Source organism: Megascapheus bottae, chromosome 15 (genome assembly GCF_031878675.1).
Source record: "Megascapheus bottae isolate mThoBot1 chromosome 15, mThoBot2.hap1, whole genome shotgun sequence".
In the NCBI taxonomy this organism is placed as follows: domain Eukaryota; kingdom Metazoa; phylum Chordata; class Mammalia; order Rodentia; family Geomyidae; genus Megascapheus; species Megascapheus bottae.
In genome coordinates, this window is record NC_143523.1 from 50,555,739 (window position 1) to 50,844,096 (window position 288,358).

At 44.2% G+C, this 288,358-nt stretch overlaps 3 protein-coding genes and 1 pseudogene across 10 annotated transcripts; 3 read left to right on the forward strand and 1 right to left on the reverse strand.

Annotated features, from left to right (window-relative positions):
* The first annotated feature begins 16,358 nt into the window (after window positions 1-16,358).
* On the forward strand, window positions 16,359-38,119 carry Prxl2a (peroxiredoxin like 2A). Of its 2 annotated transcripts, none has more exons than XM_090346684.1 (6): window positions 16,359-16,502; window positions 26,589-26,751; window positions 29,652-29,743; window positions 33,152-33,292; window positions 34,538-34,702; window positions 37,321-38,119. In XM_090346684.1, exons 2-6 carry the CDS (start codon window positions 26,607-26,609, stop codon window positions 37,432-37,434), a joined length of 657 nt encoding a protein of 218 aa, XP_090202810.1. In that variant the 5' UTR covers window positions 16,359-16,502; window positions 26,589-26,606; the 3' UTR covers window positions 37,435-38,119. The 2 variants fall into 2 exon arrangements, with proteins under 2 accessions (XP_090202810.1, XP_090202808.1); XM_090346682.1 differs by having other exon boundaries at window positions 16,411-16,502; window positions 26,572-26,751.
* Window positions 38,120-46,355: 8,236 nt separating this feature from the next.
* On the reverse strand, window positions 46,356-46,710 carry LOC150054343 (small ubiquitin-related modifier 1 pseudogene; annotated as a pseudogene).
* A 15,010-nt stretch (window positions 46,711-61,720) lies between these two features.
* Window positions 61,721-106,561, forward strand: Tspan14 (tetraspanin 14). 4 transcript variants are annotated; one of them, XM_090346686.1, is made up of 9 exons: window positions 61,721-61,792; window positions 87,025-87,122; window positions 97,026-97,076; window positions 98,489-98,635; window positions 100,173-100,343; window positions 102,149-102,274; window positions 103,387-103,431; window positions 104,410-104,529; window positions 104,930-106,561. In XM_090346686.1, the coding sequence occupies exons 2-9, from the start codon at window positions 87,042-87,044 to the stop codon at window positions 104,999-105,001; spliced, it is 813 nt and encodes a 270-aa protein (XP_090202812.1). In that variant the 5' UTR covers window positions 61,721-61,792; window positions 87,025-87,041; the 3' UTR covers window positions 105,002-106,561. The 4 variants fall into 4 exon arrangements, with proteins under 4 accessions (XP_090202812.1, XP_090202811.1, XP_090202814.1 ...); XM_090346685.1 differs by lacking the exon at window positions 61,721-61,792 and adding an exon at window positions 68,713-68,732; XM_090346688.1 differs by lacking the exon at window positions 61,721-61,792 and adding an exon at window positions 82,572-82,591.
* A 7,989-nt stretch (window positions 106,562-114,550) lies between these two features.
* Window positions 114,551-162,669, forward strand: Sh2d4b (SH2 domain containing 4B). 4 transcript variants are annotated; one of them, XM_090346991.1, is made up of 9 exons: window positions 114,551-114,734; window positions 120,800-120,959; window positions 122,053-122,200; window positions 129,709-129,856; window positions 137,998-138,198; window positions 140,500-140,512; window positions 142,492-142,619; window positions 156,880-157,100; window positions 162,364-162,669. In XM_090346991.1, the coding sequence occupies exons 1-9, from the start codon at window positions 114,551-114,553 to the stop codon at window positions 162,454-162,456; spliced, it is 1,296 nt and encodes a 431-aa protein (XP_090203117.1). In that variant the 3' UTR covers window positions 162,457-162,669. The 4 variants fall into 4 exon arrangements, with proteins under 4 accessions (XP_090203117.1, XP_090203115.1, XP_090203116.1 ...); XM_090346989.1 differs by lacking the exon at window positions 140,500-140,512 and having other exon boundaries at window positions 137,998-138,214; XM_090346990.1 differs by lacking the exon at window positions 140,500-140,512 and having other exon boundaries at window positions 137,998-138,214; window positions 142,495-142,619.
* The last annotated feature ends 125,689 nt before the right edge of the window (window positions 162,670-288,358 follow it).

Consider the following 288,358-nt stretch of genomic DNA (forward strand, 5'->3'; position numbering starts at 1 on the left):
ACCAACGATCACAGTAGAACTTGACTTATTTCCAATGATACGTGTATTTATGCTCAGCAAAAAAAAAAAAATAAGCCAGAGGGAAAGAAGAAAGTGGGACTGGTGAGAATTGAAAGGTTCACAGATCCCACTCCCATGCCCTTGCTTTGTTCGGGAATACCACAGGGTCTTGAGCTCCTCCTTCCACACAGAGATATCAGACATCCCATCAGACAGGAGGAAGGGGTATCTGTGGGGTATAATAAGCATTCCACTGAGTCAGGCCACTATAGATTAAATGGCGACATAGACGTCTCTATACTATCAGGAAAGAAACAAAATGGTCTGGGTGACCCTGAACACTCTTCGGTGATTTATTGTGGGTTAAAAAAATCAGAGTATAAGATTTATACTTACTTTATACCTTTATTGGTTTTGTTTTTGACGGTACTGGCTAACTACTCTGTTACTGAGTCATGTCTCCAGCCCTTTTCTTTCTTTTTATTTTTTCACTTCTTATTTTTAAGATGGGGTCTCACTTCTTGCTTGGATATGTGCCTGGAATGTGATCTGCCTAGTTTGATTTCTTGTTTTCCTGTCCTGGCTGGGATGACAGGCATACAGCATGTTACTCATGATTTTTCCATCAAGATGGATTCTTGTGGACTTTTCTGCTCATGCTAGTCTAGAACTGCAATCCTCCCAAGTTAGGATTGTCACATAGCTTGGAGTGACAAACGAGCACTGCCATGCTCAACTATCAGAAGACGACCCACAAGCTTTTCAGGCCCCAAATTATGATCCTCCGAAATAGATAGGATTACAGGCATGAGCCATCAGCATCTGGCAAAATTTACCATCTTAACCCTATTTAAGTGTACATTCTAGTGGCATTAAATATGTTTGCACTGTTATGCTACAGATTTCCAGAAGCTGTTCATCTGGCAAAATTGAAACTGGACCCAACAATTCTCCATTTTTTCCCTCCCCCCCAAACCCTTTAAATACGGTTCTACTTTGTCTTTATGAATTTGACTTTTTATTTTTGCCAGTCCTGGGGTTCGAACTCAGGGCCTGGGCACTGTCCTTGGACACTTTTTGCTCAAGGCTAGCACTCTGTCACTTGAGCCACATGTCATTTCTGGCTTTCTCTGTGTATGTGGTTCCTGGGAATCAAATGCAGGGATTCATGCATGATAGGCGAGCACACTACCACTGGGCCATGCTCCTGGCCCAGAATTTGACTTCTTTAAGTATTTCATTTACATAGAATCACATTTTTCTTGTGATTGGCTTGTTTCACTTCACATGAAGTTCTCAAATTGGCATCCATTTTGTAGCATACATCCAAATTCCTTTCCTTTATTAGGACTAGTACTGAGATAGACAAAGAGACTGACAGAATTTGTATATAGATAGATACCTATGTGTATACTTAGTCATGAGGCTGGATTAACAGACTTATATCCATATATCTGCCTGTCTATACATATACACACATATAATACATAGTTATAGATAGATAGATAGATAGATAGATAGATAGATAGATAGATAGATCTTACACTGGAGTATATTATAATCTATATTGAAGTTTGCTCATTCAGCACTCTGCCTCCGTGAGGCTGTGGGACTGTTAGAGGATTAACTGTTTTTTGTGTGGGTTACTATTAGGGCTTGAACTCAGGAGCCTACATACTGTCCTTTACCTTTCTGTTGTTTTTGTTTTGCTCAAGCCTGGCATTCTACCATTTGAATCACAGCTCCACTTTCAGTCTTTTGGTGGTTAATTAGAGATAAGAATATCACAGATATGGAGCTGTGGCTCAAGGTGCTAACCTTGAGCAAAAGAGCTCAGGGATAGCACCGAGGCTCTGAGTTCAAGCACCACAACCACCCTCCCCGCCAAAAAAACCTCACAGAGCTCACACCTGTAATCCTAGCTACTCGGGAGGCTGTGGTTAAGGATCTCAGTACAAAGCCAGCCCAGACAAGACTCTTACCTCCAATCAATCACTGGAAAAATAGAAGTAGAGCTGTGGAAGAGTCCTTTTTGTGTTTGCTTTAAAATCTAATTCTCAGATCTCAGCCTCCTGAGTACCTAAAATTATAGATGTGAGCGTTGGCATCTGCCTAAAATGTTGAACATTTGAACATTTGGGCTGGAGTGCAAGAGCCAGTCAGTCATCACTAATCACTGAAGCCACTTTAGAAAAACCCATCGCAAAAGCTGAACTAACCTGTTGAAACGTTCTGGGTTCCTTTGAACAGTCTGAGGGGTATGATATAAATAGATCTGTGTTACACTTTGTGTTCATTTGTTGATGGACATTTGAATGGCTTCTGCCTCTGGGCTGTCATTACTGATACCACTCTGAGCACGTGTCTAAAAGTACTGTGTGTGTGTGTGTGTGTGTGTGTGTGTGTGTGTACATGGCTTGGCTCAGCTTAAACCTTCAGGTTTAAGTTCTGTTGCAAGTTTGATTAGTAATTTGTTTAAAATAATTGTAAGCCTTTCAGAGTGACTCAATTGAAACTGCCATCTTGGGCACCATTTATTTTAGAAAATTTGGGGAGTCAATAATAAGATTTCAGCATTTTACGAAGTCCTTAAGATGTACCACTAGAAGGAGCTGAGAGGGCCTTGCAGAGAGAGTTGTGGCATGGAGCAGTTTAATTATAAGTTTAGACACAAACAGTACCTAGGAAACTCTTTGAGCAGACATAATGAGTGTCTATCAATATGTACCATTCTCTAATATGTGCCATTGACTTGTTAGAAATATGGGTGATTACTTACTTGCCAGGTATGCAGAAAAATATGTTCTAAACTCAGTCATAGATACCACCCTCCAGGGACTAGCATTTAAAACCCATCCACCCATTCTCCTTTGATAGAAAGGTTTAGTTTTCTCTCCTGGGAGGCATTGTTGAAAAGTCTGGCTGAGAATGAGATTTGAAAGCGTGTTCCTAAACACAAGAACCTGCCCCTCCAGCAGAGTGACTCAATGGGCTTGTAGGGACGGTCAGATGATTAAGATGATTAATATGTGATTATAGGTGTGCCTGCTGGAAGGAGTCCAGAAGGAACTAATCATTAATCACAGAACCCTCATTAACAGAAAATACAGCAAAAACTTGAGTGGATCCACTATCATCTTCCAGGTACATGTCCACAGTCCAAATTTTGGTTCACTGGTGGGATAGGAAGGAGCCAAAGGCCATTTTTCTTCTTCAATAAAGCCATCAAGTCAATAGATGAGTGGATCAAGAATAAAAACATGGTATTTATATACCACAGATGTGCAGGAAAATGGATGAACCTAGAACAAACCTTGTTAACTAAAGTAAGCCAAGCTCAGAGAAACAAACGATGCATATTTTCTCTCATTTGTGGAAGCTAGATCTAAAACATATATTATACAGGACTCTAGGCATTCACACAGAGCGAGACTCTTCTTGAAGAAGGAACACAAAGGTGCAATGTCTGTATTTACTGAAATGAACTCCAGGAAATAGAAACAAGATGGTTTATTTTTCCTTTCCTTTTTGTCTTGTTTGATCATTTGATCTGTCTTTTGGGAAGTAAGGGAGAAACACAAATGGAACAAATGCAGCAGTGGCCCTCAACAAACACTGTGTTGATGGTAAACTATACAACTTGTGGTCAGGGGTAGGAGAGAAAAACTGGGAGAGAACAAAGGAAGGGGTGACACCATCCCAAAAGACATGTACTCATTACCTGACTTATGACATGGGAAGCCCTCTGTATATCACCTTCATAAAAACAATTAAGAAAAGAACCATGAAGCTCTTATCTGGCAATGTGGATGCAATGATCAAAGTCTCTGCTGTGGAGACAGTTTTAAGTGGAGGTGGCAGGGAAAGGAAGGGACTTGGTAATAAGGGAGTCTTAATCATACTCAGACCCTGAAATGCAGGGATGGGAACAGAAGTGGATTAGAGACAGAACTCATGCCAGTGGCTCTCGCTTGTTGGGCAGGAAAAGAATCTGCAGAGCTGAAGAGTGATGCTTTGGGGAGTAGAAAGCAATGAGTAGTCGTTTCCTGTTTCAGATGGCACAGGGGAGCAATGCTGGTGTGGCTTCAAAGACCTAGTGGCAAGGATGTGGAGGAACTGGAACTCCCATGCATTGTTGGTGAGAATGCAAATGAAAAAAAAAATGATACTCTCAGGCACTGTTTTTTGGTTTGGGTTTTTGTTTATTTTTTTTTTTTGGTGCCTGACCTGGGACTTGAACTCAGGGCCTTAAGCTCTCACTTGGCTTCTTCACTCAAGGTTCCTGTTGTACTATTTGAACCATATCTCCACTTTTTCCAGGTTAATTGGAGATAAGAGACTCATAAATTTTTCTGCAAGCTGGCTTTGAACCTCAGTCCTCAGATCTCAGCCTCCTGAGTAGCTGGGATTATCGGAGTGAGCCACCAGCACCCAGCTGCATTGTCTTCTCATGAAAATTTAAATTTTGTTCAGTTCCATTCAGCTACAAGTAATAGAAAGTTGCCTAGCATGGGTTTGGGTAATACAAGCTTTTACTATTCATTTTAGAAAATGCCTAAAGGTAGAAGGTCCAGGTTGAGAACAAAATTTCCACCATGTCATCTGTGAACTATCCTGGGTCGGTTACTGCTACTCCATCCTCAGCTTATTAGATTAACATGTGGAGTTTGTTGCCTCATTTCAATCACCTGACTGTCCAGATCTGTGTAGAGCAACTATATCTGAAGTCATGACACAGGAATCGTTTCTTTGTGAAGCCATCGTTTTTCATAAGAATAAGAAATATTTCTCGTGATTCCTTCATAGCCAGGACTGAGTCTTATACCCATTCTTGGATAAATCACTGTTCAAAGAGGATAGAAATTGCAGCTACTGGTTGAGAAGAATTATACCTGGTCAGTCTGAAGCAGGAATCAACTTTCACTGAGAATAAGGCCTCATTCTTGATCCCAACTTCAGTTCTGCATGAAAGAATCTAGTTGTTCGGATAGTGTCTAGTTAGTTAAGCAATGATATGTGCTATACTTCACTTTAAGAAAATCACAGAGCTGGGTGCCAGTGGCTCACGCCTGTAATCCTAGCAACTCAAGAGGCTGAGATCTGAGGAATACGATTCAAAACCAACCCAGGCATGAAAGTCGGTGGGACTCTTATCTCCAAATAACTACCAGAAAACCAGAAATGATACTGTGGCTCAAGTGGTAGATCACTAGCCTTGAGCTGAAATGCTCAAGGACCGTGCCCAGGCCCAGAGTTCAAGCCCCACAACCGACCAAAAAAGAGTACAGTGTTTTTCTTTATTTTGAAAGTACTGGGGCTTAAACTCAGTGTCTTACAGTTACTAGGCAAGCACTCTACCAAGTGAGCCAGGTCTTCTGTTCAAGAATGCTTTTAATAAATGAACTGTTTAAGGCTTCTACTTCATATGCTACTTTAGAGAGACATTATTTTTATTTTTAAAAAATTATCTAAGTAATTGTACAAAGGGATTTCAATCTGACTTTTTTTTTTGCCAGTCCTGGGCCTTGAACTAAGGGCCTGGGTACTGTCTATGAGCTTCCTCAAGGCTAGGACTCTACCACTTGAGCCACAGCATTATTTCCAGCTTTTTCTTGTGTATCCACATACAAGGACTTGAACCCAGGGCTTCGAGCATGCTAGGCAAGCACTCCACCCTTAGGCCACACTCCTGGTCCCTACATGTCAGTTTATGAATGCAATGCATCAATGATCAATGTCACCTCCTCCATTATTCTCCCCACATCTGTCCCAAATCCACCCATCCCCATAAGTTACCACCTTTTACATATATACATTCGATATTATGACTGTACATCTTTATATATTCATCAAGAATTGGCATATTTTCCATTGTTTAACATATTTTAAGAACTTTAATAATATTTCCTGTTTCCTTGATGTAAATCCTACATCTCTCTGGTACAATACAGGCCCATACGAATATTTTGCAGCATTTTTCACATTTTATGAAAATGGGAAAATTGTTTTCCAATGTCTTTTGTGTGTGTATGTGTATTTGTGTGTGTATTTGTACTGAGGCTTAGATTCAGAGACAGCACATTCTCCCTCAGCTATTTTGCTTAAGGCTACCACTCTACCATTTGAGTCACAACTCTACTTCCAGCTTTTTGCTGATTCACTGAAGACAAGTGGACTTTCCTCCAGGGCTGGCTTTGAATCACAATCCTCAGATCTCAGCCTTCTGAGTAGCTAGGATTGCAGGCAGGAGCTAGCTTTTCCAATGTTTAGCTACTGGTACATACCACTTGTATCCCACCATCTTTGAAAATTATCCTGCAAGAGGTAATACAAGGAGGAAATGGGGACAAAAACATGGGAAGGGGTAGCAATGTTTGTGAAGTAATGCACCTTCTATTTGGCGAATATAATGTAACACTTCTATTAATTACAATAAAAATACATTAAAAAACAAATAGGAAAGGGAAGGAAGGAAAACAAGATGATTGGGAGGGAGTGGGGGCAAAAACATGAGAAGGGAGTATCAATGTGTGAGTGGTAATATATGTCCTATCTGGCGAATGTAACTGTAACGCCTCTATACATTACAATAAAAATAAATTTAAAAAAGAAGTAATACAGCACAATATTTAATATTACGGAGTTAAACCACCAGATGGTTAATTGTAACCCCACTACTTTTTCACTATGTGACCTGGATGTATTACTCTGTACGTATACTCTCTCTATATGTTACTCAATATACAGTTGTAAAAGTTGTTACAAAGATTCAATAAACACTACTCAGGAGGCTGACATCTGAGGATCATGGTTCAAAGCCAGCCTGGCCACTAAAGAATGTGAGACTCTTACCTTCAACTAATCTCTAGAAAATGGGAAGTGGGGCTATGGCTCAGGGGTAGGGTGGTAGCCTTGAGCTGAAGAGCTCAGGGACAATGCCCAGGCCCAGAGTTCAAGCCCCATGACTCACAAAAAAATTAATAAACTAACATATAGTGCAGACTTATAACAGTCCTTAGCATGTAGGAAATTGTACATTAGGCTTTTCTATTATTAGAAAACAGTATGATTCATTTTGTTCAATTTTCATTTTTGCAGTCTGGGAATCAAACCTAGAGCCTTGCCCAGGCTAGGCAAGTGCTCTACCTCTGAGCTCCATCTCTAGCCCTTTAATTCCAATCTTTTAAAATAGAACATTTTAGCTTACCCAGAAAATAGTCATATCATTAGTAAAAATTGGTAGTGTTTTTCTATAGTGTTTATACTAATTATTTATTGAATTCATGGAGGTGGAAAACATTTTAAAATTAGCATTATATCACTGAAGGTAAAATTCTTTCAGGTCTTGCTAAAGGATCTTTATAATATTTAGGAGATTTGTGTTTAACCCTGTTTCACGTAGGCTATTATTAGGAAAGGCTATAACATTTCCGTCTATCCCTTTTTAATGTCTATGGGTATGATAGACAGCTTGGCCACATTCACTTTGTTCATAGAGATGATAGATCTACAGATATTGATAGTCATGTATTTCTAGACCGAAATACCTGGTTATAGATTGTCACAGCTCACAATTTCCAAGTTTCACCTTTCCCCCGTCTCGAAGCCTCTGAATTGGGGTCCGACATTGCAGTCAACGATATGCTACACTTAGTATTGGCTGGACAGTGAGTGTGACATTTTTGTCATGGCCTGTCATGTGTCAGTGTGGTGATAGCTACTGAGATTCTTAACCTTTTGAGCTTTTAATTCATCTATACTAAAGTCCATGTGTTAAATTCAATTGCTGTATAAAATCTAAAGGATTATGATTTGGCACCGACTGAAATGAAAGTTACCATACAAACAGAAATTCGTGGAATCTGAGAAATGGACATAAATTTGATGATAATAATAATAATAACAATAAATCAAATTTGGCTTAGTTTTTCTATTTTCTTGCAAAGCAATAACTGAGAGATTTTCAGAAGTAAGAAAGAAAAGAACACACACAAAAATGTAGTCTATTAGGTTTTGGTGTTGAGACACAAATTTGCTCAAAATTTACAAAAAGTTTCTGTTAAAGGGATGCTTACCATCTTCATGAGAGTCCTTCAAAACACATGAGTTGATTAAAGTTAGCATTCATTCTTTGGAAATTCTTTTATATAGCTCAAGAGATGAGGCAAGTTTGCTAAAAAAGAGTTGTACTTTGACTGTGAAGGTATCTAGGAATGACTTAAAATGTTTGTTTGACTTTCCTTTTTAGGAGTACACACAGGGACACAGACTTAGATCAACCAGAGTACAGCAGTACGTAGGCCACAGGATTAGCTAATTAGATCCAAACTCTGGGCTTGCTGATTTCTTTTTTTTTTTTTTTATTGTAATTAGTAAAAGGGTTACATGATATTTGCCACATAGAAGGTGCATTAATTCACATACATTGATACCCTTTCACATGTCTTGGTACCTATTTCCCTCCCCCCCTACACCCCCCACCCGTCTTGGTTTTCCCCCCTTCCCTATCAAATTTCAAATATCCAAATACAAATAAATTCAATATATCAGATAACGAAGTGAGATACTATACCAATATGAGATAACCAAGGGACAGCAAAGGAGATGAGAGACAACATAGTACATTAAGGACAACAATCATTCATTATATGGCTTTTGTTTCACTATCCTGGAGGTCCTTTCAATTAGCTTCACATTATATGGCCTTATGTATCAAGATTTTGCTCTATTGCAGATCTCTGCTAGTAGAGCCCAAGGTTTCTACTGATTATGACAAATGAGGGAAACCATTGAGCCTAAGTTCCTTTGAGTCTGGCTTACTTCACTTAATATGATTTTTTCTAAGTCTTTCCATTTCCTAACAAATGGGGCGATGTCATTCTTTCTGACAGCAGCATAGAATTCCATTGTGTACAAATACCACTACTTGTTGATCCACTCATCAACTGAGGGACATCTAGGTTGGTTCCATATCTTTGCTATGGTGAATAGTGCTGCAATGAACATTGTTGTGCTAGTGGATTTAGTATGTCCTTGTTTCTGGATGGTTGGGTAAATGCCAAGTAGTGGAATTGCTGGGTCATAGGGGAGTTCTATGTTTAGCCTTTTGAGGCACTGCCACACTGCTTTCCATAGTGGTTGAACGAGTTTGTACTCCCACCAACAGTGTAGTAGTGATCCCTCCTGGCCACATCCCCTCCAGCATCTGTTGTTATTCGTTTTCCTGATCCTGGCCATTCTAACTGGAGTGAAGTGGAATCTTAGAGTTGTTTTGATTTGCATTTCTTTTATGACCAGAGATGTTGAGCATTTCTTCATGTGTCTATAGGCCATTTTTGTTTCTTCTTCAGAGAAGACTCTCTTTAAGTATTTGGCCCATTTTTTAATGGGATGGTTGTTACTTTGGAGGTTAGTTTTGGAGTGATTCAATTTTTTGAGTTGTTGATATATTTTAGATATGAGGCCTTTGTCCGTTGTTTGGTTGGTGAAGATCTTCTCCCACTCTGTAGGCTTCCTGATTAGTTTACTAGCTATGTCCTTTGCCATACAAAAGCTCTGCAGTTTAATGCAGTCCCACTTATCCAGCCTTTCTCTGATTTGTTGTGATTCTTGGTCCTTATTAAGAAAGTTTCGACCTGTGCCAAGGAGGCCTAGTGTATCCCCTATTCCTTACTGTAAAGTTTTCAGTGTGTCAGCTTTTACCTTCAGGTCTTTGATCCATTTGGAGTTAATTCTAGTGCAAGGTGACAAAGAAGGATCCAACTTTAGTTTTCTGCAGGTGCTTAACCAGTTCTGCCAGCACAACTTGTTGAAGAGGCTGTCTTTCTTCCATTCTATTTTTTTGGCTCCCTTGTCAAAGATTAGGTGGCCATAGGTCTGTGGTTTAATATCTGGGTCCTCAGTTCTATTTGGGCTTGCTGATTTCTAAGCCTTGTTCTACCTTCACTGATGCTGGCTCTGTCCTGTGACCATGAGAACCCATCTTAGTGTGGAGCCAACACATGGATACCAGCAGGAAAGCAAAGAACCTGAGCTGCTGATGTTATGGAACGTTAGGATTGCTTCAAGTTGACTTAGTTATTCTGTTATTCAACATAGTTTTTTTTTGTTGTTGTTATTTGCAAACCTAGATTTCCTGAGTAATGATTTAATGAATGTTAGCTGATAGTACATATGGGCTGCATGCGTCTGTGGCCCACATCTGTCATTTTAGTTACTCAGGAGACTGAGATCTGAGGATCACTGTTTGAAGCCAACCCAGGAGGAAAAGTCTGTGAGACTCTTACCTCTAATTATCCAACAAAAATCCAGAAGTGGCACTGTGGCTCAAAGTGGTAGGGCACTAGCCTTGAGTGAAAACGCTTAGGGACAGGGCTTGGGCACTGCAACCAACAAAAATATTTTTTAACTAAAAAAAAATAGTGCGAATAGCGTGAGTACATTCAAGCAGCCCTTCCTTAACCTGGGCAGAAAAATGCCCCCATTCAGCCTTTAGCTCACCATTAGTGAGCTTGGCAAAGCATGAAGCCCAGCTCTAGAAAGAGACTTTGCTGTAGGGAATAGTAAGGAAGTAGAGCATTTTTTTTTTGCTGTTGGTTTTATTTTATTTTATTTTTTTGTTTTTAAGATAAGGCAGGAAGTGGAGATGGGGCTTAAGTAATAGAGTACCAGTCTAAGGAACAGAACTCAGTCCCTGTGTTCAGAACTCAGTCACTGTGCTCCCAGTGCCAGCACACACACTTGAAAAAAGATAAGATGAAGATGAGTGGAAGGATATTGACAAGTGAGGAAAACTTGTAGAGCTGATCTATGATCATTTGTGTTTGTGGTTCATAATCAATTATTTGTGTGTGTGTGTGTGTGTGTGTATGTGTGTGTGTGTGTGTACTGGCACTATGTCTTGAAATTGGGGCCTTATGGTCTTGCTTGGCTTTTTGCTGAAAAAAAACTTTGGGCCATTCCTCTACTTCTAGGTTTTTGGTGCTTAATTTGAGGTAAGAGTATTTTAGAGTTTCCTTCTCAAACTGGCTTTGAACCATGCTCCTCCGAGCCATTCGCCATTCAGAGCAGCTAGGATTGTAGACAGGAGCCAGCAGTGCCTGGTTTACTTATGGTTTTTTGGTTGGTTACCTGGAGATAGGAGTATGTTAGATTTGTTTGCTTTGCTGATTTTGAACTGTGGTCCTCAGATCTCAGCCTTCCTCTTAGCTAGGATTCCAGGGTTAGCCACCTGTGCCTGGCAAGTAAACAGTTGTTGATGTAGAGTTGACTTTTATGCTTCCACAGAATATGGATCTGTACCCAAGACAATGGAGTCAAGCAAAACTTTAAAAACAAATATATTTCCACTTCGATGCCACATGATTTCTGAACCATTCTTTCTGGGCACAGACAGAGGAGGGCCATCAGCTTAACTAGATCATGTCATGTGCAAGCATAGAACATCGGTGAGTAAAATCTTTACCCAGGCCTGGCTTTTGCTAGCAGTGCCTTCTGCCTAGCCTACGAGATTTGCAAGGGACAAAAAAATGTCTTAGCTCTTGTCAAGATGGTTGCATATATAAGTTGTCCAGAGCTTCTACGTCTACCTTAATTTCTACTCCTGTTTAAAAAACAAAAACAAAAACAAAAACAATTCAGGTCTGGGAGTTTGGCCTACTGGTAGAGTGCTTGCTTAGCATGCATGAAGACCTGGGTTCAATTCCTGGGTACCACATAGAAAGAAAAAAGCTGGAAGTGGTGCTGAGGCTCACATGGTAGAGTTCTAGCCTTGAGAAAGTCCAAGGACAATGCTCAGGCTCTGAGCTCAAACCCAGGACTGGCAAAAAAATAAAAAATAAAAACAATTCAAAATCTAAATCTAGTCAGGTATAACAAGGCATGCTTACAATTCCAACATTTAGACACAAATTCAAAACCAGCATGGGCCACAGAGAAAGACCCTATCCTAAAACAAAAGATGGAGGAAGTAATTCTGTGGTAGTATGCTTTTCTAGCCTGCCCAAACACTGAAAAAAAAATAATCTAAGGCTATTATGCTATGATATTTACAACTCCAAATTCTGTTTTCTCTTTAAACCTCAGCAGGCTGCCTAGGGTCTTTGGTTTATTTTTTTAGGGTTCCTTTATATATATATATATATATATATATATATATATATATATATATATATACATCTTGGAGATTTACAAATAAATTTTCCTATGCCTGCTTGCCCATAATGTATTTTTGTGTTCTGATGGCAGTTTAATGGGTTCAGCCTGTGCTTTTTGCACAGAGAGAAACTTGAGAGTGTGTAGAGCATATTAATTAGCTCTCTGTGCTTGCCTGGTTTCTGAAGCCCTGAGGTTTGGAATGTTACAGAAGTGAAGATATAATCGTGATAGTTTTGCACTTAATTAGTAAGTGTGTTCCAGCAGAGGCCTCAACACATCCCCCAACCAAGAATTTTGTTATTATTAACCCCTAAATAGTGTGATCATTAGGGTCAGTTTCTGGGTGCCATACCACAAAGAAATGACTTCCTGTTTTAAGTGGCCTTCCTTGAAAATTTCTTCACCTTTGACCTAATCTCCTATGTCAGAATGTAGACAGTGAGCCTTCTTTGCACCTTTTTACAGGGTAGGCACAAATTGGGCAGACAGGAAAAGGGAATCTAGGAGTAAATGGCCTCTTTTGACTATGTTCAGGTTGTACTGAATTGTATCACTCATATTCTTCACATTCTAGGCTTTCAATCAAAGGCCTACTCCTGCAAGGAAACTGCATGATCATTCCATCTGGTTGATTTCTTTTGCTTTCTAATGTAGACCCACCCTTTCCTTTCACAAAGCTTTCCAGTTACAACTGGATACTGTCCCTAGACCAGGCTTTCAAGAAAGTAAGATATTTACCATCTTGTTAGGGAAAGAGCCCTGGAACTGATTCTATGTTTAAAATGCTGCCAGACATTCACATGGAAGATGGTCAGCCGGAGGTGGAAGTCAGAGGCAAATTAGGAAAGCCTCTGGATGGACTTTGTACACCACTGGCCTTCCCAGATAAAGGGGAGTGGGCACTGTAGACACATCACTCCCTTTGATCAATGTGTGTGCATCTCAGCCTGCATGGCTACTTCCTTAGAAGTTGCCCCGTGATTTTTTCTGATTTATCCTCACTGATATTTCCAAATCTTTTATCATGACTTAGCTAACCCAGTCTTTAAAGCTATGTTCTCTTCACTATCCCTAACTTTTCATAAAATTGTATGGATCTATATGAGGAGTATAAGAGTTGGTTGTGATAGTACATCCCCTCAATACCCAGGACACTGAGGAAGGAGGGCCTTGAGTTCGAGGTCTGTCTGGATGCATACCAACACATTGCCACCAAACACACACACACACACACACACACACACACACACACACACACACACCCAAAAAGACCACCACAATGTGTGCATGTGCATTTTCTTCATAAGACTGGCGGCAATAAATATGGATGTGCAGAAATCTCTATAGTATGTTGATTTATATGTCTTCAGACATATACCCACATATGATGTAACAGGACTATGATCCTTTTATTTATACCTTTTGCACCCTGGGACCACAGGTATAAGCCATACTCAGCCTATTGGTTAACATGGGGTATCTTGCTACTTGCTTTTTCTGGGCTGGCCTGGAACCTCAGTCTCTTCCTATCAAATATCTGTGAGCCATTGTGCCTGCTGTAGGTTGGTTTAACTGACTTCTATAGTGGCTGCATTAATTTACATTCCCACCAGACTGAGAAAAGCATCTTATGTTTTTTGCTCATATGTAGAATGTAGACCTAAAGAACAACAACAGCATTATGGCATGATTGTAAATACTGAGTTGTTGGACAGGGAAACCAATGAATGAGAGGGGGCGAAGGGGAAAGAAAAGGATTATGGAGGTGATATGATGAAAGTATTATACATTATACATACACAGCATTTTGAAACCCACTAAAGACTTTTTTTTTGTCTTTCCCACTAAAGACTTTTAAAAGAGGGGCATGAGTGGAGGTAGTTAAGAAAGAATAAAAGGCCCAAGACCAGCTGTCTTGCTAAGGTCTACTGGCCATTAGGCCATGGTCAAGTTGCTCTCTCCCAGTCAGCTTGGCACCTAGGCTTTTTTCCAGCAAGCCCAACTGGAACTGTAGGTCTAAACTCCATTTCCTTTCCAAGAATGAAAGCTCCTGAAGGCAAGAGTTTGGTTCCATTTTCTAGATGGGGACCCTGCCTGGCATAAACCCAGCTGCTTTCTTCAGACCAGAGGCTACACTGGCTGAAATGTACCCCAATGGAACATTACCCTTTAAATACTACTTTTCCACTAAACCTATCTTGTTTGCCAAGCACTGTGGTTTGGGGCGGGGACTGTCGTAGGTAAAAGGTTAGATGCTAAGCTACTACCTGAAGAACGTAGCTGACTCTCAAGTTCAAATAAGCCATTTATCTCTCTGCTTTTTCTTCCCTCCCTCCCTCCCTCTCTCCCTTTCTCTCCCTTTCTCTCCCCTCCCCTTCCCCTTCCCCCTCTCCTCCTCTCTTTCTTTCTTGTGCCAGTACTGAAGGTTTGAACTCAGGATCTGGGTGTTATCCCTAAGCTTTTCTGCTCCAGGTTGGTACTCTACCACTTAAGTTACAGGTCTACTTCTGGCTCTCTTCTGTGGTTGATTCCTGATAGGAGTCTCATGGCCTTTTCTGCTGGGCTGGCTTTAAGCCATTGTCCTCAGATTGAGCCCCCTGAGTGGCTAAGATTACAGGTGTGTACCACTCCCTCTGACTGAAGGTAAAGTTATTTGTGGAACATGACCTATGGCCTGTGGAAATGATCCTAGCCTTAAGAGAAAGGATCTGCAGCCTTCTAGAAGTCTTCAGTGCTTTTGTACCACAACTTTCTGCCCCTGCCTTGTTACTAGTTTCTTGGATCGTTCTTATAAACTTTTCCTCAGGGATGCATTGGCTTTCAGGTCCCGATTGACATGTAATTCTCCATTCCCCAATGGAAAATCAGCTCACTGTTCTCTAGAGATGATGGTGCATTGGTGAACAAATGATGCATTAGCAGATCTGACCTGGTCACCTCAGATCTGATCATTTGCTGCTGCCAGACCTCTCCCTGGGGACTTGAATATAGAACAGGAAGACGAACAACCACTTTATGGACCTACAAAATAAACTTCAGCTTTGCTGACTGGGCCCAGGGCTCCTTACTCTTGGGATTTAAAGAGGCCAGATGTAAAGCTCCTCTGCTCCTGCAAGCTGCTTCTCCACAACCCCTTTTCCTCCCCAAAAAACCCTCAAAATTTAAACTGGTGTGGGCGTGAGTAGGATTGGGGTTGGAGGGGGAAAAGTCAGTGTTTTGTTCAGCCTGGTGTGGAAGATGTTTTGGTGTTTTCTCGTGTTATATATTTTCTTACTGTTTTTTAAACAAGTGGACTAAAAACTAGTCATGGAGGGGGTCTGATAAAAAATTATAAACATGCACAAAAATATCACAAAGTACAATTCATTTACAGTAAAAGAAGGGGAGAAAAAGATAGATGAATGGGGGGGGCAAACTCCTGTTAGAATCTGAGGAGCAGGCAGCTTTCCCAAAGCCATTTCTCTTGGCTGAGGTTCAGCACTCTTTTGGGCCACTGACATCTTGGAGTGAAAAGGAATGTGGAATGATGGATGGAGGAAGACAGTTCTAAGTCATTGCAGGAAGGGACCCTCAACAAATGCATCAGCCCACAATATCCTCTGCAGCCTTACTCAATCTAACAAGCAAACGCACAAAAACATCAAAACGATTCAGTTGCTGCCCCTACGAGGGCGCTGGTGGCTCAGGCCCATGATCCTAGTTACTCAGGAGGCTGAGATCTGAGGATCCTGGTTGGAAGCCAGCCCAAAGAGACAAATCCACAGACTCTCTACCTCTAGTTGACCAGCAAAAAGCCAGAAGTGGACGTGTGGCTCCAGTGATAGAGCGCTACCCTTGAACCAAAAAAATCAAAGCTCAAAGACAGCGCCTAGGCCCTGAGTTCAGGGAACAAACACACAAACAAATAAAGAAAACTTTTCAGGTGCACACACCTGAACGCCAGGGCTTGGGAGGAATTATAAAAAGGCGCTCTGGTGAGGATTCAGGGACCTGCGTTCACCACCTGCAGAGTTGAGAGCTGCACTGGCGCTGAGCAGAAGCAGGATCAAAATCCCCTCCCAGTCCTCCTCCCGCAAAGCCTCTGCGGTTCCAGCGCGGGCGGGTTCCCGCGGCGGGGCGGGGCCAGGCGGCGGGGCGGGGCCAGGAGGCGGGGCGGGGCAGGTCACGTGCGGCGCGCGGTGCGCAGGCGCGGGCCGGGCCTCGGGCACCGTGGGAAGGCTGAGTTGCGCACCCCTTGGGCCCCATTCGGGAGGAAGGCGGGCGGGAGAGGCGCACCTGCGGCGAGCGTGGCCCGCAAGTCCGTGCAAGCCCGTAAGGTCCTCGGAGGCGGGGACGGCCGGGTGCAGGTGAGGATCCCGGCGGCTGGGGGGCAGCTCGGGATGGTAGATGCGTGCACGCCACCTTCCCGGCCCGGAGACCCGGGACCAACCGGGGCGCCCATCCGAGGACGAAGCCAGGGCTTGGTTCGGGAGAGTGGGTGCTGAGGGGGAGGAGGGGTGCGGACCAGCCCGGACTGGGGTGGGAAGGCCGCGGACGCTGGCCGGGACGCCTGTGCGCGCAGTCCTGGGCAGCGGATTGGAGCTTTCTCCGCCGGCGACGCACTTGTCCTCCTCCCCGAGTACAGTCACACCCCACCCGCCCCCCGAAAGCCCCCGAACTCCACGCCGAGGCGCGTGGGAATGCAGAATGGCCACCGCGCGGCCTGGGCCGGGGCAGGTGCCGGGCTGGGTCGGGCTTCACGCCAGACCTCGTTGACCTCTTTGTTCTTACCCCCGCCCAGGCGATGGTCCACTTAACAAGGTAAGAGTGGCCAGGCCCCTTAGGGCTCACGCCTGGCATCCTCGCCACTCAGGAGGCTGAGATCTGAGGACCGGGGTTCAAAGCCAGCCCGGGGCACTAAGGACCCAGAGACTTCTCTCCAATTAACCGCCAGAAAATGGAAAGTGGTGCTGTGACTCAGGGGGAGGGCGGGAGCCTTGAGCTAAAGAGCTCAGGGACAGCGTCAAGGCTCAGCGTTCAAGTCCAAAGACCTTACCAAAAAACAAACACTGGAGATGGAGCTGCACGTGGTAGAGCATTAACTTTGAGCAACTAATATATATACATACACACACACACACATACACACACACACACACTATATATATATATATATATATATATTTACATATCAGAGACAGTGCCTGGCACAGAGGGAAGGGGGTCAAGGGGGGGGCGCATCGCAGTAGCTCAAAAGCTATGTGCATATGGCCATATAGGATGAGGCTAAACACCATGAACTCCATATATGAAAAGAAGAGGGTTATCTTTGTGATTGTTGTTTGTTCTTAATGTACTATGTGAGGTTTTTTTCAAAATTTTCCCCTTATGGTTTATCTCATGTGGTTACCGTATCTGACTTTGGTACCTGGTATATTGGATATACATTTGTATATATCTTTATTTGAAATAGGGAAAGGAAGAGGAAAAACAAGATGATTGAAAGGGGGCCGGGGGAGGGAAAGTGGAAGAAAAATTTGGGAAGGGGGTATCAATGTTCAAGAAGCAATGTACTCACTACCTCACGAATGTAGCTGTAACCTCTCCATACATCACCCCGCCAATAAAATACAATTTTAAAAAGGGCAAAACAAACAAAATTAAAGGGAAAGTTTCATTTTGAGAAGCAGTGCCATAGAGGCACCTTATACAACGTAGATGTTCCTGAGATCTTGCTAAGTTATCAGGAAACCCTCCAGCAAATTGTATTTTGGGACAGTCATTGATGAATCTAGAAGTGAGTGAGAATTAATTATACATCAAATCTATGACATTCTATTCCTTTAATGCTTCATTTTTTTAAAAAAAAACTCTTTTGGAGGTGATTCAAGAATCTATCCCCATTTTACTAACACAAAACAGTTCGAGTTCATACAGCTTGTAGGAATTAGAGTTCAGTTATTCGTACAGCTTGTAGGAATCAGTGCCTCTCCTTTTCCATATTCCTTTATGAGGATGTATCAGTTAGTTGAAACCTCCTGGATTACTCTTGATCATCTGTTCAGCTTATGTGGCACTCAGAAGGCTTGGTTCTGACAGAACTTTAAGGCTCAAGTCCAGGTTTTATCAGTTGCTCAAGAGAAAAAAACAAAAGGCAACTCTCTTCCCAGTTGGGTACTTGTTTCGTTGTGTGAAATGTTGAGCAAAGGCTCCCAGTGTCCCTCGGCTCTGTCTTGTGTGGCAAGAACTGTCTAGAGATGCTGAGAAGGGAACCTCTCAAGTTCAGTGGCCTTTGCCATGAGACTTTGCAACTGTGCCCTTTGCCTGTTGTGGTTTTGCCAGAGCAGAAGGCACTGTGGAACAGCCTCAAGGGTGATATGAAGTGTGTACAAATGGCAATAGAGGGGAGTCAGGCCAGGGATCTCCCTCCCTCCACCTACAGCATCTGCCTCAGAGGAAGATGTGCAGTAACGCCTCTGTAGAGTGTGCAGCATTTGGTATCCATCACAGTGAGTGAATCTGAGCCCTGCAAAGAAGAGAAAAAGTGTAGTGTTGTGGGCTTATAATTCCAGCATTGGGGAGGCGAATGACTGTCCTAGTTATCCAATGTTAGGTAGTTTGTTATAGGAACACAAAGAGATTATGTTAGAAAGAGAGCCATGTCTGAGAAGAACGAATGGTAGGAGAGGATGATTAAAATGATGAGTGTAACAATTTTAAAAGCTACGGAGAAAAAAGTTCTGGAGCTGCATAGTGAAATCCTGTCTTGGGGGGAAAAAAAAAACCAAAAACAAAATACAGTATCCACAAAAACAAACAAAAAAGACAAAACCAAAAATAACAAGAGAAGGAACCAGACAATGCTGCCTTTTAATTCTCATGTTTGCCTCCCTTGAGCATTCTTTTTGAAAGCCTTTAAAGTGTCCTTGTTTCTAAGAAGATCTGAGGTACAGGGGAATGGTATGATTTTGGGGTATGGGAGAGTGAGAGTTTAGGAAAGGACACAGTCTGTAGTCCAGTGTTCTTTTGATTTATCATTTATTTACTTACTTTTGACAGCCAGCACTCTACCACTTGAGCCACAGTGCTACTTCTGTCCTTTTCTGTTTATGTGGTACTGAAGAATCGAACCCAGGGTCATGCATGCTAGGCAAGCATTCTCACCACTAAGCCATATTCACAGAGCTCCCTCTGCCCCCATTCCTTCTCCTCACAGTCAGGTTTTAAGTCCAGACTCTGAATCTGCAGTGTGAATGGGGAGAAGACTGAGCCACAGCAAGCTAGAGGCTGTGACACATGAATGAGAGATCACTGCAGGTGACCAGTTCTACCATAATTGACCAGTTCTATCATCCTTGAAGACAAGGGTGGGTTTGAGGACGTATCCTATTTGCTTACTGTGTCATCACATTGATGAGCTGGCCTTTGCTTCATTTATCTGCGCATTGATGTATTTATTATTTAGTTAGATTTTGCTGGTATTAAGGGTTTGAACTTAGGGCCTTATACCTGCGTGGTCTTGATTGCTCAACTGGGGATAAGAGTCTCCAATTAACCACTAGAAAATCAGAAGTGGAGCTGTGGCTTAAAGTGGTAGAGCGCTATCCTGGAGCACAATAGCATAGGCACAGTGCCCAGGCCCTGAGTTCAAGCCCTACGACTGAGGAAAGAAAATACAGAAAGCAAAACCAATGAGCAGAGCCAGGGGCCAGGTGCTGTTGGCTCATGCCTGTAATTCTAGCTACTCAGGAAGCTGAGATCTGAGGGTCAAGGTTCAAAGCCAGCATGGGCAGGAAAGTCACTGAGATTCTTATTTCCAGTTAACCATCAAAAAGCCCGAAGTAGAGTTGTTGCTCAGATGGGTAGAACACCAGCCTTAAGAGAAAAAGCTAAGAGGAGACAGTGTCCAAACCCTGAGTTCGAGCCTCAATATTGGCTTCACCAATACAAAGAATCATGGACAGAAAGTTGGAAGGCCCAGACCCAGTGATGGGTTGGCCTATGCATTTGTCGGTGGTTTATCCAGTCCTTGCTATGGGGCCTACTTAGTTTTCTCATTTAAGAGAAACTGAATTAGAGCCTTGAGAGAAGGAGAGGGGAGTGGAGGGAAGCTGAGGCAGATGGAGCATTCTTGCAACCTTGTTCACTGAGGCCTGAGGCAAGGAGGCTCAAGACTCTCTTGCCCTCCTTTGTCTTCCTCACCCCTCCTTCCTCTTCTCCTGTCTGCCTCAGGCCCCTTCATTCTGCCCAGGGAGGATTCCCTGGGTGAGGCGCAGCTTGGCAGGTGTACCCTTGATATTTAGGGTGTGATGCTGTTTTGACTTGTTTCAGACATGAATTAACCCACACAGTGCTGATGTTTTATCTGTCTAGAGGCAGCTTCTCCCACAGGCTGCAGTAATGGCAAAGAAGGAAGTGAGAATATGCACCCCCAGCTGGCAAGTAATAATGGCAGGCATTCCCATGGCTTTCTAGAAATAAGATCCCTGTGGCTTCCATGTGCTGGTATTTTAGTGTAGGATGTCAGAGGTAGGATATGCTCTGCTATCTCTTCAGATGAGAAGACCCAAGCCCAGAATATTTTCATGGTTTATGTCAGATCACCTAGCAGTGGAGCTAGGACTCAACGTATGGTCACCCATGGCCCAAGCTTAGGCCTCCCATACTGAACTAAAATTGGATGATTATAAGTTCCAATTCTGCTTCACTGTAAAATTAAAGAATACAATTCACATCCCTTCGTTAGACATTAGACATATTTTACAAGAACCCATGTTTATGGCTGGGATGCAGCAGTAAGACAACAGTCCTTGTCTTTGGGCTGTGCAAGGACCTACAGTTCATACAGTCTCTTTGTACAATGTGCATTGGTATGTGTACACACATACTATGTGTATACTATCAGAGATGAGAGCAGTCAGTCATTTGGCATGACTGTGGGGAAAAGGATTTGGGGAGAGTGTTATTTGTGCTGGACCTCGAAAATCCATTGGTATTTAGCTGGCTGGGGTGGCCAAAGTATTCCAGGTAAAGGAAGCTTCGTGAACAGTTGTGCTACCTTAACCTGGAGTGGTGTAGTGAAGGCACTTTAATGGCAAGGAATGAGGCTAAAGTCATTGGAGGCCCTGTTACCTGTGTTGAGAAGCTCTTTGTGAGAGAGCATCTGAAACCAGAGAGGGATGTGTGAAGGTCTCTCTGGCTGGGGCATGGAAAACATATGATAAGTAGCACCAATAGACTATGGCTGAATCCGTTTACTTCTGTGGCTATTGAAATAGGCAAGACACCACAGAGTAATGTGGGCCGTGGCCAGTGAGAGCAGTGAGGTGAGAAGTTGGCTAGTAAACACATTTACACAATGGACAGAGCTTCTTGGCTGACTAGGTATGAGCACTGGGTAAAATGTGACTCTTGTTTGTAAGGAGAGCCAAGGGCCAGATACTATGTCATTCACTGAGGTGGGGGAACTCTGAAAGAGAAACTGACTCTAGTGCTCAATTTAGATGATCCCTCTTGGCTAGCATGCACACAGAGATCCATACAAAACTCCCAAATGGAAACTTTGAATCAGAAGAGGAATGAAGACTTTGAAGTCAATAACCCAGATAAGTGGGTGGAAGAATGGGAGGTGAGGGGGGGGGAGGGAGAAGCCACTAGAATAGCAGAGAAAGAAGGGAAAGCAAAGCGAAGGGGAAGCAGACCATGGGAGGGTCTTCCTTGGTGCCCCTGGATGTGGGATTAGGGATGGGCAGAGAGTGGGCTACACAAGGAGCGGTAGAGAAAGGGACTTCAAGGCTCTTTGTGTGATTTGTGGCCTCACTTCATTAGTCTGCACTGGAAAGCAAAGGGGGAGTCTGCTGGCACTTGGGAAATGTTACAGTCTGCGTGACTGCTAATGACTCAAAGCTTTGCTCAACATTTTGAAGGACTAGAGGGGTGCGTGGGGGGTAGGGGTGGGGACTGGCTCTTCACGTCTATATTTCTAGAAGATTAACTATTGGCAGCTGACAGCCCCAAGGGTTTCTGTGTAGCCTGGTCCTGCCTATGGGGTGACTATACTTAGGGGTGTAGGCAAAACTCCAGAGCCCCACCTCTATCTAGCTTTCCCTGCCTCCTCTTGCCCTGCCTGCTTACCAGTGGGTCTGCCACTTTTATTCAGCAGAAACAGAGGTGAGGACGCTACACGGTGAGTACCTGTGCTCAGGCTTGGCCTGTGGGGAGACTTGATGGTAAGGTCCATGTGGGAAGGATGGTCAGGTTCCTTGTGGAAGAGACAGGGCACTCAAAGCTTGAACGTGATTGGCAGGCTGGGTGGAGATGCGGGTGATAAGGAACCAAGTATGTTTGGACTCCAAAGTTAACTGCTTGTATTGGAATCACAGGGAGCTTTGGGAGAGTTGCAGATGCCCACCCCCAATCTGCTCTTACTTGGAAGGAAAAAAAAAAAAGTGGAGCCTAGGGGCAGATCCAAGTAACTTAGACTAGGGAACTCAGCAGGGTGCTTTCCTCCTACCCTGCTAACTCCCCCCCACACCCCAAAGCTGCCACTCTGAGCTGCTCCAGCTGTTGTTTGTTTGTGTTCTTATCCTGCCTCACCTTCTGTGGGAGAAGGAAGATCAGATAAAGTCTACCAGAAGGAAGGAGATACTGTAGCTGGCAGGTGGGGGCTGGCTCTTCTGTAAGCAATCTTCAGGGCCTCGGAGGGGAGAAAAGAGAAGGGACAGCTGGTATATGGTAAATTTCCTTTAGAGCAGACTGTGGTTTCACTGGATTGTATGACTGAAAGAAAAAAATATTGCAGCTGGGTACTGGTGGCTCACACCTCTAATCCTGAAATCTGAGGACAATGGCTCAAAGATAGCCTGGGCAGGAAAGTCAATGAGTTAAATCATCAAAAAGCCAGAAGTGGAGCTGTGTCTCAAGTAGAAGAGTAGCCATTAGTGAAAAGCTAAGGGACAGCACCCACACTCTGGAGTTCAAGCTCTGGTATTGGTGTATACACACACACACACAAACACAGAGATCTTTCTTAATTCTTTTGAAGGCAGAGGGGATCATACCTTCACAAAGTCATTTTTGACTCTGGTAAAGCCAGGTGTGACAGTAAAAAGACACATTTTCAGGTCCATTGGCCACAACCAAGTGGCACTACTGCAGTGGTGTGGCCAAACCTCTCCGAACTTCGGTGTTGGTGGCCACAAACAATCAACATCACAAGACTTGTGGAGGAATTAACTCAAGCCATGTCAGTCAAGCTGACAGGAAATTCAAGGTTACTAGCCTTCAGTGATATGGGAGACTCACGTAGAAATGTAGGGTTCTGTCTACTATTAAAACTCCCTCAATTTGGCCCTGTTTTCCTGTGGTGGCAATAGTCTGTTTTTACTGCTCAGTTCTGGCAGAAGAGCCACCTGCTGGAGACCTGGGGAGCAGAGTGTTTCTGGAAGAAATCCCTTTCTCACCATTAGGGCAGACAGCTTGTTTCTTTAAGGGCCTGCTACCCTTAAAGAACCACCTCCCCAGAGAGGTGACTGTCTGTTCATGCTTATGTGTGTGTGTGCCAATCCTGGGGCTTGCACTCAGATCCTTGGTGCTGCCCCTTAGCATTTTTGTTCAAGGCTAGCATTACATCATTTGAACTACAGCTCCACTTCTGGCTTTTCGATGGTTAATTGGAGATGAGTCTCATGGACTTTCTTACTTGGGCTGGCTTCAAACCACAGTGCTCAGCTCTCAGCCTCCTGAGTAGCCAGGATTACAAGTGTGAGCCACCAGTGCCTGGCTCTGCACGTATGTTTTGAATTACCACTGGCAGGTATGAATGGGGGATTGAGTAGAAAACTGCACTCCTGGGGGCTTTGAAGCAGGATCTTGTGCCCTAACCCTTGGATTTGCAGGAAAGAGATGGGCGTCTTTAGGACATGGAGAGTCAAGTTCTTGAAGTCACTTCAGGTCTGAATCTGCCCTCTTACCCTCACCCCCAGCCAGCCTGTTCTTTCCCAGGCTATCAGCTCTGGCCTGGCTAGGCTTTCACTCCATGTCCTGTGTGCTGTACCATCTCCAAGTCCAGGCATATACAGCTGCTCAGATTGGCAGTCTCTCCTTACCTCCATCTCTTTTCATTTGCACCTTACTAAACAGCTACCTGGCCCTCCCATTTTTCTGTTACTTGGGAACCAGGCCTTTATCTCCTGGAGTATTCTGTATTGTTTCATTTTTATATATTCTCAAATTGCAAGTTATTAAACACACCAGTGCTAAATTAATGTTTGGAAATAAACATTGAGTCTAGTTGAGTTGAATTCTTCTGTGGTCTTGAGCAAACAAGCTCATGCCTGCTGATGGGAGGTGGGGAGATGGAGGCTGTTGACATCTAAAGATATGAAGGTGACTTCGGGGTCTCTGGTCTCCTGGATGAACTACTGTGTCCCAGGAATCCAAGGGGTTCTTATGGGATAGATGTAAAATTGGCCTGTGCATAGTGACACCAAAATGTTTAATATATATATAAACAGCCACAAGTCATGTGTTCCTGAATCATACACAGATTTCTGCCAGAAATCCAGAGATGTTTTTAGAAGTATGTAAAGGTGAAGCCATTGTTCCAGACTATGTGGAATCTATTTACAACAGGTGGCTGAGAGCTGACATTTTTTTCCCCTTCCAGTTGTTCTGTCAGTTATAACCATTTGGTTATAATGTATAACTTGGTCTCATGAAAGAACTGGAACCAGGACTGTAGAAAATTCGTTCCAGCTTGACCCAAGAACTAACCCCGTTGTGCATAAATCAATTTTAGCATTCAGTTGTGCTGAATGTATTTCATCACATGTTTATGGTGAGTCCAGGGTTTATGGGCCACATTTTTAGTAGTGTGATTCTAGAGAAGTCGCCTGGAGTTGGGAATCCCCCACATCAAAGAGAGCATAGCAGCAGCCTCGCCCCTGACCCCCAAATACAAATACCCTTCTTTTTTTCCCTATGTATGTGGTACCGAGGAATTGAACCTGGAGCTTCGTGCATGGTAGGCAAGCACTCTATCATTAGGTCAAACTCCCGGCCCCCTCTGTTTTTCTTCTTCTTCCCAAGTAGATAGGGGCCACATTTCTTAACTACCATGTTCACCTTTGACCTGGAAATTCACATTTGTTTCCTAAAATTGATGGAGAAGTTCAGACTGGTCTCTCCCAGACTCAGCTAACTTGTTACTTGCTCATATCTTACTGTGGTGTCTCCTCCTCAACAGTGATTTTCCTGTCTTTTATTTTATTTTCATGCTGGTCTTGGGACTTGAACTCAGGACCCAGGTGCTGTCCTTGAGGTTTTGTGCTCAAGGCTAATGCTCTATCACTTGACCTTGGATAGCTCCACTTCCAGCTTTTTGTCAGTTAATTGGAGATAAAGAGTCTCATGGACGTTCCTGTCCAGATTGGCAGAAAATTGTGATCCTCAGACCCTGAGTAGCTAGGATTACAGGTGTGAACTGCTGGGCAGAATTTCCAGTCTTTGTCTGATCTTCAGACACATCCTTTCCTGATTGAATCACACCCCCAAAGACCTGTCCCCAGTGACTGAGGCATGCAGAATTAGCTTGGGTCTTAGGGAGGAAGACACTTGGACGAGTCCATCCTAGCATAGCTGGAGAGCCACATGGAATGATGAAGTTCAGAAGTGTGCTGGGATTTCCCACCCAAAGGGGTCCTTACTACTTGGGTCTCCAAGCATCAGCTGGGAACAAGGCTAGATTCAGACAGGAAAGTTCCTTTGAGAAGCTCTCCTCTTTTCCCAGCTCTGATGAAACAGAGAGCCTGCTCCTTTACTCTCCCACTCATTCATTATAAATTTCAGATCCAACACTAAGGTTGAGCATCAACAACTGTTTTTTGTTTTTTTTTTTTAAGGATATTTGCTTTTTTGTCAACTGTGGTTTTATGTATTGCCATCTTTTTATTGTTGGTTTCGTTTTCAAAAAAATCATGAGCCTATTTTGTTTCTATAATGAGCCTGAAATTAAGTTATTTTCATTTAGGAGAAGTGTACTGAAGTTGCCTCCTATGGTAAGTGGGAGGTACTGGTTGGGTGATGGCTCGGGTCCTAATGAAGATACCATGGTGCTAGCTTGTGGAGAGTTCTTAAAGAGAAAGCCAGTATCCTCTGACCACAGAAGAGAAAGCTGTTCCTAGTGAAGGGGTGTGTGTGTGTGAGGGGGGGAGTCATTAACAAAGTAAAGGGGAGGGCCAGGACCAAGAACCTGTGTGTGCTTATCTGTAGGCTCTGGGAGATTTGCTAGGAAGGGTTCTGATTGGTTGGTTCTCTGATGCTCTGGCCCCTCCTCCATGGCCTTCCTGGTGGATCACCCTCCTGTGCTTTGTGCAGAGGAGATCAGATTCCAGCCCTCCTGTGAGCAGTAACATCTTCCTTCCTCTCAATCTCCAGAAATGTCTTTTCTCCAGGATCCAAGTTTCTTCACCATGGGAATGTGGTCCGTTGGCGCAGGTGCCCTGGGGGCTGCAGCCCTGGCACTGCTCCTAGCCAACACAGACCTGTTTCTGTCCAAGCCAAAGAAAGCAGCCCTGGAGTATCTGGAAGAGATTGATTTAAAGACTCTGGAGAAGGGTAAGGAGCCACTTTGCTAGCCTCAGTACTTTTCCAAGGATCTGGTATGTACAGGCTTGCTCCTGTTTTCTTCGTAAATTCCTCTTTTTTTTTTTAATGATCTTTTTTAAAATTGTAATTAGTAAAAGGGTTACATGATATTTGCCAGAATGAAGGTGCATTAATTCACATACATTGATACCCTTTCACATGTCTTGGTACCTATTACCCTTCCCCCCATTTTTTAATGATCTTTAAGTAGTTGTACAAAGGGGTTTCAATTCAGCCAATCAATTTCTGAGTACAATACGTTTTAGTCAGAGTCACCTGTTCCAACATTCTCCACCTTTCTTGACTTGAGAAATCAGGGCAACAAGATTAAGTGAAATTTGGTAGAACATTGCCAGTACCATTTCTTTTACATTTTGATTTGGGTCTATTCCTTTCCATGAAGCCACAGAATTGTATAGATGTGATCTTGAAACAGTTTACTATTTTCTTTATTTAAATAATCAGAATCTTTTTTTGGGGGGGGGGCTGATCATGAGGCTTGAACTCTGGGCCTGGGTGTTGTCCCAGAGTTCTTCAGCTCAAGGCTACCACCCTACTCCTTGAGCCACAGCCTCACTTCCCGTTTTCTAGTGGTTAATTGGAGATTAAGTCTCTCGGTCTTTAGTGCCCTGGCTGGCTTTGAACCTCTATCCTCAGATCTCAGCCTCCTGAGTAGCTAGGATTACAGCTGTGAGCCACCACGCCCGGCAAAAATCAGAAACATTTTTACTCTATTGTCATCTCTTTAACTGTAATGAATGATAAATTATCCCATAATAATTAGTAATATTCTATCATCACTTAGTAAACCTTCCAAAGGGTGTGCTAAGGAATCCATAGCTTGAGGGATTTAAAAAAAAAAAAACAGGAGCTGTGAGTCATGTTGGCCCGAGGAATACTCTTTACCCAAGAAAGCTTGTTCAGCACAAGATTTTCCAATCTTATTTGATTTCCAGCTCTTCCTCCTCCCTTCTTGTTCATGTAAGATCTCACAGGCTCATGAATGCCCCTGGAAATACTCAAAGAATCTCTCCTCCCCCCACCCCCCTCTCTTGGCATGGTATTTGAGTTTGACTCAGGAGCTTTGTATTCATCGAACTTGTTTATGGCTGGCTCTTTACCACATGAACCATGCTTCCAGCACTGCTTTTAGCTAGCTATTTTGGAGTTGGGACCGAATGAGCTTTTCTACCCAAGCTGTCTTCAAACTGCAATTCTGTACATCTCACCTTCTGCCTAAGAACCCATTTTTTTTTTCTTTTGCTAGTAAACTGAAGATAAGAATCTCAGATTTTTTCTTCATGGGCTGGTTTAAGCCAGGATTCTGAGCTCTCTGCCTCTTAACTAGCAAGGATTATAAAAATGAGCCATAGATACCTGGCTCAATTTTTTTTCTTTTTTTTTTTTTGTGCTGGTAGTAATCAGAGTTTGAACTCAGAGTCTAAGTGCTGTCCCTTGCTGTTTTCACTTAGTGCTGTACCACATCAGCCACAGTTCCACTTTCAGCTTTCTTCATAGCTAATTGGAGATAAGAGTCTCACAGACTTATCTGATTGAGCTGGCTTTGAATTGCAGCTTTCAGATCTCAGCCTCCTGAGTAGCTAGGATGATAGTGTGAACCACCAGCACCCAGCTCAAAGTCATTTTCCAAGTAATTAAAAAATTCTTTTTAAAATTTACATTGACTTATTCCCTTGAATATAGGTAGGAGTGTGTGTGTGTGTGTGTTGGAGTAATGTTTGGGAGAGTTGGGGGATTCTTTTCAGTACTGAGGGTTGAATTTAGGGCCTCACACCTGCTAGGCAGGTGTTCTAACACTTGAGTCACACCCCCAGCTCTTTTTTGATTTCTGTATTATTACTTTTTTAATTGGGTCCCCCTAATCTTTACTTGGTCTGACTTTGAACCTGTGGCTTTTCTACCTGTCCTTACTGAGTAGCTGTGATTATACTACCATGCCTCATTCCTTTGAATATGCTTTAAGATTATTTTTTTCAAAGTATAAGCCTTTTTAGTTTTGGCAATATTTCTGCTCTACAGGTATCACATGTGTACCAACCTTAGCTATTAAGGGAATTGATATTTTATGAGAAATGTCATGGTTTGGAATGCTCAGTGTGTGGGTTTGACTCAGGGCCTTCCCTGTGACTTGGCTATACCCGTATCCATTCTTGCCTAAGTTATGTTTTAGATAGAATCTCATACATTTTTGTGGGCTGATCTTGGCCTGATCCCTTTGTCTGTGCCTCTTTAATAACTGGGATTATAGGTGAGTGCTATCATCACTCAGCTATCTCTTTTTCCTTTGTGCCAGTAATGGGGCTTGAATTCAGTGCCTCAAGCTCTTTCTTGGCTTTTTCACTCAAGGCTGGTGCTCTACCCCTTGAACCCCACCTCTGCTTCCAGCTTTTTGCTGGTTGATTGGAAATAAACTCTCACAAACTTTCTGCTTGGGCTGAGTTCCCACCTTGAATGGTCCTCAGATCTTCACTTCCTAAGTAGCTAAAATGACTGATCACAGGTATGATCACCAGCACCTAGCTTTTTTTTTTTTAATTGAGATGGAGGTCTCTCCAGCTTTATCCCTGGCCCCACTGCTAACTTCCATCTTTTGACCTGCACCTCTCAGCTAGGTGGTATTATAGGAGTGAGCCACTATGCCGAGTCCTTGAAAATGAATTTCTCTGGGGGAATGATCTTGGGAACACACATGCTTTACTAACTTTCCCGAGGAAGATGGGCATTCCTCTTCTGTGCTTGTATTTTTCCTCACCTATGCCAGGCTCCGCACTGTGGTTTTCAGGAAGGGTTTGGGGAAGAGCTGCGCCCAGCTAGGAGGAGATCATGAGTTTCCATTTCTTCTCCCTCAGAGCCAAGAACTTTCAAAGCAAAGGAACTATGGCAGAAGACTGGAGCTGTGATTATGGCTGTACGTCGGCCAGGTTGTTTTCTCTGTCGAGAGGTGAGTACCTTTGAGGATCTGTTCAGAGAGAAAGATCCCCACAGATGTCCCCAACAGCAGCCAGCCAGGACCAAGGGTAGTACATTCCCCTTCCTTCAGCCTTGGGCTGCTCTCTGTTACTTACTCTCCATACTTATTTTAACAGGTTCTGTTCTTGCCTTTTAACATCTCACCATCTCCTTAGCCATGTAGTCCCTATGATACTTGCAAGCCTGTGTCTTGAACTGGATTCCCATTGGACCACAGTGGCCATGGGGCCCTTTTCTGTGTTCCTATTGGTGGGCAGAGGCACATGCATGTTGCCAGCAGGGTCTGCAGTACAGCTTGGTTCCACTGCTTAGTCTATGGTGAAGTCACAGTGTGTGGGGAGGCCCAGCCCCTCAAACTCCAAGGGCACACCTACGCTGTCTGCCCTCCCCTAAAGGGGATGCCTGGTGTCTGTCACCAAGTTGGAGCTCGTTAGCTAGGTGGGCTTCAGGTTGGCCCCTCAATGGGAAGCGATCATTGTCTCTATGGTAAAGTAGCTTATCAAGGGAAACAGGAGTTGTGCTCAGCCTAGTTTCCCTACAGATGGGTAAAATAAGGGTTAGAGCCCAGTGCCAATGGCCCAGGCCTATAGTCTGAGCTACTCAGGAAGTTGAGATTTAAGAACTATGACTCAAAATCAACCCTGGCAGGAAAGTTACTCCACACTTATCTCTAATTAATCACACACATACACACACACACACACACACACACACACACACACACACACACACACACACACACACACATATATACACATCCTGGAAGTAGAGTTATGGTTCAAATGGTAGAGGGCCAACCTTGAGTGAAAAAGCTAAGGGATAGCACCAAGACCCCAAGTCCAAGCCCCTGTAGTGGTATAAAAACAGAAAAGAATGGAGACCAGAGTGTCTTGGGGACTTATTCAAGAGTTTGCAAAAGCTTCAAGTTCAGAGACTTCTGTCTTACTGAGAGGAAGCTGGCATAGACAGTATTCTTGCCCTTGAGATAGGTAGCAGTGTTGAGCTGGGGCCACCCTTCTCCCCCTGGTGGGAGTCCCTTGTCAGTGTGCTGGTCTTTCACCTTGCTGAAGAACCACGGTACCCTGCTGTGCCTTTCCTTCTGTTATCTCCCAGGCCCTTCCCCTCCTTATCTCTTGGCAGTACAACCTACAATTACTATTGCCATTTTATGAAAAAGAAGAAAATGGGTGGTGCAGAAGCGATAAGGGAGCCACATTGCCTGAGGAGGTATATTGATTGCCTCTTGCCTCCTAACATATTGCTTTATGGAACAAAATTATTTTACAGGGCTAGAGGTCTGAATTCCAATATGAAGTCCGGCTGCATTCCTCGTGGAGGCAGAAGCTCGAATCTGTTGTTTTATCTCTTCCAACTTCTAGAGGCTGCCAGGATTCCTTTGCTTGTGGCTCCTTCCTTTAGTTTGAAAGTTAGCCATAGCTGGTCATGTTCTTCTTACTCTGTATCTCTTGGCACCAACTTTTTTATATCTCTTTTGCACATTTAAGGAACGTGATGATTGCCTTAGGCCCAGTCAGATAACCTAGAATCATCTGTTTTTGAGGTCTACTGATTAGAAGTCTAATTTTCATCTCGGTCTTCATCTCTTTTTGCTGTGTAACCACATGTTCACATGCACCAAGCATTAGGATATGGTCATCTTTTCAGTCTTGTTTAAATTCAGGATTGATTACATATCTGCTGTGCCTCTACATACCAACCTAACAGCTTGTTTGGGCTTCATTTGTCAAGACTAGTAAAGCCCAGAAGGTTCCCAGAACAACAGAACACTTGTTAATTGTAGCCTAGCTTTCTCTACAGATCTGGGCCCTTCCAGAACATTCTGTGGAAACTTACAGTTGCCAAATAGTAGGCAGATGGTAATCTTAATTATTTGGACAGATCCAGGGAAAAGCAGTGGGACTCAGTTTCCGTTTTCTGACTTTGTACATTGTATTTTCCAGAGGAAGCTATGAAAGTTCATCTTCAACAGGTGTTGTTTAACCACATTAGACACTTAAAATCTTTCTCTTTTTCTCTTGAGGACTGAAGGCCTTGATACACATATTATGATCAGTTCTACTGTGCTAGCTATGTTTTTTTCTCATTCTAGAAAATGAAAAAAAAAATTTCTGGGAGTTGGGAGTTTGGCCTAGTGGTAAAGTGCTTACTTAGCATGCATGAAGACCCGGGTTCGATTCCTCGGTACCACATACATAGAAAAAGCCAGAAGTGGTGCTGTGGCTCAAAAGGTAGAGTGCTAGCCTGGAAAAAGCCCAAGGATAGTGCTCAGGCCCTAAGCTCAAGCCTGGGACTGGCAAAAAAATTCTGGGTGCCAGTGGCTCACATCTGTAATCTTTGCTACTCAGGAGGCCAGTATCTGAGGAGGTGGTTCAAAACCAGCCTGGGCAGAAAAGTTCATGAGACTCTTTTCTCTCCAAAAGCCAAAAGTGGAGCTGTGACTCAAGTGGTAAATCACCAGCCTTGAGGGGAAAAGCTAAGGGACAGCACCTAGGCCCTGAGTTCAAGCCCCAGTACTAGCATAAATAAGTAAATAATAAATAAATGAATAGATTTTTATTATAAATATACTTGCTACCAATATATTTGTACCAGAGACGAGCAGGCTACATTTGCTTTAATTCTGGCACCTAGTATGAGAAAGGAGTTTGTTCTTACGATAGTTCTGCCATAACTCATGCAGCATTGTTTATCCACCCAGTGCTGGGTTTCTGAGTGTCAAGCGTATCTCTGCTCCTTGGCTCCATTGCCTTCTCCCCATTATCCACCTTCAGATCTGTGTACCTGCTCTCCAGTGCCACCTCTGTATCCAGCCATGTTCTAGGCACTGAGGACTCTAAGAAATGGAAACCGTTGTTTTGAAACATGAGACACATTTGAGAATCTAAGTGAAAACACTCAACATAGTTGCAGCATTCAGGCTCTGCACACACAAAAAAGGAAGACAGACTATGTATGAGAAGCAAGGCTTCACTCTATGATGGACAAGCCAGGGAGATCTTTCTAGAACCTGAGGGTCAGGTTTGATCTGGGGGAAGAAGGAAGGTTATATATAGTAGGAGATAGAAGTTCTTGGAGCAGAAGTGTCGAGGCTGCAGTCACATGATCTACATGATATGTGACCAACATGGCACATGTCTGATAGGTCCTTGCACTGCTTTGGTCCAGCACAGGAGAGGGGCTGGGAGACAAGGTGAGAGGGAGATACCCAGGCCTGCCTTGTCTCCGGTATGTGGTTGCTGCTGTTAATCCAGTGCTCACTGTCAGCCATGCCCAGCGTCTGGGGGAAGGAGGAAGAAGTCATTTTGTGGCTGCAGAGTCCCCTGATGTTTGTTCCCCTGAACTTCCCTGTGTTCCACAGGAGGCTTCAGACCTGTCCTCCCTGAAACCGAAGCTGGAGGAGCTGGGCGTCCCTCTGTATGCGGTAGTAAAGGAGCACATCAGCACGGAAGTGAAGGACTTCCAGCCTTACTTCAAAGGGGAAATCTTCCTGGATGAAAAGGTGGGGGGGGGGGGCTGCAGGTGTGGGGTGCTGGCTGGTTGGATGCAGGCAGATGGGAACAGTGCTCAGCAATGGAGAGTTTGGTGGACCAGCTTGAGGTATGCAGCTTGAGGTCATTCTCCCCTCTAGCTATCCTGAGCTTTTAGGGGGGTCCCCAGCCCTCTGAGCAGAACACAGGCTCTTGAAAGTCATTAGACTCTTTTTGTTTTTTTTTTTTGTACTAGGTCTGGGACGCCAATTCAGGGCCTAGGTATTGTCCCTGAGCTTTTTGGCTCATGGCTTCTGCTCTACTGTTTGAGCCACAGATCTACTTCCAACATTTTGGTGATTAATTGGATTTTGGAGTCTCACAGACTTCCCTTTCTATACTGGCTTTAAACTGTGATCCTTAAACCTCAGCCTCCTGAGGAGCTAGGATTACAAGTGTGAGCTAACGGCACCCCAGCAGCTGTCAAACTCTTACAAGATGTTATTGTAGACATTGCCTACAGTGTGATCGAAGAGAGGGAAAAGTAACTAAACCCTGTCGGGTGCCTCCGCCATTGCAGGTTGGGGCTACAGCACAAACCTCGGTCCCCTTGCTTCACTGTGGGTGTTGTTTTCCCTTTCATTCTCCACTCTATGGAAAAGAGCACTGTTGCAGTGTGGGAATGTGAGGTTGGGCTGGCTGGTGATCTCCAGGCTGGGGGCAGAATGCCTATAATTCTAGTTTCTTAGGACATCTGAGGATCACTGTGTGAAGCCACCTTAGGCAAAAAGTTTGTGAGGCTCTTATCTCAATTTACAAGCAAGACTCTGGAAGCAGAGGTGTGGCTCAAGAAACGGATCACCAGCTACCAGCAAGGGTGGGTGGGGCACAGTGTGCTAGCCCTAGTACCTGCTAAACCCAGCAGTTCTTACCCTCCCTCCCCTCTCCCTTTCCCTCCCTCCCCCCTCTCCCCCTCTCTCTCTCTTTCCCCATCTTTCTCCCCCTCTTCCCCTCTCTCTTCCCCCCATCTTTCTTCTCTCCCCCTCTCTCTTCCCTTTTCTCTCTTCCCTTCTCCCTCCTCCCCCCTCTCCCTCTGTCTCTGCTTCAGCAGTTGAATGTGGTCCTGAGTGGGAGATTTGAGGGCGCAGAGGGAGGTACCTGAAGCTGCAGACCTGTGTCTATAGCTGAGAACCAGAGCTTTGCAGGAAATCTCCCTTCCCCGGGGAAGACAGGCAGGACTACAGGCTTACTCCCCTGAGGTCTCTCTTATTCCATAGAAAAAGTTCTATGGTCCCCAAAGGCGCAAGATGATGTTTATGGGATTCATCCGTCTGGGTGTATGGAGCAACTTCTTCCGGGCCTGGAATGGAGGCTTCTCCGGCAACCTGGAAGGCGAAGGCTTCATCCTCGGGGGAGTTTTCGTGATGGGATCAGGGAAGCAGGTAAATTCTGAGTGCACATTGCAGGTCTATGGAAGGGTCATGTATGGAGTAGGAGGCCCTGCTCGGGGGTCAGGACTTTTGCATATTTGCAGTCTCGAGTCCTGTGCTCCAGATGTCCAGGGAACTAGAAGAAGGGCAGGGAGAGCTAGTAAGAAGGAGAGTGGAAATAAAACACAGGAATTCACATGCTTCAGGAATTCACATGCCTCTTGCTCCACACACCCTGCCTGCCTTTGTTCACAAATTGTCTTCCAGAGTGGTTTCCATAGTCAGGCATGGGTGGCTCACACCCGTAATCCTGGTTACTCTGGAGGCTGAGATCTGAGGATCACAGTTCAAAGTCAACTTGGAGACTCTTACCTCATATTCACCACCAAAAAGCCAGAAAGTAGAGCTGTGGTGCAAATGGTTAAAGTAGAAATCTTGAGCCCTGAGTTCAAGCTCCAGGACTTGCGCACACATACACACACACACACACACACACACACACACACTTCCCATGACCCCTTCCAGATCCCTTATACATGGGCAGGCCACTTCTGCAGAATCTTACCTCTCCCCTTTCTGGCACCATGCATCCTGTCGCACTTCTACCTCTACCTCCTGTGGCCTCCAGGGCAAGGTTGGAACACCTGGCAGACTGTTCTTGCCTGTCGTGACTCACCTGGTGCTCACAGGCCCAGCTATTGCCTTCATGGTGTTGCTAGGTGTGGTGTTTGTATTGGTTCCTCTTGGAGTCTGGCCTTCCCTTCCCTAGTGGATGGTAAAGCATCAGGATTTAGTGGAGGGAGTCTTTGTTGGAGGGAGGGGGTTGGTACTGGGATGGAACCCAGGGCCTTGTACCTGTCAGGCAAACACTACCACTTGAGCTCTGCCCCGAGCCCAGCATCTATGCTCTTTTTATTGTAAGTACTAGGATGTGAACCCAGAGTCTTGTGCATGTTTGGCAAATGCTGTAGCACTGAGCCAGCCAACTGCCCCAATCTTTATGCAGTCCCACTGTGCCAGGGGCTACTTGGTTGGAATTCCTTTTATTCTAAGACTGTGGGAAGCATAATTGCTTTAAAGTGTTTGAGTACTATAGAAAATTTAAACCAGAAGAACAATGGAAGGTACTGGAGCATGCGGTGAGCTCCGTTACTGCACAGGGCGTTGGAACAGAGCTCAGTGGCCCTTGTCTTTATTCTTCTATTTCCCCAGAACGGTACCTTGCTAAACTAAGTCCTGTTTTTCACTTAGCAGTGTGCCACGAGCATTTCCCCCTGACATTATACATTCTTCCTCTGGGTTTTTGTGTTTATGGTTTGTGCTTTACTGCCTCAATACCTTTCTGAGCAAGGAAATCTACTTTCTCCGTATGCTGTGAGTTTTCGTTTTACTTAGGTCTTCATAAATAATGACAGAAAAAGCCAAGTGCTGGTGGCTCACCTGAAATCCTAGCTACTCAGGAGGCTGCGACCTAAGGATGAGGTTCTAAGGCAATCTAAGAAAACTTATCTCCAATTAACCACCAAAAAGTACACTGTAACATAGCAGCCTTGAAACAGAAAGCTAAAGGAAAGCATCCAGGTCCTGAGTTCAAGCCCCAGTACTGGCACTGAATGAATGAATGAATGAATAAAATAAAATAAAAACAAATAAATAATAGACATATTACAGAACATATTGTAGCTTTTTAAAATTTAAAATGTGTTTCCAGATTAAAGAACTCTTTAAGAAGAATTCTTTGATGCTCTTTCCAAGCCTATTATTTTATTTTTCACCATGGTAAGGTAAAGGTGGTGTGTTCTATTCTTTGTATGTTTTGCTTTTTGGTATCCAAGTGTGGCATCCAGTTTCTTAGGCAGTCTAAAGGAAGGAATCTGTCTTCTTCCTCTGCTTATCATTGGGGGTCTGCCAAATCTAGCCTCTGAGCTGTACTCAGCAGGGTCTTCTCACAGTCGGAATGGCCTTCTTTTGTGTGTGTGTGTGTGTGTGTGTGTGTGTGTGTGTGTGTGTGTGTACCTGTACTAGGGCTTGAACTCATGGTCTCACATTCTCGACTTGGCTTTTTTGCTCAGGGTTGGTATGTTCTATCATTTGAGCCATAGTTCCACTTCTGGCTTTTTGCTGGTTAATTAGAGATAATAGTCTCATAAAGACTCTTCTGCCCAGGCTGACTTTGAGCTACCATCCTCAGATCTCAGTCTCCTGAGTAGCTAGGTTCATAGGTTTGAGTCACCAGGACCAGTGCCTGGCTCAGGCCAAATGTTCTTTTACCTGACATCTCTATCTGCAAACATCCTGCTAATCTGCTATGCAGTCATCTACTGCTATGTTTTTTATCACCTATGAATTCTTCCCCAGTCCCCTTGTCGTCATTATTCCTTCCTGGTTGCAAGTTACTAAAGCACAATTCTTAGAGTATAGACAATATGATGTGTCTCCCCCCGCCCCAGTCTTCCTTCCCCAGAAGACTGGCCTCGTCCAGGGCAGGTGTGGAACCTGATTCAGATCTGTGCTCTCTGCTGCTTGCACACAGGGCTTGATGCACAGACAGCACGTGCTCACTGTCCCTGTCATGAGTGAACGGCTCAGAAATGACTTTCCTTTTCTTTTGTTTTTTTTTTTTTTCCTAGGGCATTCTTCTCGAGCACCGAGAAAAGGAATTTGGAGACAAAGTAGACTTGCCTTCTGTTCTGGAAGCTGTTGCAAAGATCAAACCAGAGACTCTCGCCTCAGAGAAAAAATGATCATCGGAAAGTTCCTGGCTCAGGGATCGCTGTGGGCACACACCTGGGCTCACCGAGTTATTGTTTCCTCTTGGAGGAGTGAGAGACATTCTCACACCATGTTCTTGCTGTGGAGTGGAATGTATTTAACCCTGTTTCCTGTTTAGTCTCAGCAAAGCAAATTGCCCCAAACCAAAACTGATAAAAATCAAATGTACTAATGAGAGTTAATTGCAAGTAAGATGGAGGTTTAAAGCCCACTATAGCAACTCATTACAACTTATATGGTGTTTCAGTGCTATTATCTAAGATTACTATTATTTTCATCTTTATAAATCTAGAGAAAGTTGAGGCCAAGGGATTGCTCAGTGGTAAAATACTTGCCTAGTACTTGCACAAGGCCCTGGGTTCTAGCTCCAGCACTGAAAAACTCACAAAAAGCAAAACAAAAACAACCTATGGAAAAATAACGATTGACTTGATGCTTGGGAAATACAAGGATTTTGGCTTGTCTATTTTCTGTTAATGATTTGTTGTATAATGTCCAAGTAATACTCATAAAGGAATTGATGTGTTATGAGCTAGTTCAAGAAAGGAAAATTATAAATTGAGATCTCTGGTTTTATTGTTTTGCCATTGCTAACCTCAGCAATTTGATTTTCTAGAAATAATTATCTCTGGCTCTAATAAAATGTATCAGAAATCATCTTGTATATACAAGTTTTTTTTCTTTAAAAATGAATAATAGCCAGGTGTTGGTGACTCATCTCTGTAATCCTAGCTGCTCAGGTGGCTGATATCTGAGGGTCATGGTTCAAGGCCAATCTGGGCAGAAAAGTCCGTGAGAGTCTTATCTCTAATAAAGTACCCCCAGGAAAGCCAGAAACGGAGCTGAAACTCAAGTGGTAGAGCACTAGCTTTGAGCAAAATAAGCTTAGGGGCAGCATCCAGGCCCTGAATTCAAGCCCCCGAACTGACACCAATAATAATAATAATTAATAATAATATGCCAAGTAAAAGTATTTGCCATAGGTATACAGTAAAGGGAAAGGACTCTAGTCCTGACTATCCAAGAGATTTAGAAATGATTAGAAAAAGTCATCCCATCAAATCTGATAAGTCAGGAGAAGAGACACAAAAGATGAAATATAATTCATTCATGAATTTGTTATATTTGAATTGTGTCAAACAAGTACAAGGTGAGCAGACCCCCAGGGGACTTCTGCCCCAAGGAGTTTCCCCCAAGACACTGAATTGAATGAAGAGTAGAAGAGGAATCCAGAGAATCAAGAGAAGAAGATTTATCCAAAGGGCTAACTCAGCCTAGAGAAAAGGAGGCTACCATTTAGGAAAGCAAAAGTGGAGCCTGAGACGGGTGGTGGTACATACCTGTAAACCCAACATTTGGAAGACACAGACTGTAGATCCACTTAGAGCCACAGGTTGAGGCCAGCCTGGGCTACCTAGCAAGATTCCTCTCAAGTTGAGAAAGTAAGAAAGGTGTAGGGAATTGAGTATACAGAATGAATAGGGGTTTGGGCTAGGCAGGCCTAGGTCAGGCTTCAGGTGGTGGTGGCTCTAGAAAGGCTGGGTTTCCTCAGTCTGAGGCAACACCCTACAATATCTGCGCTGTGTTGATAAGACGGCTCTCCAAGAAGCTCTGGTCCCTGGGTCCAGCTATTAATGGTAGTGAGCCAGGAAGAGAGTTGGTGATTGATCTAAAACACTTCTCTTGCAAATACAGAAGGAAAGGATACACCTGACAGCATGTGGTACTGATGTCTGAATAAATGTTGTCATGGTCAGCTATTCCCCCCCACCCCCCACTCCTTGCATCTGCACAGGCCATGTGGCCTCTGTCCCATGGTGTTGTGGAAAGGACACTGGTGTGAGTCATGAGATAGTTCAGTTTGCAGTTTGCTGTGACCTTAAATAAAAGCCCTTATACGCATTGCTGCAATGGGGATAAAAATTCCCACCTAAGTTAGGCACTGGTGGCACAAACCAAAAAAGGGGGGTTGAGGAGGAGTTTGGCCTAGTGGTAAAGGGCTTGCCTAGCATACACAAAGACCCAGGTTCAATTCCTTGGTACCACATACAAAGAAAAAGCCGGCATGGTACTGTGGCTTAAGAGGTAGAGCTCTAGCCTTGAGTAAGCCCAACGACAGTTGCTCAGACCCTGAGTTCAAGCCATTAAAAAAAAAAAGAAGCCAGAAGTGCAGCTGTGCCTCAAGTGATGGAATGCCAGCCATGAACATGTCAAATGACCTGGAGGATCTGAGTTCAAACCCCCCAGAACCACCACAACCACCACGAGCCGCACTCTGAAAGAAAAATCGAAACTCACAAAATTCCTGCATACCATGCCTGAAGAATCAGTAAACAAAGTGGTGCTTCCCCAGATTCAGAGTACGAACAAATCATGTACATATCTCATTAAAATAGAAATGAGGGTAAAAGGCAGTAGAGATTCGGTTCTTCTCGGGGAGCCATCTCATAGAGTCCTCAGCATGGAACTGAGTACAGAGCTCTGATCTGTGCAGCACTGACAGGGAATTTTAGAGGAAAGATGAGGGAATAAGGAAGGGGGAGGGGACCTCAAGGTCAGAGCAGCGGGGGACGAGGGCTGGGCAAAGTGATCAGGCTCTCTGTGTGACTGGCACGTTTATGAAGTTAAACTCCCACAAGCCTGGGAGTTAGTCCTGCCTTTCCTGTTATTTTTATTTCAAAGGCGCAACACCCAAGCCCTTGCAAAACCCAGGGCTTAAGAGGTATGTGTGCATCTCAAAGGGATAAAGAAAGGATTCACAATTGTATGTGAATCTTCTTCCCTACTTTTCTCTTCCCTTCTCTCTTCTTCCTTTCGCTTTGCTCTTTCCCTTCCCTTCATTTCTCTTCCCTTTCTTTTTCCCCTTCCTCTTCCCTTCCTTTCCTCCCCCATCCCTTTTTGGTGCTAGTTCTGGGGTTTGAACTCAGGGCCTGGGTGCTATCACTTAGTTTTGTTGCTCTACCAGTGGAGCCAGACTTCTACTTCTGCCTTTCTGCTAGTTAATTGTAGCTAAGGAGTCTCACAGACTTTTCAAGCCCAGCTGGCCTAGAACTGTGATCATCCGAACTCAGCTTCCTCAGTAACTAGGATTATAAATATGAACCATCAGTGCTCAACCTTTTTTCCTGTTTTATTTAATTCTGGTTCTGGGATTTGAACTCAGAACCTGGACACTAACCCTAAGCTGTTTTGCTGTTTTGTGTGTGTGTGTGTGTGTGTGTGTGTGTGTGTGTGTGTGTGTGTGTGTGTGTGTGTGTGGTCTTTTACCACTTGAGCCACAGTTCTGCTTCTCCTTTGGTGCCTAACTAGAGAGAAGAAGTCACAGGCTTTCTGCTCAAGCTGGCTTCAAACCAGGCTTCTCAGATTTCAGCCTTCTGAACAACTAGAATTACATGCATGAGCCACAGGAGCCCAGCTCTGCCAATGCGAATTTTTATGTGCTATTTACTGACAGTTACAAAGAAAGGACTAGAGGCACATGAACCAACTTGTATATACTGAACAGTGCTAAGGGAAGCAATCTCTGGTGACTGAGATCTAAGGGTCCTGGTTTAAAACCAGGGGCAGAAAAATTATGAATCTCTTATCTCCACTTAACCATCAGAAGGTCAGAAGTGGAGTGGTAAATCCCTAGCCTTGAGCGAAAAAAAGCTAAGGCTCTAGGCCCTAATTTCAAGCCCAGAACTGGCACACATGAAAAAGGAATCATGCATTTAACAGGATACAGTTGGTGGAAATGTGTAAGACATTGGCCTGGGAGCATTGCCAAGTGTTAAGAGTGCTTGCCTAGCATGCATGAAGCCTTGGGCTCAATTCCTCAGTACCACATACTCAGAAGTGGTGCTGTGGCTCAAGTGGCAGAGCACAAAAAAAAGTGTCTAAGGACAGTGCCCAGGCCCTGAGTTCAAGTCCCAGAACTGGCAAAAAAAAAAAAAAGAAAGAAAGAAATCTTTAAGACATGTTCAAAGTATTGAACAAAGATCCACTTGTAGGTAAAATGCAAAGACCAAAATATATAATGATATATTATATCAGGGTTGAGAGTGAAGCTTTATATTGAGAGTGCAGATTCATAAGAATCCATCGCTCCTACCACATTCTAACCCCATGAAATCAGAATATCTGCAAATGGATCTAAGCATTATTCTATCTTTGGGTAGCTGGATAGGCTTGTGCTGTAACCCTATCTACTCAGGAGTCTGAGATCTGAGAATCAGGAAGTTTGAAGCCAGCCTGGGCAGGAAAATCTGTGAGATTATCTTCAACTAACCAGCAAAAAAGCCAGAAATGGAGCTGTGGCTCAATGTGGTACAGTGCCAGCCTTGAGCAAAAATACCTCTGGGACAGCATCCAAGCCTTGAGTTCAAGCCACAGGATCAGCACCAAGAAAAAATACAAATAAACAAAAAACTCCCTAAGGGATTCTAGAATGCATGCAAGGTGGAAAACCACTGCCTTCAATTGAGAAACAATTGTGGAATATTTGAAAAACAAAAGGAATTTTCCCTTCATAGGCCAAAAGCTTGGTCAATGTCTGTTTTGAATTCCATCATCATCAACCAGAAAATATAAGTAACTGAAAAGGTGGCTGGGCCCACGCTGTGGCCTTCTAGTATTAGCCTGCAGTAAAAGGAACTTTCTGAGGAAGTGGCTGACTGTAGGCTGGGGAAGAACTTGGACAAAAAGAGTGTGTAACTGCTCATGATACCAGACATTATAAACAAAAACAAAAACACTCAAACTCCACTGAGGCAATAGACAGACTCAGAAGATCAAAGATGAGATGATTTGAGTACCAATGAGACTGACAAATAGTGGATGAAAACACACCAGATGAGTTTAAATCTATGAGATCATTGTGATGAAGGAAGGAAGGAGGGAAGAAAAAAAGAAGGAAGGGAGGGAGGGAGGGAAGGAAGGAGGGAGGGAAGAAAATGGAAGGGGCAAGGAGGGAGGGAAGGAAGGGTAAAGGAGGCAGGAATGGAGGGAGGGAAGAAGGAGGGAGGGAGGGAGAGAGGAAGGAAGGAAGGAAGGAAGGAAGGAAGGAAGGAAGGAAGGAAGGAAGGAAGGAAAGGAGGGAGGGAAGGGAAGGGAAGGGAAGGGAAGGGAAGGGAAGGGAAGGGAGTCAGAAGTCTGCAGGCATGATGGTGCATGCCTATAAACACAACACTTTAAGAAGCTCAGACAGAAAGATTGCAAGTTCAAGTCCAGCCTGGTTATATATTGAATTCCTGATTGAAACAAACAAATCTTAGTGCTATGGAGAAAAAAAAAGAAAGACTCATTTTTTGAAGCCTGAATAATAATGGAAAAACAATAAACCTGTATCCTGACTTTGCTACTTGAGCAAAGTAACTGAAAATCTGACAACAACACACAGTGAATGGGAGAGGCCTGACTCCCTAAAAACATCTTTCTAGACCTGTCCAAAGGTAGCCCTCCTAGCAGGTGATGCTTCTAATTATATAGTCTCTTTTTCCACAAGCTGTGGTGCTCTTGCTTCCTACTTTAAAATACTCATACGGCACAGATAGAGTCAGCCAAACTCTTCCCTTCCTGTCCCCCCCCACTCTGCCGCCCCCCCCCACCCCAACCCACCCCACAGTTCTGGAGCTTAAACTCAGGACCTAGGCGTTTCCCCGAGCTTTTGTGCTAAAGGTTAGCCCTCTACCATTTGAGCTACAGCTGTACTTCCAGCATTTTGGTGGTTGATTGGAGATCAGAGTCTCATGGACTTTCCTCTTTCCTGTCTGGACTGGCTTCAAACCATGATCTTCAGATCTCATTTTCTGGACTGGCAAGCTAGGATTACACATGTGAGCCACTGGGTCCTGGCTACCATTTCACTTTATGGAGGAGGGGAGGAAATACATTCTTAGGGATGACATTGAAGGAGGAAAAGGGCTCTGAAGTCAACTCTCTAGAGCTAGACCATCTGTTCACCATGAAACTGGAGCTGGTCCCTTCCATTCTTAGGTCTGTCATGCTGGAGGGGATCTGGATTTGGTCATTGTGGGTAATACAGATTCTTCAGGAATGCTAAATCTAGAGTCTCAACTCTGTTTGCATCCTGTGCGGTCATTATCCATCTCATTCTCTTTGGATCAGTGGCTTGGATATGCCAGAAAAAGCAGCTCATGCTTTTTTCCTTAGTACCCTTCACAGTACCTATCCCTCAATAAAAAATAAAACTTGAAGGGCAAAAGTAGCCTCTGTCCAAGTCAAGAGTTAAATAGATACCTGGGGGAAAACTTAAAACTCATACCATAAAGGGCTGATATGCCTAATATGTAATGAGCTTCTACAAATCAATAATAATATATGCTTTTTAAGGCACACAATGTGACTTCCTGTTTCTCAAGCCACATGTGAGTTGTTTTAAGACCACAAAGTTGCTCTGTGATGCCCCGGTTGGATTAGCATCCACACAAGGAAAATCCTGGGTCAAGGAGATGTACAACAGAGTTGGCTTTTCCCCACTCTGTAACTTGTAGTTCTCAAGAATTAACTGGAGAATGTCCTGAGAGTCCAACACTTTAAGATAAGGAGGAATTGCCCAGAACAGACAGGGCTCTGTTCTGAGCAAAACAATGTCTTTCAGTGTGTTCACATAATGAATCAAGAGTAGTCTAGTGTGGGCAGCTCTCTGGGGTCTCTCAACGAATGGAGCACTCAGGACCACAACTTCATCTACACTGGGCAGGTTTCCTGGCCCTCGGGGGAACTGCTTACAATAACTTTAGATTTCTGTTGCCTCTTGATAACTTCTCTGTAAATAATAAACCTGCTTCCTATAGTATAGGATTATCATCTTGCCTATATTCTCTCTTTGGCAAGCTGATAATCAGGTCACAATACATATTTGTTTTACATGGAAATACATGATCATTTAAGCCCTGAAATTTCTGCGGGAGGTATGACTCAAATGGTACAATGTCACCTTTGAGCAGAAAATGGTAAGGGAGATTGCAGGCATAGGATTCCAGGGTTCAAGCCCCATGACCATCATAAAACAAAACAAAAAGCATGCTGGGCTTTTTTAGAGCCTGACTGATCAGGAGAATGAAAAATGCCTGAATCAAGCTCATTTTAGCCATCTTCTCTCACTAAAGGAGAAGGGGAGAGAAGACAGAGAAGCTTTTGTGAAAGTCACTTCACCTACTAGAGATACAGACTTACTAAATGATTAAGACTAAGTAAGGGTGCCTTCCCTCCCTTCCAGGAATAAACTTTAGCCTCATATTACAAAAAGAGCTACTTACAGAAGTTCTTGTTATCTGGTACATCCCATCAAAGTATCAAGAGAAAATATAGAAGGAATAGGAAAATTTAAAACCAAAGTCAGAGGATACAGAGCAAGCTTCAGAACTAGACTCAGACATGGAAATGATCAGAATGAGAACTTAAAACGCTGGCTGATAGACGAAGGGTTGCAATGGCTCAAATTCATAGCATGCACGAACAACCAGGAAATGTAAGCATAGATGAAAATCCTAAGAATCAAAAGAAAAGCTAGCCATCAAAACACTATGAAACAAAAGTCAGATACTGGCAGCTCCTGCTCATAATCCTAGCCACCTAGGAATCTGAGAAAGCCAACCCAGGCTGCAAAGTCCTTGAGACTCTTATCTCTGATTAACCCACCAGAAAACTGGAAGTGAGCTGTGGCTCAAAATCGTAGAGTACTAGCCTTGAATGAAAAGAGAAAGAAAAGAGCTCAGGGAAAGCACCTAGACCCTGAGTTTAAGCCCCATGAACAACAATAACAACAAAAAGGAAATTTTAAAACAAAAACATGAAAGAATGATTGTTTTGATGAGTTTCTTAACAGATAAGACACAGCTGGAGAAAACATCTCTGAGCCTGAAGGCATTTTGAGAGGAAGAACCAAGTCTGGAAAAAAAAAAAAAAGATTAAATCCAAACCAAAACAAAGTGACTGTGAGACAACTACAAAAGGGATAACATATATATATATATATATATATATATATATATACACACACACACACACACACACACACACACACACACATATATATACATATTGTTCTCTTGAATTTTAATCTTTTATTGTTACTGTAAAGGTGATGAACAGAGGGTTTAGAGTTATATAAGTCAGGTAAAGAGTACATTTTTTTTCGGTTTTTACAAATATTGTTTATTTTAAGGAGGCTGGTACAGACAGTGTCCATTTAAAACCCATGTCTCAGGCCAAAAAGTACAAATAAAATCAAAAGGAGTGGTGTTCTGTTGTATACACTTCTTCATGAACAACTTTATTAACTTCTAATGAAAATTAGAACTTTGCTGGGTTCTTCTGACAAGATTATTTTTTTTAATCTTAAAACACTTTCTCTTCAGTGAAGCCATCTTTGGAGTTAAGCATCACTCTTACCATGTCTGCCAGCTTGATTTCAATCCTGATATATTCCTCTTCTTTTGGTCCAAACCCTCAGACTTTAACAAGTAGCTTTAAGTTAAGGAAAGGTCATTTTCCCACAGTTCAGTTCTATGAAAAACTACCGTCTACCACTGAAAGTCATAGTCCAGGAGTGAAGCAATCACATGCTAGAACTTCAGTGCCTATTGGAAAGTCTGTGAACACTCACATTGGTTGATCTTACCTAAGATTGCAGTCCAGACAAGTGGCCTCTCTGTGCACATACATCATTTTTTAAAATGAGAGGGCAATGTGAAGGGGGCTGAGGTTTGATCACCAAAAATCAGCACAAGGAAAACAAATGATAATGAATAATGAACACTAGAATTCAAATTAACATATGTTTTAGACATGGAGTGCCAGTATTCGGTTCCATTTTGAACACCACATTACAAAAGAACTGTTTTTAAAAATAAAAAAGGATTGAGGCAAAAGAAGATAAAAAGAATATCTAAAACGTCGGATGACCCCCCATTTGTTCCTGATAAACTTCAACCACATCTTCTTCCTCCATTCCCAGTTTTGTTGGAGTATGGTTATCAGCAATTCTCTGACCTTCAAAGAGAAACCTGAGTGAATTCATTGGAACTCCCTGTCTTTGACAGTATGATTCTTTGAGTTTTTTGAGATGTGTTGTCATTTTCACTTTAAAGTGAATCTCACTACTATCCTGTCCAATGACTTTGAGTTTAATGTACTCTCCTTCCTTCTTATCTCCCAAGTCTTCGGTTGAAGGTTTTGCCTCCTGGTCAGACATTGTGACAGTGGCTTCACCTGGAGGACTCTGCACACCAGCGGCCACAGGCAGACAGTTCCTTGCTCCAGGGTTTCCAAATCCTTCTCCTTTGCCTTCAGCACAACACCGAGGCTGCAGGGACTTCCGCTTACGCTTTGCGTCACTTCCCAGAGTACATTTCTTTTTAGATGTCACCCCTTCCCTTCCTGTCTCCCAGTTTTTCCCTCCCATCCCTTCCCACAAGTTATATAGTTCATTTTCAGCAGTGTCTAGTAAGCACCACTGCTGCATTTGTTCCCCTTTGTCCCTCCATTTCTGTGCCCCCTTACCCTCTCATAGACAGATAAATGAATAAACAAAACAAAAAATAAAACAAAAACAATATCCAAGGGGAAAACATCATATCTATTTCCTAGCATTTTGGTAAATATTATTTTATATGACTAGAGGCAGTAGGCATTGTACCTTTGTGTTCCTCATCTAAGAGTATTCTATTTTGGTTTTATTGTATGTGAATGCCTGGAGTCCTGAATAATCTATCATGTCCTCATATATTTTAGATCTAGCTTCCTTATAGAAGAGAAAACATGCACAGTTTGTCTCTCTGACCTTGGCTTACCTCACTTAACATAATTTGTTCTAGATTCATTTCCCTGCAAATGAACATGAGTATTCTCTCTATTGTTTGTTTGTTTGTTTGTTTGTTTTGCCAGTCCTGGGCTTGAGCTCAGGGCCTGAGCACTGTCCTTGGGCTTTCCTCAAGGCTAGTGCTCTACCTGGAGCCACAGCACTACTTCTGGCTTCTTCTATGTATGTGGTACTGAGGAATCAAACCCAGGTCTTCATGCATACTAGGCAAGCACTCTACCACTAGGCCAAACTTCTGGGCACTTTCTAATCACTGTATAGAATTCCATTGTGTGGCAAGGTGTCAGTGACTCAAGCCTCTAATCCTAGTTACTCGGGAGGATGAGATCTGAGGCTCATGGTTCAATGCCAGCCCGGGCCCTAAAGTCTGTGAGACTTTTATCTCCAATTAACCATCAGCAAATCAGAAGTAGTGCTGTGGCTCAATGGGTAGGGCAGTAGCCTTGAGCTGAAGAGCTCAGGGACAGCACCCAGGCCCAGAGTTCAAGTCCCATGACTGATTTAAAAAACAAGAATTTCATTGTGTGTAAGTTCCACATTTTTTTGATCCATTCACCTATTCTAAGGTATCTGGGCTGTTTCCATAGTTTGGCTAATACACCAGTGAACATGGCTCTACAAGTGTCTTTATGGTACCTGGCTTGTGATGTTCTGGGTAGATGCCCAGGAATGGTATGGCTGAGTCATACAAGGAGCTCAAGACACCAATCCCTCCCAAACTTAATAAATCAATCACTAAATGGGTAAGGGAGTTAAGAGGAGACGTCTCAAAAGAAGGGTTTTAACAAAGAAACACATGAGGAAATGTTTATCATCCCTAGCCATAAAGGAAACGAAAATCAAAACAACTCTGAGATTCTATCTCACAGTTAGATTGCCCAACATTTTGAATCTGAGCAACAAATACTGGCAGGGATGTGTGTGTGGGGGGGGGGGAAGGACACCTACCGCACTGCTGGTGGGGATGTAAACTAGTATAACCACTCAGGAAAGCAGTTTTGGAAGTTCTTCATAAAACTAAACATAGACCTTCCCTACCATCCAATCATACCACTCCTAGACATCTATATTGAACTAATTTATGAGCCAGGATATGATGAAGACACCTGCACATCCACATCCATCGCTGAACTATTCACAATAGCCAAGACATGGAAACAGCCCAGATGCCCCACAGTAGATAAGTGGATCCAAAATAAATGCGGTTCCTATATACAATGGACTCTTAGTCATTAGCAAGAATAAAATAATGTCATTTGTCGGGAGAGGAATGAAACTAGAACAAATCATGTTAAGTGAGGTAACCCGAGATCAGAGAGACAAACAGTTCATGTTGTCTCTGATATATAAGGAAATTAGATCTAAAATGCACTGGGCTATGACAAATTACACAGGCCCATAGATACATACAGTGAGACCAAAAGAGAATACCCTTAGGTGAGAATCACAAAGGCATAGTGCCTAAGCACCTCTTCAGAGTTATATAAAATAATATACATACTGAAGCAAACTCTAAGATATGGAAACAGCAGATTTTTTTTTAGCTTTTAGTTTCTGATGATTGTCTTCTCCTTACATACCTTATATGGTATATTTAAGTGTATATCTTTGGGAGGGTGAGGGCGAGGGCAGAGAACTAGAGGGGAAGAGGGTGAAAAACGTGCAGCAGTGGAGCTCACTAGACAGGGATGAAAGTGATCTACACATCTCACGGGTGGAGATGGGAGGGAGGGACTGGGAGAGACCGAGGGAATAGAAGATACTGTAGAAAAGGAAATGCACTCACTACCTAACTCATGTAACTGCAACCCCTCTGCACATCACCTCTGTAATAAAAATAAAGCATATATATATATATATAAAGTATAGGGAAGCATGTAGTTTATCCAGATCTACCTGTGTATGTGTTAGTGAGTCTGAAAAGATGCTCATTTCTTCTTTACATGATGATATGTATATAAATAATCTAGGACTGGGAACTTGGCTGTGTTGGCTCAGGAACTTGTTTCTTCCTACATTTTTATTCCATTATCCTGGGCTGACAACTCTCTGTCTTACAGCTCATGAGAGTTAGTGTGGCAGAGGAACAGAAGCCATGGTGCATTTCCTTAGGTATAACCTAGAAAGAGCACACCTGACTTTTGCTTACATCCAATTGGCCAAGACTTAGAGCTACACTTCTCTGCAAGGGTTGTTGGAAAATATCCTTACCTCCCTTCCTTCCTTTCTCCTTTTCTTCCTTCCTCCCTCCCTCCCTCTCTCCCCATCCTTCCTACCCTTCCTTCTTTGCTCCCTATCCCTCTCTTATGCTCTTCTTCCCTTCTTCCTTTAACCCTCCCCACTTTTTATTTTGGTGGTGCTTCAGATTGAACACTGTGTCTCTGAGCTACCTGTCTCCAGCATCAACAATTGTAGTTTTAAGCTGGGAGTCAGTGGCTCACCTGCCTGTAAAACTAGTCATTCGAGGGTCATGGTAGAAGTCATCCCTGGCAGAGAAATCTGAGGGACTCTTCAGTTAATGAGCAAAAAGCTGGAAGAGGGAGTGGTTTAAGTGATAGAGTATCAGTTTCAAGTGAAAAACAAACAAACATGCAAGAGGGTAAGACCCTGAGTTCAAGCCCCAGGACTATAAAAACAATAACAACAACTGCAAAAAAGAACATAGATGGCTTTTCATCCAGTTAAAATTGGGTAATTTTATCTCAAACAGAACTTTGCTTTAAAAACAAACAAAAAAGTATTTGGGGAAAAATTCAGCAATCTCTGCCTTAATATATGCATGGAAAATGAATGTGAGAAGTTGATAACCATATCTGGCAGTTCTTAGGGATGGGGGAGGGGGATATATTCCAGTTACTTCCCTTTTGAACCTTTATAATTGGTTCCATGTTGGATGTATTAACTAATCAAACATTTTCAACCAAGGGATAAAAATAGCACCACACTATTCTTAGCAACCTTTCCTGGTGGGTGAAATGACTAGGCATTTGCGTGTCGTGCCCCTCCCTCCTCCCTCTCCCCTTCCCCCAGAGAGGGTTATGGACAGGACAGATGTGGCATGAAACAGAAGCCCCATGAAAATCCATATGGCTTGAGTAACCTAGGCTGGCCCGCCCACATGCCTGAATAGACAGGATCCTAGAAGGAAATTCACATCTAGATAAGGTCTCCGGAGGTACCAGAGGATTCAGCCAGTCCAGAACATCTCCTCAAGTTTCTTTTGTCTTTTAATTTAAATGAATGTATGGTTTTGGTGCCAAGTGTACCAGGGCTTGAACTCAGGGCCTAGCGGCTGTATGTTAGTGTATGTATGGTGCTTTTCTAGTGGAGTCACACCTGGACGTCTGGCTTTTTTGATGATTAATTGGAGAAAAGTGTTTCATGAATTTTCCTGCCTAGTCTGGCTTTGAAATATGATCCTCAGATCTCAGCTTCCTGAGTAGCTAGAGTTACAGGTGTGAGTTACCCTTGCCTGCAGGACCTCCTATCCTGATCATGCCTGGTTTGCTTAGAAGACTAGAAGGGTAGTTCTACCCTCTTCTCAGGCTCCTGCCCCAGCCTGGCTCACATAGAGAGGGACGAGGGGAGAAGGAGGAAGTGAGAAGAAGGCCAATACCTTGTGAACAGGAAGGGGGCTTGGTGATCAGTGACTTACTAGGACAGAAAGTACTATTTACCCTTTGAAGCAGAAAGCTTTTGAAGTCTCTGCCAGGGAGAAACCACACTCCCCTTATGCCATTCTCATCTCGTCTGCTGCTCTCATGAATCAAGAGAACCTTTGAGCAAACGAGGCCAAAGTGGGATGGAGCCTTAGAGGCCCCCTCCCACACCTTCCTTCCCAGAGCCCAACCCTTTCCCCTGGCTCCAGCTGGACACAGAATCACAGAATAGACACCTTCTCGTCTTCTAGTGCAAAGTTAATTTGGGCCTTGCTCTCTCCACAGACATGCAATCCCTTCCAGGGTTTCCTGCTGGTGTTATTTAGGGCTGGAATAGTTCTGTACATACAGAGGGACATATTCAGCTCCACGTCTTATTTAATATCCAATGGAAGACAAGTGAAAGAATTGTATCCCTTTAACTGTTCTGTAGTCTAACAAGTCAAATTGTGTGTGTGTGTGTGTGTGTGTGTGTGTGTGTGTGTGTGTGTATATGTGTGCTGATACTGAGGCTTGAACTCAGGGTCTGGGTTCTGTCCCTATGGTTTTTTACTCAAGTTTGGCACTCTATATTTGAGTCACTACTCCACTTCTGGGTTTTTGCTGATCAATTGGATAGATAAGAGTCACATAGACTTTCCTGCCTGGGCTGGAAATCCTCAGATGTCAGCCTCCCAAATAGCTAGGATTTCAGGTGAGTCACCGGAGCATAGCAACAAATTAGATTCTTCTCATTTTAATAGGATGGATTATTCTGGTCATTTAAACATTAAATGTAATCATCCTCCTAATTCTTTTGACTTAGAGTTTCATATGTGCTTCACACACACTTAAAAATCGACAACTAATCACAAAATCATTATAAAACTGGATCTGCAAACAAACATGAAATCTGCTTACCAATGATAACGTCCTGTTCTAAATTTTCTTATCTATTGTCAGCAAAAGCGGGCAGAATGAACACTACACCCCCAGAAGTCATTTGCTCATTACTGCCCCCTCCTGGAGACCTGAGAGAATTGCTCATGCCCCACCTCATCCTGATACTCCAGGTTCTGTGTCACAAATTCCTTAGTCCAGACCTAGTGATGAGACCAGGCTTAGGCCTCCTGCCTATATCAAGCCTTCATGGGCTGGCCAGAAATCTGCCTGAACTGCATAATTGCTCTTTCCAAAATGAGAGACATATTCTGTTGGCTGACCAGAGCAATCAGATGTGCGTGTGTGTGTGTGTGTGTGTGTGTGTGTGTGTGTGTGTGTGTGTATGCACACATGGGCATGCAGGCACCATAACTGGTCCTAGCACTGTGCATTAACTTTTTCACTCAAAGCTGGTGCCCTGCTACCTGAACCACATGTTCACTTTCAGCATTTTGGTGGTTGATTGGAGATAAGAGTCTAGGACTTTCTTACCTAGGCTGCCTTTGAACTGCCATTCTCAGATCTCAGCTCTCTGAGTAGTGGGCATGAGCCATGGCCATCTCTGTTAGCTAGATACTCATTCTTTATTTTACTTTCTTTCTTTTCTTTTTTTTTTGCCAGTCATGGGTCTTGAACTCAGGACCTAGACTCTGCCCTTCAGCCTTTCTGTGCTGAAAACTAACATTCTACCACTTGAGCCACAGTGGCTAGCACCACTTCTTGCTTCTTCTGAGTAGTTCATTGAAAATAAGAGTCTCATAGACTTTACTACCTATGCTGGCTTTGACTGTGATCCTTAGATCTCAGCCTCCTGAGTAGTGAGAATTATAGGCATGAGTCACTGGTGCCTGGCTACCTACTCATTCTTGAAGTATTGGATTGTTCCTTTCTGAGGGAGGAAGACAGCAAGACCCAAAGACACACAGAGGAGGTGACAGGATTAAGTCTGGCAGGAGCCCTGCAGGCAAGCAGGCCAAAAGTTGCCAGAGCAGTGGACACAGACTTCAGTGTCAGAGCAGAATGGAGAGTGGGTGACATTTGTGAGGCTGTTACTAGATCCTATCCCCCCAGGGCTCTCTCTAGAGGGCATTTCTGTGAAGCTGCTATGCCTGGATGCATTTCTACCAGCCTATCTTCGGCCAGCAGAGAGCAATAGTATTCTGAGTCAAGGTGTCAGCGTGTGCAGAGACCAAGTGCACAGGACCCAGAAGTTCATGCGGGAAGGGATGGACACAATAGTGACTGGAAAAAGAAATCTGTGGGGCCTCAAGGAAGTTCCATTGATCCCATCGGAGCCCTGAGCTGGGCCAGCCCAGGAGCTGCCAAGAAATGTTGTAAGAAAGCAGTCTCATGTTATAGTATATACCTTCATGTCCTCTTTTCTAGGCTGAGTTGGAGAATAGAGAAACATCCTTGGGCCCAGCAGCTTCCTTCTCCTGGAGGCAATTCTAAGGAAGTGGTCAATTTCAAGCTTGGGTCCTGCTTTCACAGCCTGGGAAGTGACAGGCTGACCACTGAGTGCATGTGAGGGAGGCCTGTGGTAAGAATATGGTTATATTCTGCTCCAATGCATTCTGAGGTCTAGCCTGGACATACTCTGAAAAACACAAGAAGGGCTGGCATGGATCTTGGGTGGCTTGTGAGAGGAAGATGGACCCATCAGGGTTTTGCTTCAAAGCGGGAGAGAGAGCCAGTGGAAAGTGGACTGCAGGAGAGAGATCAAGTCTTCAGTAAAACAGCATGGTCAAGAGTGGAGATGAGAGGGGAGGCCCTGAGTGCAGACAGCTTGTGAAGATGAGGTAGAGGCTTAGCCCAGAGTGCGGGATGAGCAGCATGCACATACAGGGCGTGGGGAGCAGAGTGCTCAAAGGAAGCTGAGCAGAGCTGGACGCACATTACATAGCCTTGAGGGTCTAAGGTGAACAAGAACCCAGAGAAGCAAGGAAGGAGACATCAACAGTGATAGACAGGAAGTGCAAAGGGTTATAAAATCCTCCTCCCTGTCTCCCCCCCCCCCATCTTAATGAACGTGGAAATTCAGAAGATGGCCCCTAGATGGCAGTGTGTGCACATGGCAGCAGCTACCAGACCACGTTCCCCAAGGAAAACCAGAATCATCTCCCGTGGGACCAGCAAACCAATACCCTTCTCCCCACCTCCTCCCTCGCCCTCCCCCCCCCCACCCCGCAGCTCCCACAGTGACAGAGAAGGGAACCTAAAATGCCTGCAGCATCTACGTACTCTTTCCTGTCAGGTGTTCCTGTCTCCTCCACTTTCAAGTCAGGGTCAGGAGGAACCTTTTGAATCTCTTCTGACAAGGGTCTGAACCTCAAAGTCTGAGGACTTTAGCAGAACCCCAAATCCCTGGATGTGAGATTAAGACAAACAGTGTATCCGATCTGGACATAAAGTTGACAGTCATGGGTGTATATGTGTGTCCATGCGTATGTGCCAGAGCTGCCGCTGAAAGCCAAAGCCTGTGCCCTGTCCCTTAGCATTTTTGCTCCAGCCTGGTGATCAACCACTTGAGCCACACCTCTACTTCCTCATTTTGGTTTTACCATGGATGGGTTGGGTAACTCTGGGTGACACCCCACCCCCTCATTTAGTTTATTAATGTTGAGCTCTGTGAAGGTCAGATCATTAGAGGTTATTTCAGCTGTGCTGTCATGTGACTGTTGCTTCTGTGTCTATGTATCCAGAGATGCTGGAGTAGACACAGCTGTGCTCAGCCTCAAGTTGGACACAACTCTTGGGGAGAGAGCTGGCATTTGGCTCAGGGAGTCAGGGATTCTTTGGCCTCTCTCTCTCTCTCTCTCTCTCTCTCTCTCTCTCTCTCTCTCTCTCTCTCTCTCTCCCCCCCCTTTTCCCTCCCCCTCCCTCTTCCTTTCCCTCACCCCCATCTTTAGTCTCTGTCTATCTCTGTCTCTGTTTGTCTCTTGTTATTTTTGTCAGTTGTGGGGCTGGGGCCTGGACACTGTCCCTGAGCTCTTTTGCTCAAAGCTAGTGCTCTATCACTGAGCCACAGCACCTCTTCTGGTGGTTGATTGGAGATGAGTCTCATGGACTTTGCTGCTCAGGCTGGCTTTGAACTGTAATCCTCAAATCTCAGCCTGCTGAGTAGCTAGAATTATATAAGCCCCCAGTACCCAGCTTTTCTGCCTCTCTCCTCTCTCTCTGATGTCTTGTCTAGCTACATCTAGAATTTCTTTCTTTGGCAGAACTATCTTCTCTCATTTGGAGTAATTATGTTGTGGTCGAGTCAAAGTCAGGGCTGGGAAGACACTGGAGGCCACCTAAGAAATAAGCTTAATTCTCCTCAGCCTCCATTTTGTAGATGAAATAGCTCAGGCCAGAGAAATAATAGGACAATCATCATCCCCATCTGCCAGCACCATTTAGCCTCTGTCACTAAAGTGTGCTCCTCTGTGTCCTGTGCTCACACGAGGGTCCCCTGTCCTGGGAGTGGGTCTTGTCTTGTGGAGAACCATCCAAAGGAAGAGATCTTATGGTTTAGAAGGCAAATAGAAATCTGAATAAGATGTACTTGAAATTTGCAGATTCTTTAAAATAGATTATTCAGGGACAAATAAAATAGCCACTGGATGACAGGCCAACAAATGAATTTATTTTTGTCTTTTTCCTCAATTCTCCACTACTTTGCTTTCTCTAGGGTTCCACGACTTCTTTCTCAAGAAAGTCGACATTATCGGGTGCTGGTGGCTCCAGCCAGTAATCCTAGCTACTCAGAGGGCTGAGATCTGAGGATCTGAGAATCGCCACTTGAAGCCAGTCAGGTAGAAAGGTCTGTGAGACTCTGATCTTAATTACCAGCAAAAACTCAGAAGTGGTGCTGTAGCCCAAGTGATAGAGTGTGAGTCCTGAGAAAAAGCCAAGTGAGAAAGGGAGGCCCTTGAATTCAGGCCCCAGTACGTGTACACACACACACACACACACACACACACACACACACACACACACACAATTATTCTGGGACAAATAGTGCAGCCATTGGATGACAGGCCAATGACATGATTTCTTTATTCTTCAGGGTGCCTTGACCTCTTTTTCAGAAAGACAGCATCAACTCAAAACTGAACATGGGGTGAAAGGTCTACCAAGGAGATTGGCACTGGGCTCATTGACATTGCTTATCCCCAAAAGTCCTGCTAAACCTAGTCCCTTCGACTATGACCTTCTCCACTAAGATGGTTGGCTGTCTCCATTCCACGCTATTCGCCCTCTCCATGGGCACCACTGTCCATTGTCTGTGTCACCATGGCCAATCGCTCTCCAGCTCTGCCCAGCTCCTTTTTCAATCTATCATCTGTCACTTCTCTCCAGCCAAGACTTTCGAAATGACAACCCAGACGCCTTCTTTCCCAATATTCTTGAATCCTTCTCACTATTACCAAGTCCTCTTAGCAAAACTCCCAAATCTCAATCAATCCTACTGGCCCTGTTGGCTGTACTTGTGCTGGTGGCAGCCGCTGAGGACTTTTGGAGTGGCCATAGGGACTGTGATTCTGGCTGAGCCTCCAAACTCTCATTTGCTCTTCTTGCTTCTTCTCAGAGGTTTTTCTCATCTTCCCCTCAGTTTCTCTGGATTCCACTGAGCACCGTTTATCTTCAGCAAGGATTGTTCCTCTGATCTCCAGAGAATGTGGAACGCTTCACCTAGGAGCCTGCATTAACCTCCCCTGCCATCTTCCTCACCCGGATTTGAAACCCCACTTGCCCTCCGATCTGAATCCCAGTCCTCATTTTCTCCAGTAAGCATCTTCTGCGTCTTCCCTTCTGTGCTCTTTGAGCCTTTCTCTTCCCTTCACAATGTACACATGCCCGTGCTTTTCCTGATGCCTGTGGCTCACTTGCCTGAAATCTTAGCCATTTGAGAGGCTAAGGAGGAGCATGGTTTGAAGTGAACCTAGGTTTACTGAGAAGAGTCCTGTGTTCCTAAGCAGAAGCTCTTGTATCCTTTTCTAATCAATCTTCTTCCTGTGTGGAATGCAGGTAGGAAGCTGAAGCTGGACCAGCCATTGTATGACCACAGGTCAACTTTGGGGACGAAGGCTGTCCATAGAGGAGATCCAGGGCAGACAGCTGAGTGGACAAGAACATAGGGGACATGGTGGAGATGCTGAGCACCCCTGCTCAGCTGACCTGTAGATTGCTCACTATGTCATGGCAGAGTTGTTTTGTTTCCAAATGCAATGGTTAAGGAAAAAAGTTGGGCCTTCCTTAAAATGGGAAAACACAATTCCTAAGTTGGGTAAGACTTCCAAATGTATAGCTTCTGCCAGTGTGGATGTGGGATCCAGGCTCTGCCTAACTACAGCATCTTATCTTTCCTACCATGGTGATTGGCTCAGGAGAGAGCATGTGACTAGAGCTGGCTCAAGTAGCATCCTTTCTTGGGATTTGTTCAGACTAACTTGGTGCTCCTCGCATTGCAAAACCTGAGGCCTGGATGAGAAAGAATCAAGGGCTCCAATTCTGGGAAGCCCCCAGGATCAGGTTTCCAGACTCTGGTTTCAAGTTCTTTTGGTTGTATCAGAGATCTGAATTAGTCTTCCAGTAATCTCTCCTCTCCCCACTTGCATATGCCAGTTTGGGTTGAGTTTTCTCATTTTCTTCCAAAATGTCTTCAGTATTATAAAGAGCCTTGATAATCTGGCACTAATAAAACATTATTCTTAGGTAAGTGTTGTTCATATTATTACTGTTGTTATTAAAACGAGTTATGTAATGGTTTTCTGAAAGTATTTATGGATTCATTCAGCGATCCTAGGCAACCTAGGCAAGAATTCTAGGAATAAATTATACCCCATGGCCTGGTGATCTTTTACTGTGAGCTTGTGAGGGAGACATTACTATGTCTCTGACACTGCTAGTGAGAACATTAGGGCACAGAGATATAGTATGGTTTGCTCAAGACAAATAAGTTATGAATTAGGAGAGCTAGTTACCAAATGCCCCCTCTCTTCAGGGTCCTTTGAGATCTGCCCACTGCCTGTATACACACAGGTGCTATATAGTGAGGCCTAAAATGGGTTTGAGCAGTGTTTGAACAAAGGACTAGTGGGGGAAGTCAAAGAGGGATAAAGACCAAGTTCTTCTACTCAAAATATTATTATTATTATTATTGTTAGTCCTGGGCCTGAACTCAGGGCCTGAACACTGTCCTTGGGTTTTCTCAAGGCTAGAGCTCTACCACTTGGGCCACAGAATCACTTTCAGCTTTTTTCTGTGTATGTGGTACCGAGGAATCGAACCCGGGTCTTCCTGCATGCTGGGCAAGCACTCTACCACTAGGCCAAACTCTCGGCCCTCAAAATATTATTTAGAGCAGCTTCGGGTCCAGGGAAAAGAGGAGTCACTCTCACACGCTTTGTCTTCTTCTGGAACTATTTCTTGTTCTTATAATCAGGTGTGGAGCCAGCTCTGTAATTCAACAATATGGGGGCAATTACAGTTTGAAGGGATAGTCTAGAAAATAAATCACTGGTTATAGTACAATGTGTTTAGGAATTGGGATTATCTATATCCTAATTATTTTCTTATTTATTTTCTTATTTGTTTATGTGACAGCACTGAGGCCTGAACTCAGGGTTGGGGCACTGTCCTTTGACTCAAGACTGGTGCTTTATCATTTGAGTCACACCTCTACTTCTGGCTTGGAGTTAAATCTTACAGACTTTCTGCTCATGATTCGCAGATCTCAGTCTCCTGAGTAGCTAAGATTACAGGCGTGAGGCACTAGTACCTGGCGACTATTTTTTTAATTAAAAGATTTTATTAACACTGATTTTTTACATAATATTTGAAAAGCCATGCTTAACAAGTAAGTATTCAGGAAGGGAATCACTATGCAACTATTATTTTTATTACCTTAAAAATGTATTTTCAAGTAGTTATACAAAGGGGTTTCAATTCAACCAGTCAGTTTGTGAGTACAATGCATCTTGATCAATACCACCTCTCTATTCACTCTCCCTCATCTCTCTCAACCCCATCTAGCCCTTCAAGTTACTTGGTTCCATTTTTACATATGGGCATTAACTATTATGACTGTATTTTCCCCCTCTTCTTTTCCACTTATCTATTCCTTTGGCTTCCTTTGACCCCCTCACCCTGGCAATACATGTTCCAGCATCCTGGCATTCATTTTATCAAACTTTGAGTTGCTCAAAGGAGTTACATCACTGGAATCCTCTCCCATGCACACACTTCAGTTAATTTGTATCTATCTGCATATGACCCTGTATATGTTTACAGTTTAGCTCTAACTTCCACATACAGACACGCTCTGTGCTGAGCAGCCTTGATGCTCTTTGGAGGTCACTTTATGTTGGTGGAAGAGTGGTAAAGTCTGAGTCTCAGAGAAGCTGTCTGCTGAGGCTTGTTGGGGTATGGAGTAAGGGGAGCCATGATGGCTCAGTAGGCATTATACCCTCTTCATATTCTATAGCAGTGTGGCCACTTGGTTTAGAAAAAGAATGTCCCCACGCCGGGTGAGGTGGCTCACACCTGTAATCCTAGCTACTCAGGAGGCTGAGATTTGAGGATCATAGTTCAAAACCAGCCCAGACACAAAAAGAACTGAGATTCTTAGCTCCAATTAACCTCTAGAGAACAGGAAGTAGGGGTTGGCTCAAGGGTAGGGTGGTAGCCTTGAGCTGAAGAGCTTGGAGACAGTGCTCAAGCTGAGTTCAAGCCCCATGACCAACAACACCAAAAGAAAGAAAAAGAAAAAAAGAGAAAAAGGAAAAAGAATGTCCCCAGAGGCTGCTCAGGCTGGCAGAACCTTCAGCATCAACTTGACAAGGGTTCACAGCAGCTCTTTCCACCTCTTTCAGCACTCCCGAGTTATTTCACACCCACCCAGGATTCAGCAGAAATCAGGATCATCTTCCTTTTACTGGAGACGTCTCAGCATCTACACTCTTTCCTTCCTATCAGTGGAGGTATTTCTCATCAGAGATGACCCTCCATTGGTGGAAGTAACCCTTCCCCTTTCACCTGCTCATCAGGATAACCAGTCCTTTCTTCTCCCTGGATTGTTTCTATCTCTGGGCAAACCTGCTATAGCTTCTCCCATATTCTATTTAAACCCCACCTCTACATGCAACAGAAAACAGGAAGTTCAACAAGGTACATTTCTTCCTCCCATATATACAAGGTCAAGAGATAGGTATCTTACAGTAGATATGGCAACTTTCTCTACTGGGAAAGCACAATGATTCTAACTTGTTCCTTCTCAAAACGTGGGGTGTACCACAAGAGTTTATATGGCTACTGGAACTCTAGCCATGTACCCATGAATGCAGTTAAAAAGCAAGGGCTGAAGATCGCCCTTTGATTGCTTCCCTTTACTGCCACTTTAAAATTTGCCTATGACTGTTACTGGCTATTTCTATTGGTTGGAACTTAAGTCACATGGCATAGGTAGCTACAGGGGAAGCTAAGAAATTTGCCTTCATTCTGGGAAGCCATGTGGTCAGACAGAATTGAAAATTATGTCATGAAGAGGGAAGGGAAATAAGGTTATTAGGATAAATTAGCATTCTCCATCAATGCCTCTGGTGTCTGCTCCTGAGCTTTGGTGCTCAAAGCTAGTGCTTTACCACTTGAGTCAAAGCTCCACACGGGGCATTTTTGGTGGTTAACTGGAGATAAGAGTCTCATGGACTTTCCTGACTGGGCTGGCTTTGCCCAGTGACCCTCTCACATCTAGGACTCTGGAGTAGCTAGGATTACAGCTATCAGCTTCTGGGGCATGCGCTCTTCCCCCCCACCCCTTTCATTTCTTTGCCCTTTAGGGCTTAAGCTTGATTGGAAAGAACTCTTAACACCTTTGCATAGGTCCCTGGGCCTGCTCAGAGACAGGCTGTATTCCCTTCAGTAAAACAAGAACTAGAGCGAGCAGAAAGATCTCCTGCAAGAGTTTCTTTTCTTTTTCTTTCAGGAAAGAAAGGAAGCAAAGCATTGGACTGAACTTGTTGGTTGCCAGGTAGGAGAAGAGATGACATCAGGTCTTAACAGATCCACGGTTTGCGTTGCGCCCCCAGCACTGCTCCGGGCGTGCCTGCGGCTCGCCCCACAGGTGGGCAGGCCGAGGCTGGGAGGTCGGCCAGCCGGCGGGGTGGACGGTGCAGCACGCGGGCCTCGCGCCGCCGCCCGGGCAGCAAGGTGAGGCACAAACCTCGGCAGGCGATCCCAAGGAAGCTCGAGCACCAACGCCGAAGGAGCCGAGTCCGGACAGCTCGCTCGGTGGCAAGGAAATGAAACCCACCATTTACTACGGCCCCTTCTCCTCCGGTTCGTTTGCAAGGCCCGCCTTCCATCTTCCACACACAGCCATTTTCCTAGTCCTTCGCCCACCTCCCGCCAGTCCCGCCGTGCACCCCCGGGGTCCGGGCCTCTCACCGCTCGCACACCCCCTCTCCGCACTCTCCGCGACCAGGCCGCAGCAGCGTGGGCGCAGCGCGTCTCGGTCGAGCGAGCAGCCGGGCCACAAGTGCCTGGCCGGGTTCCAGGCTCCGCCCGCACCGAGCACCGACGCGCAGGACGCGGCTCCCGGCGGCTCCCGGCCGCAGGCACCGCCCAGAGCGGGACAAAGGGGCGGGCCGGTGACCTGCGGGAGCGCCCACGGGGCCTGGCGGTGGGGAGGCGGGACGAGCGGCGGAGGGCGGGGCCGACGGCGGAGGGGCGTGGCCAGCGGCCGGGGGGCGGGGCCTGGCGCGTGGGGCCTCACTGACGGCGCAGGGAAGCGGCGCCCCTTCCTCCGCAGCCGCCCGGCGCCGCGCCCCCGGCCCCGCCCCTCCGCGCCCCGCCCCCGCCGCTCGGACGGCCTGAGTCGCGCCCTCCCGCCCGGCGCCGCCGAACTTGCTCTAACTTCCTCGGCCGACGGGGCCGCGCCGGGTAAGTGGAGCCCCGAGCCCTACTCGGGCGTCGGGCCTGCCCCTCTTCATTGTCTGCGCCCGAGTCCCCCGAGCGGCTTCCGGGGACCGGATTGCTCCTGGGGCTCCTCGCGCCCCGGCCCTCGCCACCCCCCGCCGCCTTCCCCGGCCACCACACCCCGCTTGCCTGGGGGCGGCTCGGCGGGCGGCGCTGGCTTTGTTCGCCCGGATCGCCCGCCCTGGGTTGGAGGCCGCGGCCCGGACCCCGCTGAACCGAAGTCGGGCGCGGGGCGGAGCAGCGAGGGGCGCGGCGGGCGCTCCGGCGCGGATCGCCCGGGTTCCGCGCGCACTGCGTCGCAGCCGGGGTGGGCGCTGGGACCCGGGGGCGGGCGCGGCGGCGGGGCTGCAGCTCCGGGGCTCGGCTCCCGATCACCGGCCGCGCGATCCGGGGGGAATGGGTGCTGTCCTTGGAGGGGTCACCGACCTCGGGTCCTTGGACTCGGGTCAGGGGGTGGAGGAGGTGGGCATAGGCCGGAGGAGGGCTTCCCCCGGCCCCCACCCGGCCCTCAGTGCGCTCTGAGGTTGGTGCGCTCCACTCGTGACGGCTCAAGCTGGGATGGGGACGGGCGATCCAGCTCCTCCGTGTTCCTCGTGACGGGTCTTGTCTGATGGGGGAAGTCAAGGCCTACGACCCCTGACCCAGCCCAGGCGATGGTCGAGTTGGGGTTGGGGCTGTGGAGTTGGCTCAGCCTGGGCTGCTGTCTGCGCTTTTTCCCCAGTTCCCACCCACCACCCCGGGAAGGGGGGTGGTGGCAGCGAGGGGCATGGGGAGCGTGTGTGTGTGTGTGTCACTGGAAGTGACCGCCCTGACACATTTCTTGGGGACTTAAAAGTTGGTCTCCAGGCGTGGCGCGGGCCATACTTTCGGAGTCCTTGGTCCGTGCTTTGCTCGGCGCTGGCCGCTGAGCCGTCCATGGTGATCCCTCCAAGGCTGTCCCCAAGTGCTGGTTGACTGGGCACGTGGAGCCGTCCCTGGCAAGGGAGTGCCTGACACCGGATTGGAGCCTCTGCAGGCGTGGTGTCCGCAGAAATCCTTGGGAGTTGCTCAGCTGCCTGCCAAATTCTCAGAAATAGCCTTCACCCTGTCTGTCCCTTGAACTCCCAAGTAGAAGTTGGTGCCCGCTGATCACTTGAGCCAGCTTTCTCCGTTTGTAGATGGAAGCCTGAGGTTCAAGTTCTGCCAGCTCAGTGGTTGGTGGGGGTCCCAGGTCCTCCTGGAATCTCCAGATCCCTCATCACAGCCCCCCACGGCTTAAGGTCTCTCTTGGACTGTGAGGATTTCTTCATTCCCTTTTCTCTTTCCTTCCATCCTCACCTCTTTCTCCCTCCCTTTCCCTCTCCCTGCTCTTTCTCCCCTCTAGGGTCTCACTCTGTAGTCAAGTTGGCCTGGAATTCAAGATCCTCTGCATTCAGAGCATATCCTGAGGATTTCTGTTGTTTGGGGGGGGACAGGCTGTCAGATAGGTGCCCTCTTCTCTTTGTGACACCATTGATTGCACTTCCCTTCAGTTGAAGTCTTTGATAAATCCCTCTCCACATTTCTGAGCACTCCTGCTTGGACCACCTAATGCCATTTTCTCTTTACTTAGAGAAGAATTGATGACAGCTTGTGGGGGGCCTGGTACTTTTCCAAGGATCTCACCGAAGAGCTGTGAACTCAGAGAGAGGTCTCAGAACCCAGATAGGGGACCTGTGTTAGGTGCCCAGTGGTGTTTTAGCTTAGTTTAGCAATACCATTCAGGCCAAAGGGAATGGAAGCCACCACTGTCCCTGGAGGGGGCTGTAGATGGATTGCCTGCCCTGGGAAGGATGCTGGTTTCTTCTTCCTCCCCAACCCCCCTTCCCAGCCAGGAAGTTGTGTTAGTCTCTGTGGGCTCCTCCCTTGCTTGCTGTATTTGGGAATGGAGGGTAGGCCACTTTGTAGGTTGTGGTGTTAATGAAGTTTCCAGGGAGCCAGGCTGCAAGGAAGCTTCTGGAACCATTTCTTTAGGATCCCGCCGCCCCCCACACCATGTGCTCAGGTATTTCACCTTGTTTTGCCTCTGCTGAAGTAGAATTCATTTTGGCAGTGTCCATGAAATGTTGTTGTGCCAGCCCTGGGAAAACCTTTGCTGATTGAAAACCTAGTGAAGGTTGCGATCAAGCTTGTAGCAATTACAAGGTAACAGCAAGTTAATTGAAAATACTAAGAATATTTTCGGAGACTTACCCCAAGCATGATCCTAGTACTACTGATATTAGCTTGTTTAATCCTTGCACCTACCTGGTATGATTGATGTTAACTGCCCCCCATTTTACAGTAACCTCTCTGTGGCCCAGAGAGGTTACAGATAATTACTCTTGGTCTTAGTATGAGTTGGATTTCCTCATTTCTAATTTAGAGAGTGCCTTTCTCCTGGAGGTGCTTAAAACTGATGAATTTACTGAACAAGCCTACAGCAGAACTACTGAACCCTTTCAGTGAAGGTGCCTCAGAAAACGACCTGCCCATCTGGCACAGCCTGGGCACACAGCGGATACCTCTGAACCTGCTTGTTGATTCATGATGTAGCTTCTGTCCCCCTACAAGCAGGGAATCAGTGACTACCTGTAGCTGTCTGGAAAGAGCAGGATTTGATGAGGTAACAACAATCCCAAGACTCAGAGGCATCATTCTGCCTTTGTTAACCTCAGGTAGGATCCATGCTTAGGCTTTGGACACAGAAAGTACGATGAGTCCTATCTAGCTTAAAGCTTCTGTCCACAAAGTGGTATTTCTTTGGCTGCAGTAAGTCACATGGCCATATCTATCTAAAAGGTGGGGAAGGGAAGAGGATGGAAAACATTTTATGACTAGCATTAACGCCTACCACTTTTCTGCCACACAGCCCTCCTTGGTGGCTTTCATTCCCCCACAATGACACTTGTGTGTGTCATTGCAGGTTTCTGAGTCACCAGTGACAAAAGCACTTCTTAAAGATGGACAAATCTGCCATTTGAAAGCCAGAATTAGGGCAAATAAGAATATATTTGGAGCTGGACAACTTGGCTCGCGCCTGTAATTGTAGCAACTCAAGAGGCTGAGATCCTCAGATCTCAGTGCAAAGCCAGCCCAGGCACTGAAGTCTGTGAGACTTATCTCCAGTTAGCCACTGGAAAGCTGGAAGTGGAAAACCGGAAGTGGTACTGTGGCTCAAGTGGTAGAGTGCTGGCTTTGAACTGAAGAGCTCGGGGACAGTGCCCAGGTCCAGAGTGCAGGCCCTACTGTGAGGTTTGCTTTTGTGCTTTGTCCCCTGCTTGGTATCTAGAAGGGCCAGTAGACACTGGTAGAGATGAGAAGACCTGGTTAATTCATGGTTAATTCACTATCCTTCCCTCCATTTCTAGGGCCTCTGTTTTCCCACCTGTGGGATTGTGGTTTCCAGCCCCTTCTTGACTCGTTGTCAGTCCTGGGGAGCTATGTAGATCCATATTTTGAGATACTTTGGTCTAGGTGTTTTTGGTTTGCTTTAGGTTGCATTCATCAGAGTTCTGTCTTGGAGTATGAGTCTGTGATTTGTTGAGTTTCATAGTCTCTTATCCATTTTCTCCTAAAAGTTTGTTGGTTTAGACCAAGCAAGTGGTTGTTTTGGTTCAGTAGAGTACAGGGGCAGCGTTTGGTGCCTCTGCTCATTTAGCATGAAGATGGACAACCTGGCTGGTAGGTGGAAGGAGAGGGAGAGAGCAGGCCAATTGTGAAGTTGTACCAGCTGTAAAGAAAGCAGAATGCAGTCTTCCTTCCTGCCTTGAACTTCAGAGAAGCAGGAGCAGACAGTGCAGGCACGGAAAGTGGCATCTGAAGCCCCTGAATTGTGCCCAACACTCTGGTTTGGAATAGCTGTCATCTCTAGGAGAGCCTTTCAGCAGTCTGCATGTGATTCTAGGAACCTCACTTTTCCTCCACCCCTTGGCCTGGTGGATTGGGATTGAGTAGGGCTGTGTGGGGCTGTGGTTTTTTTCTTTTAAGTCAGTAGCTGGCCTGGTAGTCAGGTTAAGTGGGTCTGGGCTGCCAGGAGTTGAAATCTTCATTTCTTGAGATGTGTTCTGACCCTTCCTTTGATCAGCCAGGTGAAAGGCCTAAAGTGTGTGTGTGTCTGTCAGCTAGCTAGCTGGAGGGGGAGTGGCTCTGCCTTCCTGGGTGTCCCTCAGCCTGTTTTGGATGGCGGAGAGCCATGGCAGTGCCTTGAAGCAGCTGCTGTGATCCTGGTGGATGAGTGCCCAGTGCTCCCCAGACTCCTTTCCCTGGTGTTCGACAGAACTGGAGTTGTGCTGTCTCATGGGTGGACTTGGGGAGGGAACAGGACTGGACAGGAGGCTAATGAATCTCCTCCCTGGGGTTTTCCTGGAAGTGTGTGCTGACTGTTGGGCTGAGGGGGCTGTCCCCCATCTTGGGTGGAGGTCTGGGGTGCTCAGGTCCTATTCCTTTGCCTTCCATACTTGCCCCATTCTAAGGCCAGGCTACAGTTGCCCCTAACCCTTGGCTTTCCCACATGCTTAGAGGAGGCCAGGCCCCCAACCAAGTGCGTGTGACGCCCACCCTGTGTGGGGCAGTGACGGGTCCCTGAATAGGGAACTCTCTATGGTTAAAGAAACACAAACAAAACCCAAACCATTCTGGCATTTGTTAAAAATGTTAAGGCAAAACTATTGCAATGGGATCGTTAAGTAAGAGTTTTTAAAGTTGGGCTCAACTTCCAAAAGAATTGGAAAATGAGAACAAGGAGCAGTATGCAGAGATCCTTGAAAATTTCTTAGAAGATGAGGGAATTTTTTGCTAAATGGACCTAGCAGGATTCTTGCTGAGGGTAGGCAAGGGGTCAGGTATTTTCTGGGGGATGGATGGCAGTGGAGAGAGAATTTGAGTAGATAGAAGGCACTGTCCCTGAGCTTCTTTTGCTCAAGTAGCGTTCCACCACTTGAGCCACAGCACCATTTCTGGCCTTTTCTGTTCGTATGGTAATGAGGAATCCACCCCAGGACTTCATGCATTTCAGTCAAGCACTCTACCTCTAAAAGCTACATTCCTAGCCTGAAATGAGGTTTTATAACAATGAAGATAGAAGCCCAAGGTCAGAAATAATCGAGTAGAAAGCTCAGAGCATTTGATACATTTAGTGAGGACAAGAATTATCTACTCCCCTTTTTTTTGTACCAGTACTAGGCTTGAACTTGGGGCTTGAGGAGTGTTCCCTTAGTTCCCTTAGCATTTCTGCTCAAGACTAGCACTCTACATCTTGAGCTATACCTCCAGCTTTTTACTGGTAAATTGGAAATAAGAGACTCCTGAACTCTTATGCCTGGGCTGGTTTCAAATCAAGATTTTTACATCTCCCGAGTAGCTAGGAAGATTTCAGGTGTGAGCCACTGGTGTCTGATCTGTGTTCTGTCTTACCCTTGGTTCTCAGACTTGGCCAAGCCCAAGACCACTCACATCTGTTTCTCGGGAGTGTTTCTCCTGTTGGTTCCCCTCTACCTGTGTCACTGTCTTTGGCACAGTTATTGTGGCTCCTGAATTAAGGGGGTCCTTGCTTTCAGAAACCTTAGTCCTTTGGTTTCCAGCACCTACTGGCTCCTTGTCTCTTGGCTCTCTTCCTGTTTACTTTGTTAGCCTTCCCCCATGTACCTGGGACATGCTGTGGACCTGTGCCTCATGTCCCTGCAGCCCCCTGCCTCTGTGCCTCCATTGCTGATTTCTTAGCTGCCAGTCCTACCCGCCTGACTGACCTCTGAAGACCTCCTGTGTATTGCTTTCCTGGTTCCTGGCAAACTGGTCTGACAACTTTGCAATCTTAGCTGGGTCTAGGGAGGTGTTGTGGGGTGATATCCTCCCTCCTTCCCTCCTTCCCTCCCTCCCTCATCTGGACTGCATGTTCCTGGACTACTCATTCCCAGGTCTTTCGAGTGGGAGCTGCTGGGGATTCTGCTCATGGGATCCTGTAGCTTCACTAGCTTTGTGTGTTGCCTGAACCCTTTGAATGACTGCCTCCAGCCAACCCCTTTCTTCCTTCTCTAGAGTGACGCTAGTCTTGGCTTTCTCTTTGCCCCTCCTCTCATACTTGGTCAAGTTCTCACCAGCTTCCCTGGCAGAGATGACCTGTTTGGTTTGTCTCCGCCTGGGGTTGCCTTCACCCAAACAGCCAGCTTTGTAGGCATCCGGTTGCCTGTGTTCATAAGGAAAATTGATTGGAACCTACTCAGCTTCTTGAAGGCCCCTAAGCCTGTGTCCACCCTTGCTGGAGAAGACTTGTAATGACATCCTTGTCTTCTGCAGCCACCCTGCCTCCCAGTCATTGTCTCCTGCTGTCTAGCTGCTTCCGGTGACATACTAGCAGTAGTGTAAACAAGATAAGTGATTTTTTTTTTTTTTATGCTGGCGTTGAGGCTTGAACTCTGTATCTGGGCTCGGTTCCTCAGCTTTGTTCATCAAGGGCAGTGCTCAACCATTTGAGCCATAGCTCTGCTTCCAGCTTTTTAATGGTTAATCCAAGATAAAAGAGTCTCATTGACTTTCTTGCCCAGGCTGGTTTCAAACTGCAGTCCTTCATCTCAGCCTCCTGAATAGCTTGGATTAAAGGTGTGAACCACAGGTGCCTGGCTAATAAAAAAAAGCCTTTTAGGTGGGCTATATAAAGAAAATGAGTCAGTTACAATGGTGGGCAGTCATTCCTGAGGGTTCTGGAGTGCTGAGAAGAATAGGAAAGCAGGCAGCACGTGCCCAGGTACTGGAGTGGGTGCCCAGTTCTGTGCAGAGCCAGCCTGGGTTCAGGCAGCCCAGTAGTTCCCCATTGCGAAGACTGATGGACAGGTTTTAGGCTCAGTGCCTCCCTGGAGAGGGAACCCTGGGAAGGAGCTGGTCTTGGTTTAACAGATGGTTACCGGTCCAGGTAAGACCTGATGAGGGGTTTGCATGGGGCCCACTTAGGGGGCAAAAACTGTGAGGGCTCCAAGCACTGGTGTGCTTTGCTTGCTGAGAGGTCCAGTTTGTACTCTAGAACTTGAGAGCTATTGACAGAACACCTGGAAGTGATCGGCAGACATCTTGGAGAAGAGAGATGCCGAACACAACCTTCTCTCCTCGACCTCCTGTTTCTGTGGCCTGGGCTGGCTGTGAACTTGAGGCAATTCTGAAATGGTGCTTGCTGTGGTGCTCCGGAGGCGGATGTGGGGGTGCTCCATACAGAGTGCCCTACTCCTCCGCCACTCTTTGCTGCCCAGGTCTCTCTCCTAGTGTTGTGGCCAGTCAGGACTCTAATGGCCGTCCCCCAGCAGCAGGAGAGCCAGGGGTGGTTCTTGTATTATTCCTTAGGGGCCGAATCAAGGGGGAGGAAATGCAGCAGGCTTCTGAGTGCAGAGTATTTATTGACACACCCTTTAGAGGGGGCTTTTAAACAACATATGTATCCTCTTAGCAAGGAATAAATACACAAATGCATTTGTCTTGCAACTCTATTCTGCACCTTCCATTTCCCTGAAAGGTACAAGGAATTTTGTGGCTAAGAGGCTGGAGGTTTTGAGCTGTGATTTTGGAGAAACTGTTTTTAGCTTGTCCTTGGAGTTGGGCCAAGCCTAGAAATCTGTTGAAATCGCTTTCTTTAGCTGCTGAAATGGGGATGGGTCCGTAGCGCCAGGGCTTGGATGGAACCTCACTGGGTGACAGCAGAGGCTCCCCAGGGTGGCCTGCCTGGACCAACGGTACTACGATGATTAGTTTCGGTTGCCTTTCTGCCTTTGTCAGAATCTTGCTCTTAGGGAAACTTTCTATTTTGGGCCTGGGGGTAGAGTTGTAATCAGGAAGTTTTCTAGAGTTGCTTCCTGTTCAGGTAATCCCTCCCTCTCCCCTGGTTTATTCTTCCTTCCCCTCCCTTTCTTCCTCTGACTGTTCTATGGAGATAACAGGAGTTGCCTATGGAGAGCTATTGGCAAAGTTTTTTGAGACAGGGTCTCTTTTTGTAGCCCAAGAGAACCTTTTAACTTGCCCTCCTCCAGCCTAAATTGCAGTGTGTACTTCGATGCCTGGTGTTGGTAAAGTATTTTGTATCTAGTCACATCTTAGGAGTTATAAATAGGTTTCATTTATTTTTCAAAAAATATATGCATGACAAGAAAACAAAACAGAAAAAATATAATATAATAAATATATGTATAATATATATAAATATATAATATAATAAAAATTCCTATTTCTGTCGTGACCCTTTCAGTTCTGTTCCCCTGGGGGGGAGGGGCTTCAGTCCTCAGCTGGCCACTCCTGTCTTGAGCATGTCTGGACTCCTTTAGCGTAGTCCCACCGTGGTGTACTAATTAAACTGTGCTGCACTTAGCAGGTTTCACTCAAAAACAACAACAACAAAAGTATCCCAGAGTCACTCGCTTCATTTCTCCATGCACAGTTCAGCAGCGGGTCCTGGAGCTGAATGGTGAACCTTAACTCACTCTTGAGGTGTGTGCTGTTGTATCTGAGATCCTTCTGTCAGGACACAGGCTCAGCTGTTTTGGTTCCATGAGGTTAGGATGGAAGTTTCTGAGGTTTTCTCCAGCAAAGAGCTGATATTTCAGCTCAGCTAGAATCGGGAAGGGGGTATGTGCTGGCCTGTCCGGTCCAGCTCATGTCCATCTCCAGGAGCATCATGTTTGCAGCCCTTGGCAGTGCCTTGTGGGTCCGTGAGGCCTGTGTACCCAGAAGTGTGACTGAACAGGGTGAGGAAGGCTGGGGAGAGAGGTGGCATCTCACCACGGCTCTGGGCTGCCCAGGAGTTCGCAGGATCTGTGGTGCGAAGCAGTGAAGCAGATCCAGGGTTGGTGTGACACCAACTCAGGCTTCCTGCTATGGCCTCAGCCTCAGTGGATCCCCCTCTTTTCCCCACCCTGTTCTGTCTGTGTTGCAGCCAGGCTTGGCTGGCGTGATGTGATGGTTGTACAAGCTTGGGTAGGAGGTAGCTGGGTAAATGCTAGATGGCCTTTCAGTTTTGACTTGGCAAAAGAAGCAGGGGTCAGGGCAGACTTGCTTTATCTTTTCTGGGATGGGTTAAAGGGAGGAAGACTGCAACAGAGGGCATGTGTGAGTGCCAGCTCCCCAGTGCTTAGAGCTCTTTGGCTGTCTCCCCGTCCCAGTAGCCTCTGTGTGTCTCTGAAGACCACAGCCATCCTTTGTGTGCCTCTAGCCACCCCACGCAGGGGCAGAACCGGAAGTGGAGATTTCAAGACTTGGCTGGCAGATACACCACCACCCCCTATTAGACCCTGGTCTCCCCGCCTTCAGCCCTATGCCGAGAACTCAAGAACTGCTCACCACCACAGTCACATGCAGTCCCCATGAGACCTCCAGGGCTTCCTATGCCTGCCGCTCTGTTGTCCAGGGTCTGGCCCTGGGTAGTACAGAGGTTTCGATTGTGCCCGGGTGGCAGCTAGGCCTGACCTGTGTGGCTGAGGAGGTGGGGCCTGAGGACTGACAGTGGGGCTATTCACAGGCTCTGCCCTGGTTTCCTGGGGCCTCTCATTGTGGATTTTGGGGGGTGGGGTCAGGAGGAGGGCGTGGCCAGGGCTGCTATTGTTGTTGGCTGTGGGAGCCCATTGTGTTTAGTAATGTCTCTTGCTGGCAGCCCAGAGCCTCTCCTGGGCTTTTTCTGTACTTCAAGCTCAGGGTTCTGCCCTTGCCCTGTCCTCTCTTTATGCCCAGCAGCTCCCAGGGCAAGGAGAGCCCTGCCTTTTGTGGGCACCTTTGTTCAGATCCCCTCCTGCTCTCAAGTCCCACGCCGTTCCTGGAGCCCCCTGGGTAAGAGTTGGGAGCAGCTGGGGCAGTACAGTTCAACTGCTGGGCTTGTCAGCTGCTTTCCCACCGCCTTGGGAAGTCTGTTCTGCCGAGCCCTCAGCCCAGCTGCGCCTTTGGGTGGGGGCCAGGCCCGTGCCTGGGTTGCTGTCAGTCTTGTAGCCCCCCCTCCACCTTCTTTTGTGCTCACTCGTGGCCCTCCTCCGTTCTTGAGCACTCAGCTGCAGAAAAGCCTGCTTGCTGGCAGCTCAGCCTCGCTGCCTGAGCCACAGCCATTTTCCTTTGTTCTGCCATCTCTGGGCTCTTGAATTGAAGGTGGGCAGCAGGCAGTGGGTAGAGGACAGAAACTCTCATGATGATGACGGGGGCCAGAGGCCTAGCTGAACCTGCTTTCTCTCCTGTACCTCCATCTACCACTGAAGCTGAGCTTTCCCTTTGTGGAGAGCCACACAGGGAGTTTAGCATCATCAGATAGTAAACTGACAGTGAGAAGAGGGGGATCACCCACTTTTGGTCATGGTAGGGGCTGCTTAGGGGAGAGAGTGGGAATTAGCCACCTGCTCCTAAGAAAAAAGCAGTTGGCATAAAAAAAAGAGAGAAGTCTTAGGAGAGCTCAGCTATTAGTGATGGTTAAATCATTTCTCTTTATTTTGGTTGTTTTGAAGATTGTTTTAGTCCCTGCCCCTTCACAGCCATCTGTCTTTTGTCTTTCCCCAGCTTTTGGTGGGCATGAGAACATTCCTCCTGGGGTCTGTTTTCAGATCTGTGTGGTCATAGGCAGGACTCAGGGCCACTGTTATACACATCTGATATCTATTTCTGGGGGTGTTCCCTTCTGAACTCATTCTATCTTGAACCACATCGTACTCCCTAAGAGACCAGCCTTTGAAAGAGCTGTTCTTGTGTGAAGACTTTATTTTACCCGTTCAAGACCCCTCTGTCTTGATCACCTTGGCTGACTCTTACCAGCTGTGCATGAGGAAGTAAGTTTCAACCCCAGTTTCAGCCTTACAAAGCATTGTGCCTTGTGATGTTTTCATGTCAGCAAATCTTGCATATCCACAACTCAAAGCAGAAAGGGCTAGACTTCCTTGTTGTTGTAGTGTAGTGCTGATACTGGGGCTTGAACTCAGAGCCTACTTGTGCTCCCTTGGCCTTCTTGCTCAAAACTAGTGCTCTACCACTTGAGTCACAGCTCTACTCCCTGAAGTTTATTTATACCCAAACAAGAGTGAGAAGGGTCATGATCAAGGCCTGTGGTGTTCAGGAAAAAGCACAGGGAGGTAGAGGGTTTAAACCCAAGCTGGCTGTGAACTTGCTCACAGGGTGACTTGACAATTCACTTCCCTAAGTGAAGGAACTTGGGTGGGGGGGGGTGGTTGTGACTGCACTAATTCTATGAATGTGATGCCTAAAAGGGTTGGGCATCACCTTGAGCCACACTTACCAACCTTTGAAGAAAATAACATCAGGTTGGATGAAGAGAGGGCTCCCCTCTCCTGGCTGAGGGTAGCAGTGACCCCTTTAATCAGTGTCTCGCTGCCACCACTCTACGTGCTCTCTAGTGTTGCAAGGATCATCAGTTCAGAAGCCACTCATGGATTTCCACTTGACTCTTTTTTCTTGGAAATGCCACATTACTGTTTTTTATTGGGACAGTTTCTCTTGGGAAGTTGTTCCTGGGAGAGGGAAGTGAAACATTTGTTTTACCTCTCCTCGAGGGAGGCTGGACTGAAACTTGTTCAATATCTGGAAAGCAGTATGGAGATTCCTCAAAAAACAAAACACAGAAACTACTGTATGATCCCACAATCTCACCCTTGGGCATTTATCCAAAACATTACCAGTCAGGGTCTGGTAAAAACCACCTGTACAACTTTGTTCATTGCTATACTGATTATCATAGCCAGGGCCTGGAAGCAGCCCAGATACTTCTCGATGGATGGATGGATCAAGAAAATGTGGTGTATATATTCATAATGGAATTTTACTTACTTTATTATAAAGAATGATATTACATCATTTGAAAGAAATGGTTACAACTGGAAATTATGTTAAGTGAATCAGGCCCAGAGAGACAAATAACACGTGTTCTCCCATGTATGGAATTTAGATCTAATTTACAAATATACATATAGGGTTTTATGCCGATGTTCACAAATGTATTAACCAAAGTGTGGTATTTTCAGGAGAACATTCAAGCATGTAATTCCTTACAAAAACTTAGCAGTGCCAACAAAATGAATACCAGGAAACTGGTACTTAAAAAGGTGTGTGAGGTAGGTCAAGGGGAAAGGAGTAAAGAATGAAGAGAGGAAGGGAGGGGGTAGCATGCAGAATTTCTGCATTGAGAATATTCCGTGCATATCCTATAAAATTAAATTGGGAGGAGGGGTGGTTAGGGAGGTATGGGGGAGAATGATGAAAGGGCTGACATGGATCAAAATGCATTGTCCTTATAACTGATTTGTTGAATAGTAACCTCTTTAAGGTAATAAAAATAGAAAAGGAAAAAAAAGTAGCAGTAACCTCCATATCTAAATATCTCCTTCTTACTCCCCATGTAGGTTTTAATTTTGTCCCTGTTTTGCCAGCAGGTGCCAGGAAGTAAAATGTTCTTTGCCTCATGCCCTTTCAGGGTGTTTTTTTCCTTACTCTTTCTCTGCCCTTCCATGCCTTCTCTCCATCCCCTGGGCCCTCAGCCTGCTAGTTCCCACCTCCCCTCAGAGCCTGCTCCTGACCCGTTTCCTCTCATTGTCAGGAAGGTGGGGCATGGGGCAGTCAGAGGCACTGCTCTAGCTTTTGTTTCTGCCCCACATCACTGGAAGCAGGCCAAGGGCTACATCGTTTGGTAGGAGTAGCTTTCACAGCTGTGAAATGGGAGTTCAGATATCGTATCAGACCTGGGCTAGGGAATGTGGCTCAGTTGTAGAGCTCTTGATGCAGAAAGCTGTGGATTCTATAGCCATCGCTGCAAAGACAAACAAAATCCACTGAACAAATTCTACAGTGGAAAGCAAATTGCACCCCACTGATCTAATCGGAACGCCGTAAGGATGTGTTTCCCACAACAGTGGCTTTACTTCTGTGCTTGGGTGTTGTGGCTTGTTCTTGCAGGCATCTGCCACCCTCACTGTTTAGTGCTGCCCTGGGCTTGGTTGATGGCATCTTCGCCATCATCCAGACTCTTGGCGGGGGCGGGGCCTCACCCCCAGACCCCTTGAATCAGGATCTGTGTTTAGCAAGATGGACGCCCAGATTTTGAATTTCTAGAAGCACTGGCCCAGACTCTTTCCCACTTGCTCCAGTCCTGTTTCCAATCTTGTCTGGTGGATTTGTAGTCTACCCTTATACCTTATTGTTGTGGACTTGAAGCAGGTCTGGAGCTCGGCAGCTCTGCTTTATGGTCCCTTCTCCCTGCTGTACATATCTCCTAGCCACTGGGGGTGCCCTGGAGATGGAGCTGGGACGTGGAAGCCCCTACGACAGTGGCTGGAAAGCTGTGGGGAGGTCATCATTGGGACATGGAGCTGAGGGGACATAGCCTCCCTGGGCATCTGGTGCCACTCACCACAGCCCATCTGTCCCCTTAGTAGGTTCCAGGAGAGGGGCAGGCAGAATGGGGTTGAAGGCATGGTTTGTGTTTTGTTACAATCAAAGCACTCTCTATAAAGATGTTTTGGTGTGTGTTGAAGTTCAAATAAATAGTTGAATGTAAACTTACATTTTGTAGTCAGTTTTACAGCAGAAAAAAAGTTGGAGGTGGCACTAGCAGGGCTGGTCTGGCCCCCACATGCTGGTAAAGGGATCATGGGGAGACTGACTCCCCTGCTCAGCTTTTGGAGCCCAGTCCTCTGATTTATTTTAATTATTATTGTTTATTTTGGAGGGGGTTGATGTGCTAACCCTCTTATAACTCTTGTTTTCTGCTGCCAGTTTCTCACCAGATTTGTAGTTTTTAAATTTTTTTTAAATACTTCTTATTCCTTTCTCATTGGATGTTTTGAGCACTTCATGTTATTTTTCTCCAGTAGGCTTCATTCTTTTAAGCTTTTTCGGTGTGTGTGCCTGTGTGTGTGGTTGTGTGTGTGAATCCTTAGGGTTTTTTTTGTTGTTGCTGTTTGTTTTAGTTTTATAATCTTTTCTCCCCCTGTCCCCCTTGCAGGTTCTTTGCTTCGCTTAGGGGAGGCCCTGCGCAGCTCTGCTAAGTAGGAAGTGTATTCTTCTGAAGGCAGTGAAGGAAGGGAGTGGGTTGGGTTTTTGCCTTCAAACTCAGAATATTGTAGCAAGCGCAGTACAAGCCATACAAAATAATCAAGCATCTATGAGCCATCATCGCAAAGGCCCTCTACCAGGCTCTGCCATTGCTCCCATGGGTGTGTCTGTAGACTTGGTGCCCTCTGCCAGCTCACCTCGGAACCAGCTGCTCTGTGAAACATATCCTGTCCTGTTTCCTGCCCCCTCTTCCCGACCTTCCTCCCTTTTGCCCTCTAGTACCCACTTGACTGCATTTAGCAGAGAATGGAGCCCAGGTTCATGAGCCAGGGCTCACTGTGTGCAGTTTTCTGCGCAGCCGTGTCCTGAGTGCCTTGCATGCTGCAGTGCCTGGAACATGTACAGACAAATCCAGAGGTGCCTTCTCCCACAACAAAGGAGCTAGAGGGGACCTGCACACAGAGGGATTGCTGGGCTGATTGTCTTCTGTCTTGCTGGCCTAGGGACCCCTTGTCCCTTCTGCACTCTCTTGAGAGTTGCTGGGTCCTGATCAGACCTCCTGAAGTCTGGGGCCTGGCTTGCTAGTCTCCTTTGGAGAACTACGAATGGATCCACCCTCTCCACATTTGTCTGTGGCTGGCTGAGGAAGAGGCTCTCCTTGCCAGGGATGTGTACAAGACTGTGTATAGATAGCTTGCCCAGACTTAGTTTTTAATGCCATCATTCAGGACACAGTGCGGACGGAACCCTGACAGTTCCAGCCCCACATTCTCCCTCTGGAGTGAACAGTTTCACCTTTGATACCAGAGTGAAAACCATGTGGGCAGTAGACTTGCAAGCCAGGGAGGAGCCAGGCTAACTCTTCACCTGTCATTTGGAAAGCTGGGGGATGGGGGGGACAGCCGCTGGGGCTAGACCAGCACTGCTTTACCTGGTGGGCACGTGTTGCCCTGGAGCTGCTTGATGAATCATTCTGAAAAATCTTTACTGGGCCCTGGCTTGTTTGTTTGCCTTCATGTTATTATGTCTGCTGCTGCTGTGGCTTTAAAGGAAAAGGACCACAGATACTCAAGTTTTGACTTGAGGCCACTTATTTTGTATCTGCCCCAGTAGTGTGTGTGTGTGTTTGATGTTTCTTGATGATTAGATTTCCCACGATTAGATATTCAGGTTAGGGGTTTTGCTCAGGGATTCTGCCTGAATCCCTGCTTAACACAGCCTGGGAATGCCTTCCCCAGGCGGCACAGGGATTGTTGGTGATTCAATTTGACTCTTAACTGGCGATGTTACACAGGTATTTGTTGTGTTGTGTTGTTTGGTGGCTTTTTCAACCTTAAATACTATGATGTTCTTTGTAATTAAACAGTGCCCTGTGGAGACATTTGAGGCTGTAAAAATATGCTGTTTTCTGTCAAACTTTCATCAACTAGTTTTAAGACCCAGGGATGAGTTTTGACAGAATGGGTTATATCTGTCAAGGTTGTTGAATCGTGATGATTTAATTTCATAATTCATTCTACACTTATCCTTTAACATTCTGCTATAGCAGCCCCTTTCTTCCATTCTCTTGCTCCCCTTTCTCTTTTTGTGGGCTTGAGTGCGTTCTTTCCCTCCCTCCTTTCCTTCTTTCCTCCTTTCCTTTCTCTCTCTTCATCTCTTCTTTCCCTCCTCCTCTCTTCCTTTTCCCCTTCCCCTCCTCTCCCTTCTTCTCTCTCCTCTTTCCCTCCCTCCCTTCCTTTTCTTTCTTTTTTATGATAGTGCTAGGACTTGAACTCTGGGCCGTATGCCCTCCCTGGTTTTTTTTTTTTTTTTTCCCCTCTCAAGGCTGGCACTCTGCCACTTGAGCCACAACTTTACTTCTAGTTTTTTGATGGTTAATTGCAGGTAAGAGTCTCATGGGCTTTCCTACCCAGGTTGGCTTTAAACTTCAGTCTTCAGATCTCAGCCTCCTGAAGAGCTAGAGTTACAGGCATGAGCTGCTTGCACCCGCTTCTTATTTGTTTATGAGTTCAGATTGTTTCAGATTTGGGCAGTGGGAGCTTGTAGCTTGAAAATGCACTTAAAAAAATGTACTCTTTTAAAAGTACTTTTCCAGGTCTACTCTGTCTTATAGGACTCACCTGGATGGGATTCTGATTCTCTGACCTTTGGGATCAACTGGTCCAGGTCCATCATTTTCCTCTGGTTACTTCATGAAGCCTTTTTCTTCCCAGCCACCTACCAAGAAAAGTGACCTGTTCTGCCTTCCTCCGTGCTGGGTTTCTGGGTCAGAGTTCCTTGAATAAAGGCTCATGTTGCTTAAAAAAAAAAAAAAAAGTAAAAATAGTTATGTTCGGAGAAAAAAAAATAATCAGTGGATTAGGTGACCTCCATTCCAGTCTTAGTGCCACCCTGCTGAGCCCTGTCTCCTTTTCTTTCTTTCTCTGACCTACATCCCCCCTCCCCCATCCCTGTCTCTCTTCTCCACACAGCAACAGCCAGTGCTGAAGTAGACAAAAGCTGCCTCTCACCAAATTAGCAAGGAGGCCTCCTTGATGTTTCTGACACTCAGCAGGTTTGAAGTGGTGGGTTGATGGTAGAAACTCACGCTGCTTACTTCACTAAGTTCAGTGTTTTTGCAGGAAACCAAACACTTTGGAACCCAGGTGGTGTGGGAGAGCCTCGTGGCCCTCAGGCCTGGTAGCCTGGCCTCTCTCAAACTATTTGGACAGCTTCCAGTCGCAGTGCTGTTGGTGTCAAGGGCCTGTTGGCCTTGGGACTCTCCTCCCACACTTGGGCACTGGGGCAGTTCTTGTCACTCTGATAAAGGAGGTGTCTCACTGTAAATGCTGTATGTACAGCCTTCTAGTGTCTTCCTAAGGTAGAGTGACACTTGTGGATTCGAGAGCATTGCTGGTAGACCTGGGTGTGGATGTTGTTGGGAAATGGGGGCTGAGTCAGCCAAGGACATAGATACTTCTGACTCTGAGTCAGAAAGAGCTGAGCCCTTCCCTTTTCAAAATCCCATGGTTGCAGCCCCTATGGGTGGAGGTATACCACAGCTGCTCTGTCAGATTCCTGTGAAGAGGGAGGCAGTTGCTCTGGCTACCATTATAGGCCTCCCTCCATCTTCTTCCATGGCCACCTCTCCTCCTGTTTCTTCATCCTGTGCATGTTCCATAGTGCTTTGTGAGCTCTGAGGCCCCCTCTCCGGTGACCCAAAGTGTGCCATGTGGAGAGGCAGAAAAGTCCAGCGCGGGAATTGTGGCTGTTCTTCCCTGGGTGGGATGCACTGCCATTGGATCAGGGCCAGTGCTGGAAATCTCACAGGCCTACTGAAAAGGCCGAATTGTGGTGAACGGCTGGCTCTGGAGAATGAGAGGGAAGAGCGAGCGTAGGATAATTAGCTTGAGAGGCATTTAAGAAAAAGAGGCAAGAAGAGAGGTGAAAGTGAAGGTGGAGGTGATGAGGAAGGAGTGAGTGTAGAGGAGTCAAGAACAGCTTCTAGGCTTACTTGCCTGGAGCACTGGGAGGTGTTTCTGGGATCTCAGTTGGTGCTTGGTGCACTTTCATGGCTGGATCAGGATCTACACCTCCAGCTGAGTGGTGGTGGTGGTGGTGGTGGTAGTAGTGAAGGGGGGAGAGAGGTTATGTAAGTAACTCCCAGGGGTGCTAAGTATGCATTCCAGAGGGTGTGTGCACTCCGGGGGGTCGCATGCTTGCTTAAAGCCAAGAGATCAGAGTTCATGGTGACTCCCTAGCCAACGTAACTTCCCTTTTCCCCTGTCTTCTCAGACTTCCTTTCACCCCCAGGCCCCAGTAAGTCTGTTCCTCTGTTTTGGTCTCTTCCGCTCTTATTTATATTTCCATTTCTGGGGTGAATGTATCAGCACCTCTTGAATGTTAATCTTATTAGACTACTGATGGAAGGGAACTAGGGTTCTGCACTTGTAGCCAGCTCATGTTCCTGGTGGTGTTATATGACCCGGAGAGTCTCCATTTTAAAAGACTTTGTCCAAGGAGAGCGAGGCAGATGGGACATGCTGGACAAGTGCAGGGGAGAATACTGGGAGGGTGTCTTGTGGCCATCCTCTTCTGGGAAGGTTCCTGCTGGGGAATAAGGTCTTGAGTCCCTGGAGTGAGGGACAGCCAAGCAGCAGAGTGAGGCTCATGGACAGTTTTTCTAAGGGAATGCTGGCAGGTGAGGATGACAGATTGATTGATTTAGTCACTCATTCATAGACAGGGTCTTACAATGTAGCTTAGGTTGAGTTTGAATCCATTACATAGTCCATGTGGTCCTCAAACTCCAGAGGCTCCTGCCTCAACCTTCTGAATGCTGGGATCACAGCAGTGTGGCTAAGGATGTTTTGACAGCTGATCTGGAAACAAATGGGAGACATAACAAATTGGGGTTTAAAGGCTTAGTCTTAGAATGAATTAATGTCCCTTTTCTTCCGGCTTTCTCTACTCCCACCACTACTTTAAAATCAATGTATTTTCTGCAGGTCAGAAATCCAAGTGGTATAGAATTCCGCTAGTTTTCTGCTTAGGGTCTCAGAAGACCCCAAATCACAGTACTGATGGGGGCATTTTCTCTTCTGGGGGCCCTGGGGAGGATCCACCCCCTCTTTAGGCCCTCTCACAGTGCTGGCAGTATTATGTAATTCCTTGCTGTTGTTGAAAGGCGATTTCTGTTTCCTGTGAGATAGTCGAGGCTGCTCAAAACTCCTGAAGCCTCTCTGGGCCTTTCAGGCGGCCCCCTCGTGTCAGACCCAGCAACAGTGCATCAAAGCTTCCTCATTTTTAGAATCTGACTTCTGCTGTTGCCCTCAGTTGGGAGAAAGCTGTGCTTTTAAGAGCTTATGTAATTACCATTAGACCTGTGTGTGGCTTTCGCCTCAATGGAGTCAATTGACCACAGATGGAAAATACTCAGAAAGGAAGCTGTCTATAGTTATATGCATGTACACACATTTTCTCTTGACATCATTCTCTAAACAATACAGTAAGCAGCTATTTATAAAGCAGGTTCATTGTCTCAGATATTTAAGTAAGCCAGAGATGATTTAAAGTCCATGAGAGGATGTGGTTATATGTAAATATTCCACTATTTTATGTAAGGATTCAAGCATCTAAGGAATTTGGCTTTTGTTTAGGGCCTAGGACCTTTTCACCTCCCATACCAAAATATGACTGTACATTGGACACATTTGTTTTGAAGACTAGTTGATTAATAACCTTGATTGCATGTGCAAAGTCTCTTTTGCCTTTTATGTAGGAGTGGATTGTACTTTCTGCCTTTTTTTTTTGGCTTTACTAAGTAAGTATAGTTTGAAATCTTCCTGGGGTGTAAGGTAAATACAATAAACTGAACAGATACTAATTGCATTTTCTCTTAAACCCCATATAAGGGGAATTTAAAGAAAGAAATCAATCAGATTAGAGAGACTAGGGAAGGAAAAAAAATGAAGAAAAAGAAAAATTTTGCACGCTCGAAATAGGTAGGCAAGTAATCCAGTTTAAAAATGTAAAAACTGATGGTATCCAGTTATTTTAGGAAGTCAGAGAAGGGAAGATAAGATCCCAGTTGGGTAAATAAAAGAGTTTGGTAGCTAGGCACTGATGGCTCACTGTTATAATCCTAACTACTCAAGAAGTTGAACTGGAACCAACGCAGTATCTGCGATACCCTTATCTCCAGTTAACCATCAGAAAAACTGCAAGTGGAGCTATGGTTCAAACGGTAGAGTACAAGCTTTGAACAGAAAGAGGAAGCTAAAAGATATCTCCCAGGCCCTGAGTTCAAGCCCTAGTCCTAGTGCGTTTATACACACACACACACACACACACACACACACACAGACACACACACACACACACACACACGAAAGAGAGAGAGACAGACAGACAGACATGGGGAGAGGCAGGAGAGAGAAGAGAGATAAGAATTGGTATGGTTCTGTCTCTAGTTTTCTTTCCTTCCTGCTCCATGCTGGGTGACTCTCCACTGTGGCTAGATGTTGGAGGTCAATGGTTTGGGGGGCTTCAGGTATAGTTGGGGTTTTTATTGAGGCCACTTCTCTTTATTCCTCAGTCTTCTAACTCCATTTGTTTTCTAGAACATTTAACAGCCAGTCCTTTGCCAGTTAAAAGGAAGTGTCACTCTTGATCCTTACTAGCCTAGAAAGAAAAGACAAATGTCAGACCCTAAGGATTTCCCAGACCACGGCCCTACCAGTTCACCAAAGACAGAAACTTGCCTGTCCAAGGACTCAGAGCTTCCAGTTAGTTCCTTAGTCACTCTTAATCATGAAGATCACTGGGCTTTGCTAGATACCTCAAGAAACCCTTTGCCTATTGTGAAAGAAAGCAAAGGAAGACATTGCCCATTTGAAGGAAGGAACATTTTTTTGGGGGGGGGGGAATAAAGGACAGTCCCTCAAAGAGAAATACTGTATCAATGAAATGAGAATAGAATGCTATAAAAATGCCACATTTAGAATAAAGGTTATTTAAAAGTTAAGGACAGAGCCAAACCATCAGAATTACAGGAAGGTAAAGTTGAAGTAGTCCTAGAAAAAGAAAGCAAAGAGATGAAGAGGCTGGAAACAGGGCAGAAGAGACACAGAGGAGGACAGAAGAATGCAGGGCGGCAAAATTATGAAGGAAAGCAAACATCTTCTGGAATAGACAGTTGTTTTTTGGTTTTCTTTTTTTTTTTTTTTCCAGTTCTGGGGCTTGAACTCAGGGCTTGAGCACTGGAGATTTTTCTTCACAAAGGTGAGTCAAGACTGGAGCTTCTGTGGGCTCGTATACACCTTTCCAGACTGCAGTACCATGGAAGACTCTGGAAGTCTCTTGTTGTGGAAGAGATTGCCTCTGGAAGAAGGAACAGGAACAGAACGTCTGTGGGTAGAAAGGAGATTTGGACAACTGACATTGACTTTAATGTTGACAGTGGATAAATCCATAGAAAATTAAGCAAACAGAAAAATAAGATTTAGGAACTTCAGAAAAAAAAAAAGCTGTACTGGGAAAGGGATGCAATCATGGCTTACGTGGCTCTCATGGCTCACATGATCATCATAGTGTTGACTCTGAAAATTACTCCAGTCTGCTCTGTAGTCTCTGTAGTTTAACTATAATTACAGAGTGGAGAGATGGGAAAAGCCGAGTCTGAGGGGGTGGCTTCGGAGTGAAGAGGTTTACAAGGAATACAGAAATCCTTGCAAAGCAGGGTGGCTGGTGCCTGAAATACTAACTGCTCGTGAAGAGCATCAGAGTTTGAGACCAGCCTGTTCCAAAAAGTTTGTGAGACTGCCTCTCAATCCATAAGCTGACCATGGTGGGAGGGAGACTCACAATCTGAGGAGGCTTTTGGCAAAAAGTGGAAAAAAAAAAAAAAAAAAGGTAGACCATAGCTGAGCAACAGCATAACGCAAAAAGGGCTGGAGGGCTCAGGTGGTTGAACAAACTGCATAGGAAGTGTGAGGTAAAACGAGTATATTCCTCCCTCTTCCCCCCACCCCCCAAAAAAAGCACCCAGTGTGGAAAGGGGACTCTAGGTACTCAGGAATAAGCAACTAGAGTCAGCCCTGAGAAAGGGAAAGTGGGGCCCAGAGACTGACAGCCCAGAGTTGTGTTTCCTAAGCAATACTCAACCCAGACTTGAGGTACAGGCTTCATTTTATGTAAGACAAGAGAAATGTAAAGTTTACAGCATGTGATAAGGGACACAAGTACATGTCAGGAGACATTTTAGTTGTTTGTGCAGATTTGCACACTCATTTGGAGGGTGGTAGTAAGGATTGACCCCAGGCCTCATGTGTCACAGGCCAGTGTCCTACACTGAACTATGTGCCCGAACCATTAAGCTTTATCTTATGGGCCATAGGCAAGTGGCAGTTATTTGTTTACTGGTTTCTCATTGCCAGTTCATGTTCACACCTCTGAAATGGTGAAATATTTTACAATTGAGCTTGTACTGCTTGTTTAGGTGATAAAAGGTCAGTAGGAGGAATGTTATAGCCCAAGAGAACGCTGAAGTGGATGATGCACCTGCTCTGTCTTCATTCTCTCATTCATTCATTTCTCTGCTAGTACTGGGGTTGAACTCTGAGTAAGCACTGTCCTTTACCTTTTTTTTGCACAAGGCTGGTGCTCTCTTGTTTGTGTCTCATTTTCACTTCCAGCTTTTTGCTAGTTAATAGAAGAGTCTCATGGACTTTTCTGCCTAGGTTATCTTTGAACCTCAGACCTCAGCCTCCTGTGTAGCTAGGATGGCAGGTGTAAACCACTGGTTGCATAACCTAACTTTATTATTATTACTATTGGGGGGGGTTGTTGTTTAATGTCTGTGTATTGATGTGGTGTACTGCCAGCTAGGTCTAAATGTGCTTGCCACCAATAGTAGTAGACATTTGGTTAGACTAAAATGTATATAGTATCTCTGGGTTGTCTTTCAGTTTTATCTCCAGCAGTGGTGAATGTTTTTTATACCTATATATGATAACCATAGTTTTTGTTTAACTGAAATCAATTTTTGTTTTATTAAGATGAGTCTCTGTGTTGTAAATATTTAATCTTTGTCATAATTGCTGCAGCTATAAAAATGAGCATTTGCATATTATTTTAATGTTACTTTCAATTATTTGGGAATTTTATATAATCTTGTACTTGAGATTGATTTTTTTTTTCTGTTGCCCCCAAAGGGAACATGATTAATCTGAGCCTGAAATACCCTGTTCTCAGGATGTTGGTGCACATACAAGTATGTATGTGTGCCTTTTAGATATTTAGATTGATTTTTGCTTATTCTTAGATTGCTAATCAACTGTTTCTACACTATTAGAGAATTCTCCTTTTGCCTGTGTTTTCAGAAGTTGATGATTTGATACACATAAACCTTCTGATTTGCTATGTAAATTATTTTCTATTAGTAAGTTGTTGGAGTTCAGACAGTTTGAGGTCTTGGCAGTTGTTTTCTATGCACACAAAATAGCAGCTCTGCTGGAGCAGTTGCCAAATGGTATTTATGAAAAGTTTACCTGTTTGCCTTTGGAAAAGTAAGTCTTAGTTATGGAGTGTGTGTGTGTGTGTGTGTGTGTGTGTGTGTGTGTGAGAGAGAGAGAGAGAGAGAGAGAGAGAGAGAGAGAGAGAGAGAGAGAGAGAGAGAGAGAGAGAGAACGTGTGTGTGTCTATGTGTGTGCTAGATAAATGCTGCTGGTTTTAATTGAACCTCGTTGAACATGCCTCTGACATGATTTGGTTTAGCAAATGGAGGCCAGGAAGCAGGATCACTTTGGAGTCCTCTTGGGTCCAATCTAAGTTCTAGTTTTAGCATGCACTGCCTTTATTGCTTTCTTGGGCCTTTGGTCAGTCTGATCAGTGTCTGTCTTGGTGGCCCACAGAGTGTCCAGTCTCCTGTACTCTCTGAGTTTCTGAAGCTGCAAAATCACTGCACCCCAGGAGCATAGCTCTGGCCTTGTCCTTCCATGGATGGGAGGCACTGTGGGCTTAGGCCAAGGTCCAAGCAAATGTTCTATCACCCTCAGGGGGTCCCAGAACCAGAGGCTGCCTTTCTTCCTGCCTGAAGCTGTTGGGAGAGATGGAGGGAAGTGGTGAAAATAAGACTACCATCTCTATGACTTTTGCAACAGTTTCCTCTTCTGAGTATTGTGGCTGGGGAAATCGGTATTGCTGGGACACCCCCACCCTAAGACCTGCACTCTCCTTTGTGTGACTCCATGTGAGTGGCAGGCAGGTGTGTCACGAGGCCTACTGTGCTTGGGCTGCTCATCGATGGGTCTGGCTGCAGTGGAGTTCTGGAGACCTGGGGTTTGTGAAATAACTTATTTTATGACAGGGCAGGCATGTAGGCTTCTCGTCATCTACCCAGTGCTTTGGCTTAGAGTAAGGCAACCTGAACTAGATGAGTGCCACATGGTGTATGTGTCGTTAGGAGACAGCATGGTCCACTACCTTCATGAAGAGGGATTGGCACAAGCCTGCCTGCGGGTACCTGGCACACTGGGGTGGCTCTGGCTGCATGGCTCAGTCCCCTGAGGAATTTGTCAGTAGTGCAGTTTCAGGGCCCAGCCCAGGTACACTGTGCAGAGTCCGAGTTCCGATCCTGGGCTCTTTGTGCCTGGGAGACCAAGACTGTTCTCTGAGTCCCTTGGTTTAATTGGAAACACTGAGGTCCCAGGAGAGCAGGCCTCTGGCTGGGGACAGCCATGCTACTGTCATCTGGCCTGTGGCTCTGCTCAGAGTGCCTGTACTGCTCCTTGCATGTACCCGTGTGAATGCTCAGGCCCATGGGCTATTTTCTGGTGTGTGGAATACTGCAGGGAAGTTTTCTTCAGAAGTGTTCTGATGGTGGGAGAGTGGGGGTGGTGGGGTTAGGGGCCACTAGGTGATTGTTCTCTCTCTGGCTGTGTATGTGTGTGTGTGTATGTATGCTGGTATTGGGGCTTGAACTTAGGTCCTCAGCACCATCCTTTAGCTTTATTTGTTCAAGGCTGGCTCTCTACTATTGAGCCACGCCTCCACTTCTGTCTTTTTGCTGGATAACTAGAGGTAAGAGGCTGATGGACTTTCCTTTCCAGGCTCCATCTCAGCCTCCTGCATAATCAGGATTGCAGGCATTCGGCTTTCTGGCTAGTATGGTGAGGTCAGGCAGGCAGGGAGCCTCCAGCAAGGAACTGCTTCCCTTGTATCCCTCCTGGCTGAGCCATCAGAGGACCTATTTTCCAGAGAAACAGGAGTCTGTGTGTCTTCTTTTCTTTCTTCCTTGTACTGGGGCTTGAACTCAGAGCCTGGGAGCTGCCCCTTAAGCTTACCAGCTTAAGGCTCATGCTTTAACCACTTGTGCCACATCTCTGCCTCCAGCTTTTTGTGGTTACCTGGAGATAAGAGTCTTGAGTCTCATCAGCTCTCCTGCCTGGGCTGGCTTCAAATCTTGGTTCTCAGATCTCAGCCTCTTGAGCAGTTGGATGTACTGGGGAGAGTCGCCCAGCTTTTGTTTGTTGGTGGGCCACGCTGACTTTGATTCTTGTCTCACCTCGGCCACTGATGGTAGACCTGTATTTGGGCAAGCAAAAGGAGAAGTGGAAACTGTGAGCGTGTGGAGCCTTCTCTTTGCTGTCACTGGGGGAGCAGCGCTGGGAGGTCTTATAGCAAGGCTGGCCTCTCACTGGTCCCTGTCTTGGCAGGTCCTGCTTCTCAGAAGATGCACTATTACAGATACTCCAACGCCGAGGTCAGCTGCTGGTACAAGTACCTCCTGTTCAGCTACAACATCGTCTTCTGGGTAAGTGCAGCAGAGGAGCGGTGTCCCTTTGTTGGTGGGTTATGATGCGTCCCATTCTTAGCTGGCCAGGCCAGCTGGGATGAGCTGGTGGGCAGTCTCCATGAGCCAGTGAGGAGTGAGTACTATGAAGGCGCAAACCTCCAAAACCTTGGGACCCAAAAAACCTTTTCTTGTTGAAAGCTGAAGGTTGGGATGGGGGAGCAGGTGGAGGAGGAGGGTCCTGCCAAGTGCTAGTGAAGCCCCATTTTACGACTGAAATTCTTGAGAACCAGGAAGCCTAACAAAGGCTTCTCAGCTTTTCAATCTCCATTTCACGAATTATCTCCCATGACTTATTTCAGTATGTTTGGGAGTCCCCCCCCCAAAAAAAATAGGGTGGGATTCCATGGCTCACCGTTTCACCCCAGGTCGTTTCCTGCTCTAAAAACTTTCCTCTGCAACTTCATCACTAGCCCTGGAGTAGGCCATCACTGCTGGACATTTGATGTAGTTCTTATGGCTCTCTCCTGATGGGAGGGCTGTGTTCTGTCCTTGCCATGTGTGGCCTCCTAGACCTTCATTGCTCCTGTCTGGAGGAGAGCTTTCTGCCCCCTTCCCTTACCCTATCCACTTCCCCAAACCAGATGTGTCATTGGGGGGGGCACATACCTGGGCTTAATGGGCAGCCTGGCATTTTGAGCACGTACACATCTGGCTGTTGTGCCTCTGACTCTACTGATCACTGACTCATCCTGATTTTTGAAGCTAGAGTAAAACTCTGGGTGTTGCCATGCCTGAGGGCCTGGCCATTTCTTTTTCTTTTGAGACTCTTTCGAACGGAGTCTTGGCTCTCCGGCTGTTAAACTGAGTTGTCCAGGGACACATTTTCACACCCGACTCAAACAGTGAAGATCATGAGTCTAGTGTTCATCCTTTTGATGGAACCACCAGCTTTACGAGATGAGAGTTATGTGGATGGATGGTGCTGATAGTTGCCCTGTACTATAGTGGATGGATGCTATTTAAGTTTCATATCATATATAGTTACCTGTATATATATATATGTATATATATATATCTATATATATCATTTTTTGGCTTTCAGGGGAGGGAGATTGGCAGGGAGGGGGGTCTCTGGAGGAGTGGAGTATCTGTGGCTCTATGTTAATTCATACCCCACCTGGTTCCACAGTGAATGTGAGTTTTCTTGGTTTTGCTTGGTGAATTCTCTATAGAGAGCTGGGTACTGCCACTGGTCTGTTTCTCTAGGATTTCGTTCCACCCAAAACATTGCCATTAATCTGCAGACACCCTTGTCCACATCTGTTTTAGATAAGGATTAAAAATGAATTTAGAGCTAGGTATCAATGGCTCACTCTTGTAACCCTAACTACTTAGGAGGCTGAGATCTTGAGGATTGTTGTTCAAAGCCAGCCTAGGAAAGGAAAGTCCGTGAGACACTTATCTCCAATTAACTAGCCCCAAAAGTCAGAAGTGGAGGAGCCCTAGCTCAAGTGGAAGAGCACTGGCCTTGAGCAAATAGAAGCCTCAGATACAGCACCTAAGCCCCGAGTTCAAGCCCCAGAACTGGCACCAAACAAACAAAAACCCCTCCAACAACTCAGGTCTCTTCTAAATACATATTACTCATCAGGGGGAGTCTTGTCTTTACTTTGAGAGTAAGTTTTTAAAAGCATGTTCTGCCATTGGCATCCTTAGTGACTGGGTAAGCCTCAGCATTCTACTTGTACAGTGTATGAATTAGCCTTTGAGCTTAACATGTTTCCAAAGGAGGTAAGACCAAGGGTGCTTGTGCTCTGGGATAGCGTGGTCCAGGCCCTTCTTCTACCATATTGGATCCTTTCTGTGATAATGGTGAGCATGTAACTTATAGTCCAAATCAGGAAATTTTCCAGAGTGGAAAGGAGATTATGGAGAGTTTTTCCAGAACAACAGGTGCACACTAGGCTTGTCTCAGGCATTCCAGGATCTGTGGTCACCCTTATTCCACAGGGAAACGAGGCAAAAGTAGAGGGAATCAAGACCCTCCCTCCTAGGCATAGTGCATGTAGTCTGTATCCTTTTGTAGCGCACACACTATTTCCCAGTGTGGTCTGTTGTTTCCAGAGTTTTCTGACTGTTGGAAAACTGGGTTTGTGTGTGCTTTGTAGTAGACTAGAGTTTGAACTCGGGACCTTTTGCTTGCTATGCTGGCACTCTACCACCTGAGCCTTGCTTTCTGTATTACTTTTTTGCTTTTTGTTTTAGAGATGAAATCTAGCAAACTTTTCTGCCTGGGCTGTCTTCCAACCGTGATCTTCTGGATTACACCCTCCTGAGTAGTGCCGATGACTGGTTTTCCCACAGTTGAACAATGTCCAGAAGCTGTCAGACCCTGAGGCCTATTCCCCAGGCCAGAGCAAATACAAATGTTTTCTCTGCTTCCTTCGTTCTTTCCTTTATTTATTTATTTTTTGCTGCTCGTGGAGCTTGAACTCTGCTGAAGGCTAGCATTCTATCACTTGAGCCACAGCTCCACTTCCAGCTGTTTTTGTGGTTAATTGGAGATAAGAGTCTCACATACTTTCCTGCCTGGGTTGGCTTTGAATCATGATTCTCCTTGTGTCCCTAGGATTTCAGGTGTGAACCACTAGTGCCTGTTGTCTGCTTCCATTTCTTAATGCAAGTGACAATCTAATGTTTTCAAAATGATAGAACATATTTTTGTGTGCCCTGATGAGAAGGGATGCTACCATTTTCTCTTCAAGTCTTTAAAAAAAAAAAAAAATGCTAGTCCTGGGGCTTAAACTCAGTACTAGGGCTAAGTCTCTGAGCTTTCTACTCAAGGCTAGCGCTCTACCACTTGAACCATAGCACCAGTTCTTTCTGTGTATGTGATACCAAGGAATCGAACTCAGGGATTCATGCATGCTAGGCAGGCACTTTACCACTAAGCCACATTCCCAGCCCCTGCGTTCTTGATAATGTCATGGAAAGTACTAGAATTCCAAATACGGCACCCAAAGATTACTGCATTTTCCTTTCTAGCTAGCTTCCTGCCTGAAGGCCCAGTTCTATTTCTTGTGCTTGGGAGTAAAATGCTTCCGTTTTTGGGTCTTTTGTTTTCTCCTCAGCACCACTTGTTACTGAGCATTCCAGATTGCTACATCATTTTCCCAATTGCAGTTTTTTTTTCCCCTATTGGACTTATAGGTTGTTTTAGCATTTCACTATCCTAGATGAGGCTCCCCTGTAGAGGATGGAAAGGAAGTTATTTGCTAAGACATTCCCTGGAAGTAAGGTTAACTGGGTCAGAAGGTGTTTGACCTGCCTGGCGTGCTTATACAATTAAGCTCACTTCTCCATGAGGGCAGCCTCAATTTACTGGAAATAGACAGCCTTTATCTTTTGGCACAAGTGGTAGAAGGGTGTGTATTTTCACACTGAGGTTTGCCCAGTCAGAAATCCACAAGAACTAGGGTGTGATCTGGGGTACTGGCCCTCGTCGTCCCCCCAGCCCTGAGGAAGGATGTCCTGGCTTCACCCAGGTCAGTGCCTGGTGGAGTACAGGGTGCTTGGAAGGGGACATTTACCAGGGGTAACTGCGAGTGCGGCCCTCACTCTGCATCCCGTACTGGTGTACAGCATAGCAACAGTCTACCAGAGTGACTGCTTGCTCTCCTGTGTGGGAGGGCCTCACTTCCAGCCTACTGATACTTTTTTTATTTTCAGAAATCCTTTTTAACAAACCTGTCTACTGAGGCATAATTTAGACAAAAGAATACTCATTTAAGAAAACCACTCTAGAAGCTTCCCTGTGTCTCCTGCAATCTCCCTTCCATCCTTCCTCCTCAACAATGAATTTGTTCATTGTGTGCTATCCCTCACTGTAAATTATACACTTGATTCTCTCTCACTTTTAGTCAGATATTTTCCCCGTTGCTTTTAATTCCGTTCTCATGTCTGTCTTCTTCTTTTTTTTTAATGGTGGCAAAATAGGCATCACAGAAAATGCATTGCGGTAACTTTTTTTGGGGGGGGGTGGGGGCGACTTGCACTTTCATGACTTGCTTTCTTGGCTGATGCTCTACCACTTGAGTCATGCTTCCAGCTCTTTGTTTTACTGGTTGAATCTCTTGAGTAGCAAGCATTGGTACCTGGCTTCATTAAAACCGTTTTCAACTAGGCACTTCATTGACACAAAGTTTGTTCATACTCTTTTGCAACCATCACCAACTGTCTCCAGTTTGTGTCATTAATTACTTACTGCTCTTGTTTTTATTATTTCTCCCTTTCTTCTTACAAAGAGATTATTTTGCTTTTCTTTTCCACCCTAGCTTCACTTTTTTTTTTCTTTTTTCCACGTTTATTCTGTGTGAGGCTCATTAGGCCTTTGGAGTTTATGAGTTTATAGTGTTCTGTTTTGATTTTAAAATCTAATCTGGGACTAATTTGACTTTCCCCCCCTCCTTTTAAATATGCTTTGCCTTTTCTGTGGCATTTGCTGTCCTGCAGGTCTCAAGTTATTATTTTGTTACTGTTTCTTTCTTGCTCCACTCACCTTGTGGTTTCTGCTGCATTGTCCTCAAACTCACTGACCTTTTCTTCTCTAGAGTCTAATTGGCTGCTAAATGTGTCTAGGGAATTCCTATTTCTGACCTGTTTTCTAGGTTTAGTTCCCTTTGTGTTTTTCTCTCATCTACTTCTCATCGTTTATATTTTCCTTTAGATCCCCTCCACTTACTAATTCTGTCTTCTCTGTTTCTCCTGCGATGCCTCTTTACTGATTTTTTTCTTTCCTGGTAGGTATTACTTTCTGCTTAATAACTTTTGACTGGATGCTAGATACAGTTTTCCACCAGAGTATACTTCCTGTGTAGTATGTCGTATGGAATATTTTAGTATGGTAATGTATCACTTGTGTTACTTTGAGCTTAAACTATTAGGGTCAGATAAAGTAACATATCAAAACCATATCAGCAGTGGAGACCAGAGTTTAGGGGTAGCATGGAATTTGTGTCCAGGGCCAAAGGAAATCCTGTCTTTGGACTGTTGGTCTCAATGGGTTTAGTTGTAATTGTATGATGATTTGGCAGACTGTGGGTTGCAGGTCAAACCTGGGCTCTGCCTGTTTTGCACATAAGGTTTTATTGGAACACAGCCACCCTCCATTCATTATGCATTATCTGTGTCTGCTTCCCATGGTGACAGCATTGCTGAGTGTTTACCTTGTGGCATTTTGGGGTCCTACTCACTGTGAATCACTTAACCTGTATCAGTGGTGTCAGACAGTTGTGGGGATCCCTTCTGTCTTGCCTGGCGTGCTGCCTGGAGTCTCCAGTGGATGTTTCTGCTCCTTTTACCTTCCTTCCTTGACTGACACATTTGTGGGCAGGCCTTGGCCTTGGCTCCTGCTCTGGGTTATCAGGAATGTCAGAGACAGATTTGGGGGCCCTACCACTGGGCCCCAGCAGTGTGGGGCTCTGTGTGTGTGTGTGTGTGTGTGTGTGTGTGTGTGTGTGTGTGTGTGTGTGTGTGTGCTTCTTGTATTTGGTGGTTCCCACCCTTCCTTCAAGAGGTGGGGAGGGAGGGAGGGAGGAAAAGAGGGAAGGAAGGAGGAAAAGCTGGCTTGTGATAGTCTTGTGACCCTGGGCAAAGCACCTCCTGCTTGGGGCTCCATTTCCTTTGTAATGAGGAAGCTGAGCTCTTAGACCAGTAGAGCTCTCCAACTAGGAGATGGCTTGGTTCATACTCTTCTACTTTGTAGGACTGTAGCCAAGATGGCATTGGTTAGACCCATTGTCATTATTTCAGCAGTTCCTAAGGTGGCAGAGCTTAGTCAGTGGGTGCATCTGTCCTTTGCTCATTGCACAGATGGATGCCCAAAGCCACAGGAGATAAATGGCTGCTTCAGGCCACAGGGTATGTTCGGGACAGAGCTGGGGGGCTAGCTTCCTCATTCCTGCCTTGTCCTCCTTCCTTGCCTCCTTGGGAAAGCTCCAAAGGCCCTACTTCCCTGAGCCCTGCACCACTTGTCACCTGAAGCCCAGTCATATGTGGTCCTCTGAGAAGCAGGACCTTGTTTCAGCACAGGTAGGGCTGGGAGTTCCCAGTGGTGGGGCAGTGTCTTCTATGTGGACCCTCCGTAACCTCTGTTCTGCCTGCACCTCAGCAGAGCTGGGCTTCTCAGCTGGCTTCTCTGACACTGCTTCTCTGACACCCCCCCCCCACCCCCAGTAAACACAATCGTCCAGTCCTTACCACCTTCCAGTGACCCAGAAAGGGCCTAGCCCCATTGTCCAGGAAAATCTTTAGACTTGCATGAGGCCCTGTACTTGGATGTTGAGAGTGGGTCTAGGGCAGTTCACCTGTGCCACAGGTTCAGCCCTTCTCTGAACTGCAGTGTGTAGTAGCTTGTTCTTGGGTTGTTTTCTTCTGGTTAGCTCTGAGATGCCATAAGGGGGCTCACGGAAGTTGCCCTGTGACTCTCCACGTAAGTCAGCAGGGGATTATGTAAGAAGTAAGAGACCAGATGGCCAGAGCTGAAAGTGTTGCCATTTGCTTCTTTGAACTTGCTAAAGAAAGGCCTCTAGGGCCTATACAAGTTGCTTAGGTGCTTTCACATGTGAAGTAAGTGCCACACCCGTTGCATTTTAGGTGAGAGGCTGCTTTTGATCTGCCTGGAATTGGAGTTCTTTCTTATAAACCAGCAGGGCCTTCTTACTTGCTCATGCTTAGGCTTGCTCATGTGGGGAGATTTCTTTTTCATGTCCAGGACAGAGATAGGCTAGGCCTGTCCAGAGTGCTCCAGGAGGAAATCTTGCCTATGTTACAGGGGGTCTATGGTTATGGTGAATAGGTCAGTTTTGAATCTTTACAATGGTCCCTGAAGAGGCCATGCTCCTTTTTCCATCTGCTCTACCTGGGACATGGACTTTCTCAATAATGGGCCTTCTCTCTCTACCTGGTGGCATGAGTCATTGCTGAGTCCTACAGCCCAGAGGTACCGGGAACTCTTGCCCCATAGGGCTCCTGAATGGATACCCCTTGGGCTGGAAGATTTCTGTGGCTGGGTGCTCTTCCTGGTTTGGGGTGGCTGGGGGGTGCTGCCCTGTAGGCTCTGACATAACATGGTCAGGATTTGGTTCTTACGCTGTGTGAAATTGGACAGGTAGCTAGATGTGTCACCATCTAAGCTTTCCCATCTGAAACATGAAAGCCATAGGACCAGTATTATGGGGTGCACAGCTCCTAGGAACCCGTGGGGCTGCCTACCCTGGTGAACAGAGCAGTATAATTAAGTGCCTGATGGTCTTCCCCAATACACGGGCCCCTTCTTCATGAAGTAATTCAATTAGATCTGTAGCCAGCAGAGCCGTCACTCTTGGTTGTAGCTCTGCCTGGCTTCACGGATCACTGGCTCCAGAGTTTCACAATTGCTCTATAGGGCCACAGCAGGCAGGTGCCCGGGGTTTTTACATGGGCATCCAGGGAGGCCATTTACCCTTTGTGGTTTTCTCTCAGTTTCCTTGTCTCTAAAATGATTATTGCTTCCTCAGTGTTTCACTCTGGAGGAGTTCCTGGGAAGTTGTTCTCATTGAGGGGACAGAACAACCTTTGGACCTGGGGAGGGGGATTGGAGCCACAGCCTTTGAATTTTATTCTAGATGTGAAGGGAAACCTTCAGCACTCTGAAGGTGTGTGTTCAACCAACTGTGGATAAATAGAATACTAAAAAAAAAACCTGAAACAGCAGCAGCAACAGCAACGAACAAAATCCCTAACAAACTTTATACTTAAAAAAAAACCCATTGTTTCCTAAACTACACAACCTCATTATTTACATAGCATTTATATTGCATTGGTCATGTTAAGTAACCCAGAGATATTTTGAAATGTACGGGAAAATGTGGGGGCTGTATGAAAGTTGTGCGCAGCTCAGAAGGTTGCCATCCACTGAGGTCTTAAGTCTTCTTCAGGGACCCCCTGTATTTTTAAAGGGTTCATGAGGCTCACAGGTGCTCAGCAGTCTCAGAAGGGTACCTTACAGGAGCAGACCCAAGCAGGTCTGGACCATTTAAGGAAAGTTGGATGGTTTGGAGGTAGACCCAGTGAACAAACCTAGGGGTTGATGGTGGGATGGGAGGGAAGGAAGAACCAGCACACTGTCTAGGTTTCCTTTGAATTGAATAGGCAGACAGGCTGGCACTTATCTAATACATGGAGAAAAGCAGGATGAGGCCCCAGAGATCAAAGCTGCACTGGGTCCTGGTCACATGGGAATCTCATTAGCTGTATCACAAATGAAGAAGCCAGAGAGACAGTGGTAGAGTGTGTGCTGCAAGAGAGAGGCTAGAGCTGTAGATCTGGTTCTGTAAGTCAGTAGAGTACAGACTGTAGTGGTTTCCACAGGAAGCTGGTCTTATCTAGAGGATAAAGGGCCTAGGAGTGAGCTGTGAGACTCAGCAGCACGTACAGTGGTCTGGATGAGGAGGAAGAGCAGGCAGGAACACGGCAACGTTGAATGTGTGCCTGAATCTAGGTGTTTCCACGACGTGGTCACCACTGAGGGCAGATAAGATGAAAAAGCAAACTTCCAGCTTTTGCAAGAGAGTAGAGTCCTTGGAGTGAGCAATCATTTGTGAACTTCTGCTATGCCATCATCCGCCTGGGAGGGAGCAGAGAGGAGTTTGTGCTCTGATGGAGAAAAACGGGAGCTTCTCGTTGGTTTGGTGTGTGTAGGGTGGGGGTGGGTAGAAAGGAGAAGGCGGAGCCCGTCAGCCTGTGCTTGTGTGGTGGCCAGTGTTAAGTGAGGAGTTGGGTTGGCAGATGACTTGGGGTTTGGGATCCATGCCCTAGTGTTGTGTTCTGAAAACTAGTGACGGAGTCCTGATACAGCCACTTCTGTGGGATTTCACAGAGCACCATAGGAACCCTCTAAAACTGGACACAAGTCTAGGGTTGGTGTGCACTTTCTGAACATGATTAGTGATCCCGAAGCACTGAGACCTCCCGAGGCTTTCATCGGAAGAGCTCTGACTTCCCCTTCCAGCCAGCCGAGTCTAGTGTAGAATGAAATGGGCCGAGGCAGCTTACAGCAGAAAAATACACTGAGGGGAGTTGATAGTCCTGGAGAGAGCTAGCCCATTCCCTATCCTGAGATGCCTGCAAGTGTCAAGTGGTTAACAGAGTAGGAGGCAGCTTGACTGGCCCACAGCATGGGCTGTTTCTGAGGAAAACTCCTCCCTGCTTCGGGGCCTGCTGGTACATTATGGTACGCCCATTCCCTTAGCCATAGGGTTGTTTAGCCCTAATGGGTGTCTGCAGTCCTCGGATCTCAGCCTCCTGAATAGCTGGGATGACAGACATGAGCCACCGGAGCCCAGCCAGGAGCCCAGCCAGGAGCCTAGCCAGGGCAGGGTCATTTAATTCATGACTTACAACCCAGCATTTCCTGAGTGCTCCTGAGCCTCCTGTAGGGACCCCTCTGCCCGGGTCAGTGAAGGGCCATAGGAAGCTGCTTCTCTGTAATTTGGGCCTGGGGAAAGGAAGATGGTGCTGGTTTGTGCTCCTAGCTGGCCTGGCCCTGTGCCAATCCTCACCGGTGTCTTCCAAACCAAAGATTGTCTATGCACACCCATCCTGGGTGTTCTGGAATGGGGAAGAAATAAGACACTTCTAATGTCTCCCTCTGCGGCATGGCAGGGCAGTAGAGGAATGGGAGAGGAGGGTTGAAAGAGCTGGTCAGACATTCAGAGAAGGTAGGTGCTGTAGGATATGGTTTTCTTAGGACCAGGGCCCAGAGCATCTCTGACTAGCACCACGTGGGTTTTTCTTTAAGAAGCGTGTTTGTGTTCATAACACTGGTTTCTGATCTAACTTTTCCTTCCTTCCTCTTTCTCTCTCTCCACTGCCCCTGCTTAGTTGGCTGGCGTTGTCTTCCTCGGAGTTGGGCTGTGGGCATGGAGTGAGAAGGTAGGTGGAACTTGTAAGGTCCGGGTTTCCAGGCAGATCCATTCTACTTGTCCCCTCCTCCAGTCCTATCCCAGACAAGCATATCTGATGCAGTGGGGGCTGGCCATTGATCTTTGTAGACCCTGTCCCGGAGGCTGGCTCTAGGCTGGCTCTGCTCCTGGCAGCAGGCTTGCACTGCAGTGGCCAGTGTTAGGCCAGTTAGGCTTTTGGGGTTTTCGGATATATGAGCTTGGGAAGCCCCCCAGTGGCTCTTGGGCTCCCCTTCCCCCATGCCGCATTGCACCTGTGCATACTTCTGAGGCCCTTGTCCCAGCCCTCAGAAAGAAGCTTGGAGAGCAGGGAGCCTTGTGAGTGGGACAGGTCTTTAGGCATCTGGATTTCTAACCCAGCTTAGGAGGCGTGAGGAGGGGACCAAGGAACAATTGATATTCCAGGGATGTGAGACTGGCCAGCGGCAAGGTAGAGCCCTGTGGGAGGTGGTGAGGGCTGAAGTGCCTACTGGACCAGGGGGAGAGCAGGACAGGGCAAGAAGCTAGAGGAAACCCCATGAAAGCGCAATGCCTTCTGTTCCTTCAGTGGGACCTTCCCTTTGCTTCCAGGAACACTTAGGTGTGTGTTTCTTATCCTATGGACTATGTAAGGCCTATCTTCGTGTTTGGGCACCCTCAAAGTGGTTTGTGAACTCCCAAATAGCATCTGGAATTCAGTGTCCTTTTGTCCCAGTGACCCAGAAACAGATGCAAACGGTGACTCGCAGTGCCACCGTGTGGCCGCTTCCGGGACTGCAGCATCCTGACTGAGCCAAGCCCTCAGTCTAGAGCTGGCTGTATAGCTCCCCACGGCAGCCGTTGTTTTCTCTTTCCCTGTTTAGAGCTCACAGAACTTCTCCATATGGCTGCCACGAGCCATATACAACTATTTGTATTTAAAGGAATTGAAATTAAATGCAAAATGAGAATTCAATTCTTCAGTGTCTCTAGTCAAGTGTAATTGGAGGCTAGCTTCTTCTTTGGGCAGTGCCAATACCAAACACCTCCACCATCACAGGAAGTTCTGTGGGCAGCATCACAGCCTTCACCTGCCCTGCTGGGGTGTTTTCAACCAGAGTGCTTATGGTGAAGCTACTTTCAGCCAGGACTCCTCTCCCCGCCCCTCCCCCCATGTCTCCCTATCCTCTACCTGGGCCACAGAGAAAGCCTGGGATCTGCCTGGCAGGAACTTCATGTGAGGGTAGAGGGGGTCTCAAAGGGGGCGGGCAGGGCCACACTCCAGCCTGGCTCTTCATAACAGGACAGAGCCTTGGGAAACCTCAGACCTGATACCTCCCAGCGTTCCCCCCGCCCCCCAGCTTCCCAGTACTCTTGACTCCCCATCAAGGCTCGCAGCTGCCCCACTTTCTCTGACTCTTCCAGGGGGTGCTGTCTGACCTCACCAAAGTGACCCGGCTCCATGGAATCGATCCTGTGGTGCTGGTCCTGATGGTGGGCGTGGTGATGTTCACACTGGGCTTTGCTGGCTGTGTGGGGGCCCTGCGTGAGAACATCTGCCTGCTCAAGTTTGTGAGTACCTTGCGACATAGAAAGGGTAGGGGTGCGGGGAGGGGACAGGTAGAGGGGTGGGCTCTGTTGGGTAGTCCTCCCTGGGACCTGGTCCAGTGTGGAGGCAGGGGTTGCCCTCTGTACCCTGCTGCCTCGCTGAAGGTAAGAGTTGGGGAGTAGGTCTTGCTGAACTGGCTTTTCACCCAGGAGAACTGGGCCCCCCTGGTTAGCAGCCCTGGTTGAGGGAGTCAGCTGTATGTGCAGGCCCCTCCTCCCCCTCCGCTGCCCTTTATCTCTGCCCAGAAGTTCTGAAAGAATTGTTTGTCTGCCATTCACCTTTGCCCTTCCTGGCTAAGATCAAATGATGTTGTCAGTTTCGTCAAGAAATCATTTCCCTTCTCCAGGGTATGTGAATCTGTTGCCTCTGCAATGTAGAATCTTTAATTTTCGGGCAGGACTGCAGGTTACTAAGAGTTTAGTTATTGATTGAGGTACAAGTTCATTTTTAAATATACATACTTAAAATTAAATAGCACCTGGCAAGGAAAACACATTATTCTTTTAAATCTATTATTTGTTGAGTTTATTAGGTCAAGCTGTCTTAGTTTAAAAAGCAAAATACATACATTTCCTAGTTTGTTTGTTTGTTTGTTTGTTCCTTAACTGTTGAAGATTGGCATAGTGATGCACGCCTATAATCCTAGTTACTCAGAAAGTGGAGGCAGGAGAATGGCAAGTTTGGGGCCAGCCTGGATTACATAGTGAGACCCTGCCTAAAAGAAAAAAACACTCAATAGGGCTGGGGTTGCTCAAGACCCAACGTGTTTTGATCCTTAGCCCTACAAATGAACATACAATACCAAAACGCCCCTAAAAGACACGCCAAAACAGAAAAGCCCAACTATGTTTAGCATTTTGCTTCCTGTGGCAAAGTGGGTTGGCATGCTCTCTGATGGTGGGGCGGGGGGTCACAGGCCTGTATATGCCTGGTGGGGTTGGGGTCAGGGGTGGCATGGGCCTGTGGCTGCAGATGGCTGCCGTGGAATGACCTAGCGTCCCACTGAGGTCTGCATGTGGCTGCCCACGCTGTGCTCACCGCACACAGGGACGCTGGCACCTCCCAAGCAGTACAGAGTCCTGCTGAGGTGCTGGATGTCTGTGTGAGCCATGTCACCTCAGGCAAGCTAAGTAGGAGTTAGTCTCCTTGTCCCTAAAGTGAAGGAAACAGATGAGATTGCTGGGAATTCTGATGGTTGGTGGTACATGGAGAGTAGTTGGGCATGGGCTGTAGGCTCTGTCGGGAAGAGTGAGGCCTGTCCTCTTGTGGGGAGGGCCTGTCATTAGGAGTGATGGACAGCTCTGGAGCATTCTCATCCTTTCAGCTCATTCCATCCTTGCCAGCCATGCAGTGAGTGCCCTGTTACCCACAGTCCCCAGCTAGCAGTGGGGGATTGCCGGGCACGAGGAGTCCCTGCATTACAGGGTGTGGCGTGAGGTTGGATGGGTACGTGGCAGGGCCCGGCTAGCAGAAATGTGACTCCATTTCTGTCCCCTGCAGTTCTGCGGAGCTATCGTGCTCATCTTCTTCCTGGAGTTGGCCGTGGCCGTGCTGGCTTTTCTGTTCCAAGACTGGGTGCGGGACCGGTTCCGAGAATTCTTCGAGAGCAACATCAGATCCTACCGGGATGACATCGACCTGCAGAACCTCATCGACTCCCTGCAGAAAGCAGTAAGTGCTGCCTTCTGTGAGCTCTGTGCTGCCCCATGCCAAAGCTGGGGCGGGGAGGGGGAGCGGGACATGAGGCTTTCCTGTGCCATGGTTTTTCTGCCTTCAACATGGTAGATGGCCGGGAGGCCACAGAGCATCAGTTGTGCTGGCTCATGGGCTGATCCAGGCTCCCTCCCTTGTTACAGCCTCATTTGCATTAGGCAGGCAGGCCCCATTTCCAGGAGCCCAGTCCTTTCCCATCCCTCCCCTTGGGACCCAGATGTTTCCAGGCTTGCCCATGCTGGCAGCCACCGGGCCCCTTTGGGACCTTGTGACCTGTGGGGATGGGGAAGGAGTAGGCCAAGTCCTTCCTCCAAACATGACTTACTGTCTGAGGCTATTCCTGAACCTTTCCTCTGGGGTGGGGGGGTTCCTCTTCCTGTTTGAGAAGGGCAAGTTGCCTGAAGGAAGCTTCCACATGCAGAGGGCTGTGACCTCTCTGGAATTGTCCCAGGGAGGGAATTGTCTAAACAGCCCCACCCGTGGCTCTCTGTCCCTCTGCTCCCTTCCTCCATGTGCACCTGGAGCCTTGGACCCTGGCCACAGCCTGCACCGAGACCTCCTGTTTGATCTTTGTTCTACCAGAAAGCTCAGCTTCCGAGAGACCTTTTCTGTGGAACGCTTGGTTCCAAGGAGAAAACAAACTAGGAAGCCCTGAAAATAACTGTGACCCACTGTTGTTCTTAGCTACAATTTGGACCTCCCCTTGTTTTGTGCATTGGGGCACCCAGCAAAAGCTATTCATATCCCCCAAGAATCTATCTGCATTGTTGCACCTGACCTTGTGTTGGTCTGTGAAAGTACGCAAGTGGCAGCCGTCTCCCCATGTTCTCCTATTCTTTTGTTTAGCATCAGTTTCTCTGTTTCATGCTCTGGAGGCCAGCAGCCTTCTGGCTTCCTCATTCCTGGTTCAGATGCTTCCTTCCTCCCTTCCCTAAAGGACACTGCCATTTTTTTTAAATTTTATTATTATTATTATTATTTTGCCAGTCCTGGGCCATGAACTCAGGGCCTGAACACTGTCCTTGGACTTTCTCAATGCTAGAGCTCTACCACTTGAGCCACAGCACCACTCCTGGCTTTTTTCTATGTATGTGGTACCAAGGAATTGAACCTGGGTCCTCGTGCATGATAGGCAAGCACTCTACTACTAGGCTAAACTCCCGGCCCGACACTGCCATTTTTAAAATCTGTTTCTTTACCCATTTTGTCTCCCAGAATTCCCTCAAACTCTTGATCCTCTTGCTGTAGATTCTGAGTGCCAGGATTATATGCAGGGTGCATGCCTGACTCCTTTCCTCCCCTGGGTCAGGGGATAGGGGGGTGGTGAGGAATTCCAGACAGACCCAGAAAGTTCTAGAACTTTGTTTGCACTAGTAGGTTGTCATTAAGACGGGGCACAGTGGAGGAGTGGGGTTGGGGAAGCTGGGATTTTACCAGAAAGGAAAAGAAAGCCAAGGCAGGTCCTGTGATCATTTTCAGTGTCAGCGTCCACTCCTGCCCCAGCTCCTGTGGCCAACAGGAAGGAGGGAAGTCTTCTGACTAAACAGGGACTGCAGCTGAGCTCCCCGCCTGACCTGTGCTAGGCCAGGGCACTGATGAGACAGCCTTGATGTCATGGCCACCCTTTCCTCCTTAAAGGGCAAATCGTGACATCATCTAGCATCGCCGTAGGCCCCCATTTCTGCCATGCTGAGGCCGACGCCCTGTACCCAGAGTCTCTGGCCTTCACTCAGCTCCTTACGGGTCACCTTCTGTGCTTACAGAACCAGTGCTGTGGGGCGTATGGCCCTGAGGACTGGGACCTCAACGTCTACTTCAATTGTAGCGGTGCCAGCTACAGCCGAGAGAAATGCGGGGTGCCCTTTTCCTGCTGTGTGCCAGATCCCGCGGTAAGTCAGCTGTGGAGCCCACAGACTCCCAGAGTGCCTGGGCTGCCACTTCTCCCCGATAACCAGGCGGGTGGCATGCTTTTTTCACCCTCGCCCCAGGGCTCTTACAGCTCTGAGATCCTGCTTGTCATTCATAGCCTCTCAGGCTGCTCTCCCAGGTCAGGTCCTTAACTCAGAAGTCCCTAAGGCCCATGGCAGTACTCTATCCAGAGCCACAGCACAGCCTTCTCCAGGTGGACAACTGCTTCCTGTTCCTTTTGATCAGTCATGGGACTTGAACTCTGGGCCTGGATGCTGTCCCTGAGCGCTTCAGCTCAACACTACCACCCTACCCTGTAAGCCACAGCCCCACTTCTGGTTTTCAAGTGGTTAATTGGAGATAGGAGTCTCACTGTCCTTAGTGCACTGGCTGGCTTTGAACTACAGTCCTCAGATCTCAGCCGCCTGAGTAGCTGGGATTATAGGCGTGAGCCACTGTGCCCTGCTGGACAGCAGCTTTCAGGCAGGTGGGCCCGCACCTCGGTGAGCAGCTTTCCTAGCAGGATCCGAGGCTGGATTTGCTGCAGTTGCATAGCTGGTGGCGGGGTCTCCAAAGGTGTCTGGGAAATACTCCAGTATAGTCAGCATTGCACTTAACCATGGACACTTTTATTGCCTACCATAAAGAATGGTAAACTGTGGTTCAAGGCACAAATCTAGCTTGATGTTTTTATATGACCCATGAGCCTAAGATACTTTCAGCTAATTCTAGGTGGTTGTTGTAGTCAGCCTTTGATCACTGTAACAACGAACCCTGAGATAATTAACTTAAAGGTTCATAGGGTTGGAAGTAATAGCTGAGGGTAGAGTGTGTGAGTGGCCCACACTGGAAATACAGCCAGGTCTGTTAGTTTAGGCATTCCTCTCTTCTCTCTTGCTGTAAAAGAAGAGTGGAGGGCTGGCGTATGTACTGTTTAGCACTGCACACAGCAGACCCATCCGAGCCTGAGGACCTGAACCATGGTGGGATTTCCTTGGGCATTTGCTGGTGTTCAGTTGTGACCTTTCTAGAACTTTCTACCATCAGCTATCATCAGGAACAAATTTAACTACTTCTCCTATTTTCCCTACAGCAAAAAGTGGTGAACACACAGTGTGGCTATGATGTCAGGATTCAGGTGAGAGCCTGGCGGCATACACGGCTTCAAGGGCGCTGCAGGATGACAGTTCTTTAGGTTTTGGCCCCTGTAGTCTAGCTTCCTGCTTTAGCCAAGGTACAGCCTGCATCGAGGAGTGGAAGGACTGTGTGGGGAGTGGGGGAGTTGGCTCCCGAGGTGTGGGAGCTGGGGTGAGCTGTCCAGGGCACACATGGGTGCTTTGTGAGTTGACAGCAAGGGCTGCATCTGGTGGGGGCTGCATGGAGTCTCCGCAGGTGTGCTTATCAAGGAAGATGAGCCACGGTAGCAGTGTGTGGCCTGTGGAGACAGTGGTAGCAGGAAGAATGCCGGCCTGGTCAAGGCAGGCCGTCCTCTGAGCCATAGGGCGCTTGAATGTAAAGCAAAGATGCCAGGTACCCCCCACTCAGCCTTTGCTCTAGTGGGTGACTGCTGTGTTTGAGATGGTGGGAGGGTCTCGAGAATGCGGAGACCCCTATCTGTTACCCATAGCCACTAGAGATGTGTGCCCACGCTTGTGGAAACCCAGGGCCCAGACAGCAGAGGTTGATTTCCCATCGCTCTCGAAGCTGCAAGTCCAAGCTGCAGTGGAGTTCTTTGCTTTGGGAAGTTACGATGGGGAGGGGAAAGGGTCATGGCAGACCTTCCTGGTGGGAACTTACCCAGTTTTCACGTGGTCGTCCTTGCATGATGTGTGCCCACTCACCCCCTTCGTCTCTCTGAGGTCACTAGTTGTTCTGAGAGCACCTGCACTAACGAGCTCATTTTAATTTAATTACACGGGCCTGGTCTCAAATACAGTCACATTCCGAGGTACCAGGGACAGGATGTTAGTGTGTCAATGAGGAAGGGTGCCAGAGCTCAGGGCATCCCATAACGTCCTCCGTCTTGCTTGCATAGGGGTGTGTGAGGTTGGGGGGTGGGGAAGTGTAGGGAATCCCGAGTGTGCACGGCCTCAGGACTCTGTGCGTCTCCCCACAGCTGAAGAGCAAGTGGGATGAGTTTATCTTCACCAAAGGCTGCATCCAGGCGCTGGAGGGCTGGCTTCCGAGGAACATTTACATCGTGGCTGGTGTCTTCATCGCCATCTCGCTGCTGCAGGTGAGGCCCGGGGAACCCGAAATTCCAGCAGAAGCCTTATCCAGAGTGGGGACAGTGTGTGTCCATAAATGTGTATGGGAACCAGGCCCATTCCCTAAAGGGAGGCTGGGAGGTGGGGCCTTTCCTGGAGCGCGCAGAGACCACGTGAGAGCACCCGGCTGGAGGATATCACTTCCGGTCGGGCCATCCCTCAAGACCTCCTTCCTGTCCCCTGGCACCCCAACCGGGCCTCTCAGTGGGTCTTCCCTTCTCTAGGACCCTCTGGCCAGTGGGGCTGTGTGACTTCCTTTGCTGATCAAGGCTATCCCTGTGATTGGAGGGGGAGCATGTGGTGGCTGCGGGGTGGGGAGATCTGGGGAAGTGGGCGGATCCTCACGCCAGTGCCTGGCTTTGGTTTCAGATATTTGGCATCTTCCTGGCGAGGACCCTGATCTCAGACATTGAGGCGGTAAAGGCAGGCCACCACTTCTGAGGCGCGGAGCGGAGCACGCACAGCTGAGCCATGCTGCCCTGCAGGCCACGGCCTCCACCACCCTCAGTCCAAACGCCCCGCGGAAGGGAAGCCGCCCGGGCCACGCAGAGCCAGCGCCCCGTCTTCAGCATCAGCGTGACCTGACCTCTCTTGTTTCTGTCTGCTGGTGCTGAAGACTGAGGGCTCCTTCATACATGCCCAGACTTGACGTGGCACCCCCTCTCCCCCCAGGGTGTATGCACCCTGAGCTAGAGAACGTGTCTTTCTGTCGGGTGGTGACTGAGAACAGACAGGCTGTGGGGAGGGCAGCCCTCCCCCTCGCCCCTCACTCCAGGCTGTGGACAGTGGGCTAGCCTAGGGGGGCAGCCATGTCGGGGACTGGACATCAGGGAGGACAAGGCTCTGTGTCCTGCAGATCAAACAGCACGGGGACTGCCCCTGGTGGACATGGGGTCCCCACAGCATCTGCGGGGCTGTACAGAAGCCCAGCCATGTTCTAGTGAGGGGAGCCTGAGCCGGGCGTGACTAGCCTGTGCCAGCCTCTGCCCCTCCCCCTGGATACAACAGCCTTCCATCTCCTGGCATTAAGCCCCAAGGTCCCCAGGAGGGCAGGGGTGGGGACCTGGTTCTCTGCTGAGAGCTGGCTCTCAAGGATCTTCAAGAGTGTAAATAGTTTATTTATAGGGGTATTGTACCTTCACCCACCTCCACCCCCCCCCCCCGGCATTTTCCTCTAAGCAGCCTTATTCGTGTCTAGGACTGAAGCGTCCCTTTCAGATCCCCAAGGGTTCCAGCCTCCACACCCCACGCCCCCTCCTTGCTTGTCCTCACTGTTTTCTGGTCTTGGTGCTACTGAAATTGTCCCCCAGGATTTGAATCCTGTCCTGCCCCTCCTCACAGCACTCCTAGAGAACTCCAGCCCCAACCGCAGACTGGAAGCCTGGCACCTGACATGCTCTTCCCGGAGGGGCACGCCCTCCCACAGCCGTGTGAGCTCAGAAGCTCGCAAAGTCCGATGGCTCCCTCTCCTGGGTACCCCTCCCCTGCAGTGTCTGGGGTCCCTGTGTCTACTTCCCCTCAGGGCTGTTCCTGGGCTGGTTCTTGGAGATGACGTGCTGGCTTCTAGTGGTCACCTATACGCAGAGCTGGGGCACGCAGAACTGGGGCACGCGGAGCTGGGGCACACGTGTCCATCCTGGGCTGGGCTGCTCTCATGCTTCTCCCTAGCTCGTGTCTGTCTGTCCTCACTGTTCAGGGATCCAGTGCTACTTCAGTCACCTGCCACCATGGCCGTAAACATTCTAGTGTGGTGTATTCTGGTGATACTGGTGGATGTTTGTTGATGACGATGATGATGATGATGATGATGATGAAGATGATGAAGATGATGATGATGATGATGAAGATGACGACAACGATGATGTTACAGCTTTTACTTTTTTTTTTTTTTTTACAATTCTCTGTAGACTAGGAGAGGAAGAATGCTTGTGTTTTTAGGAAGCGTGATGCTTCTCTTTGACTGCCAAACTCTTTTATGGAATATATCTTTGTATTAATGTTGCTGTTTGGTTGTTTTTGAGTCATTATCAAAACGGCATTAAGTGTCTCCATAGTATGTGTGGCGGTCGGGGTTGGGGGTGGGACCAGTGGCACAAGGTGTGGCTACACCACACAGGAGCACAGACAGCAAGGCCACACTCACCCTCTGTGTGTAGGGAACAGGTGTGTGGTTTGGGGGTCCTACCACCACTAGCTTTAAGCATGAGCTAGGACTTGAATTCCACACCCCCAGGAAACATTCATAAGGGTTGTTTTTATCAAGCCAAGCAAATGATCTGGACCCACAGGTTGGAGTTTGGACACTGCTGTGCACAGCTGCATGTCCTGACTTGTGCGTGTGTGTGTGTGTGTGTGTGTGTGTGTGTGTGTGTGTGTGTGTGTGTGACCCAACCTCCCTGGGGGTGTTGGTGGCTGCATTGGCACCATGGGTTCTAGACAGCTCCTACTGTCCCATCTGCTCCTGTCTCAGCCCCTGTTCAAGCTCAAGTGTAGCTGTGACTGTCAGGGTTTATAAAATTTGGGGGCCGTTTTAGTCTCACTCATCTGAGTAGATGTGATGGATGGAAAGCAACTGCAGATCAGGCACAAGGCACAGGCCAGCCCCAGACCCATCTTTCCTGTCCTGGGGCTGGGCTGTACATTTTCTCTCCTATATACTCAATCCAGTCGTAGCATCTCCCTTTCCTGTGACCTGCCTGCTCCTCTCTGGTCTTTGCTGCCTTGAAGTTTTCCCTGCCAGTTCTTCCTTCCTCTGGCCTTTTCTTCTTGTGGCACCATTGCTTTCTTTTCTCCCTTTCCCAGGCAGCTTCTGACTCATCTCTGTGTCTCCTCATCCCTTCTGTCCACTCCATGTGTCCAGTTGTCAGACCCAGAGCCCGGCATGGTCTCTGTGGTTGCTCACTCATGCCCTGGATCACACTTTCTTCACATCCCCTCTCCTGAGGGCCAGGAGCGCCATTTCTGACCCTCTTCTGCCTGTTACAGGCATTGGCTGGCACTGTGGGTTCTTCTCAGTGGCATCCAGGGCCCCCCATTGCCCATAGGGCAGAGCTGTGCCCTGTACCCATCCATAAGAAGCCCAGCTATACAAGTAACAATAAAAATGAATAGGTAATAAACCTTACTGGAATATAACGGGTGCTCTTCGTACTAGGGACTGAATAACATCACTCTGTCAACAGAACAGCTCAGAGGAAGCCTTTTTTTTTTTTTTTTTAATGCCCATACATGAGGCTGGGAGAAAGGTGAGTTACTGTCAAGGATTTGGAGGGTGTTACACCCTGGAGTCCACATTTCTGAACCTTGCAGCTAAAGCAGGAGGCTTGGTGGCTCTCAGCCCTGAGTCTAAACCTGATTGGCTCCTGCAGAACGAAATCGTGTGGAAACCTGAAACCAGCCAATCCCTGAAGGCCTGCCAGCCCACCTCCCCAGTTGGGCCCACAGGCACCAGGAAAAAGTGGGATGTGTTAATTGTCCCGGGAACCTGCATTTGGATGCCTGGCTCTGTGTTGGGGCCCTGAGAGAAGGTGAGGGGTTGATCTCAAAGAGCTTGCCTCCACCCTGGGCTAGAGACCCTGATGCCTGTCCCTGCGCTCACATCTCTACAGGGCCTGAGCTGTAGCTAGTAGCGCTCTGTACTATGCACAAGATGCTCTCTAGCTTTGTGTGAAGTACTTGCTTTCCTAAAGCTGGGCTGCTCACACACGAAGCTTAGGGAGGGCTTGCTGTGCTGGACATTGTAGGATCTGACGTAGCCTTCTCTCAAGGGGGTACCCACTCTTGGGGGCCACAGGAAGCCAGACATACATACAAGTGTGGCCCCCCATGTCCCTACCTCAGATTGTCTGCTCTGAAACTATGGGGACTGTCCTCTTGATGGATCATGCCTGAGTGCTTGGGAGGTAGAAGTAGGAAGATAGAGATAGTGGTCCAGGGATCAAAGTGTAAGACCCAGCCTAAGAACAAGGCAGAAACAAAATGACTAAGAGCATGTCATGGGGTAGAGCATGAACCTGACTAGTAAACACAAGGCCCAGAGTTCAAATCCCACGATCACCCCTCCCCCCAAGTGGGTTTTGGAGACTCCAAAATACTGTGGGGAAATCATAAAACGGGCGCTGTAGAATCAGGGTAACTTGGGGAAAGAAAAAGTTACAGGTGCCTTAATGTAAGTGGACATTATTGCAGTTGCCAGTGGTAAGACCCTGCTTCAGAGCAGGCAGATGGAGGATTCCCTACAAAGCGCCATGCTAGTCCCAGCTGAGGCATCAAAAGCGTGGTTTATTGATGACCCATATAAACAGTCACTTTTGTCATATAAACAGTCACTTTTGTCACCTCAGACTACTCCTTTGGAAACATACGTAAGTGAAAGCAGCCTAACATGGGCAGTGTCTTGTCATCCCGATGCAGCCACTATTAAGTTTCCTTCTAGAAAGTGTCCTCAGCGCGGCATGTCAGTGGGAATCATTTTACACGGTGTCCCGTGGATTCGCTTTACCTTAATACACTGCTGTCTGGGTGTGCATTGGGAATAGGGAAGGGCTGTGTCACAGCATAGATGGACCTTGCTCTCCAGGGACCGATGTTTACTGTCCCAGGTAACAGAAAACCCCACGCAAAGCCATCTGAACAATGTAGGGAAGACTTTGGCTCCTGAAACTGGAAAGTCCAGGGGTGGGGTGAGTCTCGGGGCTGGTGTGGTCCAAGTGATACACTGACGTCAGCAGGGTTGAGTTTCCTCTTCCCTGCTCTCCCTGCCGTGTCATCACCTGAACTTGAACCACTTTCCCTGAGAGGAGCTGGGAGCGTCCCTGTGGTGGGGCAAACCAGAAGGTGAAACGATCCAGGGAAGGGCCCTCCCTATTTCCCTGCTCATTCATTCTCTTGGAAGCAATTGGCAGGCAAACTGCCCTGCAGAGGGCAGGACGTGTGGCTCACATTCCTATTTTTTGCAGTGCATTGCTTTTTACAAGGCCTTAGGAAAAGCTCGTGTGATTTGGTTTTTGGAATGATTTGAAGTTGGTTAAGAAAAACAAAGGGTTTATGGGTCCTGGGGTCTACATGCTTGCTAGGCAGGCTTTCCACCAGTGTGAGCCACATGCAGCCCTTTGACTTTTTAGTTTTTCATGTGGGTTGCACATACTCGCTCTGGTGAGCATCCAACTGCAGTCCTGTCTCTACCTCCTCCTAGGGAGCTGGGCTTACATCTTAATGATCTCGTCTTCAATTAACTAGCAGAAAAGCCAAAAGTGGGGCTGTGGCTCAAGTGGTAGAGTGTTAGCCTTGAGCACCAAAGCTCAGGAACAGCATCCAAGGCCTGAGTTCAAGCCCCGGGACTGGCACCAAAAAATAAAATGTCTGAAACAAATATTGTATATCACATGAATAAATGAATAATTAGAGTGCTAGTAAGATTAACAACTGCTTAGCACAACACGCTGTAAATCCATGTGAAGCAAAGCAGTGTTGAAATGGCTTTTCAGGTGCCAATCAAACTCCACTTAAGCACTCACAAGCTGGATGTGGTGCTGTGACTCAAGTGGTAAAGTGCTAGCCTTGAGCATAAAGAGGCACAGGTCCTAAGTTCAAGCCCCGCAACCAACAAAACAACAAAAACAAAAAGAAAAGAAAAGAGTCTCAAACATGCTATCACCCCAGCCTCTCACCTGTACACTTTTGCCAGCTAACTTGAGGTTTATTTTATCAAGACTCTTCTCATCCCCACTCTCTAACTTCCTTTCAGATTTAGCTTGAAATTATGCAAAATAAATTAATGTGTATTGCTGCATAACAAACCACTCCCAAGTGTGGTAACTTCCATCAGCAGCACATACATACACATCCCATATCTTTTGGAGAGTCAGGAATTAGGAACAGTAGAGCTGAGCAGAGGGGTTTAGGTTCCAGAATTGGAGAGTTGTGATGAAATATTTTGACAGGACTGAGATTTCTCCTATGAACTTGAGATCTATATTCAGTGTGTATAGCATGATTTCCACAGAGTAAGGGTCAAGGAGAGACAGAGACAGAAAGAGAAAGAGAGACAGGAGAAGAGGAGAGAGAAGAGGAAGAGAAGAGGTGATACGGAGATAGGAGTCCATGATATGATCTAACATGCCATCACTTCCATCACATTCAGTCAGTCACACAGACCAGGATGAGTGATGGGGTCAGTGATGGTCAGAGGGCACCATCATCTTAGTCACAGTCCTGTCTGGGCACAGCCATCATGTGAAGATGGTCTTCATGTGAGGATGGTCTTCCCATTATTCTGTCCACCTGGCAAGTCGCCACCTGGAGAAGGGCTCACAGAAGCACTCCCAGGGTGTCACTTGGCCCCTGCTGTGTAATTTAAGGACTCAGCGAAAGCCATATCTATGTATCTATCTATCTATCTATCTATCTATCTATCTATCTATCTATCTATCTATATTCATAGGCATAAAAGTCAAAGTGTTCCTGCATGAATGCAGAAACTACTCAGAAAATAGAATATGCAAAGCCGCTACTCACCACAGGAACTAGACTAAAGAAATATTTGGGATGAGTGAAAACTATGGAACAGGATTGAGGCTTTAAAATGGTCTCGAGACACATCATGCTCATAATTACATCCACAGTGTGATCTGTCAGATTCATCTGTGCTTGTCTCTACAAGGTGGTCCCCAAAAATCCTACTTCCCGGAATCCACATCCTTGGGAAAAGTTATTTGTTCCATAAACCAGGTTTGGTCTGCATGACTGACTGAAAATGGCAGAAATGATGGCCTGTTATAACAGACAACTGACTTCTATCTCCTCTCTATCCTGCTGAGCTGGGCCATCCACTCACCTGTCATGCTAAGGTCCAATTGTCCAGCAGCTTCTGTGTCCTCTGGAAAACTCCCCCACATTAGCATAGGTTCTGGTCAATTCCATTTGAAAAGCTTCCACCCCCGCCCTCCACACTTGCAATACATATTTTATCTTGCATGGCTATGTGTTAAACAGTGTTTACCACTGAACTAGTCTGCACCAGTAAACCAACAGATAAAAATATTTGCCTTTGGGTGCTTATTATCTAGTTGGGAGAGAGCAAGACAAAAGCATAGCAACCAATGAATAAATAAAAGAGTAGTTTACAAAGTAAATGCTAAGGGAGACTCAGAGCAGAAGAAAGGCAGGAGGATCTGAGTACAGGGGAGTTAAAAAGCTAGAGTGGAGCTGAGCGCTGGTGCCTCAAGCCTATAATCCTAGCTTCTTGAAGGCTGAGATCTGAGGACTGTAGTTCGAAGTCAACTTGGCAGGAAAGCCAGTGATATTCCTATCTCCAATTAGCCACCAAAGAAGCCAGAAGTAGAACTGCTACTTAAGTTAGAACAATAGCTTTGACCAAACAGTTCAGGGACCCCATAGTTCAAGCCCCACGACTGGCCACACACACACACACACACACACACACACACACACACACACACGAGCTGGTTTGAGGATTCAAACCAGGCCTGTGTAGCAGGCCAGTAGTAGGCCTGTGTATTTGATTTCCAGCATGACAAGAGAAAAAGCAGGTTGGATCCAAGACTGGAATTTGGTGGCTGAGCCAGGTGAAGCCTAGGCAAGGGATGAATGTGAGGTCCTAGGGAGGGGTGCCTAGTGTTTGCCAAGCTTCAAGGCCCGGAGTGAGACTGCAGCCAGTGATCCTGTGATGTTGGAGGGAGGTGTTCTTGGAGAGATGGGGTGAGAGGGACACAGCATAGGGTGGTGGTGAGGCTTTGAGTCCATGTGAACCCTTGGGTTTTGATGGAATAAGAGATTTTGAGCAGAGAAATGACAGACCCTATGTTTGCAAAGGATTTGGGATGGAAGATTTCCAATAATAGGCTTGCTGCCCTCCCCCAAATCATGCTCTCATTTGCACCACAGGTGTGTGTGTGTGTGTAGTCTGGTCTCTGGCTCTTTGTGCAGCCACGCGGTGCCCAAGGCAGCCAGCAGGGGGCGCGCCCGTGCCAGGTCCAACCTGCAGAACGCGCAGACCCAGTGCACTGGTGAGAAACCCGACCCAGACCACAGCCCAGGCAGCCATCTCCAGCCTGTCACGCCCCAGATCCGGTGTCCCTTGGCCTCCTGCCCCACTGACCTGGGATCATCAGGAAGCATCCTTACCCCTGCTCTCTGCTGCACCAAACACGGCTCTGGGAGGGGTCACCCTCCTTTCCTGGCCAGTGTCTCCATCACTATCACCACCAACACCCTGATGGAGGGTCAGACCGCACCCTCAGCCAGCCTCATGCTGCAGCTCTGCCCACAGCCCTCTTGTAGGAATCTGGGGGTTCCCAGAAAGAAAGGACACTGTCAGCAGATGACCAGGCCTGACCCTCTTCCTCCGCACCTCCGCTCCCTATCTTCCCATTGTCCGCCCTCTGGATTCTGAGAACCTACCCAACCAGGTCTGGTGCTGGTAAGATGTTCCCTCAGGAAATGGGGAGAGAAGGCAAGCCAGGGGTTTGAGCTGGGGGACTGGGTAGATAAGTAGAGGGAGAGAGAATAGGGGATGCAGGCTAGAAGCCCAGAGCTCCAAGGATCAGTTCTTGAACCTCTGCATCTATATGTGAGTAATGCCTCTGGAACGGAGACTGAAGGATGACCAACGGTACGTGGCACACCTCTTCAGGGCCCTGTGGGTTTAACCCTGGTGGCAACCCACTTAGCTGCTTAGACCTTCCCGTTGTGCTTGCTGGCCTTGCTCAGGGAAGAGAAGGGGACATGAAGGTCGCCAAGCTGACCCAGGCAGGGCACCAACCAAATCCGATTTCTGATTTGCTTGTTATCTCCTGGTGGTTTACCATCTTCCAGCCCTTTGAAAACTGGCTCAGGTCCAGTAATTTACTCCACACAGCAACCTATGCCTGGGTAAGTCCTGGGCAAGCCACTGTCTCCACTGGATTCTATTTCCCTTGTCCCAATGGAAGGCCATAGAGAGCAGAGTGGCTTTCAACCCACACATAGTCAGGAGCTTTGGCTCTTAGCCACAGTGGCTCCTACTTGCTCTCCTGGTGGGTTTCGTCCAAGGGGGAGGCAATACATTTACTTTAGCCAGGGTCCCTCTGATCTAGACTAGGAGGGGGCATCCGGTTCTTTCTCTCTCTCTATTTTCTTTTTTGGGGGGTGGGAGGTTCAACTCCAGGCACCTGCATCTACAAGAAAATCAACAACTTCCCACATCAGCCGTGGTGGTTGTGTGAGAGAACACAGCTTCAGGGGCTCACTTCAGGGCAAGGGGAAAGGAAGATGGCTTGTTTCAAGTCCTTGAACCCCTTCAGCTGCCTGTATGATATCCATTTTATCCACTTCCCTTGCTATTATACAGACAGAGGGAAAGATCTTTTTCTCTCTCCTAAGGCAGAGTTTTAAAAGCATTACCTCAATCAGCCTTGAAAAGAAGGCTGGCTAAGATGTGTAAGGTAGTGCTGGGAGCTAGGGGAACTCAGAAGCTCTTGGTTGACTCCTCTGGCTTCTGTTTGACATCAACTTAGAAGGCATGGAATTAGGAGGCAAAGCTTCCCTTGCCCTCCTCTGATCTGCCCAGGAGAGATCAGTTCTCACTGGCCAGGACCGTGTCACTGATACTGCTGGTGTCATTGTTACCTTCCACTAACAGATCACTCCACACCCACTGCCTGGTCCGGGCAGGGTCCGGCTGAGCTGGGCACTGCCCTGCTGAGCTGGAAGTTTGGATCCCTCTCCTTGTCGCAGAACCCCAGGTGAAGTCAAGATATCCCGGTACTGTGGTGAATTCCACCCGTGGCCTCCCAGCTGCCTGTTGTCTGGCTTGTCTGGACTCTGATGCTGTCCTGGGCAGAGATGAGTTCATTGCTGGTTGGGAGCTGAGATGGAGGGAGGATGCTGAAGAAGGAAGGGATGCTGGGAATGGACCTGCAGTGAGGATCTAGGGCTGACGAGTGGCACGAGGCCTCGGCCTGGCCTGGCTGCTCTCTGGGCGGGCACAACATGTTGCAGCAGATCCTCCATGACATGTACATCGACCCCGAGCTCCTGGCGGAGCTGAGCGACGTACAGAAGCACATCCTCTTCTACAAGATGCGAGAGGAGCAGCTGCGGCGCTGGAGGGAGAGGGAAGCCTGGGAGGCCCTGGCACAGACAGATGGACTCAGGCCCCGGAAGGCTAAGCGAGGTATGTGTCAGAGCATCCCCAGTCACCCAGGGTAGAAGAGATGGTAAGACCAGGCTTGGCTCTTCTGCAAAAAGGGGACTGGTGGGCTGAAGGCTGGGGCTCAAAAGCCTGTGCTGAGGTGTCCGGCCTCTTTAGCTAGGTGCCAAGACCATCCATAGGTCAGGGCTGCGGCAGGGACTATACAGGGTTGTAGTAGGCTAGGGAGGGAAATGGAGACCTGGTTTGTCTGGGGAGAGGTCTCCATTCCGAAGGGACCACTGAGAGCTTAGTTGGTGTTCAGATGTTGGTGAATTGCATGATGGGAGAATGTAAGCTCTTAATTCACCCTGATGATTGCTTCTGGCCATGGTCAGTTCCTCCCTTCCTCCTGTGCAGCCTCCTGTCCAGGCTTCTTGCTCTGGATCTTCCTAGGAGAGGGGGCTATAGGTGGGCCCTCAAGCCTGGCTGTGCATCTGGCCGAGTGGCAGACAAGAAGTAGGGGTCTGATCTTTCTCTTAGACTTGTGCTAGTCAAGCCTGCATGTGTGACCCCTGGATGGAAGCAGGAAGGTGGCTGTGGGGGGAAGGGGCCTCTTGTTTATGCAGCACTCACGTTGCAGTCAGCAATGCTGATTCATTTCCCTTTCTTTCATTTCCCGTAGCCTTCCTCTGCTTGACTTTCACATAACCATGGGGTTAATGACACTCTACCACGGGAATCCCACCTCCACTTCTGGCTTTTTGCTGGTGAATTGCAGATAAGAGTCTCTTGAATTTGACTGTCTGGGCTGGTTTTGAACCACGATCCTCAGAACTCAGTCTCTTGAGTAGCAGGGATTACAGGCATGAGCCACTGGGGGCCCCAAAACACAGTGGGACTTCAGGGAGAAGACGGTGGCAGGGCTGGGACTTGTCTACAAGTGTCCACAAGGCCAGGTCTGCGGCCTTTCTGAGCTGGATCATGCTGGCAGTGGAATCATACGCTGATCTACCACTCGCTCACACTTCACCTTCCCTGAGCCCAAAGGACTCCTGTGAGCTCAGTAGCTCCTTCCGAAAGAAGACAAAAGCCTCAGCTTTTTTTCTTTTCTTTTCTTTTCTTTTCTTTTCTTTTCTTTTATTTCTTTTCTTTTCTTTTTTCCAGTCCTGGGGCTTGAACTCAGGGCCTGGCCACTGTCTTTGGACTTTCTCAAGGCTAGCTTTCTACCACTTGAGCCAAAGCACCACTCTCAGCTTTTTCTGGGTATGTGGTACCAAGGAATTGAACCCAGAGCTTCATGTATGTTCGGCAAGCATTCTACCATTAGATCACACTCCTGGCTCTGGATGCCTCCATTTTTAAAATGTAAAAGTATAAATTGATATATAAGTTGCTCTATACACGATACATTGAACTCATTTGAGTTTCTGGCTCTTAAGATTCTTTTCTAGGTAATTAAATTTCTGGCTTATAGAGAATGGAAACGAGAGGGCCACTCTGAAGAATACGTGTGTTCCAGGTCAGAATCCTGGTCAGAACTTCAATTCTGCCCTTGGTAACTGTTTGGCCATGACCTGGGGGCACACATGGGAGAGGGGTGCTATGCCCATGAGGCCAAACAACTTTGTGCTAGGGAGTCCAGGCTACACAGTGCCCGCATCATGTCCTGAGAATGTTATGATGAGATGAAGACTTCATGCTTTGTCTGTGAGTTTTTATCTAAGAGATGCCTGTTCTACCCGAATGCCCCATATCTCTGTGGGATGCAAGGCAGGCTTCTATGACCTTCATTCGCCCACAGATGGGAGGCAAGCCATCCAAGGTCACCTCAGCTGCTACAAAATAGAGTCAGAATGCATGTCTTGTGGATTGGCCCCATTCTGAGGGCGATGGTTTTTCTGTTCATTTATTTCTGAACGTGAGATTCATGGGTCTGCTCATTTACGCGTTCATTCCTTTTTTTTTTTTTTTTTTTTTTTTTTTTTTGCCAGTTCTGGACTTGGGCTCAGGGCCTGAGCACTGTCCTTGGACTTTCTCAAGACTAGAGCTCTACCACTTGAGCCTCAGCACCACTTCCGGCTTTTTTCTATGTATGTGGTACCGAGGAATCGAACCTGGGTCTTGGTGCATGCTAGGCAAGCATTCTACCACTAGGACAAACTCCCAGCCCCTCGTTCATTCCTTTATGTGGCGGTATTAAGTGCTGGCTTGGGTAAACTGGATGGAGCTTTGACTCTGGAGATGTTCTGGGTGTGGACAGACCACAGGGAACAGAGTTGGCTGGAATGCCAGAACCCAGGTGTGGTGCGAGGTAGACATTTAGTGACCCAAAGAAGAGTCTGAGGGCATAGCCTCTCTCCATCAGATTGCTTCTCTTTCTTCCTTCCTGTGCAAGCATCTCCTTTCCAGGTCCTCATCCATTCACATGGCCCAGAGGAGGCGTCTGCTGTGCCTGGGGGCGCTGTGTGCCAGTCTCTTAGGATCCCTGAACGTGTCGGCTCAGCCTGTTGAGAGAGTGTATTTCCTCTTCCTTCTCCTCCTCGTCCTCCTCCTCCTCCTCCTCCCCCTCCTCCTCGCCAATGGCTTATATTGCATGTTTCTTTTAAATTCCTTAAATTTTTAATGGTTATTATGAAAGTGATGTACAGAGGGGTTATAATTATATAAGTCAAGGTAATGAGTGCATTTCTTTTGGGCCAATGTTGCCCCTTTCCTGGCTCTCCCAGTTTTTCCCTTCTATTGTACAGTTCATTTTCCAGTGTCCAGTGAGTACCACAGCTGCATTGGTCACTCTTTGTCTGTGCCCCCTTCCCAAATACAGCTAAATAAATAAAACAAACAAAAAAAAAAGGAGAGGAAAGATAGTACAAACAACAAGAGGGAAAACAACTCTCTTGTTTTTATTTCCTGAAGTAAATTTCAATCAATATTATTTATTTATTTATTTATTTATTTTGCCAGTCCTGGGCTTGAGCTCAGGGCCTGAGCACTGTCCTTGGACTTTCTCAAGGCTAGAGCTCTACCACTTGAGCCTCAGCACCACTTCCGGCTTTTGTCTATGTATGTGGTACCAAGGAATCGAACCCGGGTCTTCATGCATGCTAGGCAAGCACTTTAACCACTAGGGCAAACTCCCGGCCCGATCAATATTATTTTTATGTTATCAGAGACACCTAGTTCTGTTGCTCTTTTGATGAAACACATCTGCTTTTCACAGCATCTGCGCACCTCTCGCCCATCATTCATAATTTACACTGCTTTGGGACAACCCATCCCCAGGCCCTCGGGAGTACAGTCTCTTCTCATGGGCTTTCCTCCCTGACGTCCCTCTCAGTGAACCTCGTTCTCATCTCTGTTAGAGCAACCTGGCTGATATTTTCCCCAGCACCTGTCACCTCTAAAAGTAATAAAACACACATTACACACTATTTACCACTTTAGCCACCTAAAAACATGCAAGACAGTGACAGTTACTACATCCAAGATGTTTAAGCCAGGTGTGGGTGGCTCACGTCTGTAATCCTAACTACTCAGGAGGCTGTGGGTCAAAGACAGTTGGGGCAGGAAAGTCTGTGAGACTCTTATCTCCAATTAACCTCCAGAAAACTGCAAGTGGCATTGTGGCTCAAAGTGGTGGAGCTCTATCCTTGAGCAACAAAACTTAGGGACAGTGAGTTCAAAGCCTATGACTGACAAATAAAAAAAAATGAAAAATTAAAAAAAATGATGTTCAACCATCAACACTAGTTCCAGAGTCGATTCCTAACCTCTGAAGGGAATTTACCATTACACATGCCTCTCATTATCCTTCCTCCCCTCACTCCCTGACAACCTCTCAGTGGGTCCCTTTTCCTTCTCCTCCTCTCCTCCTCCCCCTCCCCCTCCTGTTTCTTCTTCCTTCCTCCTCCTTGTCCCCATTCTCTTTTTTCTCTTCTTCTTTCTCCCCCTCCACCTACTCCTCATTCTCATTCTCTTCTTCTTTCTAGGAAGTAAAATATCAGAGTGACAGGCAAAGTAAGGCCTAAGAGGCATGCATTCTTTGAGAGCAAAGAGAATGCAACCAGATGGACAACCATCTGGTCTCTGCTGGGTCCATCTAATGCCTTGGCTTACCTAACTGCTCAGTGACCTGGCACGTGGACTTATTGGTTCTTCATAGAATGTGAGAGTGATTGAATGACATACCTGTTTCATGCCCTACCAGGACAGATCTAAATTCATCTATGAGACTCCCTTAAGTTGTAAGACATTTCATGATGCCTTTGTGTGTGTGTTTGAGTCAATAAAATGATGAATTTTCCACCTTTTCTGGTGTGACACTATCAGAGTTTGAACTCACGAATGGGGCCACTTTTTTGAGGCTGGAACTCTACCACTTGAGCCAGAGTTCCACTTCTGGCTTTTTACTATTTAATTGGAGACAAGAATTTCATTGACTCTTCTGCCAGAGCTGGCTTTGAACTGTGATCCTCAGATCTCCTGAGTAGCTATCATTACAGGTATGAACCACTGATGCCTGGCAAATCTCAGGAAGGCTTTGCTGCTGGCTTTGGGAAACAGATAGGAGGTGGAGTTAGAATCTAAGTCTGGATTTACTGGATTCAAGTTTCTTTTCTCTTTTTTCCCCATCACAACACATAGCAGCCAATGAAGAAAGGCCCCAAATTTTGGATTTTACTTCTACTTGCAAAGCTTTCAGTTTCTTTTTTTCTTTTTTTTTTTTGCCAGTCATGAGGTTTGAACTTTGGGACTGGGGTGCTGTCCCTGAGCTCTTCAGCTCAAGGCTACCGCCCTACCCCTGGAGCCACAGCCCCACTTCCCACTGTCTAGTGGTTAATTAGAGATAAGAGTATCACTATCTTTAGTGCCCGGGCTAACTTGGAACTGTGATCCTCAGATCTCAGCCTTCTGAGTACCAATATTACAGGCAGGAGCCACCACACCAGGCCTCAAATTCTTTTTCTAAACTCATTTCTTTTACTCTGTTAACCACAGCCACTGGCAAGACACATTAATATCACTTGGTTTTTTCAAAGTCTTCCCTTAGCCTGTCTCTTAAAGTGATAATAGTGTCTGATATTTTGAGCAGACTATTTTTCTCCAGCATCACATGGATTTCTAGCTGTTCATTTTGCTACCCATCTGTTAAAGCGACGACACACAGTTCATATGCATTTGGTTCAGCCCCACCATTTTTGAGATAGCTCTCCATTCTAGTCAGTCATCAGTGGACTCTATTGTGACAGTCGGCAATTGAGGAATCTCAGTGGCTCAAGGCCACCACATGTGTCTTTTTTACATTGTAGTGCAAGGCAGGTCATAGAGACACAGGGCTCTAGCTTGCTTCGTCTTGTACTTCCATCGTCTCTGATTCCTTTTTTCCAACAGAAGGGAGAAAAAGACTAATTGGTTCCTCTGTACAGGCTCTAGACTAGAGAGACACAAGTCAACTTCTTCCAGAGAGGGCTGCACCCCCTCTTTCTGGTGAGGGCTTCCTTCAGGAGACTCTACCTCAGATGCCAGGTCCAGCCTTGGGCACCTGTCCTAGAGACAGGTGAACAGCAGAATATTGTTTGTTCCCTATAGAGGAAGATAGAGGGTCCAGCCCTTCTGTCAGACAAGCATCTGTCTCAGGGTTCCATTTTTGTCTGACAGCAGTCTGTTCAGTGATGTGATAGTTAGGGACTCTGGGTCCAGAGTTTTAGGACCTTCCTTCTTTCCTTCCTTCCTTCCTTTCTTTCTTTCTTTCTTTCTTTCTTTCTTTCTTTCTTTCTTTCTTTCTTTCTTTCCTTCCTTCCTTCCTTCTTTCGTGGGTCATGGGGCTTGAACTCAGCTTGGGTGCTGTCCCTGAACTCTTCAGCTCAAGGCTATCATCCTACCCTTGAACCAAGCCCCACTTCCCGTTTTCTAGAGGTTAATTGGAGATAAGAATCTCAGGTCCTTTTGTGTCCGGGCTGGCTTTGAACCTTGGTCCTCAGATCTCAGCCTCCTGAGCAGCTAGGATTCCAGGCATGAGCCACAGCACCTGGCTTAGGGTATTTTTTACACATTGGACATCAGATGTGTTTCTTCTTCTTTCTCGGTTCTCCTCCCACTCGTGGGAACAGCAAGCAACAAGCACCTCCAGTGGCTGCTGGGAGCAGATGGCGAGGTCTGGGTGTGGGTCATGGGCGAAGGCCCTGGTGACAAGCCCTATGACGAGATCTCCGAGGAGCTGATTGCTGAAAGGGCTCGGCTGCAGGCGCAGAGGGAGGCCGAGGAGCTCTGGTGAGGGAAGATGGCTTGGAGAGTGCTGGGGCGGGCCCAGGTGTGGAACCTGGGGTGGGATCCAGGAAGGGAACCATCCTGTCCTCATGGCAGGGAGGAGGTAGCTGTTGGCTGTCTGAAATTCTGCTCAGATCAGGTGACAAGTAGCATCAGAGACTTGCATCAGATGAACTTGTGAGGTTAAGTATGGGTTCTACCCATCAGTTGGATTGGGGCCTCATTTTCCCCATTAGGTGTGTGTGTGTGTGTGTGTGTGTGTGTGTGTGACAACCCCTCCCATAGGCACCTGGTGTGGATTCGCCTACCTCATACACAGTACGTTCAGGCTTCTCCATTCCGTGGTTGTCATGGGAACAGTACAGCGGCCCAGGAGCCGCCCTGGTTAATCAACTTGGCCCTCTTCACATTGCCTGCATTTCTCATCACTGCACAGACACTTTAGTCCCCCATAGAGTTTGAACTCCATCTTCCTTCACCAATAGCTTTTTAGTATTGTGCACTAAATCTGCAAATTCAAGTTTGGAGTTGACTCCAATGTCCTCCATGTTAAATGATAGCGAACCAGTTTAAAAATGGTAAAGGCATGCAAAAAACATGCAAACTGGTTCTATTGAAAGGCATGAGTTATTTATAATTTTTTATGTGTGTGCATGCCTGTCAGTTCTGGTCTTGGGGCTGCAAGTGGTAGAGTGCTTGCCTAGCATGCATGAAGACCTGGGTTCGATTCCTTGGTACCACATACATAGAAAAAGCCGGAAGTGGTGCTGTGACTCGGGTGGTAGATCTCTAGCTTTGAGGAAAGCCCAAGAACAGTGCTCAATCCCTGAGCTCAAGCCCAGGACTGGCAAAAAATAAATTCTCTGATGAACATTTTGCATTCCCAGTTCTTATATTTCTGTGGCTTCTAGAATGATCTTGTAGACTTATATCCACCTATGTGAGAGTACCTATTTCTCCCCTCCTATAAACTATGGAGTTGGGTTGACCTTTGCTATCTGCCATTCTCTACTCTCTGTTTTCTTTGATATTCCATTGTGACCTAGACCTTCAGTGTTTCACTCAAGCTGGTTTCTTTTGGGCATTCTCTTGAAAGGAGACAGAAAGAGGCAGAGATCACCAAGAAGTTCCGAGATGCTCTGGCCAATGAGAAAGCCAGGATCCTGGCAGAGAAGTGGAAAGTGGAGATGGAGGACCGAAAGGCTGCCAAAATCTTGGAGGAGCGGATCCATGAGGAATTCAAGGTGAGCTACCACCTGGGCTTCTGGGTAAAGGCGCCTGCTTTCACCCACAAGGCCAACAGGGCTGGTTCAGACCTGGCCTTGGCCATTGGTTCTGTGCTTCACGATACTGGAAATCCAGCATGTCGGAGCTGAAAGGAAATGGATGCATCCTTTGAGTCCATTTATGCTTTTAGTCAGATGAGGAAACTAAAGGTCCAGCAAGGGCAGAGAATCGCCAAAGCCATGTGGACTAGTGGTGGATGTTTGGGCCAGTGGTGAGATTCTCAGTAGCGTTTGGGAAGTCAAAACACAAGGAATAGCCAGGAGCTGATTCTGTTGGCTGGAAGACCTCTCCTGCTGGATGGTCAAACTCAAGGGAATGGCTCAGGTCTTTCAGAGAGATGCCTCTTTTGTTTCTTTCTGTTTTTTCTTTTCTTTTCTTTTTCTTTTTCTTTTCTTTTCTTTTTTTTTGTTTTTTTGGTCAGTTGTAGGGCTGGAACTCTGGGCCAGGGCATTGTCTCTGAGCTCTTCAGCTCAAGACTAGCACTGTCTCACTTGAGCCACAGTGCCACTTCAGGTTTTCTGGTGGTTAATTAGACAGAAGAGTCTCACAGACTTTTTGTGCCTGGGCTGGCTTTAAACTGTGATCCTCAGATCTCAGCCTTCTGAGTAGCTAGGATTACAGGCGTGAGCCACCAGCACCTAGCCAGAAAGATGCTTCTGAGTTGAAAGAGATACACATTTACAATGGTAAGCTCCTTTTAATTAGTACCTGGAAAAGACTGACAGGCAGCTCTCAGGTTCTGGCTAGATCTAACACTGAACTTTCCTGGCGGAACTGAGCTTCCTCAGGCATGCACTTTATCTATCTATCTATCTATCTATCTATCTATCTATCTATCTATCTATTCATGTATCTAGTGCTAGAACTGGAGTTTGATCTGAAGACTTGATGCTCTTTCTTGACTTTTTAACTCAAGGTTGGCATATGAGCCACATCTCCACTTCAAGCCCTTTTGCTGGTTAATTTAGAGTTTTCTGTCCAGGGTTGACTTTAAATTGTGGTCCTCAGATCTCAGCCTTTTGAGTAGCTATGATTACAGGCCTGAGCCACCAGCACTTAACAGCAGGTGCATCAGTGGTGTCATCCATAGCATAGGGACATGGTCTTCAGTGTTAGTACCCAGGTTAGAGTTTAGTTTGGTCTCTTTGAACGAGGCTTTGGGAGGAGCTGTTATATGTAGGTACAAGTATGAGTATATTATATGACACCTGCTCATTCTAAATGGATTAAGACCCACCCCCGCGCAGAATTTCATTTTTTTTCCAGTCCTGGGGCTTGAACTTAGGACCTGAGTACTGTCCTTGGGCCTTTCTCAAGGCTAGTGTTCTATCACTTGAGCTCACAGCACCACTTCTGGCTTTTCCTTTGTATGTGATATCGAGGAATCGAACCCAGGGCTTAGGGCATGCTAGGCAAGTACTCTACTACAAGGCCACTTTCCCGGCCTAGAATCTCAAATTTTTATGAGCTAAATGTCTGAATCTTCTTCTTTATCACTTGCTTTGTACTCACATCTCTACATATACATGTATGCATGTGCTTGTAAATTTATATACATATGGATATAACATATGCAAGCATGCATATACCTACTTATACATACATTCATACATATGTATATATACACATATAGGCACACGTTTGTGCATACATATTTTGTTTTGATGAATAACTTTAATGAAGTTGCATGGATTCTGGCATTCTGGTGCAAAGGCATTTCTGTACAGGGCCAGACGATAAGTATTTCAGGCTATGGGAGTCCTGTCTTCTACATTACACCACTGGCCTCTGTCTTTGTAGTATAATAGGGATGGCAGACAATATTGAAGGACTGCATGTGGCTGCCTTCTAGTAAGACTTTATTTAAAAAAAAAAACCAAAAACAAAAAACAGACACCAGAACTGGCTTGGGAGACTTAGTTTTCAAAAATCCTGATAAAGCCTTCAGACCTTTTTATGAGCATCTCCTGTGAATGCAGATACGGTCCTGTGGAGCAGGGATGCGTGGTGTCATGCTTACTGAAAGCAAGAATGATTCTGTAATCATATGTCCAATCCAGTCCACGGTGGGGGAGAGATCTGTGTTATTGGTTTGGCTAATGACTGCTGTAGTATGCTAGCTGGAATACCAATTCCTTTTCACTCTCTCCAGCAGTGACCATATCTGCTTCCCAGTGGGTTCCCTCCACCACAAGGCTGAACCCAGATGCTGGGAGCTGAATTTGGTAGAGCTGGGCACATAAAGGGGATTGTGTTCCTGGTGGAGATTCCCTGGCTGATGGCCTCCCCAATTTTTGGTGATAGAAGCGGTGATAAATTTTAGGGGGGCTCTGTGCCAAGACTAGTCGCGGAGTCAGTAAAGCTACCTAGCCTCACCTGGTCTTTGAATTTGAGGTACTCAAATGTAGAATGTTGGTGTTATTTCCAATGAAAGAAAGTAGTTCTGATGTGCTGGTTTTTAAAATATTATTTGTTAAATGTGAATGTTTCAACTTTAATAGAAATGGTCATCCTGATATGGGCTGCCATTATTCTGAGGAGGCTCAGAAACTCGCATTGTGTTGAGAGTCCTGGAGGGGCTGTGCAGGGCAATATCTGTGGTGAATGTCCAATTTGGGGTCAGCCCAGATTTACCATCTGGGGTATCTGGGTGAGATCTGTTCCTGACCCACTGGCTTGCCACTATGTCAGGCTCTTCATCCCAGGAGACAGTTAAGCATAGGTTTGGAACATTATCTGAAAAGTTTCTGTAGAAGATTCCAGATGGCTCATGGTAAATTTTTACTACTGTTCCCTCTGTGAGGTAACACTTATTTCTCCTCATGTTGAGCCCATGCTGGCTTTGAGACCTCCTTTGATGTCTACAACACAGTAGAAATGACTCAAATGCCACTTAACTTAAAAAAAAATTAGCTCGGTGCTGAGAGCTGTCATCCTAGCTACTCAGGATGCTGAGATTTGGAGGATTACAGTTTGAAGCCAGCATGGGTGGAAAAATTTATGAGACTCCATACTTTAATTAACCTAGGGCCACAAAAGGTGAGCAGAAGGCATCAAAAGAGACAGTCCCAGCTGAACAAGCAAGTTGAGCAAGTACTAGCAAAAAATAAGATAATATAAATGTGTGTATTTACAGATGATTCATTTAAGCAAACAAATTAAATAATGATTAATTATTTCTGAGATGGAATCTCATAATATAGCCCAAGCTGTTCTCGAGATCTTCTTGCCTCAGCATCCTAAGGGATTACAGGTGTGGCCACCAATTTCTATTTATAAAACGATTTCAATATATAAAAATGTAGAAAATAGCACAAATATATGTGAGCATGCAACTCACAAGTTCAACAAATATAAATAATCTCCCATGTGTGCTTTACACTTCAGAAATGATTCTGAAACTGCTGAAATATAATCTTTATATTCTTTCTCTCCCTCCTTTCTAATGCCTAGTGGTTCCTCCCTTCCTCTTTCTTTGCATGCTGGTTCTAGGGCTTGAACTCAGTTCCTAGACACTATCCCTAAACTTCTTTTTTTTCCCCCTCAAGATTGCCACTGTACCACTTGAGCCACAGCTCCACTTCCTGCTTTTTTGTTGGATATTTGGAGAGTCTCATTGACTTTCCTGCCCAGGCTGGTTTTAACCCCCAGTCCTCATAGCTTAGCCTTCTGACTAGCTGGGATTACAGGTGTGAGCCACTGGTGACTGGCTCCTGTTTCTATTTTATAAAATGTACAAAGCCATAAAAACATAACAAGTTTTACAAATTGTATAATATATAATATAATATTTCATTGTGTTCAAATTTTATTCATTTCTGCTTTTATTTATTTATTTATTTTTTCAATTACTTTCTGATGAATTTAGGCTGTTTTCATTTTGGGCTAGTATAAAATATACTGTAATCGTAGATATCTTGAGACTGCTTTCTTGTACATGTATGGTATTTTCTTTTCTTTGTTGGAACTCATGTTTGAACTTGGAATCTTACCTTTAGTGATATATGCTACTTGTAGATGTATTTTATCTGTGCAACTCTTAAAGACAGACTATGTAAGATTTGCAGCTTCTAACCGCCTCTCTTGCAATGCTCTTTTTTGGGGAGCTGACTTATGATGAACCCACTATGGTAGAATACCATGCTGTAAAAACAAAACAGAACAAACCCAAGTTAATCTCAGCAACAAAGCAGCTAAGATAAGGGCACTTGAAGTGATGGACATATCACCATTTTCTTCCTCATGCCACTAGCCCATCTCAACCATGGGGTTGACCTCAGCTGAGACCATATGGTAGAGAAAAGCCATCCACCAAACTCTGCCTGTATCATTAACCCATACAGCCAGAAGAAGTAAAATTGCTACTGTCAGCAGTTATAGTTTCTGGTAGTTAGTTGCTCAGCAATAGGTAACGGAAGCCAGCTTTGCCAAAGGGATTTAGGATGTCTGGATTGGGTGAGTGGAGATAAGCAATCATATGTACCTCTCTCCCTGCTTTTCATGCTCTATGAAACAGAGCTCATGTCTGAAATCCAAAGATGGCTATAGAAGAGCTCAAGTTTTGCCTTCCTATGACTCCCACGTGTGAGTCCCATCGAGACTAAACCGTCTAAATCAGATCATGGCCTGGTTTCTGTGCACCACTAGCTCATGCCTGTAAACCTAACAACTCAGGAGGTTGAGATCTGAGGATCGGGTTTGAAGCTAGCTGGGGGCAGGAAACTCTGTGAGATTCTTATATCTAATTAAGCACCGAAAAAGCTGAAAGTGGAACTGGGGCTCAAGTGATAGAGCACTAGCCTTGAGAAGAAAAAGCTCAGGAACATTGTCCAGGCCCTGAGTTTCCAGTCCCAGGACTGGCTCCAAATTAAAAAAGAATGGCCTAGTTGATCATTGTTTCAGTCCTTGTTTTGAGAGGGGGATCCAGAGATGTTGTTACCACTCTTATCATTGGTCAGGATAAAAGTCCTTTTTGTATCCTGAGTAGACCACTCAGGTCCCTTCAGGTATGGTCCTTTGTCATAAAGATTTTGTCTATCAGTCCTGTGCTCCCTACATTGTAAGGCGGTTGCCATTACTGCAGAGAGGATGGTTTCTAGGAGATACACATCCAAAATGGAAACAGGCATGTTAGCCCCTCTTATTTTTTAGTTAAGTCCTGGGCCCAAGCAAACAGCAAAAGTAGCTTCTAAGCACCTCTCACAGTATTGTAGCAACACAAATGATGGCCTTGCTGGCTGCTGGTGACACACACACACACACACACACATATACACACTTATAACAATAGCTTATAACCCTTATAACACTTGTAGCTACTCATGAGGCTGTGACCTAAGGATTGCAGTTTGAAGCAAGCTCAGGCATGAAAATCTGTGAGACTCTAATCTCCCATAACCACCAACAATCTGGAAGTAGAGCTGTGTCTCAAGTGATGGAGTACTAATCTTGAGCACAAAAGCTAAGATACAGCACCCAGGCCCTGCGTTCAAGGCAAGTGCCAAATGCACCAGTCTGTTGATTCATGAGTCAGGTAGGGTTTCTTCCTGAAGTAGCATTTGTCTCCACGACATTGTCCATGACCCAGGCCTCTGCAGTATGCCATTACCGATCTGTTAGTAGGCGAAGGGAATTTGAAGCTGGACAGCTCAGAGGGCTTTGGGCAGCTACCCTTTTCTGGATGGAGTGGGAGTGTTTGTATATCTCCTTTTGGCTGGGTTGGCCTTTGGCTGTTCAAAGTTATCCTCCAGTATCTCAGAGTGGCCAAAAAATTCTGATCATTGAGATAACAGTGAGGACTTTTAGGCAATTTCAGTTAGTGTGGATTGAATCATTTTAGCAAGACCTTGGCGAGAAAGACACAATTCTGTGTGTTTGTAGTTGTGAAATGTTTTCCTTTTGTCATCCCTTTGCTTGTAAAGAGCTTGCCTTTGTCACTGTAAATGGCTAGTCATTTTTCCTTTGAAAGAAAGTTGCTGCAGACCTCTGACATCCTGGGTGCTGCTTCATTCTTAAAGTGAAGAGGTGGCACTGTCATTTTTATGTCACTTAGTGTCCTCCTTCACATGAGTCATAGCTGGGTGGAGTAAGAGAACCACTGTTATCTGAGGTAGGGAGACTGCACTTATCCATAGCCCTGGCCTTGACCTTTCTCTGTGTTCTATTATGACATGAATCATGTCCCCCATAAATCCACAGATTGAAGCCCTAACTCCTGGTACCTCAGAATATAACTATTTGGACATAGGGAGTTCACAGGAGTCATTTAAGCTAAAATGAAATCTTTTGGATGAATTGGGCCCAAATTCAATAAGACTGGTGTTCTTAAAAAAGGGGGCAATTGGACAAAGATGGACATATACACACACAGAGAACAAGCCTGTATGTGGATAAGATAGGGGGAGGGGGTTGCTTGCAGACTAAGGAGAAAGGCCTCAAATGAACCTCTGTAAAAGAAAAAAAAATATTATCCAAACTCCAAATGTATCGCGTACACACACAGATGTGTTAACATGAACCCCCCTTATAGATCTAATTGATACTATAAATAATTTTTTTTCATACAAAGAATGAAGCCAGCTTTTCTGATGTGCAGACTGCAGGATTATGAGGACATGTAGTTGTCTCGCTTAAGCTCCTCAGCCTGTGGGGCTTGGCTAGGAAATCCATTCCATAAGTGCAAGGCAGTTAGAACAGGGGTGGAGACACAGGTTGACTGGCCAAGTGCAAGACCCCAGTGGGCGGGCCCTTCACAAAGAGCATGTCAGGTGTTGTGATCACTGTAGGAGGTCACAAAAACCCACAGCAGCCTAGGAAGGGCTGGGCCTGGGTGAGGAGTAGTTTCTGTGCTTCTGCAATGTGGATGAAGGTATATAGAACTTTACAGTCAAGCTCAGCTCCTTTCAGCTCCTAGTCTTGGAGAACTGGTGCTTCAGTTTTGTGTCAGTAAATAACTCTCTGTGCTAGCATCTCTTATTTTAAAACCAACCCTTCTGATCCCCACCCCCACTCCATCCTTGTATTTTCCGTGAGCTTTCAGCCCCCAACTCAGCTCCTTCCCACTGGACATTTCCTGTTGAAGGAACAGAATGAGTCACTGTGGTCATGCCATGTCATCAAGAGCACCCTGTTACCTTTTTTTTTTTTTTTTTTAAACCAGTCCCAGGACTTGAACTCAGGGCGTGGGCACTGTCCTTGGACATGTTTTGCTCAAGGCTAGCACTCTGCTTCTTGAGCCACAGCGCCCCCTCCTGCATTTTCTGTGTATGTGGTACCAAGAAATTGAACTCAGGGCTTTTGTGCATGCTAGGGAAACACTCCTACCACTAGGCTACGCTCTGGCCTCCCCCTCCCCTTTATCTGACCCAACAGGCATCATGTTGTGTGTGTGCTTAACCCAAATCTGCTGCAGCCTCCCAGAGGCCCTGCTTCCCTCTAATGCCAGTCTATCCTTGCCACTTTCTAGAGGAAAGAGGAAGAGGAGAGGAAGCGAGGAGAAGAGCAGATTCGCCTCCAGGAGGAGCAGAGGGCCATGGAACTCTACTGGACTCTCAAGCAAGCCCACTTCCACTGCCAAGCCAGTGAGAAGGAGGAACGAGAGTGGGAAGAGCAACGTGAGTCACGCGCACTGCACCCCACCACACCACATCCACTGAGGACCCACTCAGCCACCCTGAATGTCCTGATGTCCTCCCCCTACACACACATAAGGCTTTGCCCATGTGTACAGGACTACTGGGGACCCAGCAAAGAAGGGCATCAGGCGCAAGAGACTTACATGTCTCTTCCAGAGATTTCTTGCATTAAAAACATGCGTGCTAGGATGGCAGAGCTGCCAATAGCTTCCTGGCTCTCTGCTGTGCTCTGGGGATCCAGCCATGAGTATCATGGTTCCTGTGTTGCAGGCATAGAATCACATAGACACATCATGGGCAAAGCTCATTTTTTATCAAGCACAGGCTCCAAGGCAAGGCAGTTCCACTGAGAACTTCCTAGTCAAAGGTTTTTAACTGTTGTTGTTGTTGTAGCTTTTGTTTCTTTTTTTGCCCCGCAGTATTAAAGCTTGAACTCAGGATCATGTTGTAGCTTGGAGCTTGGCTTTCCTGTGCACAGTTCTCCTCCCCCCTCTCTCCTTTTAATCATGGGGCTTAGATCCAGGACTCGGCACTGTCCCTGAGCTTTTTTGTTCAAGGTTACCACTCAACCACTTTGAGCCACAGTGCCACTTGGGGTTTTTGTTTTGTTTCTGGTCTGGTAGTTAATTGGAGATCAGAGCCTCATGAACTTTCCTGCCCAAGCTGGCTTTGAACTGTGATCCTCAGATCTCAGCCCCTATCTGCCACTTATCCCCGCATCTTTTTGTGTTCCTTTGCATGAAGGTTTTTTTAAAGGTAAGAATTACAGAATATTAGAAAATGACAACAACCTGTTCTTACCTATATTCAATTATATGTCCCTAACCTTGAGAATTCACAAAGCTTTAGGATAATTGTTGCTGGTATGAATAGAATCTGCCTTGGGACAGTGTGGGTTTTGGTGATTCTGAGAGAAACTGAAATGGAAGCACTCACTGTGCAGGTGGACAGGGTAATCAGCAGCAGTGAAGGTTTTCTTTCTTCCTTGCTGCTGGACCTGTGCTTCTGCCTGAGGACTAGACTTGGATATAGGGCATCAGGGTCCCAGGGCATCCACAGAGGAAGTTGACACTGCCAAGCAGCCCTGGACTCTCCCCTCTCCAGGAGTGGAATGGAGGTTCTAGGAGCACCTGTCAGGATATTTGGAAAAACAGCATTGTTTGGATCAGCCCAAGAAAGGGCCACAGAGGTTCAGGGGGTGATGGGGAGAACCAGCTCCATGCTGATCCTAGGGTCAGTGAGTTCTTCCACAGTGCTTCCTCTCCCATAACTTGTGGGAGGAGCTCTTGAGCTCCTACTGTATACTTACTACACTAGGTACATTTCCTGTACCTAGGGGCTCACGTGACAAGTTGTTACAAGCTAATGAGATGTCCCAATAGAGGGCTATGCAAACACATGGAGTGGGAGGGAGGCAGGGAGGAGATCCATACTACTTGTGGAGTAGTAGGTGGTATTTATTTTGGGAAACTTGGGTAGAATGCAAGGAAAGGTGTCATATTAGAGGGAATCGCCCCGAGCAAAATAAGATTATTGTATTGGTCTATTTTCCTGATATGCTCACAAAATACCAGAGACTGGAGATTTCAGAAAGAAAAGAGTTGTGGAGATTAGAAGTCGGGAGAGCCTGGCTCTAGCGAGGGCTCCACTGGTGGATGATATCCTAGAGGAATCTTGTAGGAGGCAGAGTTCATGCAGTGAGACAGGGAGCCAGACAGCAGTTTAGGGGCCAGTCTCGATCTTCTAGCAAACTTGTTCTTCCCATGAGAACTACTTTAATGTACTTTCCACTTTCCTGCTAGGGTCTATTAAATTTTTTTTTTTTTGTGCCATCCTGGGGCTAGGACCCAGGGCCTGGATGCTGTCCCTGAGCTTTTTTTTCAAGGCTGATGTTCTGCCACTCAAGTCACTGCCCCACTCACTTCTAGCTTTTTGGTGGTCAATCAGAGATAAGAATCTCAAGGACTTTTCTGCTGGAGCTGATGACCATGGTTTGAAGCCAGCCTGGACAGGACTGTCCACAAGACTCTTTAAGATTCTTATCTTCAGTCTGTTTCATCATTTACCCATCAAGAACCCAAGGTCATGACTGTATTATAACATGTTCCATGACTGTTGCAATCCCATTTGACTATAGGTTAACTGTGTTCCCTAAAGTTCCACATATGGTGTGGCAATACTAAGAGGCAGAGTGGCCTTTCACAATGGATCCGAGCTGGCCAGTGGTGGCTCACACCTGTACTCCTAGCTACTCAGGAAGCTGAAGATTACAGTTCCTAGGCACACTGGGCAGGAAAGTCTGTGATACTCTTGTCATTAGTCCTGGATGCCCAGGCACTGGCTTGACCAGGCCTGCCCAGAGGCTTGGGGAATGGATGTTGTACAGATAACTCTGTGTTGTTTGCCGCAGCCACACAGGCCAGGGTTCATCAAGGTGTGCCATAGGGGAAAGGGCTCAGGTAAGAGGACACAGGAGGCGATCTCACTTCACTCACAATGGCCTAAATGGAATCTGGAACCCAATGTCCCCACAGCCACACCCCTAACCAGCCCTGGCCTGCTCACTCATCAAGAGATAGTGGAGAAGACGTTATGTTTTCTTGTGGTCTCCCAGCTTCTCCCAGTTCCAGCCTCAGTAGCTCATGGGGAGAGCGTCTGGTCCGCGCTTTTAGACGCTGGACCATACCTCTGCCGAGACCTCATTCCTGGAGATTTCCTTGGAGGAACCCACGGGTGGTCCCGGCCAGCTCAGGGCAGGCCTACAAAACCCAGGGAGGCTCTCAGATCTCCCGTGGCCCAGCCCAGACCCCCCGTGCTGAGGCTCTCAGGTTCAGAGTGAGAACATCCACTAAGAACCCCTCACAGCAGGCTGTGGCAACAAGAGAGCCTGGACAACATAATGGCACCGTGGGGCTCAGCCTGGCTCTACCTATGGCTACAGAGGAGTTACTGGACGATCCAGTAACTGCTGAGGAACCGGATGTCCCCCTGCTAACCTCAGCCTTGATAACCGAAGATGACCTAGCTGCTGTGGACCTTGAACTGGCTGCCATGCTCACATACCCTGAGGGAGGCCAATCTCCAGCTCAGGTGGAAGACGGAGGGCTTTTCAGTGAACTGGAGGCTGTGGACTTCGAACTGGCCCTTCTGTCATTGGCCATGGCAGAGCAGTACCTGGCAATGGCAGCAACAGAGTTCTCGCTGGATCTCGACACGAACTACTCCCTGTCCTGAGACGGACTTCACTTCTTTTTGACTCTCCTGGCTGCTTTAGAGATCCACTTGGCTCTGCTCTCCACTAAACCCCTCCCACCTCTACCAAGCCAGGAGAACTGAGCTCCGAGAAGCTCCTGTTCAACACAAAATGCTTCCTTCCCTCCCTTTGGAAAACACCTGTTTCTTTCGTCTTCCTCTTTTCTTCAGTACTCCATACGTAACTTTTTTTTTTTTTGCCAATCCTGAGCCTTCAACTCCAGGCCTGAGCACTGTCCTTGAACTTTTTCAAGGCTAGAGCCCTATCACTGGAGCCATAGCACCATTTCCCACTTTTTTCTACATATGTGGTACGGAGGAATGGAAGCTGGGTCGACTCATGCTAAGCTAGCACTCCTACCACTAGGCCAAACTCCTGGCCCCGATATGTAACTTTTTAAGTAGTCATTTTAATAAATGTTCATTGTTTATTCAGAAACAAATTGGTCTTAGCTGGATGCTTGTGGCTCCTCCTGTCTCTATTCTTAGCTACTCAGGAGGCTGAGATCTGAGGATCGAGGTTTGAAACCTGAGTAGCTAAGATTATAGACATAACTAAGCCACCGATGCTCAAGTACAAATCAAGAAATTGAGAGGTCAAGGCCAGGCCCTGTCACAAGATGAGATAAACTCCAAGCTTGTCACTAAAATCTAACACAGCTATTTTCCTTAATATGAAGAATTTAGGGATCCATTACTCTGAGGAGAAGACATAGTTTTAATAAAACAGCCAAATTAAGTTCTCCAAGGTAAAAATAAAAGGACATTACCTCTTTTAGTATGACGGGTACAGTTAGTACTTAGTCTTCATCCCAGGTTTCTGGCTTCTCTGAATAGATCAGACATTTAATATTTTTTAGGCCATTTAATAGGCCAGCTCATTTAATATTTTTTCAACTTTGGCCTTGTAGGAGTGTAGAGTTAAATGATGTCCTGTGGTCCAGAGATTTAGCAATGAGCCCGGAAATGCTATTATTCATAAACATTGGCCATTTATTAGTATTGTTGTGTGGTTAGAAATGTAAGTGAGATTTTAGAGCAAATAGCAAGACCTATATTCACTCCTCTCTTTGTGCATGCGTGTGTGTGTGTGTGTGTGTGTGTGTGTGTGTGTGTGTGTGTTGGTTCTGGAACTTGAACTTAGAGCCATTTGCTCTTTCTTAGCATTTTTGCTCAAGGCTATTACTCTACCATTTGAACCACAATTCCACTTCTGGCTTTGTACTGGTTGATTGGCAATAAAAGTCTCTAGATTTCTTTGCCATGCTGGCTTGGAACTCCCATGCTTAGATCTCAGCCAACTGAATGGCTAGGACTATGGGTGTGAAACACTCTGCAGCCCAGCTTAGCCTTGTCTTTGGTTCCATTTGGGATGTGGTTCCCAACAAACAGCAGAATCCTATTCCCTCATCCTTGCCCATGAGAATGTTGACAGAGCTCAGTGAAAACCGCGCGCGCGCGCGCGAGTGTGTGTGTGTGTGTGTGTGTGTGTGTGTGTGTGTGTGTGTGTGTGTGTGCAGGCTTAGCCAGGGGTCCTGTGATGTTTCCATTCCCTTCCGTCTTAAAGAGAATACCTGGATTCAGGTTCAAATTCGGATTTAAAGTGCAGTAGGCTTTACAGAGGCTATGTGTGGTTGAACTGGTGAGGATCGCCTTTGGCCTGGCAGAGGCATGGGGCAAAGCACCACTTGTGTTGAGAAGGTCAGCTCAAGGGCAGTACAAAGGCAGAAATTTTTCAATCTGCTGGGAGGGAGAGCTGATATGGACACAATTGCTGCTTGATTTTAAGAGGTGATGTCCCCATAAATCCATTGTAAGTAAAACAAAATGTGTAAGCTCAGAGCACACTGAATCTCTTTCAGGGGAGAGAATGTCCTGGGTGGGCTCCCTTTACTCTCCCTGCCCCCACGACCCCCAACGGATAGGGAATTTCAGCTTGTTGCTGGGGTGGGGGAGCTGTTTAGCATGTAGCCAGCCCTGGAAAAGGATCTAAATTCAAAGTGTGACGCACGATTCCAAGTCATTTTCATCGCTTTCACAACCCTGCAAAAAAGGAAACTCTTAAACCATGGTAGATCAGGGACCATCTGCAGTCTGAAGTATACTCCTGGCTGACGCACTTTGGGCGTTATAATTCTGACGAATGTTTGTCTGAGCCCTTCCGTATGCCATGTGTGCCTTGTTCAGGGTTTTGCCACCTCCATCACTCTAGAATGCTTAGGGGCTTAGTTTCCCAAGTTGGAGTCATTCCATTTCTCCTGTAGTGCTGAGACTCCTGCAGTTATGCCTGTTGGCCACAAGATGGCACTGTGAGCAGTCATCAGGCAGTATTAGCTGGACAAGGATGGTTGGCCATTATTCTCAGGAATCTTGAGTAGGGCAGAGAGACCCCTTTTTCCTTGGCTCAGTTAGCTGTGGAGAAACTTTGCTTTAGTGCCAACCCATACATTTTTGCAGGTGACAAGGGCTCCAACAGCTGGAGTGTCACTTTTTTTTAATTCAAGTCTGGCATTCTACCATTTGAGCCACATCTCCACTTCTGGATTTTTGCTGGTTGGTTGGAGGTGAGAGTTTCATGCACTTTTCTGCCTACCTTGGCTGTCTTTGAACCTTGATCTTCAGATCTCATCCCCCTGAGTAGCTGGGGTGACAGGTGTGAGTCCCGTATGACTCGGTTCAAATCTGTCTTTTCAAAGTTCAAACGCCATGCTGCACTCAGAGGTGATGCCTTTTCGCGGCTCTCAATCTCCTCTTTGCAAGCACAGCAGAACATGTCAGTGGGTACTTTAGAGGTCTCAGAGCAGCCCTTTCTGTTTTTTCTAGTCTTCCTTCTTATCCCTTCTCTGACTGACCCATGGGCTAGAGGGAGCTGGGTTTCTGGGTCTGACTTTAGAACCCCAGGTGTCAGCCAGATGTCTCAGCAGGCGAAGGTGTCCCTTCCACCCATGGTTTGTTGATGTGTTCCTCAGCGGACCCCGTAGGCTCTCTGAAATCTTGCCATACCCATTTCCTTTAGCACCAGCCACACAGCATCCCTACTCTGTGCCCTTGCTGAAGTAGAGAAATACAATTCTTCTGTCATCCTACGATGAGCATGCACCCCCTGGCGTCATGTGGTCCTTGGCTTGCTCAGTCTTAAGAGATGGCAACAACCAGGCTCTAAGTGAGTGTGTACATTGTGCCCACACAGGAAACTGACAAAAACTCATCTTTTCGCAACTCCTGGCCTGCTTGTACCTGTGGAGATGTTAACTGCTCACAGGGATTCTGTCAAAGGGAAAACAGTTGGGCGCTGGTGGTTCACGCCTGTAATCATAGTTACTCAGGGGGCTGAGATCTGAAGATCACAGTTCAATGCCAGCCTGAGCAGGAAAGTCCATGAGACTTATCTTACTTCCAATTAACCACCAGAAAGCTGGAAGTGACACTGTGGCTCTAAGTGGTAGAGTGCTAGCCTTGAGTGAAAAAGCTCAGGGACAGTGTCTAGGCCCTGAGCTCAAATCCCACAGCAGAGAGAGAGGGAGGGAGGGAGGGAGGAGAGAGAGAGAGAGAGAGAGAGAGAGAGAGAGAGAGAGAGAGAGAGAGAGAGAGAGAGAGAGAGAGAGAGGGGGGGGGGGGAGAGCGCGCATATATCTTCAGCATAGAGAGCAGAGCAGGAGTCCTGAGCAGGGGATAGCAGTGTCTCTCTTTCTTCTCAGGATTGGGGAAACTAAGATCCATAGAGATGAAAAGTTGATTTCAGAGCAGGAGTCAAGGGCTTAAATCCGTATCTGTCTGTCACCATCTTGCTGTCCCCTGGGGACTAAAGTCCTCATTGTTACCAGACCTGAATAGGACCTGGGGTTTTAGTCCAGCTTGTAATGGAGTCCCTGCAAAGCTTGTTGTGGGGCAGGCTGACCCAGTCAGTCTCCCACACAATGTCTGGCAGATTTCATGGGGTTCGTCCTGTCTGAGACATACAGATGAGTCAGCGGATCCCCGAAGCCCAGCTTTCCTTCCTGGAATGGCCTTCTGCTTCTTTTTGTTCTTGAGAAAAATCTATCTTTGCCTGTGGTCTTGGTTCATTTTGTGTTGTTGTGCCGAACACCTGAGGCTGCTCATTGAGAGAGGAAACCAGCTGATTTTGTCTCATGGTTCTTGGAAGTCCAAGGGCAAGAGGAGAGCTCGAGGGAGTACAGAAGGCCGAAGCTCCTTTCACCACCTGCTCTCCATGAACGAATCCATTCCGTGAACTTTTTAAGAATGCTACCTGCCATGTCCCCTGCCCCTGCCCCGACCCTGCTACATCAAAGTGAGTTTCAGCATGAGTTGGGGGTAGGGAAAATCAAGTCTGTACCCTCAAACACAGATCTAAGGAGATTCTCCTGCCATGCTGTGTGATTACGAGCTCTGATACTAGTGTGTGTGTGTGTGTGTGTGTGTGTGTGTGAGACAGAGAGAGAGAGAGAGAGAGAGAGAGAGAGAGAGAGAGAGAGAGAGAGAGAGAGAGAGAGAGAGAGAGAGACAGACAGACAGAGAGAGAGAGCGAGCGAGCCTTAGGGTTTGAGTTCTTGGTTGACCTCTTCCACTCCGGGCTGGCCCTCTGTCACACGCAGCTCACACACGGTGTTTTCCAGCCCCTTTGGCCATGACAAGTGCCTTGAGGAATACCAAATGCAGAAGGCCAGCGAGAAAGGAGTCTTGGGTCTTGAACCTGCAGAGTGTCAGCTGTCAGATGTTCGCGTCTTCTCCGTCCTCCTGGGGCTGGGGCCCAGGGCTCCCTGCAGCCCGTGGAGGTGCCAGCCCGGGGTGGGGGGGTCACGGCTTGCCGTCCAGGCTGGCCCAGCGCGCAGCCCCGGAGGCCCATGCGCTCCTCTTCTTCTTCCCAGTGCGCAGATCCAAGGCGGCCGACGAAGAGCGGAGCCGCGGGGCGCAGCGCGCTCGGGACGAGTCCAGGCGCCACTCGCTGCGGGCCATTCAGGAGGGCATGGTCGCCGGCCTCAGTTCCCTGTTCCAGGAGCTCGGCCAGAGCCCCGCGCAAGAGGCCCGACTCTGCCACCATCTCCCCGGCCCTGGTCCCCCACCTCCCTGCGCGCGGCTGGCCAGGTGGGTCCGCAGGGCGCTGGGCTCCTATGGCCTCTCCGTGGGCCGCAGGCCGGGGTGGGGGAGGAGGAGGGGAAGGGGTGGGCTGGACAGGCGTGGAAGACTTAACTTTGTCTGGGGGTGGAGAATTCCTGTCCCTGGCACCCCAGGGCGCCCCACGCCTGTAATCCAGAGGCCTAGCTGAGGGTCTCAGTTCGAAACCAGCTCAGGCAGGGAAGTCCATGAATGTGAGGAAGAACTCTCAGCAGGTTCCAACGTGCATTTCTTTGTGAGAGAGACTAAGATGTCTTTTCTTTTCTTCCTTCCCTTCCTCCCCCACTTCCCTCCCTTCCTTTCTTTTTTTCTTTTCTTTTTTTTAATGGGTCATGGGGCTTGAACTAGGCCTGGGCACTGTCCCTGAGCTCTTCAGCTCAAGGCTACCACCCTACCCTTGAGCCAAGCCCCACTTCTTGTTTTCTAGAGGTTAATTGGAGATAAGAGTCTCAGGTCCTTTTGTGCCCAGGCTGGATTTGAACCTTGATCCTCAAATCTCAGCCTTCTGAGTACCTAGGATTACAGGCGTGAGCCACCCTGCCTGTCTTCCCTTCCTTCTTTAACATCTCTCCCTCCCCTCCCCTTCTTCCCTCTTTCCCTCCCTCCCCCCTTCTCTTTTGGTGTCAGTTCTGGGGCTTGAACTCAGGGCCTAGGTGCTGTCCTTGAGCTTTTCTGCTCAAGGCTAGTGCTCTGCCACTTGAGTCACAGTTCCATGTTCAGCTTTTTGTTGTCGTTGTTGTTGTTTTCTTCTTCTGGATAATTGGAGTTAAGAGTCTCATGCACTTTACTGACAAAACTTGTTCCTCAGACCTCAGCCTTCCGTGTAGTTAAGAATACAGTTGTGTTACTTGTATCTACTGCCTTTGGAATTTCCTCCTCCTCCTCCTCCTCCTCCTCCTCCTCCTCCTCCTCCTCCTCCTCCTCCTCCTCTTTGTCTGCTTTCTTTTCTTCTTCTTTTTTTGTCAGTCCTGGGGCTTGAACTCAGGGCCTGGGCACTGTCCTTGAGCACTTTTGTTCAAGGCTAGCACTCTGCTACTTGAGCCACAGCACCACTTCTGGCTTTTTCTGTGTATGTGGTTCTGGGGAATCGGACCCAGGGCTTTGTGCATGCTAGGCAAACACGCTACTACTAGGCCATGCTCCTAGCCCCTGCCTTTGATATTTCTTTATCTGTGTGTTGATTCTCATGCCAAATGTAAAAAGTTGATTTCTAGATACTCCTTAAATATTAGGCAGAAAGATTATGTGTGTATGTGTTTGTGTATGTGTGTGTGAGTTCATGCATGCACACATGCATGCTGGTACTAGGGCTTGAACTCAGGACCTGGTGCTCTCCCTTAATTACAAAAGGCTCAAAGCTGGCACTTGACCCACTTGAGCTCTAGATCTGGTTTTTTGGTGGTTAATTGGAGATCTGAGTCTCACAACCTTTCCTGCCCAGGCTGGCTTCAAACTGTGACCCTCAGATCTCAGCCCCCTGAATATCTAGGATCACAAGCATGAGCCCCCTGGTATCCAGTCTAAGATTTTTTTTTTAATCTCTGAGAAACATTTTCTTTTTCTCAGCTTGCCATTTATCTTAGACTTAGGTGATAGACTGTACTGCTATGATGAAATGTCTTGTTTTTTTTTATGAAGTTAATGTTTTTATGTTTTGTGAGTTTGGGGAGCATAATTGAAAAATCTTTCCTGCTTGTGTGCTTTTAACAAGAAACCTGTTATCTCTCTCTTGGGCTTTTGCAGTGAAGTAGCATGGATTATGGTGTTCTGGGCCCAGGCCGGCTGTGAGCAATCAGTCTGGGGGGGGGGGGGAAGGGTGGGATCTTCTGCAAAGAGCAGCACTGCAGTTCCTGCAGCCTTACTGCCCTGAGTTCTGTGGCAAGTGAGGCTGGTGGCTGGCTCGGATGCTCCTAGGGACACCCGTCTCATCCTTAGCATTTATATTCTGGGGACTCAAGTTCCCTGCTAGAAACAAATCCAGATTCACTGCTTAGAAACAAGAGGGAGTTGCAATCCTTGCTGTCATTTCTAACTCCCACTGCCTTCTAAGGAGACAGAGCCCTAGAGAAAAAGAGAGTGTTTCCTCTGAGCAGCTGTTTTGGGGAGGATGCAGTGGAAGAGGCTGAGTGGGGAGGCATGTCTAGCTCTGCTTGGTAGAGTGAAAAGTTCAGGTGTATTATCCTGGCTACTCAGGAACCTCTGACATCTGAGGGTCATGGAAGCCAGATCAGGCAGAAATATCTCCAATTAACCAGTAACAGGCTGGAAGTAGAGGTGTGTGGCTCAAGTGGGCAGAATGCCAGCCTTGGTGCAGTCCTAGTTCCAGAATGAGAGAGAGAGGTACAGACACAGACACAGATATCATAGAGACAGATACAGAGAGACAGAGACAAAACATACAGAGAGACTGAGAGGAAGTGTGTGTGTGTGTGTGTGTGTGTGTGTGTGTGTGTGTGTGTGTGTGCATGCTTGCACACACACAGGCATGTGTGCATACCAGTGAGTGTAAGTGGATTTGTTGTGGGGCTTCTGAGAATGGACTGAAATCCATGCCAGTGTGTGGGAGCATCGCATATGTACAGAGTACCAGATAGGAAATTAGAGTCTATGTTATGTTTAAAACAGGACATGAGTTGTGAAGTAATGAACCTTCTATCTGGTGAATATAATGTAACCCTTCTATTAATTACAATAAAATTATATTAAAAAAACAAACAAAAAAACAAGATGTGGGACCTGGGAGTTTGGCCTAGTGGTAGAGTGCTTGCCTAGCATGCATGAAGACCTGGGTTCGATTCCTTGGCACCATATACATAGAAAAAAACCTGGAAGTGGTGCTGTGGCTCAAGGGTAGAGCTCTAGCCCTGAGAAAAGTCCAAGGACAGTGCTCAGGCCCTGAGTTCAAGCCCCACAACTGGCCAAAAAAACCCCCCCAAAACAGGACATGGTGGTGACTCATGAATACCAATACTATTATGCATTGGCAAAACAAGAATTTACCAGGCTCAGTGGGATGCAGAGAGGCCAAGGTTGTTCCATGTGGGCTAAGCTCTTGTTTTTCAGAAGTATTTTCACCTTGCTTTATGCAGTGTGATCTTGATACAAGGACTCCAAACATTACTGGGGTCTGTTATATGTCATGTGCTGTCCAACACTTCCTGGCTCCATTGTAGACTTAACTCAGTGGGACCAAGGTCTAATATGATCCAGTCTCTGTGTGCACTTAAGAACTGCAATTCTAGCTGGATGCGATGGTTGGTGCATAACCGGAGTCCCAGCTAGTGGGAAGCAGAGATAGGAAGCTAGAGGTCAGAGGCCAGCCAGGAGATGATGGTGGGAGGAGCATGAGACTAAGCTGACAAATAACTAAAGCCAAAAAAGGTCTAGGGCTTGGTTCAAGTAGTAGGGTATTTGCCTAGCAAGCAGGAGACTCTGAGGTCAACCCTTGGTTCTGCAAACAAATGAACATGAAAACAACAACGTTCAAACAACCACAAACCATAGTTCTGACATGCGTGCAACGAAATCCTGGCTCACCTGTGAGAAAGCATTGCAAGTGTCAGGTGGATTTCCCTTAGATTCTTCCTAGGCTTCCCTCACCCACCTCCTCATCGATAGCATGGCTTTGTTTTCTTCCTTTGTGCCATTTCCAGAACAAGCTGCCTATTTCTCTCTCTCTTTGCTCTTCTGTTTTTGCCTCAGAAAAGTGTGGGCACTAGTTACCAAGAGGATCCCTTTAGAAGGCTCTAAATCAAAACTCTTCACTTGGTGGTGGTGGAGGAGGGAAGGGGAGAAAGGGAGATGGGAGACACAACACCTTGGTACGTTGACTCTAGCCTCATGAAGATCTTCCTGCATCCGTGCCTTGGAAAGTATATTACTCTCTCTCCTCTACATCTTCTTATCCCTGTGTCTCTCCCTCTTGTGTGACTTTCTCTGAAACCAGGGATAACATTTTTATTTGGGAGAGAAAACAATAGCTGTTGCATTATCATGTGCAAAAGGGACTTTCAAGTCCCAGGGTTTCTGGGGTTTTCTTCATAGACACGAGTCTGAGTGGCATGTATATAGTAACCTTTTCTTGTTTTCTCCCTCCCTCCCTCCTTCCCCCCCTCACTCCCTCCCTCCTCTTCTCTCTCACTCTTTCTTTTCCCTTCTTCATCTTTTGTTCTTTCTCCCTTCCGCTACCACCTCCTTCCCCTCCCTCCTTGCCTCTTCCTCCCTCCCATCTCTGTCCCTGGCCTCAGCAGGACATGGGAGCGCCCACTGCGCCCACTCTCCAGAGAAGTCATTGTCCGTTGGTTTAAGGAGGAGCAGCTGCCTCGCCAAGCTGGCTTCGAGAGGAACACCAAATCCATCGCCCCTTGGTTCCATGGTAGGAACCTTCCCCTTGGTTCCATGGAACCACGGCCCCTGGCTCCATGGTAGGACCACTCTTTCCTGCCTGGTAACAGGTGATGTCTACACATCAGCTTCCTTTGGGTGGGAGGAGGAGGCATGGAGGACGCTGGGCTCTGTCTGCACTGCCTCACTTCTGCTCCACCAGCTTCTTGCTGGAGGCCCCCGGGATGCAAGACATACACTCTGTCTGCCTGATGGGCAGAGGTGACCTCCAGTTCCACCCACTTCATGGTCCCTGTGGCCCTCTGGGCTCCAAGGGGGCACAGGTTGTTCTCAGTGGACTCTGAACTGCTGGCCAAAAGGACTCACCTGTTGATGTCTGAGTTTGCAGCCTGGACTCTGGCCATAGCCTCACACACTCAAGTTCTAAGTGAATCTTGTTGAGGAGTAATTGATGGCTGGATAAACAGGCCAGTGTCATCCAAATTGAATCTTAGGATTGGGTGGCTCTTTGGTTAGCATCTTGTTCCTTTATGAAGGTATAGAAACAGAGGCTTAAAGAGGAGAGAAAGTGTTCATAAGTTACCAAGCAACTTGGAAAATCAAGTTCAAGGATAAATCTCAAGGTCATGGCCCTCATCCAGATTGAACACACCAGTGGCCTCAAGCAGAGACACAGCACTGGGACTTTAGCAGAGACTTGCTGTAGAGAAATCAGAATGGCTGCCAGCCACCACTCCCCTCTCTGCATTACCCAGCTCTTGCTGGTTGATAAATCACCCTCTAAGTCAATAGCTGAAAAACAAAGAAACATTCATTATTTATTCATGAATTTCAGAGTCAACAGGGCAGTTCTAGTGAGTCAGATGGTTTTGACTAAGCTTATTCCCGGGTCACTGGGCAGCTGGCAGCTCGGCAAGGACTGGTGGATCCAGGATGGCTTTGCTTGCCATGTTTCCTCTTGGTTCCATGCGCTCTCTCATCCTGCCAGCATTTGTGAAGTAGCTACATCTTGGCCTTGTTCCTGAGTCTCCTCTCCCTAACTAATACTGAGCTCAGCTTTACCTGGAAACTGCTACATGATCTCAGCTGCCACAACCACTGTCCATCCGAGTTTACCTTCCCTCTGTCCCACCTTCTAGTCTCTTAGAAGCCCAGCTAGCTTCCACCTTGGTCTGTATTTTCCCTGCATTTGTCCTGATGATGGGAACTGCCTTGCTATTTCTTGGCCAGCTCCCATGTATTTTTTCCCTCCATCTAGATGGAAAGACAATCCTAGTGCCATTGTTGGCCCCAGAAAGCTGATATCTTGTTTAGTAAGTGGTAGGCAGCGGGAGCATGTGGTAGGCGAACTCTGGGCATGGTGCTGGTTTCAGTGAAGGTCTCAGTGGTGCACAGAAGGAGGCATAAAGGTCATCTGTACTTTCACTCTTGCCTCCAGGAGCTCAAAGACTACAGGCAACAAGCACATTCTACAAATGGGGTAACAGACATATGTTGCACTGCCAAAGGCCACAAAGTCAGTGGCACTATTGGTCGAGGTGATAAGTTTTGTCACTCAGATATGGTGAGGATGAAATGGATTAGTCTAGACACATATACATGGTCAAGAAAAGCAGGAGAGAGCCCTGGGGACAGACTAGTGTCAGTGCCTGAGATCCCTCAGTCCTCTTTTTTGTTGTTGTTTTGTCTTGTTTTGTTTTTGTTTTTTGGCCAGTCATGGAGCTTGAAGTCAAGGCCTGGGTGCTATCCCTGAGATTTTTCACTCAAGGCTAGTAGTGTATCACTTAGAGCTTACAGCACCACTTCCGGTTTTCTGGTGAGAAGTCTCATAGACTTGCCTACTCAGGTTAAATTTGAACCAAGATCCTCAGATCTCAGCCCCCTGAGTAGCTAAGATTATAGGTGTGAGCCACCAGCAGCAGGCCTCTTCCTGTATTTTTAATTGGTAAGAGAGTACACATTAGCCCGAGGCAGTTTGGGTTTATAGAACAAAGGGCACCTTCCAGGAGATTAGGAAGCAGCAGCTTAGGGCAGTAACACTTAGGGCATACAAAAGAGGAAGCACTGGTCCTGTCTTTGGATGGGTTCACTGTATAATGGAGAGCAATCAGAATCCCGTGTCTCTGCTGTTTTTCTCTTAAGCACAGGAAAGAGCAAACACACAGCAGCATCAGGCTTTCTTTACACACCATCCAATGATCGTTCCCGTACCTAGCCATAGCTCTTGTCGGGCTCTAGGGTGTCTGCCTTTTCTGTCACCTGAATGTAGTCATGAGGGCCAAGGAACTTGTTTGTTTTCTCCAGTGCTGGCTATAGTAGGTGCCATGAGGGGAATGACTGCAGGCAAAAGCGAAGGGTGAGAGTTAGAATGGATCCCAGACATTCTAATCCCAAAGAATAGCCCTTTCTTCTTGGTATTGGGCCCTGGGTTGTAGGTGTATCTCCTCAGAGGCTAGGAACAACCTGGAATTCCAGAGCCATATATATATATGAGATCTGCTTGTCTTTTCTGTGGTCTTGATGTTCAACAGGGAAAGGGCCTGAAGTCCTAGCATCTTCACTGTGCAGACCGTGAATGTTCAGGTTAGGCTCAGTAACAAGCACACCAGGCCTTCACTCTTTATGTCAAATGCTCCTTTGGGGTTGATTGTGGAAGTTAGCCTGGACCTCAGACAGAGGGGATCGCCTCTACTGAACTTGGTGAAGATTTAGCGAGCCACAAGATGGCCCTCAAACTTCTGTATGGAAGTGACACCTGACCCTGTTGCACACATTTCATTAGCCAGAGCGAGCCTGGAGTCCACCATAATGGAGATTGCTCTCCATTATGGTGGAGACTGCTTTCCATTACGGTCAATGATTTGGATCAACAGTAGAATCTATTACAGCAACCATTCACCAAGGCTTCATATGCCCACTCAAAGAATGGGAGTGTCTAGAGCAGGTTCTAGGGATTTTCTGCCCTTCACGTCCATCATGTTTTGTGTGTATTGTGTCCCTGTCACCCTTGAGAGGGTGGATTGCACTACACCTGTACGTCCTGTGGAGGAAGGAGGTTGGCATTGTTCTGGTTGCTCCTAGCTGCTTATGGCAGCCGAGGGAAGAAGGAGAAGCACAGAGAGGCCCAAACATTTCATTAGTTTTATTTTGCACTTTGATGAAAAGAAAAAAGAAGTTCCATGTCACAGAACAAATAGCATCAGAAATCATGGCGTTGACTTCATGATCCACTGCAGGTCCCACCATACAGATGGGAGAAAAAATTGCCAAGACATGGAAGTTGATTGAGCCGTCAAGTCTCAAGTGGAGAACGACCAAGAGACTTTCCTTAGAAAAAGGTCTGGGCTGTATTTTGTGATTACATCCTTCCTTCAACGATAGTGTCAAAATGTCTGCCATTTATCAGTGGATAGTGACAGTACGTAGTACGTATGCTTCAGCAATGCTGGGAGAAACAAAATCTATGAGTAAACATGATGTGGTGGTATGCAAGTGGTTGTAAATGAATTAGCTGATGTATGAAAGACTCTATGGAGAGCTTGCATAGTACAATTATTTATGCTAGGTCAAAGCCCAGCAAAATAAGCACCAGGAAAGGAGTAGATACAGAAGGAGGAGTGAGGCCAAGGAGAGAGGAGTAGATGAATGAACAAGGAAGAAGGGGGTAACGTTTTCTTTTCTTTCTTTCTTTCTTTCTTTCTTTCTTTCTTTCTTTCATTTTTCTTTTTTTTTTGTAACTTTTTCCATTCTTCAAATGCCAAAGCCTGCAAAACCTGAAATTCAGCTTCCCTCTTATTTCCCTCTGAAATAAGGAACTTACCAGCCTGCTGGCAGCCTGTACCAGGCTAACAGTTAGGGGTTGTTAGTTGCAGGTTGACAGTGGTTCTGGTCTTGGCAGCTTAGCACCTTAGGGCCTCTTAGCTCGGCGTCCTGTTCCACCATGTATCTCTGCTGCTGCTCCAGGAGCCTCTGGGCTTGCTCGGATCTGCCCTTCTTAGCCCCGGGGCTGATTGGCAGGCAGCACACTGCCCATCTGCCCCATGCTGTTGGCTACGATTCATCACAGTTTTGAGGGATGGGAAAGTATTTTCTGTCTTTGTTTTCCTTTCTGTGAAGAGCTTCAAAGTTATATATCAAAGGCTATGGAGACAGGGAGCCAACCATAGAATCTCCCTAAAATCCAAGGATGATTTTTTTTCTACCTTTCCTGGGTAAGACATTCGTGGTTAATTCTGGGAGATTTTGGATGGGGGTTCATAATGATTACACTTCTGATTTGCACTTCTTCCCTTAGCTGTACCATGCTGTAGTCCAAACAGCCTTGCGACTGTGAGTATGTGACCTTTAATTCCCCACCTGTGAAACTGGCAGCGCATCTGCTTCACAAGATACCTGTAAACCAGCTGACAAAGCATTTGTTTTTTTTTTTTTTCACGAGATGCAAAATTGGTACAAAGACTGATGGCTTCTGGGTCAACTGCCAAAGACTCTACCTCTTCTGGGAAATAAAGTGAGGGGAAATAGACTCAGAGCAAGAAGGGTGGGGATGGGCCTGGGGCTGGATTCCTTCTGGACTATATGTTTCACAATCAGGTCTCTCAGGCCTGTAATCCTAGCTATATAGGAAGCAGGGATCTGAGAATTGTGGTTCAAAGCCAGCCAGGGTAGGAAAGTCCATGAGACTCTTACCTCTAAGTAGCCACTAAAAAGCTGAAAGTGGAACTGTGGCTCAAGTGATAGTGTGCCAGCTCTGACCAAAAAAAGCAAAGTGAGAGTGTTCAGGCCCTAGTAGTGGTACACAAATGTACACAAACAACAACAAAAGTAAGTGAAGGAAAAAGAATTCCTTGTTTCTTTTCAGCTCGTGGTTATTTTCTGGGAAATAGGAAAAAAAACAACCTGTCAGCCACATAAAAGTGTTCCAGAGAAATGCCAGTGCATAAAATCTTAACTTGGAGGGAAAGCTATTTGTGGACCTCAACATGTATCTAACATTATTAAGAGCATCCTCTGCCTGAACATTGGCTCATTCAGAACCCATTTTTCTTCCTGAGTGTTATTTATAGAGAATACTTGCAGTATGGTCCATTGTTTATTGACTTAGCAGAACTCCACTGGCTGTGGTGCTGCTTGCCTTTAGGGCTTGGCATGGAATGTGATCGAGGATGGAGTTGGCATTGATGACTCATTCCTGTGGGATTCTGTTCAGGTTCTAGGAGTGAGTCTCGAGTGGGGACTCACCTGGGCTTAAGGGATAGCTGAGGTTGGGTGAGGTGTGTTTTATTTTTACATTTTGCTAGTCCTGGGTCTTGAACTCTGGGACCTGGGTGCTATCCCTAAACTCCTTTTGCTCAAGGCTAGCACTCTACCACTTGAGTACACCACCACTTCTGGCTTCTTCTGTGATTGACTGGAGATTAGAGTCTCATGGATTTTCCTGCTCAGGCTAGCTTCCAACCATGATTAAAGAAGTCCTCCGCCTCCTGAATAACTAGAATTACAAGTGTGAGTCACCGGACCCTGGTGGGTGAAGTGTTATTGGCTTAATGCTTCTTCCATCAAATGCAAAGTGGGGAGTCAGCTTAAGTGATGCAATCTGTAGGAAGCCCACCAACCAAGATGAGAGGTGGGGTCCCATGCCCAATAACTGCTTCAAAGCAGGGCAGGAACCATCTCACACTGGCCGTATTTAGAAAGGTGCAGAGACAGCACGAATCAGCTAGGATCCAAAATGGCTCCCATCTTTATGTGTCCTGTGTACCACTGCTGCTACGAAAGTGTTTGAGGGAAGGGAAAAGAAGTCACCAGAAGTCATTTAAAAGGACGACTTGGGAGCTGTGCCTTTTCAAAAAGAGAGGTTGCGGGGTAGAATAGATGCAGGAACAGAATCATCATCTCTCAAGGTTTTGAGCTCTATCTTGAGGAAAAGGAGACAGGTAAAGAGATGATACTTGGGTCCAGATATGTGGGTCAGTAGACGCTTGGTGGGGGCTGCTGTTGATGGTGCTTGCTGGCTAGAGGAGTAGTGGATGGCTGCTTACCATGCAATGTGTTCTTACACAAGAGACAGTAAAGCAGGCAGTTGTCTGTCCGGGACTGTTAAGCTAACTGGACAAGGATCCTGGGAGCAGGCTTTCTGTGTTATGGAATTAAAAAGTATTAACTGTTGATTATGAATAGCAAGCGCTGCTGTGTGCTAACAGTATGCTAAGTGACAGGACATAAAATAGCAGACGGAACTGATCACCTCTCTACCTTTACAAAACTTATATTCACTAGAAAACAATAGGAAAGCACCCCTACGTACCAATATAATTGAAAAGAAACAAAGGTAGGTCTAGCTTCAGGCTTTGCTTGATCTAAGACATTTGAGCTTTTCAGCCACTGGATTTCCCCCCCCCCTGTCTTTGTTTTTGTTGCCTGCTATGTTGTTTTCATTCTCAATCATCGCACTTATGTAGTGTACTCGCATTCTCCAAAATTCAAATCCAGCCAGCAGGGAGGGCATGCTCTCTCCCAGTAACCCCAAGAAAAGTCCCAGTCATTGCACTGGTGGGTGGATTTTAGTCATATACTCACTCCTGAAGCAGTCCTGGTAGCTAGGAGGTAGTGATGTGTGATTCAGCAAGCCAGAGTCATCCTGGAATGGAGTCCACAGAGTACACGCTTTTGGCACTGCATAATTCAGACGACGAACAGTTTTTGTTTGTTTGTCTGTCTGTCTGTTCGTTTGTCAGAAGATGGTCAATAGGACTGACCAGGCAAGACCAGTCTAGTGAGAGGAAAAAAATCACCAGGCTTCTACTCTAGCAAGGAGCCAGACATGGAATTGACACTAGACAAATAATCATATAAATTCAATACACATTCAGTTGAGGCAAATTATACCTGGGATCCTTAAGTGGCAGCTTCAGAAATCATGTTTCTGGGGGGTTCCCCACTCAATCATGAGGATTTGGTTCTGGAATGTTCCTCAAATGTCTATGTGGTAAAGGCTCAGTTCTCAAAGTTGTGCTGCTTGGAGGTATCGGAAACTTTTAAGAGGTAGAGATTCGTTTATAATCCTATTCAGAAGGCCGAGCTATGAGGATCTTGAGTTTGAAGCAAGCCTGGACAGGAAAGTCTGTGAGACTCATCTTTAGTTTATCACCAAAAAACTAGAAGTAGAGATGTGGCTCAAGTTTTAGAGTGCTCGCTTTGAGCCAAAAAGCTAAGAAGTGACCGTGCCCAGGCTCTCAGGACTGGCACCGAAAAACAAACCAATAAAAGAGGAGGTAGCACCTGGTAAGAGGTCTTCAGGTTATTGGTGGCGTGCCTGTGAGAGGGATGGTGACCCCGTGGAACCTTCTTGTCTTTTACTTCCTGGCTATGAGGTGGGCAGTCTTGCTCCACCATGAATTCCTTGCCACTGCCACCCAGCTCCTCTACCTGTGGCCTGAAAGCGATGGCTCTGCCAGGCCACAGTCTGGATCTTCTAGTGTCATGAGCTAAAATAAACCATCGTTGCTTCTGAGTTGATTGCCTCAGGTATTTGTTAAGATGACAGGAGACCGTTTCAAGTGGCCTCAGTAATTCGAACCTGGATCTCAGTTTGGAGCTGGCAGTTGTGAACTTGTATGTGGTTGGTCTTATGCATAAATACACCTGGAACTGAAAAGTTTGTCCAGTGAAACCCTTGTCTCAGCAGTTTAACTATGATGAAATCTCATTTGGGGGGATAAAAGATGAAGGCATTTGAACTCATTTATCACAATCTCTATGGCTTTAGGACACATTGAGAAACTGTGGCGAATGAAGAGCTTAATAACTCCAGCCTGTTTAATGACATCGTCTGGGGAGTGTGGCAATAACAAAGAAAGGGAAGTCACAAAAATGAATGAGAAATAGCTAAGCCGTAATGGAGGAATTGTTGGCTGATGAGGCGAAGCCTCCGAGAAAGCTTTAAGAAATACGCACATCAGATAAATTGAGACACACAAAAAAAGGGAAACGTGGCAGTTGGCCTGCTTGCTTTTCTTTCTTTTCATTTTTTTTTTTTAACTTCTGAGGAGAAAGCACTAACAGAGAAATCAAAAGAGCTCATTTGGTGGCTCAGGTTCAGTGCTCAGCTAATGATTTCAAAGGCTGGAATGGAGGTGGAGGCGTGATGGGGTGGGGGCTGGGGACAGAATCCTAGTTATTTCGGAGGAGGTGCTACAGTGTGATTTATGCGTCCATTAGAACAGAGCGACTTTTGGAAGCATGAAGTGCCTTTTCTTTTCTGGGGCTGCCATCTATTAGAGTCAAAGGAGTAAATGTTTTGTTAGTGAAGCTGTTGGTGGTGTTTGAGGTAGGATCTCTCAGGTTGGGGAAGGAAGGCCCCAGGAAGCAGTTTGATGTAAGAATTGAGGGAGGGAGATGTGGGGCTGCAGTGATGTGCTGTCAGTGGGAGGGTGGGAGGCGATCTGGACTTGTTTGCTTGGCCACTGCAAATCCTCCCTTTTGTACTCCCAGGTCTCTCTCTATATCCAGATTCAACACATAAAGAGTAACCAGGAGGCTTCTGCCTGAAGGGCCCATCACTTGATTCCTACCTTGTCCTGTTCTGTCGATACCCAATAGGGGGCGCTGTAGCACTGGTCCTTCGTGAAGGCCGAGTCCCAGTGGAGTCTTGCACAGGAGCAAGAAGGCTCTGTATATTTGTCCTTAGTCCCCATCTAAGCTCAGGGATGTATAGTTGGCTTTTGTCTTGGTGTCCTGTTACAGCTGTATTCCTTTGCCACTGACCTTTGAGGTTGGTGATCATGACCAAAGCTTGCATCCTACCCAGAAGTCACCAACACTGAAGTGCTAACATCCAGGATTCCCCTGGCAGCTCTTCACGTAATATAGCCAAAGAGCTTGGGTGTACCCATGTCAGAGAGAGAGGGGCCTGCTCAAGGGTAGGTCATAAATGGCAGGGCACTCAGATTTGTTTAGCTTTGGTCTCTGTGGCTTTCACATTCTCCGATTCCTCAATGAACTGAGGATGGGAAGTATAGTTAGCCCCTATAGTGTCTGAACCTATAATGAACATCATTGTGTTGCATAATTTAAAAAAATATTGTGTTAGGTTTTATAAGCAAGCCAAAGATAACTCCAGGTACCGCCTATGGGATGGTGTTAATGGCATAGACTATGAAGAGTATATCATTTATGAAATAGACTAGATCATCTTTGGGGTTTGACATTCACAGGAGATCCTGGGGTGTGGTGTGGAGAAGTGACTGTAAAATCTGCAAGCAGACATTGTGCCTAGAACGGAGGGCAGAGGGTCTTTCTAGTATGGAGAGATTTGTGAACAAGGGTGGAGAATCCATGGAAGGTTGGTCCAGAATCTTCCACGATCCAGACCCAGCACCTTCTGCTTGAACATTTTATACTCACTTCTCATTCTCCACCCCATATCCCTTGGGTAGAGCCTCTGCGTATTGTTTGTTTGGTTGCGGCCAATGCCCACTGCCTGGCCTTGGTTCATGTTCATGCTATTCATGCGGAATAGCAGGTGACTCAGTGGTTTCCACAGGCTTCCTGCCTGAGCCCTTCTGGTTTATGCCTGGAGCACAGCAGGAGAGTTGGTTAGGCTCATTCATACCACATGCACGTGTTTCTCCAGGAGCTCCTGCATGGAAGGCTCCAGGTCTGGGCTGTACCTGGGGATATCAGACTCTACTAACATGTAATAACAGAAATACGGCAGATTCAAGGGAAAACTCCCAAGAGTGTAATTCTTTGGAAAGGCAAAACAAAAATTCAACAAAATTAATACCAGGAAGTGGGTACTTGGAAGGAGTATGCAAGAGTCGAGGGGAAAGAGGTATGTGAATGAAGAGAGAAGGAGGGGAAGACTGTATATCCTACAAGGCTGAGAAGAGTAAGGATGTATTAGGAAGCCATGGATGAGAAAGTTGAAAGGCATGGCATCAGTCAAGATGTATCATAGTCATAAACTGCTTTGTTAAATGGCGACTCCTTTGTACAACTACTTAAAGATTAAAAAATAGAGGCTTTGCTAGGTACCAGTGGCTCATGCCTATAATCCTAACTACTCAAGAAACATAATCTGTGGATCATGATTCGAAGACAGCCCGGGCAGAAAAGTCTGTGAGATTCATAGGTCCAATGTACCATTAAAAATCTGAGAGTGGCTGCTGGCAGGATGGCCTAGTGGTAGAGTGCTTGCCTAGCATGCATGAAGACCTGGGTTTGATTCTTCCATACCACATACATAGAGAAGCTGGGAGTGGTGCTGTGACTCAAGTGGCAGAGTGCTAACCTTGAGGGAGAAAACCAAGGACTGTGCTCAGGCCCTGAGTTGAAGCAGGACTGGGAAAAAAAAAAGTTGAGGGCTGGGAGTTTGGCCTAGTGGTTAAAGTGCTTGCCTAGCATGCATGGAGACCCGGCTTCGATTCCTCGGTACCACATACATAGAAAAAAGCCAGAAGTGGTGCTGAGGCTCAAGTGGTAGAGCTCTAGCCTTGAGGAAAAGCCAAGGTTAGTTCTCAGGCCCTGAGCTCAAGCCCAGGACTGGCGCAAAAAAAAAAAAAATAAATAAATAAAATAAAAAGTTGAGATTAGAGCTGTGGCTCAAATGGTATAACACTAGCCTTGAGCACAAAAGCTCAGAGGCAGTGTCCAGGTCCTGAGACATACAAAGAAAGAATACAGGACTTGTGCATGTGAGTGACAACTAAAAGTGTGTTCCTCCTCCTGGTTTGGCCACTTAATCTCTCTCCAATCTTCCCTCCTCTCTCTATTTCTCTCTTGAAAATAGCCTTCCTCCTTAGTTTGACTAATCTTGTTTAGCTTCCTTTTCCACTCTGTAAAATGATGAGAATAGAAATATTGACATGCGGAGATTATTACAAGAACTGACTGAACTAGTGCTTATAAATCTCTTAGGACTTGGGTCCAGGGGTTTGGCTCAGCGGAAGAGCCCTTGCCTGGCAAGTGCAAGGCCCTGAGTTTGGTCCCCGGCTCTGGAAAAAAAATAAATCTCTTAGGACAGTGGTAGGCATATGCCTCCTACATGCTAGGTATGAGATCATAATCTCAGTCAGTGCTATTTATTTAGGATATTTGTTCTTCTTCTTGTAGACATGAAGACATTGTGTGGGGTCAGGGGGTGCTGGAATAGATGGGACTACTGTGCTCATAGATGCTGCGATTATAAAAGTTTGATGATTTTAATATATACTACATGGAAGGAACTTCTTTTTTTTCTTTTTTGTTGGTCATGGGGCTTGAACTCTGGGCCTGGGCACTGTTCCTGAGCTCTTTAGCTCAAGGCTACTGCCTACCCCTGGAGCCACAGACCACTTCTGAGTTTCTAGTGGTTAACTGGATATACGACTATCACAGACTTTAGTGCCTGGGCTGGCTTTGAACCTTGATCCTCAGATCTCTGCCTCCCGAGTAGTTAGGATTACAGGTGTGAGTCACTGCTCCTGTATGTGTATGGTTTATGTGTATGTTTATTTTTGGTTGTTGTTTTGTTTTTGTTTTTAAAATATTTCTGATACTGGGGCTTGAACTCAAGGCCTGAATGTTGTCCCTTTGGTTTTTCACTCAAGGCTGGCACTCTACCACTTGAGCCACAGCTCTACTTCTGGCTTTTTGGTAATTAGATGGAGCTAAGAGTTTCATCACAGACTTTTCTTCTGGGTCCGGCTTCAAACTTCAGCTCTGAGCTTCCTGAGTAGCAGGGATTACAGGTGTGAGCCACAGGCACCTGGTGGAAGCCATGGTGTTGCAAGATAGCATTATACATGACAGTGTTGCTGCAACTGAGCAAGTTTTCTTATTCAGTTATCAACATGCCTCAGAGGCCCCTGGTTTGTGTTGATGCAGTAGTTTCTTTCAGGGTGATCATGACTTCAGGGGACATTTGATAATATCTAGAGATTGCTTTGGCTGTTGTAATGGAAAGGTGCAATTGGCATTTGGTAGGAAATGGCTAGCGATGTGGGCGGACACCCTGCCATGTCAGGTAACTAGGCTTATAGGTCAGTTCCACAGCAGGAAACTGTCCAGTTCATTATATCAGCATCGTCCAGGCAGAGTCACCCTGGTCCATCTCTACCTTTTTATCTCTAGCTCCAGATGCTGCAATTGCTGCTGGAAGGTTGTGCAACAGATGGAATGTTTAATTTGCTTGTGGGGTTTTTTTTCTTGTTGTTGGTTATGGGGCTTGAATCTTGGCCTGGGTGCTGTCCCTGAGGTCTTCACTCAAAGCTAGTGCTTTACCACTTGAGCCATTGTGCCACTTCCAGTTTTCTGGTGATTAATTTGAGATAAGATGGACTTTTGTACCCCAGCTAGCTTTGCACCTCAATCTTCACATCTCAGCCTCTTGAGTGGTGAGGATAATAGGTGTGAGCCACCGGCGATGGGCTAATTTGTTTGTTTTGATAAGTGATCTCATTTTACTTTGGACCACTATTTCGTGTTAGTGATTGCAAAAACACTCAAAGATAATATTGAGTCAAAATATCCCTTGTGGGCCAGGAGTATGGCCTAGTGGTAAAGTGCTTACCTAGCATACACCAAGACCCAGGTTCGGTTCCTCAGTACCACATACATAGAAAAGCTGGAAATGGTGCTGTGGCTCAAGGGGTAGAGCACTAGCCTTGAGGAAAGCCCAAGGACAGTGCTCACGCACTGAGTTCAGTCCTCAGGTCTGGCAAAAGAAATATCCCTTGGCACTATTACAAGTGTGGCAGCATGGAGGACTGAACTCAGGACCTTGTGCTTTCTAGGTGATCAGTCTATCATTTGAACCATACCCCTAGCCTGCTTTCACATTGATTCTTCTTATTTTTCGTGTGTCAATCCTGGGGCTTAAACTCAGTAGCTCTTGAGCTACTTTTTGCTGAAGGATATTGCTCTACCACTTGAGCCACACCTTCACTTACAGCTGTTTGGGTGATTAAGATTCTCATGGACTTATTTGCCCATGCTGGCTTTGAACCATGATCCTCAGATCTCAGGTTCCTGAGTAGCTAGGATTACAGGTGTGCTCAACACTGGTGCCTAACACACTGGCTATTTTTAAGGTTGGGTCTCACTCTGTGCTTGGGCCAGCCTTTTGTATGATTCTCCTACTTGTGCTTTATATAGCTAGGAAGACATGTGTACCATGATACCCAAACATTAGCTGAGATGGAATCTCATGAACTTTTCTGTCTGGGGCTAATTTAGAATTGTGATTCCCCAAAATCTTTGCTTCCCAAGTTAGTTAGGCTTGGGCCACTGCCCCCCCTCCCAATATGTATACTTCTTATATATGGGTTTAAAACAAAAATAAAATAAAATATGAACACGGTCGTCAATCTTTTATATTAGAAAAGATAGCCCAGTCTTCTCTAGTGGTAGGGTTTCTTTCAAGTTTCACACTTCCAGGGCCTGAGCACTGTCCTTGGACTTTCTCAAGGCTAGAGCTCTACCACTTGAGCCTCAGCACCATTTCTGGCTTTTTTCTATGTATGTGGTACCGAGGAATCGAATCCGGGTCTTCATGCATGCTAGGCAAGCACTCTACCACTAGGCCAAACTCCCAGCTCCAGTTCAAGTGTTTTGAATGCCTTCCCCAAGGGGATTCTCACCTAAACCACCAGAGAGGTAAGAGTGGAGTCACTTTCAGTTGTTGCAGTGTAACCCATCAAAGTAGCTTCTCAGTGTCTCCACGGTGCAGAGCTGGCTGACTAGTATTTGTAATCAATAAATGCTATTATTCTGATTCATTACTCATTCCTTGCTTATCCAATCAATCTAAATTATTGTGGATTAATTTGTGAGAAAGGTGATTAACTCATTTTTTTTGTTTTATTTTTGTTCTAGTATTGGGGCTAGAACACATGGCCCATGGCCTGTTCTTTAGCTTTTTCACTAAAGCTGGCACTCTACCACTTGAGCTAGTCGCAGCTCCATTTCTGGCTTTTTGGTGGTCATTTGCTGATAAGGCTTTTCTACCTGGACTGGCGTTGAACCATGATTCCCCAGATCTCAGCCTTACTGCCACCAGTACCTGGCTTCAGCTTAAGTTCTTGTAGAGTCTGGGCTCATGGCTGGTTGCTCTGGGCCAAGATGTTCTTTCAGTGGCAGGAGACAAATTCTAGCCAGGTCCCAAAGGCCTTGTCCTGCATTCTCACCCCTTAGACAGCATGGTTGGCTCATGGGCAGAGCCACATGGTGAGCGGAAGGGGTGAGTAACAGAAAAAGAGGAAGGAGGTGCAGAACCTATTTACTGATTGCGAATTTTCTTCTAAAATCAGGGATTATTAGCCGAGAAGATGCAGAGGAGCTCTTGGAGAACATGGCTGAAGGAGCATTTCTGGTTCGAGTCAGTGAGAAAATCTGGGGGTACACCCTTTCCTACCGTCTGCAGAGGGGCTTCAAGCATTTCCTTGTGGATGCTTCTGGAGACTTCTACAGCTTCCTGGGAGTGGACCCCAATCGCCATGCCACCCTCACTGATCTCATTGACTTCCACAAGGTATTCCAGCCCTCCTTGGGGTGTTTGTGGGCATGACAGGGGCAGAAACTTGGACTGAAGCAAGCCAAAGCAAGGCTACCAGCCCCAAGCATGGGTGCCAATCTCACTGCCAATAGAACATTGGGGTGGAAGAGATCAAGGTTGTCCAGGTCAGGCTCTGGGACCCAATGTGCTCCTCTGTCTCGGGCTGTCATTCACAGGCGCACCTGTTACCTTGCCCCTAGGCTGCTTCTCCTCTGAGGACCTGAGTACTCCTTATAGTCACCAGCAAGGGATGGATAGAGAGGTTGATCCTTTCTCTAAGTCTGTATCTCAATCTTGGATATGTCACCTGAATGAGATCTTAAGCCAGGCCTCTGGTAGCTGCAGAGAGGAAGCCTGGGGGCAGCAGGACATGCCAGAGAGAGCAGATGAGCTAGCAGTGCAGTCAGTCCTGTCTCTTGTCTGAACTCCAGGTTTACCACGTGATCTTGGGTAGATCCATGGGAGAACAAATTCAAATCATAAGACCAGGCCCACGGATGTATATAATATTTAATTAGGTCATGTGGATTTAAGTGAGACAGGTGAGATGTTTCTAGCCTCCAACATCTAACCTGAGTTTTGCAGTTGGAGAGAATATCACGGAATTGCTTGACTATCTCATTGGGCTTTTGTATAGCCCAGATCTCTGTGACTTTATCTCATTATGGAGATTTCCAGTGCTTCAGAAAGGGCTCCTAACCTGCCCTTATGAGTAAAGCCCATGGAAAATCTCACTCACCCTGGTGTGGTAGTGGTGCTTGTAATCTCAATACTTGGGAAGTTAAGGCAGGAGGGTCATGAGTTTAAGGTCAGCCTAGGTAATGTAGAAAAACTGTTTCAAAAAGAAGAAGGCCAGGTGCATGGCCTAGTGGTAGAGTCCTCACCTAGCATGCATAAAGCCCTGCCTTTGACTCCTTGGTACCACATACACAGAAAGGCTGGAAGTGGTCCTATGTCTCAAGTGGTAGAGCTCTAACCTTGAGAAAGCCCAAGGACAGTGTCAGGCTCTGAATTCAAGCCCCAGGAAGGGCAAAAAAGAAGTAAAGATAGATGGAGGAGAAGAAAGAGAAAAAAAGAGACAGATCGATGCAGAGACAGAAGAGAGACAAAGAGACAGGAATAGATACAGGAAGAAAAGGAAGAGGAGGAGGTGGAGGAGGAGGAGGAAGAAAAGCAGGGAGGAAGAAAGAAAAAGGAAGGAAGGAAGAAAGAAAGGAAAAAAGAAAGAAAGAAAGGGAAGAAGCTCTTGGGTACCCGTGGCTCATGCCTATAATCCTAGCTACTCAGGAGGCTGAGATCTAAGGATCTCTGGTTCAAAGCCAGTCCAGGCATCTCCAATTAACCACCAGAAAACCAGAACTGGCGCTGGGGCTCAAAGTGGTAGAGCACTAGCCTTAAGGTGAAGAGCTCAGGGCTAACATCTAGGACCAGATGCCTGGTGCCGAGCACTGCCCAGAAAAATGTGAGTAACAACGATCACCAGTTGCCTCCTGGCATTGGGAGAAGCAGCGCAAGCAGAGGGGAGGGGATATGTAGACACGCTTGTCTACAGACACTGGGCCTGCTCTTCATCCCTTGCCTGCTCTTCATCCCTTGCTCTCCCGTAATCCCAGAGCTCCACTGGGGAGGAAGTTAGCCCCAGCATTTTAGCCCCTGTTCACAGTTCAGAAAGCCAGCACCAGTGAGGCAGAAAAACTTGACTTTGGTCTGGCAGCTGACACCAGCTAGGACAGGGAGTTAAGCCACAGCTGTCTGTCTACAATGTGTGCATGCCGCCAATGCCACAGTGTCTGTTTGCCCTGTCTGTCATAAGCTACTTTAGCAGTGATGAGTGTCTTGTTCCGGAAAGAATTTCATACAAATGGTAAATGCCTGTCTCTCAGGGCAGGGCTGGGAAGGAAGGCCAGATCAGATGTCTGTGAAGGTTTTTATTCTCTTCCAAATTTAAACTCTTTTGAGACTGACCATTGGATTTCTGGCACTACAAAAGAGGGATCAGATGTGCGCATATGGAAATCTGGTACCTGGTTTTTATAAATTAAAAACTTAATCACCCAATTATGTTCTTGATTACATTTTAAGAAACATCAAACACAATATCAAGTGAAAGCCACCTTCATTTAAAATGCCTGGTTCTCTCCTTCCCTTTGAGCTTGCCGGTCAATTCTGGGAACTAATATAATAATTTATGGGCATAGGGGAATACGTATATATTTTATTTTATTTTTTCCCCCAGTCCTGGGCTTGGGCTCAGGGCCCGAGCACTGTCCTTAGACTTTCTCCCGGCTAGCACTCTACCACTTGAGCCTCAGGACCACTTCCAGCTTTTTTTCTATGTATGTGGTACCAAGGAATTGAATCTGGGTCTTTGTGCATGCTAGGCAAGCACTCTACCACTAGGCCAAACTCCCAGCCCCATATTTTATTTTTTTAAAGCACTTTTCATGGAAGTCAGATAACTTTATTTATGTAGCTCAACAGCTTTCATGATTAATAAACCATGGAATTAAGTGCATGGTAGCCTTGTCTTTAGAATCAGAATACTGCTTTAAATCCCAATGTTATTTACAAGGTATGGTTTCAGGCTACTACTTAAAAGTGACTCAAGGTTTTCTCTTGAGTTCACTGTGCAGTTTCAATGAGATATGTTTTGCTTTGTTTTCACCCGAGATTGTTATCTGATGTTTTCACTCTTTGATGCTCTACCATTTGAGCCATGTTTCCAGTCCCAGAGACATTATTTTGTAATGTGTTGGAACAAAACACCTAACACTTATAAGTTATTAGTATGTATTGGCTGTTATTAAAATGTGTCTTTGAGCTCTTTCGATGTCTGTATAGTGCCAGTCCTTGTAAATGCAACATGAGCTCTTAAGAAATGGATGCATATCACAGCTTAATTACTTACCTCTCCCTCACACCCATTTCGCAGCTTCCAGTTTCTCACAACAGTGTTTCAAAGCCTGAGTAGTAACTTTCTAGGATGGATTGCTGGAATTGCATTTGCTGGAAAGAAAAGCAGGCACATTTTAATTAGCAAAGATCTACCAGATTGCCCTTCCAGTGCACGATGCCAGATCACGTTCCTGCCAAAACCCCATCAGGATTTCTCCCTACACTGCTGCCAGCACTGAGGATTATTGGTGATTTCATGTTTTTTTTTCCCCCATCAGTGAGCAGATACTGTGTCTCCCAATTGTTTAGCTTGCATTTCTCAGATTCCTGCTGAAGCGAAGAATCTTTTCATGCACTTGGCGGTCACAGGGATTTCTTCATTTGGGAATCCTTTCTTCCTATCCACTGTCCATTTTTTTTCGATGTGGATATCTTTCTTATTGGTCCGATCATTCCTTCAGCTTCTCAATGGCTCTTCAGTTATGTCCATGGTGCCTTTTTAGTTCTTTCACTGGGAATTTTCAGTAAAAATGTCATGCCCATTCTTGCTTCATGGATGACTTATCTTATTCATTCGAGAAAGTTCATGCACTGCTCTTAAAGGCTCTCTCTGTTTGCTTTATGAACTTGGTATTTTTTTAGCAGTCAGTTCGCTTATTGACTTTGACATCTTTCTTTCATACTCATAGTGATCCTTAAATATTTATACATTTTGCATTTATATTTTAATACCTGGTTTACTCATGGGTATCCAGTTTCTCTCCTTACTCACAATCCAATCTTTTTATGCTATAGGGGTTGGAGTTGACTGTGAGTAGCTGATTTTTGGCATGAGAGTATCTTAACTTTTGGGACATCCTTTGCTTACCTAAGAAGCGGGTATCACAGGATATTTTCTCCTATTTCCTGATCTACCTGAGGTTAACATGGTAGATCTTTATTTTCAGTGACTTCAATTTTTGCTTTAATTCTGTATCATCTATTCCTGTCTTGTTTTAGAACTGTTTCTCAACATTCTTCCTTTGTTGATGGCTTCCCTCTTGCTATTTTTTATTTGAAAATATTTGCCAGGGGTCAGTGGCTGATACCTATATTCCTAGCTATTCAGGAGGCTGACTTTTTTTTTTTCCGGTAGTGGGCTTGAACTCTTGGCATGAGCGTTGTTCCTGAGTTCTTCAGCTCAAGGCTACCACCCCACTCCTTGAGCCACAGTGTCACTTCTGGTTTTCTAGTGGTTAACTGGAGGTAAGAGTTTCATGGACTTTAGTGCCCAGGCTGGCTGTGAATCAAGATCCTTATATTTCAGTCTCCTGAGTAGCCAGGATTACAGGTGTGAGCCATTGCACCAGGCAGGAGGCTGAGATTTGAGGATCGTGGTGTAAAGCCAGCCAGAGCAAGAAAGTCTATGAGACTCTTACTTCCAATTAGCCACCAAAAAGCCAGATGCAGATCTGTGGCTCAAGTGGCACAGCCTTGAGCAAAAAAGCTCAGAGATAATACTTGTCCAAAACCTGAGTTCAAGCCTGAGATCTGATACAGTACACGCACGCGCGCACACACACACACACACACACACACACACACACACACACACTATTTTAATGCATGAGGACTGGTGTTATATATAAAATGATTTTATGTATTTATATATGTATATATATATAGATGTATGTGTGTTTATACACATCTATATAGATGTGTATAGAGGTATATATACATAAGTAATTTGTTCTGGGGCTTGAACTCAGGACCTCTCTCACTTGGCTTTTTTGCTCATAGCTCTACCATTTGAGACACACTTTTACTTCTAGCTTTTTATTGGTTAATTAGAGATAAGAGTCTTCCTTTTTTTTTTTGTCAGTCATGGGGCTTGAACTCAGCCTGGGAGCTGTTCTCTTTAGCTCAAGGCTAGCACTCTACCACTTGAGTCACAGTGACACTTTGATTTTTCTGGTAGTTCATAGGAGATAGGAGTCTCAGGGACTTTAGTGCTTGGTCTGGCTTTGAACCACAATCCTCAGATCTCAGCCTCCTGAGTAGTTAGGATTACAGGCTTGAGCCACTGATCCTTGGCTAGAGATAAGAGTCTTGAAGAGTTTGAACCATTATTCCCAGGTTTCAGCCTCCTGAGTAACTAGGATTATCTACTCAGCCAACAGTGCCCTGCAATGTCTCTGATTTTCCAGTACCTTAAGGACTCCTTTCTTAGAGCAGGAATCAGGATGGAGATGCAGGTGTATGGCTTCTGTTGAAGCTGTCTCTTTGAAATGACTGTTTTTTTTTAATTTTTATAAACCACTTTCATAATTAAAAGTGAATTTTCCTTTTGTTTTTCTATTTTTAGGAGGAAATTATCACTGTTTCAGGAGGAGAGCTGCTGCAGGAACCCTGTGGGCAGAGAGACAGCCCGCCAGACTACCATCTGTTGTTTGAATGATTTTTTTTTTTTACTTTCCCTTATGAATTGGATTCCTTTGGGCATCCTTAAAAAAACTCAGCAAACTTTCCAATTTCAATGCTACAGCGTTCTGGAAGATCCAAGGGGAACTCGTACATGAATCAATCTCAAGGAATGTACATATGAATGACATTTATGTTACTGTTCCCATTGCTAAGCTCAGAACAGATATGGCTAATAGCCAAAGTTATTATCAGGGATAGCCCAGCAATGTCTGCAGAAAATAAAACCAATTGGTCATGGCTTCTAGTGTGTAGATCAGGTTTTAACAACCCAAAAGGATTTTAGTGCCTAACTCTGAATTTAACATATGCTGAGTATTCAGTCAATGATTGTTGAATGAACCCATTTTGGAAAGTTTCCAATGCTTGTCAGTAATGACTTATAGTAAGTTATTTCCCCTTTCTCACTTTTTATAAAGCCATGAAAACAATAGGAAAAGGTGGGGAAGGATTTGGGTGGAGTTGGTAGACACTGCATCTTTCATTGATAACACCACTGGAATTACCCAAGGCCTCCAGGTGGGGAGTGATGATTGGACTCTGTCTATTTTCCTTATTCACGGGGAGTGATGATTGGACTCTGTCTATTTTCCTTATTCAATCTCTGACCTCTATCTTCCTCCATCTTTGAGTCTTAGGATGACCCTGGTTTTGCGATAGTAACCAGTTTTTCATGTACTCTTTAAAAAATGTGTTAGTGCTGGGACTTGAACTCAGGGCCTTTGATTTTTCCACTCAAGGCTGGTACTTTACCTCTTGAGCTATACCTTCACTTCTAGCTTTTTTTTTTTGGTGGTTATTTGGAGATCAGGTGCTCATGGACTTTCCTGCCTTGGAACCAGGATTCTCAAATCTCAGCCTTCTGGGTAGCTAGGATTACAAGTGCGAGCCATTGATGCCTGGCTTTCATGTGTACTTATGGGTGTGTCCTGAAGGAATTCAAGGATGGTTTTTAGACACTGCATGAGGCCTTTCCTCTCTAGGCTGCTTTCCATTTTCATGTCACACTCTGACCTCATTGGTGTTGTTTGTTTTTTAATTTTAATTCTGCTGGTCCTTTGTCTAAGTAGTTTCTTCATTTTGATCAGAAGACTCTTCCAATAACTAACTAGTAACCCTCAGGGAAGTTCGTCAAATCACATTCCACATTTATTGGCATATGCACGATTGTAAGATTATAGGCTCTGGAGTCAAGAAGACTTAGGTTCAGATCTTCCCCTATTCACATACTAACATTCTAAATGCTCATGTCATTGTGTTTGGTGAATGAGAGAGGATGAAAGGATGCTGGGTCCAGCAAGGAACTCCTTTCTTTCACTGGCTAGCTGTATTAAGCATCTCTTGTGTTCTACTTAACCTCTGTCCTCACCCATTCTTTGGAGCTTGGACCGGCTACCATCCCTATAGCCAATTTCGCATGGGGTGTGTATTTCCTGCCTGTGTGCATCAGCCTTACACAAGCATGAACCCATGGTGCTTTCTCACATGGCGTATTGTATATGGGCTTCTTGCTCCCTCCTACTGTTGAGTCAACATTCAAAAGTTAATGCTAGGAAGCTAATACCCACAGTAGTGGATGCTAGATCAATAGGTCGTTGAAGCTGGTTGCCTTTTCTCCTCCCTTCTTGCTTGTAGAACATCTGCTATAAGGGACAGTTCTTACTATGGCCCCATAGAAAACAGTGCTGCAAGATGAAGGAACAATGTGAGAAACCAGGCATTGGTGAGATCACTAGGGCATGATACATTCTCTCTATTGTCTTTACTTCTCCCTATCCTACTCTCCGGGATTTTACCCTTGACTCAAGCCTCAAGTCAGAACCTCTGGACTCCAGGCTCTACCTGGGTAAGCAGCCAGCATGTACTTGTGCTTAATAAATATGAGTTTTGCAACTTGGCTCCATAACTTCCTTTCAGTTGCTCACTTCACTGGGTAGGTGATACAGGGATTGCATTGAGAGTGTGGAATTGAAGCCATAGCTGAGGTTTATTCTATTTTCCTTATTCCTATTGAGACTTAGAGGTACCAGACTTCAATTTGGTTCTGACCCATTCCACCTATGAGAAGTTGTTGAAATCATTTAACCTCTCTAAATCTCTGCGCAAGTGGAAAAGAGAGATTTTCAGTGTGGCTACCGTTAGCTTTTGCTAGCTGGCAGGATCACTTAAGCAACAAATAAGGAAATTCCATCCAAATGAAATGTCTTATGAACCACAGCTACAGACGCCACGACAGCTTCGTGCTGAGCGAGGCACATGTCAGGGGAGAGGAAGCGATGATTTCCAATGTGTTGGATGAAACTTCCAGCAGCAGCTCTGAAAGCAGACCAAGATGGGCTGAGAACCCGAGTCTCCGGGCTGTTGTTCTTGTCAGCTCCTAATTAATATGTGAGAGACAACAGCTGTGTTTTCCAGCCCTCGCACATTTATTTCATTTCATTTGGGGCCTGCACTTTCTGCATGTCTCATATATCTTAGGTTTTACCTGGCTTTAAAATAAATTCCTTATAAGTTGTCCTGCAAATGGAATTACTGTCTGGAAAACTGCAATTTCATCTTGAGAGTTTTATTATGCTAATAAATGTCAGGATTCTCAAATAAAGGAATTTCCTATCTCTCTCTCTCTCTTTCTTTTTCAGAGCCCTGCACATTTAATGAAAAATAGTCATTCAGCTGCAAGACTCAGCAGAGGAAAATTTACAATCTATAGCTAGAAAGAGAAGTTGAAAAAGGCACTATGCACCTTTATGGAAGAGAAGTTTGGGGGATTTGAGGGCAACTTGGGGTACAGATGCAGGGAGAGCTCCTTCATGATAGCTATTCTTGGGGTTTATTGAGGGGCTCATGGGATAGAAGGGGAGAGAGCACCATTTAATGGAAAGCAAGAGCTATAATATCCAGGGCTTAGGAAGAGTTTGTTGTTTTGTTTCCCACCTTTCCTCCCCTGCTTTCTTCTGTGACATTACTGGGGCTTGAGCTCAGAGCCTTTTCCTCTCAGCTTTCTTGCTCAGAGATGGCACTTAACTACTTGAGCCATACCTTCACTTCCAACTTTTTGCTAGTGAATTAGAGATGAAGTCTTGTAGACTATTTTGCCTGGGTTGACTTTGAACTGTGATCTTCTAGGTCTGAGCCTCATGTGTCCAATTTCTTAAATATTCATCTTCAGGACTAAGTTCTAATTCCTGGTGAATCTCTCTATTCTCTGGGCTGTAATTTCTTTCTGTGAAATGCAATATCCATTGCTTGTTTCAGATGATGATTAGGAAAATAACAAGGTCTTGTTGGTGTAAGCCCTGTGGGAGTGTGTGTGTGTGTGTGTGTGTGTGTGTGTGTGTGTGTGTGTGCATGATTGTGTATGAGTTCTCTCCTGAGGGCATGAGGGAGACAACATTCTCTTTATCTTGTATTTTCTCTTTATCTAAGGAAACTGAGGCACAGAGAATTTTTTCTTTTCTCTTCTTTTTAATGTTCCCAGGGGTGCTTCTCAGGGAAGGTTCAGAACAGAGATCGATCTGCACAGACTGCTGTGTCTGCCTAGATTCGAAACTAAACTTCTCAAACTGGAATGTGTGAACAGAATGTGGACTGATATTAAAAGTGCAAAGCCATCTTCACGAGGTCTGGGATTAGATGTGAGCTCCTGCAGTTCTAAGAAGCTGAGAGGCTGCTGTGGCTCCACTGTAGACCACACTTGGAGAAGCCAGCTTTGCGCACGCGCGCACGTGTGTGTGTGTGTGTGTGTGTGTGTGTGTGTGTGTGTGTACATGCGTGCCAGCCTGCCAGCCTGCCAGCCTGCCTGCCTGGGGCTTGAACTCAGGGCCTGGGCAATTGTCTCTTAGCTTTTTTGCTCAAAGCTAATGCTCTGCCACTTAAGCCACAACTCTTTCAGCTTGTTGGTGCTTTTTTTTTTTTTTTTTTGCCAGTCCTGGGCTTGGGCTCAGGGCCTGAGCACTGTCCTTGGACTTTCTCAAGGCTAGAGCTCTACCACTTGAGCCTCAGCACCAATTCCGGCTTTTTTCTATGTATGTGGTACCGAGGAATCGAACCCGGGTCTTCATGCATGCTAGGCAAGCACTTTAACCACTAGGCCAAACTCCCGGCCCTTGTTGGTGCTTTTATTTTGCAGAGATGGGGGTAAGGGAGGATAAGAATCACATAGATTTTTCTACCTGGGTTGGCTTCGAACTGTGATTCTCAGATCTCAGCCTCCCAAACAGCTAGACTGACAGGCAAGAGCCACTTAGTTTCACTTTTTGATATCAGTGAGAGTAATATTAGGAACATGGGTGTACATTTTATGATGTTTATGCTCTAAAGCCAATGCCAGTTCTCCAACAATACTAGTTGACTGATTCTGAGCAATCTATGCTAAGGATATCCAGCTCCCCCATCTGAATGAATTCCTGAATTTCTCTTTTAATGTTCCATGACCTGTCTGGTATGTAAGTTAACTTTGGCAATAGGTATATCCTGGCAGGCCTGACTATCTATAAGCTATCCATGAAGCCAGCCAGGGCAGACACTCAGTCTCTATGTCCTGATTTTCATTTCCTGATGAGTGGTGGTGTTGAGGATTTTAGTTTAGTATTCTTGTCAGTTATATGCATAGTTCCTTTTGAGATATATCTACTCAGTCCATGTTACCATACAAAACCCCACATTATTTACTTACTCTTTTGTTAATACCTATTCTAGGTATTAAATACCAACTGCAGGAATATTTGCCAATACTTTCTCCCATCCTCTAGGTTGTCTCTCCTCTAGGTTGGATGTTTCCTTAAATTCCACAGCATCTTACTTGCCTCTCGGTGTTTAGTTCAGGCTTATGGGGTCTTATCCAGAAAAATCACTGCTTTTACTAATGTCTTGAAATGTTTCCCAGGTGGAATCACTAGGGAAATGCAAATCAAAATGTCATCTCTCCCCACTCAGAAGGGCTATTGCCAAAAAAAATCAAATGTTTACAAGCGTGCTGAGCAATGGGAACCCTGGTGGAAAGTAAATGACTATAGCCATGTGTCCACCCATTCCCCGCTCCCCTTTTTTCATTTCACCATACTGGGGGTCAAACCCAAGGCCTCCTGCATAGTAACAAGCTCTACCCTCTGCCCTTAGTATATAACCATTATGGAAAGAAGTCTGGAGACTCCACACAAAAAAGATTCAGTGATTCTGTTTTTGGCTATGTACCCAAAGGAAAAAGGAAAGAGATACCTGAACTCTCATGTGAATCACTGAATTATTCACAGGAGTGAGATTATGGAGTCAGCTGAGGTCTCTACAATTGGATGAACAGGGATGAGGTCTAAACACACAATGGAATATTAGTCAGCAAGTAAAAATCCCAAGCGTTCTTTACAAAATAGATGGCTATCGAGGACACCATGTTAAGTGAAACAAGTCATACAAAGAAAGGCAAATACTGCCTGTTCTTACTTGTATTTGAAGCTAATAAAAGCACTTTCCATAAATGTGAGAGTAGAATCGTGATTCTGAGATCTGGGAGGAGTAGGAGTAGGAGAAGTACAGACTCAGGTTGGATAAAGGGTCCTAAATTAGAGTAAGGAGAAATAAGATCTAGTGTTCTATAGTCTAGTTGCATGAACCTAGTCTATAGAAATGTACCTATTTTATAAAGAACTAGAAGTGAGGACTTCAAAAGCTCCCAAAACAAAGGCTAGACAGAAATGGGAATTACTCTGATCTGATCATTTCACATATGCATGTAGGTACATACCACAGTATAGACCACAAACATGTGTAAAGGTTATGTCAATTAAAAGTGTGATTTTTAAAAGACTCAAGGCCTTCTCTCACTGACCTAGTGCATGGCACACTGTGATTATATCTTGTGTCCATTCAGAGTTTCATCTCAGGAGTGGATTCCTGGATGAGCTGGGCTCTCAGCACATCCTCCACGAGATTGGGAGGGGCGCCGGTAGAGGACAGAAGAAGGCAGAGCCAGAGGTAGACTTGAATGTGGCTGTGCTAGCTCCTCTTATGAAGGTCACTTCCTCATCATGGAGGAACCAAGTGTTATGGGTGGGGGCCCAGGAATAACATGAAATGCCCCAAAATCTTTACAGGGAAGGCAGCAAAGAAGGCCCAGAGAACTTCTATGCCTGTAGGAGCAGGAGGGTAATGGAGCTTGTCTATGGCAGATACTTGACCTCTGCTCTTCCTCTTCCATTCTCACCCCCATATTGGAGGAGGCATGAGAGTACAGAAAGAGAAATGATCCTTGGAAGGTCATGAATATAAACTTGAATTAAAATGTTAAAAACAGGGGCCAGGAGTTTGGCCTAGTGGTAGAGTGCTTGCCTAGCATGCACAAATACCCGGGTTCGATTCCTCGGTACCACATACATAAACAAAAGCCGGAAGTGGTGCTGAGGCTCAAGTGGTAGAGCTCTAGCCTTGAGAAAGTCCAAGGACAGTGCTCAGGCCCTGAGCCCAAGCCCAAGACTGGCAAAAAAAATGTTAAAAAGAACAGAAAAGGCTTGTGGAAGAGGAAACGATTGGTGTGAATGAAGATCTGGATTCATGATTATGTGGTTGTGTGTGTGTGTGTGTGTGTGTGTGTGTGTGTGTGTGTGTGTGTGTCTGTATGTGTGTGTTGTAGAAATGAAATAGGCCCTTTAGCATATTATACTCTCCTGCCTTATTCTACAAACTAAGCATTTGCCTAGCCAAATTTTTCGTCAGGGACAAATTCTGTGCAGATTTTTCATGTACGTGCCCACAGACTTGGAACTTGTGCAAGCTAAGGAGATGACAGTGTTTGTACTGATAGCTTCAGAGTCAACCAAATATTGAGCCCAGACTGTCCATGACTTGTTTGGTTTTTTCCTGCTTCTTTTCCTGACTCTTTCCATGAATACTGTGGCCTGCTAACTGCCTTTTGTGTCTTTATGCTGGTATGTCCATTGGATAAATTTCCCTCTTCTCAGATCTCAAGGGTCTTGAAATCTAGCTTACTCTGACTGCAATGATTATTTTTCATTCTGCCATTCTTTAATGACTCTTTTTTCTCCCTGGGCAATATGAACCCGGCTTCTTGTGTCTGGCATGGGTATTGTGTTCAGTCTCATCTTTCTATTGGCAGCTGGTAGCTGAACAGAACAACAAGAGTTCTTTGGGATAATTAAGCATCGTTTCCATTTCTAGTTTCTAAGGATTTCTCAAAAGTAAAGTGCACTTACAGCCAACACAACAAAGATATTGCACAGAAATGAGAAAATAGCATTTTGATATATCACTAAATTACTTAAAAAAAAACTCTGTGAGCTATCAGGGGAAAGTTTCTTGTCCCTGGCTTGGTAGATAAGGACAAAAAAAATGATGTTTGAGTAGGGATGTTGTAGTAGGGAAAAGTGATGCAGTTAACAATCAAGCCGTGGGTGCTAGCACATGCACCCTTTATGGCTCTGGCCTAGTGCCTGCGCCCTTAGCCTCCATCTAATCAGGAGTCTTTTGTGTTTATGCATGGAGATGAGGGATTGGATTATGGGGAAACTTCTGGGCTCCTGCTGCAAAGCTGGGGAACCAATCATGAGACTCTCTGCAGGGCACATTTACTCTTGGGCCAATCAGGTTAGGGACACACCCTCAGGAGGAGGAGAGCAAGGGACCTTTTATCTAGTGGTTCCTAGGAGATAAACTGCAGCCACCCATTCTAGGACTCCTTCTTCCATTTTGATGTTTTCTTTTTCTTTTATTTTTGCTTTCAAAATAGCCCAGCCCTCTGCTGCAAATATTTTCCTGCCCTTTAATTCTTCAATTTGTGGAGAAAACCAACCCAAACCCTAGGCAGTATTACTGGCAATCCAGAGTCTGGCTCTAGCACAAGGTTTAGGAACAAATCAGACTGTTCTGTAAGAATGTCTGACAAAATACTGTTTGCCATGAACAATTAGGCAATTTGTTTAAGAAGCATGGAGTCCCTGAAAGAATGGCCATTGGGAAACTAATTAACAGCACTGCCTTAGACACATTCTTAACCTTTTAAAAAAAAAAAGCAGACACTAACTCAACTGAAGCAGAAATATAAAATCATCTTAGCAACAACTTAATTTTTATTACTTGGTATATAGCAGGGGAGAAATATTGTGTGTTAACAGCATTTACCTGACACATACAGAAGAACAATAAAGACCAGGCTGGGGGCTGCTGCACAGAAAACCATTAAAGAGAAAGCATCAGTATTCACCATAGAGATTTATGTTCTCCATTAAGCAATTCAATTATTAGCTTAAGGGAGGGACCATCTCTCCCAACAATTTTAAAAGCCCCTGAAACTGTAATTTCTAGCCAACTGCACTCAAAAGTATAATGATGACTCCAAGAGAAGAAAAAGTTAGAGACTCATTTTAGACACACCAGCCTTTTCTCTCCCCCTCCCTGCATCTCCGTTTCTTACTTTTCTCATTCTTCTGCCTCATTGACTACACAAGTTTTCTGCAGACACTTGAGTATGGCTGAGACAGAGTAGATCTGCTTTAGTCATTATCTTTGTAGGAAAGAACAGAGAGCTTCAAAAAAAAAAAAAAGATCATTTTAGGAGAACTCATTTAGCCTCCTAGTCTTTAACTATTTGGGCTGCGAGCTGTCCATCTTGGAGGAATAAGACGATGCTCAGGCCTACAGCCAGGCAAGAAACCTCTCTCACCCAGAGAGAGAGCTTGGGCAAGAAACAGATACCCAGACCTTTCACCTCTCCCCTTCGAATGCCCACTGACCTCTCCATTGGCCAGAAAAGACTCACAGGCTTGGAACTCTTGAAGGGCTTGGAACAATCAGACTCCCAATGGTGGCAGAGGACAAGAATATATCTGAATTGAGATCAATTGTGCTGCTGTAGTATAATCCAGGGATCTTAAAAACCAACCACCAATAATGTTCTTATTCTACACATGCTGATAGCCATTGCTTAGGTGTGAGCCTCTGAAGGATCATATTCTAAAGAAATGAAGACTATGTTTCTAGGGCAAAGTCTCACCCTCCATAGAGTCAGGAAAGAGTGGTTGCTCTATCTTTGGGAGAAGACAGTGCCATTTATTCTGCATAATTCAAGTAGGACAAGAATGTAGCCTTGCTGGGTGCTGGTGGCTCATGCTGTGGTCCTACTACTCAGAAGGCTGAGAGCTGAGGATCACAGTTTAAAGCCAGTCCTGAGACTCTTCTCTCCAACAAACCACCAGAAAGCTAGAAGTGTAGCTGTGGCTCAAGGGGTAAAACTCCAGCCCTAAGTGAAAAAGCTAAGGCATGGTGTTTCAGGCCCTGAGTTTCAATCCCCAGTTACTGACAAACTTGGGTATTTCAGACTACAATTAGGCATTCTAGAATCCTCTCTTCTTTGTAGGGTAGATTTCCAACTCTGGAGAATTCAGGGTGAAATCCTGGTGTCTGATGGGTTTGGCTAGGGGTTGTCTGTCTGTCAGGAGATTCTCTGTTCTGCTCAACATTGACTCATCTTGTAGGTCTGTGTTGCTTCCCTGATAGACCCTGGCTGGTAGCAGTTTCACCTGATTTCAGCTTTAGGATTCACAGGATGTGAACAAGTCTTCTTGCTCCCCTTGCATAGATGGAAATAGTTTCTCTGCTTCCTGGATTCTCTCCATCTGGGTGCATAGGACATCATTGTGGATCCATTCTACTTCTGGATTCTGCCTTCCTGAGGCAGGAAGGCTGGGAGATGGCTTATTGTCAGACTCCACTGAGGCCGGCGTGCCACAAATCCCTTCAGGCTCACACTCTAAGACTCTAAAATGCATGGCTCCTTTGGAGACTGCTCAGATGACTAGAGCTATGCTACATTCTTCCCTCTGATTCTTTTTCCACTGCCAATGTGAAGAATCTGCATCTCGTTCAAGGCTTGCAATGATCAGGGTTGAACAGGATTCAATTAATTTGTGGCTTTTTAAGTAGTTCACTTATGCTTGGAATATAGCCTTTGGCTTTCAGGCTAAACTGAGTTGATAATTGTCAGGCTGCCCGAAGAGACTTGGAAATTCTCTCTCTCTCTCTCTCTCTCTCTCTCTCTCTCTCTCTCTCTCTCTCTCTCTCTCTCTCTCTCTCTCTCTCCTCATTTCTACTTGTAGAAATGTTTAAAGAAGAATTTTTTTTAATGTTAAAGGCAGTTTGGAAGAAACTTTCAAAGAGGCAAGGATTTGACGGATTGATTTTCTGGTTCACTTATGAAAACAAATATAATGGGCACTGCATGCCTACATTTCTGAAGGAGAAAAGATCTTAGGGGCAAACGACACTGAGTCTGAGTTAGGTTCAGTGGCTCACACCTGTAATCTTGCCTACTTTGGAGATAGAGATTGAGGATTGCTCTTTGAGGCCAGCCTGGGCAGAAAAGTCCATGAGACTCTCATCTCAATCAGTGGCTGGGTGTGGTGGCAGGCACTGTTATCCCAGCTGCAGGGGAAACAGAAGGCTGGATGTAGTGATCTGTCTACCATCCACAATGACATAGAGAAGCATAAGTATGAGGATCACAGCCCAGGCACCAAGTGTGTTCCTTGAAAACAACTAAGGTCCAAAGGGATCAGAGAGGTGGCTTCAGTAGTAGAGTGCCTACTCAGCAGGTGTGAGACTGAGTTCAATCTCCAGTATTTCTCACCTCATTCCCCCCCCCCCCAAATAGTGTGTCTGCTGGGCACGAGAGGCTCATGCCTGTAATCCTAGCTACTAGGCATCTTGATGTGTGAGGATTGTGGTTTGAAGCCTGCCTGGGCAAGAAAGTCCTGGAGACTTTTATCTCCAATTAACTATGCAAAAACTTGGAAGTGAAGCTGTGGCTCAATTGGTAGAACACTAGCTTTGAGCAAAAGAGCTGGGGATAAAAAAGAGCTGTGGATAGAGTCTAGGTTCTGAGTTCAAGCCCCAGGACTGCCACACACACAGAATAATAATAATAAAAAAAAGCTCATCTGTTAGGGACTCACAAGCTTGTCCAGCCCTGCTTTGCATTTGCTGGCGGACAAAGAGAAGCAAGCGACTGCAGTCAATCATCCCTGTCCTCTGGTTATTTTATATGACTTTAAGACACTCGTGTTAGCTGGAGCTTCTATCCTCCCTGTCTGGGGGGATGGGAAGTTATAATCCTGCAGGGTCTGAGAACTGAAAAGTGCATTGTCTTCTCTGGAGACAGTGCTCACAGGAGACCCCAGCAGAGCCCGTCTGATGATGACGTGTTCAGGACTCATAAGACAGTAAAAGAAAGAGAAATCTGGATTAGGAGTCCTTCACTTATGCTTGCCATCTTCCTGCCAGGTTCTACTGGCTCTCGGTTGCTTCTTCTTTTTCATTCTTTTTCCTTTTCGTTGGTCGTGGGGCTTGAACTCAGGGCCTACACTGTCCCTGCTCTACCACTTTGAGCCACAGTCCCACTTCTGGGTTTCTAGTGGTAAATTGGAAATGAAAGTCTCATAGAATTTTCTACCCAGGTTGGCTTTGAACTGCAATTCTCAGACTTCAGGCTTCTGAGGAACTTGCATTATAGGCATGAGCCACCAGCACTTGGTCTATTACTTCTTTTTTTTTTTTTTGCCAGTCCTGGGCTTGAACTCAGGGTCTGAACACTGTCCTTGGACTTTCTCAAGGCTAGAGCTCTACCACTTGAGCCTCAGCACCATTTCCGGCTTTTTTCTATGTATGTGGTACCGAGGAATCGAACCTGGGTCTTCGTGCATGCTAGGCAAGCACTCTACCACTAGGCCAAACTCCCGGCCCCTATTACTTCATTTTTATACCTTGGAAACCCACATATCCTGTCCAGCCAGCATGTGTTCGCTCCTTAGTGTCCATTTCCTGAAGGCCTGCTAAGTTCTGGCTCAGCGCTGGATGCTGCATGCACAAGAACAAATCAGAGACATGCTGCACTGCTGGGTCTAGAGGAGATACTGGCTGGAGTGGATAGGGCTGGTGATCAGCTCCATTTTTAAGACCTTCTTTACCACCCCGGCTTCTTAGCTTGCTTTCTGTAGTGCCCATCTGCTGCTTCCAGCTGGTCTGCAGTGTGTGAAATGGCTCTGCAAGGCAGTATCTTAGGCTTAAGTTTTTCATCATTTTCTCTAACCTTGGCTGCCACTCCTGAGGTTTCAAGTGTGGAGTATGGAGACGTAGCTCCTTGATTTAACTTGGGGGTGACGTGAGGTGTGGTTTGCTTTCTTTATGTGACTCTGGAGGGGTGCGGAGTCAGCGTGAAGCTACCTCTGTTCATTCATGCTGGGATCTGTCTCTGACCAGGCATCTCCTGCTTCTTTCTTAGTCCTCTTTTCTTTTTCCCCCCTGATCATCATGGATCTTCTCTAGGAGAATATTTCCTTCATAAATCACTTGTGTATGATTTTTCTTCCCTAGGTCAAATGTGGGGAAGCAGGCTAAGGCACGTCACAGAAATGTGTTCTGGACACATTTAAAAGCAGATGGCTAAGTTGAAAGGGTGCTGGGAACACAGTTCATAAGCTGTGTGTGTGTGTGTGTGTGTGTGTGTGTGTGTGTGTGTGTGGCATAGAGGATGTACACCAGGGAATGTTTGGTGGCGTGTAATGGTGACAGTGGTTGTACGTGGATCCATGGCCTTGGCAGTGGTTCTGATTGTATTTCCTTACATTTTCATTCATCCTCCAGGTAGTGATCCTCTTACTTTCAAAATTTATTTTTATATTTGGTTTACTAGGATTTGAACTCAGGTCTTGGGCTCTACCATGTCAGCCACTTGCCCAATCCCTCCTGCTGTTTGTTCAGGTAGGGTCTTGCTCTGTTTTTGGGGTTGGCCTTATAACTAGGAGCTACCAGTGGATCCTTCCGAGGAGGGGAGATGACAGCTCATGCTGCTATGATGCCTGGATCCCAGTGATCTTTCGAGCTACTTGATGAATGCTTCTGTAGCAATCTAGAGACATTTGTGGTGTTTATGGGGGAAGTCTGGGATGGGTGAGGTCGAGGGATGGGAGGAGCATGCGTCTACCCATACAGGTGTGAGGAAGTGCTCCTGGGCGTGGGGAATTACGATAGTTTAGCATTATTAGAAATGAAAAGCAGGGAGGGGGGAGAGAGAGATAAAGAGAGAGACAGACAGACACACAGAGATGGAGACACAGAGATGGAGACAGAGAGACAGAGACAGAGAGATAGAGACAGAGAGACAGAGACAGAGACAGAGAAAGACAGAGAGACAGAGACAGAAAGACAGAGAGAGACCGAGACCGAGACAGAGAGAAGGGGATAAAAGGGAGGGATGAGAGGAGAAAGAGAGCGCACTAGAGAGCTGGGAGCCAGGAGAGAGCTGGGAGATAGGACATAGATGTTTCAGTTGCTGTTTCAGAATATGACCTACACGGGGAGATGATCTTTTAACCTTTTAGTAATCTGATTTCTCCCTCTTCTCTTTTTCTTTCTCTTCCTCCTTCTTTCTCTCCCTCTTTCCCTTTATTTATTTTAGCAATTCAAGGTCTAGTGCTTGTCTAGCAAGCACTCTGTCACTTCAACCATGCCCACAGAGTTTAGTTTTTAGTGTGCGTGCGTGCGTGCGCATGTGTGTGTGTGTGTGTGTGTGTGTGTGTGTGTGTGTTTACTTCTCAGTTACTCTTATGCTTTTGCTTATCAGCATCCAACTATGATTCTCCCATTTCCATCCTACCTCCAAATAGCTGGGATTATAGCATGCGCTACTATATCTGACTTGCTCTTTTTTTTTTTTTTTGATAGGTCTCACTAACATTTCATCCAGCTTGGCCTTGAACTGTGATCCTCTTATCTCTACCTCAGGCCTGCCCTAAACTCTTTGAATGCAAAATAATGTTTTTTTTTCTTTTAAAGCTTCTATCTTTATAAGTAGACCATTTCTATAACACTTGTTTCTAACTATCTAGATCTTCCTTGCCTAGGTCCAGAGGTAACATGAAGAAAGCACCCAAGTTTTCCTTAACTTCTATGCCCTCTCATGCAAAGAAGAACTTAAACAAGGAAGAGGATTTCTTTGAAAGCACTGGGCATTCTTTTTTTTTAAATTACTTTTATCTTTATTGAATAGGTAATGAGCAGGTGGTTATAGTACATAAGTCAGATTGTGAGTACATTTGTTTTTAAACATTGTTACCCCATCCCTCATTTTCTCTTGTATACCCCTCCCTACTCGCCGCCTCCTAAGTTGTAGAGTTCATTTCCAGCCTAGTGTCAAGTGAGTACCAGTGTGGTATTAGTTCACCCTTTGTTCTGCTGTTTCTGTGATTCCCCGTCCCTTCCACAGATAGAATAAACGTAGATACAAGACATAAGGCACAAAAAAAAACTAAGAGAAAAAAGAAAAATAAAGAGAAATAACTACATATAGGACATAATAAGAACCTCTTGTTTCCAACTCTTAGAGTTTGTGTTGATACTCTTCATTATATATGCATTTAGCAATTGTGTTCCTGACATTCTCTGTTAAGAATATCACAGATGTATTCTAGTTCTTATAATTGAGGGAAACCATGCAACCTACTTTTCTTTTACTCCTCTGACTATAGTTTTTTTTCCAGGTCTTTCCATTGCCTTATGAATGGGGCAATGCTGTTCTTTCTGATAAACGTATAGAATTTCATTGTTTATATATACCACAAGCACTGCACTTTCTGTCCTCACACTGGATGTACTGTTATTCTCAGGTCAGTTTACAGATAAGGAAACTGAGGTCACAGAGCTCTGATGCTAAATCGTGAGCTCCGATGTGGCTCTATGGCATCATGTCTCTCCCTCCGTGCTCTGCCAACATTTTGCCTGCAGGTCAAATTCCTGTGTCTGCTCAGAGCAGATGTGAAATGCGCTCCCCTCTACAGTGGTGGCCAATCTTGGTTCTCCAGCGTCGTTCCAGCTGGAGACAGCCCAGGTCACCATTCAGTGAACTGTGAGCCTGGGGTTCATGTACTAGGGGGAATCCAGCGTTGGCAGTAAGGCACTTATAAGCGAATGGTGCATATGAATGTGAGGCACAGTGATTTACCTGTCCGTGTACATCAAAGACCTTTGCTGATCAATCCCTTGGTCACAGAATGGCCTTGTTATCTGTTATTTGTTCACACCACATAAGAGAGTCATGAGAGAAGTGTGGACATGACCATTTTAAATCTGTAGTGTTTCAGGTGAAAGTTAGCAGAACAACTGAGGCCCAAACAGTGATGCCCGATTCTAAAGTCTGAGCTAACACCCAGACGCCTGCCATTCCAAGTGTGGAACTTGAATTGGTAGCACCACTTGAGAGCTCACCAGAAATGCAAGATCCTAGGCTCCAGGCCTGGGATCTTACAGAGTGATGTTAAGACATGGTAAATTTCAGGACTGGGAGCATAGCCCAGCTATAGAGTGCTTGCCTAGCATGTACGAAGTACTGGGTTTGATTCCTCAATACTACATACACAAAAAAAGCTGGATGTGGCATTGTGGTTCAGGTGACAGAGTGCTAGCCTTGAGCAAAAAAGTATCCAAGGACACTGCTCAGGCCCTGAGTTCAAGCCCTAGAACTGGCAAAAAAAAAAAAAAGACATGATGAATTCAAGGCATTTGTGGCCCATTTCTTCCTCTTCACCCTTTCAGAATCTCAATGGGTTTTCTCCTGATTGCTATTGAGAATGGACAGAACAGTCTATAGAGCTAGAGGGAGGGCAGTGGCTCACATCTGTAATCCTAGTTACTCAGGAGGCTGAGCTCTGAGGACTGAGACTGAAAGCCAGCCTAGACAGGAAAGTCCTTGAGACTTTTATCTCCAGTTAACCACCAGAAGGCTAGAAGTGGAGGTGTAACTCAAGTGCTAGAGCAGAAGGCCCCCCTGCAAAGACAAAGCCTATGGAATGTTTCTTTTCCCCTGTAGTACGGAGGATTTTTTCCACTTTAGCCCCATAGTTATGGGATCCCAAGCAACGCTGGTAAGGAGAGGTGGCTAAGCCTGCAATATTTCATTTGGCCAGCAGGAGGTATCCGCAGCCTCTTCCTCTGCAAGATGATCAGGTAGCTCAGAGCTTGTCTACTTGGCCAGTGCACTGCATGGATTAAAAGCAACCCTGTGGGGACATGGCCCACTTTCTGCTTGCTAGGCCTGGGCACTTGAGTTTGTCATTGAGCACATGCTTAAGTGTAGGTGAAGGAAGTTACCCTCAGCAACACTTGGAGAGCTGCAGATTTGTGCCCAGAGGTGGGGGTGAAGTGAATAGGAGGCAGGGGGATTCTAATTCTGATTTTGCCATGAACTCCCGGTGTGACTCTGAGCCTCGATTCCATTTTTTCCTCTTGGCTTTAGATTCCTCATCTGTCTGTCCTCAGACAGGAATCAAGTGCTTGGATCACCTCAAAGTTCTTTTCAAGTTGCAATGTTCTATGAAGTCATAATTAAAATGCCCTGGGAGATTTAAAAGAATCTTTCTATAAAATCACACTGTGCAAAGCCAATTATCACTACTTAACTCATCTAGTTTGTAACTTTACTTTTTTCTAAGTTTTAAAAAAAATGTTTACAAGCGAATATCTAAAATAGGAAAAGATATCACAAAACACAAATTAAATAAGTTGCCAATACCCCAAATCTCCCCCAAATCCAGGAAAATGGAATATATATTTATCAAATAATCACCTAATTCATCTATAGTTTCCTTCTTGATTTCATATGCTTTGATTATCTCTCTGTAGCATTGTATCATTTATTTTTTTCCTGCACACACTTATAGCAGATAAATCAGCTTTTGTTCTGACAGAGTCACTCAAAATTCAGGTTTCATTATTAATATTTGGGAAGCATAAACTATGTAATTTCAGACAAGGACTCACTGTTATAGTATTGTTTCATGATTATGCTTTTCAGACATGAACTCTGAAAAATGTATTTCACCCAATCTACATCAACAAAGAAAATAGCCACAGTGCATTTATAAATTCTATGCTGCATTGTTGACTATGTGGTCTTGCAAGAATTTTCATTTTGCCCATTTGGTTCCTACCATTGATGGTATATATTTTGTGACTGGGATGACCTTTGCACAGATTAACATCTGGCTTATTGTATTCAGAGTGCCCCATTACTTCCATCCCTCACTTATCTGGGAAGGAACATGGGACAGTCACCTAGGGTGACAAAACTGGTGGATTGCGCCTTCAGTACCGAATGTCAAATGAGTCCTGGTGGAAAGCCTTTCTGAAAGCTGTTCCTGCACTTGGGTGTGAAATCAGGGCAGAGGTTCTGTTGTTGCTGTGACGGACCTCCAACAGGGGGCAGTGCAGGCCAGTGGCTTAGGTAGAGCAGGTTTCAGTATTCCCTGGGTTGGTTCTCTTTCAGGTGATGTAGAGGGAACAGCTGAAAAAATTCCCCGGTGTTAGTTTTCCTTCACCTCTCCTGAGGTGGTTTGTACCTCAGTGTCATTTCCTTTCTACCCTTTGTTGATGAATCCTCATTTCCTTTCCACTCATCCCTGCAGAAAAAGAACCAAATATTTCATTGATTTATTTTTGGAGTCTAGTCCCAAGCTGGGTGCTGGTGGCTTATGTTTGTAATCCTAGCTACTCAGGAAGTAGAGATTTGAGGTTCCTGGTTTGAAGCCAGTGAAAGAAGATAAATCCAAAAGACCCCCCCTCCCTTTTTTTTTTTTTTTGCTAGTTCTGGGGCTTGAGCTCAGAGCCTGAGCACTGTCCTTGGGTTTTCTCAAGGCTATCGCTCTACTACTTGAGCCACAGCATCACTTCTGGCTTTTTTTTTCTATGTATGTGGGGTGCTGAGGAATCGAACCAGGGTTTTCGTGCATGCTAGGCAAGCACTCTAACACTAGGCCAAACTCCCAGCCCCCAAAAGACTCTTTTTGCCAATCAACTAGCAAAAAGTTGGAAATGGAGGTATGGTTCAAAAGGTAGAGTGCCAGCTGAGCAATAGGGTAAGGCAGAATGTGCAGTCCTGAGTTCAAACTCCTGAATGTCACAAAAAGATAAAGAAAGGAGAAAGGAAGAAAAAGTAAAAGGAGAATATGCCTCTTACTCATGTCTGGGACCTTTTGCCCCTCTACTTATATAATAATACAGTGAGCCAAACACAGAATGAAACTTCAAGCTGAGACAATATAACTGAAGAGCTTATTTGAGCAAACAGCAATTTGTGGATGAGGTAGCTCTCTAAACCAAAAATGGATCAGGACATTTACAGAGAGAACCCAAGGGGCAGGTTTTATAGGATGGAAATTTCTGATTGGTCTGTCCCACCGCAGAGTCCTTGGGTAGTTAATTATAAATTGTGATCAACAGAGCTGAAGTTGTTTTCCCTTTAATAGGCATCGAAAAGATATAGCTCAAGTTTCCCTTACATTTGCAAATCATACACAGTTAAATGAGAGCTGTTGGCCATCTTTCTGTCACTGTAACAAATATTTCAGATAAACTCATGTAGAGGAGAGATTTTGGAAGTTCTAATCCATGAGTGTGTAGATCTATAGCTTTTAGATGGCTGGGGGTAGTGCAGCCGGTTCTGGTTAGAGCAAGTGACTGAGCACCATCACCCAAAATGCATGAATGGAAAGGGAAAAGGAAGAAACTGGAATCCCACGATCCACTTCGAAGACAGGAGCTCAGTGGCTTAAAGGCCTCCCCTTAGGGTTTACCTCTTAAAGGGCCCACAACTCCACTTCTGCTCCTATGAGCTTTAGCCTTTCACTGTGGGCCTTCGGAAGGACATTTAAGTCACAAACTGTAGCATGTTTGCAATGGACTCTTCTGGACAGCTCTCTAGTTTATTTTGCTTTAACAACTATACAGGAGGAATGACCTTACTTTCTCAAAAAGAAAGTAATGTAAGAAAAGAGTGGGGGGAAGAGACTGAGGGAAAATGGCTTCTGAAAGGGTCAGAATGAAGAGATACAACATGGGAACTTTTTTCTTTTGGTCCTGATTTGAATGGAGTATGGAAAGAACATTTGTGAGTCATGTAGAGAGTTGAACATGGCCTGAAAGGTAGTTGCTACTAGAGGGCTTTGTTAATATGGTTAAGTATCATGTGATGACAGTTCAGATTAAGGTTCAGCAAGTGGTCCTTACTGTTCCATTCCCTCCATGGTAAGTGATATACAGCAAAAGAAGAGGAAGAAGAAAGTTCTAGAGGGGAAATGACAAGGACCTGAGTCACAGGATGAATGAATGATGAGGTCATTTTTCTCTTTGCATCTTTCCCGCCTCTTCCCTGTAGTTAACCCTTTACTTGGCACTGGGCTGCTGCTCCCTCTCACTTCTTTTCTACATTCCATCTTCCTTAGACCTGGTGGGACTCAGGTCTTGCTGGTCTTGTCTGTCCCTTTCCTAAAAGTTCCCTGGGCCTCCCACTGAATTCACAGAGCATTGTGCAGGGGTGAGTTCTTGTTCAGGCTTTCATCTGCTTAGCTGGACTAAGGGCTCCTTGAGGAGAGGCCAGGGGTGTGTTGGATGTCTGCAGCAGGGAGTTTGGTGATTGAAAAGTACACCAGGCCCAAATAGTTTATTCTAAAAATTGCATTTATTTTGAAAATTGCAGAGTGGCTCTGTACAGTCATATGGGTGTTATCAAAGGGGTTTGGAGGTAGCCAGGAGCTGCTGGAGGATAGTGAGGGAGGAGACCACATTGCATTGTGTCCATCCCTGGTCAAGGCTCTTCAGAGAAGAAGTCTTGTTGGCCTCAAGGCAGGACTCCTGGCAGACCATTTGTTGGTCTCCTCTGGTGCAGTGGTGTCAGATGTGAACACATGCAACTCAGCCTTGACTCTCAGCTTCTGCTTGCGGAATAATTAAAACACAATGTCATTGGGTGCTGATCTACTCAGGAGGCTGAGATCTGGGGATCCTGGGTTGAAGCTAGCCTGGGTAGGAAAATCCTTGAGACTTTTATCTTAATTAACCCACCAAAAAGCTGGACGTGGAGCTATGGCTTAAGTGATAGGACACTAGTTATGAGGGTAAAACATCAAGTAAGAGTGGAGGACACTGAGTGCAGGACACACACACACACACACACACACACACACACACACACAGTCTCTGAGGATCAGGGCCCCAGGTCTCATCCTTAAAGACCTGTGATGATGACACTCTCTGAAGTCAAGGCTGGAAGGTCTGGTTTGGGAACACTCTTTGCCTCACCACCGTGCTGGGATTTAATGGAATCATTCTGAAGCTGCTAATGGGTACACACACAAAAAACATAGCTTTACTAAAAAATATTGTTTTTGTCAGTCTTGGGGCTTGAACTCAGAACCTGGGCACTGTTCCTAAGCACCTTTTGCTCAAGGCTAGCACTCCACCTCTAGAGCCACAGTGTCACTTCTGTTTTTCATTTGTTTGTTTCTCTGTTTATATGGTGCTGAGGAATTGAACCCAGGACTTCATGCATGCTAGGCAAGCACTTTACCATTAAGCCATTCTCCCAGCCCAACACACAGCCTTTTATTTTGATAAAATACGCTCAGCAGTTGCAGCAGTTTGCAAAGGAAGATTCTTCAAGCCATGTGCTTCAAGAAACAAATATTAAGATGAGGGTCTTGTTGCCCAGAGGGGAAATTCAGAGGGATGGGATAGAGCTTCTTTGCTGAAGAAAAAAGGGGCTGGATAATCAATTCAAATTCATTGTTGAGAGAAGAGAGCGTGTAAGAAGGCAGTAGTACAGGATGGAGTGAGAAGGGAAAGCGAGCAAGAGGTGAGCAGAAAGAGCTAAAATACCAAACACCCAGAGAGATTTGTAGTTCCTTCTAGCTGGAGAGAACTAGAACATTGAGAACCAAGGACCCAACATGGCACCTCCCTCCCTCCACCTCAGGATAAAATGCCTCCTCCTCTGGCAGCTATGATGAAACCTGGGCACTGAAGGCCACAGAAGAATGTCCTGATTGACTGTGGCTGGAGCTTCAGTGGGCATGTGTGGTGGAGGGACCCTGCAGGGTCCTGCAGGGGGAGAATGGTACTGGCTGGAGCTTGGTTGTCCTCATGCTTCTGCAGTGAGGACCACTTGCAATCTCACGTTTCCACTACCTATGGAGTGTATACATCGTTATGTGGAGCTTGTGGTGCATAAAGCATTTGCTCTTTAGTTATTTTGGGTTTATTTGTATTTATGTATTTGACTTATTATGCTGGTTGTGGGGCTCTAACTCAGGGCCTGGACACTGTTCCTTGGCTTTTTCATGTCGTTGTTCAAGGCTGGCAATCTACCACTTGATCCACATCTTTATTTCTGACTTTTTTTTGGTGGTTAAATGGAAATAAGAGTTTCTTGGATTTGTCTGTCCGGGCTGTCTTTGAATCATGATCTTCAGATCTCAGTCTCTTAAGGCTCTAGGATTACAAGCACGAGCCAAGGTGCCCAGCTGAGGTTTTGGTTCTTAGGAGCAGAGAAACTTCAACCTCTACCTTTTGTAGCTGAGGGTGAGAGGCTGGACCAAGCCCATCCCAGCTCTCAGTGTTGGAGCTGAGAACCTGGAGTGTCTCCTCCATTGAGTTAGCTTGGGGAACTTGACAGATAACTGATTTAAACTGGTCCAGGTCCAGTCTGAGCAGAGGGACTCAACAATTCCAGGTGACTGGAAACCGTAGCCGAGGTGGAAAGCTGCTGCCAGCCCAATTCTTCTTCATTAGGCATAGAGAAGTTTCTCCAGCTCAGCTGCCTGCAGAGAGCAGTTTGCATCAAGGCACAATGCCAGTCTCCCACCTGCTGGATCCGGGGTCTTCTAAATCTCCCACAGACTGGAAACTGGCCAAGTGTGGCACCTGGGGACAGCATGGGACCTCTTACTTGGTTGTTGTTGTGTTTCAGCAAAAACATTCTTGCCAATTCATCTAGCCAGTAAAGGAAGCTTAAGCCTTTGGGGTCCGAAGCCCTGGCTTATTGTATTTTGGGAGATAGCCTATCACTGTTTGTCAGCCAGATTGTGATATATTTCTGACAATTAATTCTGCTACATAGATTTGCCACCCTAATTCCTTAAGGGTAGGCAGCATGTCTCCGAGTCTCCTGTGGTACCTCTGCTTACAGGACAGAGCCCGGTACTCAGCCAAGACCATATGAAAACCTACTGGGGAGGGCAGCTGGGTGGACAGACAAATGGGCTGATGGATTCGGAGGTGATGGGTATGCCATTGAGCAGGTAGGAAGATGGGTGAGAAGCAGGATGAACTTCCAGCACTGCCTGGGAGATCATGGCCTCATTGGTTTAGTTCCAAAGCCAGCACTGATGAGAAATATTGGAAGGCTGAACAACTTAGAAATTCAATGCTTTTTCTTTTCTTTTTCCTCTTTTTTTTTAAAGAATGACCGAATCTCAGAGGCCAGACAAGTTTTATTTTTACTTATTCACATGGCCACAATTTAAGATTTTGTGAGTAGCGGCCACATCTGCCTCTCCATCTGGTGACACACACCGTCCCTGCCGGAAGACTAGAGATCACTTCCTAAGAAAGCCATCAGCCTGAAAGGGTGACCTTTCACACACGATGATGTGTAAGAGAAGAAATAAAGCTGCAATGAAAGGAGGAAGATTTCTTTCTTTCATTCTTCTCCATCTACCTTTATTCCTAGAGAGGATGACTTGGCTCCCATTGCCTTTTTTATTCTTCCATTGTATGGGCCCTGGCTTTGCAGAGGGTGGGGAGGGGACCCTTCAGGACAGAGACACTTGTCAGCAGAAAATGGGGAATCCAGCCTCCAGGTGGCTCTTCCAACTCCTGTTCTGACCTGGATTCATTCCCACTTTTGCTCATCACAGGTAGGGCCTGTTCTTAAAACACCATTGAGTAGAAAGTCAACCACATCTTGGAAGTATTATCTGCTTTCTGACAGGGACATCCGTGCCTGTGGGATCCTGTCTTGGGGCCTGTCAGATGCTCTTGCTTGTCATATAAAAAGACACTCTCAGACCCTGATGTTGTCAGGCCTTTAGGAAAGAGTAGGAAAAGCACAGCACAAACTCCTATCTAAACAGTCCCTCTGACAGCTCCAAGAAGCTCTCACCACTGACCCCTGAACTTTATCCTGGCAGAGACAAAGCCCACTGAATTGTTTTAGGCTTTTATGTGAGCCAGAAGCTGATCTTTGCTAGATGACTTCTTGTTACCGTAACTAATATCTGAAATACTCAAGATGAAGTCAACTTATAAAGAGAAAAGATACACTTTGGCAAACACTCCTGGATTTCAGCCCAGGATGGATTGACCCCCATGGCTTTTTAAGCTTCTGGTGTTTGGATGGAAAGGTAGGAAAAAAAATAAAAGCATATACCTCCATATTGCAGAATAGGTATTAGTCTTCAGAGGGTAATATAACAGGACCAAGGCCAAACTAGACTCACAGTATGTTTAATCTACTCAAGGACTCTTGAGTTGAATCACTGGGTGACTTCCCCTTAGGGAAGAGGGGCAGGTTGCTGAGAAAGGAACAGGTGATCTTTAGTGGAGATAAAATGTATTCCCTTCAGGGCATCTTTTGAAAGCAGATACCAAATTCTTCTATGTGAAACAGGACAGACTTGTGGGATGCATACTCCTGATTTATGGAATTTGGGCTAATTCTGAGTAGTTAGTGTTGTCATGAAATACATTCCCTTTAGATTTTCAGATGATTTAATGTAGCAGCTGTTTTTACAGCTATTTATTAAGCTATATTATGATTTATTTTTAACAATACTACTACTCAAAACAAAAATTAAGTCTCCTTTTTATGTTTGTTTATTTTTTTTACCACTATCGTAGAGTTGATATTTAGGGGGGGTTACAGTTGCAGGAATTAGGTAGTGAGAACCTTCTCAGTTTTTCCCTCCCAATCCACTCACCAGATATACAGTTCATTTCCCACATGGTATCTAGTGAGTACCACTATTGTATTTGTTCCCTCTTTGTTCTGACTCTTCTGTGCCCCCTTCCTTGTGACCCTCCCAAATACAAACAAGACGAAAGAAGAGGAAGCCAAAACAGCAATGCTGGCAACTGCAAATGTCTCTTGTCTCCTTTCCTTGGAGTTCATTTCATAAAATATTATTTTATATGATCATCTGCACATAGCTGTTGAGCCTTTGTGAAACATTTCCTCTGAATATCCTCTGTTGGCCTCAGTGTATGAATGTCCACAGTCTTAAATACTTTTATCTGTGTGTGTGTGTGTGTGTTGTCAGTCCTGGGGCTTGAACTCAGGGCCTGGGCATTGTCCTTGAACACTTTTTGCTCAAGGCTAGTGTTCTGTCACTTGAGCCACAGTACCATTTCTGGCTTTTTCTGTGCACTGGAGAATAGAAGCTGGGGCTTTATGCATGCTAGGCAAACACTCTACCACTAGGCCATGGACCTGGCCCATGAGTGTGTGTGTGTGTGTGTGTGTGTGTGTATTTTAAACATTCAGTATACTTACCTGTACATTCATAGGCACAGTTTAGTTACCACAAATGAGGGAAACCATTTCTTTGGCTCTGGCTCACTTAGCTTAATATAATTGTTCCAAGTCTTTCCATTTCCTTATGAATGGTACCTCTCATTCCTAACTCTCAATAGCCATGTGTTATATGTACAAAATAGCAATTTTTCCCATCAGCATATTTATTACTCTTTTATTTACTACCATATCTATTGTGTCCATAGATATTTTCTATTTTATTCCAGAGTTGGTTTTTCTTTATTGATCCTGTCTAAGTTTATTGCGGATTTCCTCAAAGAACAAGAGTTTAGTTTTTTTAATGTAACCCTTCTATTAATTACAATAAAAAAAGAAGGGAATCTCTGTATACAATAACTGGCTTTTAGTTTTTAGAACATAATCAAAATTAGGCAAAGGGTTTGTATATCATAGATACATATTAATTTATGAAATTAAAATTATGTATATAGAGTCATAGATTTTTATGTCTAGTTATATTTATAGGAAATTATAATGTTTAAAGTAGACATTAATTCACATACATTGATACCCTTTCTCATGTCTTGGTCCCCATTACCCTCCCCCCCCACCCAACATCTTGTTTTACCCCTTCCCTATCCTATTTCAAATAACCAAATACAAATATATCCAATATATCAGATAACAAAGGAAGATACTGTAACAATATGAGATAACCAAGGGAGAGCAAAAGAGATGAGAGATAACATAATACATTAAGGACAACAATCACTCATTATATGGCTTTTGTTTCAATATCCTAGAGGTCCTTTTATTTAGCGTCATACTGTATGGCCTTATGTATCTAGGTTTTGCTCTATTGCAAATCTCTGCTAGGAGAGCCCAAGGTTTCTACTGATTATGACAAATGAGGGAAACCATTGAGCCTAAGTTCCTTTGAGTCTGGCTTACTTCACTTAATATGATTTTTTCTAAGTCTTTCCATTTCCTAACAAATGGGGCGATGTCATTCTTTCTGATAGCAGCATAGAATTCCATTGTGTACAAATACCAAATCTTGTTGATCCATTCATCAACTGAGGGACATCTAGGATGGTTCCATATCATTGCTATGGTAAATAGTGCTGCAATGAACATTGTTGTGCTAGTGGATTTAGTATGTCCTTGTTTCTGGATGATTGGGTAAATGCTTAGTAGTGGAATTGCTGGGTCATAGGGGAGCTCTATGTTTAGTCTTTTGAGGAATTGCCATACTGCTTTCCATAGTGGTTGAACAAGTTTGCACTCCCACCAGCAGTGTAGTAGTGATCCCTCCTGGTCACATCCCCTCCAGCATCTGTTGTTACTAGTTTTCTTGATTCTGGCCATTCTAACTGGAGTAAGGTGGAATCTTAGAGTTGTTTTTTGATTTGCATTTCTTTTATGACCAGCGATGTGGAGCATTTCTTCATGTGTCTATAGGCCATTTTTGTATCTTCTTCAGAGAAGACTCTCTTTAAGTCTTTGGACCATCTTTTAATGGGATGGTTGTTTCTTTGGAGATTAGTTTTGGAGTGATTCAATTTTTTGAGTTGTTGATATATTTTAGATATGAGGCCTTTGTGCGTTGTTTGGTTGGTGAAGATTTTCTCCCACTCTGTAGGCTTCCTCATTAATTTACTAGCTATGTCCTTTGCCATACTAAAGCTCTGCAGTTTAATGCAGTCTCACTTATCCAGCCTTTCTCTGATTTGTTGTGATTCTTGGTCCTTCTTAAGAAAGTTTCGACCTGTGCCAAGGAGGCCTAGTGTATCTCCTATTCCTTCTTGTAAAGTTTTCAGTGTGTCGGCTTTTACCTCAAAGTCTTTGATCCATTTGGAGTTAATTCTAGTGCAGGGTGACAAAGAAGGATCCAACTTTAGTTTTCTGCATGTGCTTAACCAGTTCTGCCAGCACCACTTGTTGAAGAGGCTGTCTTTCTTCCATTCTATTTTTTTGGCTCCCTTGTCAAAGATTAGGTGGCCATAGGTCTGTGTTTAATATCTGGGTCCTCAGTTCTATTCCATTGGTCTTCAGGCCTGTTCTTGTGCCAGTACCAAGCTGTTTGATTATTATAGCTCTGTAATAGAGTCTAAAATTTGGTATTGAAATTCTTCCTACGCTGTTCTTTCAACTAAGAAGTGTTTTTGCTATACGGGGTCTTTTATTATTCCATATGAAATTTTGGATTGCCTCTTCTATTTCTTTAAGGAATGACATTGGGATATTGATGGGTATTGCGTTGAATTTGTAGATAGCTCTTGGCAAGATTGTCATTTTCACGATGTTGATTCTTCCAATCCAGGAGCATGGGAGGTTTTCCATTTCCTCAGTTCTGCTTTAATTTCCTTTTTCAGGGTTTTAAAGTTTTCATCAAAAAGGTCCTTTACATTCTTAGTTAAGGTAACTCCTAGGTACTTTATTTTCTTTGAAGCTATTGCAAAAGGAGTTGCTTTCCTGATTATTGCCTCATTCCTCTCACTGTTGGCATAGAGGAAGGCAGTTGATTTTTGAGGGTTAATTTTATAGCCTGCTACTCTTCCAAAGTTTTGAATCAGCTCAAGGACCTTGGGAGTGGAATCTATAAGATTCTTTGAATATAGAATCATGTCATTTGCAAAGAGGGAAAGTTTTACTTCCTCTTTCCCTATTTGGATTCCCTTTATGTTTGCTTCTTGCCTTATTGCATTGGTTAGGAATTCTAATACTATGTTAAAGAGGAGTGGAGAGAGTGGGCATCCTTGTCTCGTTCCTGATTTAGAGGGAATGGCTTTAGCTTTTTGCCATTAAGTATAATACTAGCTGTGGGTTTGTCATACACAGCCTTTATTATACTGAGGAATGTTCCATGGATTCCTAGTTTGTCCAGACCTTTTAATATAAAGGGGTGTTGGATCGAGATTCCCTTCTTGAGCACTTGTTTGTTAAACATGTCACTTGAAATATGATGTAAAATCAATGTTAATAAATTCTTTAATAAAAAATTATAATTTCCTTTTTAAACCTTCATCTATATGCTCTTCTTCTCTTATTTGTTGTTATAGTTCTAGCAGTTTAAGTGAATGCTTGCAGAATTTCCATCTTTCTCCATAAGTTTAAAGATAGCTGAAAAGTCTATTTTAGTTGTCATCACATTTTGAAATGAAGTGTTGATAAACTCTAAGAACTCATGATCACTAAAATATGTTCTTTGTCTACAATATAGGACATTAGAAATTTCCAACAGAAAGTTTCAAAAATTTTTTGAACCAGGAAAGAAGATTACATGCTATTAGTAATATTGGATTGAATAAAATTAAAGAAATAAAAGTCTTAAAAGTCTGCCATACAAATGTAACTGTGACCCCTCTATACATTATAATAAAAAAATGGGGCTGGGAGTTTGGTCTAGTGGTAGAGTGCTTGCCTAGCATGCATGAAGACCTGGATTCAATTCCTTGATACCACATACATAGGAAAAAAAAGCTGGAAAGTGGTGCTGAGGCTCAAGTGGTAGAGCTCTAGCCTTGTGAAAGTCCAAGGACAGAGCTCAGGCCCTAAGCTCAAGCCAGGACTGACACATACATACATACATACATACATATATATATATATATATATGGAGAGAGAGAGAGAGAGAGAGAGAGAGAGAGAGCCAGCCAGAGAGAGAGAGCCAGCCAGAGAGAGAGAGCAGCCAGCCAGAGAGAGAGGGAGCCAGAGAGAGAGAGAGAGAGAGAGAGAGAGAGAGAGAGAGAGAGAGAGAGAGAGAGAGAGCCAGCCAGAGAGAGAGAGAGAGAGAGAGAGCCAGCCAGAGAGAGAGAGAGAGAGAGAGAGAGAGCCAGAGAGAGAGAGAGAGCCAGAGAGAGAGAGAGGGAGCCAGAGAGAGAGAGAGAGAGAGGGAGCCAGAGAGAGAGAGAGAGGGAGCCAGAGAGAGAGAGAGAGAGAGAGAGAGAGAGAGAGAGAGAGAGAGCCAGAGAGAGAGAGAGCCAGAGAGAGAGAGAGAGAGAGAGAGCCAGAGAGAGAGAGAGAGCCAGAGAGAGAGAGAGGGAGCCAGAGAGAGAGAGAGAGAGGGAGCCAGAGAGAGGAGAGAGAGAGAGAGGGAGCCAGAGAGAGAGAGAGAGAGAGAGAGAGAGAGAGAGAGAGAGAGAGAGAGAGGAGAGAGCCAGAGAGAGAGAGAGAGAGAGAGAGAGAGAGAGAGAGAGAGAGAGAGCCAGAGAGAGAGAGAGTAAATAAAAGGGAGAAGGAGAGAAAAAAATCTGCCATAATTAAAGCACTGCATTTCACAACTTCTGAAGTTTTATGCAACAAATTCCCTTGATTGGATTCGGTTTACTTTTATGCCCCCTGGACATGCGGAAGCCAGTCCTAAGTTTTTGAGTAGTGCCACGGGATATCAAATGTTAAGGAAGTTCGCAAAGTTCATGAAAGTTCAGGGGAAGGACCATTTAGTATAATGGGGAAAATAGACGTGTGGGCTAGTGTTCAAACTTCAGGTTGCAGCTGAAGAGGGCAGTTTTTGGAGTAGATAATTGGAGTTGTCTCAGGTAGACATAAAAGGAAAAATAAGCACCCCCTGAAGAATTCAAGCCTGTCCCATCACACAACGTGGAATAGCCTTGCATGGGTGCAGTGCCCAGTAAAATGCAGTTCTGGGTGCAGTTCTGAGCATAATAAATTCAAAGAGAAAGGAGAAAGTAAGGGCGTGGAAGTCTGACCCCTTGATAGAGCCTTGGGGAAGTGGAAGAAGAAGTAGAATTTGGTTGTTGAGTAGAAATCAGCCAGGTAGATGCACTGGGAGCTACTGACACCACCCACGTGAGAGGTGTGAAGGGCTGACATCAGAGAATGCTATCTCTCTCAGAGAGAAAAGTATGTTTCTGAGATTTCAAGGTGAGAGGATGGATAGCACTTAACCACTGATTGGATAGGGATTTCAGGGCTGAGTCCCACTTTCTTGAGTGGGTGACTGACTGAACAATGAACCTATGAACAGGGACAGCACAGACAGGAGGGAGGGAAGAGCTCCATTTAGTGGTACACAAAGAGGCTTCAGCATTCTCAGAACTTTTTTTCTTATCACTCATCTTGTCTTGAGTTTTTTTTTTTCATAGGTCATTTCTTGAAACCAATGAGATCCCATAACTGCAGCTGGTATTGGGATAAAATAGCAGCCCTGTTTCAAGAGTAAGCTGGGAGGAAAGACAGCAGACCTGCAGGGCCTGGCTTCTGTGCTTCCAGTCTGAGCAGATTTACATTCTCAGTCAGAAAAAGCAAGGGAATCCTCAGTGTGCAAAACTGAGGAAATCTTGCACCCTCGAGAGCCTGCAGGGACTTGGGGGAGGAACTTTGATGGCAGCACATGCAGGTGAGGTGGCCTGCGTGCATTCTCCCCACAATGCAGGGAACAGAGGGACAGATATTGATTGACAGGTAGACGGAATGAAAGATGGAACATGAAGGCAAGGACAAAGTGGTGTTGCACGCCAGGGAGTTTCTGTGGCCTTTATGGAGACCTAGCTTATGCTGGCCCCAGCTTACCTGCACCACTCTTCCTGCATACTGTACCCAAAGACATTCTTGCCTGCCACCTTTTCCTACAATGATTCTTTTTCCCTGGCAAAGCACTAAGGAAAATCAAAGAAAGACTGTTCCCATTGCCTATCCAAAAAATTTAACTAAAAATCCTCATAGGAAGAGCTATTTGTGTGTTTTGTTGTTTGTGTTTGTAGTTGGAGGGGTAAAACCCAGGGTCTCACACGTGCTGGTAAGTGCTCTATCTACCAGCAATTTGGGTATTTTTACATGTTTTTACAATGTGTATGTGTGCCCAGGGGTATTTGTCTATGTTTGGGCTAATGAATTTGTCAATTCTAATAATTAAAAACAAACTGAAAAAAATGCAGCCAGGAGATTGTGTGTTATCCCATAGAGATAGTACTGAACAATTAAAGCACAGGGCTCTCTGCTTGACTGGCTGGAAGTCTGAGAGTTAATGAATTCAGGAGGGAGTGTAGGAATGAAGATAGTTTAGCTGCACTAGCATGTGAGGGCTAGCACTTTATTGAGACAATCACTTCTTGAAGCATTTTGCACATAATAGAGCAATGGGATAAGAGTAAAGCCATAGGCTTTGCCATCAGGTAGACAGGAGCAGGAATCTTGCTTCAGGCACTTATTTTCTGGGTTTTCTCAGCAAGTTACTTTATATTCTTGTGTCTCAGTGATATCATTTACCAAATCTAGAGTACTATAACATCTTCCCCGGACACTGCCTCGTCAAATGAGGGAAAGTACGTGAAATACCTGAACCTTAGTAGGTCCTCAATTAGGGCAACTTTCTGCCTATAGAGGCTGTGTTGAAAAAAGTTACCAGAATAAGAGGATTTGCATTTAAGTACCATATCCTCCCTTCTGGCTGTAAGTCACTCTTAGCTTTTCTGAGTCTCACTTGCCCCATCACTAAAGAGATGAATGTAATTAATTATACCTCCTAAATGCCTCTCCTAGACCTGACATCTCCCACCCCTTAACTCAAAGGTGTGTCAAAAGTCCTTTAAGAGCCACAAAGCTCTTTTATTTATTGCAGAAGGATGTCCAAAAAGGGGCACAAGAGAGGGGAATGGCATGAATTTGCCTATATAGATTTTATGTCAGCAGTTAATGATGTCTCTTAGTATGGGCTCGTGGAGGCAGGATTGTTTGGGCAGAATTTGATTTCTAGGCATGAAATCATGGCGGGGAAGTCTGTTGCCTTTGCACCATGATGCTCATGGTGTGAAAATCTGGATTTAAGCTAAGGAAATACTGTGAGAGCGGGGAGAGGAGAGTTCCAGAATGACAATGGAGACTCCATACCTCTTTGACAATATGATTGAGCATGTGTTTATATTTTCTTGCAGCCTTGCAGGGTATCTTTATGCTCAGCAATCAGATCCTCAGCAAGGCATTCAGAACCCTCAGCAATCAGATCCTCCGTGAGATATTGGGGAACAGATGACTATGTTGACTGTGATTTTGTGGAACACTAAGAAGACAATGAGACTTTGGGAATTTGAGGTGGTACTGATGTTGGTCTTCAATAACCTTAACATTGGGGCTTCAGTGCCCAATGAGCAACTACTGGGTCTTGTTGGGCATTAAGCCATGACTCCCACTGTTTAAGTAGGTTATGGTAAGAGATATTACCATGCCAATTAATTAATGGAGGACGGGGGTACATTTCAGGTATCTTTGTTAAGGCTTTTTCTCAAAGCTCGTGTGGCCAATCTCCTGGCTGCTTTGAGAAGTGACTGGAAGGAACTTTAGAGGAATCAATTTTTTTTTCTGTAGAACAAAAGGAATTATTCAGAGATAGACCCTTTTTCCTTGATGTCAGCCTGATGTTTTGTGTTTCATTCAAAGCATTTTGGAAAAGGAAGATAAAGAGTACTAGCGTAGAGGTAGAAATACACACACGTATACATATATACACACACATGTGCATACACGGGCACATACACACACACAGTCTTAGTAGAGAATGAAAAGAACCAATTAAGATCAGAAGAGAGTAAATGATATGGCTGTTCAAGGGAGGCCACTCACGTGTCTATGCTCCTCCCCTCAACTGAGGTCACAGCAGGGGAAGAGACAGCTATAGGGCCTTCATTCTTGTCCTGCCACTCAGGTGTTAGAGATGCATGCCAGAAGTCCTCACTGAGGCTACTTAAACAGACTGTGTCCTGTTTCTGTAGATGCTAAGGGTTTAGCTTCCACAGAGCCAACAAATAATCTCCCTAGTGCATGCCTGCATTCTGTCCTTCTGTTCTGGTATGACATAGTACAAGGCCTTCACCAGAAATCAAGCAGATAACAGAGCCTCGATCTGAGACTTCTCAGGGTTTGTAACCATGAATCAAAAGAAACTTTTATTTTATCAATTACCCTGCCTCAGACATTTTTACAACAAAAATGGACTAAGATGTCAAATTCCTACTCTTTGCAAGAGATTCTGAGTTCTTACAATAAACACGTGTTGATTAACTGAAAATACATGGTTAGCCATGTGCCAGTATGGAATCATAAGTGAGATAAGAATGATGGCTAGAGGCCATCAGGGCATGGGATGGGCAGTAGAAAGGAAATCCTTTCACAGAAGAGCTGAGGGATAGAGGCAGCTCCACTTCAGATATATTTTGTGAAGTATCTTGCCATATTGTTGCTCTGAATTAACAGTTGAGGCTGCTTCTAGGTGCAGTGGCCAAATGGTCCTCAGCAATGATCCCACCAAGTATGCTCTTAACTCTAGAGCATATGCAGAGGCCTCCTTTACATCTCAAGAAATTATAATTTTACTCCCTCTGTCACCATGTTGGCTTTAAGGTCAGCAATCCCCATTCTCAGATTCTGGGAAAAGCCCTCCCGTGTCTTGGAAAACGACACAGTGATGTTCATGATCATCAGAACACTCATTAAACCTTATTGATCAAAGTACCTAAAAACTGGGAACTCATTTGAGTTCTCTATGTTGCTGCTCCTTTAAGATTCCTTTGAGCAAGCAATATGGCTATTTAGTCACTCCTATTTCAATCAAATCTAGCTTTTGCTTAAGAATTTGTTCCAGCCGGGAGTTTGGCCTAGTGGTTAAAGTGCTTGCCTAGCATGCATGAAGACCCGGGTTCGATTCCTCGGTACCACATATAGAAAAAAGCCGGAAGTGGTGCTGAGGCTCAAGTGGTAGAGCTCTAGCCTTGAGAAAGTCCAAGGGCAGTGCTCAGGCCCTGAGCTCAAGCCCAGGACTGGCAAAAAAAAAAAAAGAATTTGTTCCATTGAAGACTCTCATCTTGTGTGTCTGCCCCTCAATTCTTCTCACCCCCTCTTTTATTTTTCAATAGTGGGATTTGGGCTCAGGGACTGGGCACTGTTCTTGAGCTCTTTTGCTCAAGGTTAGCATTCTACCACTTTGAGCCACAGGGCCATTTCTGGTTTTTGAGTGGCTAAATGAAGACAAAAGTCTCATGGAGACTTTTCTGCTCCAGCTGGCTTTGAACCACAATCCTCAGATCTCAGCCTGTAGAGTAGCTCGGATTACAGGTGTGAGCCACCAGTGCCCAGCTCCAGCCATTTTTTTTTTCTTAGATTTTCAGTTAGTGTCTTCTGCTTCTTGCTCAGGGTCAACCTAGGAACACAGTTCTCCTATCTCTGTCTCCTGCTTAGCTAAGTTTAGCAGTGTGCATCACTAAACCCAGTGTATTTGTTGAGATGAGGATGTCATTCTTGCTTTTTACCTAGGATCATCTATCCTTCTGATTTCTGGGGTAGCAGGCATGAACCACTGAACTCAGTCTATTCTTTTTTTAGACACACTCAGCAAGCACTTACACATACTTCCCATGTCTGCTTGGACACCTGAAATGATGGAGAGTTCACTATTTAACAAGACAATCTTCTATTTTAAAGAGTTCCACTGGGGTAACCCTTCTATTAATTACAATAAAAATATATGAAAAAAAAGTATTCCACTGGGTAACATGGTGTTCTTTTCTCTTTCTTTTTTGAGGCCAACTCTGGTCTCTAAAGTGACCCATAATAGCTCTTTCTTCTTTTTCACAGTCTTCTTTTTAGCTGTCCAAGTCAGATATAATGTATGTTTAGTCTTTGGGGGCTATAACCAAAACCCTTGGGCTTTTAAACCCAATTTCTTATATTATTATTTTGAGTTGGCTCAACATCTGGTTACTTTTGTTTGGAAATGCCCTGTCTTATCAACTTTACCCTTAAAGTGGATTTAGTTCTTTATGTAGGTCTGACTAAGAAGAACAACCATTTTTCTTAGTTTGTCACAGAAAGTTGGTTATGCTTAACATGTGTGTGTAATATATACACACACACATATATATTAGATTAGTTAATTACATCTCTATTTCCATTTTGGACTGCTACAATAGAATACTAAACACTAGGTATAATTTATAACAAACAATCATTTATTGGGGAGTGTCCAGGCTGGAGGGGCTACATTTGGCGGCATTTTCTCCTGCAGCAGGGCATGACAAAAAGCATGTGGGCACGTGAGATCAAGAGAAGAGGACAAATGAATCCTATGGAAGAATCTCACTCTGTGAAAGTCACCTGTTGAAGGTCAACCCTTCTGCTAGAGATGATGTTTCTAGCTGGATATCTGTGGCCCAGGCTCATCATCCCAGGTACTTGAGAGGTAACGACAGGGAGGATCCCGGGGGGGAGAGAGAGAGAGAGGGAGGGAGGGAGGGAGGGAGAGAGAGAGAGAGAGAGAGAGAGAGAGAGAGAGAGAGAGAGAGAGAGAGAGAGAGAGAGAGAGAGAGAGAGAATTACATCCAGGAGTCCATGGCTCACACCTATAATCCTTGCTACCCAGGAGGCTGAGATCTGAGGATCTCGGTTTGCAGCCAGCTCCAGGCAGATAAACTCAAGAGATTCTCAGCACTAATTACTCCCCCCTGCCCCAAAACAAACAACAAAAAAACAGAGGTGGCGCTGTGGCTCAAGTGGCACAGTGCTAACTCTGAGTGAAAAGGCAAAGCAACAGCACCTAGGTCCTGAGTTCAAGGCCCAGGACTGGCACACACACAAAAACAACACAAAACCAAACACTGTAATCATACGTTCCTGAGGCTGGATCTGCCTTTGTCACACGTGTCTTGTGCCTGGATCTGTGCTGTATTAGAGGGTAGATAGATTTAATGCCATCGGAGCCATGCACTTCTTACTAAGGTGGCAATGATGGGGCGGGGAGAGTTCTGTCTGTCAGCTTGAATACCGAGTTCTTCCTCTGAGCGGTTCCCAGCAATCAGAGGCACAACTGGACACATCTGGAGCTAAGACACTGGGAAGGCGGTGCCTGCTGTCAGGAAGTTAAAGAAATCCTTCATCCTCTGATGCCCAAGGGAACCCTCATGTCCTGGGAGCACTGTTATGTTATCAGCGTTGTCTCAGTGTGGAGGCAGTCCTTGCTGGCCCCAGGAAAAAGGACAAAGCTGGAGGCTGCAGCTGCATTGACGGTTTGAGTTTCTCTCTTTGGAAAATTTTAAGTTGTGAAGGGGCTGCTGGAGTTTGATTTTCTACTCTAGGGGTTGATTTCCTACCCTGGAGAAAACCAGGGCCTCTTGGACAAGCTCAGAGTTAGGGACAAACAGAACAAGCCAGAGTCCAGACAAATGTGAATAAATGCCTCCCTCTGGGTGGTTCTGGAAGGGCCTTGTCAGTCCTATGATGGGAGGTGGGCTGAAGGGGCTAGGGGCGGGGTCCGGGCTGGAGATGGGGAATGCAGAATGGTGTGAAGGGCCAACAGGGGAGGCTCACCTGCTCCACAAACCATTCTCTCCAGAGCTGTTCTGTGGCATGTGTTAAAGCCAGTTGATTGGAGGCCTGCAGCGTTTGGTTAGATCAATAAATGAAGCTACATGGTGACTCTTTATGGAGAAAGCCAGGGGCTCTCAGTTTCTACCAGCTTTGGCAATTCAGAAAATAGATATCCAGCAGGCATCGGGAGAAAGTTAATAAAGCCACTAGATACTTCCTTGAGGGGGGCTGGCAAGGAGCCTTCAGAATGCAGGGAGATGTCTTGGGGAGGGACAGGTTCTCCAGGCCTCCCCTCTCCATCCCTGCTGTGGCCCAGTGCTGTGGGGACTCACCGTGTGTTCTGTCATCTCAGCAGTGGTGCAGATGGAAGGACAGACAAGCAGCATCTTCTGTTTCATAGATGCAATGGCACAGAAAGCCGCGTGTCATTCTCACAAAGAGGAATGGAAACAGCAGGCAATTAGGCAGAAGTGTATCAATTAGTGAGCCAGAAACATGCTTTATGATATGCTGATGATTCAACATTGTCAAAGTAAAACAAAATAAAAAAAATCATACCCTCAAACAAATACTAGAACCCCTCCCCCCAAAAGGAAAGGAAAACAACAACCTTGAAGTAATCACATCATTTAATTGAGTTTAAAAAGATAAGTGTGGCAACACATGCTTATAATCCCAGCCTTATCATGCCAGCCTTTACATGCTAGAAGGCAGTAAGATCTTTATCTTGAGGTCTACATGTTTGGACCGTCTCAACACACACACACACACACACACACACACACACACACACACACCCCTCACACACAGGATTGGGGATGTGCTGGGTTCAATTTCCTGTCCTATTTCCTCATTTCCTCTTTGGACCATGAAATCAGCACGCCCTTCCACCCATTTTCCAGCCTGGAGAATGTGCCAGGTTTTGACTAGCTCTGAGCTCTGAGAGCATACACATAACACATTCCTGCCTGGACCTTGATTGCTGCTGTCTTGCCCCTCCTCAAAGGGTTGCCAAAGCCATCTACCTAGAGCTGCTCAAAGTCCGGCTTTTATAAGCACTGAAGCAAGGAAAACAATAGGGCTTGCCACTCCTTTGCATTAAATCCCAGCAGTGGTACTCATTGCTACAGAAAGCAAGACAGATGAGCTCTGGTCAGAGGTCCAGTTTCCTCATTGGAATACTGCCTCACGATTGCTACTTTGCAAGTTCATTGTCAAGAAGAGATGATAAAGATGGTGGCCTAGGGTAGGTGCTAAATTCAAGCCACTTGGTACTTTTGCTAGTTGGATTTTCTCCCTCTTTCTGCTACAAGCACTGTGCTTTCTTCTCTGTGTCAGGTCTTAGCCTGCTACCCATCCACTGTTCCCTCTCTCTCTAGCCTTAGTCCTAATACAGTTAGGGTCTAAAATAAAAATATCTGCATTGATAGTTTTTTCCCTAGATTGCCTGTTTTCACTGTTCTTTTTTTTTCTTCCTGCCTCCCTCCCTATTTCCTTTCTCCCACCCTTCCTTCTTTCATCCCTCCCTTTCATTCTTATTTCCTTCCTCTGCTTTCTTCCTTCCTCCCTCCCTCCCTCCCTCCCTCCTTCCCTCCTTCCCTCCTTCCCTCCCTCCCTCCCTCCCTCCCTCCCTCCCTCCCTCCCTCCCTCCCTTCCTTCCTTCCTTCCTTCCTTCCTTCCTTCCTTCCTTCCTTCCTTCCTTCCTTGCTTCCTTCCTTGCTTCCTTCCTTTTTCTTTCCCTTCCCTCATCTTTCCTCTCCTCTCATCTTCTCTCTTTTTGTGCCAGTATTAGGTCTTGAACCCAGGGCCTGGGTGCTGTCCTTTAGCTTTTTCTCTGAAAGCTGGTGCTCTTCCACTTGAGTTATTGCCTCACTTCCACTTCTGGATTTTGGAGGTTAAGAGTCTTTCCTTCCCTGGCTGGCTTTGAACCATAATCCACAGATCTCAGCCAACTACCTGAGGAGTTAGGATTATAGGCATGAGCCCTCAGAGCCTGGCTTCAGGTTACTGTATTGATTTCAGCTTGGGGTGCCCCAGGGTGTCCAGGAAAAGGGGGAAACAGAAAATGAATTCATTAGTAGAACGAGTCTGACCTGCCTCCTTGGGTCAAAAGTGAGGGCCACCAATGTGCAGTTGTGGGTGCTTTAGGGAAGAAGCTGCTACTGATTCGATTTTTGCTTCCTTTAGGGAAGCGCCTGGTCTGGTGGATTCTGCAGTGGTCTTCATGACCCCTGTCACTTGAGCTATTGTTTCTGTTTCCATGTCGTTTGTTGTTTCTGATTGATCACCACTTCTCTGAGCAGGCTCTCCAGCTCTATTTTCCAGAACTTTTTCAATGTGTCTGGATTCAGCTTAGACACCGTTCTGACCCAGCCCTCTGAAGGTTATGTACTGCTTTCCATGATTTGGATGTGCTTTAATGAAAGAAAGCCAGTTACAACAATGTTTTAAATGTGCAATTAATATGATAGATCTTTTAATCTTCATATAATCTAAGCCTATCTTCCTTCTTCCTTTTCCCTTCCCCTCCCTCTCTCTCTTCCTCCCTCCCTCCCCCCTTCTCTTCCTTCCTGCCTCTCTCCCTCCATCCTTGTGTATGAAGAGTCTTTTATCCAAAATGTTTCCCATCAGAAACATTTCAGCTTTAGGATTTTCAGATTAAAGATGCTCTACTTGTATCTTGGTTCAGAAACATGGCCCCTTTGCATGTAGAGGGGCGGCTGCAGCACCCACACTGATTACATTTGATTCACCAGCCTTCTTCCTTGCTCTGAGCGGGCCTGTCAGGCTTTGTGAGCCTCTGCTCTCTCAGCCTCCAGAGAAGTTGCCATCAAGCGGATGGATGGGTACTTCTCAGCTCTGGAGCAAATTCAGTTCAGCAACCCAAGAGCAGTCCGAGAAACAAATGTTTCTGCTGTAAACATGGCACCGAGTCATAAACCTCAGCCTCTCTTTACAGCCCCGCAGAGAGGCGACCCTGCCCTTCTAAGACCTCAGCTGCTGGGCCATGTGCTTTATGAGTCTTGCTTTCTGCAGAGGAGGATTGGTGTCTCACTAGGCAGGCGCAGAAACTCAGGAAGGGGTCATACAGGACTGCAGGCAGGTCTGATCAGACTGCAGTGTGGACAGCTTCATTCCACCTGGTCAGGCACACTTCCCTGTGCCTGAACAGTAAGTACAACAAGCCGAGGTTGATGGCGCCTGTCCGGCCTTGTCCTGTGGGGTGGGTGAGACCCACCCAAGGGACCGGAGTCTTCCAGGAGCTCCATGAGGAAACTCCTGAAGTCCCTTTGCATTAGCTAGTAGATAACTATTGCACTAAGATCAGGCCTTGGTTTGCTAGGACTGCTGTCACAAAATGCTCCAGGCAGGTGGTATTAAACATTGGAAACTCAGCAGCAGCGTTTTGGAGGCTGGGAAATACAAGATCAAGGCACCTGTAGGTTTGGTTTCTACCGGTTTCTGCTTTCTGTGTCCAAATGTTCTTTTTTAAGAGCATCAGGCGGATATGGTGCTAATTCAATCTGGGTCCATCCTAATGACTTTGTGTTAGCTAGATCACCTCTAGGAAGGCCTTGTCTACAAAGCCAGCCCCATTGTGAGGTCTTTTACCATCCCAGACCGAATTCATCAGAAACCAGAAAGGAGCTGAATGGGGACAAGAAGAAAAATAGTACTTTGTAAGCCAAGTGAAGTCGACCTTGGTGTTTTCATGGGTTTGGGAAGGCTCTGGGAGTCCATGCAAGTAGTCATTTGTCATTTTGCTGGGGCATTGATGTGATTTCTGAGCTCTGCTTAATCCCACAGGGAGGTGTATATAATAAGAAAGGCCCAGGAGGCTTCTCAACGGGGCTTTGCTCTTCTGAACTTTTTTTTTTTTCCTCCCAGAGGAAATAGTATGTTCTGGTAATACCTAAGAACCTGTGAATTATCTACAAGACATAGGTGCCATTTGTGGGGCGTCTGCCCACTCTGAGCCCAGCACGTGGCTCCTTCGGGAAGTGTGCAAGAACAAACGAGGACAGGGAAAGTGGTGTGCTGGAGTGATGGCAGCAGCCCTGTTCACAGGTCGACCAACCCGCATTCATTCCCAAGGCCTGACAGTGATGGTAGCCTGGGACTCAGAAGGGGCTGGGAACCCTGACAACCAGGAAGATGAACCAGTGGACAGTACTGCTGCTGACCATCCAGATATGCGTTCCTGAGAAGGCCTCTCCCTGGGGTCAGGGTTGGGGTGGAGGCCTGAGCTTGGGCCCGAGCTTGGGCTCCAGTCGAGGGGCTGGAGCTGCGGCGGCCGCGGGGGCGAGTCGCGGCTTCTCCAGCAGGTGGCGCCATCCAGCTGGTTATCCCAGGAGCGTGGCTCTGGCAAAGGCACTGGCAAAGGTTCTGGCAATGGCTTCCTGAGGCTTTCTTCCTCCTTTGAGCTGCAGGTCCCTTAGCAAGGGTCACTGCAACCACAGCACACCGGCTTTGACCTGGCATCTCCTATCCCGGGGACTGAAAAAGACAGGAAGTCTTCTCCCTTGGAAAACCCGGCCTCCCCTGGTGCATTTGTTGGAGAGATGAAACAGCCTCTGCAGGGATCCGGGTTTGCCTGTGGGTGTGGGTGAGCGGTGATCCAACCACTAGGGTCATTTAGGGTGCCTGTGGCTCACACCTGGAATCCCAGCTACTCAGGAGATTGAGATCTGGGGATCACCGATTTGAAGCCAGCCTGGGTAGAAAAGACCCCAGGATACTCTTATCTCCAATGATGACCCCCCCCGCGCCCCCCCAAAAAAGCTGGTAGTGGAGCTGTGGCTCAGGTGCTAGAATGCCAGCGTAGAGCCACAGACCCTGGCCACAGGTCCTGGATGGCTGTGGCCGAGACCCCACATGTGGTGCTGATGCCATGTGTTGGGCGGTCAGCAGGACCAGGCAGTCTAGGTGGGAGGAGAAATCACTGGAATGTTCCCGGTGCCTGTCCAGTGCTGCAAGCAACAACCTGAACATGGCTGGAGATCAATAGTAGCATCCTGGATTTTATTTGCTTTTATTTCTTCTTTGGAAAGAGCATCAGATATAAAAGTGAGAATGACAGGTACCCTTCACTGGGCTGGTGACCATGGCTGCAGGGCCTTCCCAAGGCTGGACTGTCCAGGCTGGTACTGGACCGGGATGGAGAAGAGCCTGGTATGAGGGCACCCCTGCCAGCCAGTTAACCTGTTTCTGAGATGTGAAGTCTAGCAGCCTGGTCCCTGAGGAGGGAAGATGGAGAATATTGCTCAGCACAAGTGCAAGGCCTTCTCAGCTTTGGATCACTTCAGCTTTCCTAAAGAGGCATCAAGAAACTCAAACAGAGCTTAGGGGAGCAGGGCTGGCTTTGTGCTGCAGAAGAGTTACTAGGAGACCAGGAGATTGAAGACCAAATCTCTGTAAAGAAGAAATATACACACTCTGCCACGCTCTCTCCACCCCCCTCTCTCTCACACATACACACACATACACACAGATGTGATTTGTTTGATTGTAGTAATTCTTCACAATGGGGTTCTATCATCTATTCTATAATTTGTTTATCTGTCTGTCTGTCTACTTACCTATCACATAATTTTTATTAGTCATTTTTTTTGTCAATCATGGGACTTGAACTTGGCCCTGGGCATTGTCCCTGAGCTGTTCAGCTAAAGGCTACCTCCCTAGCCCTTGAGCCACAGCACCACTTCTGAAGAGTCTCACAGACATTGTAGTGCCTGGGCTGGCTTTGAACCAAGATCCTCAGATCTCAGCCTCTTGAGTGGCTAGGATTACAGGTGTGAGCCACCGTGCCTGGCTTTATTAGTCATTTGTATCTCAGTGGTTTTTTTGTTTTTTGTTTTTTTGGTAAATCTAGGGTCCCATGTGGTAGATGCAGTTACATCCAGCACCCCTAAGAGTATCTCCTTACATCCTTGCCCCCGCCACAGCAACTGCTGAATGAGGTCCCAAAAGAAAAAAAAAATCCACCCTTGCCTTAGCAGAAAAGTGCCTGTAGGACACAGAATGAACTGAACAAAGACAGACACAAAAAGACAAACAGTGCACAATCAAAAGGAGTTAAATTCATAGGTAGAATGATGACTCGTAGATTGGTGTGTGTGTGTGCTGGGGGAAGCTGTTACTCAAACTGGTATAAACCTTTGGTATGGAAAATGAGTAAATTTGCTAGCTTCAGGTGTCTCACGTCTGTAATTCTAGCTACTCAGTAGGCTGAGACCTGAGGAAGCCAGCCTTGGCAGCAAAAATTATGAGACTCCAATTAACCAGAAAAAAAGCAGGGAATAGAGCTGTGGCTCAAGTGGTAAAGTGCCAGCCCTTAGCAAGAAAAAAAAAACCCTCAGGAATAGTCCCTAGGTCCTGAGTTCAAGCCCCAGAACCAGCACACACGTTAAAAAGAAAGATGAATAGACTGTCTGGATCTAATGTATCATACTGGAGGTATAGTTATTAAATGGCACTGTATAAGTGAAATTTGTTGAAGAGAGATCTTGAGTTTGTATACAGGTACATGCAAATATGTTGATTTGTCTGATGATTGTAAGAATTATTTACACAGAGATTCTATCTATCTATCTATCTATCTATCTATCTATCTATCTGAGATAGATATCTGTATAGTTGAAACACAGGATTTCTATTTGTCAAGTGTAACACAGTACTTTCTAAAAACATGCATAAAGATCATTTTGTCACAACTTCAAAAGAACATTGTATAGTGAAGACCCTGGGGCTGTGGTGGCAGCAGAGGCTGAAGGGATATGGAAGAGATGTGGCCCCTGGGGGTGAGTGTGTCACTTCAGAATAGACAGAGGTTGAAGGGCCTGCTATAGTCCAGAGACATTGGTTCAGGATTCAGTGGGAGATTGCATATGGCTGTGAAGACTTTATATCCAGTGTTATGTGTCAACATTACTATACAACCACTGCATCATGAAGATGTAAAAATAGAGTTGGGCGCCAGTGGCTCATGCCTGTAATCCTAGCTATTAAGGAATTGGAAGTTGAAGATTGCAGTTCAAAGCTAGCCCAGGGAAATCTGTACGTCTTTTATCTCCAATTACCACCAAAAAGTTGGAAATGAAACTGTGGCTCAACTGATAATGTACTAGCCTGAAATGGATAAAAGTTCAGGGACAGTGCCCAGACCTGAGTTCAAGCCCCGGGACCAGAACCCATGCACAAAAAAAGATGTAAAAGTTGTTTAAGGGATAAAAAGATGAGAGGGGGTATCAATGTGTGAGAAGTGATGCACCCTCTTGTCTGACGAATGTAACCGTGACCCCTCTATACATTACAATAAAAAGATGTAAAAGGAACTATGTAATACAAATATAAAAATTGCTGCTGTCCAGCCTCATTTTGTGCAAGGCTAGTGCTCTACCACTTGAGCCACAGCTCCACTTCTGGCATTTTGGGGTGGTTAATTGGAGATAAGAATCTCACAGACTATTTTCTTCCCTGGACTAGCTTCAAACCATGCTTCTCAGATCTCAGCCTCCTGAGCAGCTAGGATTATAGGCACCTGGCTTGAGTACAACATATCTCAATCAATGTCAGCCCTCTCATCATTCTCCCCCATCTCTCCTAACCTACCATTGCTTCGCTCACATATGCTAATTTAATATGGTGACTGCCTTTGCCTACCCTTTCTCTCTCCACCCATCTACCCCACTCTCCTTACTTTCCCACCTCTCCCACAAAATATATTTCCGTTTCCTCTCATTCATTTCGTTAAGCTTTGCATTGCTATGAGAATCAACCTCGTGGGAATCTTCAACTGTGTGTCCCATATTTCACTTTGTTTGTATATCTTTGCATACTCTGTATGTGTTCTCATATATGTTTATAATTTAGATCTAACTTCCACCCATGAAAGCTCTTTGTCTCTCTGAGCCTGATGAGGCAGACTTTTTAAGTGATATCTTTTCAATGGGGAGACATCTTTTCAACTTACTTTCTATGAGGGAATAGACAAAAGAATCACTGTTTCCCCTTTATTCCTATTTCTAGTTCTTCCCTTCCTTTTAGTTGACTATTACTTTTACTTGGTTAAGGTTTACAACATTTGCATTCTAGTCTTCAAAATCTCACAATTGGTGAGTTTTGGCTCTGCGTGTATATACAGTTTAAAGATTCAGAATAAAAGATCATTGGTTATCTTTGACTAAAAGCTTGTCAGATTTTACTTTTTTTTCAATTGTATTTTATTGTCTGGATGATGTAAAGAGGAGTTACGGTTAAATTTATCACGTAGTAGGTACATTACTTCTTGAAGATTGATACCCCTTCCCTCCCCCACCCACTTCCTGTTGTCTTGTTTCTTGGGAATTGAATCTGTGATCAAGGAGATTATTTTTTGAGGCATGCTCTGAGTAGTGTATATTCAACAAAATAATTTCAAGCAGTGATCATTGTGAAATGTTATTTAACAATAATAAATAGAATAATGAAATAATGATAATAACACCTCTTATGCTTTAGAGACTACTTTTCTTATTCATCTAGTATTTAATTGTTTTCCTCTTCAAATTGGTGTTCTGCCATTCATCAGAGAATAAAATCATTACCTCTTTGTTTTTTTTTCTCTAAAGATATATTTACAGAAGCATTTCTTGTCTCAACTGCCTTTTTTAGTTTGGTTTCTTTAGCTATGCAAAAACTTTAATTGTATGTAATTAAATCTGATGATCTATTCTTTGTGATTTCTTCTATTACTTCTAAATTTACATACCCAAGATCCAATTTTATAGACATTTTTTTCTATAATTGGAATTTAATACCTTAATATGTAGCTCTGTAATTCATTTAGAAATTTATCTACTATATGATTTAAGGAAGAATGAAAAGTTAATATTTTCCAGACTTTTAAAATTTTTATTGTTTTTTGCCAGTTATGGGGCTTGAACTCAGTGTCTGAGCACTGTCCTTGGACTTTTCTCAAGGCTAGAGCTCTACTACTTGAGCCATAGCACCACTTCCAGCTTTTTTTTTTCTTCTAAGTATGTGATACTGAGGAATTGAACCCAGGACTTGGTGCATGTTAGGCAAGCACTCTACCACTAGGCCAAACTCCCACCCCCTATTTTTCCAGACTTGTAATCCATACAAAATTTTGATAAACTCTTCCTTTTCTTTCAATAAAAGTTCTTTTTGGTACTGAATCTGGGGATTGAACTTGAGGCCTGGGTACTGTACCCAGGTCTTTTGCTCATGGCGAGTGCTCTACCACTTGAGCTACGGCTCCACTACCAGCTTTTTTTTTGGTGGTTAACTGGATCTACCTGCCCACATTGGCTTTCAACTGTGATCCTCAGATCTCAGCCTCTGAGTAGCTAGAAGTAGAGAAGTGACCCATTAATACCTGGCTCAAGTTCTTCCGTTTCTATGTTGGAATTTTAAGTATTCATGCCCACACTTTTGTGAACTAGGGCTTCTCTGCTCTGCAAGGCCAATTGTTTTATTTAGATGGTTGTCTATGTTAGCTCTTCTCATTAGCTCTACTGTTTCTAGTGCTTCAATAAATCCTCTCATAACAGATACTTAAGAGCAAATCAGACGGTCTACTTGACACGCGCACCTCTGAACTTAGAAAGCATTCTGTCTCAAGGGTCTGTGTGTCTGACATCTGACTTCCTTTCACAGGAGTGTGAGCCAGTGACCTCTCAATTATGCAAATGCTGCTCTCTCCCTTGTAAGCTTGGCTCCCGCCAGGGGTCTTCAATATCCACAAATCGCATGAGGTAACCAAAGGGCTTCTTTATTACACAGGAGAAGTGTACACTCTTCATGCACATGCCAAACTTGGAGGACTACAGGATGAGCAAAATGTTCCTACAGGTTTTAGAGCATCTGATCATTTGTTGTGTTAATTCATCTTTTTATAAGTTCATCTCCCATGATCCCAAGGGGAACTTGATAGAGGATAGGAAATCCACACCTTTAACTCTTGAGACTTTAGAGTAGCTAGAGCACAGTACCACTCACAAGACTGAGAGGCTTAATCACTGTTCCTTAGAGAATAGCTCCATTTCTAAGTTCCACCCTCTCCTCCAATCCAATGCACTGAACTGATTACCATCAAATAAATTAGCTTCATTGTACACCTCCAAGCCACTGCCATGACTGGATCTAGACTCTGATACACTCAGAAATGAATTAGACATGATTTCCTTTCTTATGGAGCTCTGACATTCTGAGGACAAATGTCAGTTAGCTTAAATACAATTCAAAAGGGGACCTGATTGGTCCCACACAAGCTGTGTCTCAAAGAAGAGAAGAAAAGGAAGAGAAAAACATTTTTTCCTCCCTTAACCTTCTGGGATAAGAAACATCATAATTTTGGTCTTATTAAAGGCTGCCCCATGATTAATAGTTCCATCTAAGAGGCAATTAAAGAATTATTATCCAGGGAGAATGTGACAAAAGGAATTAAACCATTCTAGTTCTGTTCAGGCAGAATAAGGATCAGCTTTGAGTATTAAACATTCAGTCTCTTTAGACTAAAGGCTTACATCTTACCTTAACTTATACTTAGGTGTGTATAAGAAGCATTGAGTAACTAAGCAATGAATTATCCAGAGCTACTTAGCAAATACAATCTGTGGTGCTAAATGAAATACATTATAATCATAGTGTGGTAATCAGAATAATGATAATTTAACATTCGTGGTAGACCTGAGGGGTAACCACCATTTCTGTCAGCAAAAGCACTTGAATTGGGAGACATACAGCTATATTTTTCTGTGCTATAGAAAGCACTTCATTATTTCCAACTATTACAGAAACAGGAAATCATCTTGCTTTGGTGCTGTGATCATATCATGTTCACAAGTGCAGCTAATTATAAAACTTTTATCAGAAATTATTTTTTTTACAAACCCAGGTGTTTTTTTTAAAGATACTTAATGAGTGGGTAATTACAATGCCTGCAAAACTTAAAACAATATTTTTATATATATTATAACCACTGAACAATAGGTATATTGTATCTTTCATCATTTCAAAAGACTTATAGTACAGTCTTTACTTAGGAAAAGACTGTGGCCTAGACAGGACACTGTCTTGCTAAAAAAATAAGTCACTATTTCTCAACTTCTGAAATTCTGTGATGTTGTTTTTAGCAGACATTCTTCTCTGTAATGTATGGGGTGTGTGTGTGTGTGTGTGTGTGTGTGTGTGTGTGTGGCCTTTTCACCACTTGAGCCACAGTTCCATTTCTGGCTTTTTATTTTTTTTTATTTTTGCTGATTAATTGGAGATCAGAACCTCATGAACTTTTCTGCCTGAGATGACTTGGAATCACAATCCAGATCTTAGCATCCTGAGTAGCTAGGATTACAGGCATGAGCCATTGGTGCCCAACTTAATTTTAGATGAAAAGTTTCTTTACTCTGAATTTCTATACACCTCTGTGTAGCAATGTTCTATTCATCCTCTCAGCCCAGCAGTTTCAAAGTACTTCTTCCCTCCCTTTAGAGAAAAATTTCCATATGATTAGTGTTGCATTAAAAAACCTCTGTTTTGGGTATGTTTTGCTATAGATACCACCCAGCTGTAGCTGTCAGTAAGTCATGCTGTATGATAAATGAGCCTGACTGGCTCTGGAAATACCATCAACCTTTCCCCATTAATCCAATCCATGAATGAGTCCTGAACTGTCATGGCTTCAAATGACACCTGAGATGTGTACAGAGAATTCTCCCCAGGGGATTTCCAGGCCCCGAGAGACATCAGGGGACCATGGATTGCCTCTCTTCCATGGCAGTCCACAGACAGTGGTTCTTGAAATCTCTTCTTTAGTCACTTGTTTCTCTTTGCCTCTGCTCCTGCTCGCTGTGCCATTTTCTTGGTAGATCTAGAGTCATCCCTAGGTGAGGCAGGTGTTAAGCCAGAAGTCCTGTCAAGACATCAAACCAGAAGCTGCGGGAAATGGCAACACTCCCAGAATCTAGACAGCAGGAGACACACTGGCTGGTCTGTAGACAGAATGTCCAAACAGGCCCAGGGCAAGGGACCAGGCAGCAGCCACAAGACCTTCTAGAGTGTGCGATCAGGAAAGGGGTGCTGGTTGGAGAGGGCAGGGCCAGCTCTCCCCAGGTTTTTTTTTTCTGAGTACAATGCATTAAGGCATTGCATTTCTGCCCCCTGATCTAGATGACCCTCTACCAAGTGGAAACGCTACGCATCATGAATTACACACATCTTTGAGGTTGTGTTCAGGGCAGGAAGAGTGACATTTGATGGTTTGTGGATAGCCTAGGCCAAAATTGACCTCTGGCTGGAGAACTCTTCATACACCAAGATAAGAAGCAGCTGCCACTTTTTTCTATGTTTGTTTCTGCCACTGAATTGTGAGGGAGCTGGAATCTGGTCTCTCCATCTGTTCCCCAAGGCAGAGGAGAGCCATTCGCTCTGCATGGAGTTCAGGTGACTGTGTCACATATGACACTGGCTCAGCAGTGTCTACCTTGGGCAGCAGCTGTGCTGTGTGTGGGCTCTTGTGCTCTTCCATGATGGAGAGGAGGTGGGAAGGGAGTCTTGCTGAGGAGGAAGGTGCCACAGCAATGCATGCCATGGCAGTCAAGGAACTACTGCGTTTATTCTGGCTGAGCCAGTGAGTCAGTATTCTAGTCGTTGTTTTTCCTTGGCCTTTCTTTCTTTCTTTTTTTATTTATTGTCATTTAAAATTTTTTTATTGTAATTAATAGAAGGGTTACAGTTATATTCGCCAGATAGAAGGTGCATTACTTCACACACACATTGATACCCCTTCTCATGCTTTTGTCCACATTACTCTCCCCACACCCCCTCCCCTTATCTTGTTTTCCCCCCTTCCCTTTCCTATTTCTAATAAACAAATAAACGTATATACAATGTACCAGATAACAAAGTCAGATACTGTAAGAACATGAGATTAACCAAGGGGCAACAAAAGAGATGAGAAATAACATGGTACATTAAGAACAACAATCACACATTACAAAGCTCTTGCTTCCATATCCTTGAGGTCCTTTCATTTAGCCTCAGGTTCTTTGTCTTGAACTCAGGGCCTGGGTTCTGTCCCTGACCTTGGTTTTTGCTCAAGGCTAGAGCTCTACAACTTGAGCTACAGCTCTTCTTCCACCTTGTTTGGTATTGGATTGGATTGAGTTAAGAGCCTGATGGATTTTCCTACCTGACTGTAATTCTCAGATCTTAGCCTCCTGAGATTACAGGTATGAGATACTGGCATCAGAATCTTTAGCAATTTTGGCTCAAGGCTGGTGCTCTACCACTTGAGTCACAGCTCCAAGTCCAGTGGTTAATTGGAGATAGGCTCAGGGACTTTCCTACCTCAGGATGCCTTTGAATCATGACCCTCAGATTTCATCCTCATGAGTATCTTGAATTGCAGGTGTGAGTGAGCCATCAGTGAATGACATCTTTGGCCATTCTACAGTATACATATGGTAGATGATTGGAACCTGGGTAGTTGCTGGTGTGAGGCTTTGGTCACTAGAAGGCCGACTCAGTGGGGAGTGAGCCCCTTCCTGCTGACCTTTGTTACCCCCATTTAGAGATAAAGACATAGACCAGATGCCTCCTTTTTTTGATGACATTGGATGTGCTGCTGATATTTGGTATGTTATATTTTATAGCCACTCTACCATTTCCATGGATTCTACCATTTCCATGGATGCAACCATGTCCCAGCCACACCCCGTTGCTATGACAACAACCACAAAAACACCTGAATGGTTTCCTTTGCATCTGTCAGGACTTACAGTTTTCAATCAGTTCTCCACTCTAAAAGCTGGCATTCTGTAAAGGAGATCCTGTCACTTATTGTCCGCTATCATCTTGCTATTGTACTGGAACAGAGTTTAAATACCTTATCGTAACTACAGTGAATTAGGCCTATGCTTAAATTCAGCTTACCTGAATGCTTAACTCCAATCCTATGCTCAACTTTAACTCCTCTTTTCTTGTTCACAAGCCCTGGCTCTTCCTTGCCTCAGGCACTCAGTCCCTGCAGTTTCTTCTGCCCAGGGTAGTTCTTCACTTGCTCAGATCTATCTTGTTCTTCAGATTTGCTCAAATGTCCCTCCTTTGAAGAAAACTTCCAGGATTCTTATCTTTTCCCTACCTTGCTGACCTTCTCATTCCTTTTGGGCTTGGCACAGCAGTGAATGTCTCCAGAGTTCTGTTACTGTTGCTTATCAGGCCCTACATCCTAAAGATCACCATTAGAGATCACCTTTAGCACGGAGCAAAAGAGTTTAAGGAATAGTGCCCAGGCCTCGAGTTTTGACACACTCTAGAGATCACTGGTGAGCACTAGTGTCCAATAGCTCACAATTCACAAGACATTCAAGCAGATATGATATTGGACATATCTCTGTGCTTATGGCTATTTTGCAGAAGCATCTAGGCTCACTGCAGAGCCAAACGTGGTCAAGAATATGATGATGGAAAGTAGAGCACTTGAGAATCTCATTTCTCTATATTTGGGGGTTTGGTTATTTCTTGCAGGCCATGCTTCATTTTCATCATTTGTAATAAATAGTTTGAAATTCCTTCCCTCCCTCCCTCCGTCCCTCCCTCCTTTCCTTCCTATCTATCTATCTATCTATCTATCTATCTATCTATCTATCTACCTACCTACCTACCTACCTACCTATCTATCTACCTATCTATCTATCATCTATCTATCCATCTAATTTTGTCTTGGGAGAAATGTTTCTTTGATTTTCTCCTATTAGCGCCACATAGAAAAGTTTATACATTTTTAAGAGTGTGAGACTTGTGTGTAGGACATCTCTGAGCTGACTAATGAATTGTGAACCACACATTTTTAGTATGTGTGGCCAGTGGTCTGTCTGCTCATGCAGTGAGAAGGTGCCATCTGCCCCCCTTTTCTTCTCTTGTTAGGCCCAGGCCTGTGGGAACAGGAAGCTAATTATCACTTTCTAGCATCCTTGAAGCCTCCTCCTGGTTTGAAAGGACTGCCCTCATGCTGGTCCACACAGACAATTATTTCCTTAGCTCCATGTCACTCTGATGCCTATGTGTCCGTCATGCTTGAACTTTGATCATGAGATTCATGAAGGATTTAATGCTGAGAAAAGTGCTGTCTAGGGAGGAAGGGTAGCGACATCTACCTCCGTGATTATAAAGAATATGGAGGCCTACCCTGTGTTCAGTCATTGTGGGAGGCAGGTGGGATTTTCCCCCAGTCTTCCATGGCCGGGGTGGTGTCAGACCTGTACAAACTCCATCCTGTCAGCAGGTGAACAGCTGTGAGGAGGCTGAGAAGAAGCAGTCTGGGAGGTCTAACAGACATAGCTGGAGCCCCCTGAGGATTTCTGGCAAGATGGATGATGTGGAACACTTTTCAAGGCAAACTGATGTCCTTTCATCTCCTCACTTGAAAACTCACACTGGTACAGTCCAGTCTCTTGATGTTTGTGTTTTTGTGCCCAGTGATCTACATTTCGTTTCTCACGTAGTCCTGACAACATCACATGAAATAGAACTTCCAGAAAATCGTTATTAGAGGGAGGAGATTATTTAGGAAAAAGTAATTTTCCCCAAAGTCACAGGATGCTACATCAAAGAAAGCTATTCTTGGTTTCTTTTACGGTGTGACAAAACCATCACAAACCAGGCACTAATGGCTCCTGCCTGTAATTCTAGCTACTCAGGAGGCTGAGATCTGACAGTAGAGGCTTGAAGTCAATCTGGGAAGACAAATATGAGAGACTCTGACCTCCAAGAAACCAGAGAAAAACTGAAAGTGGAACTGTGGCTCAACAGGTGGAGTACCAGCCCTTAGGAAAAAACAAAAAACAAAACTAAATTAGAGCATAAGGTCCTGAGTTCAAGCCCTTGTACTGTCATGTACACTTGCAAATACATACACAAGACACAGAGAAGCTAGTGAGATTAAACAACTTTTTCGTGATGTTCTTAGATTATGTGGACCCAGTGCCATGTGCAATAGTTTATCTCTGCTCCCACAGTTATTCCAATTATTGCAGGTGGCCTGAATAGGGCTGAGCTCTGGGGTGAGCTAGCTGGACCGTTTCCCAAAGAATTTACATGTGGCCTCTATATGCAGCCTAACCATTCTCAGAGTATGGCACACAGAGTCCAAAGGAAGTGTCCCAAGAAGGCCATATGTCCTAGGGACCAAAGGGGGGCATCTAGGTTTCTTCAACAAGTCACAGGTCATTAATTCCTCTTTTGTCCTTTGGTTGAAACTGTCACAAGTTGGTCCCATGCCCACAGAGGGAGTGCATAGACACGAGACGACTGTCCAGGAACTGTGGCTTTGTATTAGAATGGCCATGAATGTTAGGTCCGCTGGCTCTGCAGCCATTGCTCTTCATTTGACATGGTCGCCTGGGTGTGTCCTGGTAGAATTGTTGCCAGGGAAACGAAGAGTATGACAGTATCACCATGTGTCTTGTTTACTGGGTTGTTTAATGCGTGTAGCCGCTCATCCCCAGCTAGACTGGGGGCCACCTGGCTGCACTTGAGCAGCTTTGAGCTGTGCAGAAATCTTTTCCAAGGTCTTCCTCTTTAAGGAAAAGCTCATCGCAACATTCCTTCACCTGAAAGGATGATGGGCTTCGGGAATAGGAAAGCCTGGGAGATCTTCAGGCTTGCTCTGGGGAAGGAAGTTCTCTGCATCCATGAGGGCCCTGGATGTTCAGCCCTGATTTTCACTGGGGCAGCTATAGCCTTTTTTTTTTTTTTGTTGCCAGTCCTGGGCTTGGGCTCAGGGCCTGAGCACTGTCCCCGAGTTTTGTCAAGGCTAGAGCTCTGCCACTTGAGCCACAACACACCTCTGGCTTTTTTTCTATGCATGTGGTACTGAGGAATTGAACCCAGGTCTTCATGCATGCTAGGCAAGCACTCTACCACTAGGCAAAACTCCCAGCCCAGCTACAGTCTATCAAAGTTAACACAACTCCTAGATGGCAAGCAGAATCCTTGGGTTACATGCCCTTTCTCTTTCTTGACCATCCACCCTACGTTGATTCTAATAGAAAGATGCTGCTTGATCAAAGCACCTTGACAAATCCACCATCAGTTGAAATATCAGGGGTTGAAAGTGTAGTTAAGAGCCTCGATCTGTCAAATTGTCCCAGTCTAGCAATCGCTCACTGGAAGGATTGTTTCCCTCACGCCCTAGTAACTGGCCAGGAGCTGTGAGTCAGTGCTGCTGTCTAGTGTAGCAAGAGAAATAGACTGCCATATCACTAGATCCACAAATCACAATTCCAGCATACAGTGAAACTGGATGCCAGTTGTTTTTATGCCAATGTAGAGTCAAAGCTAGAGAGTTAATGTTTTGTTAAATTTGGAAACATCTGTACTCTTCTCCAGGCTAATTGATGACTTTTTTTTTTGTCAGTTGTGGGGCTTGAACTCTGGGCACTGTCCCTAAGCTCTTCAGCTCAAGGCTACCACTCTACCACTTGAACCACAGCGCCACTTTGGTTTTTTTGGTGGTTCATTGGAGATATGAGTCTCATGGACTTTTGTACCAGGGCTGGCTTTGAACAGAGATCCTCAGATCTCAGCCTCCTGAGTAGCTAGGATTACAGGCGTGAGCCACCAAGCCCAGATAATTGATGATGTTTTGTAAAGACTAACATACTTGGAATCACAATACCCTCTTTCCTCCGCCCCTCTCTGCATCACTCCCCCCCCCCCCCGCCCCCACATCTCCCTTAAGTCTTTTTCTCCTGGAGTTCCAAGCAAGTGTGTTTATATCACGTGGTCACTTATGAATTTAGCTTTCTGCAATCCAATGATTGGTAAGCACATGTTTCTCAGAAAAGTTATGAAGATTGGCTCAGCAGATCTGATTAGCATCATATATGTTAGATGCTTTATTCTTGTCATTTCCTCTAGCAGTTAGCAAGTGGCTTTTTTTCCCCTCCCAGCCAGAGCTTAATGAGTATGTTCACTTTAATCTTGATTTAGCCCATACCCCAGATAAAGTTCAGAGCAGAAGGAGATTAGAACTTTCATCTCTAGTCCCACTTGGAGACATATGTCACCAAAGCCTTTTTATATGAATTGGCCACACTGTGCTTTTCCTTCCACTGCCAAGCTGGAAGAGGGATTTCAGGCTATTGTGACTGACATAATGGCAGCATTGATTAACTCTGTCAATTTAATTAAATAGCTAGGGACGTGCTGCCTCAGTCTAGGGCTATCTGCTTCAGGGCACAGCCGGCATGAGAACGAGGAGGAACTGGGAACAGTTCCTTTTTTAAGATTTTGAAAGCAGAATACAGCTTTCTTTTTTTGTGTATGCAACAACTCACTTTATCCACTGGAGACTCAATTAGAATTAATCTATGGAATACACAGGAACATGCTCTCTGTGCCAGACCTCTGCAAAGTAGTGATCAGAACAATCTCCCAAGAGGTCTCTCTTGTCATATTATCACATTTCTGAAAATTTCCGATCTGCTCCCTTTAGATGACAATCGATGTATCTGTGTTTTAAAAATGCTTATTATGCTCCCTTTGTGGATTTGGTGCTGTTTGAGAATCTACTTTTCTGACTTTGTGTGTGTGTGTGTGTGTGTGTGTGTGTGTGTGTGTGTTTTCTTTAGTTTGTTTTTATTGAGAGTACTCAGTTTTTAACTCAGGTCCTTGCCCTCGCTAGGCGAGCACCCTACTACCCTCCTAGCCCTGTTGTGCCTTAGTTATTTTCTTGGCTGTGGTAAAAGCCCAGGTAGACTTTGGACTAGGGTCACTGTCTTTTGAATAGCTGGAATTACAGGGGTGAGTCACTGTATGTTCAGTCCATTTTTTTTTTGCCAGTCCTGGGCCTTGAACTCAGAGCCTAACAATTGTCCTTGGGCTTTCTCAAGGCTAGAGCTCTATCACTTGAGCCACAGCACCACTTCTGGATTTTTTTTCTAAGTATGTGGTACCATACTTAGGCCAACTCCCTGCCCAGTCCAATTTTTTAAATGTCCATTCTGAGGAAAACTTTCAATGTACAACCATAATTAGATGGTAAATAGATCTCACACCAGACCAGGCTATGAGGCAGAGAAAAACCCCCAGTATTGGTTGAGGTCATTAAAAGGAGAACCCAGGCCTTGCCATGAGAGGTGAAATGGATCCAGAGGAGACACACCCTCCAGGCCTGGAGGAAGATTGCCCCATGCTGGACTCCAGGATAATGGAAGACATTGGAAACTGGGCTTCCTCAGGAAGATTCGTGGGTGACCTTCTTCCTGCTTTAGTGACATCAGAAGCCTTAGCTGAAGTTGGCTCATCTTGGACTCCTTTCTCTCCCTTCCTCCTCTGCTTTCCTCTGGGTTACTCTGCCCATTCCTCCCCATTAAGTGCCTGCATCGTGGTGTGGCTTTGTCACTCCCACCATCTTCAAAGCCCTCTTTCTTGGAGACTGTCTTAATCTGGTACAGTTCAGATGTGGGAGATTAGCACTAAATATATAAAACCACAGCTTATAAAGGCTTAAGTGAAGGGCATTTGTAGACTCTAGGTGCGAGTTGGTTAACTCTGAACCTTTTATTCATGACACAGGTGGTGGATTCTTGTCAAGTTCATCCTCTCCTGCTTTTGTTCATAATAGGAAGGCTCTCTTCTTTGCCTCGTATTGCATCCATGGCAAATGGACCAACGTCATCTGGCAATTCATCCTCTATGGAGGAGGTGAGTCCTCATGCCACAGTAACCTTAGGTCTTGTTTCTCCAGTGCAGGCAATGAGAGCACCTGACTTTCCTGAAGCCACAAGGCTTTTCCAGCAATGCCCAAAGTGTTGGCTGAGCAGATATGACTAACTTAACTGAAGTTAATCTCATGGCTGTGACAGGCTGAGTCTAATTATTCCTAACATCTTCCAATGGGAAGGGAGGAGAGCAGAAAGGGTAAGGCCCACTAATGCTTCCAAGTTGCACAGGCAGTTATCATTATTATTATTTTGTTCCAAGAAACATGCCCATCATATCTGGCATCCTTTGTGGAAGAGTAGACTTGGTTAGGGAAATGATGGGATAAGTAGAACTACAGCCGTGTTGGGGCCAAGTGGAGCTCGCTTTCCAGCAGTTGATATGATAGCATTCCAGCACCATGTGTTTCTTTGGTAGTGTCCTTCTCAAGGGCATATGTGGGACCCTGGTACTCATTGTGATGGCAGCAAGAGATAGGGTCTGGGGCATGTCAGTCATGAGGGCTCCATCACTGGGAATGGATCCCAAGAGAAAAGGTGCGAGTGAGATCTCTCGTCCCCTCCCGCTATGTAAAGACATCATTTGGGGAGTGTAGAACAGGCTTCCCCAGATACCCAATCTCCTGGTACCTTGACCTTGGATGTTGCAGTCTTCAGAATAAAGTTTTGTTGTGTGTATTTACCCAGGCAGGGCTAGGTATGGAGGCTATGCCTGTAACCCAAGTGACACTGGAGGTAGAAACTAGGGAAGGTAGTGTTTTGTAGCCAGTCTGGTTAAATAGTGATCCAGATTCAGTTTAAACAGATAATCCCAGTGGGATGCTGTGGACAGGGCCTATAATCTCAGCTATGTCGGAGGCCACAACTAAAGGAATTGAGGTCCAAGGCTGGCTCCTACTCCCAGATAAGAGTGAGAGAGTTTACCTAAAAAACAAAATAGAAAAACAACAACAAAAATACTCCAATAACCTGAAGAGAAAGATGCTAACAGGTATGGCTCAAATGATAGAGTTCTTAAAGCACAGAGGCCTAGGATTCAAACTCCACTCATTTTTGATAAAGCAATAAAAAATGATTAGTTTGTAAACAAATAAGCAAATGTCCCAAGTAGAGATGATCTGTTACAGAAGCCAGAACAAATTATAGCTACTTGGTGAAACTGCTCCCTTTCTTTCCAATTCTCCACCCAGGTTAAAAAAAAAATAACCTCTCCCTTGGGAATGACCTTCTGTACCAGAGAATTCTGGTAGTGATCTGGACTTATTTGGTGTGATGAGCACATTAATTCGATATTGAATGTTGGAAGGTTTCTTTGTTGTTTTTGTTTTGGTTGGTTGTGGGCTTGAACTCTGGCCCTACCCCTTGAGCAACAGTGCCACTTCCAGTTTTCTAGTGGTTAATTGGAGATAAGAGTCTCAGGGACTTTAGTGCCCAGGCTGGCTTTGAACCTTGATCCTCAGATCTCAGCTTCCTGAGTAGCTAGGATCACAGGTGTGAGCCACTGGTGCTTGGCTGTTGGGAAGTTTTGGCATTGAGCCTGGGAAGAGAAGCAGTGGGACTAAAGACATGTAGGCACCTGATGCTTCAGAGACGAAACAGATGGGGAAGACCATTGTCTTAACCTAGGCTTAGAAATCTTTATGAAGTAGAGTGCCTGGCCCCTCACGCAGGCTGGAGACAGGGTTGGTGCCTAAAGGCCAATGATCGTGACAGCTCACAGTGTCCCGACTCTCTGAGGTCTGTGGTCTCTGGGAAGTTCCTTCTTGCACAAAGGGTTGCTTTTTGGTAGAATGCAATAGTGAAAAGTGCTTTAGAATTTGGCCTTTGCCACTTGACAGCCATGTGACCTTGGTCAAATTTTCACTAAATTCCGTTCCCCTTATTCAACAATTTGGGAAATTAACCTTTGCCTCATTGATTTGTTGTGAAGATTAAATATTTACCATATAGAGGATTTCGACTTCAAGATGGCCTCAGGAAATCAGCATCTTCTAGTTGCCATATGAATATTAATGGAATTATAGAAAAACAGTACTGAAAACGGGAACCAACTTACAGCATTGTTTTTACTATCTAATATCCATGCCGCAGTAATTTTAGTTTCTTTAGTAAAACCTACATGTAAAAACCTACCTTTTCTATCCTCCCTCTCTCCCTCCCTCCCTCCCCCTCTCCCTCCCTTCCTCTTTTCCTTTCTAACTTCCCTTCCTGGTTTCCCAACTGACTCCTTTCTTCTCTCTTTTTCTCCCTTCTTCTCCCTTTCTTCTCTCTTCCTTGTTTTCCTTCATTTTTCCCTGAGGACTTGTTTGCTCTCTTTCATGATGTAAGTGCCATATTGATGTTAGTGCCACACTTGCTATACTGTGATGTCCTTGCCAGAGGTCCACTGCCATGGAGTTGCTTGGTCTGGGTTAGAACCTCCAGAACTGTGACTTCATGAGGCTTGAACTCAGGGTCTGGGCGCTCTCTCTAAGCTCTTTAGCTCAAGGCTAGCACGCTAGCATTGGAGTCTGACTTGGGATCTTCCACCCTAAGTCAACATAGGCCTGTCAATCACAGGCAGAGGACAGACATCAGATAATAGGTTATACTCATCACGCTAACACTTCATACAAATCAAGGCAAGGGCTGAGAGTGCGGTACAGTGCTTACCTAGCATGCATGAAACCCTGTGTTCGATTCCTTTGTATCACATACATAGAAAAAGCCAGAAGTGATACTGGCACTCAAGTGGTGGAGCTCTAGCCTTGAGAAAGCTCAAGGACAGTTCTCAGGTCCTGAGTTCAAGCCAATAACTTGCCAACAACTACAACAACTACAAAAAAAACCCACCCAAGGCAACACACATGTTCATAGCATACTTATTATTTATTTTAGTTATTGTTCTCTTTTATTTTAAGAACTGTGTTTGGGTTATCCAACTTAAAACTCTGAAATCTTCCATATATAAATTTACTGACTCTAAGTTATTAAATCTGAAACTGCTTTATATTAATTCTAACTGTGGGCATTAAGATTATTGGAAACTAAATTATTATGTTTTAATCCCTGATTTATGTATTCCTTAACTGAAAATCATAAATAATTTAATAAGAGAAAGAAACTGTAGACATCATTTTGTTGGATTTCTTAATTACAAGAATAGTATGGGATATATATCTACAAAATTAATAAGGAATTATGCATTTTATGACTTCTAAAACTATCATTTACCTCTAAAATGACTTTATTATTTGCAAATAATTCACAAATAAATGAAATCGCTTGTGAAGGTCATAGTCTTCGCAAAATATTTTTTGAGAACATGAATTTTTATTAGGATAATAATCAACAAGAGTCAAATCACAGAACAGTCTTTATTTTTCTAACAAAATAATGTGTGTATGTATGTGTGTGTGTGTGTGTGTGTGTGTGTGTGTGTGTGTGCATTGGTACTGGGGCTTGACCACAGGGCTTGGGTACTGTTCCTTAGCTTTCATACTCAAAGCTGGTACTCTACTCCTTGAGCCATGTCTTCACTTCCAGCTTCTTTTTTTTTTTTTTGATGTTTAACTGAAGACAAGAATCTCATGGATTTTCCCACCCAGGCTAGCTTCAAACCACAATCTTCATATCTCAGTCCCCCCCCCCGCCCCGATTAGCTAGGATTATAAGCATGAACCACTGATGCCTAGCTAACAAAATGATTTGTAAAATGTATATCCAATAGAAGATTGGCTTTAAAATAACTTTGGTGATAATGAGAATGAATTTTAAGTCTTGTAGTTCATCTAAACTCATTTCTATTCATATTTTGGGCATTATGGCATATCTTTTTTATTTTTTTATTGTCAGGATAATGTACAGAGGGGTTATGGTTATATTCGTCAGGTGGTAGGTGCATTATTTCTCACGCATTGATACCCTTTCTCATGTTTTTGTCCCCATTTCCCTCCCCATATCCCTTCCCAATCATCTTGTTTTCCCCCCTTCCCTTTCCTATTTCAAATAAACACATAACACACACACGCACACACACACACACACACACACACACACACACACACACACACACGTATTATACCAGGGAACAAAGTCAGGTACAGTAACAATATGAGATTAACCATGAGGGCAAAAAAAAAAAAGAGAAATAACAGTACATTAAGAACAACAACCACACAAGATAAAGCTTTTGTTTCCATATCCTAGAGATCCTTTCATTTAGTCTCATCCTATATGGCCATATGTATCTAGGTTTTGAGCTATTGTGACCCTCTGCTAGGAGAGTCCTAGATGTGTACTAATTATTATAAATGAGGGAAAATGTTACGGAGTCAGGAGGAGGGGATTCCACATCCCACCAGAGTCCACCACACAGAGACAGTCTCATATAAAAAGGTGACTTTATTGGGGACGTAGATGGTGAACTGACTGGCCAAGGACACAGTGCAGACTCGGGAGCTGACACTGTGACCCCGAGCAGCCTTCACGCTGTTTTATTTTCATATATTTTTTATTGTAATTAATAGAAGGGTTACATGATATTTGCCAGATAGATGGTGCATTAATTCCCATACATTGATATCCTTTCACATGTCTTGGTCCCCATTTCCCTCCCCCCCACCCCCACCCCGTTCACACTGGGTTTTTAAGGGCAAGACCCATAAGGTCGAACCTGGCCCCACACAGATGTACCATGGGAGAGTTATATACACAGAGGGACCATAGCCAGCTCCAGCCACAAGCAGGTAGCTAATAGGGTTACAGCCCAGTGTTTGAATTTACCTATCACCTTAGTTGGAGATGGTGCACAAATTGGGCAGGTTTCCACACAAAGCAGTCCCCCCCCCAAGCGGATATCCCTTCTCGTGGGGGGTGGGGATAAGGTCAAGGTTGCCCCTCCCTAGAAGGGCAAAGGTGGCTGGGATGCTTTACCGCTGTTGACCTTCCACAATGGGGTGGGGAACTCTTAGGCATTCAGGATGGCACCAGTCCCTGCTCCCCTTAACAGAAACCATTGGGTTTCCTTTGGGTTTCATTTCTTTTGGGTCTGACTTCACTTAATATGATTTTTTTTCAAGTCTTTCCATTTCCTTACAAATGGGGTCATGTCATTCTTTCTGATGGCAGCATAGAATTCTATTGTGTATAAGTACCACATCTTGTTGATCCAATCATCTATTGAGAGGCATCTGGGTTGGTTCCATATCTTTGCAATAGTAAATAGTGCTGCAATGAACATCGTTGTGCTAATGGCTTTAGTATGTTCTTGTTTCTGGATATTTGGGTAAATGTCAAGTAGTGGAATTGCTGGGTCATAGGGGAGCTCTGTGTTTAGTCTTTTGAGGAACTTCCATACTGCTTTCCATAGTGGTTGAATGAGTTTGCACTCCCACCAAGAGTGTAGTAGTGATCCTTCCTGGCCACATCCCCTCCAGCATCTGTTCTTATTAGATTTCTTGATCATGGCCATTCTAACTGGAGTGAGGTGGACTCTCAAAGTTGTTCTGCTTTGCATTTATTTTATGGCCAGAGATGTGGAGCATTTCTTCATGTGTCTATGGGCCATTTTTATTTCCTCTTCAGAGAAGTCTCTTTTTAATTCTGTAGCTCCCCTATTAATGGGATGGTTGTTTCTCTGAAGATTTGTTTTGGAGTGATTCAATCTTTTCAGCTATGGATATATTTTAGATATGAGGCCCTTGTCTGTTGTATGGCTAGTAAAGATCTTCTCCCACTTTGTGGGCTTTCTGCTTAACTTGCTAGCTATGTCCTTTGCCATATAGAAGTGCTGCAGTTTAATGCAGTCCCATTAGTCCAAACTTTTTAATTTGTTGAGTTTCTGGGTCTTTATTAAGAAAGTTTTGACCTGTGCCAAGGAGACCTAGTGTATCTCCTATTCCTTCTTGTAAAGTTTTTAAGGTGTCTGCTTTTACCTCGAGGTCTTTGATCCATTTGGAATTAATTATGGTGCAGGTGACATAGAAGGATCCATCTTTAGCTTTCTGCAGGTGTTTAACCAATTCTGCCATCACCACTTGTTGAAGAGGCTGTCTTTCTTCCATTGTATTTTTTGACTTCCTTATCAAAGGCCATAGGTCTGCAGGTTGATTTCTGGGTCTTTAATTCTATTCCATTGGTCCTCAGGCCTGTTCTTGTATGCCATATCTTTTTTATCCTTACATGCACAAATGAAACCTGTAGGTCCTTTGTTATATTTGCCTATTATTTCTTTTTCAGTTTACAGTTACATTATTGAAACCCATAGTTAGAAATAAAATTGTTTTTCACCCTTTTTACTCTAATTACAAACTACCCTAGATGTTGTCAGCAAATGTTAGAAGTATCTGAGCTCTTAAATCATTTGAGATTTACTTTCTGTGATCCAATGTCTGGCTTCCCAGGTCTACTGTCTGAGTATGGAAGTGAGTGTTTTGTACATACATACATGGACTACTATGGCTGCATGTGGAAGAGGAAGAGAAGAAGGAAGAAGAGGAGGAGGGGAGGAGGAGACAGAAAGGAGGAGAGAAGGGAGGGAGAGGGAAGAGTGAGCTGTGTACTTAGGCTTTGAAGAACAAAGTGGTGAGACCTCTGACTCATCAGTACCCATCAGTCTCTACCCATCAGCTGATTTACCAAGCTTTGTTAAAGAGGTTTCAGTTTGTGTCAAAGAAGATTCTTTCTTTTGGGGGAAGGGTGTATGTTTGTATTGCTTATATTTTTAGATGTCTGCCCAGATCACAGATGACAAGTAAAGGTTTGACTTAAAGCCTTGTTTATCAGCATATTATTTGAAGAGCAAAGTGTGTACAGTTTTGCTCTTCAAATTATATGCTGATAAACAAGGCTTTAAGTCAAACCTTTACTTGTCATCTGTGATTGGGAGACATCTAAAAATATAAGCAATACAAACATACACCCTTCCCCCCAAAAGAAAGAATCTTCTTTGACACAAACTGAAACCTCTTTAACAAAGCTTGGTAAATCAGTGATGGGTAGAGACTGATGGGTACTGATGAGTCAGAGGTCTCACACTTTGTTTTCAAAGCTAAGTACAAAGCTCACTCTCCCTCCCTCCCTCTTCCTTTACCTCTCTCCCTCCTTCCCTCTCTCTCTCTTTGTCTCCCTCCCCTCCCCCCCATGTCAGTACTAGATAGGGCTTGGATTCAGAGCCTGGGTGCTGTTCCTTAGCTTTTTTGCTCAAGGCAAGTGCTCTAACACTTGAGCCACAGCTCCACTTCAGGCTTTTTGATGATTGATTGGAGATAAAAGTCTCACAGACATTTCTGCTCTGCCTAGTTTTGTATTGTGACCCTCTGATCTTAGCCTTTTGAGGATTATAGGCATGAACCACCCAGGCCTGGAAAAACTATTGTTTTTAATACAGTGCAGGGAGTCAGTTTTATAAGGTACCTGGGGGTATTTCTTTGGAGACAAAAGGATTTGAAACTCATAGTTGGAAATAAAATTGGTTTTCCCCATTTTTGGTCTTACTACAAGTAAGTGCAAACTGAAAATTCACTTCTTTTTTGGGAAATCATGGTCATCTTCATGGGTCACCTAAGAAAACAAGATTGCTGCTGAGTATCAAGATAAAACTGTGCTCTTTAAAATGGAGTGTGGGGCTCCTCACGCTGCTACTTCTCACAATCAGGTTTCCTTATCTGTCCAGACAAGACCATTTCCTATCTCTTGATGTACTATAGAGCTCATTATTTGGTAGACCCTTTCTGTCTTGAAAATGAGGTGCTTTGTAAAGTTAAAGGTAGAGTCCATAGAGTAATGCACGTGGCAGACAGCCCAGTTTTAAGCTGCTAGGATTCTCAGAAGAGCCACTGATACTGCACTTGATTACAGAAAGATTTTCAAAGCTTAAAAGCTATCCATTTCCCATTGATTTGCTAGAAGTGTCTACTAGCTTGTGTTTTCCTAGATACTGTGGCTCCGGATTAAAATTATGTCTGAGTTATGCCAAACGGGAACCCTTAAAGCTAATTGAGACTGGAAAGTTCCGAAGAATCAGTTCAGAGAATGGCAAGTTGAGGAAAATGGTTAGAAAATCAAATTTGAATTTCTAGGTCAAGAGCAGGGATGAATCCTAGGAATGATGTGTCCCTCCCACTGGCTGTCATTGAATGCCATACACAACAGGAAACTATGTGATGGCCACTGGTGATATTTGCATGACTGGTGTAGATAAGATCACAGCCAGTAGAGCCTGACAACTCCTCAGATGTAAAGACTAGGTCTGCTGGAGACTGAATACCCAGAACCATGGAGCAAAACCCTTCTCAAGGCACCATTGCCAGAAAGAAGTGGAGATATGGTTTGGTTATTGATAGCAATTTGCAAGTCTTCTATTTCTCTCCCTCCCTCCCTCCCTCCCTCCCTCCCTCCCTCCCTCCCTCCCTCCCTCCCTCCCCCACCCCCCCCCCCCCCCCCTCTCTCTCTCTCTCTCTCTCTCTCTCTCTCTCTCTCTCTCTCTCTCTCTCTCTCTCTCTCTCTCTCTCTCTCTCTCTCTCTGTTGGTTGTGGAGCTTGAACTCTGGGCCTGGGCATTGTTCTTGAGCTCTTCAGCTCACGGCCTACCCCTTGAGACACAGCACCACTTCTGGTTTTCTCTTGGTTAGTTGGGCTGACTTTGAACCTGAATCCTCATCTCTCAGCCTCCCGTGTAGCTAGGATTACAGGCATGAGCCACCAAGCCTGGCAGCAAGTCTGCTATTCTCTAAGGCAAACATGCATTTGGCTGAGGGATAGGCGAGCTCTAGACTTGATGTTGACGCTCCGATAACTCGTCATTCAGCTTTGTGAAGACCACAGGAATGTGTACAATTTTAGAGGTTACCATTCCATGTCTGAGAAGAACTTTTTGGTCTGTAAATGAGGTTGCATGAAGAGAAGAGTTTCCAAGTCCTACAAAAAGGACCCATGAATGAAGAGAAGTGGGGGGGGAAATGCACTCAAAAGTCAATGTCTGTCCTGCAAAATTAAGAAAAGTGAGGGAAGGGGTGGGTTGGTAGTGTAACCCTGTGTACAATTACTTAAAGATAATAAAAATATTAAGAGAAAGAAAAAGAAAGGGATCCAGAGAGCTGGGAGGAAACCTAGGCTCATGGAATATTTTTGGATGCTCCAATGTGAGTGTGTGGGAACAGCTCACATAATTTTGGAGGCGGATAAATCCTAAATCAGCAGGATAGGGAGGAAGGTAGTTTTCTGGTAGATTTCCCCCTTCTCTGGGGACTTTGGTCTTTATCTTTAAACTCTCAACTGATTAGATAAAGTTTATGAACATTATAGCCTGCAATCTTTACTCAAAGCCTACTGAGTGCCAATATCATCTCATTTAAAAATATTTTCCTATCAACATTCACCCATGTTTAACAGGAATATTTGAGCGTGGTTGTAAAAGTAATATTGTAATGGCTTCAGGTGGAAGAAAGTATGAAAATGCCCAAGTGCTCACAGGAGGAAGTCAGATGTTGGATGAAGGTAATGCAGGCAGAAAGCCTGGAGGAACTGGGCCCGCCGGTGGGGAAATCAGAGAAAATGACCAGTAAGAAAAATAAGAAGAAAGTTATATGTTTTGTCTTTTTTTTTTTTTTGCTAGTCCTGGGGACTGAACTTAGGGCCTGCGCACTGTCCTTGTGCTTTCCTCAAGGCTAGAGCTCTACCACTTGAGCCACAGCACCACTTCTGCCTTTTCTCTAGATATGGTACTGAGGAATTGGACCCAGGTCTTTGTGTATGCTAGGCTAGCACTCTACCATTAGCCTAAACTCCTGGCCTCCTGTCTTTTTTTGTGGGGGGACATGGGATGGATAATTTATCTTTCAGTTTGGAGTTTTGTGTGGGTATATATTTATTGATTGGAATATTTTTGCACACTGATTACATGTCTCTTTCATCTTGTTTCTGACCTGTTGTTGCCTCTTCCTCATGCTTTTTCTTTATGGGCTTTTCTGACTACATGGTTTTGTAATTTACTGTTGAGTTATCACTCCCAGTAAAAGGGGGTTCATGTGATAGTCGCATATATGCCCTTGGGTACTAAGAGAATTCAATCTCAACTCTCAACTCTCTCTCCTCCCTCCCTCCCTCCCCAAATCACTTTCTATGTGGATATTTTAAGTACATTATCAAGGCACTAGTGGCTGTAATCTTAGCTATGCATGAGGATGAGATCTGAGGACTGCATTGCAAACCAGCCCCAGCAAGAAAGTTTGTGTGATCCTTGTTTCCAATTAACTGGCCAAAGCCAGGAAAGTGGAAATGATAGTGTTAGCCTTGGGTACAAAAGCCAAGCAAAGGCTAGAGGCTGAGTTCAAGCCCCAGGATTGGTACTTTAAAGAGAGAAATTAACAAATATGCACATTAATAGGTACCACCACAAAATCATGAGTGTCTTAAAACACCCATGCTTAACAGTTTTCCCCAAACAAAACAACATGGAAGCATCCTTCCTTACCCATGTTTGGTTATTACCCTTTAGGGAGGCATACGGGGCCCATTCTTAGGAGAGAACACTTTTCCCAAGGTTAGCTTGTCAGTCACTGACCTAAAATTGAAACTCAAGGATTGGATCTCAAACTTTTCTAGATCATGTGGATTCTCTCAATGAATATGAATACGATCCACATAGTTTATTTGTTTGTTTGAAAACAGAATAATAAAAGTTGTTAAAATTATTTGAAGAAGAGGGAGTGGGATAGGGGAAGGGACAGACCTGGCTGAGTCTGATCTGGATATGTTGTATGCGAGGAAGGTCACAGTGAAATCTGCCTTGTACAAATAATGTACGCTAATAAAACAATTAAAAAGACATCAAACACTCAAAGTATAATGATATAGGGATGTAAAGGCACAAGAATAGAGGAGAAGGAATATCTATAAATTCCCCACGTTCTGGTTACGCATCTAAGGGGTGAACTTCTGACCTTTCCTCTGCTTCTTTCAGTGGGAGCCGAGTGAGAAGATGGTACTGGGAATGATTGGCTGCATGTCTGGAGTCCAGCTGTACAGCTTCTGCAAAACACTGAGTTGCAGATCAATTTGTAAGAAAACAAGTTTTCTAAGGTTCTCAGTCTCGACTGAAAAAATGGTAGGGTTTTAAAGGACAGACAAAGACTCACATAGTTCCTTTCCCTCTTCCTCTTGAGTTGGGTGGTATTTTGACAGAAGGAGCAGAGGGAAAAATAATGACTGGGAAAAGGCTGTGAATGTTCCCTTCCCTGCTTCTGTAAAGTTTACCACCCAACTCTGCAGCCCTAGACCAACTCATACCTCCTTGACAGACTACCCTGTGAAGGAATCACAATGCAGTAGGTCTAGTTGCTCTTGAAACAAAAACTATTTACCCCAAGGAGAGATCGCATTATGAGTGGTGTACAAACATAGAATGAAAGGGAGACACTTTGAAAACACCTCAAACGTCAGAATAGATAACAAGGGACATCATCATTTTATAGATTTTGTTTTTAAACAACAGAAATTTATTCTCACAGTTCTGGATGCCAGGTATTTTACTCTTGGTAGAATCCTTTCCTTTCCTCCTCCGGACTCATTAATTAGGTCTGCACAAGAAAAATCAAAGTTGCAGTTTAATATATATGTATGTATGTATATATATATATATATATATACACACACACACATTACAAAAGGGAGTATCGCTTCCTCTGTTTTTCCGTTTGGTCTGAATGCACTCATTTGTGAGGTGGTGAGGATCCTAGCTGGGTCACTTCAAGGGACACGCCCCATAGTGAAGCTATAAATGAATATGAATTGTTCTTGGAAGGGCATCAGGCCCATGTACTCTTGACTAATCGCCATTGGAGGAGAGCTTTCATGAGACTGCCAGCCATGCCAGAACAGAGCAATGGTGCTGGAGACGTGATGGGGTCCATGGACTCAAATCTCCTCTAGTAGTGGCTGGGGAAGATAAAGAGCAGGGGATTTGATACCTGGCATTGAACACTTGCCTCTGTCTGGAATGGCCCTTCTGGCTGCCTAAGAGAAAGCACAGTTCCCTGTGCTCTTCTGCCATGGCTACAAAGAGGTCTGGAGGGTTCTGGGAAAAGAGAGAAGGAGATGGGGAATTTGTACTCTCATGCACTTCAAAACAAAGCTTATATTCAGAATTTCTTAAGTGTGTGTGTGTGTGTGTGTGTGTGTGTGTGTGTGTGCCAGTGCTGGGGCTTGAACTCCTTCTGTTCTGACTTCTTTTTGCACAAGGCTAGTGCTCTACCACTTGAACCACAGCTCCACTTCTGCCTTTCATCTCACCTGTAGGTGTGTGGTTAACTGGAGATAAGAATCCCACAGATTTTTCCTTCTCCAGGCTGGCTTCAAACCACAATCCCCAGATCTCATCCTCCTGAGAAGCTAGCATTACAAGCATGAATTACCCAAGCCCGACTTCCAAACCTGTTTTCTTTCTTTCTTTCTTTCTTTCTTTCTTTTTAATGATTCCATATCTGTTTTTTTAAGTTTATTTTATTGTCAGGGTAAATGTATAGAGGGGTTACAGTTACATTCATTTGGTAGTGGGCGCATTACTTCGCAAACATTGATATCCCTTATGTTTTTGTCCCCTTCCTCTCCCCCACCCCTCCCAATCATCTTGTTTCCCCCCCATTCCCTTCCCCATTTCAAATAAAGAAATAAACCTATATACAATACATCAGGTAACAAAGTCATCTACAGTAACCAAATGAGATGAACTGTAACAAACCTCTTTTCTTAAGCTTTGGTTGCAATGCAGGTTTGTTTGCCTCTGATTGCTGTCTGCCACATATGTGGTGTTGTTTTCATTCCTTTACTAAAATAAATTATGTCTTTCATAATATTTACTGAAGTAAATATTCATCAGTTTCACCATGAAAACGTGAGTAGAACATATACCCAGAAAGCTCTCCAACAAGAAGAATTGGTGGTAACTTCACTCAGCGTTGAGCCTCTCATGGATCAGATGACTTCAGATTTCCAGAGGATTCCTCTGCTGGCTACTGTCACAGACTCCTTAGATGTGGAGATGCAGAGGAAGGGAACAGGGGATGGGGGAGCCGGTGAGGGAGAGGGACACACACACACACACACACACACACACACACACACACACACACACACACACCTGTGCTTCTCTTTTGTGCTTTTCTTGCTGTGAATCTGGTGCCTTGAGCTGGAGCAGGTGACCAATTGTGGCTCTGAGTCTTTGAATGCTGCGTCCCATAACAGTGTCAGGACAGGGTCCCCCGGGCCTTTATTTAAACATGTCAAATCTTCAACATACTCCTCAGAAATTCTCCAAGGTGTATGCCATATGAATAAATCCCTTTCCTATCACCAAGTGATGGTATAAATTTCCTTGTTTTCATTTGTGCTACTGGAGGTAGTTGTTTGGAGACAGACTTCTGCTATGCAGCCCAGGCTGGTCTTGGACTCATGTTTTTCTTCCTCGTTCCTTAGTTGTTAGAATTATAGTTATGCACGCATGCCAAACATTTTCTTTTGGATGAGTCTACTTCTGGCATTCATTTTTTTGTGTTTCTAGAATAATTCTTTTTTTATTCTTTTATTTTTTTATTTAAGAATTTATTAATGTGGATTTTTACATCATATTTCAAATGACATATTTAACAAACAAGTATTCAAGAAGGGAATATCTATATATAATCACTGGCACTTAGGTTTTAGAACATGATTAAAATTAGGCTGAGGGTTTGTATGTCATAGATACATAAAACATTATGTCTATGGAGTCATAAATTTTTATGTCTATGTAGTTGTGTTTATATTTTCAGCACCATGTCCATAGCATTGGGTATGCAAATATTGAGTGCTTGCTCTTGTACTGTTTGGATCTAATAGCCACATATTAAGGATACTATACGCCTTTTTTTCCCTTTGATCTTGACTTGTCTCACTCAACATGATTCACTCTAGATTCATCCACTTCCCTGCAAATGCCATTATTTGATCTTGTCTGTTGGCTATATAGAATACCATTTATCTGCAGTAGGGCACTCATTTTTTTTAATAGAGAAAGGGAATATGTTATTTATTTATTTTTAAAATTTATCTATTTATTATATTTTTGCCAGTCCTGGGGCTTGAACTCAGGGTCTGGGCACTGTCGTTGGGCTTTCTCAAAGCTAGTGCTCTGCCACTTGAGCCACATCACAATTTCTGGCTTTTTCTGTGTAAGTGATACCGAGGCATGGAATCCAGGACTTTTTGCCTGCTAGGCAAGCACTCTACCACTAGGCCATGCTCCTGGCCCCATGAATATTTTATTTTGATGAGAGAGATAAGACAAAAGAACATTACTTCTAGTTACAAAATAATCATAATAAAATATTATGAATACTAGAAATGGAAAACTGAATGAACTTCAGTGAGAGACACATGTAGCAGAAGAGGATGAATCAAGTGAAAAGAACTCAAGAAAGGCTGTAAAGAATTTGAGTAATTTATAAGAAATTGATATTCATCTCAAGTTGTAGAGAATAAGATTGTCATTACTTCTTTAAATGGCATCCTATACTGGTCTAATTCCTTGCCATGGTTTTATAATTAATTTTCTTACTTTTAAATATTCTTAATGGAGGTGGAATCTTGTGGATAGCCATATCTTCCTAGGTATATGTGATCATGTGATAGAGATACATAAATTTATTTAAGCATGTATTTAAGCATGATGACCACTACACGATACTATGGAAACCCTCAACATGTATGGTATTTTTATGCTGAAATCAATGAAAGCTTTGATTCATGCATCTGTTTCTTTTGTTTTCCATTTTGTTAGTTTTAGTCAGCTTGCACTGAGTTTATTTTATTTTTATTTTTTTTTCTAGATTCTCCGGGGACTTGAACTCAAGGCCTAGGCATTATTGTCGAGTTAGCTTTCTACCACTTGAGCCACAGTTCCACTTCTGGCTTTTTGGTGGTTAATGAAAGGTAAGAGTCTCATCGACTTTCCCGCCCGACTGACTTCAAACTGCGGTCCTTAGATCTCAGCCTCCTGAGGAGGCAGGACCACGGGCGTGAGCCACCGATACACAGTTCTTTTTCTAGATTCTTAAGAAGGGGGTTTATTTGAGACTTTTGGTTTTAAAAAAGTAGATGCACTTAGTGCCACAAATTTTAGGAATGCATTACATATATATGTGTATGTGTGGATAAATTATAACAATACATATTATTACAATAAGGCATAAATTATCACAATATACAGGTGTTATTATTTTCCCAGTCCAAGGAGTGTAGGAGTTACTTGTTTTTATCCATTTATTCACCCTGCTTATAATGTAACTATCTGAACTATTTCCTCTATGTTGAAAGAAAATATCCCATTATGTAGTTTTACATTTTTTTCATATTTTTATTGTAATTAATAGAAGGGTTACATTATAGTCACCAGACAGTTTTATAATTTTTGCTTCCACCTTCAAATGTAATTTCTAAAACTCAAACGTAATTTCTAAAACTCATGTTTATAATACTTACTCAGATGTTTGTTTAATAATTTTTTTACTCCCTGAAGTTCCAAACATTTCTTCTTTTAATGTTCTCCATCTGTTAGAGAAAGTCCTTTAGCATTCTTGTAGGGTAAGTCTGTTGGTGACAGATTGAGGAAGTCTTGATTTTCATTCAGTCTTGAAAGATATTTTCTCAGGAGAGACAATTCTGCTGGGCTGACAGATGATTTCTTTTAGCACTTGAAAAATTCTGTGTTCCTTCCTTTTTTTTTTTGGTCCTAATGCAAAATCTGCTGTCATTTGAATTGGCTTTCCTCTAAAAGAAGAGCATTATTTTTCTGTTACACCTTTAGAATTTCCCCTCTGTTTTGCATACTTGAATTGTGGTGTATCTCAACGTGGACTTCTTAGAGTTATCCTCTTTGGAAATTCACTCAAGGTTTGGATCTGTGGATTCTGGCCTTTTTGGTCAAATATGGGAATTGTTTAACCAAAGCACTAAAACTTTTCTACCCTGAGCATGTATATGGAGAGGTGGAGGTGAGACAAAAAGAGAGACGAAAGGTGTGCAAATACAACCCCATATATTCAATACCAGTCCCATATATTCAATGTGCGCGCGCACACATACACACACACACACACACACACACACACACACACACACATAAAGGTAGCTGGTGGGGATGGGAAGGACTGGCACAAAACAGATGTGTGGAGATGGATGGGAAGGGTCACATGGATCAAGACGCATGGTACTCATACATGTCATGTTGAATTGAAATCCCTCGGCACAATTACTTAAAGATAATAGTAAGAACAAAATGAAGTTTTAAAGTATTTCTACCCTGGCCGGGAGTTTGGCCTAGTGGTTAAAATGCTTACCTAGTATGCACGAAGACCCGGGTTCGATTCCTCGGTACCACATACATAGAAAAAAGCCGGAAGTGGTGCTGAGGCTCAAGTGGTAGAGCTCTAGCCTTGAGAAAAGTCCAAGGACAGTGCTCAGTGCCCAGGACTGGCAAAAAAAAAATTCTACCCTGCAGATCAACGAACTTTCTTTTATAATTTCATTCAAAGGGCTTGCTTGCTGATGCTAAAGAATTACTTTACAGATGTGAACACTTACTATAACCTTTTTTTAAAAAATTTTTTGTCAGTCATTGGACTTGAACTCTGGGCCTGGGCATTGTTCCTGACCTCTTCAGCTCAAGGCTACTGCCCTACCCCTTGAGCCATAGCTACACTCCCACCATTATCTTAATAACAAGGGAAAACTGGAACTTTTTGTACATGGGACAAATCATGGTTTGTATTAAGGAGTTATTACTCCTGAATTGACATCTATGGTATATATCACTAATCAAGTTATAGAACATTGAAAGTATGAAATGATCAAAACACACGGATAAATTTGAAACAAAATTATAGTAAACTATGTTGGGAAGAACACTATTGCAAATAGGTGCATACAGTGGACGCTTGTTGTCTGAGGGCCTGCAGTTCCCAGGAAATCACAGCTCAGGAGAAACTGCACATGCTCAGGGCTCAGTGCTACCACAGCACTGTAAGGCAAACACATACATGGTTTGTTATCCCAGATGCATGGTCAAAGTCTGGCTGAAGAACTCGGCTTTCCAACAATCCTTGGATTTTCATGTTATCGCTTCAAGTAAGCACCCTGACTTTTACCTGGACTTTTGGGAACAATGGGCTTGTTGGGAGTGGGGTTGTAGATTTCCAGAAAATCAAGCACAAACTTGTTGCACAGTGATTTAACCACAACTGACTCTAATAGTTCACGGAGTTGTGTGGGAATTTAAAAACTGTGTTTTTGAAGTTTCTCTTGATTATTTATAATTATAATTATTATTGTTATTTATTGCCCATTATTAGCTGAAATTGCGTCATCACTCTACCAACAGGGCATGCTTATTGAAAATCTAGCTTCAATAATTTCTCCATAACTTTAGACAGTTCTTTTTTAACCTCAGTTTTCATATCACTAAGATGGATATACTTTAGAATCTATGTCAGAAAAATTTGGAAGGGGTTAGTGGGTTAATGTACATAAAAATACCTGTCTGGAATCTAGGCATAGCTGGCTATAATCCTAACTACTCAAGTGGCAGAAATCTGAGGATTGAGGTTCAAAGCCAGCCTGAGGCAGGAAAGTCATAAGATCCATCTGTAATTAACAAGCAAAAACTAGAAATGGAACAGTGACTCAAGTGGTAGAGTGCCAACTTTGAGTGAGAGAGCTCAAGGACAGTGTCCAGGCTCTGAGTTTAAGGTTTAGTACTGACACAAAAAGTAAAAGAAAAAGAAAAAAAAATCATGTCTGACACACAGGAAATGACACATAAAGACCAGTTATCATTATTGCTATTATTATTGAGTGAAAGTAGGTCAAAAGTGATTAAAATTATCTACGTGTAAGATTTCAAGGTATTGTGTTTGTCTTTATTTCCAAGTTTTTAAAAATTATTTTTGATAAAAAAATTGAATAAAAGTGAACACTATATCTAAATTTGAAAGAAATATTGTGAATATTGTAAAATTATGCACATCTCCACATATATATATTAATATGCATGCATCTTGGCCCAAGAAGAGAAAATTTAAGTCATCCATAAACTCTAAAGTCGACTCATGAGACAGAGAACTCTTATCATGTTTCTCCAGTCCCACTTCCTATTTTGTATGAATGTTTGTACATAATTACTCAGAGTTGTGTATATTAATCTTGCACCTCAAATGTCATACACATATACTAGGTTCCAAGGTAGATACATGCCATTTTACATCATAAAGAGTAATTCATGAAATGAATTTAAAATGCAGACAAGCTTCTATTACTATAGTCTTTGGATACTTCCAGTTTTGGCTACCAAAATGATCTCTTATATTTTGGGTAATTTATTTTTATTTCCTTAGCGTGTGTGTTTGATACCATTTCAGACATGAGAAATTACCTTAGTATAAGATGGAAAGAAAGCTATGAAATTTGTGGCTAAATTTCTCTCCACCTGTTTTCTTATTTGACATTGCCTCTAGAAAAAAAAAAAGAGCAGGAGGGTTTTGCTACATCTTCTAACAACATTGATTGTTTTTTAAGTTTATATTTCATTTACTTTTTTTTTTTGCCAGTCCTGGGCTTGAGCTCAGGGCCTGAGCACTGTCCTTGGACTTTCTCAAGGCTAGAGCTCTACCACTTGAGCCTCAGCACCACTTTGGGCTTTTTTTTTTCTATGTATGTGGTACTGAGGAATTGAACCTGGGTCTTCGTGCATGCTAGGCAAGCGCTCTATCACTAGGCTAAACTCCCAGTCCTCATTTACTTATTTTTAAATGTAATTTTATTGTCAAGGCGATGTACAGAGGGGTTACAGCTATACATGGAAGGTAATGAGTACATTTCTTGTGGAACATTGTTACCCCTTCCCTCATTTTCCTCTCATTTTTCTCTCCCCTCCATCTTCTCCTGAGTTATAAAGTTTATTTCCAACATATTGTCTTGTGAGTATCATTGTTGCATTGGTTCACCTTCTTTTTTTTTTTTTGTCAGTTGTGGGACTTGAACTCTGGGCCTGGGGGCTATCCCTGAGCTCTTTAGCTCAAGGCTACCGCCTTAGCCCTTGAGCCACAGTGCCACGTCCAGTTTTCTAGAGTTAGATGGAGATAAGAGTTTCACTGACTTTAGTGTCCAGGCTGACTTTGAACCGTGATCCTCATATCTCAGCCTCCTGAGTAGCTAGGATTATAGGTGTGAGCCACCTCGCCCAGCTCACCCTTTGTTTGATTGTCTCACCATTTTGTTGTTTAAAAAATTTTTTTTTTGCTAATTATGAAGCCAAAAATAGTTAACTTATTATCTACATCAAAAAAAGGTTCTTGTGCTTTTGATTTTTTCTCTAACCTTAAGAGTTCATGGTTGGCATTTTCTGTTCTGTAAATTTCCTGTTCATGCTATTAATCTTAGTGGTCTTCTAATCTATTGAATATGCTTTGTTTCATGAGAGTTTTCATCCTAATCATTTTGCTTCTGCTTATAGTTTTGTTTCTTCTCACGTACAGAAGTTTTAAATATTTTATGTTCAAATATTTCAGTGCTTTTCTTGTTGACACAGAAACATAAAATTGTATTACTGTGAAATTTCCAAAACCCAGAGGTTTGGGAAATATGTCATTTTGTTTCCTTCTGTTTTTCATTGTTATTGTTGTTTTGTTGTTACTATTATTATTATTATTATTATTATTATTATTACCAGTCTTGGGGCTTGACCTCAGGAACTGAGTGCTGTCCCTAGGCTTTTTGGTTCAAAACTGGTGCTCTACTACTAAAGCCACAGCTCTCCTTTCTGGTTAATTGGAGATAAGAGCCTCACAGACTTTGCTGTCCATCCTGACTTTGAACCATGCTTCAGATCTCAGCCTTAGGAATAGTTAGGAGTAGCTCTGATTCCTGAATAGCTATAGACATGAGCCACCAGCACTTGGCTGTTTATTTTATTTTTTATATATATTTTTATTGTAATTAATACAAGGGTTACATTATATTCACCAGATAGAAAGTGCATTATTTCACATACATTGTTACCCTTTCTCATGTCTTGGTCCCCATTTCCCTTTCCCCTACCCCCACCGGGCTGTTTATTTTTAAAAAGAAAATAAATATAACTCTCGACTTGAAATCAATCCTGATGAGCTCATAGGAAGTGGTTAGCATGTCTTATTATTTATTTGTTTATTGTCAATCCTTGGGCTTGAACTCAGGGCCTGAGCACTATCCTTGAGCTTTCTCAAGGATAGAACTCTACCACTTGAGCCACAGCAACACTTCCAGCTTTTTCTATGTATGTGGTAATGGGGAATCGAACCCTGGTCTTCATGCACTAGGCCAAACTCCAGGCCCAATTCTTTTTTTTTAAATCAACTTTTGGGGAGGTAGTTGGGGCAGGATATGTAGCCTGATATTGGGCCCAAGATTTGCCTGTTTTTCCATCTCCTGAGTGCTGGGAATACAGGGGTGACATCACTGTACTCAACAAAGAATGACAAATTCCACGTTGGAGGTACAATTTATTGAGATGCTGCACTGTGTCAGTGATAATGGCTCTTTTATAGTGGAATATTTCCAGATAATTCTGGGTAGGTCTGGAGCTTTGGTGAATGGCAGTATGTTCTTTGTACCCACTCTGTGCCATGGTTCTCCAAGGCCACTTTTATTGGGGGCCTTGTGGGGCTGTGTGTGGAACTCTCTGCATTAGTGTATTAGTGTGTGAGTTCAGGGATTGAAATGAAACCGAGGTGGAGAGCAGAGCAGCCAGTGCAGAACACGGAATGCTAATTAGCTTGTCAACACTGCAGATGTTTTTGAAGAGAGGAAAGATATGATGAAACCTATATTTTAGGAATAATATGCAGAGTGAATTGCCTGGGAGACAGAGTTGAGGCAGAGAGAGAGGGAGGGAGGGAGGGAGGGAGGGGGGGGAAGAGAGAGAGAGAGAGAGAGAGAGAGAGAGAGAGAGAGAGAGAGAGAGAGAGAGAGAGAGAGAGAGAGAGAGAGACAGAGAGAGACAGAGAGAGACAGAGAGAGACAGAGCGTGAGTAAAGGAGTGCTTTTTATTTTTTAACCCGGTGAGAAGATTTGAAGATGAGGGTAAGGATACAAAAGTAGCCGTGGAAGAGATAATGACCTGGAGCATATCCAAGACACAATCCTATTTTTGTGTGTATGCAGCAAGTGTGCATGTGTGTGTAAGTGTGCATGTGTGTGTGTGTGTGTGTGTGGCATGCTTGTATGTGTGTGTGTGTGTACTGTGATTTGTGTAGCTATGTATTGTCATGCTTGAATTTGCCTCTATGTGTGTGGGGTGTGTTCAGATGCACGCTTGTGTGTCATCAAGAATAAAGGAAGCCACATATTAGTTAAAAGTGGAGAAACGGTGGAAGGAGGGAGCAAGAGCTGAGCTCCACTCTAACTTGCATGGAAGTGCATGGTAAAGGGAGAATGATGGTGGAGGGACGGGTGTTGTGGGGCTGCGTAGTCAGAAGTGAAGGAGTCCGAGCACTAGAAAACATGATTAGACAGCTGTTGAGGTGGAGGTTTTCCTTCTTTCCACAGAGAATTCAAGGTCTTTCCATTTATATTATGCAAAGCAAGCCAGACCCAAAGAAATACATGGTTACATGGTTTCCCTCATCTGGAGTAACTAGAATATGTCTATGATATTCTCATCCGGGCATCATAATAGCCCAATTGCTAAGTACGTAGGACCATATATAATCAGCTTTATCAGAACCAACTCCAAGAATTGGAAACAAAAGCTTCTTACTGGCCGGGAGTCTGGCCTAGTGGTTAAAGTGCTGGCCTAGCATGCACGAAGACCCGGGTTCGATTCCTCGGTACCACATACATAGAAAAAAAGCCGGAAGTGGTGCTGAGACTCAAGTGGTAGAGCTCTAGCCTTGAGAAAGTCCAAGGACAGTGCTCAGGCCCTGAGCTCAAGCCCAGGACTGGCAAAAAAAAAAAAAAAAAGCTTCTTACTATGGCCTGTATGCAGTTATTTCTATTTTTCTCTGTTTTAGTCTGTACCTTTTGTCTTCTATACAAGTTTGTTCCATCTGTGGAAGGGAAATGTAATCACAGAAACAGCAGGATAAAGGATGAACGAATGTCACATTGATACTCACTAGACACTGTTAGAAATGAACTTTACAACTTGGCTGGGGGCGTGGGGAGTGGTAAGGGGAGAAAGGGAGGGAGGGGTAACAATGTTCCAAAAGAAATGTACTCAGGCTGGGCTCAAGCTGGGCTCAATTGGGGCCAGCGCTGGTGAGGCTGTAATCCTAGCCACTCAGGAGGCTGACATCTCAGAATCCAGGGTCAAAGTCAGCTTGGCATTAAAGTCTGTGAGGCTCTTATCTTCAGTTAACCACCAGAAAACTGGAAGTGGTATTGTTGCTCAAATGGTAGGGTGGTAGCCTTGAGCTGAAGAGCTCAGGGATAGCACCCAGACCCCAAGTTCAAGCCCCATGACTGACAAAAAGAAATAGAAAAATAAAAAAGTACTCATTGCCTGACTTTTGTGACTGCAACCCCCTTATCATCACCCTTACAAGAAAAAAGAGAAAAGACCCAAACCCTACAATTCTTGAGGATTATTATAAGGAATTAAGGAATAATTATAGTGGACTTGTCAATTATTAGTTTAATGATTATTAGAACAAGGAATGCCTCTGGTTCTTGAAGGCACACCTCCCTTGTAGAAGATACCCTTGGGGATCTCCCAAAGGGGTAGCATCAGGATTTCCTACTCTAAGAGCCTGAAGTCAGTGCTCAGAGAAGGGCAGATCAGGGGTCAAAAGTTGTCCAAAACATGGGCTAAGAGTGTGGCCTGGTGGTAGAGCGCTTATCTCGCATGCGCAAAGCTCCGGGTTCAATTCCTTGGTACTATACACACAGAAAAAGCTGGAAATGACACTGTAGCTCAAATAGTAGAGCTCTAGCCTTGAGAAAGCTCAAGGACAGTGCCCAGGCTCTGCGTTCAAGCCCCAGGACTGGCAAGAAAAAAAAAAAGTTATCCAGAGCGAACAACCTTGAGCTTCTTTAGGTAGAGGCTCAAAAGGGACCCAGGGTAGTATTGGTCAAATCTTTTTTGCAGGGATGGGATTAGATGCCACATGGTCAGAAGCCCGTGTGTGTGTGTGTGTGTGTGTGTGTGTGTGTGTGTGTGTGTGTGTGTGTGAAGAGTTGGGGTGTTGGGTATTAATTCAGTCTTTAATTTGTGAAAGGAAAAGCTACCTCTCATGCTGTGATGATGTAAAGCAGTAATACAAGTGAAATGACTTGGAAAATGCTAATAATTATTTTTAATACAGTCTCATAATTGGGGAGCCTGGCTCCCTCTTGTGTTGTGAATTTACAGAGCAGCGTAAATAACTAGATCTTTGAAGGGAGGACGGTGAAGGCAGACAGACCTCTTTATAAGTTTCCTTTATGAAGTGATTACTTGTGACTGCATCACAATTGTTTTCCCTGTTCTTTGGAGCTTTGCTTTTCTTTCTTGAGGAATTTCGATCTAAAAGATCTAAAATCCAGCAGAGAAGGTGTGTGTGTGCGTGTGTGTGTGTGTGTGTGTGTGTGTGTGTGTGTGTGTACTGGGTCTTGAACCTAGGGCCTCAGACTTATAGTCTCACTTGGCTTTTCTTTCTCTATTTTTTGCTCCAGGCTGGTGTTCTACTGTTGAGCTATTGCTCCTCTTCAGGCTTTTTGATGGTTAATTGGAAATCAGAGTCTCACAGACTTTTCTGCCTATTCTGGCTTTGAACCTCCATCCTTAGATGTCAGTCTCCTCAGTAGCTAGGATTATAAGCATGAGCCACCAGTGCTAATTAAAGTTATTTTTTTCCTTTTAAATTCTAAAAATGTTCAATATGTGCCTCCAAAGTTTTCAAATTTAAAAGCTTTCATTCTTGTGTGTTAGTATTCTGCTAAGAGAGAAAGACTTGGCTGTTTTCAAACTACTTTCTGTCCTGTATGCACGAGATAATGTCACTTGGAGATCAGTCCTTGGACAAAGGCCCTGACTTGCTTTTTCACTTTAAAGGATTGACAGAAATATTCAAATGATGATCCCATTTATGAACTTCAAAGCTTCATTGAGGCAGGACACCTTTTGAATTTGGATGAAAACACGAGGTGGAGTTTTGTTTTTACTTTGTACTGCCTCTGCTCTCCCTGGGAGGTTTGTTGCTTAAGCCTTTGGAAGGTGTGTGAAGGTTTGTGTGTTTCTAAAAGGCTTTCATCTTTGCTAAGAGCCTTTCATTATCTCATTTCATCCTCACAACTGCCCAGTGAATGCCTCTGAGCAAGGCTCAGATGAGGAAACCACGGCTCAGGGTGAGGCCACTAAGATGAGTTCACTGAGTCCTCTCTTCTGGTACAGTAGACTCAGCCCAAAGCTCCAGTGCTTGACTAGACCACAGCAGAGAGAAAGGCCACTGTAAACCCCATAGAAGCAAAGCAAAACTGCTTGGAGAACTCCTGTTCTGAGATTACGGTACAATCACTGCTTGACGTGGTTAATTCTCATAGAGTAACATTTGGATAGGTTTACAACTAAGAATATCTCTTTTGATATTAGGACGTTTTTCTTTCAAAAAGGGCTTTATTGAGATACAACGCACTGACATATGATTTGCACACTCTAAATACACCATCCAATTGTTTTTCATGCAGCTATCATCACAGTTCATTTTTTTTTTCTTGTTGGAAGTACGATCTGTGTGAATCACCAGAGTCACAGAAACAAGGAATTGGCTCAGCAAGGCAAAATTTACTTCTGCTGAAGGGCGAGCCATTAGACAGAAGCAGGTAAGCAAGTACATAGAGCAGGACAGCTGCTCTTTTTTTTTTTTTTTAATCAGGAATGATACAGCAAGGCTCCACCTTTCTGCCTGGGTTGGCTAAGCTCAGGCTTAGAGTCTGCTCCTGATTGGCTGAAATTGGATAGTGGCACAGGGGAGGGGGCTGACATTTATATCCTGAGCACTGGGGCTAGCAAAAATCTGGAAGAAGAAGCTGGAACTGAAAATAGTTTCTCTCACAAGCTCAAGAAAAACCCCTGTATCATCTCCTCTTTCCCCTATCCACCTCTAACCAAAATGGATGGCTCAGACAACAGAAAATTGCTTCTTGGTTTGCAGATGGTCACATCTTTACTGGTCCTCACATGGCTGGTGGGTTATCTGTGTCCTTATTTCTTCTTACAAGGACTGGGCAAGGCTTCAAACCTATGACCTCATTTTACTTCAACAAAACACCATGTCTCCGTCATCTTTGGAGTGACTGAGAGCTAGAACATGGATGTATGAATGGAAGGATGAAGCCATACAATTTAGTCCTCACTACTAGACTTTATTTTTCCTTCCTGTTTACAATCACAGTTATCTTTAGTAGTAGTAAGTTACAAGTTAAAACAAACTTAGAATTTAGAGAAATTCATTCCTTGGGTCGAAACTGGATGTGGATACTGCCACTACCAGCTTAGGGATTATTTTTATAGTGATATTGACTGGTTCTCTGGGAAAAAAAAACCAAAAAAAACACCTGTCAATTGGTGGTATCCAAGGAAGTTGAGATTCAGTAGTCTTGCAGATATAATGGTTTAAAAACTTCTTTTCCCCTAGTAAAACAATGCTAAGGATCAAAAGATTGCTGAATTGTACTTTTAGGCACTATTTCTCTTGCAAAGTTAATTATGCGTTCACAACCATGCCTTGTTTTGTCGATTGCTGTAAAATAAGCTGTTAACAGGTCCCTAATGCCATGTACCATAGCCCAGTTCAGTATGTAACTGGTGAACAGATGCAGGATATCTGTGATATTTTACTAAGTCTCACTCCAGGAGCTGGGGATATATACAGCTCAGTGGTGGAATGTTTGTTTAGCATGTGTGAGGCTCTGGGTTCAATTCTCAGTACCACAAAAAAGGGAACATGAAAAAAAAAATCCCTGCTCCATGGCCAGTTTATCTTTTGGGGCCAAACTTTGTATTGGGGTTTGTACAGGGTAAAGTTTTGGATGAATAAAATAATGGTAGTGTTCCCATTCTTTTATTGGAAAGCCTATGTTTAGCATAACGATCTGCTATACTGCTCAGGCAGGCAGTCATAATACCATAGGGTAATATTTTTCTTTTATATTCAGAAAAGAAGCATCATTTCAGCCAAAGGGTCAAGCATTTTCACACTGCAAATATAATGTTTAAAGAACACACAAAAACAAAGACTAAACTTGCAATGCTGTCCCCTTAGAGTAATCTGATTCCTTCTCTCTTCCCTGACCTTCCTAACATTTTTCTGTGGGCCACCTACCCTCCTCATCTGCCCATATTTACAAAAATTATCATAGCAAACTATGCTTCATTCCCTTTAAAAATTTTGTCAGAACAATTTATTGTGGCATTTTCTCACACAATTTTAATCCCGAGTAGGAGTCTATGGAATGAGTGGATTATGTTTCTTAAATTTTCTTTTGTGAAACATTCTAATAAAAATGCTATAGTTATTATTTTTGCCTATTTATAATAGGACACACAGCAGAACATTTCTTCTTTAGTCTTTATTTATTAATTTATTTATTTTTGCCAGTCCTGGGCTTGAGCTCAGGGCCTGAGCTTTGTCCTTGAGTTTTCTCAAGGGTAGAACTCTACCACTTAAATCACAACACCACTTCTGGCAATCTTTCTATGTATGTGGTACTGAGGAATCAAATCCGGGTCTTCGTGCATGCTAGGCAAGCACTATACCAGTAGGCCAAACTCACAGCTCAGTCTTTGGTAACTTTAAAAGAAGTGTTTAAAATGTTTTTTATTATAATCTTTAAGGAGTTGTACAAAAGGGTTACAAAGCAGTTCATGAATACAATGTTTTGAACAATATCACACTTTTCGATCTTCTCAACCTTGTTTGTTAATTTGAAATGATACATTTATCAGGCTGGTAATGTGGCTTAGTGGTAGAGTGTTTGCCTAGAATGTATGAAGCCCTCGGTTCAATTCCTTAATATCACATAAATAGAAAAAGCCAGAAGTGGTGCTGTGGCTCAAATGATAGGGTGTTATTATTGAGCAAAAGAAGCTCAGGGGCTTTGCTCAGCTTCTGAGTTTAAGCCACAGGACTGACAAAAATGACACATTTATCACATGAAAAATGCCCAGCTGTGATGGTTCTATGCATTAGTTTTTTATCCTGACTCATTTATTGTTCTCATATTTCATCAACACTGCGTTGGTTTAATTAATAAAATTATTAGCTCAACTTTAAATCTTATATTGCAAATAGGAAATATTTTTTGACCAGCAAACATGGAAGTATTTACTGCAGTGGGAGAAATTTAAATTAGTTTATTGAATTTGCTAAAAATTATTAGCTCAACATTAAATCTTTTTTTCCATATATTTTTATTGTAATTAATAGAAGGTGCATTACTTCACATACATTGATACCCTGTATCATGTCTTGGTCCTCATTTCCCTCCTGCCACTCCCACCCCTCATCTTGTTTTCCCCCCTTCCCTATCCAATTTCAAATAACCAAATACGCATATATCCATTATATCAGATAACAAAGTGAAATACTGTAACAATATGAGATAACCAAGGGACAGCAAAAGAGATGAGAGATAATATAGTACATTAAGGACAACAGTCACTCATTATATGGGTTTTTCAACTTTAAATCTTATATTGCAAATAGGAAATATTTTTTTGACCAGTGAACATGTAAGTATTTACTGCGGTGGGAGAAATTTAAATTAGTTTATTGAATTTGCTATCTATATCAATATGATCTACCTAATTGTCTGTCTATGTATGTATGTTTACATGTATGTATAATTGTATTACGTATGATCTATTTTTCTTTATAATCACCTCATACACTGGAGTTAAATAATACTAATAATTGCAAACATCTTTAGCTATTTTATGTCTCTAAAAGACTACTTCCAATGTCTGTTCATTATTTCCTATAAAGTCTAAACTTGAATCTCTTTAAAGTTTCATGTTCCACGCAATTTATTATTATTTCTTTAAGACTATGTATTGAATTTATTTAAAGACTTAAATATTGGGGCTGGGAATTTGGCCTCGTGGTAGAGTGCTTGCCTAGCATGCACGAAAACCCAGGTTTGAGTTCTTGGTACCACATATATAGAAAAAAGCCAGAAATGGTGCTGAGGCTCAAGTGGTAGAGCTCTAGCCTTGAGAAAGCCCAAGGACAGTGCTCAGGCCCTGAGCTCAAGCCCAGGACTGGCAAAAAAGACTTAAATACTTATGGTAGAGATCATACCTGTTTTGTTCTTTACAATAGTTTACTAGACTAATAAGTCGAGGATGACATCATCCCGGCATGGCTGATAGAAACACTATTCATACACTCCAGGGTTCCATTTGCTAAGAGTTCATTTTGTATTTTGGTATCTTTATTTTCATGGCCACCTTCTTCCTCCTCCTCTTTCTTTCTTTCTTTCTTTCTTTCTTTCTTTCTTTCTTTCTTTCTTTCTTTCTTTCTGTCTTTCTTTTCTTCTTCTTCTTCTTCTTCTTCTTCTTCTTCTTCTTCTTCTTCTTCTTCTTCTTCTTCTTCTTCTTCTTCTTCTTCTTCTCCATCTCTTTTTGTTGTCCTGGTTTAATTTTGACCCAGTGAATGAAATAGAGTATTTTATATCTCCTATAGGGATTGCTAAATAGCTCAGTGACTTTGGAAGTATCAAATGTATGAAATGTTAAAAAAGTGTGGACCTGAGCCGGGAGTTTGGCCTAGTGGTAGAGAGCTTGCTTAGCATGCATGAAGACCTGGGTTCGATTCCTTGGTTCCAAGTATGTAAAAAAAAAAAAAAGCTGGAAGTGTTGCTGTGGCTCAAGTGGTCAAGTGCTAAGCTTGAAAGGCCAAGGGCAGTGCTCAGACCCTGAGGTCAATCCCCAGGACTGGCAAAAAAAAAGTGTGGATCTGTGCCATTTTTGAAGGATTGGATTTGCTTACCCTTTCGCAATTTTTTTCACCATAAAATAATCTATTTTGTCTAAAATTACAAGATTATTATCCATTGTACTTTTTCACAGTTTCTACTTAGAGATAATTTGTCTTTTCTCTGAATTTGATTTTTCTTTTTTTTTCCCTGTGTTTTTACCCAGCACTACAATAAATCTAGGTCCTGTAGTTTAGCTGCTTGGGACTGTGGTTATTTGGCAAAGACTCTTATGGACCACGGAAATGACAGAAATGCACGGAAAGGAACGACTTGAGTGGGGTTTGATGTGGATTGACTGTATCTCAGGGGAAGCCCAGAGAAACTGAAAAGGAAATGGATGAGAATTAGCTGTTCACTTTGCAAATTCCAGAGTGGAGTCTGGTAGGTGAAAGCTACCTTTGAAGGACACAATTGTGCTAAACAAAGCCCTTTAGTGAGTCTTTTTGTTTCTATACTCACAGGTCCATAATAAAGAATATTGTACAAACCAATGTAGATACATATTTCACAACATGGATTATATCACTAAGAGAAAGGGAAATCTAATGGCAATCTTAAATCAGAGACTAAAGTGTTCCTTGAGCAAATTCCATATCCATTCCTCACAGAAGTAACACTTGGAAAAAATGGGCCTAAAATTGAATTTGAAATGATTTCATATCTCTCCTAAGGTATGGATCTTAAAAATATATTTATCATTTCCCTCAGTAAGTCCATTTCCAAGAGTTGAGATAAGGAGTAATTTCCCAACACGCACAGCATTGTCTTCTCAAAGTGTTATGTGTAATATATATATATATATATGCATATATATGACCCCAAAGTCAACATTTATAGCTTAGGTCTTGAAAGTGAAGCCACATAAACTCAAGGGCAAAAACAATCACATCATCGTTTGGCTGTAGGAAATTATATTATAGAACAGGGGTTGGCAAACTTTTGTCATAGAGGGCCAGATAATGTGTTAGAATTTGGGGGTCATTTAGCCTCTTCTTTAACAATTTAACTTTGTAGTTCAGTGAGAAAGCACTACATATCTCGTAGATTCATGAACAACAGTGGCTAAATTCCAATAAAAACTTACTGATGGACCCCAAATTTCATATAATAGCTATGCATCACAAAATAATTATTCTTCCTTTGATGTTTTTCCTACCACTTAAAAATACAAAAGCTGCCAGGAGCCGGAGACTGTATTTTTATTTACCGAGGGATCTAAAATCTGCAGATCTCTGTTTGAGTCCAGCTGGAGCAGACAAATTTGGAAGACTCTTATCTCTTAACTCACCAGTAAACACTTTAAATGGAGGTGTGGCTCTGGTGCTCAAGTGCCAGCCTTGAGTGAAAAAGCTATGGAAGAGTGTGAGTCTCCAAGTTCAAGTCCCAGTATCACGCACTATCCCTGTCCCGCAAGGAAGACATGCGACACAATGCTAGCTTAAGCAGGATTCTTTATTCTTCTTCTCCTCCTCTCCTCCTTCCTCTCTCCAGGCCACTATATACAGGCAGTGGGCCAATCAACTCATGCCAGCTTGCTCAGGCCCTCCAATCATGGCTTCACATGCTCCAGTCATGCACCCTTCATGAATCCGGCCACGCAGAGACCAGGCTTCCGTTAACAATGGCAGCACTCCCCAAAATGGATGCCAGCCGTCATCCAGTCATGTGGCGGATAGCCCTGAGTCACCTGCAGCCACCAGCACCGGCCCCACAGTGAAAGGGGGACGTTCGCCTCCAGGTCTGCCACCGCGAGGGAGGGGCCGGGCTTCCCACAGCTCCCCCTCTTTTATTTTATTGAAGCAAGGGACCGTGCCTGTCTTAGGTGGAGGAGTCAGGACATATCCTTACCCGTCACTGAAATGCTGCAAGGCTCAAGTTGCAGTTTCTGTCTTAGGTTGGTATATGCCTACCCCTGTCCTTACCTGTCTTTGACTACCGGTCCAGCATGCTGAGCCAGATCTGAGGGGAGTCTCCAGTGGATAGTGCCGCAAAAGCCTGTCTGATGATAGTATTTTGTCGGGCCATGTTGTTACACATCACACAGATCACTCGCAGCATCACTACCAATCCAAGGATTACCAAGTATACCAGAGCCGTAAAACCTGCCCACTCTTTTACAAAGCTAAACGCATTAAAAACCCAGGATAACATATCTGGCATGGACAAAACTTCTACTCTACTGGAATTAACAGCCATTATTTCCAAACGTAACTGTTCAGTCAAATTTTCAAATTGAATAGTCCAAGTGCCACGTAGCATTTGTCCCAATGATTTTGATAACTTAGCGGCACGTGTCCAATTCTGATATTGAAAGGGGGTGATGCATAACCCTCGCATGGTGGAAATGCATCCAACTTCAGCGGTTTCCTGCAAAATGTCCAATTGTTCTTGAAGGAAATCAACCCGTTGATTCACAATCATCAGTCCCCTAAAAAATGAGCATTCATAGACATCTGTGTAGACAAAGCCTGAGCAGTATTTTCAGAAAGTTGGTTAAGTGTAGTAGCTGTGGGAATCAACACAGCCAACTGCGGCAGCAGTTGCAGCAAGAACACCAAAATCTCTTCTTTCTCTAAGAACCACCGATAAGTCTTTATCAGTCACCAATGCTGGAATCGGAATGGATGTGGGAAGCCGCATCAGCATCGCACTATCGTGGACACTGCCATTCCAGCAGGTGCTAAGCAGGCAGGTTTGCTCTGAACAATTTAGATGCTTTCCTGAAAAACTAAACAACAAAAACAGAAAGGGAGACCAAACACAAACAGGAGTAGATTTAAACTCCACCGATTTACTACAATTAATATGCACACCTCCCTCCTTTTGAGGAGGAATTGGTGAAAAACACAAAAGGATACACTCTGGAACTATTTGTCAATGGAATCGGGAGCAGGAATGTCTTCAGCATGGTCCACGTTACTCTCTGCTTCTCCCCCGCAATCATCACTGCTGGGCGAAGATCTATTTTCTGTAACTTCTTCAAGCTGACTCAGGGGCGTCGTCTCTATATTTTGTCAGGGACTTTAAAAAGCTTTAGCCTGTTTCAACTATTCTGAACCCAAACACAGGCTTTCTAGATCACTACCACTTAATTCTCTTTCTCAAGTCTGCACTTTTCACCTGTTCTTAAACTGTTTACTCCCGTATAGACTTAGATTTAGATTTACCATTCACACACACATTCGCGGTCGTTCCAGTCTGAACCCATTTGGTTCTATTCTAAAATCTCTTTCATTGAAAACTAGAAAATAGGCCTGGCCCTCTGCAAGGTAGCCATTAGCTTCCAATAGACCCTTAATGGTAAATTCCATCCTGTGTTGTGACACTTCTGATCCCATCCCACACACCTGTATCCTTCCTCTTTAGTCACCTTCCGGGAGCGTGGTAGTCGCAATCCGCGAGCTTGAGATTAGTCGCTCACCACGAACATGGGGCTGCCCTATCCTGGATCGGAGTCTCCAAGCGGAGCTCGCTTTCACTTACCTATAAATACTTACAGTTCAATAAATCCCGGGTTTCGGCGCCAGATATCACGCGCTATCCCTGTCTCGCAAGGAAGACACATGACACAATGCTAGCTTAAGCAGGATCCTTTATTCTTCTCCTCCTTCTCTTCTTCTTCTCTCCAGGCCGCTATATACAGGCAGTGGGCCAATCAACTCATGCCAGCTCACTCAGGCCCTCTGATCACAGCTTCACACGCTCCAGTCATGCACCCTTCATGCATCCGGCCACGCAGAGATCAGGCTTCTACTAACAATGGCAGCACTCCCCAAAATGGATGCCGGCTGTCATCTGGTCATGCGGCGGATAGCCCTGAGGCACACAGCCACCAACACCACAGGGGCCCCACAGTGAAAGGGGGACGTTCGCCTCCAGGTCTCCCCGCATCCCAGTACTGGCACACATATACACACATGCTACAAAAGTCATTCTTAGCTCCCAGGTTATATGCAAACATTCAGTAGACAGGATTACATCCATACAATACCGGAATATTTTTCAATAGTAAATACATTGATCATTAATTGAGACATGATAAAAATAAGTTATGAAGCAATATGAGTACTCCCTTCCTTCTTTTACTTCCTTCCTTCCTCTTTCCCTCCTTCCTTTCCTCCTTTCCTTCTTCCTCCTCTTTTGCTTTCTTTCTTGTGCCATTGCTGAGGCTTGAACTCAGGGCCTGAGGGCTGGCCTTTTGCGTTTGTTTGCTCAAGGCTGGTGCTCTACCATTTGAGCCACACCTCTACTTCTGGAGTTTTGGTGGTCAATTGGAGATTAGAGTTTCTTGTACTTGTCTGCTAGAGCTGGCTTTGAACTGTCCTTAGAACTCAGCCTTCTAAGTAACTGGGATTATAGACCTGGGACATTGAGCTCCACTCCAAATTTGTATTGTTTTATTCTTTTTGCCAGTCCTGGGACTTGAACTTAGGGCCTGAACACTGCCCTTGGGCTTTCTCAAGGTCTAATGTTCTGTTACTTGAACAGCAGCACCACTTTGCGCTTTTTTCTATTTTTCTGTGTATGTGGTACTGAGGAATTGAACCTGGGTCTTCGTGTGTTGCTAGGCAAGCACTTTACCACTAGACCAAACTCCCAGCCCTGGAAATTCTTATTTTTAAAAAAAAAACAGAGAGAGAGAGAAGGAGAGAGAGAGAGAGGGAGAGAGAGAGAGAGAGAGAGAGAGAGAGAGAGAGAGAGAGAGAGAGAGAGAGAGAGAGAGAGAGAGAGGCGGGGGGAATCGGGAACTTTTACAAATAAGTGTTTGCAGGATTGTACCAAATGATTCCTAAGATGCTGATGTGTAGATGGCTGGTGTCCAATATGAAACAACTGTATTGCAGGTTAAGAATGCTATTATTTTGTTTCCACAGCAGAATGTCCATCAATGCTGCATGAGCACAAGCATGAATTCAGCAGCTTGAAATTGCTTTGGACAGTGCAAAAGTTCTCAAACTCCTTTCTTCCTGGTAAATTATTTTCTAGCCCAAATCGACAAGCAACTATGGGATTCTTACTCTGCTGAGTAGAAATAACTTTAAATTCCTCACTTTTGTATGACACTTTACAAACCACCTTAGACCCAAAGTACCCATTTATCCTCATTACAATCCTTGGAGGTCCATATTAGTATTCACATTTTAAATAAGAAGAAACTGAAGATAAGAGAGGAGAATAACTCATTGCAGGTTCAAGTTCATTAAGTGGCAGAAACAGCATGCGCTACCCAAGTCTTTGATTTAAAGTCCAAGCCCTTTTCCATGACAGCACAGCTTTCTCCCTGAGCAACACTTCTTGGGTTAGCTCTCTATGATTGATTTAACCAATTTCCTCCCTCCAAGGCAGAGCCACTGGTTCCTCTAGAGCGTCACTTGCTCTTACCAGGGAACCTAGGGAGGAACAAGTAAGAAGATTGGTTTTCTGTTAGGCCATTTTTCAAAACATCTGTAAAATCGCCTGTCTGTGTGTGATAGGCAGGTCACTCAAGAATTCTTTCAGATTGGTCATGAATGTGCATTAACTCAGGCAAGATCCTTCTTATTACTGTTCCTTTCTATGTCCATGCTTTCTTTCAGTGACCTCAGTAGTCTTCTAATTCCCTAAAATGTTTCTTCCCCTTCTACTTTTTCTGTCCTCAAGTTGAATGTGGCAGGTATATCAGATACCAAGTCATGTGGGTCTCATCACCATGGTGACCTGAAGTCATCGAGGTCTGCTCCTTTCCCTCCATTCCAAGACCATGGCTCTGTCTAGCCTTGGTATCTCTGCATAGATCACTCAGTAAGCAGTCACATGGGAATTTTGCTTTTGTTTCTCCCCTTTTCCTCCCATTTTTGTTACACCCTGCTCCCAGGGAGCAGAGATGAATCGTGTGTGTGTGTGTGTGTGTGTGTGTGTGTGTGTGTGTGTGTGTTGGTACTAGTGCTCAAGCTCAGGATCTGTCTCTGAATTCTGTTTGCTCAAGGAAGATGCTCTACCACTTGAAGCACATCTCTGGGTTTTTTTTTTGGTGGTTGTTAATTGGACAGCAATATCTCACAAAATTTCCTGCCCAGACTGGCTTTGACCCATGATCCTCAGATCTCAACCTCTGAGCAGCTGTGGTTACAGGTATGAGCCATTGAATGTCAGCTTGTATCACTCTAGTGTTTCTGGAAATCTATTAGTGAGTTGCTAATTACCAAGTTAAGTAATAATGACCACTAGGCTGGCAGGATACTTTTCTTTTTGAATAGACTTTTGTTTGTTTTTTCAAGCAGCTTTAGGTACGTAGCAGAAGCGATCAGAAAATAGAGTTCCCACATAAACTCCTTTCCCCAAAGATGCCCAGCTTGCCTGATGGTCAAAGCTCTGAACCAGGCATGCACATCTGTTACAGCTGACCCATGGCCAGCCATATACCATTGTCACCACACAAGTTCATAGGTGACATTCAGGCTTATTCTAAGAGCAATGACAATAAATAATGTCATAATAATATAACATACTAATTTGTTCCACAGTCCTAAAAATGCTCCGTGCTCTATGATGTGCTGAATGCCCTTTCCTCTCCTTCTCCTCCTTTATCTCTGACATCTTCTGACTTTTTCATTTATCCACAATTTTGCTCTTTCCAGAAAGTTGAAGTCATATAGTAAGTAGACTTTTTAGAATGACTTCTCATTCTTGGTGCTTTATTTTTCTTTTGGGGGCAAGATTATGCTAGGTAGTGTAGGTTAGCCTTGAACTCAACACTATCTTGCCTCAACTTCTTTTTTTATATTTTTTATTGTAATTAATAAAAGGGTTACATGATATTTGCCAGATAGAAGGTGCATTAATTCACATACATTGATACCCTTTCACATATCTTGGTCCCCATTACCCTCCCCTTCACCCCCCCCCGTCTTGGTTTCCCCCCTTCCCTATCCAATTTCAAATAACCAAATACAAATAAATCCAATATATCAGATAACAAAGTGAGATACTGTAACAATATGAGATAACCAAGGGCCAGCAAAAGAAATGAGAGATAACATAGTACATTAAGGACAATCATCATTCATTATATGGCTTTTGTTTCAATATCCTGGAGGTCTTTTCAATTAGCTTCATACTATATGGCCTTATGTATCAAGGTTTTGCTCTATTGCAGATCTCTGCTAGTAGAGCCCAAGGTTTCTACTGATTATGACAAATGAGGGAAACCATTGAGCCTAAGTTCATTTGAGTCTGGCTTACTTCACTTAATATGATTTTTTCTAAGTCTTTCCATTTCCTAACAAATGGGGCGATGTCGTTTTTTCTGACAGCAGCATAGAATTCCATTGTGTACAAATACCACAACTTGTTGATCCACTCATCAACTGAGGGACATCTAGATTGGTTCCATATTTTTGCTATGGTGAATAATGCTGCAATGAACATTGTTGTGGTAGTGGATTTAGTATGCCCTAGTTTCTGGATGGTTGGGTAAATGCTTAGTAGTGGAATTGCTGGGTTATAGGGGAGCTCTATGTTTAGTCTTTTGAGGCACTGCCATACTGCTTTCCATAGTGGTTGAATGAGTTTGCACTCCCACCAGCAGTGTAGTAGTGATCCCTCCTGGCCACATCTCCTCCAGCATCTGTTGTTATTCGTTTTCCTGGCCATTCTAACTGGAGTGAGGTGGAATCTTAGCGTTGTTTTGATTTGCATTTCTTTTATGACCAGAGATGTGGAGCATTTCTTCATGTGTCTATAGGCCATTTTTGTTTCTTCTTCAGAGAAGACTCTCTTTAAGTCTTTGGCCCATCTTTTAATGGGATGGTTGTTTCTTTGGAGATTAGTTTTGGAGTGATTCAATTTTTTGAGCTGTTGATATATTTTAGATATGAGGCCTTTGTCCGTTGTTTGGTTGGTGAAGATCTTCTCCCACTCTGTAGGCTTCCTGATTAGTTTACTAGCTATGTCCTTTGCCATACAAAAGCTCTGCAGTTTAATGCAGTCCCACTTATCCAGCCTTTCTCTTATTTGCTGTGATTCTTGGTCCTTCTTAAGAAAGTTTCGACCTGTGCCAAGGAGGCCTAGTGTATCTCCTATTCATTCTTGTAAAGTTTTAAGTGTGTCAGCTTTTACCTCTAGGTCTTTGATCCATTTGGAGTTAATTCTAGTGCAAGGTGACAAAGAAGGATCCAACTTTAGTTTTCTGCAGGTGCTTAACCAGTTCTGCCAGCACAACTTTTTGAAGAGGCTGTCTTTCTTCCATTCTATTTTTTTGGGTCCCTTGTCAAAGATTAGGTGGCCATAGGTCTGTGGTTTAATATCTGGGTCCTCAGTTCTATTCCATTGGTCTTCAGGCCTGTTCTTGTGCCAGTACCAAGCTGTTTTGAGAATTATAGCTCTGTAATTGAGTCTAAAGTTTGGAATTGAAATTCCTCTGGCACTGTTCTTTCTGCTAAGAAGTGTTTTTGCTATACGGGGTCTTTTATTATTCCATATGAAATTTTGGATTGCCTCTTCTATTTCTTTAAAGAATGTCATTGGGATATTGATGGGTATTGTGTTGAATTTGTAGGTAGCCCTTGGCAAGATTGTCATTTTCACAATGTTGATTATTCCAATCCAGGAGCGTGGGAGGTTTTTCCATTTCTTTAGTTCTGCTTTAATATTCCACCCAGCAACAACACAATATACGTTTTTCTCAGCAGCACATGGAACATTTTCCAAAATAGACCTCATCTTAGGCCATAAAAAAACCTGGACAGATTCAGAAACACTGAATTTATTCCCTGCATGCTCTCAGACCACAAAGGCATCAAATTGGAACTGAACACACATCTCCACCAACGAAAACCCTGTAACTCATGGAGACTGAACAACATATTGTTGAATCATCAATGGGTCACCGAAGAGATCAGAACAGAAATCCAACAGTTTATGAAATTTAACAATGAGGAGCACACAAAATACCAACTCTTTTGGGACACGGCAAAGGCAGTACTCAGAGGAAAATTTATAGCGCTGAGTGCCTATAACAACAAGTTGGAAAAAAATTGCCTCAACTTCTTGAATGCTGGGATTACTACCACCCTGCATTGGCCTCTTCTAGTAGTACACAGTTAAGTTTCCTTCATATATTTTCGTGGCCTGATAAGTTACTTCTGTCTTTCTGTCTTTTTTTTTTTGTGGGTCATGGGTCTTAAACTTGGCCTGGGTGCTGTCACTGAACTCTTCAGCTCAAGGCTATGATCCAGGGGATCCACAGCCCCACTTCCTATTTACTAGAGCTTAATTGGACATAAGAGTCTCAGGTCCTTTTGTGCCCGGGATGGCTTTGAACCTTGATCCTCAGATCTCAGCCTCCTGAGTAGCTAAGATTACAAGTGCGAGCCACTGCTCTTGGCAATTTACTTCTTTTTAATCAGTGAATAATGATCCATTGTCTGGATGTACCAGAAAATGGAATATTTATTTTTTCCATTTACTTACTTAAGGACAACTTGCTTACTTCCAAATTTTGACAATTATAAATGAAGTTGCCACAAATATTTATACAAGTTTTTGTGTGAACATCTACTTTCAGCTTGGGTTGGGGGTTAATCAAAGGAGTATGATTGCTGGGATTGTATTGATGAAAGTGCTTTATTTAGTAAGCAGTGCAAGTTTTCTTCCAAAATGGTTGCATCACTTTGTGTTCTTATTATTTGCATTTTCCTTCACTCACATTCAACAGTGAACGAGTTTCTGTTTCTCCACCATCTCATCAATGTTTGGTGGTGTCAATCTTTGGGTGTTTGGCCCTTAGTAGGTGTGTTCTATTTTCTTATTGTTGCTTTTATTTTCATTTCATAAATTAAGGGAAACATCTTTTCATATATTTTTTATCTGAAGATCTTCTTTTGTGAGGTGTCTGTTCCACCTTTTACTTTTTTTTTGAGGTGACAATTTTCTTGAGATGTAAAACCTCTTGCTCTATATTTAAGACAGGTATAAATTAGTCTTTTGATGCTGTAATAAAATACCCAAGACTGGATGCTTTACTATTATTATTTATTTACTTCTTTTTCAATCATGGGCCTTGAACTCTGGGCCCAGGCATTGTCTTTGAGCTCTTTAGCTCAAGGTTAGCACTCCTCCATTTGAGCCACAGAGCCACTGGTGTTCTGGTGGTTAATTGGAGATAAGTGTCTCACAGACTTTTGTGCCCACGCTGGGTTTGAACCTCGATCCTCAGATTTCAGCCTCCTGAGTAGTTAGGATTACAGCAATGAGCCACTGGTACCTAGAAAGACTTTATAAAGAGGTTTCTATAACTCATAGTTTTGGAAGCTGCAAGTGAAAACTTGTTTAGTCCCATTATTTGGATTCTGACGAGGTCTTCTGGCTGTGTTACAATAGGACAGAAAACATGAAAGGGAAAATTACCAAGCAGAGAAGGAGAAAGAACCCAGAGGAAGTACAACCCATAGAAATTGTATCATAACCCACTGTGGTAGGAATCAACCAGGGTTCTCATGAAAACCACACTGGATTTTTCCATGAGTGATGCCGCTAATGATTTTTCCACTTCCCACAAGGTCTCATCACTTAAAGGTCTCATTGTCTCAACTGCAAGTTGAGATTGACAAATGAATTCAAGGCATCCCATTTACTCCATGTGTGGTTCACTTGATGATTAACTTAGTACTGGCTGGAATCAAGAGTTCTTTTCTAGATTACCTGAAGACTCAGGAAAATGTGTCAAGTTCTGGGTAGAAATGTCCCAGCTGGATAATCATGTCTGAATAGATTCTTGCAAAGTGTGGGGCATCCATGCTCAAAAAACGGCATACTGCTTCAGTCTTGACTAATTCACAGATTTTTTTATGTTAAATATTATATTTTTCTTTAGGAATTTAGCTTTTCAGTCCCTACTGGGGTAAATAGCTTTGAAACATCGAACATTCATTTGCTTTTGAGCTTTAAGTGAATAGCCAAGAGGATCTTTTTTTCCTTTAGAAAATATGCATTTTATTCTATCCATTGTGTCTAAATGAATCGGCGGCATAGCTGTGTTTATGCACATCCATATGCAAATATTGACTTATGCCCTGCCACGAAGTAAGCTTGGTAGGTTTTGAAAGGAAAACACAACACGGATAAACATTTATAAGCAATTCAAATATTAAAGAGCTTGAGCATTTCTAAAGGCATTCATGTATGAGCTTTTTTTGTGGGATGTCATTATGGTGTTGCAGTTATTTGCAAAATATAGTTACTGAACTACATAGCTTTCACGTAGGAAAGTATACGTTTACTTCTGACAGCAATAAAGTCAATGTGTTAGGTATTCATACCATCCTTTATAATAGTCCTTAGGGAGATATTCTCTGCTCACTATTCTCTTTTAAGGTGTTGCTATACTGAAATGGGATCATAAATTTCAAAAAACTGTCATAAGGATTGCTAAATATTCCTTCTAATCATGGATAAGAATATTTTAAATGTTTATTCTGCTGTTAAGAGGCACATAACTCTGCGGCAGAATACACCATTCCAGCCTTCTTGCATGTGGCATTTGTTCCCTTAATATGACTTTTATTAAAATGCTATAGAATTTAGTTAGTTTACATATTACTTCATTTCCTTTCCAGTTTTCTCTTTTGTATATGCAGCTATATTAAAATGAACTTTTAACTTGCTCTAAGCCCCCGGTGAATGCCTGAGACTGTAGATTCATATATCCAGACAAATTTCAGGGTTGCTGGAGAGGTTCCTGAAGATATGTTTTCATTTCTCCTTCATCCCCCACCACCCATAGGGAATATCCTTCAAAAAGATGCTTTATAACAAAATCAGACAGTGCTGTTATGAATTATGAGCCACAAAAATTAAGAAGGAAGATCTGAACTTAGTTTGCAAATTGTTCATGGTGTCATTTTTATTAAATAAAGAATCCCTATGGCTAAAAGAATTCAAGCTGACATTCAAGGGAGGTTCTTTGAGATTTCCATGGTAAATACAAGCCAAGACCAGATAAATAAGTGGTCATGAAATATGTCAATTAACGAATGGGCTACAGTTAATTAAGTTATCTGGCAATGTTGATTACAAACCTAGCTTTGGAAGTCCCTCACTAAATTCTATTTAAGATCTATAATTCAATGAGACAGAGGTAGATCTCAAGAAAATTATAGTCTTCAAGTTGAACTATGCCATGTGCCTGACTACCTAAAAAGCATGTCAATTGGATGTTCTTGCTATAAGGGGAACATATATGAAACATATGAGAGCCATGAAGGAGGGATAGAGGGAAATATACTTGGAATGAGTAGATGCTTCATTTTGGCCTCTCTGTAGAAAGTCCATATAGAGAGATAGTGGGAAATAAAACTAGAAATGGGAGTCCAGGTTACAGTTGTGAAATCTCTACTTTATTTCCAAGATATTTTATTAGTTTTATTCAATAAACACTTATGAAGTTTCTAGTCTCTTTCTGACACCACAACAGGCACTGGGATTTGACAGACAGGTGGGTTTGCAGTAGGATATCACTTTTCCTTCTTGCAACTAGCATTGCATTTGTTTCTTTAATAGAACTTCAGAAAATTTTTTGTCAGTCATAGGGCTTGAATTCAGAGCCTGGGCACTGTCCCTGAACTTCTTTGCTCAAGGCTCATGTTCTACCCATTCTGAGCCACAGCTCCACGTCTGGTTTCCTGGTGGTTAATTGCAATCTCAGGTAATTTCCTGCCCTGGCTGGCTTTGAACTGCCATTCTCAGATATTCCTCCTGAGTAGGTACAATTACAGATACAAGCCACCAGTGCCTGACAGAACTTGTCTTTAGTGTTGAAGACAGAGTGGAGAAATGAAATGGTTAACTAAGTCATTGTCATTGATGTACTGGATGTTCTTGCTTGTCTTCTTGGATCCACTCTCCTCCTAGTCTTCTACCTTGCTCTGTACTCTGACTTGTGCCGAATGTATGAAAAGACTCCTTTTCTGGTTTGTTCTAGGGAGTTCAGAAGGTGGAGAGAGACCAAGATGGGATGTTAATTCCTCCGGGTTGGGTTTCTTCTCACAGTGTCCTTCTAATAAAGGTCACAGTTCGCATCTGGAGCTTTTCTCCTTTTTTTTTTTTTATTATGGGACTTGAACTCTGGGCCTCGTCACTGTCCCTGAGCTCTTTAGATCAAGGTTACCACCCTACCCCTTGAGCCACTGCTCCACTGCTGGCATTTCTCAAACCTCTGTTCTTTGAGTCCTGGTACCTGTTTCCTTCTCTTGGCCTCTCAGAAGTGGTAATAGCAAGTTATTGTAAGCCATAGGCTGTTGCTATATGCCTGGTTTTTTTTTTGTGTGTGTGTGCGTGTGTGTGTGTGTGTATGTGTATCTGTTGTCTAGAGTCCCTGACTCATATGCCATATTGTTTTTTTTGGCTTGCTGGAGCAAATTTCTGTGAATCTGATGTTTGGACACAACAGAAACTCATTTTACTAAGTTGTAAAGCATAGAAATCTAAAATTAGTATCATGGGTGGAAATCAAGGACTATATTACCTCTGGAAGCTTTAGGAGAGACTATTTCTTGCCTCTTCTATCTTCTGGTTGTCTGCTAATGTTCCTTATCTTGAGATCAACTTTTGCTACCATTTTCTCCTTCTCCCCCTTTTCTTCTGTTTATATCATATGAAAAGAAAAAGGTAGAATGAAATCTGAGTTCATCTCAAGATCCTTAATCTCATCTGCAAAGAGCATTTTTCCCTACAATGTATTTTTTCTTTATGGGGTTCCATAAATTGTGCTCCAGTATCTTTGAGGGTAACATAATTTGCCCTAGTAAATATAGAAAAGTGTCAGTTGTTTGGGAAGACCAAAGAGTTTGTAGATCCAGGGATGTCTTGAAAGCAAGGAAGATAAAGGTAAAATTTCAGGAGGTAACAGAAGTTACCTCAGCAAAGGGGCCTGTGGCAATCATTTATTGTTGCCCTGGAAAAATATCTGAGATAAACAACTTAAAGGGGGAAAGATTAACTGTAGCTCATGGTTTCAGAAGTTTCAGTCCATGGTTAACTGGCTCCATGGCTAGCATATGTCTATATGTCTACATGGCACACAATAGGAAAAGCATAATGGAAGAAAGCTGCTCATGGGTTATGACAGCCAGGAAGCAGAGAGCCAGAGACTGGAAGGAGTCAGGGATAAGACAGATTCTTCAAAATCAAGTTTCCGGTGGAGTATTTCTACCAAGCACCTCCTAAGGAATCCATTCAGGAGAACTCATTCATGATTAACCCAGAGAAGAGGTCAAAGTCCTCACAATTCAGCCACCTCTCAAGCATGCCCCCAGCTGGTAATTCAACATAATAACAGTTTTGGAAGATATTTGCATATTTAAATCATAACAAAGTCCAAGGAATGAAAGTGTGCGTGAACATTGCTCAAAGGGCTAGATAACCGGAACAAAGCGGGGAGAGAAAAGATAAAATATGAATCACCCTGCAGACACTTTTGGGGGACTTGTCTGGCTTTGTTTGGCTGGCAGGCAGAAAGGTAGGAGGAAGTGGAAAATTGTTGAGAAGTCAGTGACATTCAGAAATTTGGATTCATCCCTTCCAGTGAAGAGTTTTTATTCAGTATCTTTCTAAACAAGAGATAAAAGTGGGGCTTCAGAAAGGTGAATTTAATATCGAGACACAGGGTAGATTGCAAAGGCCAGCCTGGAGGTAGAGAAGCTAGTTTAGCACTGAGATGAAAATTTTACAGATATTGCTCGCCAGGTAAATATCTGAGTATATTAGACTCTGAGTAGAGCATGGTCAGTGTCATTAATCATTGATGAATATTTATTAACTTGTGGGATTGTGAGTAGTTGAAGAAGAGGGGAGAAAGCTTGGTACGTGGTCCAGGGATTGTATAAAACATGCAAATGGGTTGCCCTGAGTCCTCTTTTTCTCACAAGATTATTTCCTATTTGTGATTTAGGACATATTGAATCTACTTGTTATTGTGAGTGTTTTGCTAGCTACTACATTACTGATTCTATGAAAAAAGATTAGTGTCTGAAATCTAATCCTGGAGTTCAAAGGCGAGGGATAAAAACATCTGTGGGCTCTAGAAAACTATTTCCAATGAAATCTTAATGACATTCACTAGGAAAATGTTAAACAGAAGCATATGATTTTTGAGCCATGTTAAAAAATACTGGAAGAAAATAAATGTGGCACAAGTGCTCTCTGTAATTTTAGAAATGTAATTTGAATATCTGACATTTTCTTATGTACTATAATAATGGGTAAACACAAAAGAATCCATTCAATAGGTTGTTCTGTCAGAATGTGAATGATTCTCTGGTTATCAAGTTACTTTCTATTTATTGAAATACATCCCTCTGAAGTAAAGTAAGTAGACAAGTAAAGTCTTGTTTATTAATTGAAGTTTTAAAGATCATGAAGGAAAGTTAAATAAGAAGATATCCCATATTGAAACAAAAGCCATATAATGAATGATTGTTGTCCCTAATGTACTATGTTGTCTCTCATCTCCTTTGCTGTCCCTTGGTTATCTCATATTGTTATAGTATCTCACTTTGTTATCTGATATATTGAATTTATTTGTATTTGGATATTTCAAATTTGATAGGGAAGGGGGGAAAACCAAGACGGGTGGGGGGGTGTGGGGGGGGAGGGAAATGGGTACCAAGACATGTGAAAGGGTATCAATGTATGTGAATTAATGCACCTTCTATCTGGCAAATATCATGTAACCCTTTTACTAATTACAATAAAATAAAATTAAAAAAGAAGATATCCCAATCATAGCATAAAACACCCTTCTTTTTTATTATTATATTTTACTTAGATTATGTACATATGCTGGGAATAGATCTTGAGTTTTGAGCCTTGTGCTCCAGCCTGTGCTCTGATACATGAGCCATACCTCCATTTGTGGAATTTTGCTGGTTACTTAGAAATGGAAGTCTCACAGATTTCCTGCCTTGGCTGGCTACAAGTCATAATCCTTAGAGCTGAATCTTTTTTGAGTGTCTAGTATTATAGGCATGAGCCTATAATATGTCAGAGTATCAGGCAGAACACTGTTTATCATAAGGGCAATTATTTTCTATGTTCTATTATCTGTTATTCATTTTTGCTAATGTAATACTTTAGATAAAATGAGTATCTGCCAGACAGTAGTTAGTGTAACCTTAGTTTCTTAAAGAAATAGTTGAAGAGTTTGTTATATATGGGTGATAGGAAGCTGTGTTATTTTTGGAAGTTAAAAGTTGTGAAGTGATAAATAAAAGGACAGCTCAAGAAGAATATCATGAAATCTATCTATAATTGGAGTTTAAAGTCAGTAGAGCTGAGGTATCAATATGCTCAATCAAGACCTAAGAAAAGCGAAATGTGCATTGGGGAAGGGACTATATTGGTTAGGAGAAAGCCATTGAGATTGGGTTACTCTAAGTGACTTTACAATTTAACTGTGAAAACAGTGTGTTCATGGGAAAGAAATCATCAAATAAATTAAAACATAAGAATGCATTCAGTTTCGATAAGTGGCTAGTAAGGTCAGTGAGGCAAAACATAGGGAGGAGATGAGACAGATTGAAAGGATGTAATTTGCTTTTGTTTTTTTTGAATTTTTTATTATCTTTAAGTAGTTGTATAAGGAATTACCATTCTCTGAAGCAGTTTATGAATACAGTGCATCTTGGTCACCCCTTTCAACATTCTTACTCACGCCTCTCAACCTATAAGCTTAATTTTAGGTTATGCATTGCTTTTTTTTTTGCAATTTAACAAAGCAAAATATGTGTACAACGTATCTTGTTCTGTGTCACCACATCAACATCTTCCACCCACCCTTTCCTTCTATACATTCTCTCCCACTCTCCTTTCATTCCTCTAACCCTCTCCCTTTGCCTCACTCTCTCCTCTCGCAAGTATCCATGTCCTGGTACTTATTTGGTTGGGCTTTCCCTTAGTCTTCTTAAAAAATTATACTATTTGTATTCAATTACACTTCAGTTAAATCATTTGTAACTCCTTGCTTACCACTTGTTATTTTTCTTTGTAGATTTATAGGCACATTCTAGCTATCAAAAATGAGGGAAATCATGTGACATGTTTCCCTGAACTGGCTTACTTTACTTCGTATAATTTTTTCCAAGTCTTTCCATTTCCTTACAAATGGTATAATGTTATTCTTTCTGATGGATGAGTAGAATTCCACTATCTATCTATCTATCTATCTATCTATCTATCTATCTATCTATCTATCACATTTTTTGATCCATTTATCCATTGAGAGTCATTTGGGCTGATCCATATATTGGCTGTGGTAAAAAATGCTGCAATGAACATGGTTGTGCTGGTAGTTTTAGTGAGGCACTGTTTAGCTCTATTGGATAAATGACCAGGAGTGGAATTGCTTAGTCATAAGGAAGCTTTATGTTCAGTTTTTAAAGGAATTTCTATACTGTTTTCCAAAGTGGTTAAACAAGCTTACATTCCCATCAACAATGTAGTCATGTTTCATTTTGGCCCCCTCCTTGCCAACATGTTATTGTTCATTTTCTTGATGTTGACATTCTACATTCTACCTGGGGGGAGGTGGAATCACAGTGCTGTTTTGTTTCACATTTCCTTTATGACCAGAAGTGTTGAATATTTCTTAAGTCATTGGCACCTTTGTTAGTTGGGTTGGTGTTTCTTTCAAGATTTATTTTTTGAGTGGTTTAATTTTTTTGAGGTGGTTTTAAGTGTTTGGATATTAGGCCCTTGTCTAATGTATAACTACTGAAATTCTTCTCCCCTTCTGTGGGCTTTCTATAATAATTCTTAATCATTAGCAGAAAACTGCAGATTTTTACCTACAAGTTAGCTAAGGTTGAACTACATTTCCCAGAATCCTTTACACTAGGTTTCCTGGTTCAGGTTGGCCACTGTGAGATTTAAAAAGTAGAAGAGAGGTGAAAGAAGCTCTTCTGCTTTCCAGTAGTGGCCTGGCTTGCACATAGTGCTGACCAGCTGCTTTAAAGCTTGACTTTGGGCCATCAGCCTGGCTTCTGGCTGCTGTTGGTTTCAACTTGAACTCTTTCAGGTCTGTGAGTTACAGGGCAGATTCAGATATAGCTGTGCAGAGACTCCTCTCCTTCAGGGTGTTTATACCACAGCCCAGCAGTGCCAGGGCAGTGCAGTAGGGTACTGAGGGATGGAAGAAAACTCTCAGAGACAGCGTGTTTTGAAATTTAGCGACAAGGACATTAATAGAGGAGATGAACATATTAATCAAAAGCTAACAGGGAGCCAGAAGCTGGTGGCTCATGCCTGTAATTCTCTCTACTCAGGAGGCTGAGATCTGAGGATCTTGGTTCAAAGACAGCCTGGGTAGGAAAGTCTTTGAGACTCTTATCTCCAGTTAACCACCAAAAAGCCAGAAGTAAAAATGTGGCTCAAAGGTGGTAGAGCACTAGTCTTGAGCAAAAAAACTTAAGGACAGAGCCCAGGCCCTGATTCAAGCTCCACAACTAATAACAACGAGGATGGGATAGGAAAACATTTACTAACAAGGTCAAATCTGCAGTGGCTGCTTGATCACCAGTGAGGATCCGTCAGGAGCACATAGGTGTCCCACAGCTCTGCTCCAAGGTCTAGGGATGATTCTGGACCAAGAAAATTCTCTCCATGGTGCTTCTTTTTTACACTGCCTATGGACTCCATGTGCACAGTGGTATTATTAGTTTAGCTTTCATTGTTTTTTTTTCTATTGCCAGGCATGACACCTGAACTCAGGGCCTGAGCACTGTCCTTAGGCTTTCTTAAGGCTAGAGCCACAGCACCATTCTGGCTTTCTTTAAAAAAATGTGTGTGGTACCGAGGAATCGAACCTGGATCTTCATGCATGCTAGACAAGCACTCTACTAGGCCAAACTTCCAGCCTCTTATTATTCTTATAGCACCAGCATTCCAGGGAACAGCTGACTGAGAGTACATGTGAAAACAAATACCCTGTGCTTGCTCATTTCCCAGTGTACTTGTTACTCTTGTTCCTAACAAGTAACACTTTCATTCCTTCTGCTAGAGTCCTGGGAATAGGAAGTGGCCACTTCAGGAGCCTAGCTGGCAGTTGATGTCCACATTCCTCTTTTTCTCAGAGGTTAAACAAGGCAGAGAGAGTCTGATGCAGGTTCTAGCTGTTCCTAGATGGTTTCAGATTATTCTTACAGGTGGTACTATCTTTATAGTCACCTTTTCATTTCCAGCATTTGCAGGCCCTGCTGACCTATTTTAACTTGGTGTCCACTACTGAATTCTGATGCTCAGCTTTCCAGACACTTCTACACAAGCTGCTCTTGGTGGTCCTTGGGTCTCACGGTCCCTCTTGGATTCCCTAACACCCACTCCTGGGTCTCTGTACCTCTGCATGACCCATAGCCTTGCCTGGGGTAGCATTACATTTCTGATTTGCTAACACTTGTAATGGTTCTGCATCCCCATGTGGATGTAGACACTTCTCTTCTTGCAACATTAACATTCTACTAGAAGGAACATGTGCTGCTTAATTAAAAATATAGTACTCGAACCCCAGTTTTCTGCATGCTAGACAAGCATTCTACCACTATGTCATAAGCCTCATTTGTACTTTTCTTGTAGGCTTATTTTTTGGCTTTCCATTTTCCTCTTTTGTCCAGTTAATTGTGTTCAGTGTCAAGGGCCTCAATGTCAGTTGCATGGTGATTAGCAAAGCAAGGGTACCATTGATAAAATTAACATTTTATAGCATTGCTATAATTTGTTTTAGCATATAATGAAATGATGATAGATGATTACTATAATTTTAGAAATAAATATCTAACAGGTCATAGTCAAGAAAATAATATAACATGTCACATTACAAAATTACAAAATAAACACATATGATAATATACTTTATTAAGGGTGGGGAGACTATATCACTTCCTACCATAGTATGAACTGGGCTTAATCCATTTGCTTCTCCTTTCTTGCCATAGTTCTCTTCTGTCCCGTTTCCTTTAAACTCTAAGGAGGTGATCCAAAACCTTGTGTCAAACCCAAGAGCAGAAGAAAAGGGAATGCCTTTTTAATGGAGCTAGTTTCATTAGCTGGTATCCTGAGGTTTCTTCTAGGTAGAGCATGGAGAGCTGTGCAGGTAGAGAATGGGCTTTCAATACTTTGTTGATTGGAGATTGTGGAGATATTCAGACTTTGTGAATGTCACAGATTCATCAATGAGCTAATGGGAAACAGGCCATAGAATCATGGGAAGAGGGAAATGCCAAAGTAAATATATCTATATTATAGAAAACAAAGACAAAAGCAAGGAATAAAATTAACGTATGATACAATCTCAGACATTTAAGGTCTACAAGTCACAGACACTGTTGACTCAGGCCTATCATTCTAGCTACTCAGGATGCCAAGATCTAAGGACTGAGGTTAAAAGCCAGCTCAGGCAGGGAAGTCCATGAAACTTTGATCTCCAGTTAAATAGCAAAAAGCTGGAAATTCATCTGTGGCTCAAGTGGTAGAGTACCAGCCTTGATGTGAAAACAAATGAACAAAAATCACACAGGCAAGAATCCAAGGCTGAATTTAAGCCCCAGTGCTGCTTCACTCCCCACCCCCCAAAGTTGCATTTCTGTTTCTCCTCATCCTATTCATAGGGCTGTTCATCAAACCTACAAATAGATACATATTGGTGATTGATATTCACCAATGATGAAGGGGCTTGCATCGTGCTTGATTAAGAACCAGATCAATATAGTTGGTTATGAACCATTAACCGGAATATATGGAAGAGATAATTATTACTGAGTCCATCTGTGACTAAGAATTATATACAGCCACCCCAAAATATATAGCTAATACATACAACTAATTTTAATTAATTCTCAATGTTATTTGCATTTCTAGATACATTGTGAGTGACGTCCTAGCATCAATTTATATCCATTTCTGAGGTCTGCTATATATCATTACATGGCTAATACTGTTCAAGGGATACTTCTTAGGAAAAATCATAGTTTATTGCATATTAATGTGGAAATTGCAAGGCACTCATTATCTTCAATATTCATTGTATTTTTGGATCTCCTGGGAAATTTCAAAGAATATTGAAGCGGAATGCAAACCTCCAGGGATATTAACCTAATCGATCTGGGATATAGCATAGGAATAAGTATTTAAAGCAAGAACCCAGGTTTATGAATCACCAAGGGACCTAGGCATGTAGACATAACCTAGGAGAAAGGAGTTTTCCAATATCAAACCTCTAACTGGGTATCAACCCCTGCTTTGTGGTTTTGTTTTGTGGCTGTCTTCATTGGTGTCAGGGTTAGAGTGGCAGCATAGGTGATTCTGAGCGATTTGCCATAATTATCAGAAGCAAATCATTAATTGCAAATAGCATGTAGTATGTGGAGACACACACGACAAATAAATTTCTCTGTGGCTATTAATTACACATAACAAATGACAAGGAGCTACTCCCTGACAGGATCCACTTAATAAATGGCCAGTGTATGGGGTGAAGGTCATGTCTCCTTCAAGCAGCTATGGGTGAGTTTCTTCAGCAAACTTTTAGAAATGCTGAACATTGCATTGGCTTCATCTCAAGTTTTGGAGCATGAGTTTATCCTTCAGTTATCCATGCATTTACATTCAGCACATGGTAAGATGCGCGGTGGATCCTAAAACAAAGCAAAACAAAACAGAAGGGGGTCCCAAAGGAGGTGACTCTCTCTTGGGTACAGTTCTGTGAGGGTCATGCTTCAATCCAGTCTCAGTACAGTGAGTGTTCCTGAAAAAAGTGAAACATGATCTTCACTTCATGATCCTGCTCCTTGTACCCAGCCATTAGGCTGCTTCCATCTCACACACAGTCCTCACACTCCATGATTCACCACCATATCCTCCAAATCTCCCAGCTTCCACTTGGGGAGCCCTGACTTTCATTTGCATCTGCTCTCACCTGACTTCCAGATCAGCAAATAAGAACGCAACTCGAGGCAGTCATCTACACATTCTTCTGTGAAGGTGGTGGCTTCCCTGACTTCTCTCACTTCTGCTCAGTAGTTTTTTCCACCTTTCTCCCAGGCCCTCAACACTTTCCCCTTTGTTCTATATCATTCTCACAAATTGAGCAGCAGGTAGCCCTCTTGTCCAATTAGAAAACTTTTCTTGTCTTTATCCATTTCTTCTTTTCCTATTTGCAGACAAACTATAGAAGGAGTTGTTGATTCCAAGTGTCTCTCATCTCTCTTCTGTTTTCTCTTGAACTCCTGCAAACAAGCATTCTCTCCACTCCTGCTCTACTCTGGATGCTTGTATAAGGACCACTGATAAACATCCTGATATATGACTCCATTCTCCTATGATTAATTAAAATAGGCAAACCTCGTCTCTCTCTTTCTCCTTTAGGTCTGAGATCAGGACTTAAAAACTTGGCACTTGCTTCTTTCCCTCATTGGCTAGTCCTCTACCAACTGTCCCATTCCTCCAGCCCTGACAAACCCCTCTTTTAGCTTTCAGATCACTCCCTGCTGGCTGGTTTTTCTCTCATCTCACCTGTGGCTCTTTTTTAGTCTCCTTAGGTTGATTTCCATCCCTCCCTCCAATTCCCTAACCTCTAAATGCTGTGTATTGGTGCTCAGCCCAAGAATGTGTACTTACATTGTTTATTATACTAAATCTCTAGACAGTCTTTTCTGTCCTATTGCTTTAAGTGTACTAAATGCCGATGACTCAAAAAACTCTATATCCTGTCTGATTGTCCCTGCACTCCAAACATGAATGCTCAGCGTATTACTTAGGTCTCTGCTGAGATGATTAACGGGTATCTCAGAGTAAGTAGGTCACAAAAGGAGCTGATGATATTTCTTCTAGGGGAAAATATAGGTTTAAAGGCATCCTGGATCTTATAGGACAGAAGATGGAAGAAAACCTAAGCTTTGTTCAGGTGAAAACACTATGCTACGCATACCACTGGGAGATGCTTTTAAGACTTTAATTAGTGCAGTGGGTGGATGTATATATTTGGAATTACAGCAATCCCATCAAACAAGTGAATATATTTTTACCTCCTCTGAACATCTGTGGGTTTATAAATTCCATTTTCACAGGAGATTTAGAAAAAAAAATATTTTCTTTACTTCTTTTATTAGCCTTCCATGTCTTTTTTACATTTTAATCTCTAAGTTGACTTATGTCATGTATAAGCTTTTGATTATTCACATATGATTTTCCAAACAGCAACCACATTCCCTCTTCATTTTTCACACAATTGGAAATGTTAAGCAGCATAACAAAGGATAGAGTTAGGATCTGTAAAAGATTCAATTTTTTAATATAAAAATGTCCACAATTTTTTCCCATATGTTTTTATTGTAATTAATAGAAGAGTTACATTACATTCGCCAGATGGAAGGTGCATTATTTCACATATGTCCACAATTTTTTAATTTTTCATTATGTAGCGGTGACCTTGGAAAAAAGCATTAATTTACCTACTTTACGTCATCTAAATGGGTGCATATTGCTCTTTATGTCAAAAACAAATTCATGCCTAAGTATCCCAGGGACAGAAGGCCACAGGGACTCACCTGTTTGCTGCAGCTGGAATGCACTTCCATAATTTTCTCTACTCTGTGTTCATCACTGTCACGGGAATTTGCTGGTCATCATACAACACGATGTACTTCCCAACTTCAGAGGAGAACCGAAGTTCCTGTCCTCCATGTCCTTTCCTACGGAGACATTCTCGGAAGGTGTTGTTTACACTCATCTCATTCTTTCTTAGGCTCACTTGTGTCTATTAGCATTAGGCTAACAAGACTAAAAGATAGTGCTGCTCTTTCTTATAAAATAAGGCCAGGGGCCGGGAGTTTGGCCTAGTGGTAGAATGCTTGCCTAGCATGCATCAAAACCTGGGTTCAATTCCTTGATACCACATACATAGAAAAAAGCTGAAAGTGGTGCTGTGGCTCTAGTGGTAGAGCTCTAGCTTGAAAAAAGTCCAAGGACAGTGCTCAGGCCATGAGTAAAAGCCCAACAACTGGCAAATAAAATAAAATAAAATAAGGCCAAGAGTAGACTGGCTAGGGTTGATAGGGTAATCCCATGTATAAATTGGTATATCCTTCCTTCCTTCTTTCTTTTTCTTTCCTTTCCTCTTTCTCTCCATCCTTTCTACTTTCCTTCCTTCCCCCACTCCTTCTGGCCTGCCCTCCTCCCTTTTTTGGTGTGTGTGTTTTGGGAACTGGGCATTTAATTCAGGGCCCTGTGCATTCTAGGTAAATGCTACTATTTGAGCTACACCTCTAGTCATTTTGCTTTTAGGTTTTTTTTTTAATACAGGATCTCAATCTTTTTTTCCAAGACTTGCCTTTGGCAAATATTTCCATAAACCTACTTTCCAAGTAGCTAGGATTGTAAATGTGTGGACACATGCAGCTTGTTTTTGAGGCCGAAACTTGCTAACTAGTTGCCTAAATTGGTCTTAAACTGCAATCCTCCGATTTCCACTTCCTGAGTAGATGGGATTCTAGACATGTACCAGTATGTCTGGCTGAGATAGTTTTTCCTGCGGAATCATATTAGATCCATGCTTTCAAAGTCATATTATCCACAAAGTCTGCTGATATTCTAGCCACCACACTTGGATTTTGGTATATAGAAGGTATAAATGAAGGTACTGGAGATTTTATTATCTGTGCACAAGTTTTTGCTTCCATTCTCCTTGTCATGGTTTATAAAAAGTGGGAAGAAAATAGTAATCCTGTTAATAGATTTTTACTCTTAAAAATGATGGTTTGACCAATGGGTAGATATGATCATATGCTTTATGAGTTCAAACATTCAAGTCTTAGAAAATCCCAGAAGCCTACTTAGAGCTTCCGCTCTGTCATGGAGTCAACATAGTTTCTTCTAACCTCAGATCTAAAGCAGCCAGAACCTACACCCTCTCCCCGCCACTTCTGCTTACCTGTTACATAGTCCAACTGACAAGACAAGAGTCTCCAGCTGTCTAGGTCAGAGCAGGAAAGAGAGGTAGGTGGGTCTGGCAGAAAACTCTATGCCCAGATCAACAACCTCAGATGGCTTCTAGGGCAAGTGGGGAAAGAATCCCATAGAGCTGAACCTCAGGAAGAGGAAAGTCTAAGTGAAGTATTTGTGTAGCCTATTATTCTCAGATGCTTATTCTACAATGAACTGAATTACATCTATTATTGCTATAATATTTCGAGCAGTACATATACTTTTATTGTATGGCCAACTGAAATGTTCATTAAGCATTTTTAATGATGTGAGAAAGTGCTTATAATAAAACATGGTGATCAAAAGCTAAAAGCATGGTTGAAATAGTTATGATTCAAACTTGTAAAAAAAAGATCAAAGTGGGTGTGGCAAGTAAGTATAGGAATTTCATTTGCTGAATAGGACTGTAAGTTTTTAAAAATGTAAAACACAGGGTCAGGGAGCATGGCCTAGTGGTAGAATGCTTGCCTGAAGCCCTGGGTTCGATCCCTCCACCTCACATACACACAAAAAGCCAGAAGTGGCACTATGACTCAGGTGGTAGACCGCTAGCATTGAAAAAGCCCAAGGACAATGGCTAGGCCCAGAGTTCAAGCCCCAGGACTGGCAAAAAATGTAAAACATTTATGTGTTATGTAAAATTATATATTATATAACACAATTATATATCAAACAATTATTAATGTAAACATTTATTATACCTTTGTGTATTATATAATATGTTATAAAATATTATATATTACATATAGTACTTAATGTGTTATATGCAATATTTTATGTAGTATAAATACTATATAGCATGTTTTATACTATGTAGTATATACTGAATCTACTATAGCATATTATTATATATAGTATATACTAAATAGTTATATATATACTATATAATATATTGAACATACATATTACATAATACAAAATATATATAATACAATTATATTGTATATCTAATATATTTAATATTATAAAAGGTATGATTACATGTTATTACATTATAATATATTTTTATAGTATTTAATATATTGTTAATATGTTATATATATTTATATTGTATGACATATTAGTTAATTAACATTAATATAATATATACAAACTATATATAATGTAGTATCTATATATTATGTATATATAATATGATATAAAATCTATGGTATATAAAATATATGTATTATAAGGTATTGTAATATGTAATATAATTATATAAGATATTATATTGTACACTGCTATATAATAATATTTACTATATACTTGCATATTGTTATATTTTATATAACTATATGTACTATATAAGATATTGTAGGATTATATATTATATTATATAATATCTAATAGATAATATATAACATAGGTTATAACATTATATATTACAATTTATATTATATTTTCCATGACTGTCATGCATTATATATACCATATCCATCCATTTATATTTTCATCATGAAGATTATTATGTTATTTTCAGGGAAATAGATGGACCTATCAGAAAATTATGCAACTTAGTGTAAGTCAGGCCCAGGAAGACAAAGAATCTATGGTTTGTCTCATATGTGGAAAATAAGTCTAAGTTACAAACATAGGTGAAACTATATATAGTTTCATATGAATATATACATATGTATAATTTCTAAAGTATGACATATGCAAGGGAAGGCTGCAATGGTGTAACTTCTTTTAATGATTTAACCAAATTAATACCTGGAAGCTGGAAGATGTGTCAAGAGGGGTAAGGTCAGGGTGTGTGGGGGATGGAAGATGGAGGAAGAGAAGAAGGGTGGGCAGTATAGTCATAACATTCAATGTACTTATCCTCACGCATCCACCCCAACTCTGTCTATCCCCTTGATTTCCCGCCTCTCATTTTTATATGTATAGGCAGCCTTTTGTCAGGCAGGACTTAGGGTTGGATGCCTCAACCCTGGTGGAGCCCAGGCTCCACCAGGGTTGATTTTCATTCAACATTTTGTTCCACTGGCCTAGAACTTGTTTCAAGTTGGAGAAACACAAATGGAAGGCTTTCAGTTATAAAAAAGATAGAGACATCCACAAAGTTTTTACTTTTCTTCTTTCTGTGGTATCTATTTTAAATAATTCTCAACCGATTCTCTGTGTGGTGACAAATTCATATTAATGTGATTAGAGGTTGATGTCTTCTCTGTTCATTCAATTTACCATGTTCACATATTTTGCTAATATTCAAAAGCTGTTTTGAGGCAGTGGTATCTGTTGTCACATTCGATATTTTCCCATGTGCTCCTGCAAAATGAGGTAACAAACTAGTATTGGTCATGATTCACATCTGTAATGATAGCACCTAAGGAAGCTGAGATCCAGAGAATCAAGGTTCAAAGTCGCCCTAGGCAGTCAAGTCCAGAAGATGTTATCTCTAAAATAACCACCAAAAAGTCAGGTGGAGGGCATGGCTCAGGTGTGAGAGCCCAACTATACAAGCCAGGTGAGTGAGTGCCAGGCCTGGGTTCAAATCCTATATGAAACAGATGATTTCAGTGTTATTTCTCTTATTTGGAAAATACTATTTTATTATTCCCAGGATTTTTCTCTGGATTTTCATGGTTTTAGATTCTAATGTGAAATTTACTTTAAAGTTGTGTGTGTGTGTATGTGTGTGTGTGTGTGTGTGTAACTAGGATTTGAAGTTAGGACTTCCTGATCTTGCTTGCATTTTTTCTCAAGTCTGGCACTCTACTACTTGAGAATCAACTCTGCATCCTGCTTTTTGGTGATAAACTAGAAATAAGGGTTTCATGGACCATGATCTTCAGATCTCGGCCTGCTGCTTAGCTAGGGTTACAGACGTTAGCTACCAGCATCCAGCAATTGAAACTTCTTTTACAGATCAAATGGTAAGTAATCTTAAATGATTGCCCCTTTAAAAATTATTCATCCTGAACCTAGAACGAATCATGTTGAGTGAGACAGGTCAAGACCTAAGGAACAAAAGGCGCATGGTATCCTTAGTATGTGGCTATTAAATCCAAAGAGTACAAGAGCGAGGACTCAATACCTGCATACCCAAAGCTATGGACATGGTAATGGAAATATAAACATAACTATATAGACATAAAAACCTATGACTCTATAGACATAATGTTTTATTTCTTAAATTAATATGTTTCTATGACATACAAACCCTTAGCCTAATTTTGATTAAGTTCTAAATACTAAGTCCCAATGATTGTAAGTAGAGATTCCCTCCTTGAACACTTGTTTGTTAAACTTGTCATTTAAAATATGATGTAAAAATCACCATTAATAAATTCTTAAAAAAATTATTCATCCTTAGCCCCCATTAACTAATTTGTTGTTGATAGGTGGTGTAGTTGTGCATAAATCAATCTTCTATTACCTTAGCTAATGTCAGTATCTCATGTTAAATTGGTAAAAATTTAAATTTTACTATATAACAATGAAAGGGATTTTTTTTTTTGTGCTAGATATCACTTCTGCTGAACTCAAATTCTGACTATCTTTCTGTAGACAGATTAGTGTGAATCTTCTAATTTATCAACTGTGGTAATGACAGGTTCATTGACTCCTTTCCCATACTTGCAGGTGAATTTTCATTCTTATCTTGTTAGGCTGGTTGTTACTGCAGGGGCAATATTGAATAGAATTGGTGGTAATGGGCCACGCTGTCATTCGTCCTGACCTCAGGGTTGAACACATTCGATATTTCCCCATTAGGTATGATGTGTGTTGCGATTTTTTTTTAACCTTAAGATGGTTCACCTTCTGACTCTCTGAAAGGACAAGAAGCCCCAAGGTTGGATGATTGACAGGGGCTTTTTAATGGGGCCATAAGAGCAGAGAACACTGGTGACTTCCATACAGGGGTCTCTGGGAGAAGTGAACATTGGTTTGGGGAATGTACCAGTGAGAGGCGGCAGTGTCCTCTGAGTAATCTGAGACAGAAGAGCTTGATGCTGGGGTACAAGGTCCCCCCCTTTTGCAGAGGGATAGCAACAAGATGATTAGAACAATCAGATTCAGAATCTGCCCTGGCTACAGTCTCTTACATTAAATGTGATGTCAAAAAGCCAATGAATTTCAAAAGGTAGCCTGGCTTTCCTGGCAGTGAATGGGAGGCAGAAGACCACATATTTCAACTTTTAGAGTACTGAGCCACTGTCTTCTCAAGGATTAGGGCTGCAAAATACAAAGAACCCCCCTAAACAATGCAAGGAAAGGACCTCAGTATATGTCTTTTTCAACTAACTTTGATGGAAGTCTTGCAGATATTTTGATTGATTTTTATTGCCTTCATAAAATGAAAAGATATTTAAAGCTAGGCTAAAGTCTTGCGATGTCTTCCCTTCTCATTCTTGAACTCTCTTCTCCTTCTTTATGAGCTCATTCTGCTCTTCAGAGGAAACCACAATCACAGCTTGATGCATCTTCTTTCAGGTAGCGATCAATGAATTTCTATTCATAATATGGTTATAGAAAACATAAAATGCACATTTAATACTAATTCTATCACATTTCAGTTATATCTTCTCTACATTTCTTTTGGAATGTCAGCTTCCTGTAAAGATGTCTTTGGAGACATTTCTGTTAGAACTAAAGTGAACCACTCTTTCTGGAAGTGTTTGTTGGGGATGATAATGAATTTGGATATGAAAGTTGCTATCAGTCAGGACTGAGAAAATTAGCAGTGGCTTAAATTATAGTGACAGAAAAAGACAACCAGGTAGACTGACCTTTTCTTTTTTTCCCTTTTCCATTCTTGCAAGGGATACTTCTAATAGACCTTAACAACAAAAAATACGGGTGGCTGATCTGCTTGGAACCAAATGGCTATTAATTGTTTCCTGTCCTTCAGATCAAATCAGAATGAAGAGCTAAATGAGTTTCCTTTCGGCATAAAAAGCCTCTTGTTCAATTTCCATCGGACAGCTGCAAAGATGAAGGAGGAATATGAGGTGTATGTTTTAAGGACTCTGCTTCCAATTATTCTCTTCTCTTTAGTAGTGCCTGTATTAGCAGGGCAGGGACTGAAATCCTCTTCAAAAATTCATTATACGCAGCAACCACTCTCTAACCTTTGCCTGTGAGTGATTTTTGTAATGCACTCATGGTGGACAATTTTTAAATTCTAAAGGTGGATGGAATGGCATTGTCAAAGCAGTAATGTCTATGGAGATGAGATCACTAACACCAGGAAATTGAGTTCTCCAAGGGAGGGATATCATGGGAAGCAGTAGAAAGAATTGTGTCTTGATTTTTCAATATATTAACTTATTCAAAGGACATCATCTCCTTCTATAGAGGAAGTGGTAGAATGTTAGATTGCAGAAGACTTTAGAAATAATACAGCTATTGAAATAAGATTTGATGCACATAATCAAAGGGCCAGCAGTTACTTCCCCCCCACCCCCCCCCCCAGGGCCATGCAAAGGTCACACAGCTGGCTAGTGGAAGGGACAGGAAACAGAGCTTCCTGAACCAGTGTGTGCAAGTGGCTCTCTCTACAGCATGTGCCTCCTTCAATTGAGCCACACATGGAGCCATGTGTTGATGGCAGTCTTCCAACAGAAGTCCTTTCATTTGAGGGGTGGTACAGCCTGGAGGAAGGGACACTGGTGATGGAATTAGACAGCTGAGTTTGAGTGCTGAGTCTGCCAGGTATGATGTGACTTCAGGTAAAATCATGCACCGTTTTTTACTGCAGCTCCACGAAATACTTGCAGGGTTCCTCGGAGAACTGAACCAAAAAATAATAAAATAGAATAAAATAAAATAATCTATGGAAAGAGCCCACATGGTATCAGAGCATTACAGGCTCTGAGAAGTGAGTGTTTGTGCCGCTTCTCTGTTTAAAAATATGCCCCAAATGAAGAAATAAAGAAGCAGAACAAACACTCTAAACCATTTAAAAAATAATTCCTACTTTGAATTATCTTCATTTCTATTTAATCCTTCCTTTCCTAATATACTAAGTGAAATGGACAGTTATATCTTACTTTTTGTCCAAACTACAAAGCTATCTGGAGAATCTTGGCTTGTCAGGGTGTTAAATTTAGATTTGAAATGACCACCCCTCAATGGCTCCTGTATTGCAAGTTTGCTGCTTGTTTTGAAAGTTTGGGAGGTTAATATTTATTTGGAGGAAGTAGATTATTGAGGGTGTGGCTTCGATGGTGATTTCGAGAGCCTGACTTCTTCTTCTTTCTTTCCCTTTCTTTCCTGTCTGCCATGATGTGAGCAGCTCTTCTCCAACATACATACTTCAGCCATATTCTGCCTTCTTAGGACCTAACTTTTAGTGCAAGGCAGCCATATATGGAAACCTCCTAACCTATGAGCCAATATAGCCCTTTTTGCTTTTGAAGTTATCTCAAAGCTTTGTCACAGCTACAGAAAGCTAATAAACCCAGGTCAAATTTTACATCATGACCCAGAAAATGTGCTAAAAGATCTGTATTATGCCCTATGCCCAGAACCCTCTGTTCAAAACACCAGCAGCTCTTGATTTCTCAGGAATTGTCATCAGTATATAGAAACTTCAACTTTATAAATGCAGGAACAAATCCTGTGACTTACTCAAAAGTGACTGTTGGTTGTGGCCAGAGAGGGCTTGGGGTTTAGTGGGCTCTCTGTTGGCAGGGGAGGACATTGAAACACCCTGTGATGAACTGGCTCGTGTTGGTTCAATCAGGACTTTTAAGCCTGTTTTCTACTAGTCAAGGATAACCAACCCATAATATCTCTGATATCTTACGTCTGGGGAAAATGGTTTCTACCCTTGAAAGATAAACTGTGATAAACCAAGATGGAAAATCAATAGGAAATGAAGTAGTGGAAATAAAGGTGTATCCCGTCTCTGCTCCTCTGACCCTGACTGAAACAAGCATGGAAGCTTTAATGTTTTCAGTTAGAGAACTAGGGTGGGAGTGGAGTTGTGAGGAATTCAGACTGGCTGCAATGCAAGAGGAAACCGGTTACTTCAGAGTCCATCTTAGACTGTTTAGACTCAGCTTTCTCCTGAAGAAAAAGTACTAGGATCTCACAGGAATTAAGCAGAAGAGAGCTCGGTCATGCCAAAGAGGGGTATGAGACAGAGAGAGGGGTATGAGACAGAGAGAGGGGAAAGAGAGAGAGAGGGAGAGGGAGAGAGAGAGAGAGAGGGAGAGGGAGAGGGAAAGGGGGAGAGGGGGAGAGGGGGAGAGGGGGAGAAGGAGGGAGAGGGGGAGAGGGAGGGAGAGGGGGAGAGGGAGGGAGAGAGAGGCCTTGAGCTACAGGGAAAGTGTGTTACTCAGAACAGAAGCTAGAAGCCACATTCCCCAGGCAAACGTACCAACTGCACTGTTCCTTCCACAGAACAAGTAAGAAAAGAAAGGCCCAGAAAGAAAGCCTGAGAAACTCTGGGCTGGAGGGAGGAGCCACTGCATGGATGCCCTGGTAGATAGGCAGCAGATGGTATCACCATAAGTCTCTGCAGATTTGGAGTTCATCCAATTGAACAGAGGTACAGCCATATGTATACAAAACTCAGGTTGAAGGTTGGTAAGGGACCGGATACCATCCAGCAATGCTCAAACAAATATAATGGTAGAGAAGGGTCATGGATATGGACAATTGCACTGGAGGAAATGTCAGTGAATGCTCTGGAGTCTTCTCATAAGAGTCAGTGCAGCAGGGTTCCAGTGGCTCACACCTGTCATCCTAGCTACTCAGGAGGCTGAGATCTGAGGACCACAATTCAAAGCCAGCCAGGGCACAAAAGTCTATGACACTCTTAACCACCAGAAAACTGGAAGTGGTGCTGTGGTTTAAAGTGGTAGTACACTAACCTTGAGCTGAAATGCTCAGGGACAGCACCCAGGTCCCGAGTCCAAAAAAAAAAAGCAGTTCATAAGAAGTGCCTAAGAAGTGCAGAAGGTGCTGGAGAGATGGGGACCCAACATCCACTCCTTCAGGGGTGCAATCCCCTATGATTTTAGAGGAACTTTTGAATACTATTCTTTCATGTTATATCAATCACAGTGTGGGTATTTGAAATGATTCTTCTTATGCTGAGGGACATTGACTTATGATTTTTGACTTCAGTATAGGGGCCATATTCTATTTAGGCATTGGGATCTGGCTAATATGGTTGAAAATATCAAAGGAAATCAGTGCAGAGAGGAGAGAGAGAACAGTCATCAACTGTGACGTTGATAGCAATGGAAAAACCAAGAATAACAGGTGAAACTCTTGGATAACTCTCATCAAGAGACTCAGAACCTGCTTCTCATTTCTGCATATCTTTGGGACTGAGCTCAGCTGAAGACCATTCAGGGATCATGTTTGAAGCCAGTGTTTCATAGGCCTCTGAACTCTTATCTACATTTTCCTGACTACCGCTGTCACCACCTTGATTTGGACCCTTCATGTGACTAGCAGTTAATGGATTGGCTCATCTGGGTTTCTTTCTCTTGAAGGCAGGTTGTTTCTTCATAGCCACTAACTGGGTTGGCCAATCTTTTCCTCAACTATGATTCTCCCTAGATTCTATCTAGCAAAATAAATAAGCATTCCTGGCTCATGTTCTAAGGATGCAGGAAGGATGAGTTAAACCTTTCAAGATAGGTTTGTTTTCCTTCTATTTTTTTTGTGTTCTAGATAAGAAGATGGAGGCACAACATGGTGGCAGAGAAAGTCTAGTGTGCACTTAATATTTGGAAAGCATCAATTACAAAGCAACTCAGATAACTGTCTTTACAGAGAGCAGTGTATTGGAGAAAAATGATGATATTCAGTGAATTCTAGCATTTTCTAATTGTCTTTGTCACTTTCTGCTTCTCTCTTATTCTATAGGTTTGTTATTGTTCCTTGTTTGCTTTCTGACTTTCCACCAGTTGCCATTATGGCTATTTTTCTATTTCTTGTTCTGTTTGAACTATTGTTTCAGATGTATAATTACAGCCTAAGCCAGAAGTCCAGATAACATTGAGCTGGAAAGCCCCTGTTAATACCCATTCATATCATCAAAAGGAAATGAGCACATTTGTATGATAAATGAAAATGTGTTATCTTACAGGAATAGAGAACATGAAGGTTAGGCAATGTGAAGATTCAAAGACATTTTCCCAAGTTCAAGGATTGCATTGGGGAACTGTATTTCCCATGGGTTAGAGGCTAGTGTTAAGTAGGAAGAGAATGGGAAGCTGATAAAGGAATTACTAACAGTGCCATTTGTTTTACAAATTTCAATTAAAGGATTTAATATGATGGTTAAGCTATAAATTACATTTGGTAAAGCTACAAGACTGGCATTTTCCTTAATTTAATTCTCCCACTTAATGCCAAGAGGCATTAATCCTGGAGGCTTTGGGTGGTCTCAAACTCAGAATAAATCCTTGACATTTTATGATTCTTGATTAACCAGAAATACTGTGCATTCGACTATAGAGTGGAAAAAATAATGTAGGTTTTTTTCCTTTAGAGCCTAATATGATCCTACTGCACTTGGAACATTTAGCAAGTCTCAGAATAAATCAAATGTTTGCATAAACCACTTTTAATTTCTCTTTCAATAGCTTGATAATTACAAATGAAATAAATTCTACTTTGTTAGGTTTCTAAGCCAAAAATAATGAACAGTTCAAGAAAATCAGTACCACAATATGAATCATCATCTTTTGCTGCAAAAATCATAAAAGCTTAAAAAAAACCCCTGGCTTTGTGAAAATTATAGGAAGAGTCCTAGGGGAATTTCAGTCACATGAAGAGTTTCTCTTGTTCAACTATGATGTCTAACATAATTTCTATAGTTGCTTTTATTTTTCGCTGAGACTCAGTTAAAGGCCTAACAATCAGTTCACATTTGTAAGTTTATATATATTGAGTCCTCAAATCTAAGGATACTCAAGGACTTCATGTAAAATTATTTCAGTAGTATTTAAGTATAACCTATATATACATCTTCCTATACTTTAAGAAATCTCATTTATTTTTTATTCCTATACTCACAATAATATGTATAATAATGGTTCAATGTGAATGATATACATATATAAATAGTTGTTACTTTTTACTGTTTGTGAAATAATGGCAAAAAAGAGAAAATTTGCACCTGTTTAGTATAGATGTGATTTTTGGGTTTATTCTTAGGGATTTTTGATCTGTGATTGTTTGAATCCAAAGATGAAGAATTTATAGATACGAAAGGATGGCTGTATGTGTGTTGTATAGTTACACACACACACACACACGCACATATATATATACTTATATACACACACACACACACACACACACACACACACACAATAATGAGATTAAGAAACAGTAGAGTCTTAATTTGAACCCAGACAGATATCAAGGACAGACACCCCAGAAAATACCACTTTGTGTGTGGTTGCATACTGCAGTATTTACAAATTCACATGGGTCAAGCCATTTTACAGGTTGTAGCTGTGGGTGAGAGCCAACCTCTTTCAAAGCTGTTATGGACATCTAGGTGTCTGTCTTCTATTTTTAGGTTTGTTTTTGACAACACTGTCAATCAATCTGCATGTTTCACAAGCCCCTAGGCAACGTGGTGTGATGTTGCCATCATATCAAAACTTCGGGGTTTGTACGTGCCTCATTAAAACTCATCCCAGTGCTAGTTCCCTCTCCTCTATACAGGAACCTTTTCTTCAGCTCCCAAAGTAGGTTAAATAGCAACCCAGGCTCACAGAAAGAGAACATGGAAACTACAAGGATCGTTGCTGTGGAAAGATATCATTAGTTCTCTCTAGAGAGAGAAGTGCATCTCTCAAAGATGAGCTCTATTCTTGGAATTCCCATGAGGAATTCCACAGGGTCTTTGAGGGTAGAGAATGGGGGAGGATGGAGCTAGGACAGAGGAAATCCCTTCTTCCAAGCTTACAGGTCCCACCTTTGGAGTGATTATCATAACTAACCAAGCATGGAGTTTTCATTGTGGCCATTTCCACCTGTGAAAGGCCCATGGGCATCTCACTTGCTGTCAGGGCTGTGAAAGACAAAAAAGAGCACGCACAGCCAGGTGCTTCTTGATTCCGGGCAACTGAACTAATAGTGTTCAATTAGGCAGGAAGTATCTTTTCTTCCTGTTTAGAGGGAGATTTTCCTCCTTTTGGCCCACGGATATTTATGTTGTGCTTTCCAGCTTTATTTTTGTTGTTCCTTTTTCAGTTGTTTGATCACTCTGCAGTCTTCTGAGCCTCTTGCTCCAGTAGAGCATCTAGACCCTCTACTGGACATGCACGGGAGTCACACAGGCACATCTGCTGAGAGAGTTGTTTAGAGTGACCTTGTATACTTACCTGCTTTGCATTTATATGCCACAGGGACTCACTAGATACAAATCTAGTAAATCTTGCAAACTTGAAGCAGGTCGGTAATCTATGCAGCTCATTTCTGATTTTCTGGTGGTTAATTGGAGATAAGAGTCTCATGGACTTGCGTGCCTGGGCTGGCTTTGAACTGAGATCCTCAGATCTCAGCTTCCTGATTACCTAGGATAACAGGTGTGAGACACTGGTACCGGGATGTTCCTTCTTCTTTAATCTGCTCTTTTTGCCTAGTTAAGATCATTTTAAATACTAATAATATCATTCTAAAATACTTATAGCATTCCCCAAACACTGTAATTAGTCTTTTGAAAAAGTGTATCATTTGCTGTGTGCCAGTGATTCACACTTATTATCCTAGGTACTCAGAAGGCTGAGATCCAGAGCTCTAGATCATAGTTTGAAGTTAGCCTGGACAGAAAAGTATGTGAGGTCCCATCTCTAAAATAACCAGTAAAAAGCCAGGCTGGCCTGGACACTGGTAGCTTACAGCTGAATTCCTAGCTACTCAGGAGGCTGAGATTCAAGAATCATGGTTTGAAGCTAACTTGGGTACGATAGTCTGTGAAACTCTTATCTCCAATTAACCACCAACAAGTCAGAAATGGAGTTGTGGCTCAAGCTGTAGGGTGCTAGCTTTGAGGAAAAAAAAAAACAAACTCAAGAAGTGTGCCCAGACACTGTGTTCACACAGTACTGGCATAAAAATATAGGCCGATGGCATGGCTCAAATGGTAGAGTCAACCAAGCACCGGGCCATGAGTTCAAAGCTCAATACTGGGGGGATAAACCCACAACAAGTGTATTATTCACATCACAAGCCTACAAAGAGTGCATGCCTTCTCTTCTATGTATAAGTTAGATCTAAGTTGTAACTATATATGAAAATGTTAAGAAAAACATGACAAGTCTAAGTTGATTCAATGACTGTTTTCCTAGCACGAACTCAAATGATCAGGCCAGCACTGCATGGGTCCATTCCCACAGGAGCTCCAAGGCCTGATGGTGGTAACAGTAGTAGTAATAATAATAATGTTTTAGAAAATTACTGGCTATCACATTATGTACCAGGCTCTGGGATAAGCAGTTTGTACATTGCCAAAGGCAATCTTAAATGCTCTTGCTGCCGATAATCTGCAGAGGAGAAAGCTGAAATTTTCATAAAGTTGCACAAAAACAAAACAAGTAATTGAGGTTCAGAGGACCCCAAAGCCCATTCTTCATCCTTGGCCTGTGACTTCCTTCCAGGGGCACTGTAGTTTATCGAGGCCCTGCTACACCTGTTTAGGAACCAAATGCCTTCAGGATGGAGGCCTGAGCACATGGTAGAGCCTTCTTCTTAATGTCTGTGAAAATCTGCTTTTGTGCCCTTTGCAGTCGCTGTTGCTTCCATCTGCTCATGATAAATTTCTTAATCACCTCTGGTGGCTTGATTCTGACTCCTTAAGTATTTTGTCCCTGCCACCCGTGGGGAGTGCATATTGTTCAAGCATCTGCTCGCCCCCCTTCCCCCTGACAAACTCGGAGACAGAGAACTCACTGGAGGGTTTTTAATGACGTCTACCTTTGCTGACTGGGAGGGAGGTTGCCATCTGCCCATGGACCTGGAGTATCCTTCATTGACCTCTTGTGTTTAGTTTCCAGCATGGAATGTTTCCATCCTCATCCATTGCATGGGCTCAGGGGATTTTTGTCTTCCCCTTACAGAGATGGATAACAAATTGAAATCATTCCAGAAAAGACTACAATGATATTGTGTTTCCCTCCCAGCAAAACAAAGAATGAATTATAGGACATTGGCTTTGTAAAGGAAAGTTCCATTGATGATGATGATGATGATGATGATGATGATGATGATGATGTGTGCTGGTCCTGGAGCTTGAACCCCCGGCCTAAGGACTGTCCCTGAACAATTTTGCATAAGTCTAGTACTCTTTTATTAAGCTATAGTTTCACTCCTGGCTTTTTTTATTTGGTGGTGAATTGTAGGTAACCGTCTCATGGATTTTCCTGCTCAGGCTGGATTTGAATCCTGATCCTCAGATCTCAGCTTCCTGAGAAGCTAGGATTACAGGCCTGTTCTACCATAGCCTGGCTATGCTTATCTTAATATTGAATTTCTTTGGATTTCCTTATCCTATGAATGCATAGCCATCTGGATTCCAGTGCAGGTAAGAAATCTCCCTCTGGCTATTTCTTCATTCTTCCCAAAACTTCACATTTTTCAATGAATGGATAGGTTAGAAAGATGTAATTGTATCTTCCACCAAAGGGATGGATTTTTATGATGGTTGATTTTTCACTTTTATGAATAGATCTTACATGAATATATTTCATTATGTGTTCTGAAAATTCATTCTTTTTAGAAAAGTTTCCAGGATCATCCTTGTACAGTTCCATGTATATTAAAAAAAAACAAATCTCTGAAAACAAAAACACACACAAAAAAGAGCTTATCACTTTTGATACATAAAAATACAGATCCAAGATAGTATTTAAAACCTTCATAGCTTTTTTTTCTTTCCTTTTTGCTGGTCCTAGGGCTTGAACCCAGGAACTTGGCATTGTTCTTGTGTTTTCTCAAGGCTAGTGCTCTACCACTTGAGCCACAGCACCACTTCCAGCTTTTTCTGTTTATGTGATACCAAGGAATCAAACCTAGGGTTTCATGCCTGCTACAGGAGCACTCTAGAACTAGGCTACACTCCTGGCCTCTTCATAGCTTTTCTAATATGCAGAAATGGAAAACATTCATGGACCATAAAAACCAGCACAATTAATAAAACACGTGTAAAATAAAACCCTTGATGCCTCCTTGACACTAGGCTCCATATTCCAATCAAGGGATATTTATAGTGTGCCTAGGCCAGGACAGTCACTACTTTCTTTCCCCAGCCTAGTATCTATTGCTCTCTTCTTCACTTTCAGTTGTAAGAATTTCTCCCTCCACATTATTTGAAAATATAAATGCCCAGATGGATAATGCATTTCTTCCTCACACTTGGCTTCCTGAGAAAGCATCACATCTTTCATTTTTCATTGGGCAGGATCCATCTCTCCTGGCATTTTTTTTGTAATGGTTTCATTAAGGTTATTAGAAATGATGTCTCTTGAATATCATTTATCTAAACACCATCCAAATTTCAGTGGAGAATGGACTGAGAGAAGGAAAAAAAGTAGTCCCATATTTCTCTTCAATGTTACCCAACCTTATCACATAGCCCTTTCATAATTAATATAGGCAATGAAGAGATGAGAACTACCACAAGCTTTCCAGGAAAATCAGCTTAATGCTTTTTTTACTACTAATAAGACATACAAATGTGGATAATAGCAGTGCTTTTCAAAAATATTTCACTAATAAAACACAACAGACACAACTTCAGAATGATATCATAAATCTTACCTAATTAGTTACTCTTAAAATGCCTTCAGAGAGCAAGGGAAGGGGTGACATTATTCAAAAGGAAACATACTTTCTGTCTGACTTATTTAACTATTTTTAGAACTTCCAAATAAAAATAATTTGAAAATGTCTTCTGAGCTGTTTTCAAAGGGAATCCATCCTTCCATCAATCCCCCAAAGCAACTGAGAAACCAGAGACCCTAAATTGCTCAATTTCTCAGGAGGCTTAAGACATTCCTATTTCTGGAAACTTGGTGAAACAGAAATGTTCTCAGTTATTTTCTTCCTATTGCTGCCTCACACAGATCCTTTCCTCTGACTTAGAAAGACAACCAACACCACCAAGTACAATCTGTGCTTCAGCATGAGGGCTTGTAATTCAGGACCTGTTTCTCACAATTTGGATCATGAAGTCTGAGAAGCATCAGCATCTAGTGTCAAATGAAGAGGGTAGAGTTTATCCCCCCCAACCCTCCCAAATCTTTTTTATTGTAATTAATAGAGAAGTTACAGTTATATTTGCCAGATAGAAGGTGCATTACTTCACACATATTGATACCCCTTCTCATGTTTCTGTCCCTATTTCCATTCCCCACCCCCTCCTAAATCTTTAGTTAAAAGTATCACATAATTCTTAGAAAAAAGATGCCTTTCTTTGTGTCTTCCTGACTTTTCTTCCTTCTCTTCCTAACCTCTAGGATGCTTTTTTTGTTTTATTTTGGTGAGTGAGTGTGTGTGTGTGTGTGTGTGTGTGTGTGTGTGTGTGTGTGTGTTGGTACTGGAGCTTGAAGGCAGGGCCTAGGTGTTGTCCTTGAGCTTTTTTACTCAAGGTCAGTGCTCTACCACTTGATCTAAGACTCTACTTTCTGCTTTTTGTTGATTAATTAGAGATAAGATTCTCATGGACTCTTCAAGTCTGCCCAGGCAGGTTCAGATCTCAGCTTTCTGAATAGCTAGGATTACAGGTGTGAGCTACCAGTACCCTGAGCTACCAGTACCCAATAATACTTCTGACTTTTAAAATTGTTTATAAAAGATAAGTGTTTGGAAATTTTCCATCTGACCTGGACTGACTAAACTGTATGGGGTCTTAAGATCCCTCCCCTTGCTTTCCCTTCTCCTTTTCCTTCTTCTCCCTCTCAGTCCCCTTCTCTTCCCTTCCCTTCCCACCTTTCCCTTTTCCTTCCCTTCTCTTTCTTCTCCTTTCCTTCCCATCTTTCCCTCTCTTTTTCTTAATTCCTTCCTTCCTTCCTTCCTTTTCCTTCCTTCCTTCCTTCCTTCCTTCCTTCCTTCCTTCCTTCCTTCCTTCCTTGGATCTGAATTCAGCTAATATAGATAATTCGGTCTCTGGGTCACAAGGTTTCAGACAAACTTTTGTTTAGGGTGGCAGCCATCCACCTAGTTAGACCAATTTCAAGCTCTCTCACTGTTCCTCCTTGGCTTTTGGCTCCAGGCTTTGATTCTTTTGCCATGTGAGGCTCTTTGTAAGGCTGCTTGTAGTACAAAATACAAGGGAAAGCATTTAAATATATCTATCATAAATATGCATGTATGCATCTGTCTTTCTGTCTATCTATGTGTTTGTCCACCTATCTGCCTATAAATGTATTAATACAAGATTGAAGGCACAGACTGGTTTGTGATCACTTCTGCTGTGTATTATTTCTTCCACAAACCATCTCTGGTGCAGCGTGGGAGAGGATGACACATCCATGTGAATGGCAGGGGGCAGGGATCACT

Bases quoted from the DNA above. Each gene is read 5' to 3' on its own strand.
- Prxl2a (XM_090346682.1), top strand. From the start codon at position 26,574: ATGTCTTTTCTCCAGGATCCAAGTTTCTTCACCATGGGAATGTGGTCC. The intron at 33,293-34,537 runs GTGGGGGGGGGG...CTTATTCCATAG, and splicing joins AAATCTTCCTGGATGAAAAG to AAAAAGTTCTATGGTCCCCA. The intron at 34,703-37,320 runs GTAAATTCTGAG...TTTTTTTCCTAG, and splicing joins TGATGGGATCAGGGAAGCAG to GGCATTCTTCTCGAGCACCG.
- Tspan14 (XM_090346685.1), top strand. The intron at 102,275-103,386 runs GTAAGTCAGCTG...TTTTCCCTACAG, and splicing joins GCTGTGTGCCAGATCCCGCG to CAAAAAGTGGTGAACACACA. The intron at 103,432-104,409 runs GTGAGAGCCTGG...GTCTCCCCACAG, and splicing joins GCTATGATGTCAGGATTCAG to CTGAAGAGCAAGTGGGATGA.
- Sh2d4b (XM_090346989.1), top strand. From the start codon at position 114,551: ATGTTGCAGCAGATCCTCCATGACATGTACATCGACCCCGAGCTCCTG. The intron at 122,201-129,708 runs GTGAGCTACCAC...GCCACTTTCTAG, and splicing joins GGATCCATGAGGAATTCAAG to AGGAAAGAGGAAGAGGAGAG. The intron at 138,215-142,491 runs GTGGGTCCGCAG...CCCTGGCCTCAG, and splicing joins CCCTGCGCGCGGCTGGCCAG to CAGGACATGGGAGCGCCCAC.